The sequence below is a fragment of the Aedes aegypti genome, chromosome 2 (assembly GCF_002204515.2).
Source record: "Aedes aegypti strain LVP_AGWG chromosome 2, AaegL5.0 Primary Assembly, whole genome shotgun sequence".
Taxonomy (NCBI): Eukaryota; Metazoa; Arthropoda; class Insecta; order Diptera; family Culicidae; genus Aedes; species Aedes aegypti.
The window spans coordinates 230,205,893-230,430,636 of NC_035108.1; the positions used below are offsets into that span (position 1 = coordinate 230,205,893).

Consider the following 224,744-nt stretch of genomic DNA (forward strand, 5'->3'; position numbering starts at 1 on the left):
ATAAAATTTCAAGGAAGTTTTTATTGAATCATAATATATTGTGTCAATTAATTCTATGCTACCTTTTTATAGAGATTTTAAAGGGATCTCTAGCAAAATCGACTTTGAATTGACCTGTTAATCTCTCTGAGAATGTTCTAAAAGAAGTTTTTTTTTTAATTTTTAACATAATTTTTTCGAGCTACTTCGACACATATTCTTCAAATTGTTAAATAGTCAATGATGGAATAGTTAAAATATTCATTAAAACTATAAGCAGTTGTTCTCGCATTTTTTGATTACCAAAATATGGTTCATTCATTGTATTGATGGACTTTATTCGTAAATCTAAACAATTGTCTAGCAATTTTCTAAGAATAGGCACTACACTAAAATTTTAAAAAGATTGATAGCTCCCGGGAGGTTCTGCAGATTCATCTCTGTTCATATAAACAGAAAATGTTTTAGAAAATTCAATAACCTGCGAGCCATTAGACAATCCTCCTAATAATATAATTTAATATATTTTTTTTTGACTTGACTTAATACAAAATTATATCCAATAGTTTAATGTTCCTATTCAAAGATTAAATAAATAGCGTTAGGATTTTTATGAACAATTTTAGCAGAAGTCTCGCTAGAATTTCGAAAATAATAATAATATAATGCAGTATAATGAAAAAAGAAAACTTAAAGGGGCGCTCAAATGTTAGTTCGCCAAGGGCGCCATGAGGCCACGCTACGGCTCTGGATAGGAGGTGCTTGACCAAAAGTGTAGTTTGACCATATTTAGTTCAAGTATGGTACAAAATACTTTCAAATTATGATTATATTCGATCATGCTCGCGTGATCCAAATTATTTTGCCATATTCAAAATAACTACTAATTAGGTTCAAACTACTAATTAGGTTCAAATACGACAAATTTTAAACAATTTTCAAACATCTCAACTTTTTTAAAAGGCATGCATATACAGGTATACCTCGATTTAGTGGACCCTCGATTATATAGACCCTCGATTTTATGTACTTCGATTTTATGTACATTTTACCTCGATTTTATGGACATTAAAATTTCATGTTTAATTTTTTGGTAATTATCCAATTCTAAACATGCATTATGTAAACTTAAACAATATAAGAGATTTAAGCTATGCTTATAGAACGGTTGGGTCATGTTTTGTTGTAAAATGTTAAAAAATATTAATAAATATACAACAAAGCTTTTACAAGATGGGAGAAGTTTAAAAATAAGAAGACTTACTCAACCCGTTTTATTTGGCTTCCGAGTGCTTTTAATTTGGATTTTGTCCCAACCAGCGAACACCCTAAGTGTAGCGATGACTTTTAACATGATGCCATTCACGACTTGCTTCAACTAAGTTTATAGTGATGTGTGCGAATTTTAATTATTAATAAAATAGTTACCTTTTATTCTTTGGATTATTCCAAAAATACCACAAATTCGCTTTCCTCATTAGGGGATTTTATACTTTTCTGAGATTGATTCAAGTACTCTTCCAGAGTTTTATCGAAGAAGGAAGAGTTGTTAAATCAAGCAAGAATTTATCAACAAATTACTCAAACGATTATGCATCTTTCTCCAGGATTATTTAGACGAACCTGCAGAAATTATTGCAGTAGTTTCTTTTTTTATATAGTTCGTTTTGAAGCACGACAATGGTGACAGATTTTTTTTTCAATAATTCGTGCACGATCACTCCACAGTTCCAGGAGTTTTTTTTAAGACAAAAATTTCTCAATGAAGTCGTTGGAAAATTGTTGAAGAAAACTTTATAGTGATTCATCTAAAAGTTTTTTGAAGTTTTAAAAATAAATTCTATTTATTATTTCATACGTTTGTTACTTGACATACACTGAGGAAATTGGTCATACTGGAACATCCCGAGATTAAAATATGAAATTTTGCTACAAGAAAAAGTTTTGCTTGCATACGATATTCTAATGAAAAACCTTTCCCAGAAATAAAAGAGTTAAGAGTTTACTATCGTAAAATATTTGCTTTAGTTAGAAAATTATTTTCAGTATGTTTTTTGAAATATATGAAGAAAATTGTCGTTTCACTGGTCATGCCGTTTCTCTTCAATTCGTTCTTTTCATGTCGTAACAGGGCATCATTGGGTCCGCTCAACGTTGATCAGCAGCAAAACCGCCAGAATATTATGCAGTTGAATGTCTAGGAAAAGATAGTTAATCATTCTTACCTAAAAGATTTTTATCTTCAACCTCGTTCAAACCACGATTTCTACGGTTCAATAAAGTCAACATCAGATAGAAAACTGCGGAACTTTTTTCTGTATCATGCACCAAGATTCTTTTTTATTTAGAGTTACTGCAAAAGATATTTTCACATGTTTAAGAAACGTATTGTATCTTACATTATAAAATGAACGAAGAATATTGTGTGAAGACGGTACCCGAGGAGGAACTAATAACTCCCCAATAACTTATGAATACCATATTTTGGTATCATACCAAAATTAGGTATTGTTCAGTTGTCAATACCACAATTTGGTATTATAATGGTATTGAAAAAAAAACTTTAAAACAATTAAAAATACTTCATTGAGGTATTGAACAGCTATTGAGTTCTGCTGGAGGTATTGAACTACTATTGAAAAATTTCACTTTTATATGAAAATTCATCAAGTATGATTGAGGTATTACAATACCTGATCTAGTTATCAGTTTGGTGTTCGTAGAATATGCTTGAGATATTATTTGTGGTATTTTACCTCTTATGCAGGGCTCATTCATACCTCATTCAGGTTATAAGTATTGGAGTTATCTGGTATGGAATACCTTAGTTTATTATTCAGAAGTTATTTTCTTCTGCTCGGGTACGCATGTTGATGAAACCGATTTAATAAAAATTTAATCATGCAATTTTTACCAAACTATATTAAACATGGAAGTTTAACTCTCATTCTTCATGCTAGGTAGATTAGATCACAAAAATTTTGATAAACCATATACGCGGAGCAATATATTGTACGGTCAACAAAAACATGGGTCAAACTCTCAGGGCTAACAAATATTTTTGCTGAATTCAACCCGAGATGTTCGTTGGTTCTATAATCATGATTGTTGTCACTCAGTTTAACATGTTTGTTAATTCAACAATCATTTTTGTCATGTTGACAAATTTGTTTGTTGAACCGATAATGTTAGGTTAAGTATTGTTTTGATTCCATTTCGATGTTTTATTTTATTTGAAATTAATAAAACAAGCGAAACTAAATGTAAAAAAACGTTTTCGAAAAGAATTCCTCACAAATGTATTGAACGATCGTTAATATGGAAAACTCATTATGTTTTGGATTAAATAGAAGTCAAATCTTATTTTCTAGTCTCATATTCTTATAATATTAAGCAACTTTTACGACGGCAAGTTTAACACATTTTTTCTAACATACCATTTTGATTCTTTTTAATGTAATATGTCCACTTGATAGTATGCCATTTGTGGCATAGCATTGGCTATAAATTCACTGGAATTTTTGCACTTATTCCATGATTAATATTTCACCGAGTCTCTCGTCCCTTCGAAACTACAAACTAGGGTACAAACGCACGTGCATATAATTTAACCAACATCAAATGTTATAAATCATTTCGCATTCAATAAAACCAATTGTATCATTTTTAAATAATAAAAATAACGATGTTTTGATTGGTGTGTACAAGGTGCAGTTTTTCTAAGCGGGTAGAAAATACATTGTTTCATTAAAATAACATTGTTAATATGACAAACCTTGATTATTAAAGTGATATGTTGTAAGTGTTGGTATAACGAATTTGTGGATTTGAACTCAACTGACAGTTTTATTCATTAAACCTTACAAAATTTTCTATTTGTGATAATTTTATTTTGTGTAAACATTAATAAAATCGGTATTTTGTACAACTTTGGCGACCTGTAGCTCAAAATTGAAACATGCTAGAAAACTTCTAAGAATGGCATCAGATTCAGCAACCCCTAATTCACAGGATACAATAATATGATCCTTGAGATACGCAGATATGTAATTTTTTTTACGCTGTGTGAGGAATTGTAAATACAATTTCAAACGAGATTGGCTTCGTAATGCCTGATAGCGCTTGAGCCTTTGAATAAACAAATAAGTAAAACATGTGAAAAACAGTTTTTGTCGATTTTTTAATCGTATTCTTATGAAAAACATGTATAATTTGAATTAAAATGCAATACTTCATTGTCGGACTGATTTCATCAAGAATTTGTTAACTCTTGGAACATTGACCCTAGTATCGAAAATTAGTTTTTTAGCGATAATGATACATTCTAATGAAGTTTTAACTGAATAGAAAGCAAAAAGCGAGATAAAAATTTTACTTCGATTTTATGTACAATTCGATTTTATAGACAATTTTGAAATCAAAATGTCCACTAAATCGAGGTATACCTGTATCAAGGATGTGTTATTCTGTGCAAACATTATTCTCTATAAGAGCTTTCTTTTCTTCTAATACACCATCTTGATTGGATCATCATTTCTTAATTTTTCGACTTTGTCCGGAATTGGGTGCTGTTCGGTACTTGGGGATCTCCCCCTATACTGATTCATGTTCTATTAACCTTGCATCATTCATACGTGTAGTGAAAGTCTAGAGTAGAAACAAAACATCAAGAACCTTCTGGTCAAAGATGTTGCGTTGCCAACTTTCCAAACTCCTATATCCTGGTGTAGTATGAAACGTTTGAGTTTTCAAACTTATGCTAGAGACATGGCCCTTGTACACCAATAAAATAAAATAAAAAAAATATCAACGGTCTAACGGTGTTTCAATTTGTACAGTAACGATTCAAAGATTACAAAATTTATGAAATGGCACGGTATTTACAATTAAGGTGTAGATGAATCGAAGCCAAAGTTCAAATTTTCAAGAGCACGGACCTTGAGAACCAAACATCCGTTTAAGCAGAAAACTTAATCGATTGGTCACCAGCTGGTGGTGACCAATCGATTAGGTTGTCAGCTCAAACGGATGTTTGGTTCTCCAGATCCATGCTCTTGAAAATTTGAGGTTTGGCTTCGATTCATCTTCACCTTAAAGTAATTAAAAAAAAACAGCTGAAGTTTGATGTAAACTTTGTTTTACCAACATCAATCACATTCGATTCTATTTTGAAGAAGAATATAAATAGCAATCAATTCATTCATTGGCAGACCGCTTCTCGTTATAAATCACGAGTCCGTCCCACGGCCAATGTCAGTCAATATATAGATCTCAAACGTTTCGCATTGTTACCAGCAAAATGGTTAAGAATACAAAAAAAGATAACCGAACACCATCGGTTGTTCCTGAAGTGGTAATAACTAATCAACCAGACGAAGGAAATGTTCGTGATGCAAATACCTTATCCAGAGAACCGTCACGTGATCGAAGCTCGCGATCGGTTTCCATATCACGTCTGAAAGCCGGAGATCCTTTGAGAAAAGAAATGATGTTTGTTCGTGAAAAGTCACCCTTCGAGATAGGAGAAAATCGAGATATTCAGTTAGCATCATCAAAAGCTATTATAGATAAGGCTTTGATCATGGATGTGTCTGGGGGAATCACAAAAGTCGACGAATATGTCTCTTTATTTTTTTCTCCAGGATGTGTCATAGATGCTGCAGTGTGTGAAGATATCTCTACTCAACAAACTATAGAAGTTGTTGTTGTGGAAGAAGAAGAAGAAGACGAAAGACCAGAGTTGGTGATTACACCTCTAAATTCAAGGGAAGAAACAATAAAACATCAAGAAACCGGAGAAATAGACGAAAGCAAAATTGATTTGTCGAGTGTCACTGAAGAAAGTTTACCTTTAGAAACTACAGAAATATCTTCTGAACCAGATATCGCTACATTTGCAAGCAATATTGACGGGGAAGTTACAGAGCTTTCAAATACTGATGAAGTAAATAAACAAGAAGAAACAGAGGAATTAACAGAGATTGCAATAGAAGACAACATAAAACAAGAATCAGATAAGACAGAAGAAGAAGAAGATGAAATAGAAGAAGATGAAGAGGAAGAGGAGGAAGAAGAAGAGGAAGAGACTGAATCATCATCGGATGAATCATATGAAGAATTAGTAGATCCTTCGTTATGGCGCGTTTATGATCCTAACAGTGAAGATCCTACCGCTTGGTTCTACAAGCCTCCTGAAGAAGTCACTGCTGAACCAACAGAAAAAGAAAGGGATGAAGAATTCAGAAGAGCACGGTTATCAAGACGAATTCCTATATTTCTAACTAATCTCACTGATCGAGCAGGTCCGTTAGGATCGGACATCAAACTACAGTGTACCGTAGAGGGTTTAGAAATGACATGCAAATGGTTAAAAAATGATCAGCTAGTTGAAAGAACTTCCCGACTACAAACAACGGCTATTGATGGGCTATACACTTTAGTTTTAAAAGATGTAGAGAAATACGATGAAGGTGTTTACACCATCGTTGCAAAAAATAGAGGAGGAGAAGTAAGTTCTTCAGCCAAAGTAAGGATATATGAAGATCCGAGAGATCGAATAGAAATTCCCACTATTGTCAAGATTAGAGGTAAAAAGTGTTTAAATTTATATGTCATTCTCTAACATAGAATAAGGAATAAACTTTTCTATTCATATCTCATTTAATTGCAAATGCTACATTACTCATTGCCAATACACCATTACTCGGGGCCTTCCTTAGCCGAGTGGTTAGAGTCCGCGGCTACAAAGCAAAGCCATGCTGAAGGTGTCTCGGTTCGATTCCCGGTCGGTCCAGCATCTTTTCGTAATGGAGTATCATCGTACCTGTCACACGATATACGAATGCGAAAATGTCAACTTTGGCAAAAAAAAGCTCTCAGTTAATAACTGTGGAAGTGCTAATTGAACACTAAGCTGAGAAGCAGGCTCTGTCCTAGTGAGGACGTAATGACAATGAAAAGAAGGAGAAGACATTACTCATTGATGAATGAATGAAATTTGAGTAATTTTCCTTAGTTTATTAAAAAAGGAAATCTAGTTGAAATATTTTTTTTTTTCATTTACCATATTTCACTGCTCATTAAAGCATAACGATCTAAAATAGATTTTCGAACTAACTTTTCATTGCATTTTTTATGTTTTAATATATAACTTAATTCGAAAAAAAAATCAACAAACTTTGTTTTGTTGCTGTGAAAAAAAAGAAACATAGTATTTACACACTACTCATATTCGCAAGGTCGACGAAAGCACCATAGAGAATTATTATAACTTATTTCGAAAATAAAATTTAACAAACTTTGTTTTAAAATGTGTTAAAAAAACAGAAACATAGTATTTACACACTTCCCTATAACTTATTTCGAAAATAAAATTTAACAAACTTTGTTTTAAAATGCTGTGAAAAAATAGAAACATAGTATTTACACACTATTCGCAAGGTCCACAATACACCATACTGAGGGGTGAACCCAAACTTTTGCACGGCTACTTGAATGGCTTTTTCATTAATTTGAATAGTTTTCAAACTTTTCCGCCAAAATTTCATGAGTGCTTTTGAAAGAATATAAGATTACGATTCTAATGATACATTGATTTAAAATTTTGGTTAATCCAATGCTGAGGAATGGTTTTTCAGTGTGTTTTTCTAATGTCACAACCTAAAGTATTCAAACATTTAAAAAATGTTTTTGATAAAGTAAGAATTACTGACTGTTTTCGAATGCGCCATAAAGAGTTTCAATTGGACGTGTAATCACAGAGGTATGGACACTTTTGCATGTTTTTTAAGGGGTGAACCCAAACTTTTGCACGGGAGTGTCCCATAATGTAAAAAAGCATATTAGTGTCAATACAAACTCACAACCCCAATACTAATCGCAAAACGTGAATTATACACAAGTTTATATATTTTGCTGATCGTAGCAGATTGAGTAATCTGTGCGTCCTGGCCCAGATGGTATCCCCAACGTAGCGTTGAAAGCAGCTATCACGGCCAACTTAGATATGTTCCGGACATCACTCCAGATCTGCTTAGATGAGGGACATTTCCCAGCACAGTGGAAAAGGCAAAAACTGGTTCTGCTACCGAAACCGGGTAAGCCCCCCGGTGAACCAGGCTCGTTTCGGCCGATATGTTGACTCGACACACTCGGAAAGCTGTTGGAGAGGATCATCCTCAATAGACTGATGGCGTTCACTGAGGGAGAGCGTGGACTGTCGGAGTGGCAGTTTGGATTCCGGAAAGGAAGGTCAACGGTAGATGCCATCAAAACAATGTGATTGACACAGCCGACAAAGCAAGTCAAAAAACGAAGAGGTAACCGTTACTGTGCTGTCGTGACGATAGATGTGAGAAACGCCTTTAACAGTGCAAGCTGGGAAGCCATTGCTGTGGCGTTACATAAAATGAAGGTTCCGGATTATCTGTGCAAGATACCCACCAAAAAACGGAGCTGTTGCTTATCAGCAACCAAAAAGTGGTGCAGAAGATTGAGATTGTGGGAGAACACACCATAGCCTCAAGCGGGAGCTAAAACACCTCGGCGTAATGATCGACGATCGGCTGAATTTCAACTGCCATGTCGATTACGCGTGCGAAAAAGCAGCGAGGGCAGCCACGGCGCTGTCCAGGATCATGCCGAATAACTCGGCGATTTGCAGCAGTAAGCGGAGGCTATTGTCTAGCGTGGCTACGTCGATCCTGAGGTACGCTAGCCCGGCGTAGGGAACCGCAATGAAGACGAAGAGGAACCGAGTCAAGCTTAGCAGCACGTATAGGCTGATGGCCATGCGGGTAGCGAGTGCCTACCGAACCATATCTTCGGAGGCAGTATGCGTGATTGCCGGAATGGCCCCTATCGGCTACGTTTTGGAAGAGGATAAGGAGTGCTACGAAGCTAGTAGTACTAGAGGAGCCCGGAAGATTGCCCGAGCCGTCACGATGGTGAAATGGCAACGCGAGTGGGATACCGCTGAGAAGGGAAGGTGGACTTATCGCCTTATTCCAAATCTGGCGAAATGGGTGAGCAGATCCCATGGAGAAATCAATTTCCACTTGACGCAGTTCTTGTCAGGTCACGGCTGCTTTAAGAAATAGCTGCACAGGTTCGGCCACGCAGAGTCGCCGCTCTGCGCTGAGTCGCCGGAACACGTCATTTTCGAGTGTCCACGTTTTGCTGCGGAACGTAGCGAAATGACAACGGTCTGTGGTGCTGACGTAACCGTAGACAACGTAGTGCATAGAATGTGTAGCGATGAGGTGATGTGGAACGCGGTGAACATGGCGGTGACGAAAATAATGTCATTGCTTCAGCGGAAGTGGAGGGAGGAACAAGCAAGTGCGCGCGGCGACAACTCGGATCGGGTTTCGTAGCCCGGTCGTATACTGCCCGAGTCGCGCACAAATGTTGGAGAGCTAAATGGCTCACGGTCGGTTTCGGGGGATCTTCCTACGTCGGGGAACTCTCTGTCGGAGTAGGATGGATCCGCCGTCGGGGACCATTCGAGTAGAGCGCGAGATGATGGAGCGCTAAATGGCGCACGCGGCGCGACCGGAGTAGGCTAGATCCACCGCCGGGGACTAGACCGAGTAGAACGCGACGTAGTACTGGTTCTGGGTCGTTGAGGCGCCGGTGAACCGGAAGTCAGTCTCTAACCGGAATCGCCGAACCGACCTCGGCACCCAACCGGTAGGTAGGCTTGATCCACCGTCGGGAACAAGACCGAGTAGATCATGGAAAAGCACCGGAAATTGGTCGTCAGGGCACCTGTGAACCGGAAGTCATCCGCCAACCGGAATCGCAGTACCGACCTCGGCACCTATCCGGACAGTATCGGTACCGGAAGAACTTCCACCTCCGGGGAACTCTTCGTCGGGGTAGGGTATTCACCGCCGGGGACTATCCGAGTAGTGCACGAGAACCTGGAGTGTTAAATGGCACGCGTCCAGCACCGAGAGAACTTCCTTCGTCAGGGAGTCCTGGCACCCATGGTATCGTGAGCCGAATGGCTGAATATGGCATGTTTAGATAACAAATTAGGAACACTAACAAATTATTAATGGGAGCCGAAGGGCTCAGCATCGCATGGCATTCGCTGATAGCGAAAATTTAGGAACTAACAAATTAATGATGGAGCCGAAGGGCTTAATGAAGGGTGCGCGTAGCATGTTTTTTTTTTAGTGGGTAGGCGCCCCATTGCGAATCCCACACAGTGCCAAACTATACACTGTGGCATGAGCATGAACAATTACAGGCCAGTCTTAAGAAGATTTTTTAACTCCTAGAGAATGAAAAAAAAAAAAACCAAGGAATCAGTTTCCAATGTTACGGTGTCTTTTTCATGTAACTTTATAACAAAAAAAATCGGCATGTCTTAAATTTGGACCAATGAAACACAAGACCTTTCTCTTTCATTTGCTGCTAAAATGAAAATAATCCATCGGGGGGTCTAGCGTAATTTTTTTTTTAATTTTGTTATTTGTAATATCATTTTAAATGCACCGTAAATTAATAAATCTTGGTGAGGTGAACTGTTGAAACGGATTTGTTGCAATGTTGCAACAATCTAGTGTCAATATCTTGTAGATTATATTCTAGACAGCTCTAGACCTAAAAATTTACAGGCCGAGGCCGAAATTTAAATTTTCGAGTTGCCTTTCTTTTGCTTCCATCCATTGTTGAAATTTGCTTTTAAAACTAAGTATGTCAAACAACCTGTTTTCAATTTTTATTTGTAACTCAAGAGCAATATTCATCTTTCTGACTTGGTATAGGAACAAACGATCGAAAGACAAAAGGTCGAAAGGACAATAAGTCGAAAGACAAAAGGAAGACAAGACAAATGGTCGAAAATTCAAAAGGTCAAAAGGACCAAAGGTTGAAAATGATTTGCATTATTTAAATAATTTTTGAAAGAAGATTTTTGACCTTTTATCCCCCTTTTATTCCTCCTCGAACTTTTGCCCTTTCGACCTTATGTCATAGATTCTAGAAAATGTACCAGTTCACATTTATGCCGATGACAGACGCAATATAATATTTCATAAATCCCATATTCTAACCCAATTGCAATAGCAATGCAATGTTGACACTATTGTCCATGTGTTTGATGTGAGAATTGACAGAACATTGCTTTTGTTTGCAATGGTAAAACAAACAGAATTGCTGACAAATATTCTCATATTTGTAATTTCATCGAATTGTCCAGATTGGGTACCTTCCGGGTCTTCAGGAACTGGTTCTGCATGGACCATACTGGACCGAGTTTTTCAAGGTATGTGTACCGGTAATTGGTTCCTTATTACAGAGAAATTTAATGACAAAATATCCATCAATCGAATAGTACCGATGTGAATTACATACACAAAACTGCGATGGAAACTTACTTTTCGAATGTACCGGGTTTCCGGAACCGGGTATGAATGATTTGAGAATCTCTATTTACAGTCCACGTACATACCTATTCAACTATCTGAGGACGGTTCAGATTACTTGTTTAGTTACGAAACTACAGGTAGTCAAAGTAAGGGTATCTAAAGGGACTTTTTTCAGATGTGGCAGGTTCCCGGTGGCCACAGTGACGCAATTCCGGATCTCCGGATGGGTTTCCGAAAATCGACATGTGTACCTTTCATTTCAGCTCAATAGAACTAAATTCGGTCAATACTCTGATATTTAGAGATTGGGTACCTTCCGGGTCTTCAGGAACTGGTTCTGCATGGACCATACTGGACCGAGTTTTTCAAGGTATGTGTACCGGTAATTGGTTCCTTATTACAGAGAAATTTAATGACAAAATATCCATCAATCGAATAGTACCGATGTGAATTACATACACAAAACTGCGATGGAAACTTACTTTTCGAATGTACCGGGTTTCCGGAACCGGGTATGAATGATTTGAGAATCTCTATTTACAGTCCACGTACATACCTATTCAACTATCTGAGGACGGTTCAGATTACTTGTTTAGTTACGAAACTACAGGTAGTCAAAGTAAGGGTATCTAAAGGGACTTTTTTCAGATGTGGCAGGTTCCCGGTGGCCACAGTGACGCAATTCCGGATCTCCGGATGGGTTTCCGAAAATCGACATGTGTACCTTTCATTTCAGCTCAATAGAACTAAATTCGGTCAATACTCTGATATTTAGAGCTCTTTGAATTTTTGGGTCGAAAACGACCCTAAGTCACAATTTGTAACTTTTATTTACGGAAGCTCCCTAAGGGGCCATTCAAAACTTTTGTCTCCGAAAAAAATGTTCCCACATAAAAATACCTAATTGTCAGAAAAAAATTGCAAGGTAATTTTAATCAAAAAATACAATGATTTGAATTTTGAAATGGGTCGAAAACGACCAAAGGTCCTTACTATAGTTAAGCTATATCCCGAACTCGGTAAAAAAAATTGTTCTAGGCCCCCCGACCGATTATTTTAGTTTTGGTCGCAAATGAAAGGGGAAAATCATGGCTTTCTTGTGTCAAAATTTCAGACATGCCGAATTTTTTGTTTTGAAATTGCTCTAAGAAACACACCGTGTTACTTTTGGGAATACTTAGCTAATGCTTACAAGGGAAGGTCACGATGGTGTTACACGGGGTTTTCAACCGGACTATTTTTGTTAGATTCCACATGTCGAAATATGAAAAACTCCAAAGCCTTTCGGATGATGGACCAGTGGTGTAGGAAGGAGGGGCTCTGAAAGGGTCGATTTTGTACGAATATAGTATAATTGAGTCAATTGAAAATTTGTCAAAAAGATTTTTTCAGTATTTATTACGATAGTAATGAACAGAATTGCCATTAATGTATGTTTATAATGTATTTTAATGCCATTGGCGTAACTAACATGGGATATGGACACCAAAACAAATTTGGTTTTATTAGAATAGTAAACCAACAAGAAACCCATCCCAATTTCGCCTATGACATGGAAAAAATACATTTTAAACATACATTAATGTCAATTATATTCTCTACCATCACAATAAGTACTAAAAAAAAGTATTGTCGAATTTCCAATTAGCTTAATAATATAATATACGTACAAAGTTTCCCCTTTAAAAGCCCCTCCTGGCTACACCACTGGTCCATCACTTGAAAGTCTTTGGGGTTTTTCATATTTCGACATGTAGAATCTAACAAAAATAGTCCGGTTAAAAACCCCGTGTAATACCATCGTGGCCTTCCCTTGTGTAACGTGGTCTTTATTCAGCTGTCAACATATCTCAATACAGCAAGGTGCAGTATAATATAATACATGAGTGTATGGGAGTATCGTTTACGTCACATTTCCCTTTTAAAAAAAAAAGATAACTAAATACATTACAACGTTGAATTGGTTTCACCAATCTACCCGATCTGGTGATGATGCGTTGTGCTCTCTCTACGTTGACCTGATGGCCTTCGGTTGGTTCTATCTGATTGTGTACCGCACCTGTGGGATGTTGTCGCTGTTCCTCTGGCGTTACCGGATTCTTTTGCAGAAAAGGCGACCTCGGATCATCACAGACCGCTTCAGGTGGTACTGGGATTATCACATTAGACTTCCTCACATGCCTCGTACTTCTGCGGTAGGTGCCACCCTAATCAGTTTCGACTATAACCGATCTAGGTGTGTTTGTATCAGCAACAACTCGTCCTGACTCCCATGTCTTAGTCAACGGGTTCTGCAACTGCACACGATTGTTAATCTCCACTGGTTGACGAACTTGTGCTGATTGATCATAGTAGTCATTCTGCCTGAATATTTCAGTTTACAAATTATGCTTGACGTTTTCAATCGCCGTGGACTTCAATTTTTGTTTGGCAACCGGAAGTGGCGAATTTGTGATTCTGCTCATCAATCGTTGATTTGGGGAAAGGAGCTTCGAATTGCGTGGAATATTTCGATAGTTGAGCAATGCAAGCTGTACTGAACTGTTATCCTCGTAGCACTTTTTGAGAATATTTTTCGCAATCTGCACCGCTCGCTCACTCAATCCGTTGCTCTGTGGATAATATGGACTCGATGTTACGTGCGTAAATTTCCATTCGGCAGCAAACTGTCAAAAAAGTAACGATGAATATTGCTTGGCATTATCGCTGTGGAATGCTTCAGGGGTACCCCAGACGGCGAACCATGACTGCAGGTGATCAATCACTTCGAATGATTCCATGGACTGTAACTTCTTGAAGTCGATCCAGCCTGAGTAGCTATCGATGATGACAATGTAGTTGCGGGTACTCTGGAACTTGCCTAACTATCATCGGTTCTTTCACGTTGGAGCGACTATACTTCTGGCAAACACTGCATTCCTCGACGAATCTCTCAATATCCCGGCCCATTGAAGGTCAAAATACCAGCTGTTTGGCCCTTTTGATGCCAGACTGTATTCCGAAGTGGCCAGAATGGATAATGTTCATGGCTTTGCTGCGTAACGTTTCCGGTATCAGCAAACGATCCCCTTTGAAGATCAGTCCCTCGTAGGTGGAAAGCTCATCACAGGTTTTCTTGCCAAGGATCGGAATGACGTCCAAATCGACGACCTTAAACGTGAGGTCGGTTTTGCGTTTATTCACGACTCCTGCTACCGTCAAATCACCTTCCACCTTGGTTTTTTCTCCGTTGTAGGACACGATGTACTTCGTTTTTTTATTTCTGCAACTTATTGCCAGTGAGTTTTTTGGCCACTTTCAACGGCAAAACGTTGCATTGTGCCCCACAGTCCAGCTTGAATTTAATCTTCATATTAGAAAATATTGCCTCCTCGAACCAGTCCCCGTCGTCTGCATCGGTACCTACAGCGTGCAGGTACAAGTCCACTTCTGCCTCCGACGAGTCTTCTTCTTCACTTTTCACAACCGCTGCTGCCTTCTTCATCTTCTTGTTCTCCTTCTTCGGCTTCTTCTCTGCGTTTCCTTCATTCTTTTTCGTGAAACAACACTTCGCAAAGTGGCCGATTCCTTGACACGCATTGCTTCGATCCGCAACGTTTGCCCTGGAACGGCTTGCCGTCATCGTCCGACCTGACTGCGCTGCAGCCTCGAATTTCCATATCCATTTCCTTCAGCGTTTCTGTTGTCTTCTCACTTGCATTGCAAATCTGGATCGCCTTGTCTAATGTCAGCGTCGGATCACTTAACAGTTTTTCACGAACTTTCTGACTGGAAATCCCGAGTACGATTTTGTCCTTCAGCAGGCGATCATTGATGTTCATACCTTCGTGTTCCATGCCGAAATCACAGTCTCGGATTGCTGCTCTCAGTTTAATGAGAAAATCATCGAAGTTTTCACCAGGTTGCTGGTCCGTTTTCAGGAATATGTACGTGCTGTACATCGGATTGGCTGTCGGACTGTACGCATCGCCTAAAGCCTTTTTGATCGCTTCCGGGTCTTGCATTTCCGCCTCCGTCAGCTGCAATCCTTTGAATGTTCCAATGACATCCGGACCGAGACTGTTCATCAGGATTCCCACCTGCCGCGGTGCTGGCAAATCCTTTATTCCCGACGCATGCTCAAACCATGAATACTGCTGTATCCAGTCGTTCCAGACACGCGCTTTATCCGTATGGCTTTGGATGTTTATGCGTTCAGGAGGGTGAGCGAAGAAATTCTGCACTGGTTGCTGCATGAGGTTATGTGCAGCTCCTGCTACTGCCGCATCTGGAGATTGCATTTTTCAGCAAATCTTTCACTCTCGAACCGAAATTTTGCGTCGACTCCACGACCGGACGTCCAAACTATGGTTTGCCGGTATTTTTCCGAACTTTCCGCGACATTTTTCCCGAAATTTTCCGATTAAATCGCGACGCGAAAATTGACCGACTTCTGACACGTGGTCTTTATTCAGCTGTCAACGTATCTCAATATAGCCGTGTAGTTCCGGCGTATAGAATAGAACTACGGACGACCTGTTCCGGTGGTAAGAGTCCACCAAACGGGGTAACCCCAATTCAAGGTGTGATGCGAAAAACCGTGCTGAGGAATGAATGGTCGAAGGGGTGAAAAAGATGTTCGGCCGTTAACGGAGCCTGTGGGGCACCTGGGCACCCCTCACAGTATTTTGTCCCTTACCGCGTTAATGCAGGGCTCTGGCGTGGTGGACCTCTTTTCCCGTGCTACTCGTGGGATCCAATCATGAATACAAACTTAAACCAAAATCAAAATATTAGTAGTAGTGCAGGTAGTAGCAGTAGTAGGGAAGCGAACCCCTTCGCAAGAAGTGGGTTAGCTAGGTCTCCGTTGAGGAGAGCGGAAGCAGGAGGAGGCAGCAGTGCACGTAGTGCCAGTGCTGGAAACCATATTTCATCCCCGGCTAACGCATCGGGTGAGGTTATGGATGGAGCGTGGTTGATGAGGGCCATCAATAAAAGTAGAGATGGGCTCTCTGCGATGGAAGTGGCTGCACAGCAGCTCGACTCCATAATTGACTTTGCGTCCTCGAAGTCTAACATCAGCAAGGACCTCAAGCAGGCCCTGTTCAGACTTCGTAAGTCGATGTTCGCGGCCAAGCAGAACCATGCTGAACCCATGGCGACTGTGGCTGCGGCAGAACCCGTGAAATTGAAGGTGCCGAAGTCTACCCAGACGGAGCCCTTCGTCTTCGCGGGTAGCCCCAAAAGTGCGGAAGCGAATGCTTACAACAAGCAATCGCAGAAGCGCGCGAGGCAGCCGTCAGGGGAGGAGCTACCCGGCGGCGCTCGCAAGGCCAGGCGGATATTAACCCCGAAAACCGGCAGAAGTGCCGGAAAATCGGACCCCAGCCAGGCGTCCCGGAAAGCCGAGAAGGGTGGGCCCGAAAAGGCTGGCCCCTCACGGAGTGATGGGAACAGGGGGTTGCGACCTTTGAGAGGTCCTCAATCACCACAGGCTAGGGCGGATCAGGGGGGGGACGCCCTCTGGACAACCGTAGTAAGAAAGAAGAAGAAGGAGAAGCAGGAAGTTCAGGAGCGCAGGGATACCAGGCCTAAGAAAAGTAGGAGGGTAGGTGCCAAGCGCGAAAAGGGTGATGCGATCATCATCAAGACGGAAGAGTCCAAGTACTCGGAAGTCCTGAAGGCGATGCGCAGTGACGCGAAGCTCGCAGATCTTGGAGCCGACGTACGCAGTGTCAGACGCACTCGTACAGGTGAAATGATTCTCGAGCTTAAGCGCGACAAGGAGCGCAAGGGCGCCGCCTACAAAAGTTTGGCGGAAGAGGTCCTTGGCGAGGGTGTCGAAGTGAGGGCTCTGACGCAGTCAGTGACTCTGAAGGTGATGAACCTTGACGAGATCACCAACGCAGAAGAGCTCGTCACAGCACTGCGGCAACAGTGCGAGATTCAGGTGTCCCCCGCTGCCGTTCAGCTACGGAAAGGTCCGGCAGGTACTCAGGTGGCCTTAGTACACCTACCTGTGGCGGACGCAAATAAGTCCGCTAAGGTAGGCAAGATCAAGGTTGGTTGGTCAGTATGCTCACTGAACATACATGAGCAACCGGTGATCTGCTTTAGGTGTAGGGAACCAGGACACAAGTCCTGGGGCTGTAAAGGCCCTGATAGGACCAAGTTGTGTAGGCGTTGTGGTGAGGAAGGTCATAAGGCACTAGGCTGCAAGAACCCTCCCAAGTGCTTGATTTGTTCCGGCAAGTCCGTAAACAACAATCATCCAACGGGAGGCTCAAGGTGCCCGACCTTCAAACGAGCCATTAACGAAAAGTCACAGTACAGGTAACGCAGCTGAACCTGAACCACTGTGACGCAGCTCAGCAACTGCTGTACCAGGCAGTTGCTGAGTGGGGGACGGACATCGCCATCATATCGGACCCATACCGAGTACCCGCCGGCAACGGCAACTGGGTCGTGGATGGATCCGGAAAAATGGCGGCGATATGGACGACGGGTAAATACCCCGTCCAGGAGTTGGTGTCTACTACCTACGAGGGCTTCGTGATCGCCAAGGTAAACGGGGTCCTCTTTTGTAGCTGCTATGCGCCTCCGAGTTGGTCGACCGAGCGGTTCACGCAGATGCTGGACTGCATGACGACCGTGTTGACAGGGCGAAGGCCAGTAGTAATAGCGGGTGACTTCAATGCCTGGGCCGTGGAATGGGGAAGCCGCATCACGAACCAGCGAGGTCAAATCCTGCTAGAGGCACTGGCCGTGCTAGATGTCGATCTGGCTAATGTTGGTACCAAAAGTACCTTCAGCCGAAACGGAGCGGAGTCGATTATCGACGTTACTTTTTGTAGTCCTGGCCTAACGAGTAGTTCGAACTGGAGGGTAGACAATGCCTACACTCACAGCGACCACCTGGCGGTTCGCTACAGTATCGACTACAACAACAGCAGGCAGCGCGTAGAGGAAGCGGCTAGGTCACGGCCAAGCCCTCGTAGGTGGAAGACATCGTACTTCAATGACGAAGTACTTAGGGAGGCGCTCCGTCGTGAGCGTAACCTACTCGGCCTAAGCGGGGACGAACTGGTAGCGGTGCTTTCGCGTGCGTGCGATGCGACCATGCCTAGGAAAGTCCACCCTAGAAATGGGAGACCACCGACGTACTGGTGGACTCAAGCAATTGCGAACCTGCGCCGTGCCTGCCTACGGGCCAGGAGGCGGATGCAGCGAGCACGTACCGAGCAGGAGCGTGAAGAACGACGGGCGGTGTTCACCGCTGCCAAAGTCGCGCTGAAGTCCGAGATAAGGGCAAGCAAAAAGGCCTGCTTTGAGAGACTCTGTCAGAGTGCCAACGTGAACCCGTGGGGTGATGCCTACAGGATCGTTATGGCGAAGACAAGAGGTGCAATTGCTCCTACGGAGCAATCTCCACAGATGCTGGAGGGGATCATCGAGGGGCTCTTTCCGCGCCACAACCCTAGCCCATGGCCTCCTTTTGTAGGACAGCCGGGGATTGGGGCTGGCGATGAGGATAGAGTAACCGATGAGGAACTTGTAGGGATTGCAAAATCCCTAAGCATGGGGAAGGCACCAGGTCCGGACGGAGTTCCAAACCTGGCCCTCAAAGTCGCAATCTTGGAGGCTCCCGGTATGTTCAGATCTGCTATGCAGATATGCCTGGACGAGGGAGTATTTCCAGATGCGTGGAAGAGGCAGAGCCTGGTACTATTGCCAAAGGCGGGGAAACCACCTGGTGACCCGTCGGCGTATAGACCAATATGCTTGATTGACACGGCGGGGAAGGTGCTCGAGAAGATCATCCTCAACAGACTGTTGAGGTACACTGAGAGTGTAAATGGTCTCTCAAGCAACCAGTTCGGCTTCCGGAAAGGGAAGTCCACCGTAGACGCTATTCTGACGGTTAAGAAAACCGCTGAGATAGCACTCCAGCGTAAGAGGAGGGGGATTCGCTACTGCGCAGTAGTGACTCTGGATGTAAGGAACGCATTTAATAGTGCCAGTTGGGCGGCTATTGCCGATGCACTCCTGCGTCTGGGGATACCCGAGTACCTGTACAAGATTCTCGGAAGTTACTTCCAGAATCGGGTATTAGTCTATGACACAGAGGTGGGTCGGAAGTGCTTTCACATAACCTCAGGAGTCCCGCAAGGTTCCATCCTGGGCCCGGTGTTATGGAATGTCATGTACGACGAGGTGTTGAGATTAAAATTCCCGGCGGGTGTGGTCATCGTTGGCTTTGCCGACTATATTACGCTGGAGGTCTACGGTGAATCGATCGAAGAAGTGGAATTGACTGCAGCCCACTCGATCGCAATTGTGGAGGAGTGGATGAGCTCCAGGAAACTGGAATTGGCTCACCACAAAACTGAGGCGGTTGTTGTCAACAACCGAAAGTCGGTGCAGCAAGCGGTGATCAGTGTAGGCGACTGCACGATCACTTCGAAGCGCTCCGTCAAACACTTGGGGGTGATGATCGACGATAAGCTTACCTTCGGTAGCCACGTCGATTATGCCTGCAAGAGAGCCTCCACAGCTATTGTGGCACTGTCCCGGATGATGTCCAATAGCTCTGCGGTGTACGCCAGCAAGCGAAAGCTTCTGGCCAGTGTCGCCTCGTCCATACTGAGGTATGGTGGCCCGGCTTGGGGCACGGCCTTAAGTACCAAGAGCTACCGTAGCAAGCTAGAGAGTACTTATAGGCTAATGTGCCTGAGGGTTGCGAGCGCGTACCGTACCGTGTCACACGATGCACTCTGCGTCATCACCGGTATGGTGCCTATTGGTATCCTTATCATGGAAGACATAGAGTGCTTCGAAATGCGCGGCACAAGAGGCATACGCAGGACTGCCAGACTGGCCTCCATGGTCAAATGGCAGCGTGCGTGGGACAGTTCCACCAAGGGAGTGTGGACTCACAGGTTGATTCCGAGGTTAGATATCTGGGTCAATAGGCGCCATGGGGAACTAACATTCCACCTGACACAGGTCCTTTCGGGCCATGGTTGCTTTAGACAGTATCTACACCGTTTCGGTCATGCGGGTTCTCCCGAATGTCCAGTTTGTGCAGGTTTAGAGGAAACGGCGGAACACGTTTTGTTCGTGTGCCCGCGTTTCCGCACAATGCGTGACCGCATGTTAGCCACATGCGGTCGGGACACGACTCCGGACAATTTGGTCCAGAGGATGTGTGAAGACGAGTTTGGCTGGAATGCCGTTTCATCGGCTATCACCCACATCGTCTCGGAACTGCAAAGGAGGTGGCGAGTGGACTCGAGGAGTGGCTAGTGCAGACGCTAAACAACAGGTGGTCCAAGGGTTCGCAGTCGGCTACGTAGGTCATACCGGTGCCCTACGGTCGAAATCGACCCTTACAGCGATTAAGTGGCCGCGGGGAGAACATCCTGGTAGCGCTGCTGTCGTGGCGCCGGCCTACTGGGTGGATACGAGCCTCTGGTTGTTCGGGGCAGGTGGAGGCCCCTTCGTCAGCAATCCCAGCTGGTGCTAGCTGATAGGGCCTGAGCCTTCAGTAGGTCAAATTGCGAAGCCCGCAGTATCAGTTCTTGATACCTGCGGTGCAGCTGGGCGCGGGCGTAGTGGTCGACCCTGCCCGCTTTCAGCGGACAACGGGAGGTGAGGACCACCTGGGAAGCTGGCAAAGCGCCAGCATGCTACCTTGGTGGACCCCCCTAAGCGTGTCATCGATGTTCGTTGCTGCATGGCTACGCAGCTAACCTGGAGGATGCGATGTGCAATAGCCCCTCTCCGAAGCAATGCCTTCTTGGTGGTCCCGGAGAGACGAAGGGTTTGGCGGCAATGGAAATGGTTTAGTGGGTCGGGGGTGTAGTCCTGTTTACTGCTTGCATGTAGTAAATGGTCCCTAACCCCACACGGCGTCTGTTGAGCAGATTATCCCCCCATTGCTTAGAAGAAAAAAAAAAAAAAAAAAAAACGTATCTCAATACAGCAAGGTGCAGTATAATATAATACATGAGTGTATGGGAGTATCGTTTACGTCACACCTTGTTAGCTAATACATGCATGAAATATATGAATCTCGCTCCAGTTAACTTTTTTATGTCATTTAGGCCCCATAACAATGGACCGATGCACGATTTCATTAGTTTGAAGTTTGAGCGGTGGGTCACATAAATAACACGGCACCGCTCAAATGGCAAATAGTGCACTCATGCATTGGTCCATGGACCAATGCAAAAAATTCACTAATTTGACGTTTGAGCGGTGCCGAATTCACTAGTTTCCATGGTCACATAAATAACACGACACCGCTAAAACATCAAATAGTGAACTCGTACATTGGTCCATTGGGCAAACTTTCAACTCGATCGGTAGCAACACTCGACAAACAGCGGCACCACCGTATATGGGATTGATCATTGTGACAGCATTGCTGTTCTGTCAAACACGCAAGTTTACGGTGGCGCTATCTTTCCTTTTCATAGCGGCCGTTTTGGTTATTTTCAACCCCCTGAAGTAAACGCTAGTTCTTGAAGCCAGCCACTATTTGCGTGGCGCTTGTGCTGAGTAAACCATTGATTATCATGCACCATTGCGCCAAATAAAATGAGGCTAAATTATCTTGGGAATACAAAATCTGGATTAAATTATACGCACTAAACACCAGAATGGTAAGTCAAAACTAAATGTCGCATTCGAAAATCGATACTTTTAGGCGAGCTGACTAATCAGCACCTTCTTCAGCACCAAATTTTTGGCTTCACTCCAGTTGTTCGTGGATGAGAGTCGTTTCAGTCCTGTGGTTATTTTAATGAACCATTATTATCGCAACTGTTATTTATCAAACTTACGATACAGATAATTGTCTTTCTACGTTTGTTTAGTACGTGCTCCATCTTCAAATGATAACCATTTCTAAAACATCTGGTGAAGAATAAGCAAGTTTATCTAATGCTAAAATACCAGATTCTGAACCGGTCTTTTCAAAAAGATAGCAGATAAGTTTATTTTTGGAAAATTTAGTATTTATGGCAAAACTGTATTCGCTCCATGGACGCCACTCTTACTTAAGGACACTCTTAGGGTCGGCTTAAGCTCATCAAGGGTTCAAGTAAAACGCACTTATTTTATCTTTTTATTGAACTTACTGGGTGTGGTGTAGGTGTGAGGTGTGTCGATGCGGCCGGCCGGAAGTGGAGCACGTGGGGGTTGATCGGCACGTTCTATGCTGAACGCGAAGTCTACGGGGCTTGTCCTTAACGGGTTGCGCCTTGGTGATCCTTGGACCTTAGGCGGGCCTTCAGGGCAGCTACAGGCGTTCACCACGGGTTTAGACGGGTCGTGGGAGCCTTTGCCAAAGTCTTCAGGCAAACGATAACGGGTCCTGGTAGTAGGGTTATGGGTAGGGCGTTAGGCTGGCTATTGGGTATATCAGCAATACTCATACCTGATTCGAACGGTATATGTACTTAGGCAATAATGCACTTGAAACGGAATAACTTAATAACGGTCAACTTAACTTCTGGAAATATTTCCGTGTGGTCTCACTGAGATCTAATTTTGGAATAGACCTTTTTTAGCGCTATTCAATCCAGTAGCCTGCCCATCCTGTTCCCTTTTCCGTACCCTTTCTGTTATTCCCTTTTTGACGTGGCATACCTTACGGCTGACCGTGTTCCCCTTTTTGGCTCACTACGTGCATGATTATTGTTAGACGTGTTCAATGTGTGATTCGCGTGTTAACAATTTTTGTTCCTAACAACTAATTCCGGAATGATACATTTAATTAACAATTATTAACAACATAACAACAACCATATAACAATTTTACTAACATTTCTTCTAAATTCTAATAATTACTTTAATTTTACTCAACAACAAACTAACAATTATTCTGAAAAATAAATAAACAAATTGAGTTCTTCTCAACAGTAACATATTACACAGCGTAACAAAAATAACATTTCTGCGTGTCTCAAGGATCAAATTATGTGTCTCTAGTAGATTTGGAGCTGCTGAATCTGATGCCATCCTCAGAAATGTTCCAGCACGTCACAATTTTTAGCTACATGTCGCCAAAGTTGTATAAAACACTGGTTTTATTGATGTTTACATGAAGTTTAAAGTACAATTCATCTAACTTTTTTGCAATCTAATCCACCAAACATGAAAAATAGAAACTAAACTTTCATTTCAGATATAAATTGATTGAAATTGCACGATTAAATTTAGATTAAACCGATTTTTTCAACATGCTTGCAGTCTCCATAGAAAATCCTTCGTTTCTCTTATATGGCATAATACAATAATATTGTAAACAATCAAAAAATATTTTTTTCCGCGTCGAAAGTACAATAAACATTGATGAAAAGTATTGTTACAAACATAAATTTTGAATTCTATGACAATTTAAGCAAATAAACTTGTACGGCAAGCTGGCAAACTTGCATGCAAGCTGTCTGAAATAGTCAATTTTCGCATTTTTAACAGCCAATATCTCAAAAACTAGACGTGCTATGATATTTCTGAAAACGGCAATGGATTCAGCAAGCCTTAGTTAAGTGAATAGTGGTATATTGGTGCTAGAGACAAAAACGTGTTCCGCAGTGTTATTCGTCATTTTTCCATGTTGACCTGTTTTTCAGCAACATTTCTAAAAAAAAATCTACCGAAATTATTCTAATCTCTCTAGTAGCAACATCATTTTTTCACAACGAAAAAATATTTAGTTCTCAATAACTCTTTTGTTACATGGAATATAGCGAGCCGGATCATATTCTTTGCACTTTTGATTCACTTCGGCAGTGGTTTTTTTTTTTTTTTTGAAATCTACTGAGCTCATATTTGGCCACAATGTGCGTTGTATTTAAGTGCTTCTTAGTGCAAAGTTTCAGATCGGCCGAGAAAAACCCTCAAAGCCAAAATAAATCTTAAAAGTGTCCAAGTAGCTCTGCTCCTTAATGAACGAAGAACTAGCCAAATGTGTTAAATTCACGTTAATAAAGCGAAAATAAAACAAAACAAATCTCCCTATTAGCACACATTTCTACACTGATGTAATAACAACTACGAACTACTGTTTTTAATTTCACTATCCCCATGATGATTCACAATCGCAAGGTCTTTAGTTCGATTCTCGCCTGCTGCAAGTTTTTAACCATAGCTTGGTAATTTTTACTGCTGAAATGGTACCATGGTAAAATCGAAAGCACAAAATATTTGTTTAAATATATGTGAATTTAGTCTGAACTGTACAAATCAAGTGGCGTTGTATATTTAATTTAACTCTCTGATTTAGTATTTTCAACTGCAGCGCTGTTCTCAGTGTAGTTACTTCTTCTTTTAGAATCTGTTTCGATATTTATCATTGGTGATCTGGATCCGAAGATGTTCCAAAATTTCTGGAGGGATCAACGCGTAGCATAACCCACGTAAATATTGCGAATCTTTGCTTAAATCCGCAGACTGTCCAATAAGTTGCGCGCCAGTGGCCCATGCGCCGAGTTAAGATGAAAATGCATCAAGCCAAACCTAAAATTTTCAAGAGCACAAATCTGAAGAACCAAATATCCGTTTAAGCAGAAAACTTAATCGATTGGTCACTAGCAGGAGTTGACCAATCGATTAAGTTTCCAGCTCAAACGAGTGTTCGCCAGCCAAAAAGTAAATAAAGAAATGTCAAAATATCTCGCCATGGAGCAGAACAGCGAACATAATTGTTTTTTTTTTTTTTTTTTCTAAAGGCACTCTGTGCTCGTGGCCACTACTGTGCCGGAAACAGTTTATCTGTTTATCAGTTTATCTTCTTTATCGATACAGATCTATTTTCAACTAATCTATATTTACATCTAGTGAAAGTAGATTCTGCTTTTTTACTCTCACACCGAGCAGGTAGGATCGATTTCTATAAGCCATAGTCCATTGCTCTTGCGGTGGTTCATTTTTGCCGTGTTCCTGAGTCAGTTAGTCTCAGTTACCATCTGATACTGACGAAGGATGGATGTGCTCCCCAAAGCACGGTCCTCCGTGTGGCGTCTTCTGGTGGCTGGACGGGTTTTTTTGTGGAGGGGCTGGGAATCGAACCGATGACCTTCAAGCATAATTGTTAAATCGTTAAAAAAAATATATGGGATAAAAATGTTTGAGCCTTCTTGTTTTCAAGTTGCAAGCGATTTAAATCGTTCAATTTAAATTTTGATATGCGGTATTGAGAAAAGATTCGCACAGTGTCCAACTAGTACCAGACCCTGGCGCAAAACGCACGAAGTAAAGAGGAAGTGATCGAAATGCTGACAATTCTCGAGAAGCCCGATATCTCAGGCTTCTTCTTGGCATTAACGTCCCCACCGGGACAGAGCCGGCTACTCAGCGTAGTGTTCTAAGAGCACTTCCATAGTTATTAGATGAGAGCTTTCTTTGCCAAAGTTGTCATTTTCGCATTCATATATCGTGTGACAGGTACGATGATACTTTATGCCCAGGGAAGTCAAGGAAATTTCCATTACCTGGACCGACCGGGAATCGAACCCAGACACCTTCAGCATGGCTTTGCTTTGTAGCCGCGGACTCTAACCACCCGGCTAAGGAAGGACCCAATATCTCAGGCTACAGGTGTTTTATCGTGTTCAGATATTCGCTCTTCGAACCAATATATATTGATAATAGAGTGCTGTGAAAAAATGAAGTAATTTGGTGCAGCTGTTTGTGAGTAATTAGAATTTGTGTTTCTGGAACCACGTTGGCAAAATAAAGATCTTGCAATCTCTATAAAACGTCAAATCGCAATTTTCAGATTTCTGTAGGAACTCTTAACCGATTTGTATGATTTTTTTTTTCAGAGGAGCTCCTTAGTACCTGACATTTTTTATAAATTAACGTAAAACAAAATGGCCTCCAAAGATATTTTATATGGAGAGTCTCGGTCCACTGAAGAACATCGGAATATTTTAAAAATCAATATCAATATCAACACGAATTTGAGTTATTTGAGAACTTGTGAAAAAATTGTGCTAAAATGTCGAGAAAAAAGGTAAAACTGAAGCTTCCGGTAGAGGGCTATTGACTTTTTCTTTGTGGTAATTTATTATTGAATCATAATCAGCAACAATACTTGCAAAATTGGAAGTAGAACAATCATGAGCAGTGTGAACATGTATAAATATCAGCGGTTGCATTTCTACTCTTGAATCATATTTTTCGTTGACAGAAATACACGCTTTCATTTTCGTTCATTTAGTTGTGTGTTTGAATTTAGTTATTACGATAGACTTACTTAATTTATTTTTTTAAATTTACAACTAGATTACTATCACCATGCTCTGAATGATTTGATAATCGAATGTCAAATTATGTCTAAACCAAGCTGGTCTGTACCAGAAGTGACGTGGTTAAAAGGAGAAGATCCTGTTACATTAGACAATAGAGTAAGAGCAACTTATGAAGGAAATGAAATTTTCCAGTTAAATATATATAATCCTACGCCAGATGATAGTGGAATATACACGTGTGTAGCAAAAAATTCAGCAGGCGAACAAGAAATCACACACGAAGTCGATTTCACAGCAAAGGTACACTACATACATCTACCTGGAATGCATCACGCCGATAAAAAGATTCTTACTGAAGAAGAACTTCTGGAAAAACGAGAACAGGATAAGAAGCAAGCGCAGGTGCGAGCAGCTTTACGCTCGTCATCAAGACCGGAACCTCCTTCAGAACCATACAAAGAAGAATCTTTCGTTATTCGCGACTCAAAAAATAAACTAACTTGGGCGGGACAACTGCATAATATAACTGCTCAAAAAGACCAAATAGTGAAAATGATCTGTTCCGTAAATGGAGATCAGGCCATCATAAAATGGCAAAAAAATGGAAAGGCAATAGAATATGATGATCGGGTGAAACTCCTGAATAGTGGTGTTATTGGCCAAATAATGATCAATGGAGTGAGACCTAGAGATGCTGGTGAATATGTCTGTACAGCCAAAAATAATTACAATGAAATTAAAACATCGTGCGTTTTGAAAGTCATTCAATTAGCTACATTGGACACATCACCGCCAACTTTTACAAAAGCTATTAAAGGTAAGTAAAATTAAAGATCGTCAGGCTTTAAATAAGTTTATAGGATCTCAGATGCTTCGGATCTGCTTGTACCATAACTCCTGAAAATAAGTAGGGTATGATGAACATGAAATGTAAACATTCTCTAAGCTCTCTCTATACGGCTTTATGATGAGTACATGTACATGCGAACGAAAGCGTCTATGCGATCCTGCACACTGATCATTGCTTTGTCTCGACTGTTATATGACAAGTAACTGTATAACATCTTCGGAAGGCGCTTTTTCAACCATATTGGAACTGTTATATCGATTAAAATTTAAAATTATTTTCAAGCTGTTTCACTGCTTCCGGAATTAAATTCATAAGTAGCTGTAGTTCCCAACGTAACACAAATTTAAGTATCCAAAGGTGTCGACGCTCTTGGTCAACCATCCAATGCACTACTTCAAATATTTTATTAAATAATACAAATTTCTTTCTTTTATGCTTTACTGTTAATATTGTTACGTTTATTCATATATTTTCATCGATCTACAGTATTGGACAAAACATTTACAACTTTTTCGATTTTCCATACAAAATGACCAACTTTGATAAACTTTATCTCAGTTATTTATGGACCGATTTGAATGAATTTTCACAGAATATCAGACATAACTTGAATTTTAACATATATTTTTGAGTGATTTTTCCAATCACAAGTTGAAAAGCAGTAACGGTTTGACTAAAATTAATTTTTTGACGATTTTTTATAATTGACATAACTAAACATATTGAAGGAATAGCTTCATGGTATCTTCAGCAAAGTTGTAGATTTTGACGAGATGAATAAGTTTGCTGAAGACAGTTTTTGTGTAGGGCTATCAGATTTTGAAATAAAAAGTTTTTAATTTTTCGTCGAAAATTACACTTTAGTCAAACCGTTATTACTTATAAACTCGTGATTGGAAAAATTATTCAAAAATATATGTTAAAATTCAAGTTATATCTGATGTTCTGTGAAAGTTTCAATCGAATCGGTCCATAAATAACTGAGATCTAGCTTACCAAAGTTGGTCATTTTGTATGGAAAATCGAAAAAGTTGAAAATGTTTTGTCCAATACTGTAACTATTTGAGAGGGTGGTAGGTCATTTGGCATAAAGTCGTTTGGCATAAAGCCGTTTGGCATAAAGTCGTTTGGCATAATGGTCATTTGGCATTAAGTCGTTTGGCATAATGGTCGTTTGGCATAATGGTCGTTTGGCATAATGGTCGTTTGGCATAATAGTCGTTTGGCATAATGAGTCTGAAAACAAGAATTTCTTAAGATGGCATTCGTTTTACGTTTCTATTGAATCTTTCTGATGGCATCAGGCTTGTCAGGCTTTGGAGTCAATTGAAACAAAATGACACTTTATTCAACAATCATATGCTCTTGAGTAAACTAAAGTATATTAGGAAAGTTATTGCTAATAGTATTTTATTATTTATCCAGAAATTACCCTTCTTTCAAATATTAATGCTTCATTTGAGTTTCGCTATTGGAATATTTTTTTGCACTAAAGATTTTAATATATTTAGCACAAATTTACCCTTCTTTCAAACATTCTATGGTTTTTTTTTTCTAAACATGATGTAACCATAATTATAGGTATAAAGAGTGTTGATTTAAAATTTAAATAAATTTCACCTTTTTTTATACATAGGCTGTTTTTTGGAGCTATATTGTAGATATTTTTGTTTCCAACTGACAGAAGGGCGGCAATCGATAACATTGACCTGCTCAAGTTATTGACGAAAAGAGAAATCGATTACTGCAGTTACTTCGATGGGTTGTGCTACTTTTTCCCGAGTGTCGTTTCCCTGAACGCCAGTTCCCCAAATGCCCTGAATATCCCGTTTCCCCGATTATCCCACGTCCCAGAAAAGTGTTTGGCACTCATAATTGTCGTAACTTTATACATTTCAGGGTGGTGAACGAACTAACCATCTAATATGCACCCTTCTTTTTTTATTTGGCGGTTCTTTCAAGTTTTACCGTCCTCAGCATTTTTGCCAACATGTGCATAGCCAAGAATGACAGAATACCTCCTTCTTTTGATTGCTTATCGTTCTTTCTCGTTCACTATCCAGCCACTGAAGACTATTACCTATAGCTTCTATTTAAATTGCACCGCTTTTCGGGGAAACCGGTCATTCGGGGAACTGGTATTCGGGGAACCGATGATTCGGAACGCATTTTTTGACGTCTTTTCGTTGTATTATGCCGCGATTATTTTTGGCGTCTTCTTCTATATTTAATCATAAATGTTGCCTTCTTTTGAAAATAGGCTGTTCTTTATATTGGGAAAGTGTACCAGTTATGGCCATAGTGGTTCCCTATTTAGCCATACGTGAAATTTCGATAACTTTCACATTTAAAATCTTTTTGAACGTTTAAACATCAAGGTACATCTTAAATCTTACTAATACAACTTAAAAAACTTTTCAAAATTTGAAGACATTCCAACAATCCCGTATGGCGAAATAGGGAACCACTATGTCCATAACTGGTACACTTACCCTTTATACTGTTTTAATTTTTTAATATTTAGTAAAGCTAAATGTTAACCTATTTTTATATTTTGCTGTATTATCAATTCTTGCAAGACGTGCTGTAAGAATGATAATTATTTTAGAACCTGTCAATATTCTACATATATTTTTTCTTGCGAATACATGATCTATTTTCCTTTCTTTCGATAATTGACGGTGTTTTTGACTTACACGTCCAAAATTAAAATTTATATTAAATCGTTCAAAAGTTTTGCCACACATTTTTTTTTAAATGTGTTGTTCATTTGAGTTATGCTGTGAGAACATTTTTTGCGCTAGAGCCTCAAACATTTTGAACGAAAAATTATCTGCTCTCGTATATAGGCTATTTTTGCATTATGCTGCAATAAAAGGTCTTTGGATTAGAGCTTTAAATATTTTGCAAATGAATTTTCCCTTCTTTTATCAAGTAATTTTTATCAAGTTTTCACGTCCAAACTGAGAAAAAGCTTGATCTGCATCGAAATATTCTATGAGCGAAATATTCTACTGCGAACTTCCTTTGCCAATTTAATATTTTCAAATATGTAGATCGCAACAAGTATTCTATGTTCTGATTCGCAACAAGATATTCTATGTTCTGAGATGTAGAAAAAAAATATCATTCCGAAAAGATCTTCCACCAGCCCCGTAACGAGTTTTATTTAGTTATGTTCTCTAATATCACAACATTTTTTTACATTCATAGCTTGGAAAATCTCTGAACAAACACCATGCTTATTGCAAACCTTCCAATTTTTTTTGCTATGGGCTCGGTGGTGTTGATCTCGGTAAAAGATTAAAAAATGCCGATATTCATTCGAAGTCAATCATTATGCCAAACGACCATTATGCCAAATGACCATTATGCCAAACGGCCATTATGCCAAACAACCATTATGCCAAACGACTTTATGCCAAACGGCTTTATGCCAAACGACCTTATGCCAAACGACTTTATGCCAAACGGGGTACAATCATTTGAGAGCGATCATGATGGCTCATTCGAATAATTGTCTTCAGATTCGAAGCATTCCGAAGAATCATAACGAATTATCACGTTTAGCAGTACAGGTATGTTCTGTTTAATGTCGGAAGAAATCGAATCTTCTAATCGATCGTCCCGGAGCGTTTATGCGCAGCCTTCCTAAGAGCTCGGAGCAATCAATATTATTGTTCAGGAGGTCGAAGATCAATAGTCGTTGTAGAAGTTCCCGTCTTTTTTGTAGAGTTGGCAATTTTATAAGTGCACATCGTTGTTCGTATGGAGGGAGATGCTGACCATCACGCCACGGAAGATGACGAAGAGCAAATCGCAGAAAACATTTCTGCACACGTTCTAGGCGAGCGATTTGGACGGAATGATATGGTGCCCAGACGGTGACGCCGTATTCTAATATACTGCGTACAAGCGAAACGTATAATGATTTCAGGCAATATACATCACGAAATGCTTGGGTATTACGTCTTATTATGCCCAAAACAGCAAATGCCTTTGCGGTTGCAGAAGAAATATGCTGCGAGAATTTTAGCTTCACGTCGAGAATAACTCCCAGATCTTTAACGGCTGTGTCTCTTTGAATTACGTTAGTGCCCATGGTGTATTCAAAAGTAGTTGTTGATTGCAACCGGGAGAATGTAATTGAGTTGCACTTCTTAATATTCACTTCCATCCCGTTTTCTCTGCACCACTTCAACTGTGCGTCTACATCCATTTGAAGTGCGCAGCAATTAACAAGTGACGTCACCACTCGAAAGAATTTTAAATCGTCTGCATACATCATCTTCGGGGATTTGATTGCGATCGATAGATCGAGAGCAAAGAGCACAAAAAGCAGCGGCCCTAGATGGCTGCCTTGCGGGACACCAGAAGCAACTGTGAAAGGAGCCGAGTTTGACGAACCAATTCTCACATATGCATTTCGACCCGTTATGCAGCCCACAGACGCTCAGACGGTTTGACCAACATTGACTCCGCCCCCAAGTTAGTCAAACTGGTTTATGTTGCTGCAACCGTTTGACCGACTGTCAAAGTTTGTTGCAGCAACACCATATTTCTTCGCATGTTTTGAATGCTCTCGGCAAGCCTAGTGAATATGTGATTGTTATTTTTTTCGATTTCTGTGGCTGTGGGGGTGAATATTTCTATGGCAGTAATCACTGTGCGAAAGAGCAGAACTTTCATAATTTAAATACCGGAAGAAATGAATATTGAGGAGGAATTACAATTACAATTCGCACGAAGTATTCCGGCAGAACTCTAAAATTATGAGGGATCTCTATCGGGGATTATTCTGAGCAGTCATCCATATGAGAATGGCTATGGTAATTTCTTCAACGTTTGTACCCGGAGTCTTTAGCGGTTTCCTCTAGTTATTCTACTTTGAAGTCTTTTCAGAACCATTGATTCTACCAGGAATTTCATCAACAATTCCTCTAGAAATTTATCCACAGTTTGAACCTATAAATTCCTCCTACAGAGTCCTCCAGAGATTTACCCAAAAACTTCCAAGGGATTTATTCATCCAATGCTTCCTTCAAGAATTCCTCCAAAATATCCTCCACAGATGTATTTAGGAATTCCTCCATCGAAACTTCATGAAATTCTACTATACAGATTATATAACATTTTTTTCCCTGCGCTTTTACTAGGAATTCCTCTAGAAATTTTTATAGAGATTGCTCAACAAATTATTACAGGAATTCCATCAATAATTCCACCAGGAATTTCTCCTATGCATCAAAAACCTTTCCCTAGGAATACCTCCAAAAAATCCTTCAGTGATTAACCCAAACATTCTTCCAGAGATTCCTAAGCGATTTTTGCTAGAAATTCGTTCAAAAACTCCTACAAAAATACATGAAGAGATTTTCAGGAACTTTTACAGTGATTCCACCCAAAATTTCTCCAAGGATTCATTAAGGAATTACTCTTGAGATTCCACCAGGAAGCTTTCGGGAATTCAGCAAGAAATACTGCAAAAGAATTCAAAAAAACTTCATACACGGGATTTCACCAGGAATTTCTTTAGAAATTCCGCATGCCATTTTTCGAGAGGTTCCCCCAGGTTACTTTCAGGGGATTCTTCTAGGGAATCTTCAATAAATTATTTTATGAATTCTTCCAGTGATTCCTTAAAAGATTTTTCTATGTATCCCTTAAGGGAACCTACGAGGCATTCGACCTCCAATTTTTGAAGGAATTACTTAAGAATCTACCGGATATTTCTCCGAGGATTCCTAAAGGAATTTATCCATCAATTCCTCCCAGTATATCTTGGAGGATTTTTTCCAAGGAATCCACCAGGAATTGCCTTAGAGAATCCTGTAGAAACTCCTTCAGGGATTGTTTCAAAAGTTCTTACGGAGATGTATTGAGGAATTTCCCCAGTGAATTTCTCCAGTGTTTTCTTTGGTGATTCCTCCAATGATTTCAATTTAAATAATTCCATGATTTATTCCAGAAATTTTCCAAAAAATCCTTCAAGGGATTCAACTTGAAGTTCAACTCTTCGTGGAATTGATGGTCGATTCTCTCACGGTTTTCCAGAAAAACTTCTGGCGATGCTGTATTAGATTTTTCTGATAAAGAATTTCTAGCGAAACTCTATTGATATTCTTAACCCTGGAAGAACTCATGGCGAAATTTCTTAAAAACACCATTCCGGAAGAAATAGTTAGAGAAAATACTGGTGAAATATCTGAAGGAACCGAAGGATTTTTTCCAGAATGTTTTGGAAAAACTGTGAGAAGATTTTCTTGAATTTCCGGTGAAATCACCGAAAAAGTATTGGTGAAGCTTCTGAAAGATTTTTTAGTGGAACCCCTATGAGAATTTCAGCTCATTCATTGAAGATTTTCCTGATGGAAATTATGGAGAATAACCTGGGCGAATTTCAGATCCAATCCATGGATGAACCTCTGGTGGAATCCTTAGAGAAATTCCTGGAGGGTTTTTAGTTGGAATGCCTAGAGGAAATCCTAGCGAAATTTTCGAAGCAATTCCTGGTGGATTCAATGAACGAATTCTCAGAGGAGTCGCTGAAGGAATTCATTTTTTGAATCCTAGGAGGAACTCCTCATAGAGTCACTTGAGGATATACCGATGGATTCCCTAATTACTTGTGAAATCTTTATGAGAAATTTTTGGCAAAATTGCTGAATTAATTTCTGAAAACCCCCAAGAATCTCTGAAGATATTTTGTGAGAAATTCCTTGAGAAATTCCCGATGGAATCTGTAGAGTTATTCCGGTGATAAAATCCTGAGACATTTCCGGAAAAATCTTAGGAGGAATTCCTGATAACCCTTGAGTATCCTTGGATATATTTATTCCTTGAAGAATTTTGGGAGGCATCCCATTCGAGTGGTTAAAGTCCGCGGCTACAAAGCAAAGCCCTAATGAAGGTGTCTGGGTTCGATTGACGGTCGGTCCAGGATCTTTTCGTAAAGGAAATTTCCTTGAATTCCCTGGGCATAGAGTATCATCGTATCTGCCACACGATATACGAATGCGAAAATGGTAACTGCGGCAAAGAAAGCTCTCAGTTAATAACTGTGGAAGTGCTCATAAGAACACTAAGCTGAGAAGCCGGCTCTGTCCCAGTGGGGACGTTAATGCCAAGAAGAAGAAGAATTCTTGCAGGAACTCCAGATGAAATCATAGGAGGAACTTCAGATGAAATCCCTTGAAGAATTCCCTATGGAATCACTATAGGAACTCCTGATGAAATCCCTGGAGGAATTCCTGATTTAATTCCTGCTGGAACTCCTGATAGAATGCCTAGAGAAATTTCTTATGATATCCCTAGAAAATCCTGATGGAATTCGTACACAGTTAAAAATAATGAAGATTACACGTCATGTAAACTTCATTTATGCCATGTAAACCCGAAATCATGTAAATTTAAGTCCGAAATAATGTAAAAATGTGTTATATGTCATTTAACCACTCAGGATCCTGCTGGATTACATGACATATAATTGAAGTTTACATGACATATCATGTAAATATCCATGATATTCCTCGCTCCAATTATGTGCATTATATGTCTCAGAAATTTACACGTTTCGTTCGTACTGTGTAGGTGACCTCCTGTATAAACTCTGGAGGAACTCTGAAAGAAATGCTAGCTGGAATCTCTGAAGGAACTCTTGGTGGAATTCCTGGAGGAACTCGTGATGAAATCCTCAGAAGAACTCTAATGTTAGCCCTAAAGGTACTCCTAATAGAATCCCTATTGGAATTCCTGATAGAATCCCTAGAGGAACTCTTGATGGAATCCTTGGAGGAATCAGTGGCGAATCGTAACCTCATTTTCAACCTGTTCTATGATTCTAAAAATGACTATTTCTACAAATTTAGAATATAAATCAAAAAGTAATCAAAGAGTAAATTATTGAAATCGTCCTTTGTAACAAATCTCTGCTCATTGCATGCAAATTTGTTGCTGAAATTCAAGAATTTATATTCGTGGGACAGGTAGATTTGAGGTTAGGGAATCGCCACTGGGAGGAATATAAAGATATTGTAAGAGGAACTCCTGATAGAATCAGGAGTCCCGATGAAATCTCTAGATGAACTCCACATGAAATTTCTGGAGGAATTCCTGATAAGTTTCCTGAAGGAACTCCTGATAGAATCTCTTGAGGAATTCCGGGTGAAATCTCAGAAGAAACCCTGGAGGAATTCCTTGGAGGAAATCCTAAAAATATTGTTGAAAGAGCTCCTGATGGAGGAATTTCTGATGAAATTCGTAGATTAACTAATAATGGAATCCCTAGAGGAACCCCTGATAGAATCTCTGGAAGAATTCCAGGTGGAATCTCTGAAGGAACTGCTGATGGAATTACTGGATAAAGTTCTAATGGAATTGCTAGATATATTCCTGATGGAATCCCTGGAGAAGTTCCAGTTGCAATCGCTGAAGGAATTCCTGATGGAATCCCTGGAGAAATTTCTAATGAAACTCCTGTAAGAATCTAGAAGAATTCTTTATGATATCCCTAGAAGGAGTCCTGATGTAATTCCTCAGGGAATTCCTGATATAATCTCTGGAGCAAATCCTGATTGAATCTTTGGAAGCAATTCAGGTGGAATCTCTGAAAGAACTCTGGAGAAACTCCTGATGCAATCCCCAGAAGAACTCTGATGAAAGCCCTAAAGGTATTCCTGATACTTAGTATCCCTATAGGAACTCCTGATGGAGTCCTTGGAGGAACTCCTGATGGAATCCTTGGAAGAACTCCTATCTATAGATATTCTTGAAGGAACTCCGAATCATTGGAGGGACTTCTGATGGAATCTCTTTAGGAACTCCTGATAATATCCCTGGTAGAATTCCTGATAAGTTTCCAGATAGAACTCCTGATAGAATCCCTAGAGGAACTCCTCATAATATTTCTAGAAGAAACATTGATGGAATTCCTCGAGGAACATTTGATTTAATCTCTTGAAAAATTCCGGGTGAAATCTCAGAAGGAACTCTTGATGGAATCCCTGGAGGAACTCCTGATGAAATCTCCAGAAGAACTCTGATGAAAGCCCTAAAGGTACTCCCGATAGAATCCAGATGCATATACATAAATACAGATAATATAGATACAGGAGCCCCTGATGAAATCCCTGGGGGAGCTCCTGAAGGAATCCTTGGAAGAATTTGTAAATATATTCTTGAAGGAACTCTGTATGAAAATATTGAAGGAATTCCTGTTGAAATCCTGAGAAGAACTCCTAGAACTAGAGCAACGACGGACAGAGTCCATGGAGGAATTCCAGGTGGAATCTCTGAAATATCTCCTGATAGAATCCCTGGAGAAACTTGTGATGAAATCCCTAGTTGAGTTCTAGGTGCAATCCCTGAAAGAATTCCTGATCGAATCTCTGGAGGAAATCCAGATGGAATTCCTGAAAGAATTCCTGTTGGAATCCTTAGCCGAACATCTGATGATACCCCCAGAAGAATTCTTGATGGTATTCCTAGAGGAACTAGAATCCCTAGAGCTAGTCCAGATAAAAACCCTGAAAGAACTGCTAAATGAAACCTTCGTGAAATTTATGATTGAATCTTTAGAAGTTCTCCTGATGGATGAAATTGTGTTTAATTCCCTAGAATAACTCCTGATTCTAGAGGCGTTCCTTAGCCGAGTCAGAGTCCGTGGCTACAAAGCAAAAACATGCTGAAGGTTTCTGGGTTAAATTTCCGGTCGGTCCAGGATCTTTTCGTAATGGAAATTTCCTTGACTTCCTGGGCATATAGTATCATCGTATCTGCCACACTATACACGAATGCGCATATGACAACTTTGGCAAAGGAAGCTCTCAGTTAAAAATTGTAGAAATGCTCATTCAACTCTAAGTTGAGAAGCAGGCTCTGTCCCAGTGAAGACGTAACGCCAAGAAGAAGAAGAACTCCCCTCAGAGGAATCACTGATGGAATCTTTGTAGGAACTCCTGATAGAATCCCATGAGGAATTTCAGTTGAACTTTCGGTAGGAATTTATAAAGGAATTCTTACAGAAATTTCTTGTTAAATCACTAGACAAAATCTTGATTGGATTTCTGGAGGAACACCTGGTGGAATCATGAAGGAGTTTTGGAAGAATTCCTAATGTTATTACAAGAGAATTACCTGGAGAAATTCCTGGTAAAATTCCGGATGGAATCCCTGTAGTACAAATCCAAATACAATCCATGGATGGATTTTTTTGAATCACAGGTAAAACTGCTGATGGATTCTCTGAAGATATTTCTGGAGAAATTGGTTCAGGAATAATTAAAGAATCCTTGATGAATTTGCTAAATAAAACGGTTAGAGATAGTTGGAAACGATATTTCACTATCTATATAGAAACAACTCAAGAGCGTGCATTTGATAGATCACTATGGCACCGACGCTGCGTAAATTCACGCATTTTGACTTTCCACCCATCTGCATCGGAAGTTCATGGGACGTCGAAGCTTCAATTTGACATGATGACGTCGGTGTTCGTGCAACATCCCTACAGACGGTACGATCGGTTCGTCGAACATTTGGCTCCACCCACCGGTGGTTTGAGCAAAATCAAACTCGTTTGATTTTGGCCGACCGATTCGTCAACCGTCAAATTGGTTTCACAAACTGTCAAATTGGTTCGTCAAGCAGCATCACACACGGTCAAACATAGCACCAACATGAGCATCAACCTGGGGGGCGGAGTCAATGTTGGTCAAACCGTCTGAGCGTCTGTGGGGTGCCTTAGATACGAGTAAATCCAATCGGTGAACCAAGTTGGAAACCCATATCGTTTCAGTTTCTCAACTGCGAGAGCGTGGGGGACACGGTCAAAAGCTTTCGAGAAGTCGACGTAGATAGCGTCGACTTGCTGCCGTTTTTCAATTTTGTCGATGAGAAGGGATACAAAACTCATGATGTTGGTAGTAGTGGATCTCTTCTTTACAAACCCGTGTTGTTCATCAGCGATGATATGGCGCACCGACGGATATACGACGTCCAGCAACATACTCTCAAAAATCTTTGGTAGGCAATTGAGGATAGATATCCCTCTGTAATTCTGCATGTTGTGGATGTCACCTGTTTTGTGGATTGGAGTAACTGCTGCCGTTTTCCATATTACGGGAAAACATCCTTCCATCAGCGAGCGGTTGAAGAGAAGCGTACAGGGGAGGGCCAGCGATGAACAGCACGCCTTAATGAAGCAAGGTTGTAGCTTATCCGGACCTGGACCTTTCGCATCGTCGATGTGAAGCAGTTTCCTAGTCACTTCTTCCTCGGCTAATGAAAACAAAGGCATGTTGAGATCAAACATCGGCAAACTATTCAAGTATTGTTCATTCAAAGGTGGTGAGTTATTACTTGACACGCCTTGAAAGAAACACGAGAATAAGTTTGCGGACTCGGCTGATGACGATGACGTAGCATTCTCGTAGAACATGTTGAGAGGAATTCCGTCATTTGTTGTTCGCTGGCGAATGTGTTTCCAAAGATGCTGTGGGTTCTCCTTGACATCGTTTTCGACGCGGAGCACGTAAGACCTAAAGCATCAATGAGAATATATACCAAGGTGTGGAAGAAGAAGCAATGGCTATGTATTAGTAAAGAGAAAAAACGTAAACAAAAATAACTACGTCACTAATTTACACGGTTTCTTATGGGAGGTCACTCGCTTGTAGTTGTGAAACATTTTGCACCGTACACGGATGTCACGCACACTAAATGTCTTTTCCACACCTCGGTATATATTCTCATTGCTAAAGCATGCTTGGTTCAGAGAGTTGAATTATGTAATTTATTGGTGAGAAATTGAGACATTTAACAACATTTTTATAAAAGCCCTGTATTATAGATTATCAAGTGTAATATGACTGTCTTATCCGTTAACAAGAAGGGTATTAGATGACATTGTTATGACACGGGTTTAATTTTTTCAAACGAATTATTGGTTCTTTGAAAACGTATTTTTTTCAAAAAGTCACATTATTATGGTGTCGCGTTACAAAAATTGCCTAATTTTTGACATTGTAAAATAAATACTTCTTATAGAACTCTTATATTTTGTATTCTCTTCCTACTCATCCAGATACGTGTTTCCATAAAAAAGATTAAAAATCGGACCATTCTTCGAAAAGTTACACTAGGTGCATAATGATGGTATCGCGTTACGTTAATTTTAACCGTAAATTTTCAGGATGAAACTACCAATTTCAAAATGCTTGTTCTCAGCAATACTACAACCGATTTTCGAAATTTTTGATTTTTAGTAGAAGGAAATAGTTATACTAGCTTTCAGCGTTTGTGCCACCCCGCTAAAACCCTCCCCGTTTTTGTGAGATGTGAGTAGGGGAAGACGGGGTAAGACCGCCCGCCTAAGCAATTTAATTCATATGTCAAAATCAAGAATCAATAAATCATTTTTCTGTGCAGCATGTCGTTTTCTGAAGCCTTAGGTATGATAAAAAAATATCACAGGTGTTGTATTTGTACAAACTTAATTATTTCTTGAAGCTTGAAAAAGTGATGTCTTATCACGATTATTTTCAGCGACGCACAGTGGCGCATGGCTGGACAAAACCTCAAAAAATCATGTTCTCAAAATCACTTGTTAATATTTTTTATAGACTTCTATATCATTCAGTGACGGTTCCTCAAAATTTGAGAGCGATCTGTTTTGTTGTTGATTTTTGGCAGCATCGTAAGTGCAGGAAAGTCAGCAAAAATGGACTGCTTAAAATTCATCAACTATGGTTTACCTATCAAACTTCAAACAGCTGTATCTCAGCGAAATCATAACCGATTTAAGCTCAATAGGCTTCATTTGAAAGCGTTAGCTTAAGCCTTTGATTTAACTATAATTTCATAATTTCCCACACATTGAGATGTTACTTGTAGTAAAAAATGTTTATCGCAATCTTTCTCCAAAATTTTGATAAATTTTCAAGGCTTCGTCCGTTTTATGTGAAGTGTTTCGGGAAAATGAGTCACTCACTATGAAGTAGCAAATCATTCATACTTTCTGAGGTGCAACAATTTTTCTTGCCCCTCTTTGCCCCTGGAGGTGAAAAATCCATTTTCGTTTTTCATTAAAATTTATCTATTTCATCATTCAAATCAGTATAATGTTCAATAACCCGTTTAAAACTTCACTGAATTTACTAAAAGGAACTTAAATATGTATCTCTAGTTCAGGCTTATGCACAAATTTCTGCATTACGACTCATTTTTTTTGTAATAATAGCCTTTTACTCGATTGGATGAAAAAATATAATTCGGACAAATTTCACTAGAAAATCGATTTTTCTATTTGACAGTTATTTCCAACGGGATGATATCAGGTATCCAAGATAGTTAATAGATTACCATTATCAAGTGGTTTTGGACGTATTTGAGGTTTTCGCCGACCTTTGTATGAAGGGCCGCCACTGTGCGACGGGATAGAACCGCCCACCCGCGGGGTAAGAGTGACCACCACGATTTTCGTATACAATTTCACGAAAAAACATATCAGTTCCCTGTAATTCTCAAAAGAATAATGTTTCATGAATTCTACATTGATTAACGTGGATATTGAATCATTTTTAGAGTAAATTAATTCAAAAAACTTAGATGTATACTTATCATCCCCTTGAAACACCCATATTGTGGAAAAATATGCGAATTTGGCTTGCATTTCTATCAAAATTTATTTCATGTAACATGAATAGTAATGTAGAACTTAGTTATAACTTTAAAAATGGTTTAGACATTTTATTTGGTATAAATTAGGGGTGGCGGTCTTACCCATCAACAGTGGTCGGTTTTACCCCGCTATCTCAATTTTCAGAACTATGACCTTATTTCAAAGCTTAATATTCACAATTAATTTTTCACTTCACTAATGCATATTTCACATTGCTGTTCAAGCATGGACGGGTAATTTGTAATGTTTTTACAAAAAATCCCTTCCAAAATCCTTAAGTGAGCATCTGTTAAATTTAGATCAAATTCCATATCGACGAGTAGAAACTTTGTTTTTGATATTTGTTATGGAAAATTTCATAAAAATATCACCCTGAATGCCTCGGAATGACAAAAATCTTGTGTTTATGCAAAGTGCTTGATAAACTTTTAAGAAAACCGCCATTTTCATGCCAAACTAGAGGTGGTCCGTCTTACCCCGGCGGGCGCTCTTACCCCGTCTTCCCCTATGTCTGTTTTTTCTTGTTTTTCACTCAAATCTAATCAGGTAGCTTTGGTTTTTGAATAAACTCGTTGGCTAGTGACCCAAATCTTATCAGGCAGGTGCCGTTTAGAGCAGGAATAGTCTCTTATATGTTTGGGAAATACCTTACTTCGATGGTAAACAACGTGGTTCTCCGGCGGATAAGTTTTTTTTTTGCGAACTCATCAGAATTCCTAATTGATCACAAAAACGGCCTCTAGAAGATCCGGAACATCCATAAAAATGGTCATTTCGGGAAAATCATCCAAGATCACAGCGGTTTTTTTTTTTTCAAACATAGGGGAAATGGTGGTAAAATGAACAGGGGTGGTAAAATGAACAGGGGTGGTAAAATGAACACCGTGCCTTTTACCGAGAAAAAACAAATTTCGATGAATTTTTATCACGCACGCACGATTTAGAGCATAAATCTAAGTGTTCGAGTTGATACGTAGGTTAATTGAAGTAAAAATATCAACGAAAACTAAGATTTTACAAAACCACGTTCGAAAATTCGAACTGACGTAACTTTTAGCTCGGAAGACTTGAGGTTTTTCAGTGAGGTGAATATCGTTATGATATGATGTCAAATCTGATACCTTTAGAATTATTTTTGAATGGGTTACAAGCATTAATGGATGTATTTTTGGTGAGGCAATGAAAATTTTCAGAAATATTTGTTTTGCTCGCGTTTTTTACATGGTGTTCGTTTTACCACCAACCGCTGTTCATTTTACCCACATAGTGCAGGTAAAATGAACATTTGCATCGCTTTTTGATAGCGATGAAAATATGTGAAAATTTAGTTATTTTAGTCTGAATCCATGTCGCTGCTATATATTACATCCCTATTTTTGATGTTGTGCGATAGAACTATACAAATTTACCGTTTTTCTATCAGAAACAAGACGATTTCCTTAAGGTGTTCATTTTACCACCCCTTCCCCTATCAGAAATCAATTACTAAACATAACGGATGATTGGGATTGTTCTTGAATATAGGTGGCCACTATAAAGCTCTTAAGAGGATCTGGAGCAACCGAAAAAAATTATCATCTCGTATAAATCAACTTAGACACACGTAGTTTTTTTTTCCAAATCTTCTGGATGTCTTGTCATGACATTTGTTTATGTTGACATTCATCATTTACGTTGTATAATAATGAATTTGATTAATTTTGCAATAAACTTCGGTGATCAAGGTGGTCTTTAATTTCAATACAAATTATACGTGTATTACAAATTTATATGTTATTTTTTACGTGTTAAAAAAACGCACAGTGGTCTAGGATAATTTTTACGACCTATTTTTCGGATCTTCCAAAGGGAGTTGTGATGGTTCATGGATAGTCCCGATAGGATGATTTTATAAATTAATATTTTCATGGATATTGCGAGTTTTCCAGTGATCCAGTTTGGTTACTATTGAAGCCAAGCAGTCCCCAACATGTGTGAGGCTATCTTTTCACTGACTGGCACCTTTCTGATAAGATTTGGGTCGCTTCTTAAAATCAGAGCTATTTGTTAAGCTTTGTACAAAAAAGAAAAAAAAAAGAATCATATTTACCTCTCACAAAAACGTGGAAGGTTTCAGAAGAATGGCGATAACACTTAAATCTGGTACAACTATTTGCTTTCAATGAAAGCTCAAACAATCGGTTGAATAATTGAGGAATTGAATTTATGAGTTAAAATGTATTCACAGTTTCGACTAATAATCTGATCTAATAACTCTTCTGTGCGGCAGAATTCAATGAACACTATTTTGAGACAATAAACGTCCTTAACAATTTTGCTAAAAATTACTACAAATACTACATGGAAACGTTGAAATATTATTGGCCCAATATCAGGTTCAATTACACCCCTGTGCCGTATCCTTCAGACCACCATTAGTAAATCCTTACCACATGTCTGAACCAGCAGATTATAAAAATCGAATGTACATCGGATATTTTCATCATCTTCAAAAAGCTCAAAAGGACGGTTAAAAAAAACTAACCCAAAAAAAATGCAATTACCCCACTGTACAGCAGCTCTAAAGATTTTTCGTCCCATCATTAGGAAGTTATTATGGTCTTCTACAAATTTCTGAAACAATATTCTTAAAATAATTTATTTAATCTTTTTAATAATTTTACCCATTTATCAGATCTATTAACTTCCACAATTTCGACTTTGCCGAAAGCATACTTTTCAAAGTACATCGTTGAAAGGTTTACATAATTTTATTTTAATATTATGAAAATTTATTGGCTTTTCTCGGCGAATGCAATACTGTAGGGGAATTCGGGGTAAAACCGACACCCTAAGCTTATTGATAAAATTTGTGTACTTTCGCTTGTTAAACGAACCTAAAATTGTTGTAGAATCACATATTGGTTATAAATCTATCAATCCTTGCGATCGCTGGATGGTATATAAAGGTTATATATTGATTTAAATCAAATTGATATTTCATCATTTTTAGGTGAGACAATTGAGAGTGCGGGTAAGATCGACACCCTGTTGGGGTAAAACCGACACATCCACTTTGAGTAGAATTTATACGTTGTGAACATCACCATCACAATGCGTATTTAAAAGAATGCTTTAAACATGACTTTCGACATTTATGACCCCTTTCTTCAAAGGATTATTCACATATTACGTAAATTATCGATGAGAGGCCAAAAATCCACTAAATATATGTGAAAATTACAAATTTCCCATGCTAAGATTATAAAGTTGGGGTGAATACACATGGATATTTGTGTTCATGGAATGCTTACGAAGATGAAGTTGTTGCGAATGATTGGTTGTAAAAATAAAAACTGTTTTATTTTAACAAAACAGAGGTGTAATTATTTTTAGATAATAAAAACTGTTGAACCTCATGGTTTGTAAATAAACAATAAGATTAATTTATGTAAAAATATTTCAAATTCTATTAATTCTTCAATTATAAATGAGAAAAATTTCTTCAAGCTTCATCAAATAAGTTGAAACGTGAGATCATAGAAATATGTTTTTTCAACTTAATGATAGCTTGTGGCAAGCCATATAGTGTCATATTTTACATGTTAACAAGTTCCATGAACTTCATTGGAACTCAAAAATAAAGACTCACTTAAACTACAGAGATAGTCTTCCGATTAGAAAGATTTCCGCTAGTTAGATTATGAAGCAAAGAAAGGTGTCGATTTTACCCCAAATGAAAGTGTCGATCTTACCCCGAGTGGACATTTATTTTTCAATAGCGTTTTCAGCTGTCGAAAAACCAAAAAATAATTTCTTCTTCATGTTGTATCAACGTAATAATAGTAAATGATGATGTAGACGCAGAACAAATAATGACATTTTAAAAATTTCACATGCGAAATAGTTAAAGAATAACAGCGAAATATTGCAACTGCTGTTGCTTCTATGTTATCCAATATGATTTTGTTGTTTATTTTGACAGTTTATTGGTAGCGTCAGTTGTAATGTCATTCGAAACACAACATTTCACAAGTTAAGATAGAGCGTGGTGGAAACTGCATGAAAATCTGCTCAAAACATGAAAAATCAAAGGGTGTCGAGCTTACCCATAGTGTCGGTTTTACCCTGATTTCCCCTACACAGAGTGAAAGGGAGTAACGAAAGTAATGAAATGACAAGATGGATAGAATCGCAAGCGAGCGACGAGAGAAATGAATAGAAGTTGAAGATTTGTTTTTCACAGAGGGCCATATGTGTGAACAACACAATCGAAACGACAAATCGTTGCCTAACGTCCTGGTCTCGAACGGCTAGATGTTGTAGTGTTGGTCACTACTAACACTAGACAGGCAACAATTTGTCGCCTCGACCTGTTAACTATATTGTTCGGCATATATAACAGTTCTATCGATCGTTGGCATATTTTCGGAGATTGATACGAAAGTGACGTTACTTATTGGGTTTTTCGCGTCTAATACATTCATGCAAATATGGTCATCTGTTAAAAACAAATCTTCAACTTCTATTCATTTCTCTCGTCGCTCGCTTGCGATTCTATCCATCTTGTCATTTCATTACTTTCGTTACTCCCTTTCACTCTGAGTGCAGTATTGCATTCACTGAGAAAAGCCAATAAAATTTTCATAATATTAAAGTTATACGGTGATTAAACCTTATAAATGTAGAATCAATTTGGGAAAGAAATTCAACTTCAGTTCGGATAGGTAATTACCGACTATACAGTAGTTGAAGTATTTTACTGACTTGTCAAAATCAAATGAAAACAAACTGATGCACAAACGAGAATCTCCTGCTGTAGAATCATCCGCATCAGAGGACATGTCTGTGGCGACCAAACTATTCCTGCACCTATTTTGCGCTTTCCGGAATCCGGAGTCCGGAAGAGCAAAGGGTGAATCATGGGAAACTGTAAAAACAAGTAAAACACTCTATAACTTAACTGACTAATAAGCGGTTCCTTCACCACCGCTTAGGCCCTAAACCTGGTTTAATGGTAAGGGTAAACGTGGTTTACGGCTTAAGCGAAGGTGAAGAAATCGGTGCTAAGTCAGTAATTTTCTCCAATCAAAACATATTTTTGTTTACTGTTTTTTTTCGGTAATCGTAAAAATTACCGAAAAATCAGTAGTTCAAAAACCCAGTAAAATTCAATTGGGCTCGGTAATCTGAATTGGCTGTGTAACGCAGAAAGAATTAAAAATTCACTGTTTTTTACTTTTTCCAGAGTTCTACGATTTAAGAGCAAATGATCTGGTTTTAGAAACTCAGGTGCATGGTGTTCCAAACCCCAATATCCAATGGTATAAGGATGATGAGAAAATCATTTATGATGACAAGCTAATGCTAAATCGTGAACCAAACGGAAGGTATCAATTGCGTATACATAAACCTCACATAGAAGATTGTGGTCTATATGAATGTCGAGCTAATAATAGTGATGGGCAGTCTAAGGTAAAGCACAAAGTGAAATTCAGCTCTAACGAAACATTTGTGCATGCACATCGGATTGAACACGCCGAACGGTTTAAAAGACTTCTCGAAGAGGAAATAGAATTCAGTTCAGCTCAAAACATAACCCAGGAAGCACCACAGCCGGAAGTGAAAAGCAGAGAAATAAATGCCGAAAGCGCTGAATCTCCTTCAAACGACACAGAAGTAGAAAAAGGAGAAGAAGAGGTAGCTAATATTAATAAAGATTCCACTGTAACAGAAACAGAACAGCCAGTAGAGAAAGAACCTACCCTTCCAAAACCAAAACCAACAATCAAACCTAGGACAATGCCCAGACGAAGATTCGATGAAGGACCAACAGAACCATTTATTATAAGAGATTCTAAGAAAAAGCTTTTATGGGAATCGAAGTTAAAAAACTTTACCGCACAAGAAGGAGGCAGTATTAAACTTGTATGCATTGTAGCTGGGCCACAACCGCAATATAAATGGATGAAAAATGGAAAACCTTTGGTGTGGAGTAAAGATGTTATAAATGCTACCAAAGCAGAATTCGGCTGCGTTAAAATCAACCATGCGTCTCTATCAGACGCTGGTGAATATACTGCAATAGCCAAAAATGCTGATAGTGAAATCGAGTGTACCTGTAAAGTCACGGTATTTTCGAGCGCTGAAGGGGTGCACACAAAACCAACTTTTACTCGCATTACAGGTAAAGTGATAATACAAACGTAACAGAAGACCACTTCGCACAATCATCTTCATGTGAACATGTTGTCACATACAAACAGACGTAACATTGTGAACAAATTTCTTTAAAATCTATCGCCCAGGTTACACCATCATTATCTGGTAAGCATGTTGCACGAAATACTTTTTCGTGCAACAAGACTTGTAGATGGCGGTGGTGTAAAACGTCATACACGAAGAAAAACGATGCCCACGTCTCTGGTTGTGAGGTTTACAACACAGCGAATTTAAAATGATTGTTGAATGAGTGGTCGATGGAAACTTCGTTAGTGTTATGTCTGTTTGTCTGTGATGATGTCATCAGTGTTACGCCTGTTTGTCCGTTCTTATATTGATCATCATAGGCAGATAATCGCGATAAATGAATTTACCTTGAGACAGACAATACTTGTCAATTGTACGGTGACGTCATCAGAAAATCACTCTCTTTCCCTTCTTTGGAAAATCTGAAAACAACGGGGCCAGTGTTTTCAAGTTTTGATGAGGAGCGAAATAGAAAGAATTTCGCCATGAAAAGCCTAATAGAGGTAATACACTATGATGCCGCTAGCTTCACTATCGGTACATATTTTGCAGGCGGAGATAGGCGGGGCCTGGGAGGAAGGCCAGATACTACACACGAAATATGACACAAAGTTTTTTTTAACTACAAGATAACTCCAGCTTGCCCATGATAATCAAGGTAATTAATTTCCATTTTTATTGAAATGAGTAAAAAAATGCATATTTCAACACTTCATATTCAACTAGAACTAGAGTAAAAGGTGTTCTCATGACATTACTTTTGAATAAGCATAATCTGGAATCAGCTTGACGTACATTATGTGCATTCCGATAAAATTCAGAAAGAGAACTTCGCTCAATTTCCTCTTCTTTATCAACGAACTTGAAGTAACACACGATAAACTCATCCATGAACAATCTACAGTCAGCTCTCCCTTACTCGATATTCCCTATCTCGATATCGAGTTACAGAACCATAGTAAAAGTTGGTTTTCATGGCTACCTCGATGGTCCCTTAGATCGCAGTTACACTGGTTTTGTGTTCTGTAACTCGATACCTCCTTAGCTCAATGGTCCCTTAAATATCGAGTTACGGAGAGTTAACTGTATGTTCAAGCTATCGTTGAAAAGAAAATATTTCTGTTTTATATCATAGGTCATTCGGTGATCTAGCGGATCATATGCTTGCTAACAACAGGCATGTTGATACACTTTCAGTTTATTTCTGTTCGGTAGAATGGGATTCATATCCCCAAAACTACAAAATTTATTTTCATTTATGGATAGTAAACAGTTGCACCTTAAGGACCGCCAACACATTTTTAATTGGAAGGATTTTGGCGCGCTCGAACTGGCAAATCCTCCGTTGTGGTGAAACTTCATCTGTCGACAGAGCAATGACAGAATTTGAGAAGAATTGAATTGAAAATTACATGTATTCCTCAAAAAATATCTGGAGAAAATACAGTTTGAATTTGTTATCGATTATCCTGGCTTTATAAGTGAACCTGAGAGATTCCTGGTGTAATCCCTAGTTACCATGAACAATTTCTTAAAGAAGAGCTGAAAAATTCATAGAAAAGTTTATTTGACAATTCTTCGGTGTAGACACTTTTTTTTAAATGTCTGGATGCATACCTGAATTAATTTCTCGAGATATTCCCTGGCAGAATTTTGAAAAATATTTCTGTAAACATTTCTGGAGAAATATTGATAGGCATCCTGGAAAAATCTACGAATAAATGTCTTGATGGTGCTCTTGCAAAATGAGGTTTTGAGGTTGAAGAATGTTCAAAAAATATTTGCATAAAATCATAAGGGAAATTTTTGAAGAAAAAAATGAGTATCCTTTGAGTGTATTGCTAAAAAATTCTTTAAGCAGTGTCTAACAGGATCTTTTCAGAAATTCCCTAAAAGTCCTTGAAAAATTAACTAGTTGGCTTCTTTGAGAGTTTCAAGTAAAATTTATTGTAGGATCCCCAGAAAATAAACCTTTGGAATACATGGACGATTGCCATGAGGGTTTTATGTAAGGAATGCTGAAAACTTTGTAAGAAATTTCTGATGAATGCATGCAGAACGTTATGAAATCATGAAGGGGTTTCTATTGTAATTGTTAGAGAAATTTTAACAATAGTTCCTTTAATAAATCACTGGGGAAATTTCCAGCGCATAGCAAATACCAAGAAAAAAGAATGAGAAATGCAAAGCAGAAACTTAGGCTTTGAAGTCTAGTTTTATCTTCTAGTCCTTCCCCTGGTGGAATCCTCGAAGGAATGTCTGAAGATCTATTGAAAAATCTGTGGTGGTTGTTTAGTTATTCCATGGAATAAGTAGCTCAAATAATTGCTGACATTTTTTAAACAAATTCATCTCGAAAAATGGTTCATTACGTTGGCCTTTAAACTTTAGCAGGAATTTCATTAAATTTGATGGGTTGTATGCTTTACCAGGATGTTATCCCTAGAGATATCGAATTCACGATCATCATTTCTGTTTTGCCGGTACCATCGAAACCATCCGATTTAAGGTGTTTATAAACGAATTTTAAAGAGCACAATACAAAATTCGCGTTGAAAATCAATCTAATTGCTTGCTTGCTGGTGGTAACCAATGGGATAAATTTTCAACGCGGAGCGCTGTTTGGTTCTCAAGTCTTGTGCTCTTGGAAATTTGAGATGTGGCTTCGTTTTATAATCACCTTAAAGGTTTTATTCTAACTGTTAACCATTCTCGGCGTTAACAGTTGAATGAGATTCACAGTAAAACTGGGACTGGGATACACTCAAAGCTTTTAAGTATCGTAAGCGTGTTACTGCTTTCAAATGTTTAGCAGCAGTTATTTCATCAATATTGTTATACAGTACTTTGAAACATTAACTCTACGAGCAATGACAATTATTTGTTACAATTCAGATCAATCATCAACAGAAAAAAAAACAAACCGATCACACGATGCTTCAATTACCGTTATTATCAAATAAAATATACCATTCAAACGGCAGTCAGCAGTTGATTCCTGACGTTGTTCTGCACCTCTGGGCCAATTTTGAAAAAAATCCTTAGTCAGAATTTTGAGTTACGCCCTTTTGAAGTTTATATGATAGAAATCACTTAAAATATGCCATTTTTACTGGTTTAAACAAAGAGATTATACAAAAATATGTAGTTTTGATTTATTTTATTCGGTTTTAGATATTGAAAAACACATTTTGCTAAATAAAATTAAGACCGGCTTTTGAAAAGGGCCAATGCTACAGTATGGCCCATTAAAATATGCGAAAATCGTCATATCATATTTTATGGTAGTTTTTACATAGAAAATGTGAATGAAACATAAATATTATTCATTACTTGTATTGTATAATCTATTTAGACTCAGTTTTTCGCTTTGGACATGATTTTTATCTGTTACTTTCACCTTACCAGAGAGGAATTGGAAGCATACCTTCAAATTTTATCATGCGGACGTCGACTTCAATATCTGTGTGATGAAAGCTTCTATAACATCAACGATAACGTTAGCTAATTCACAGGCCTTGTCTCCAGCATACGCCCATATCAAATGAAAGAAATGGTTCATACCTGGGTCATTGGAGACTTAAACATATATTCGAAAAAACGACTCATTTTGGAGAGCTTTGATTGAACCTTCATATAAGTGTGATAAGCGGCTCCGTTTTGCTCAAAATCTATGAGCTAGTATTGATATAAGCTGTCTCTAACCGAAGGAACAAATTTCATCCTAAAAAATCTGTTATAGGCCTCTGTATATATTTTTTATTCAACTTTAACAAAAAATAAAGGAATATCGAACCTATAAGACGCAAATGCCCTAAAAACTATGACCCTGGCAAAATATTTTATTGAGATCATGAAAAACACGTTCTCTAAGAACTCCTCCATCCTCTGATACCAAACAAACTGAAATTTTCAACAATAAAGTGTGGTTTTTGAAGGTGAAAAGTTTATCACCAGAGTATACGACAATCAGACGCTGTTTCTTGCTTTGGACGGACAAAACCTTTGAGCTTCTTTGCTTTATTACATTATTTAGACCAGTAGGAAAAATATGACAAAAATTGTCCTGGATAGCGAAGTTATGTCGGAATATACTACAATAATCAGAAATTACATTCACTAGCAAAAACAATGAAAATATCGCTTGTGGATGCTATATTCACGTTCAAACAATTTTCGCATTTTTTTATGGGCCATACTGTATGTTTAGTTATTACTTATCAACCAATACACGAACAATTATATCTAACAATCTAACGTCTGATAGTGATTCTAGGAAATTATCCAAAGCATTCAAATATGAATGAATAATTCTTGGACAGGATATGCAGATACGCCCTTTTGAAGTGTATGGAAAGAATATTGTATGGTGAATTCCGTTTCATCTATAATCAACGGTTAGGTGCATACATAATCATTACACCTTTGCGGTTGTGCTTATTGCATTAAATTTAGCAAGTTGCACAAAATTTACACGTACACATATTGTCTAGATTGACATTAGAAAAGGGCCAAAGTATAATTGAAATATATACACATCAATATATGTAGCTGAACATCAAAGTTAATCGCAACATTCGAACATAACATATCTGTATCTACATAATTCTATATTCTATTCAAGTCTATTTAATTCTTTTCTATTCTAATCTGTTCTATTCTATTCAATTCTACTCTACTTAAATTTATTCTATTCTGCTCCACCCTACTTGTTCTTATACATATATTTTTACAAATGCCAATGTTGTAATCAACAACTGCGCGCAAAAAAATTGAACGATACACTCTCGATGCATGTTCGACTTTATAGCGCTGACAGGTCTGTGAAACAGCGCTATGCACAGACTCCGACGCCAGCTCATTATGTCAGCCTAGTCCTCGACCAGTCGCATTGCAGAAGTTTTTTACATGAAACTTGATGATATGATATTTCGAAGATTTTGTCAGACTCTGCTCTTCCCAGCTCTCTACAAACTTGTTCAAATTACCTTTAAAACGAGGATCCAGCTCAAATGAAAAGCATTTAATACCAAATGCTTAAGTTCCTAAAAATACATAAAAACTATCATATATAAGTTGAAACCCTTATTTGGACTTACTGTGAAATAATAATTCAAATCTTCATTTTTATGGATCATATGAGAAGCACGCATTAGGAGTCAGAATCTGTGCATAACAATTTGTTACAGAGCTGGGAGCGCTAAAAACCCGTACAAATATCGAAAGTTCAAATCTTTTGTGCGCAGTTGTTAATTAATACAGTGTCCATTTGTAAAAATATGTATAAGAACAAGGAGGGTGGATCAGAGTAGAATAAATTTAAGTAGAGTATAATTGAATAGAATAGAACAGATTAGAATAGAAAAGAATGAAATAGAATGGAGTAGAATACAGATGTATAATATAGATACAGATAAGTGATGTTCGAGTGTTTCGGTCAAGTTTGATACAGTCATTGTTCAGCTATATTGAAATGTGTATATTTCAATTATACTTTGGTCCTTTTTCAATGTCAGTATAGACAACATGTGTACGTGTATATTTGGAATCGTTTAAAATTTTACGTAACGAGGGGGTTTGGTAGTGTTACGGTTCATACATTTACCATACAAAAGCTGTAACGTGGGGGAGGAAAGGGGGTCGCTAATTGCAAAATTCTGCGTTACATTATATTTGAATCATTCCTTCTATGCAACTTGCTAAATTGAATGAAATAAGAAAAGCGCAAAAGTGTTATGATTATGTATGCACCTAGCTAACCGTTGATTACAGATGGAGCCAAATCCACCATATTCCATATTCCATATTCTTTCCATACATTTCAAAAGGGTGTATCTGCATATCCTGTCCAAGAACTTTTCATACAAATTCGAATGCTTTGGAAAATTTCCTAAAATCACTGACAGGCGTTAATTTGGTAGATATCATTTTTCGTGCATTGGCTTACTAGTAATAACTAAACATAGCATTAGCCCTTTTCAAATGTCGGTCGAGAAATTTTTTTAGGAAAATGTATTTTTTAATATCTAAAACCATATAAAAAATTAAAACTACAAAATTTTATTATTTTATATTTTATTATATTTTACGAATATGTGAAACTAAAGGGTAAGTTGAATATTCATAAATAAACCATGAAATATGAATTCATTGGTCTGTATTTCAACTTACAGAAAGCAGCAGAAAATGAAATTTACAACGCTCTGACACCGTAGAACAAGCAAATGATCAGGAAATATCATCGATCCAATTGCAGATGAGAGAAATGGTGAATGCATGACGATGGAAGAAATTAAAAAACGGAAAGTGGATGATCCGGAAGCGATACCCAAACTTGAGGATAGAAGACCTTTCAAACTTTGTTTATAAACCCTAATTTAAATTCGCTTAACCATATTTTAATTTGAAAAACAAAACATGCTGAATAAATATAGTTAAATTTAAATAATATTTGATATCAATTTTACTCAAAACCGAAATATTCCCCATTTCAATTAATTGTGCTATCATATAAATATTATTAACAAAATCAATATATGCCATCTGAATTTCACATAAGAGTCATTGATAAAATCCAATAGTTCAAATAAAATTTCCATTTTAAATGTATGTGATTTGTCAGACGAATCCAATCATAATCAAGTCGGAATAGTTTATGTGATAAACCGATGAGCGTTATGTGGAAAACTACATGGAAAAAAAACTATAAGTGTTTTCAGATAATATTGATATGATTCCTTGGTTCAGTGTAGAGTTCTCTGCATCTTTCTTAAGTAGGCGTTCAATTAACCACTCCTTCCGTTTCCCTAGCATTCGCAAGAATGTGGCCAAGACAGCTCTCGACAGTTGGAGGATGTGTCAATCTTGTCTAAGAGTCAGAGATTAGTCCAAAATCTCTGACTTTGGTAACGGACGGGAAGGAGGCAACCCTCATACAATTGTCGAGGACTGTACCACCTACGAATTTGTGCGAATTGCTCAATGCCAGTGTTGCTCAGACTCATTTCCCCGAAAATAACATTTTCCGAACTACGAAGCCACGAACTACTACAACCATGCTCTATCCTCCTAAGATAGAAAAGCAGATGGTTAAGCTTGAGTACTGCACACAAAATCGATCAATTTTGATCCCAGAGAGCCACAATTCAAGTTTCGGTGAAATGAAATGAGTGAGTGAGTGAGTGAGTGCGAATCATTTCACCGAAACATGAATTGCGGCCCACCGAGATCGAAACTGTCGGATCTCATGTACAACACTCAAGCCCAACCACCTCCCCCTCCATCTCAGGAATACAACACACAGTTATAACAGTTCATGGCTTCACAATTCGAATTTCGGGGAAATGAGTCTGGTCAACACTGCTCAATGCTAATGCTAATCAAGATAGGCCGAGAAATTACTTGTCAACAGCGAATCAGGCTTAAATGAAAAACAGTGGACAGAGGTAAACAGTAGCTAATTGATACCAATAGTGATAATGAGCTGAAGTGAATTATGCTGGCATAATTTCGATTGTCGTTTAAAGATATTACAGCCATTGGGGCCTTCCTTAGCCGAGTGGTTAGAGTCCACGGGTACAAAGCAAAGTCATGCTGAAGGTCGATCCAGGATTTTTTCGTAAAGGAAATTTCCTTGATTCCCCTGGGCATAGAGTTTCATCGTACCTGCCACACGATATACGAATGTTAAAATAACAAAAAAAAATGTCACGGCTCTTCAAAACTGTAATCTTCTTCTTCCCAACGTATTTCAAAACCCGAATGCGAAATGACTCGACCACAGTGGTGACACGATTTTTCCGGTTTTCGGGGTTTTGCATTTTTGCTCGATAAAGGCAGCATGAAGTTGAACTTGTTTATATGTATCGCAACGGAATGATTGTGCTCTTGCTATTAGCGCTAATAGATTTCAATTAGTTGAAAACACAAGCGAAATATTAGCGATTGAATGATTTAACATTTTTTCCAATCATTCGCCTTGGAATGGCTGCCCGAAAACGGTCATAGAGGAGAGACAAAAACAGTCAAGCAGTGTGTGAACCGTTGGCGGCGCAACACCTGATGGTATTGATGCTGCTGCTGCTTTGTGTTTTGGTTGACTGGCAGAATCGATGAACTGTGGCAAATTGGGTCCTAAATTTTTCAATGAAATCTTGTTTTTATTTAATGACACGAAAGAGCATGTTACTGCAACTATTTAAGCAATTTTTCCCGCTCAAATAACAGCTACATCATGTTTAAACTTTAATTTAAATTTTGGGTCCATGAATGAACCTTGACACTTTTGATCATTTTTGAAGTTTGCTTAATCGACAAAAACACAACATGTGTTTTTGACCTAAACTTAAGCGTTAGGCATTAAAATTAGGACAGGCCTTTAGGACCCTATTGTGGTCACAGTTCCCAAGCCTGCTCTCAGTTAATAACTGTGGATGTGCTCATTAAATACTAAGCTGAGATGCAGGCTCTGTTCCTGTGAGGACGTAATGCCAAGAAGAAAAAGCCACTAGACCATCGAGCACCGCTCACCAATCCAAATGAGAATCATTCTTTTCCTCAAAATGTGCTGTATCGAATCGCCCATATTTGCATTTGTACAACTGCATTAACGAACTATATAACATACACTCCCATGCAAAAGTTTGGGTTCACCCCCTCAAAAACATACAAAAGTGTTCTGTCCATATCTCTGTAATTACTCGTCCAATGGAAACTCTCTAAGCCGCATTCGGAAGGTAAAGAGTTATTCTTACTTCGTATGTATTTTTACAAAAACATATTTGAATTATGTATACCCAATTTTTACTTGACATAATGAGTTGTGACATTTTTCAAAAAACACACTGTAAAAACATAGCCAATTTCCTCAGCATTGGATCGACCAAAATTTTAAAACAAGGTGTCATTAGAATCGTAATCTTATATTCTGTGAAGGGTGCTCATGAATTTTTTGCGAAAAAATCTGAAAACTATTCAAAATCAATGAAACAGTCATTCAAGTCATCATGCGAAAGTTTGGGTTCACCTCTCAGTATGATGCAAATCGTGCAAAAGTTTGGGTTCACCTGAGCCGCACGCAAATCATTTTTGTCAATATCTCTGCCATTTTTCAACCAATTTTAATAATTGATAGCTTTTTCAAACGCAAATAATGGCGCGTACATTATTGGTATGAGATATCAAAGATTTTTAGTGTTTTAAGTAAGTTCAGGTGAACCCAAACTTTTGCACGATACACCATACTGAGGGGTGAACCCAAACTTTTGCACGATGACTTGTATGACTGTTTCATTGATTTTGAATAGTTTTCAGATTTTTCCGCAAAAAATTCGTGAGCGCCCTTCAAAGAATATAAGATTACAATTTTAATGACACCTTGTTTTAAAATTTTGGTCGATCCAATGCTAAGGAAATGAGCTATGTTTTTTCAGTTTGTTTTTTGAAAAATGTCACAACTTTAATTGAAAATTTAGTATACAAAATTCAAAAAATGTTTTTGGAAAAATACATACGAAGTAAGAATAACTCTTTGGCTTTCAAATGCAGCTTAGAGAGTTTGAATTGGACATGTAATCCAAGAGATATGGACTGAACACTTTTATATGTTTTTTAGGGGGTGAACCCAAACTTATGCACGGGAGTGTATATGTGATGGATGATTTAGTATGTAGATTTAAATACAATCGACCTACAAGTTCGATGGATAACTTAACAAGAGAATATTCCACACAAGGTTAATGAGTTCTTCTTGACCTGTGTTGAAACTGTTGTAATCCTAGACAAATAAGAATTACAACTTCGACTAACTACAGATGCGAATTGTAAACATAGATTCAAAATTTTAAAAGGATGTAAAACAGCAACTTCCCATATAAGAAAAACAAAGTTAACGCTTTTTTGCTAGTTTTTTTCTTCATTGTATTGGAGATACATGAGAAATAATGACACAGTGAATTGCTGCACAGAAATCCATTTTCTGTATAAGTAACCATGAAACGATTGATTTTTTGTTCCAAATCCATAAATTTTAAAAGCAGCACCAAAAGTTTCTCTTAAATCGACATCGGTTAATGATGAGCATGATTCCTTCAATAGAATACCCAAAATAATATAATGAAATGCAATTATTAAAATAATTAAGATACATGTAATTTGGTTAGAATTTGGATACTCCAAAATTCATAACAAATCAGGTGAAAATTTTTCAATTTTTCAATTTATAAGTTAAGGGTTTGCCAAAGGCCAAAGAGAGCATGCAGGCTTACCTTTATATTTCCCAGGGGCTGCCTAGCCTACGTTCTCTACTTTACGATGGCCTGAGCCGTCGGATGCAGGACGCCTTTCGCTCACACCACTTTACCGCGCGGACACTTAAATTCAGCGGGCCAATAAAATTGCCTCACCGCACTATTCCCACACTAATTTCGGGTTTGGGATCTCGTTTAAAAGCTTCGTTTCTTTCTCCACCGATACACCACACTGGCTAATTTCGGGGCACGCCAGGAACACGCGGTCACACCCACAGGGCCTTTTCACCTGGTCCCTGACACTTCTCGACTACGCTGGGCACTACCGGGTAACTATTTATTCCACTCCGTGCAACTAATCTTCTTCGCGGCCTATTAGGCTATTAGGGTTCTAATTAAGATTTTAGGGTTCACTTTCGGATATGCACACCGAACACGGGTATCCTTTACTCTCACCAGACATGTCCGTATTCCACGAGCCACAAGTACCAAGAGAGCGATCTTCTATCCGCTCGAGTTGGAAACAGCCTCGCATGGTCTAAACGTCTAAACTTTTTGACCTTCCCATTTTCGCCCATTCGTATCGTGGGTGGGGTTTTAGAACAGCGGGGGATACTGAGCTAGGGACGTTTTTCCGATGGCGTGTTGATAGGCAGGTTTTTCAAAATAATTTTATGGTACATTAGAAATGAAACAAAATCAACAACCATAATTCACTGCCAACTAATATCAAAACATAAAAACTGATGACAAGATGTGTCAAAACCAATTCACCCCCTTTGTTTTATGGCTAGCGTAAAAAGCTGGGTTGAAGCTAAATAATAGCAAACAAACTCATTAATATATTTTCATCTATCCTGCAGATTGATTTGCTCTCTTCAGAAAATAGCTTTATTATGGTCTAAAGAACGAGTTTTCTGTATGGAATGATAAAATTGTACTCACATTGCAGTACTAAAGTGTTTGGAGTATTTTTCAAAACTTGTCCATAGTAATTCCCATATAAACCTACAAGCCAAGAGTCGAACACCGGAGCCCGCATGTAGTCCACGTGGTACTAAGAATAAAGCCAGCAAACCGCAGATGCCCCCACGTCAGTAGACAGCGTCCAAACTGTAGCATGCATGCTTTCTTTTCCCAAGCGCATGGTGAGATTTGCCCCTAGCCTTAGCCAAAACAGCTAGTGTGGTCGCTGCAAATAGCCGTACCGTTGGCCGCATGTGAGCGCCAGTAGCCGGCTTCAATTTTAATTTGAGTCCAATTGAGTCACATAGGAATTTGAGCTAGCGTAAGAATTGTCGATTGTTCGGTCCCATAAACAAACGACCTCCGGGACACCTACACAAAACTCACAATTGGGTTTCAGGAGTTGGTTGCACCAATCTTGTGGTTCGATTATAAGGTGATTCCTTCGAGAGTACTACAAAACTACGACTTAGACTAAAAACACGCACTAAAATTATGAGCGAAACGACGACCGTTCATATGGATGGTTTATTTTACTAAAGTGTATACAACAAAATACATGGCATGGCATGGAGCTATAGGGATAGGTGATCGGCCACATATTACGTGTGTGTATTGTACCTGATAGTGTACCCCTGTGTGGGTCTGAGAGCAAAGTTTCTCCTGAGCATTTTGTAATCTATACTTAGGGACACTCAAGTGGGACAAAATTAAAGAGACTAGTCCTAACATCGATAAAGAAGAATTGTAAATACAGGTTAATACAAATGTTGAATTGAAATGAAAAGTTGAGTTGAATAAAGGGTAGTTTGGGTAACACTATAAATCAGCAGTTTATCAACAGCATTTCATATGAGAAAAATATGAAGCGGAAAATGTAGGAGTATTTTCACATTTCCTGTCGTTTTTTTTTTGTAGTTTCTTTTTGAGCATTGAGACATCACAGTCGTGAGGCATCTTGTTTCCCTAGGTAAGCCAACTAGTTGAAAAATATGTATACATTAGTTCACACTAATTCGAACAAAAATAAACATTGTTACTAGAACACATGAGTTATACAGAAGTATTGCAGTATTATTTATTAAAGCTTCCTTTGTCAATTGACCAGTTTTGCATGTGTACACAGTTAAGACTGGTTTACTACTGAAATGTAATTTATTGGCCTATTTTAGTGGGAAATTTAGTCAGAGTGATGTGCTAGTTGGCCAGAAAGAAAACGGAGAAAAACTTGTTAGAATATTTTCATCAAGGCATCTCATATATACGACACGAAAATTATTAATACTAATTACCATTTATACCAAAATATCTAATTTTCAAAATATTTTACAGACTATTACGACATTCGAGTCAATGATCTCATTTTAGAAGTACAAGTTCGCGGGACCCCAACTCCTACATTACTATGGGAAAGAGACGGACGAGAATTACATAATGGAATGGATAGGATAATGATAGCACGAGAAAAGGATGGCGTATATAAATTAAGGTAATTATCGAATTGACTTTAATGCATACTTCAATCCAAATTGAACTATCACATAAGTTCTAGAGTGCAAAAAAAATGTGATGAAAGTGCACGCTTGTATCGGATCATTTCGACGTATTTGGTGCATTCGTTGCATAAACTACAAGGAATAAATGCACCGAAGATACCATCATGATTTGACGCGTACACTTTTGTGACGGGGTGAAATCGACAATACACTTTCGAGCAAAACTTTGGGTTCACCCCCCAAAAACAAACAAAAGTGTTTTGTCCATATCTCTGAGATTACACGTCTAATCTAAACACTCTACGGCTTAATCGAAAGGCAATTAATCTTACATCGTAGGTATTCTGACAAAAAACATTTTTTTTAATTTAGTGTGCTAATAGGGCGGTTCAAAATTTAAAAAAAGTTTGAAAACCCAGTCTCCCATATCTTTCATACTATCATTACCATGAAAATAGTGTTCTGTGAAATTTTCAGCTTTCTAGGTGGTGATTTAACACGTTAGAAGTGTAATGTAAATACTAATTTATAATCACATAGTAGTGGGCTTCGTGGCCGTGCGGTTAGAGTCGTCAGCATGGGCGTAAATAGCCATCAGACTTGAGGGGGCCCCTTCTCATGAGAGATAAAAGTCGAAGGATTTAGATAACTTAACAATGCTTGTTTCGAAAATATTTGTGAACCGATTATAGTGGCGCACTTTCATACAGAGGTAGATCAAAATCTAAAAATCGTTCAAAACCGATTGATCAACTTTCATAGATACCAAATGTCACTTCTATGGAAAAATAGTAAACGTATTTAAAAATCTATTTTTTCGTTTAATGCGAATAGAATACAAGTATTTAAAAGCAGACTATAATAGATTTTTTGCAAAGTTATAAAACAAGAAAAGGAAATAAATGTATCAGTTCAATTAAGGTTTAAGATCAATGTGAAATTCAAACCTCTTGAAGCCGACACTTAAAAAAACCAAGCCTTTGAAAAAAAATAAAAACGCTTGCTAGTTTGAAAATATGGATTATTATTGCTCAGCATTTCTGTAGTGAACGATTCATTTCTCTAAACCTCAAGAAACCAAAATTTGAACAAAGGATTGAATAATTCCTTTTTTGTTAGAGTTTGAAACTTTAAATCCTAAAGTTGCTTGGAAAAGTTATAGTGGTGACTTCATTTAGAAGGGAAGTAAAGCTGTTGGTCTCGAGATGAACTAGCCCAAGGTTAAAAATCTCGTTAACAAAGACAAAGAAAAGAATTGATGTAATGTCTAACCTACGTAAGACGCCAAAAAATGTTGCGTAAGAAAAATTAATAAAAATAATTGAAAAAAAGTTCATATTATAAACACTTATAGAAGAATTAAAAGCGAGTCTAAAAACAATCTTCAGTATGAACAAGACCATACGTTTGTTCTACAAAAACAACTAGTAAAATAGTCTTATTATCTTTTCAATTTAAAAACTTCAGAAAATTGGTGTCAATGTAACATTGAAAAATAAAACAAATGTTGCGGCATCTACGACTTTACACGGTTCGATGTTGTTTATTGTACGAATCCGCCACTATCTTACTATACGTAGAGGGATTTCTATGTTCACAGTTTTGCTGTCACATTTGAATGCAACTGCTTCATTGTCGTCTACTTACCAGCACTCCATATCTGTTCCGACGTCTCGGAGACAAATTTATCGAATGACTCATAATTTTGAATATGAAACATTTTAATGTTCACGATACATAATGTATAAATGTATACAAAATAAAGTTCGCTTGCTGCACCATTGTTTATTTTTAAGAACTTGTTTTTGTGAAACTTTAACATAACTCTCATACACAAACATTTCGCAGTAACAACGATTGATCACAAAATATCGCAGCTTGTTCAAAAATATGAAGAGACTTTGGTTTTCTTATTACAGTCATACCACGATATAACGTAACTTCGATATAACATAACCTCTTTATAACGTAACTCGATATAACGTAATTTTTACCTCGATATAACGTAACTTTTTTTACCCCCATTATTTTTTCCAGTTTTTATTAAAAACATGGTTTATGAACTGTAATAAACGTTTTTCAAGATTCAAACACCAACTCATACTAAATCAAAGCAATGTAAGCGTTTACTATCACTGAATAAGTCATAAATCGATATTGAGTGAGCTATAAGCTAATGTTAAAACCAACATTTTGTTATTGATGTATATTTGTATACATAATTCTTCTTCATTTTTGTTACATGTACGCTCCCACTGGAATCAAGCATGCTACTCCCTTCAATTTTCTATGAAAACTTTAATCATTTTGTATTTAGACTTTGCATTCAAATAGATTAGGGCTCATTCACAAATTTCATAACGCTAAAGGGGGTGGGTGGGTGTCCTCATGATGTTACGGTTCATACAAAATTTGTAGAATATTCTTACAAAAAACGTTACGAGGGGGTGGGTGGGTGTCAAAATTGGCCATTTTCGGCGTTATGAAATAAATGAATGAACCCTTAGATCAAACTCTGATTAGACTTGTGTGTCGCCGGGCCACGCTGCCATCGGTAATCCATTTAACTTATATTTGATAAAAAAATATTTTTTTTTAAATGCTTAAGGAAATACTAAGCTATTGCTTTAGGAATTCTCACAGATATTTTTCAAATGGTTTCTCCAAGAATTTTATTTATTTTAAATTCGTCCGCGGATATCAACTAGAATTATTCTGAGGATGCCTTCAGAGATTCCGACAATAATTTCTCCTTCGACTCATCTTAAACTCTCCCGATATTCATGAATAAAACTTAAAACATATTCCTCAAATAATTCGGAAAGGTATAGTCCAGAAATTCCACTAGTTAACCCTCCTGATATTCATGTTCAAAAACTTCTAAGATTTTCTTCAGAAAAGATGCCAGGGATTCCACCAGATGTTTAAGCGATTTCAGAGTTTCCTCTAAAAGTTTCTAAGATCATTTCATCAATATTGATTTAACGGATTCCCGTCATAAGAATTCCTTGAGAAATTTCATCAGAAAGTTCGCATTCAATTCTATCAAGAAATGGTTCAAATATTCAGGAATTTCTCGAGAATATGTCCGAGAGCTGATTCCACGGAATTCAGGATTCTAGGAATTATAATTCTACTATTTTGAATTTCTACAATAGTTTTTTTTAACAATATCTATATATTTTACTGTGCCTTTGTACACAATTTCACCAAGTAATTTCTCCAGGATATAAAATTTAACTCTGAATTCTTCAAACCATTCCGCATATGATACCTTATAATTTTCCAGGGTCTAGAGATTCATAAATTATTTCAGCAATTTTTCATGAATTATTCTTTCTCATTGGGTTCTTCAAGTAGTTCTTGAAGACGATAAGTCTGGAATTTTTTCTATGGATTCGATGAAAAATCTATTCTAGGATTTGTCCAATAACTGAGCAAGTTCCCCAGATTCCTCAGAAAATTCTCCTGAATACTGCCGATAATTCCACCACGTATTCGTTCAGAAACTTTTGCATGGAAAATTCCTCAGATATTGTTCTTGTTTTTAATGGATTCTTCTAGTGATTTATTCATGAATTCTGATAAAAAAAATCTAAAATACTGTCAAGAAATTACAAGAAGATTTGCTTTAGGAGTTTTACCACGAGTTCTTCATAACAAAATTATTGATGTTCCATGATTGCCTGCTAGAAATGTTCATGGCCTTCTTAACATTAACATTTTTTTCAAAGATTTATGAAAGATGAATTTCTTTTGTAGTTTCTCCGAGTGTTTAAGGATTCCTCCAAAGATTTTTCCAGAATACATTTCTATAAGGATCACTGCTGTAGAAAGGTAAAAATAAAAAAAGAAAAATATAAAAAAATTAAATACGGCAAAACATTGAAAAAATATGGAAACTGAACTGAAATGCCTGCTAGTTCAATAAAATCAATGTAAGGCCCATTTTCTCATCAAACAATACATGTTGAACGAAATTTAGAAAAACAAAATTTATATAACGTAACCTCAATATAACGTAACGAAAATGAAAATCGAGTTACGTTATATCGAGGTATTACTGTAATAATACCACTACAAATGGATCAAGCTAGTTCTGCTAATTCTTAAATATGCTTCAATGAATTATAATATCGGGAAAGGGCAAAAAGGAAATAGTATGGCACAATGTGACGTTTTAAAATTACATATTGCTATTGCTTGTCAAACAATGATCATCCAGAAATTTATATTCAAAATGCATTTAACACGGTTAAGTGCATGGAAACTATATTTTCATTTATTCTCCATTTTTTTCGGGGGGTCCAAGTCCATGATTCGGGGACCCTCCCTATTTACGCCAATGGTCGTCAGGCGTTTAATTGCATCGTTTCATGAGGTGTGGGTTCGATTCCCGCTTCAGCCATTGAAACTTTTCGTCAAGAATGTTTCATGACTGTGCCACTGGAGCATGCTTGTCTGTTGTCTAGTGTTTAGTTACAGTCTGTGCAGCTAAATGGCTGAAGACGGTGTCCGTGTCTTTTACATAGTAAAAACTCATTTTTCAAACCATAATAAAGAAATTTGCTGAAGCGAGCTATTTAATCCAACGGATAGGAGAAGGAATATTCATGAGTTTTTTTGCTATTATTTAGCTTCATATTGTATTACAAACCTGCAAACATATACAAAAGTTCCAAAAAAAAATTAGCTCAAAAGGGATTTGTTTCTTCAGCAACATCCTTTAATCAGGTGCGAAGAATGAGTTTTCACTATGGGATGATAAATTTGTATTTGCATCTAAGTACTAACGTGCTTGGATCATGTTTCAAAATTTCTCCATAGTAATTTTCATATAAACCTACATAGTCTTCTAGCCGCCTTTAAATCACCACCTAGAAAGCTGAAAATTTCACAGAACACTATTTTTATGGTAAGGATGGTAAGGAAGCTATGGGATATTAGATTTTCAAACATTTTCAAATTGAGAATCGCCATAGTGTACTAAACAGCAGAAAACGACAGTCATTGGTGTGGTTTCCAAGGGGTCGTCCATAAATGACGTAGCATTTTAGGGGGGAGGGGGGTCTTCACGAATGTGTGACGATGTGTGACGAAGGGGGAGGGAGGGGTCCCACCAAGTGGGCGTAGCAGTTTGAATAATCAAGGTTAAAAAGAGTAGCGCTGAAAAAAAATAGTTTTATATCAAACTTTTTTGTCTGACTATTTAAACTTGGGTTATAAAATTATGATTCAGCTTTTAAACATTAATATGATATGAATAAAATTTTTCAAAGAAATTTTAAATTTTCCTGATAAATACTGAAACATAAGGATAAATATCGAACAAATTGTATGAAGTTTTAAGTAGTTATGTGAATATTATATTGTACCCGTGTCTTAACTATTTGATTTATAAATAAACAAATTCAAAGATTATTGAGTTAAGTAAAAATCAATGCCTTATCGAGTTGGAAAATATTAAGTAGATGAAAAAACCGAATTTAGTACTACAGTAAGGATCCGATTTTGTCAGCCCCTCGATGAATTTTAGGCTAACAAAATGGGGAACCTGACAAAATCGGGTCATTTCATTTTGTTCCTGTTTTTCAAATTTTGACGAGTAACATGGTTACATGGACTTTTAAGAGGGCAATGGACATGGGCGTAGCCAGTTTTTTCTTATCAGGGGCTCCCCCTCCCTTATATTGGTCATATCGATTTTTTTCACTTTTAAAAAAAGGCATGCTACGCCCATGCGTGCATGGCATCAAACATCATCATAAACTTTAATTTGAACGTGGTAAAACATGACGATTACAACTTTTTGACAAATTCAAAATAGGCTGACAAAATCGGGTCAAAAAGCTGACAAAATCGGGGGCAGACAAAATCGGGGGCTGACAAAATCGGGTCAGTACTGTATACCATTTAATTCCACTAGAGTTTGTATCCTTTGACAGATACGCGTATTTCGACCTCAACTGTAAGGCCGTCTTCAGTGTCGTGTACTAGACACTGACACTGAAGACGGCCTTACAGTTGAGGTCGAAATACGCGTATCTGTCAAAGGATACAAACTCTAGTGGAATTAAATGGTATAGTACTAAATTCGTTTTTTTTTCATCTACTTATAGGTATTCTACTAAACAGCTCGAAGATTCATTATCGTCATGGAAAATATTGTTTTTCTGTTTGTTAACAAGACACCGAATCAACCTAAAATGGTTTCAATCATATTTTCTGTTGGAGCTTTATTTCTTCAAGAGAATACAATATGCTCATTTGCGCAAATTTTAACGTTATTATAGCAATACAAGGATTCAATGACACTACCCCGAATGCCACTACCCCGAACGCCACTACCCCGAAAACCATTACCCCGAAAGCCATTACCCCGAATGGGTCATTACCCCGAACGCCACTACCCCGAATGGGTCACTACCCCGAACGTCATTACCCCGAGTGCATAACATTTTGAGACTTATTCTAGTTAGAGAGTGGGGTAATAATTGTACGATTCCTTTTGAGTATTTAACGAGTTTGGCTCAACAATTTATTTTTCAAATATTAGAAGATAAAAAAGCACCTAGTTGTTCAGCAAATATTTTTTACATACTAAGTTTTGTTTGGATTTGCCCTCTAATTTTGGTAAGATTCACACAACCACATTGTAAAGCTCTGAAGAACAGCCTATTTTTAAAGAAGGGTGAATTTATTATGAAATAGCTATGATATGCATAAAATTAGGATGTAGTAAAGTCTCTTATTGGACATCGGTACCCACTTCCTTTACTCATTTTTGTAGGTATCGGGCAACTAGCATTAAGATCTTTTTAAAGATTTTGTTTCGTAAACGATGGTAATGGAAGGTCACTCTGATAGTCGCTGCAAGTGAATATCTTTAAGACCAATCTAATAGACAATCGTTCCGTTACAGTACTTGTATACTTGTACATGTTAGAAAAACGGCGGCCTCTGATTGATGCTACAGTAAGAACTTTCGTTGGTTTGTGGGATCATTAATTTGAATTTCTGTAAGATAACCACAAAACATTTTTTTTTATTCAAGACAATGAAGAAATGATGATGGCAGAAAAGTGGTGAGCAAATCCATATGAGACCTATCTGTTTTAAAACAAGAAGATAAAAGAAAGGGCAAATTTCTGATTGTAATTTATAGCATGATTTACTTTAGTGAATGCCTTCAGGATATATTTCTTAGAAAAGCTGTTCTATATGGAAATATTAGTGACTAGCTTATCCAACGAAAACTTGTAAGAACAGCCTATTTAAGAAAGAAGGGCAAATTTCTGGTGAATTGTTTGCAGCTATGACATGAATGATCACTGTAACAACGTGATGCTGTGGCACAACCCATATTCATAAGAATGGAAAATATTTGTTTAAAAACAAAATTGAAATATGAACACCACCAAGAAGTCCAAATACCGGTGATCACGCAGCTGTTTAACAAGACCATATTGAGGGCAATGGGTTCGAATTCCTCCGGTGGCGGATTGTATGCATTGAACATTTCCTTGACGTCCCTGTGCATAGAGGCACATGTACAAGAATGGTAAATTAACAAGGAAAGCTCTTAGTCGATAAAAGGCTTATTTTATTGAAAGCCTATTCACAAATTTCGTAACGCTGAAGGGAGCAAACAATATTTTGGGTGGTTGTCCTCAAAATGTTACAGCCCATACACAATATGTAGAATTTCCATACAAAAAATGGTACGAGGGGGTAGGTAGGTGTCAAAAATGCCAATTTTTAGCGTTATGAAATTTGTGAATGAACCCTTGAACTGCGAAAGTGCCCACTGAGCTGATAAACAGGCACTGTCTCAGAAAGAATGAGAAGAAGATAATTGCCAACAAGATGTTTCGAAAGAATAGCAGACATATAAAAGAAGGGAAAATATATGATGAACATTGTACCGACAAATTTTATGCGACAATAATTACCAGTTTTCATTCGAGACGCATTTTTGCCCGCAAAACAAGATACTGCACTGTATCTCATACTATTCGGGGTAATGGCTCATTCGGGGTAGTGGCGTTCGGGGTAATGACCCATTCGGGGTAATGGCTTTCGGGGTAGTGACCCATTCGGGGTAGTGGCGTTCGGGATAGTGGCGTTCGGGGTAATGGCGTTCGGGGTAGTGGGATGGAGCCAATACAAGATATTTTTTAGGTGCGTTCAATATTGCAGAATATCTCCACTCAGTTCAAGGGAATGTTTTGATATATCAATGCACTTCATGGAACAACCTGGATAATAATGAGGTTATCATATTTGAGTGTTATCGAAAATATCCTATTATTTAAATTCCTAACACAATAATTCAGCGAAAGAGCATATTTTAATTCATTGTTTTATTGTGAGTTGTGTAAGAATAGGGAAACAATGATGAAGTTTAGTTGACATATTAATATTTAAAGATGATTGTATCAAAATCGCTGACTTTTAAACAAACCAAATTTTATAATTGTTATTTTTTATCTAACTGTCCACTGTTTGCTGAATGGATTTGTTGATCATATTCACTGAAATCTGTTTCTTAACCACGAATAATTAAAAAAAAACTCTAAGGGCCGATTTCTTCACCTTCGCTTAAGCCGTAAACCACGCTTACCCATCCCGGTCAACCATTTCTTCAATTTTCTTCACATTTCTTTATGTCGAGCTTTAAAGACGCTCATATAACAAATCGATAGCGATCGTCATCGATTCATAAAGAAATTCAACGCTCATTAAGTAGTATCGTGAAATGTTGATACAGATTTTTATCAAAATTTCGAGACCAAAATCTCCTACTTTATCGACTTGCAAAAAATCGATCGTGAACCAAAACATTTGTGGGGTTCTATACGCACCTTGTCAATTTGTTTATGTTTATCATGAACTTTTTTGTCACTTTTTTAAATTGGGATTTAAACTCCAATGATATGGGAAATCGGAGGATACTTACCAAATAAGCCATGCTTACTTATATAATTAAGGGTGGAAAAAACTATTCATAAACTATTGTGATTCATTTGCAGTTCAATACAGGGGAAGAGTTGGCCTCAAAAATAGCCAGAACTCTAGCTGCAGGCATGGTTACTGCCGAAAAATATTTGTAATAATACCTACTGGTTAAATAGCATCCTTCTTGTACTGCGAAAGGCGATAATACGTAATGCTTTGGATTTGAAGAGAATGATTCAAAAAAGTCGAGGAAAATCATTATTGGTCTCTAATAATTCGATTATTGCAAAATCAAAACATCGAAACCTGTCATACGATTTACTAGAATATCTTTACGCTGCTTTACGAAATGATATTGAAAAGAGTGATAAAGGTGCCTCGATACCAAGCTTCATTTTTCGTTGTCAATATATAACGTTACTTTGGCATCATTCGTGACACATTTTCCGATGAATATTCATAAAAGTAACTAAAGTTCTACCGATAAAAGATGATTGAACGAAGTTTAGTACCGTTTCGTTGAAGATTTATATCGTATGCTTGATAAAGGAAGTTACTTATGAAGTTTTATGGATCGATGAAGATACATAAATATACGTAACAGAATTAACAGTAAAGTAAAAACGACAGAAATCTATATTATTGGATAAAGATATTTAAAGTAGCGCATAGGATGGTTGACCGGGATATGATTAAACTATAGGTTTAAGGCCTAAGCGGGGTGAAGAAATCGGCCCTAATAAAACAAAATTTATGTTTAATACATTATAAAATATTTTGAACCCTCACTCATTGCTGTTGGCTTTATCATTTCGAACAAGATTTTTACCTGTTTTAACATTTTCTTCTGTGAACTTGTTTTAAATTTTAACAACAGCAAATGTACTACAAATTAAATTTAACCTGTATAAACTGGACCCCAAAATGTTGTGACTTAAACAGGAAATAAGATTTTTAAACTATTTTTCAAATGATTTTTGAGCGCTATGGTATATCAAAGTATCATTCGTTAGATTGTCCTGACGTTTCAGTCAGTAAATAATATCAGAAAATATCATTTTTTTTTTTTTTTGAATTTCTGGATTTTAATGTTTTGTTTCAGCCCAATCGCTGAGGACAACAAATAAAAAATAAATAGATGGGAAAGGTGATACTTGATATGCTACGTATTTTCCAGGAGGGTATCAGCATTTGTGATTAAATGCTACGAGGGGGGGTGTAAAAAATCAGTGAAAAATGTTACGTAAATTATGGACGGCCCCCAAGGTATCATCGCAGCCGATCGATGATGCCACGGCATAAAAATTAACAAGGCAGGCTCTTTACTGGTGTAAACATCGAATTTGGTTGGTTGGAATGACGTCGTCAAGTGGCTGTCCGTTTTCGGAATATATCACCTTCCCAATACAGTACACCGTAGCTTTCTACAGAATATATTCACCCGTAACACAGTGGCGCATGGTCGGACAAAAGCTCAAAAATTAATGTTCCTAAAATCGCATGTTAATATTTTCTTTAGACTTCTATACCATTGAGTGACGATTTCTCAAAATTTGAGATTGATTTGTTTTGTTACGATGCTGCATTAAGTACGCGAAAGTTAGCAAAATTGGACTGCTTAAAATTTATCAACTATGGACAGTGGTGGAAAGCATCATGTCGTTTACGCAAAATTAACCAATATTAAGCAGGATCCACGCTCACACGCTCATGAACCAACAGCGACCGATGTGATCTAAGATAAAGATCGGACAATTGGTTAAAGAATTGGATCCAGTTTGTGATCCAGTCGCTGATTGGTTGATTTTGATTAGAGTGTCCATCCCGGTACATCCCGGGACAAAAAATCCCGGGATTTAAAGAATTTCGGGATTTCCCATTTCCCGGGATATAAAGCATTCCATCCCGGGAATCCCGGGATTCCCGAGGTGACTGAAAAAATGTATGAAAACCGCTAAATTTACAAGCAAAACAACGACAAACTTTCTCAGAATCAAACTTTATTCGAAAAAAAAACCTGAAGTTCGTAATTTACAAAACACCGTCTGCTGGTTTAAGCCGCAAAAGACATGACAACCATAGTTGCGTAAACTTTTTTCGATAAAATAGAAAAAAAATCATGAAGGGAAGGGAATAAATGGGTAATTGTTTTCATGCAAAGGCTAAATTATCAAAAAAGTAATTTTTTTCCTTAGTCTACTTATTACGTATCTTTACAGCATTGGCCGTTTCCATAACCCTAGACTAATAAAGCTAATCTGAAAGTAATCAAAATTCCTAATTATCAATAATTGACTTTTACTATGATCCACTACAGTACCTTCAATGGTTTCAAATCGTTCTCTTAGATAGTGATGATGATGATGGTTTTTCAAATTTTCTGGATAAAATTGTATTATTATTATAATGTTAACTGTTTATCATTCTTTCATTTCTAATAGAGAATTTGTAAACTTTCCCAACATACCCGTACCTAATTATTCAAGGTAAGCTATGATATGTATTAAGTAAGCAGAATTTTATAAGAATAAATTCGCTGTAATTAATTTATATACTTCAACTTCCTTGAAAAACAATCTTTATTTTATATTAAAATTCCAATTTAATACGTAAAAACATTGTAAAATAGAAATTTCACTTCCATTTCAACGAAAGTACAAGTTTTAATGAAATTCCTAGAAATCCCGGAATCCCGGGATTTCCCGGGACAAGCATCAATTTTTGTCCCGAATCCCGGGACAAGCAAAATGGCCGGGAAATGGACACTTTAATTTTGATGTCTCCGAGTGTGTGGCTGCGTGTGGAAATTTGCCATCGGATACGTTTGTTTTGATTTTGCCTGTTTATTTATTTATTTCGTCAATCGTTTGTAGACTACATAGTAACATAGTTTCTTATATTCTAAGATTTCCTAGTGAGTTAAAATATGATTCCAATTTGGTCCGGGGCATACTTAAATCAATCATTTCACAGTGCTCATTGTAAACAGACATCATTTGATTTAGAGGACTAAATTTGGCGTAGTTTGTACGATAACGATCTAAAGTAAACAAATTTCTGTGACGCAATTGTCGATTTTGCCTGTGTTGCTGGATTACCTTGTTAGGTTGTTGTTATTTGCGGTTGTTCATAAAAGTTCCTGTTAACTAGCCGACTGACGTTAATCAAAGAAAATGGACCGATGCACGAGTTCACTATTCTGACGTTTGAGCGGTGCCGAATTCACTCGTTGCCATGGTCACGTAAATAACACGGCACCGCTCAAACGTCAGATAGTGAACTCGTGCATCGGTCCATTGTGAAGCGAAATCAGTTTGAAAAGCAAAGCCTTTAATTATGTACGAGGCAGCAGTAAATTGCATCCGGATCATCATTTTTATCAGAGTGGATCTAGATAAGAGTGGCGTCAATGTCAAAATTGGAACAGCGGCAAACTGTCATTTCCATACAAATCCGCGTTCCAATTGAGCAGGAGACCTGTCAAAACTGGAACATGACGTCACTCTTGTTTACAGGCACTCTAATTTTTATCAATTCCGAAGGACCCGAAAGTGCGTAAAGAATGAATTAGGATATGCGTAAAAAATGATAAGGACATACCTGGGAGGGAGGCACAGATACTACACACGAAATTTGATACAATTTTTTTCCAAACGGCAAGATAACTCCAGTTTGCCAACGACAATCAAGGCAGGCTTGGTGAGAATCGCTAGTTTTCATTTGTTGTGTACCTTCGATCTTTCTGGACAAACGTTGAAAAAGGGCCACAGTTTTCTACGCGTTTAATTTTTAGTTTAATTGAAAACAGTAAAAAGAGCCTCATTCCAGTACGTTACATTCAATTAGAATAAACGGCGCTCTCGTGACGTTACTTTTGAATGTGCATGAATTGAATCTAATTCGATTTTTGCTACTTTTAATGAAATGCAAAAATATGCTTTGGCTAATTACGCGCTTTTATCATGTTTGTCCATTGTTTAAAACCCGGGCTCATAGTGACAGTTCGTGACAGCAAAATCTCGGCTCACTGTGACGTTGAGAAATTTTGAATTGGTTTCTCCCTCCCAGGGACATACCGTTCTTCAAGCTGACAGCCGGATGCAAATTGTTGTGTAAGATTAGTCCTATTGCGCTTCAATTAGTTCGTTTTCTATTATTTTTTTTTTTCAAATGAAGTACACATAAAAAAAATCGTTTTCGTATCTGTGAACAGCAGTCATGAACTCGTCAACAAGCAAAAATTCACCGTGAACTAGATCATGCATATATGAACGCGTTGCCTAGTTCCGTGAACGTTCATATGGACCTATGCACGAATGTGCTATTTGACGTTTTAGCGGTGCCGTGTTGTTTATGTGACCATGGAAACCAGTGAATTCGGCTCCGCTCAAACGTCAAATTAGTGAACTCATGCAAAGATCCATAAACATTATGGTAGTTCACGGTGTATTTTTGACAGTTCACGTTTAACAGAAAGCTTTTTTAAGCGTACCGTCTTAAGGCGAAGTAGGCCGTCATTGAAATTTGCACGCGTCGTTGATGATTGTTGCTAATTCATCTCACGATATCGAATCAAAGAAAATCAGTTGGTTTCGCACTGACACAGCTGAAAAAGTATCAGCATACTTTATACATGTTAGCGCGTACAGTGATACTTTTTCAAGTCAATGCAAACCAGGCCCCTGACAACCATATATCGATACACAGTGTTCTTCGTAGCCAGGATGTCCCGGGCGATAAGTGAATATCGCCCACTGTCAGTTGTAAGAACTGTGAAAACAAAGACCATTGTTTTGTTTAATTGTTTGTTATGGTTTGATTATCAATTTTTGATATTGTTAATTCAGCTAATAATGTGCTAAAAAGTTGAAGCACCTTCAACATTTCGATAGTTTTGGAAGGAGAGAAAACATTTAAAGACATCCTGCAAGCCTCCAAGCAAGCAATCAGTTATTTTATTGCGACACTTGCTCGATTACGGATCATAAACATTAAACAAAACTTCGCGTCCTGATTGCACTCTCGATTCAATTTACCCGAAAATGGGTAAACACATGGAGATGTTGACTATGCTAGAAGTCGACCCGTGCCATGGGCCTGATGCAAACTATCCAAACTGAGTTTTATCACTTTGAAATGCAAGCTGAAAAGTCATCATTGTTGCTAAAACGAATGACGGGCTACTTAGCCTTAAGTGTACTGTCTTCCATACAACTGCCAACACTGTTCAAGCGTAACACGCAAGGGTGGATTTATAACTGGGCTCATGGATGAAAAGAAGAACAACTAAAAGAAGCCAGTTGTCCGATCTTATCTTACCCGGTCAACCATCCTATGCGCTACTTTAAATATCTTTATCCAATAATATAGATTTCTGTCGTTTTTACTTTACTGTTAATTCTGTTACGTATATTTATGTATCTTCATCGATCCATAAAACTTCATAAGTAACTTCCTTTATCAAGCATACGATATAAATCTTCAACGAAACGGTACTAAATTTCGTTCAATCATCTTTTATCGGTAGAACTTTAGTTACTTTTATGAATATTCATCGGAAAATGTGTCACGAATGATGCCAAAGTAACGTTATATATTGACAACGAAAAATGAAGCTTGGTATCGAGGCACCTTTATCACTCTTTTCAATATCATTTCGTAAAGCAGCGTAAAGATATTCTAGTAAATCGTATGACAGGTTTCGATGTTTTGATTTTGCAATAATCGAATTATTAGAGACCAATAATGATTTTCCTCGACTTTTTTGAATCATTCTCTTCAAATCCAAAGCATTACGTATTATCGCCTTTCGCAGTACAAGAAGGATGCTATTTAACCAGTAGGTATTATTACAAATATTTTTCGGCAGTAACCATGCCTGCAGCTAGAGTTCTGGCTATTTTTGAGGCCAACTCTTCCCCTGTATTGAACTGCAAATGAATCACAATAGTTTATGAATAGTTTTTTCCACCCTTAATTATATAAGTAAGCATGGCTTATTTGGTAAGTATCCTCCGATTTCTCATATCATTGGAGTTCAAATCCCAATTTAAAAAAGTGACAAAAAAGTTCATGATAAACATAAACAAATTGACAAGGTGCGTATAGAACCCCACAAATGTTTTGGTTCACGATCGATTTTTTTGCAAGTCGATAAAGTAGGAGATTTTGGTCTCGAAATTTTGATAAAAATCTGTATCAACATTTCACGATCCCGGTCAACCATTTCTTCAATTTTCTTCACATTTCTTTATGTCGAGCTTTAAAGACGCTCATATAACAAATCGATAGCGATCGTCATCGATTCATAAAGAAATTCAACGCTCATTAAGTAGTATCGTGAAATGTTGATACAGATTTTTATCAAAATTTCGAGACCAAAATCTCCTACTTTATCGACTTGCAAAAAAATCGATCGTGAACCAAAACATTTGTGGGGTTCTATACGCACCTTGTCAATTTGTTTATGTTTATCATGAACTTTTTTGTCACTTTTTTAAATTGGGATTTGAACTCCAATGATATGGGAAATCGGAGGATACTTACCAAATAAGCCATGCTTACTTATATAATTAAGGGTGGAAAAAACTATTCATAAACTATTGTGATTCATTTGCAGTTCAATACAGGGGAAGAGTTGGCCTATCTTTACTATCTATCTATCTTTCTTTGGAATATCTTTACGCTGCTTTACGAAATGATATTGAAAAGAGTGATAAAGGTGCCTCGATACCAAGCTTCATTTTTCGTTGTCAATATATAACGTTACTTTGGCATCATTCGTGACACATTTTCCGATGAATATTCATAAAAGTAACTAAAGTTCTACCGATAAAAGATGATTGAACGAAATTTAGTACCGTTTCGTTGAAGATTTATATCGTATGCTTGATAAAGGAAGTTACTTATGAAGTTTTATGGATCGATGAAGATACATAAATATACGTAACAGAATTAACAGTAAAGTAAAAACGACAGAAATCTATATTATTGGATAAAGATATTTAAAGTAGCGCATAGGATGGTTGACCGGGATACTACTTAATGAGCGTTGAATTTCTTTATGAATCGATGACGATCGCTATCGATTTGTTATATGAGCGTCTTTAAAGCTCGACATAAAGAAATGTGAAGAAAATTGAAGAAATGGTTGACCGGGTAGGGATCACCTTACAAACTTCAAACAGCTGTATCTCAACGAAATCGTAACCGATTTAAGCTCAATAGGCCTATTTGAAAGCGTAGTCTTAAGCCTTTGATTTGCATATAATAACATAAATTTCAACACTTTAAGTTTATTTATTTATTTGGTTTAATTCAACTGACTATATATAAGTCTTATTGAATGTCTTAATATAGTAACAAAGGTTCTCCGACACTACCCGGAATGCAATTTACCGGAAGACCATTTACCGGAAAATCATTTACCGGAATGGGCCAATGAAATCCATCTTGCTAATAGTATCCACAGTGAAAACTTGTTGAAATTTTGAAAAATTTCATACTCTTGCGTTAAAATGAAAAAATGTGAATTTTTTGGTGTTCCTACTTAAAGTGACCAGATATATCTTGCTTCAAAGCGGGACAAAATTTCACACATTATTAAAAATAACAACAATCCTTTTTTATAAATACTGGTCAATTGTCTACAGTGGAAAAAATCCGTAAAAGCCAATGTTTTTCAAGCAGAAGCACAAAACATGTCATAAGGTAGAATAATAAACATCACTTGAGAAAGGTAGATATGACAATGTAAGCCTAAGTGTGAACTAATGATCTCAGTTTTGAAGTCATACAGCATTACAAGAAAAGTTGTTTGCTCATAAAATTCGAATAACTTGCTTATTTAAAGGGAAATTGCCTATATTTAGGCGTATTATACAGATTTACAAAGTTTAATTTTGCAGTAAAATGATCTAATACAGGAATTGTAAGATTTTTGACATAATTTTTAAATTCAGGAGACCCAAATTAAGTAAATAGGATTTTTATTTCTTTATTTTATGAAATGTGAATTGTTGTTTCATGAAAAGTCGAAAACATAAACTAATAAAGATCAATGAAGTACTGATTTTGTCGAAATAATTTTAACAATACTTGAATTCCAATGGATACCATGAAAAAAAGTTGTAAAATAGTGATCAATATGACCCCCGATTGCGGTACTCAAAATTGAGCGAATTGGAAACAAAACAGGAATAGGGTGCCGGTACCAATGGTTGTAATGCATCAGTAGATTGGACTATGGAATAAAACCTACATTTTTCGATAAAAACGACATGTGCTATTTTTGGTTGATAGATCGCCTCTAGTTTAGTCGATTTGCCAAATTTCAGCTTTTCATTTTATCAAAAAGTCATATAAATAATTAAGTTTCCCTTGCACCAATAGTTGCCGTCGTGTTCCAGTAGTGGATCAACGGTTGGAAGCAGTTTTTGAAATAGATGTTTAAAAATGAAGAAAAGTCCCAGAGATGATCTTTATGGTTCATTCGAAAGATATAGTTGCTGTTCGGAGGGAAAAATGTAAAATCTATGTTAAAATTTACCATTTTGTTTAAAATTCCTTGTATCATTTCCGAACGTCTACTACTGGAGCACTAGCGCAACTACTGGAACACGTGTACCAATAGTGGCTCAAGCAATTTTATGTTAAAAAATTAGTTTTATCACTCTTTTCATATTTTTCCCATATAGTAGTAGTTGAAATCTTTCTGTTGATGCCAAAAGATCTCTGTTAGGGCTTTTCGTTATTTTGTTATGATTTTTTATAGCTTAGGTAGTTCACTAATGGCACCGGCACCCTAATTGTTATTTGTCCAAGATATTTGCATACAATACCTTATTCTACTTTAGCTGTCCACACTATGGACTTTTCTCAATTTAAAGATTAAATTCTACTTCCTGTAAACAGAATCCGGAGCATAATTCTTACAGCATCCAAAGAAAAGCTTTTACAAAAAAAACTAAAGGAGATTTCACATGATCTAGAAGAAAACTATCACAAGTTCTGAAACCGAAACTTACACTGAGCAGAAACTGCATCTAGATTGTATGTGCAGCGCACATATATTTTTGCAATCAAGCTTCGCATTTGCACTTTATTAATTCTGCACATAAAAGTTACGACTTGGTAACGATTAGCTTTTAAATGCAGTGCCTTTATAAAATAAATGCGATTGCACATTATTTTAAGTAATCACGCCAATATAAATTATCTGTGACCAAAATGTTTATTTTCCCCCATTTCTTTAAATATAAAAATAAATCAAGAGCAAATTGAAGGCTCATTTGCGTTCATTGAACTCTCGGCTGCATTTTCGTGGTCTTAATAGTGATGAAGTGAACTGTATGCTGTAGGTGGGATTAGCGATGGGCGTTTGCGCTAGAATTTGTTCAGAGTCGGAGAATCCTGTTAATTCCTAGCAACGTGCCAACGTGACATTCACAATCGTAGAGTTCAATCCGATGCAGTCCTGTTACTTCTCGGAATCTGTTGGAAAACGGGAACCATAAATGCTTAGTAACGTATAATAAAAATGGGATTACCTCCAAAAAATAATGATACAGAAGGCATCATATTGTTGTGTCCGTTGCTCTACGAGTTTCTATTCTTGAATTCAATTTGCAACCTTAATAGGTTGTAACAACGTGACCTTCATAATGCATTACAATGCAAGTGAAAAATATGTGCATGAACATTTTATTTCATTGGTATCAAATAAGATTGATATGCGGCACATAAAATCTACTGCGAGGTAAAAAATTTGCATCTATTCGATTTCTGCACATAAAATATAATGGAGATTTTATTTCAGTGTACATAAACATTGGAATCCTGAGCAGCGTTCGCAGAGAATTTTATAACAATAAAATATATATCTTAAAGGTTGGAAAAATATGCCTTGAGAATTTGTAGCTCAAAGAGAAGCTTATGACCGCTGATCTGATCTGAGAAGATTTTTTGCATTTATAAAACTTGCACAAATTTTCTGTTGCTTCAAACAAACCATTAAAAGGCAACGAATTCAAATTGTACTTAATTTTAAATTCAAACCATTAACAAATGCATACTGTACATGCTGGGTAAGCAAATGCAAATTTGGTAGTAATAATAACTGCTCTAGAAATGAGGGACATATTTATGATTTTAGTGAAATGCGGTACATTTCGCGGGACACTTTTCAGAGCGGGACAAAAGGTTAAAATGCGGGACTGTCCCGCGAAAAGCGGGACGTATGGTCACTTCATACTAAGGGTTCATTCAAATGTATGTATGTAAGACCCTCTCCCTCCCCCTGTTGCGTTACGTAATATTTGAACGGCCCCTAAGAGTGTTGAAAAATCTCATTATCAAACAGAATTCACATGATTTTGACTACATAAACTAGGTTTTTCAAAATGCTTTGTGACAAAAACTACTTCATTCCATCAGTTTTATCTTATTTTGCTGACAAAAGAATAATTTGTGAAAATTGTATGAATATTCTGTAGGAATTTGTATATGTGCACGGTGAATGGAGGCCGCATGGTGACTTAACGGTACCCTTCTTTTCAAAATAAGCTGTTCTTTCAACTAATATCTGAAGCTTGTATTGTCCGAACAGGCTAAATTTGGCTACAAATATGTAACTTTACTTTGAATATTCGATCGTCTGTTCTGGTTCTCCAATTGTCCAAATGTTTATAAATAAGCAATGATAAGCATTATAATACAATTGGATGTGCTATTTTTCCCCGACTGTCAGTTCATCGTTTCAGCAAACGACCCATTTTGGGTCATCTGATATTCACCTTTCTGTTGGCGGTTCTTTTGAGTTCCGCCGACCTCGGCATTTTTGCATTTATAGTTTCAAACTCGGTTTCAAAAGTGGTTTGCCTAGAGAACTTGAGCGCTTGCAGTAGAACAGTCAGGAAAATCAAATTCAGGAACATAATTTGAGTTAGTTAACACATAATTTGAGTTAGTGTAACACTTCAAGAAGGAGATTTCTTACGTTACGTAAATTATAATAAAGAAAGAAATAAAAAACAATTCTTCTCATTTGTTTTATTATTGCCTGTAATGTTTCATTTTAAAGGCTATATTTTAAGGCATAGTTTTCCGATCAGGCGATTTTTTTTTCTAATTAAATCACAAAAAAATACATATGCAATCAGCTTTTGGCATCGTGACATGTGTTCATAATTCAGAGCATACCTACATTTTTTTAATTTTAGAAGGTGGTAAATTGCATTTACGAACTAACCCAGCGTTTCACGCTCGATATGGAGGCTAGTCATATCGAATTCGTCCATCGTGTGCGCCAGAGTGTCGGATTCGAATCCATACCGACTAAATCCATCTTGGCCCACGAGCCATTCCCCCGGAACTGCTTCTTGGCATTACGTTATGGGGGAGGCTAATGTGCTAACCGCTGCACCAAAGACAAATTAAAGACTCCCATGTCCCTTGCAGTTGGCTAAAATTTTATGGCTCATAAGGTAATCTAGAATGCCGTTCAAAGTGTACTGCGATCTGTCAAACTTGGGTACATTTTGCACTACCGAGGGACCAAATGCAGTACTAGAAGTGGTACCCAATCTGAGCCCGAGTGGGACGGACCTGGCTGCACCGCTCCGTGCTTCGCTTTCTGCGTATGACTCACGTGAATCTTACGCTCCTGCACTTCCCTTGCTCTCTTCGTACTGCTGGCATCGCGCCAGGGCCAAGTTTCTACTGCCGCTTCTGTGATAACTACGCTTCGTTGCTCTCGCCAGAGCCCTGCGCAACTTTTGCGCCTGCAGCTAATCCGCCGATTCTCGAGTTCTCCAGGTTGAACCAGTACCTACGATTCTACCCCATTACCCCGAATCCCATTACCCCGAATGCTATTAACCCGAACGCCATCACCCCGAATTCCAAAACACCGAACGACCCATCACCCCGAATTACATTACCCCGAATTCTAATGTCAGGGAGAAATGTCATCAATATTATCATGGCAAAATAATTGTAAGTTCGGGGAAATAGCATTCGGGGTGATGGAATTCGGGGTAATGGAATTCGGGGTGATGGCATTCGGGGAAATGGCATTCGGGGTAATGGGGTAGAATCCATAGCTCTGGTCCTCACAAGCCCCTACCTCACGCTTCCACGGGTCTAACGATGACAAAGACCTCCAACTAAGGGTTGCGTACTTAGCTGGTAGTGCAACCTGGGCACTGTTGTCCTTCTGAAATCAGCTAGAGTGAGGGGGTTCCAGGTGGGAGCTTGGGATCCTTACCCTTTCCAAGTGAAACTCGTACATACAGCCGTATGGAATACCACCTTTAGTACACAAGTTGGTAACACTGTAATAGGCGGCAGCAACAAAGTAAAACAACACAAGAATATTTCAAAGTTCTGTAGTGTTATCAAACGTAATAATTCTTAAACAGTTGTGAATAGTTGCATGAGAGCCCCTAGTTACTGGAAATAGTGTTTGTTGCCGTCCGCGCCGCGAGAATTTAATTTTTTATAAAATAGTTCTTCGCGTCCTTCGAATAACACCTTTCCGTAACATGTATCACATTTCCGTAACATGAGCGATGATATTTGTGGACTTTGTAATCGTGGAACTCCACCGTCGAAGGTAAAAGGAGGAAAAAAGAAGAAAGCAGTGCAAATAAAGTGGATATGTTGCGATGCATGTCTGACGTGGTACCATGCGATTTTCGTGAGAATCTCCGACACTCAGATGGCAAATGTGTCAAATTTTCAATACTTTTGCGAAAGCTGTTCAATCCGCGGCAGCCTAGTTCAGAAGCAGCAACAGTCAACAGCGATCCTCCGCTGGGAAAATGTATTCAAGAACTCGAATCGAAGGTTGCAAAGTTGCAATCAGAATTGCAGGAGCTCTCTTCGCTAATTTCCAAAATGCAAACCGAGTTGAATGCGGTCAAAACGAGTAGCAAAAAGCAATTCGACCGGATGCAAAACAGGTTAAATGATATCAACCGTACCAGCGAAAGAGAAGAAACCCAGAATCGCTTAGTCAACAATCTAAACGATAAACTCGAGATGATCGAAACAGGAGCCAAGCTGGCCAACACCTGCTCCCAGACGATCAACTCGTGTAGGCTCGCAATCAACAAACTACCGTTCAACGAAGGAGAAAATGCTCACGCCATCGTCGAAAGTATACTGCACTTCCTCGACAGCCAAAACGAGCTGCCGCACGTAATAGAGTGTTTCCGTCTACCTGTGAAACCATCCAAATGGTCTGACCGCTCAATCAGTCCCACCGTCATTGTAATTTTTGAGACAGGCTGTGATGCGGAAGTATTTTGAGAGGTACCGTGAGGCAAAGCTATCCAACCTTAAAGGAGGACAGTGTCTAGAGTATCGCTTCACCATTAATGAAGTACTGTCGCTTCCCACCTTCAGGATACGTAACTATGCTCTTCGTCTCAAGCAATCTAATGTCTTGAAATCCGTATTCGTTAAGAACGATCGTGTCTCCGTTCTGCTCCCCGAACATGAGCGGTACACATCCATAAACAATATTCAACAACTTCACGAACTAGCAGGGAACGCCACTAACGCTGGAGATGCGTCGTCGATTTTTTATGATGCGGTGTCAGCAGATACTTCTACTTCCTCACACTGCTAATTGACTGCCACGCTGACGTTTCCAAATAGATATGCCAAATTTTGCAAATCTTCGTATCGGACACCTGAATGTCAGGGGTCTGGAGCATCACATTGATGGTGTAAAACTCTTGCTCGACGCAAATCAGTATCATCTTTTCGCAATTACTGAGACAAAATTGAAGGCCTCCTCTCCCGTAGGGCCAGTGCGCGTCCCCGGCTACAATTTCATCAGACACTCACTGCCGTCTGTAGTTTTTGCAAGTGCTCACCGCATCAAAACAATGGCGCCACTGTATATGGGATTTAACATTGTGACAGCATTGCTGTTATGTCAAACACACAAGGCTACGGTGGCGCTATCTATGCTTTTCATAGCGGCCGTTTTGGTTATTTTAATGGTCCATTCTCAGCACAGGTCCTACCAGAATCACCGACATCTCTTAGTCTACGATAGACCTACTTATCACCGACTGTCCTCAGTACGTCAAGAAAGCAAAAGCATTTCTTGGAAGCAGCATTTCAGACCATGAAGTGGTATATCTGCTAACAGACATCAGAATGAAAAAACCACGCAGACAGCGGATTTGTGTAAGAAACTTCCGGAACATTGATGCGATGCAGCTACAGGCAGACTTTCAAGCCAAGGACCTTCAATCCTTTTTTGACAACAATAACGTAAGCTAAGGCAACAATTCTAACATTAGAGTTGAAAAGTCTTCTGGACGCACATGCTCCAGAACAAACAATCACCGTACGAGACGAACGAACCCCTTGGATCACGCAGCAAATCAAACAAGCGATTTCATTGAGAAATCTTGCATTCAAGCTTTACTCACGTAATCCAAACAAAAGAAGAGGCGATACTAATTGGATCAACTACGTTCAGAAGCGGGACCGTGCCAAAAAAGGGTTATGCGGAGCAGCACTTTGGACATGACCTTCCAGCGAAGAAGCTTTGGTGCAACCTCAGAAGGGAAGGCATTCACAACTCATCAAGACAAGATTCAACAGACGAGATCAGTGCGGAAGAGCTAAACAGGTTCTTTTGTGAAGGCCATCGTGAATTAGGGGATGTGGAAGAGCTCGACACGCAAAATGAGCCGAACCACAGATCAGCTGTTGATCGCGGTGCAGATGAATTCAACTTCCGTCGCACAAATGTTGATGAAGTTTGTCGAAAAATTTTCGAAGTCCGTACAAATGCTACTGGTTCCGATAGCATCCCGATTTCGTTTATCAAATTACTGTGTCCCTTTATTCTGCAACCACTCTCCCATTTGTTCAATGCTGTTATCGATTCGAAAACATTTCCTTCGCTATGGAAATCAGCCATCATCACACCGATCCCAAAAACAAGCATTCCTTCTCTACCCAAGGACTATCGTCCTATTAGTGTTCTTCCAGCTATTTCAAAAGTGCTTGAGAAAATCCTGCTGATTCAGATTACTGAACATCTGGATAATCCCAACTGTCGCCTGTTGGATCGTTGTCAGTCGGGCTACAGAAAAGGATTTGGAACTAGAACGGCTCTGACGAAAATGGTTCACGATATCTACGGCAACCTTGACAATAACCGCTGCACTGTTATGGTATTAGTGGACTTCTCACTAGCATTCAATTGCGTTAACCATCGTTTACTGCAAATCAAACTTAGTGAAGAGTTTAGGTTCTCAGAATCTGCTTGTGGACTAGTTGCATCATTCCTCAGTCAGAGGTACCAATCTGTTCGACTTGGGAACGAAACATCAACTGAACGTGAAGTCACCGATGGCACTCCCCAAGGATCCTGTCTCAGTGCACTCTTATTCAGCCTTTATATTAACAGTCTGCCCGTCGCCCTGAAGTGTAACTATCAACTGTACGCAGACGACTTGCAGGTGTACATCTCGGGACCAGTGAGTGACATTGACGAGCTAATCAGAACCATCAATGACGACCTTGACGCTATCACATGTAGGGCCACTAGAAACTGCCTACATCCGAATCCGAAGAAAACTAAAGCTATTATCTTCAGCAAGACTGGTAGTTTTGCACCACAAACAGATATAGTCTTTAGCGGGGAAGTTGTACCATTGTCCGATGCAGTCACCAACCTTGGACTAGAAATGGATAGAAATATGACTTGGTCCCACCAAGTTAATAGTGTCACTCAAAAAGTCTACAACACCTTGAGAACCTTCCGCCGATTTGCCTCAGTCCTCTCTATACCAACACGTCGGAAGCTCGTTCAGGCCGTAGTGATGCCTATATTAACATACTGTGATATAGTGTATTATCATGGCCTTTCTGTAGCACTCAAGGAACAGCTCCATCGTTGTTTTAAATCAGCTGTACGGTTTGTACATGGCTTGCGACGTCGAGATACCACAATAGCCGTCAGAAACGCCATTCTTGGTCACGACTTACCGGCGAATTATCATCTACGCACCTGCAGTTTCATGAAGCGAGGATACGATGGTGACCTACCGGATTACATCCAAGACCTCCTACTACAGGGACAGCAACAACGAACACGATCGTTTGTAATACCCAGGCATACGACAGTAAGCGGAAGGAGTGTTTTAATTGCTGGAGCATCCTGCTGGAATAGTTTATCGATAGAGATTAAACAAAAACGAACTCTCTCATCCCTCAAAATTGCGATCAGAAGATTAACATGAATAACCTTCAGGATAAATTACTGTAAAATGTATTTTAAGCCCCTAACTGTTCCACGAATTTGTCAAGTTTTATTAGAACCACTACTGTATTTTTTCCCATACCCGTTTCCTTGACCTGTTATACAGTATGACTAACAGGCTAACGTAATCAATAAAACAATAAATTACAAATTACAATTACTTCCTTCGGAAGGTGGCCGAGCGTCTGGTCCATCTGACCAGGGGCTCAAGCATGATCTACCTAGGATGTGATGGGGATTCATCAGATTTTTTTTTTTTTTAAATCTTTATTAGAGTGTATTTTAACGCACGAGGGCTAGTTCTACACTTAAGGATTCATCAGAGGGCTCTGGTGAATCTCTACAAAAAAACACATATCTGCAAGTAACCCTGAACAAGCGACCTGGTACCGCTTCCAAAGTACCTTAGCCTTCTGGCGTCGGATGCCAGTAAAATCCTAATTATGGTATACTGGTCACAACGCAGAACAACGGACAGGACACGGATTACGGATGGGATACGTCGACTAACAGACGTGGGCTGGCAGTGTACTCTACTGTTACCTGAGTAAGGAAGGGTGACACCAACTTGAAACGGCGAATAGGACTATGAGGAAACTGCCCCTGTCCTGATAAAACCTTGGCAGGCCTTCGTGTACGTTCGAAATTCGTCACCAACCTCGGTGAGCAGTAGGCTCAGATATAACATTCCTGACTTACGCCGATCCGGCTCTGAACACAACTCCCATGAAGGATTGTGTCAACTCTAGCATGGCCTCCCTGCTTGCATAGATGACCATGGGATCACGAGTGGCGACTAAATACAACGAGTAGAGATAGCGGCCCGAAGGACCCAATCGAATGGAGCAAATAATCGATTTGGATGGAGAATCTAGTGGGGGAAACTAAGACGCGGTAGTATTCGCAAGGAGCGGAAAGATGCAGAGATCGCCAGTGATACCACAGACGGTAGCAGCCAGCACTAGCAGATGCAGCACACCGAGTGAGCCACCGAGAAACCAGCGAGATGTCGGGGAGTAGCACCGCTCAAGACGACCGGCAGCATGAGAAGTCGGAGCTGTCGGAAGTAAAAAGGAAGGTCAATGAACTCTATGAGTTCGTCAAGACGAAAAACAACGTCCACCTCAGAATCAAGCAGCTGGTCACGAGCATAAAGTCTGCCGTTACAGCCGCAGAACGCGGACAGAAGGAATTGCGGAGTAGAGCAGAAAAAGTCGAAAAAGCATTAATTTCGGTGAATGCAACAGCCGTTGCACAGGAGACGCCTAGGAACAATCCGACCACCCGCTCGGAAAAAAGAACAAGGGATACACCAGGAGAACAGGAAGATCGCAAAAAGCAGAGAAGCGACAATGATTGCGTCTGCGAGCAGAACGGCAGTGAATGGCGCACCGTGAAAGGTCATAAGGAGAGGAATACAGCACGTAAGGAGAGGAATAGGAAAAAGGAACCGAAGAAGAAAGAAAAGCGACGGTCACCTCGTGAGAGGTTCAGGGGCGATGCTCTTGTCATTGAGGCAAGTGACAAGACAAGCTATGCGGCGATTCTCAGGAGAGTGAGGGAGGATCCAGAGCTGAAGAAGCTAGGTGAAAACGTGATGGAAACCAGGCGCATCCAGAAAGGTGACATGCTCTTTGAGCTCAAAAAAGATCCGTCGCTCTTGATTCGGCATGCCGGGAGCTCGTCGCGAAGTCGCTGGGCAACGAGGCAAGCGTGAGAGCCTTATCCCAGGAGGCAGTGATCGAATGTAGAGAACTGGACGAGATCACAACAGAAGACGACGTGAGGGGGCCACTGTTATCTCAATGCAACCTGGAAGAAGCACCGCAATCCATCCGGCTGAGGAGAGCGTACGAGGGTTTGCAAATAGCGACGATCCAATTACCAGTTGCAGCAGCCAAAAAACTCGTCGAGGCTGGTAAGGTCAAGGTGGGATGGTCAATTTTCCCGCTGAAACTGATTCCTCGGGAGACAAATTCGGTGGAGAGATGCTCGCGTAGCGAAGCCTTAGAAGTGGTCCGAAGCAATCCAGCTCAAAGCGCTTCATAACTCAAGCTGGGTTAATTGAGAGTTACCTCACGTAACGCATCCAAATTAGTCCCACTGTTATTCTAGCACGAACAGAAACCAAGCCACGCGAACCTTTTGCTTTTTATTTTTGAGCACAGAAATGCTACTCTCAGAATTCTCTCAAATTAATTAACTGGATTAACCAATCAGGAGGCGACACACTTTGGCGCAATCCTTTCCAGAGGTCTACTGAATCCTCAAAGGCAGGCAAACGATCATTCCAAAATCGACCCTATAGTGAGTGAGTTCAAACAATAGAAAATATTCCAAATCTAAAATTCAATTGTGCGGTGTGATAGTTAAATTGCAACGGTAAATCACTTGTGAATTTGAATTAGAAAATTATATTAAATTTAATTCCCTTCCATAGTGGCACAGTGAGTGCATTTGCAAAGATAAAACATAAGCCAGCTGAAAAGTGAGCTTTAGTAGTACAGGTAATATAGTGATGCTAGTATCCACACAATGTGATTCTAAATCGAAAATGTGTTTCTGTTCGAAGGCCAAAACCTTCGAACGAAGGTTTTTATTACGGGCAAGTCCAAATCGGAAGTGGCCACGAGAAAAGACGGCACTCCCGTCGAACAAGCCGCCGCCTCGTGGGCGTTGGTCCCAGACTCCATTTTGGACCACGCTCCCCATTCCAGCCCATTGTTGAGGAACAATACCTTGCGTCGCCGCATGCTTCGTAGGGGTCCCAGTAAACACCCTGAGCAAGTAAAGCCCATCATTCGCACATTTCTCGAATCGTCTGCAAGTTTCCGCTAGACGTGACTGGCCCTACGCGATCCTTCACCGGCGCCGTCGCGCTAGCCCCGCTGCAACCAGGTGTGCAGTGAGACGTATGAAGACCAGCGTTCGTCCAATTTCGTAATATTGCTGACCACGGCCAGTCCGTTCACAATCGAACGATTTACAGCGACTCCACTGTAGCGGGTACCAACCGCCAGCCATTGTTCGGCCAGCTGGACCGAATGAAAGTCGCCGTCTTCGTCAACGTCCTCCAGCCTCTACTAGCGTCACCAGCGTCGCCAACATTGCCTGGCGCCTCAAGCAAGAGCATCGAGCAACCTAGTTGCTATTGAAGGTTAGACAAAATAGTTAATAAGTAAACCATTGTATGCACACTACTAACACCCTAATGAACACAACAAGTCGAATCCCGTTGAATACCGTACAAACTGTAGTGATTTGGTAAAGTCAGTTCCGTTAAATTGAGAGTCTTTTGAGTTTGGTTCCGCGATCGATAGACCCGCCCTGGGTAAGTTAGTCGGGCACATTTGATAACGTGCACTGTCGCATCACGCTGCAAAGCGTGTTGGCGCTTAAGCGACAGTGTTTCTCAAATCCCTTAGGGTATTGGTTCACTCTGTCCGTAACAGAAGAGCAGTCCGGTTCGAATTGAGTTCCGTTTAAGTTGGTCGTTGAGAACTGCTTCTCTTCTGTTACCGAGTCCGGTTTTCAGGATATCTACGGCGCAGGCGTACCGAAAACACAGGTTTCGTATCGTTTCGTCTAGTTTTTGCATTTTTAAGGGTTTGCCCCGCATTTATCCTGTTACAAAATGCATGGATTTAGGCCACCGGGCAATAAACTGCAAAGGCCCGGACAGGTCCGAACACTGCAGGAAATGTGGTGAAAAAGGTCACGTTGGCAGGGACTGCCTGAAGACACCTAGGTGCATGCTGTGTAAGATGGAGGAAGGTAACGCCCATACGATGGGTGGCTTCAAATGTGTCAAATATCAGAAGGCGAAGATAACGCAGGTGAACCTCAATCATTGCGACGCCGCACAACAACTGCTGTGGCAGTCGACAACAGAAACAAAGTGCGACATTGCGATCAGAGTTGCCACTTTTATTTCTGTATATTTTACTTCAATTACACAGCGTAACAAAAATGACATTTTTGCGTGTCTCAAGAATCAAATTATGTGTCTCTAGTAAATTTGGGGCTGCTAAATCTGATGCCGTTTTCAGAAATATTCCAGCACGTCACAATTTTTGCATAAAAAGTTGCATAAAACACTGGTTTTATTGATGTTTACATAGAAATTAAACAATGATTCATCATAATTTTTTGGGAACTAATCCACCAAGCATGCAAAATAGGACTTTACCTTACATTTCAGATATAATTTGGTTGAAATTGCACGGTTAAATTTAGATTAAATCGATTTTTTCAACATACTTGCAGTCTCCATACAAAATTCTTTGTTTCTCTTATATGGCACAATACAATACTTTTCCAAACCAACAAAAATAACGTTTGAGCATCGGAAGTATTATGAACTTTGTTTATAAGTATTGTTATACACATAAAGTTAGAGTTCTGATGCAAATTAGGCAAATAAATTGCCATACAAGCTGGACAACTTGCATGCAAGTTAGCTGAAATAGTCAAATTTAGCATTGTCAACAGCCAATATCTCAAAAACTAGACGTGCTATGATATTTCTGAAAATGGCAATGAATTCAGCAATCCTTAATTAAGTATATAGCGGTATTTTGGTGCTTGAGACAAAACCGTGTTCCGCAGTGTTATCTGTATTTCTGATCCTAGAACAAAATATCTGTATATTAAATTTGTATGCATCAAAATTGAGAAAGAAGTTAACATTATGCAAGAAATTCATTGAAATACAAACCATTTGTAACTACATTGCGAAATCGACACATCAAAGAAAACAAAATAAGGTTTTCAAAAATCCAAATTTCATTTTTCTCAAAAATCTGTATAAATCTATATAATTCTGGCCAAATTATGTATACAGAATGTGTATATCTGTATATTTCCACTAAATTTGTTATCTGTATATAAAGATTCTTGGTCACAAAATATTCGATAAAATCTGTAAAATACAGATAAATCTGTATATGTGGCAATCCTGATTGCGATCATTGCAGAACCGTATTGGGTTCCTCCCGATAACGTCAATAGGGTCCTAAAATGTTTAATGAAATCTTGTTTTCATTTAATAACAGGAAAGAGCATGTTACTGCAACTACTTTTGCAATTTTTCTCGCTCAAATAACGGATATATCAAACTTTAATTTCAAAATGGATCCATAAATGAACATTGACACTTGAGATCATGTTTGACGTTCGCTTAGTCGACGAAAATACCACAGGGGTTTTAGTTTTAACACTGGGGTTGTTCCTATCTGACATTTCGGAAGGGACACGGAAAACAAAATACACCCAAAATTTGAGTTTAAACCAAGGGGTGTGACAAAATCTATAAAAACATAAAAAATGTGTTTTTGTACTTAAACAAATGAAAAACATTAAAAAATTAAGTAAACATGTGTTTTTGGCCTTAACTTAAGTGTTTGGCACTGAAATTGGGACAGGGCTTTAGAACCCTATTGGGTAGTAGACACAGCAGAGACGACGGCGATCCAAGTAATGGACCGATTCCCTACACTGCGGAACACGTGTTTGTGTCAAGCACCAAAATACCACTATTTACTCAATTAGGGGCTGCTGAATCCATTGCCATTTTCAAAAATATCATAGCACGTCTAGTTTTTGAGATATTGACTGTTGAAAATGCTAAATTTTACGATTTCAGCCAACTTGCATACAAGTTTTCCAACTTGTATAGCAATTTATTTGCTTAATTTGTCACAAAATTCAAACTTCATGTGTTAAACAATACTTTTCAACGAAGTTCATAATTCTTCCGCTGGTAAAATGTTATTTTTTGGTGGTTCTGAAAAGTATTGTCTTATGCCATATGAGAGAAACGAAGAATTTTATATGGAGACTGCAAGCATGTTAAAAAAACGATTTAAACTGAATTTAATTGCAAAATTTACAATCAAATTATATCTAAACTGAAAGTTCAAGTTCTATTTTGCATGATTGATGGATTCAATCACAAAAAAGTTTGATAAATTATACTTTAAATTTCATGTAAACATTGATAAAACCTGTGTTTTGTACAACTTTGGCGACCTGTAGCTAAAAATTGTGACGTGCTAAAACATTTCTGAAAACGGCATCAAATTCAGCGACCCAAAATCTACTAAAGACACATAATTTGATCGTTGAGACACTCAAAAATGTCATTTTTGTTACGCTGTGCTATCCAAGGAGTAGTCGAACACTCATACGAGGGTTTCGTGATCGTTAAAATTAACGGAATCTTCGTGTGTAGCTGTTATGCCCCCCGAGATGGACACTAGAGTAGTGCACCCAGATGTCGGATGTGCTAACCGACAAGCTGATCGGTCGAACGCCGGTAATAATCGGAGGAGACTTCAATGCGTGGGTCGTGGAGTGGGGTAGTAGACTGACCAACGCGAGAGGCTACAGTTTGCTGGAAGCTCTAGCGAAGCTCGACGGAAGGCTGTGCAACGACGGTCTCGCTAGCACATTTCGCCAAGACGGTAGGGAATCAATCATCGACGTGACCTTTTGCAGCCCGTCGCTGATCACCAATATGATCTGGAGATTTAGCGAAGAATACACCCAAAGTGACCATCAAGCGATCCACTACTGCGTTGACCAGAGAAGTTCTGCAGTATGGCAGAGGAGGAATGGAGAACGAAGCTGTAAGACGAAGCATTTCGACAAGGATCTTTTCGTCGAGGCTCTCCGAGCAGTAAGCGACGCTCCAAACATGGATGCAGGAGAGCTGACAGAAGTGTTGGCGAGAGCATGTGGCGCAACTATGCCAAGAAAATTGGATCCAAGGAATCAACGGCGTCCTGCATACAAACGAACGACAGACTCAGCATCCTTCGCGCAGCCTGCTTAAGAGCCAGAAGACGCGTGCAGAGAGCTAGATCCGAAGCCAGCATAAAAGAGCGTAAAGTGACCTACCGACTGGCCAGAGCCGCGTTCAAACGGGAAATAGCGACGAGTAAAACGAACTGCTACAAGGAGTTGTGCCGGGAAGCTGACGCAAATCTCTGGGGCAACGCCTATCGAGTAGTGATGGCGAAGATCAAGGGCCCAGTTACCCCAGCTGAAACATGATGTACGATGGAGTGCTAACCTTGTCACTGCCGAATGGAGTCGAGATCGTCGGGTTCGCAGATGACGTCGTTCTTGCGATAACTGGCGAGACTGCGGAGGAGGTGGATATGCTGACGGAGGAATCGCTAGACATCATTGAATCGTGGATGACTGGAGTCAAGCTTCAGTTGGCTCATCATAAAACGGAGGTGGTTTTGGTCAGCAACTGCAAGGCGGTTCAGCAGTTGGAGATCAACGTCGGAGGGCACGCAATCCCATCGAAGCGCTCTCTAAAGCATCTTGGAGTAATGGCCGACGACAGGCTAAACTTCAACAGCTAGGTAGACTATGCCTGCGAAAAGGCAGCGAAAGCTGCTAACACCGTATCTAGGATCATGCCCAACATTGGAGGACCAAGAAGCAGCACGAGGCGTCTTCTGGCGACCGTATCATCATCTATACTGAGGTATGGAGTCCCGGCTTGGGCTGCAGCGTTGGGAATCAAACGTAACCGAGATAAGCTGGCAGGTACGTTCTAGCTCATGGCTATACGGGTGGCGAGTGCCTACCGCACTATATCATCGGAGGCGGTGTACGTTATCGCCGGAATGATCCCCATCTGCATCACTCTGGCTGAGGACATCGCATGCTACCAGCAAAGGGACACTAGGAATGTCAGTAATACCATTAGGTTGGACACAATGGCCATGTGGCAGCAGGAGTGGATTAACTCGGAGAAAGGAAGATGGACCCACAGGCTCATTCCTAACGTGTCGGTTTGGACGACCAGAAAACATGGAGAAGTTAACTCCTTCCTGACCCAGTTTCTGTCAGGCCATGGATGCTTCCGGAAATATCTGCACACATTCGGACACGCAGAATTAAATCCGGCCTGTCCAAATATCGAGGAGACACCGGAGCATGTTATAATCGATTCAGGAATATACGAAGCGAGATGATGCCAGAAATCGCAAGCGTCCTAAATCCGGACAACATCGTGCAGAACATGTGCCAGCATGAAAGCACCTGGAATGCGGTGAACAAGGGAATAACGGCGATTATGTCGTTGCTGCAAAGGAGATGGCGTGAAGACCAGAGAGCTCCGGGTCGCGATCGGACTAGGCTAGATCCTCCGTCGGGGACTAGACCGAGTAGAGCGGGAGTAGCGTAGTATCGGTTAATAGTCGTCGGAGCGCCTGCAAATCGGAAGCCATCCTCCAACCGGAATTGCAGAACCGACCAACGTCGAGTCGGAGTAGCCTGAGTCCACCGCCAGGGTCTAGCTGAGTAATTCACGAAATAGCACCGGCAAATGGTCGTCGGGCGCCTGTGAACCTTCCCTGTGAAGTTTCCCTCCACCGGAATCGCAGGACCGACCTCGGCATCTGGCCGGCCAGCTTCGGAGTAGGCTAAGTCCACCGTCGGGGACTAGTGAGTAGACCGCGCAGTGGCACCGGCAAAAGGTCGTCGGGGCGCCTGTGAACCGGAAGCTTCCCTCCATCGGAATCGCAGGACCGACCTTGGCATCTGTCCGGCCAGCTTCGGAGTAGGCTAAGTCCACCGCCGGGGACTAGTTGAGTAGATTGCGTTGTTGCACCGGCAAATGATCGTCGGGGCGCCTGTGAACCGGAAGCTTCCCTCCATCGGAATCGCAGGACCGACCTCGGCATCTGTCCGGCCAGCTTCGGAGTAGGCTAAATCCACCGCCGGGGACTAGTTGAGTAGATTGCGTTGTTGCACCGGCAAATGATCGTCGGGGCGCCTGTGAACCGGAAGCTTCCCTCCATCGGAATCGCAGGACCGACCTCGGCATCTGCCCGGATTGCAACGGTTCGGGAGATCTTCCGCCGCCGGGGAAATCTTCGTCGGAGTAGGATAGATCCACCGCCGGGGACTACTCTGAGTAGCACGTAGCGTATCACCGGCTTGAGTCGTCGGAGCGCCAGTGAACCGGACGTCATCATCCTGAAATCGCTGGACCGACCTCGGCATTCAACTGGTCAACCAGGAGAACTCGAACAGCAGCAGCGGAGAACGAGTCGTAGTAGAGCAACTAAGAGCAAATGAGCGTCAAGTAGTTGTTCAACAGGGCCCTGACGCGAGGCCAACCCAAGGGAAGTATGCGTCGTCGCACAGAAAGCTGTCCAAAGCCCCGGCGAGATCTTCAACCGCCAATTGGGTAAAACGAGTAGTCGCAGAGACACCGTAGAAATGTCGTAGTGAGCATCTCTTTTGACGACATTGAGCTCCAACAGCGAACTAGCAGAACAGCAAGCAGCAGAAATTGACGAAGTGCATGAGCACAGAAGTGCATGAGCACAGCCCTCCCCCGATGAAGTTGCCTGATGTAGTACAGGGGGGATCGAGGCACAGGAGCAGTAGGAAAAATTTTTTACTGGTTAAGCACGCCTAACGTGAGTTCCAGTGGCCCACACCGTGCCAACACACAACAGGCCAGGCTTTTGAAGCTTTTTTGTACCCTACTAAAAAAAAGGGTAGCTATACAGCAAGATCAACCAGATGGGGCTGAATTCCGCCAATTATTTCTGGTTGGCACATTTCTAGACTTAGAATAAGTACATACATGTTAAACTTTAAACGAATGTAAAATTATATAGGCCCCCAGATAATAACTGTAAAAATGCTCATAGAAAACTTAGCTGAGGAGCAGATTTTGTCCCAGTTGATTCGTAATGCCAGCAAGAAGAACAAGATATTTGGTCTATAGCAGTTTAGAGATGTCTTTCGAGGAAGTGTCTATGGAAACCGAAGGAGTCAAGAATGGCCATGGCTAGCATGACATAATTTGTGCTACGTATCAATGAAAGGTATTCCGGTTAATGGTATAGAATCAGTAACAAACCAATTCAATTCAAATGCAACATTCAAATACAACAGCTAGAACATATTTCATTGCACAAATTAATTAATATTACAGCTGATAAACATGTAGGGGGAGATCCCCCAGTACCGGACACTTAAGCCACTAAATTCATAATTCGAAAAATATTGATTTGATGGGCTCGTGTTACCCATTTATGATAAATATTATCATTTTTATAGTGTACAAAAATAAATTTGAAAATATAAATATGAATTTTGACATTGAGTTTTGATGATGTATTTTAGTACCAAATTGATCGATCTTGAAAGGTGGCACCCAATACCGGACACGATCTGGAAATGCCTCGAATTCTGCAAATTTGAACATCATTGAATGTGTACACTATAGAAATAGTTTATAATTACCAATTCAATGCAATTGCAACATTTACAAAAAAAAATGAGCTTTTCTTAGCTGTTGTTATGAATGTTCATTCTTCTTAATTTTATTGCATGCTTGACGGAACCCATGAAAAATGAAAGTATTTTGAGACACTGATGCAATAATTACAAAGATATCATATAACAAATCAAGCTGTCCGAAACTGAGGGACAGGAGGTGCTTAACCAAAATTGTAATTTGTCCATATTTACTTCAATTATGGTACAAAATACATTCAAACTATCAAATTAGGATTGTGTTCGATCATGCTTGCGGGATCCAAAGTATTTTTTCATATTCAAAATAATTACTAAATGGCTCAAAATTAAGAAGATACGTCAATTTTTTAAAGATTTTCAAACTTTTCTACTTTTTTTAAAAAGGCATGCAAATTTCAAGGATGTGTTATTCTACGCAAACATTAGTCTACATAATAGCTTTCTTTTCTACTAATACACTATCCTGATTGGACCATGATTTCTCAATTTTTCGACTTTGTCCGGTATTGGGTGCTGTCCGGCACTGGGGGATCTCCCCCTACACTAATTACAGTTTTTGGAGTTCTATTATAACAAAAACAAGGATAGTTAAGAACGATTCAATTTGCAGGAATCCAAGTATTACTCCTTCGAATGAATTCTCTACACCGCACATTTCTAGGCCAAGTCGAAAGTATTGGAAACCACGAAGACAATTCCAGCTCCAGGATAGCTTATTCTAAGCACAAAGAAAAACAAGCTAATCCATTCTCTGCAGACAGCTATTGACTGATAATTCAACTAGCAACTGGTGTTCCTTTTATTTCATCCAGGTATCTACAATCAATACATTTGAAAAAAACACAACAACAACTCATATTACGAACATTCGAAAATATATCCAGAAAATTCCACAAGTTTCTTTCTTTATTTCCACCTTTCCATGATCCGCGTCGTCACTTTTATATCCTGCAAATAAAGAATAAAATAATATGTTAATCAGCCCACAGTCCGGGAAGTCTATAACTTCTGCGCCTCTCTCTCTTCTCGGCATTACGTATTTACGCACAAATTACGTCACGTTATTAGAAAGCTTACGAAAATTTCGGATGACTCATACAAAAAACGTGACAAACGGGTAGGGGGTCAAAAATTTGTGTCTCTTAAGCTTTCTTTGCCATTTCCGCATTCGTATATCGTGTGGCAGGTACTCTATGCCCATTCCCTGGTCCTACCGGGAATCCAACCCAGACACCTTCAGCATGGCTTTGCTTTGTAGCCTGAGATTCTTCTGGATCTCAGATGCTTTCCGAAATCATTAAGGAATACTTTCGGATATCTTTTGAGGATTCTTCCGAAAATCATTCTGGAATTCTTCAAAAAATGTCTATTTTTTTTCGTCAATCATATAATACTTCTGAGACTCTTCCGAAAATCCTGTTGGAATTTTTCCGAATATCTTTGGGAAAACCTTCTAAGGCAAATCAGACCCGAATAACTAAAAAAAATGAATAAAATCAAATTTTAGACTCTCTAATATGAAGCAAATCAAAAATTAATAAATTGTAAATGAATGAATTGAACCAGTGATGTCCTCAAATATGAAGTAAATCAGCTCTGAATCTCTAGAGAATGAAGTCAATCGTACCTGAAACACTTGAATATAAAGTGAATTAGACTTGATTTACTTAAAATTAAGTGAATCAGCCCTAAACTGCTTGCAAATGAAGTGAATCTACCTGAGCAGTGGAACCTGACCTGGAAAATGCAGTGAAACAATATTGAATGACCTAAATTCTAGGTGAATCGAAACTGAACTACTAGAATATCAAGTACTTCACCCTTGATACAGGTGAGTATGAAGTAATTCAGACCTGCATCATTTGAATATCAAGTGAATCAGACCTGAATCATTTGAATATGCAGTGAATCCGACATAAATCACTTGGCTATGGAGCGAATCTGTCATGAATCACTGGAATATGAAGTAAATCAATCCTGAATCGCTTGAATATGAGGTGAATCAGACCTGAATTACTTGAGCATAAAGCAAATAAAACATGAAGCACTTGAAAGTAAAGTGAAACAGACATGAATCACTTGAAATCATTTGAACATTGAGTGAATCAAACCTAAAATAATTGAATATGAAGTGATTCAGATATGAATCACTTGGATATGGAACGAATTGAAGCACTTTGTGTCGAAGAGCTAGTCCGCTAAGACTACGCAGATCCTAGCGAGGCTAGCCCGTCCACATCCGATTGCAAATAATAAAGAAATAGGGGGAGATCCCCCAGTGCCGGACAGCACCCAATACCGGACAAAGTCGAAACATTGAGAAATCATGGTCCAATCAAGATCGTGTATTAGTAGAAAAGAAAGCTATTATGTAGACTAATGTTTGCGTAGAATAACACATCCTTGAAATTTGCATGCCTTTTTAAAAAAAAGTAGAAAAGTTTGAAAATCTTTAAAAAAATGACGTATCTTCTTAATTTTGAGCCCATTTAGTAATTATTTTGAATATGAAAAAATACTTTGGATCCCGCAAGCATGGTCGAACATAATCCTAATTTGATAGTATGACTGTATTGTGTACCATAATTGAACTAAATATGGACAAATTACAATTTTGGTTAAGCATCTCCTGTCCCTCAGTTTCGGACAGCTTGATTTGTTATATGATATCTTTGTAATTATTGCATCAGTGTCTCAAAATACTATCATTTTTCATGGGTTCCGTCGATCATGGTATCAAACATGCAATAAAATTAAGAAGAATGAACATTCAGAACAACAACGTAAAATGTGCTATTTTTCATCATATATGAAAGAGGTTTTTGATAGGCATCTTGCAAACTAAGATAAACTCAAATTACACTGTTCGACAAAAAAGTCGATCTGAATGCACAGAGACCGGACACCCCGGGCTTGAAAGTATAAAAATAAACAAAAATAATGGCGTTTTCTGAATTTTCGTGTCTATACATATTAGAGTGGTTCAAAAAATTGTTTTTGCTCCACACCGCTCATTCGATTCTAGATCAAATTCTGAGTGTCCTCCCAAAATTTGAGCTCATTCGGATGAAAACTGAGACTGCACAAGCCCTTTAAAGTTTATATGGGAATTACTATGGGAAAAGCAAGCAATTCATTCAATAGGTCATAGTGTTTATCCATGTGCTCTTAGGGATTCGAACTACGTTGATACAGTGGAATACAATAGTCAGCTACAACTTTGCCGAAGACCGTTTTTAAATCGGACGCCTCAGTAATTAGTTATTGATTTTTGAATGTGTTATAAAACTTTGGCTATAATTATTGGGCTGTTCTGCAGGCATCACTGGATATATGTGGTAAAACATAGTAGCCATGATTTGTGCGTGCTATCTTTCGCGCCAGGTGCAGCAATGTTGCCTGTTCAGAAGTTGAATGAGCACTGCTGAAGAATTTGTGACTGGATATAAATCAATGACTAATTACTGAGGCGTCCGATTTGAAAACGGTTTTCGGCAAAGTTGTAGCTGATGAATGTATCTCACAGTATCAACGTAGCTCTAATCCCCAATAGCACATGGGCAAACACTATGACCGATTAAATGAATTGCTTGCTTTTCCCATAGTAATTCCCATATAAAATTTAAAGGGCTTGTGCAGTCTCAGTTTTCATCCAAATGAGTTCAAATTTTGGGAGGACACTCAGAATTTGATCTAGAATCGAATGAGCGGTGTGGAGCAAAACGATTTATTGAACCACTCTAATATATATATAGAATTGAAATTATATCCGCTTAACATCAAACCAATTTTACTGAGAATGTTTAAGTTTTCACATACGCCCTAATTCTGACTCTGTATTGAATTTCAAGCGTTTGCAACTGTGTGTCTGCTTAAATTAGCGTGCATCGCCATTCTAGATTGATTTTCCCGAAACGACTATGTATTTGTTTACTAACATTGAATTGTCTTGGGGAACCACTTCCCAGTGGGTGGCTTCCCCGAAAATGGTGGCTCGTTTTTTCCCATGGGGTAGCATTGTGGTGCCAGAAGCCTGTTCTTATAAATTGATCTTTCGTTGGCCTGTTCTTATAAATTGATGAATCGTTGGCCAGGAGGCACAAATATTGTTTGTTTTACAATTAATCAATGTGAAATGTCCCGATTTCCAATAGCTGCAATTTCAGCATTGTTTATCCATGCAAGTCTTAATACAACTCTTCATATTGAATTTCAAGTTTTAAACATAATATGGCACATGAGTTCTGCTGTCCTGAAAATAAAACACCGTGTCGGGTTATTGATTAGGTTAGTTTTTTACATAAAAAATGCAAAATGTTCAAGTATATTTTAAAAATTACCTGGGGCAGACACGAGAATTCTGAAAACGCCATTATTTTTGTTTATTTTTATACTTTCAAGCCCGGGGTGTCCGGTCTCTGTGCATTCAGATCGACTTTTTTAGTCGAACAGTGTTATTCTTGTAAATATTGCAAATGCATTGAATTGGTAATTATAAACTATTCCTATAGTGTACACATTCAATGATGTTCAAATTTACAGAATTCGAGGCGTTTCCAGATCGTGTCCGGTATTGGGTGCCACCTTTCAAGATCGATCAATTTGATACTAAAATACATCATCAAAATGCAATGTCAACATTCATATATTCATATTTATATTTTCAAATTTATTTTTGTACACTATAAAAATGATAATATTTATCATAAATGGGTAACACGAGCCCATAAAAACAATATTTTTTGAATTATGAATTTATGTCCGGTACTGGCAGATCTCCCTCTACAATACAGTAGATGTTTCTTTCAACTGGGCAGCTACAGACTGATACTTCAATCATCAGCTGCAACTCTCTTTATTCAAACCAGGTATACATTTACAATTCAACATTCTACACAAATCTCTCAACGAACTTCCACACTTTTACCTACGACGACGTATGCTTTTCAACCGACGATTCTTCTACCTGAGGTGCTCAAACCTCACTTCCCGATCAACAAGTCAGTGTTTGACAATCATAGCGATCGATACCGATTTGTTTTGAATCGTTGGCGAACGCCTTCGCTGGACAAAGATCTATAAAGAAATAGTTACACAGGTTGATCGGGTTGGGTATGAAAAAATTGTGACTTAAATAATTTGAATATGATTATAAGATGGGTCAGACCTGAATCACTTGAAAAGGATATGATTCTGACCTTAATCACTTCCCCTTCCAAATGCCAAAGGCTTTTTAACAACATTCTGGACATTTTATCTTATTAAAACATGAGATTTAATAACAGTCAACCCTCCATAACTTGATGTTCCATAACTCGACAACGAGTTGAAGAACCAGAGTAAAAGTTGGTTTTCATGGCAACCTCGGACCTCAGTAACACTAATTATGTGTTTTATAACGGAATCATCTCTTTAATTTCAAGTTCAAGATTCTCAATTTCACATGCTCACTAGCACCACCAAGCTGGTGAACAACGAAATAAACTGTTTGACGTCCGGATTTCATGGACTGTCTGAAACAACTTTTTCGAAAACTCGAACTTGCTATTTCATCAGGATAAAAATTCTCAATTCAGCATGTTCACTATTGCCACCTAGTGACAAAATTTTGAACTAAGCTGTTTGCCTTCCGGATTTCCTTGACCTTGTGAACAACTTTTGCCACCTCGTGAACAACTTTTTTTATAAAAATTATGAGATAGAACTTGTATGAAGTTAATAATATATAAATAAATCTGTTTTCCGGATATTCCCTTGAGTTTCTGAACAACTTTGCAAAAGACTCGAACTTTTAATCTTATCTGGTTTCCAAGATATAATTTGTTTGATTGCTTACTAGTGGTGCCTAACGGCAAAATTAAGAACTAAACGGTCTGCTTTCCGAATTTCCTTGATCTGCTGAACAACTTTGCTGAAGACCGCACCATTATAGATCATCAGCATCTCGAGATATAGCATCATGAATGTTCCTGTTTTGAGGTGGTGCTAAACTTTTCAGGGTGATTCTATATTCAGCTGAGCGTTGTAATATTTTTTCAAGCGACATTTCGGATGTCCTTGACCTTATAATGAACTTTGTCGAAGACTCGAACTTTCTACCTTGTATGGTTGGTCTTCCGGATGTTCTTGACATTCTAAATAACTTTACCGAAGGCTTGAACTTTCTAGCTCATATGGATCGCGAGATTATTAAGATTATGAGGTGGCGTAAGCGACTTTAATGTGAATTTTATACATAGTTGTATATCTAGACCTTCAGTGAAGAACTTCGTTATGTTTTAATCAATTTTTAGTCTTCTAGCTGTCATGCCTACCTATCTCAAGTGATATTCCTTATGACTCTGGTACCCTTTACTTGTTCGTACCTACGGGATTTCTGAGCTATAAATACTGGCTGCCGTAAGCTGAAAGGGAGACTTCCCGGACTGTGGACTGATTAACATATTATTTTATTCTTTATTTGCAGGATATAAAACTAGCATCATTTGTATCAAAATAATTTTAAGATAAGTTTGTAAAACATCAATATAATTTAAAATAAAATTCAATCAAAGTGTAAAATAGCTTTCTCCAAATTATTTCTCATTTTACCGAAAAAAATATCTGTGTTTAAATATAACTTCATTAATCTATATATAAATAAAAATGGAATGGTGTTTGTATGTCACGAAATGGCTTACGAACGGGTTAACGGATTTGAATGATTATTTCTCCGTTTTGTTTGTCAAGGGTTTCGACGTGTTTGTGTGTATAGAAATATCAGGATATTAACCGGGAAAGCCGGAAAAACGAGAGTGGACGGAAATGTCGTTTTGTTTGGGACGATCCATAGCGTATTCAACAGCCTACTTGATGGCAAGACGAAGTTTGCCGGGACGACTAGTACTCAATAGATTCTAAATATTTTAACACGACAGCGATGAGTATCAATTTGCTTATTGTTTGTAGGCATATAACCCGATAGGTCACCGAATGACCGATATGATAGAAAACAGAAATATATTCTTTTTAACGATTGTTCATGAGCTCCACAGTGAGTTCATCGTTTGTCACAAAGAGGAAATTAAGTGAAGTTCTCTCTCCAGGCTGATGACAAGGAATGATTTCTAGCGTAGCCAACATCTTGATGTGTTTACCCATTTTCGAATGAATCGAAAGTGTAATCATAAAGCGAAGTATTCTGGACAAACATTTCAAAAGGACACATCGACATTGGTAAACATTAACTTTGCCTTCCCGAAGAAATACCGTAAGGTGGTTCCGGGGAGATGAGGGTCTGAGTCCAAGGGTCATGTCGATGCACTGTTCACCACTTGAGCAATTCTAAATGAATTGCTCAAGCACAGTGCATAGGCTGGTTGTAGCGGGTCGTCGTTGGTGCGTCATCCCCGCATTCCCTGAGTTATCTTCTCAGGGGATCTGTTTGCAGATTTCCCCCTTGTAAAAAACAAAAAAAAAACATTAACTTTGCAAGCCGCTGTTGAGCCCAATTAAACTCGATCACGCTCATCAATACCACTGTCAGGAAGAGCTAATACCAATCTTTCTGATAGTGGTGTTCGTTTGCGTGGGCGGGCCATAGATTCCAGAAAGATTGGAGTCAACTCTTCCTGGCAGTGGTATTGATGAGCGTGATCGAGTTTAATTGGGCTCAACAGCGTCTTGCAAAGTTAATGTTTACCAATGTCGATGTGTCCTTTTGAAATGTTTGTCCAGAATACTTCGCTTTATGATTACACATTCGATTCATTCGAAAATGGGTAAACACGAATCTATGACAAAAGGTCGAAGAACAAAAATGAAGGGACAAAAAGTCGAAAATATTTTTTCAAAAAGAGGGAAAATTTCCCACCAAGCAAATAATTTTCGAACTTTTGTCCTTTCGACCTTTTGTCCTTTCAACATTTTGTCCTTTCGACATTTTGTCCTTTCGACATTTTGTCCTTTCGACATTTTGTCCTTTCGACATTTTGTCCTTTCGACCTTTTGTTTTTCGACCTTTTGTCCTTTAGACGTTTTGTTTTTCGAAATTTGGTCCATAAACCATCTTTCTGATAATGGCATTGGTTTGCGTGGGCGGTCTGACAAGGGCTCAACAGGAACGTTTCTGAAAAAATGCCCAAGACCACGGGCCCTTTACAAATGTTTGTCCATTATTGTTTAACGTTTCGAGTAAAGCGTGGCAAAAGTTCGAGTGAGGAAAGAGTTTCTTTATAAGATTTATAGCTCAATGCAAAACCAATGTTGAAAATGTCCTGGTGTTTAGAATGCTATTCGAGTAAAGAACTTTTGCTCCAAAAATTATGGCTATTTTTGGTTTTCAGACGTAAAAGCTAGGCTTATACTAAGAATGCTTTGATGTGTATTAGTTTTTGCATGAACACGAAACCAAATTGGCCCATAGTGGGAAAAAGTTCGAATCAGCGGGGCAAAAGTTCAACCCATATAATATCTCGTGGAATCCACAAATAACCTTTGTTATAAGCGAAATATGCCTGATCGTGTGAAAAAAGTCACATAAATTTAAGGCTTTTCCTTGAGCGCTGATCACTAAATATATGCAAATATTTTACTTTCTATTTCTTTAGCATTCATGACCCGGTTAAATTGGATGGTGGACATTGGGTGATAACCGCCAAAAACACTGCAGGAGAAGAAAAAGTAAAACACCATGTAATTTTTAAAGGAAAAGAACATTATCAACATGTTTCTGGCATCTACCATGCGGATCCAAGAATCGCAATTGATGAAAGCAGTGAATACCACATACCAGGAAGATCACGGTCAGTATCAAGAGCAGCATCTGTTTTATCAATAAAGTCACAACCAAGAGAACCATCGATACCAATCACCGAGGATGCTTTGAATGCTGCACTAACTGAACATAGTGTACAAATGGAGGCATCAGACGAAAATACTGCACCGCTTGAAGAAAAGAGTACCAAAAAAAGTCAGAAAAAATCAGAATGGCGTAAAAAGTTGTCCACTCTTTACGATACACAGCATTTGCCCATTCCAGAGGAACCCAAAAAACCAAAAGCACTTGAATCAAAGCAGAAACTTTACTTTGATGCCCAATTGAAGAACATGACGGTAGCTGAGGGCAGCACTGTTAAGTTAATATGTTCGTGTGTGGGTCCAGCTCCTACTATTAAGTGGTACAAAAATAACACACCAATATCATATTCAAAAATATTAAAGAACGAAACTAAACTTGGAGTTGGAGCTATCAACTTTTCAACTACAACTGTAAATGATTCAGGAACATACAAATGTGTAGCAAATAACAATTTTGGAGAAGTGGAAACTTCCTGTTTGTTGACAGTCTTTCCAGTACAAGGAGAGCAGCATGAAGCACCAAAGTTTGTGAAAAATGTCAGAGGTAGGTAAGAGAAATCTGGTTGGCTTATTACTTCTTGTATTCAATGGCTGTGTTTTCAAAATCGCATATACATTCTTCATCTACAGCAAATTTTCTCATTTCATTTTGTATGGGAAAAGACATCTAACTTCAAATATCTTGTGAAAGGGGGTTTTAAATGAAAAAAATATTTGGCATGCGTAATACCTATCATCATCACGCACAACCGGTACCAAATTATTTTTCGAAAATAGTTCCTCATTTTGAGAAATAATTCGTTAGATGCATTTCGTCATACAAATATTTTTTGCGTTACCTTTTAGCGATTTTGCGTACATAGACACTAGCGCATGTGCGTTACTATGTGGCGAGTAGCGAATCGGGGCATACATGTAACCCATTGTTTTAGGCGTCCGTGTGTTAAGACCAGTGACTATGATGTGCAGTGTAATTATTACCACTCTACCGCCCCCCGATGTCCGGGTGTAGGACAAGGGAACTGCCTTCGTTCAGGATCTCGTATCCGTTATTAGGAACGGTCAACACACGGCGGCTCGAAAGTCAAGATGGCTTCCGAGCCTAATTGCAAAGGATTCGCTTTCATTCAATCTCTGACGAGTCCCTCAGGCCTTCGACCTTAATCACAAAGAAGGTTCTCTTCTCGGCACGGTGTGGACCCCGTTAACTGTGTTGGCAGCCATAATTATTATTTTATCCACTTTCAGTCATTTTTGAAAACGATTAAAATAAAACATACAAAATAAACGCGTTGCTTAGTTCATATTTTTTTTTAAAACCAGGCATATAAAATTTATTTACTACCGAGAAATATATAGCATAAACGTACACATCAATTTTATTCGCGAGTATTAACAAAATTCAAATTGCTCGTGTTTGAACATAACTCAATAATTTTTAATGAAATTTTAAGGATTGCTTCACTATTAATTGTAGTTTCATGGGTGATGGGAAAATTTACAATCGAAGTAATCGGAGCATTGACAAAGTTATTCCAGGACATCTCTGGGTCAGGTAGGGAAAAAAACCACATAAACTTCTTTTTAGAACTTATTTATCATTTGGAAACTTAATGTGTTCATACAAAAAGTGAACAGACCAGTCATTTGTTATAAGTTACGATGCACCAGGGGATTTAGAAATGTATGAATAACCTAGGACAATGCTAAGGCATCTAGAACATTCTGAAATTTTGGCCATCATGAACACATTTCAAACGGGTGATGTCTATGTTTAGTGGTTTACAACACTTATTAAGATTTAACAGACGTGTTCACAAATTTTGACAAGATACTGGGTATTGGAAATCATCCAAATTCAGGTCCTTATGATCTACAAAATTTACTTAGTCTATACTCACCCAATTCTCGTGAAGCATTCTCATTCCTACCCATAAAGCTTCATATGGCTCGGAAAGTGTACTAATATGAATATTGTTAATCTTAAGTTCTTCAGAACACACTGAAGTAGTGGACATCAATTTCGGTATACAGCTTGACTTATTATTCAAACAAGATTTTTTTAATATATCCATACTTGATCATGAAATTCCGTAGTAGGATAAAAAAATTGTTTATGAGCTTATTGGTTGTACTATGAATTTCAAATTACTCTTATTATAAGATTTACAATATCTACTGTATCTACTGGTGCTGTTGCTCACTTGTGTTCAACATTTATTATTACCAAGCCTCTAGAAACATCTGCAAAGCTTTGGAAATGTCATACGGATATTCAATAGTACCGTGAACCCCCACTTATTCTTTTTCTTCTTGGCAGTACGTCCTCACTGGGACAGAGCCTGCTTCTCAGCTCAGTTGCCAATTTCGCATTCGTATATCGTGTGGCAGGTATAATGATACTTAATGCCCAGGGAAGTCAACGAAATTTCCATTAGGGATCATTAAAAAATAACGTCCATCATTAGGGGGAGGGGGGGTCCACGAATGTGTGACAGTGCGTGTATAATGTATTGGAAAAAGCATGACAAAGGGGGGAGGGGGGTCTAGAAATCCCGAAAAACGATGGACGTCATATTTGGATCGTCCCTTATTTCAACAATGTTCATTTTTATTTTGAATTTCCAGATACCGTACAATCGTACAGTAGTACATCGGTTATCGATTTGAAAATTATATATTATATTCCATTATATTCCGGATTTATCTCAGGGAGTACTAAGGTAACCCAACTTAAAGAATTAGTAACCACTTTAATTTCAGGACCATGGCTTGTGGCATATAAAAGTTCATGATTCAGCAAACTAAGTCTAAAGAAGAATAGTTAAAGCTTTTTATAGATGACCTGGCCATACACTAGCTTGTTCCAAATACCAATGGTGGAAATGGCCATTGTATTGGTGATTCTGAAACATAGCTTGCAACATATCAATCTTCATGAATTTGCAAATCAAGTTAAAGATGGTTCAAACATCTCTGGATGACTTGACCGCATGCCGGATCGTTCCGGATACCCGTTTCCCTGGAAAATGGCCACTACATTGGCGGCTCTGAAACCTAACTGGTGAAATAGCAAACTTCATGACATCCCAAATCAAGGCTGAAGAGGATGACTTGATCAAATGCCCGGCTATTTTGGATATCCTGTTCCCCAGGGGAAGTGGCCATTATATTGGTGGTTTTGAGACTTATCTTGCGACATTTCCAATTTAATAAATTGGCAAATCAAGTATAAAGAAGAGTAGTTCAAAAAGATTAGGATGACCTGGCCAAATACTGGGTTATTCCGGATAACTGGTTCGCGACCAAATCTAATGAATGGTCAGATCATGTGAAGATATGTGTCGTAAATTCGGGGTTAAATACTTTCTCGACAGAACAACCTTGAATTAGCATATGAGTTTAAGTCAAGCCTGCAGCTGGAAGTGTCGATATAGCAATTAATCATCTTTACTAAATCTTATTAAGTCTCTAACGTACCCGTGCGCATCGTACCTTCGTGCTGTGCGTTCACGAATTCTCTCTGCTCTTGGAAGTTTTCTTATAAACTACCTAAAGCAATAAAACAGTACTTTTCAGTGCTACATAAACAGTACTTTTCAGTGCTAAAATTTGAAACGGTACTTTTCTGTGCTACTTAAACAGTACTTTTCAGTACTATTTTTTCTACTATTGATCCCTTTACGATCCTTGTTTGGACCCGTGCCTTCGATTTTTCGTTGGACCCGTTGGCGAAGCGGTGGTAATCCTCCTTGGACACCGTCTTGGGAAAAAACCTCTCGAAGGTCACGTCTTCTTTCGTTTATTAACTAAACATGGTATCAACAACTAACAAAAGGAAGGGTGAATCTCTGAATTCACAACTTCCTTCCAAAAAAGTGGGATTTAAAACTGTCACCAAACGTGGCAAGAATGGAAGAAAGGACGTTTCCCCGGAATGCGAACTTTCTTCCAAGGGTAGAAACTTTCTTCCAAGCGTATGAACGTCTGTATAACGTCCGCTTGTGGTAGTTTGTTTTTTTATCACGCGCCGAAATTTAACAGTTTCCCGTGAAATATACATCGCATTTACCTGCGTTTAGTTTACCGCCATAAAATACCGTGCCGTGCTCTTCGTCAAGTTGATAAATTCTACATATCCTGTGTTAAAACCAAGGAAAGTTCGATAATATTATCGCCTCACGTCGCGCCGTTGATAGTTGTTTTGCTTTCGCTTTGTTTTCGCCACTGGTCTCTCTGTGCACTTTTTGGACTACCGTACTTTACTAGAATAATAAAGTCACAGACAAACAGACAGTAACTCCAAACCATGTCTGATGCTTGTGATCAATGTGCTAAGCCGGTCAAATCCGATGACGAGTTTATTACTTGTATGGCTTTTTGTGAACGAATGGTACATATTAGGTGCTCGGTTACGAAGCTTAACAAACCGTTTGTGAAAATCATTCATGAGAGCCCAAATTTGATTTGGATGTGCGACGAGTGCGCGAAATTGATGAAAATCGCTAGATTTAAATCTGCCGTCTCTTCGTTCGGTGAGGCCTTCCAATCCATTACCGAAAAACAAGAATCTGTACACGCAGAGATTAGAAAGGAACTTGCAAAACAAGGCCAACAAATTGCTCTGTTGTCTAAGCGTATGACTCCATCGTCCGCCTTCTTGCGTGAATCTGGATCGTTTTCTCGACAACCGCCCTCAAAAAGACGCCGTGATGAAGAGATCAACTTTAACCCGACTGCTTCAAAACCGCTGCTAGGTGGCACAACAACTACCGCCAGCATACTTACTGTCTCCGAACCGGTTGAGTTGTTCTGGCTGTATCTTTCTCGTGTCCATCCGAGTGTCAAACCGGAAGACATAGAAAAGTTGGCTAAAGACTGTTTGGAGAGTGAAGATCCTGTCAAGGCGATTCCACTCGTGAAGCGTGGAATTGACGCTAGCCGCTTAAACTTCATTTCCTACAAGATTGGCATTGATCATAAACTCCGTCAGACTGCACTGAGCCCTGACACGTGGCCAAAAGGAATTTTGTTCCGCGAGTTCGAAGATCTAAGTGCAAAAAACTCTTGGTTACCCCGATTGAATACGCCGACAGTTATGGTGTCGCCCGAATTGGGAGCATCACAGTTTTCCACTCCCTCAACCGGAGTCAATCTAGCCGGGTAATTTCGAATAATGCGCATCGGAGCAACGTGATTGAACGTGTCAACAGTTCCTGTAATCCAGAACGCTTTGCCTGTCGCCTTAAGGGAGCCCTCGATCCACTCGACACAGTCGCGCATGCTGGTTCCTGTCATCGAAGTCGTTCTGGACCTGTTGTCGAGACTGGTGACAGGGTCTCCCAACCTTCTTTCTCAGGCAAGTACACATCCATTAGTTCCAATTCTTCGCCTGATCAGCCTCCGTATTCCAGCACTCCTTCTAATGCTGTCCAGCATAACAGCAACGACATTGGAGTACTCCCCATTAGACAATCTCAGCTTGAAACAAGCAATGTTCAACTAACACCGAGGCCTCCAAGACTCCAAGGAAAACGCATTTATCCATCTACTGTACTACCAGGACGCACTGTAGATTGCACTTTGGAAGTCTCTGGATCCTCTAGCTCAGTCGTGCCTTTTCCAGCCAGCGTTCATCACAGTCGTCCTGGTCCTGATGCTAGATGTGGTTCAGAGATCTTCCAGACTCCTTTGTCAGGCAAGTTGTTACATCAAGTTGTTGCTTCTTCGAACCCTGATGCCGATCCGTATTTCGGCACTTTGGATACGCTTACTGGAAACCCGGAACGCACCTTAGAAAGCCCTATGGAAGTCCTCAATCCCTCCGACGCAGTCGTGCCTCCAGCTGCCTTCGTTCATCATAGTCGTTCCGGCCCTGCTTTCGGAAGTGGAGAGAGGGTCTTCCAACAACCTAACAACGGCGAGTATTTTAGTATTGTGAATCCTCAGTCTTTGCCTGATGCACAAATGCCTTCCAGACATATCGGCGTCCCAGCAGTGCAGCGCAACCAAGATATACTAATGTATTACCAGAACGTTGGCGGGATGAACTCATGTGTTGACGACTACCGCTTGGCTGTATCGGATACGTGCTACGATATCATCGTTCTAACCGAAACGTGGCTTGACTCTCGAACGCTGTCCAGTCAGGTGCTTGGGATCGATTATGAAGTGTTCCGTTGCGATCGAAATCCTAGCAATAGCAGAAAATCTACAGGAGGTGGAGTACTTATGGCTGTTCGTCACGGTTTAAAAGCAAAGGCAGTTGAAAAGGATCTGTGGAGTTGCCTGGAACAAGTTTGGGTATCCGTCGAGCTAGGTGATCGTACCTTATTCTTGTGTGCCTTGTACATCGCTCCTGACCGAGTTCGCGATAACGAGCTAATACAAGCACATTGCGACTCAGTTTTTACTGTAATGGAAACTGCCAATCCGGTTGACGACATCTTCATTCTGGGTGATTTCAATCTAGCTGGCATTTCGTGGAAACGCTCGGACAACGGCTTCCTCTATCCGGATCCTGTACGATCGTCACTGCATGCTTGCGCAGCTAATCTCCTCGATAATTACAGCACTGCCACGTTGGCACAAATCAACCATATCGTCAACGAAAACAATCGTAGTTTGGATCTTTGCTTCGTTTGCTTGCAAGATAAAGCTCCAATAATTGAGGCGGCACCTTGCGAGCTGGTGAAAGTAGTCCCTCATCATCCTCCGTTGATCATCACCGTTGATAATAACTACTTTCACGATTTTAACAACCGCCCCGCTACCGTGTCGTACGATTACGCGAAAGCTGATCATCGTAGCATCGCAGATGTGTTAGCCACCATCCACTGGGAGAGCATTCTTGATCACAACGACATCGAAGTAGCTGCGCAAACTTTTGCACATGTATTGTCATACATCATTGATAGGCACGTTCCGAAAAGAGCACACCACAATGCCTCCCGACCTCCTTGGCAAACCAGTGAACTGCGGAAGTTGAAGTCGGTCAAGTGAGCGGCTCTAAGGAAGTTCACTAAGTACCGAACACCTTCATCGCGCTGTTACTATCTAAGGTCGAACTTCGCTGTAGAAGGGATGTCATAAGAGCTTTGACTATTGCGGATGTGTTGCAGGGACGCATCGACTGTGGAACTATTCTGGAACAAATTAATTTGAACGTCCGACCACGCTCGCTTCGCAACAACATCATGCTAAGACTGCCTCTATTTCGTACAAATTATGGACTTCACGGTGCTCTTAGTGGACTACAGCGAGTTTTCAACAGAGTATCTTCATTGTTTGATTTCAACATTACCCGAGAGACGCTCCGTCGAAGATTTTCATTGTTTTTCGCTGAACGAGATAATTAGTCTATGTGTTTAGTTTAAGTTTTATCGCCTGACTATTTAATATTTGTTTTTAAATTAATTCTTATTGTTTTTGACGTCACTGTACCTTGTTGTTAATGTTAGCATATACTTATATTTTAAGACATCATTGGGGCTACTACTTGCCTGTTGATGTAGTATAAATAAACAAACAAATAAACAAAGGGTGAAATGAATAATTGTATCGATATGAGCAATCAGTTCGATGCTCTAGACAAATTTTCCGAACACCAAATCGAAGCAGCCTCTAGCCCAGGCTCTTCGATTCAAGTTAGGAAGCAAAGAGTGCCGCCTATCGTGGTCAGTTGTTCCGAATTTGGGGGATTTAGGCAGGAGATCTTGAACTCCATTAGGGGAATCAAGGTTTCCTTCCAAATCGCAAAGAAACGAGACTGTCGCATTTTGCCGGAAACTTTAAAGGTCGTGAACTTCTTCTCAGACATCTTGAAGAGAAGAAGCACAATTTTTTCACTTATGACGACAAAACTGATGGTTTGTTCAAAGTTGTCTTGAAAGGTCTCTCAAGTGACTATAAGTCACCTGAAGAGATCAAAAATGGAATAAATGATTTACTTGGATTTTCCCCAGTCCAAGTAATCATTATGAAAAAGAGAACCCAATCTGGCATTGTTCGGAAAGGGCTTTCGCAAGAATATTATTTAGTTCACTTTAACAAAAAAGAACTAAACAATATTAAAGCTTTAGAAAAAGAAAAACTTTTGTTCGATGTACGTGTTATATGGGAACATTTTCAGAAACCTGGAGGAAATTACCAGAACCCCACCCCAAGCCCGTCGGTGCCAAAAGTGGGGTCATGGTACAAAAAATTGTCGCATGGATGCTAAATGCATGATTTGCGGAGGTTCTTCTCACGCTAAGGACGTCTGTCCAGTGAAGGAAGATGCCACCAAGTTCATATGCTCTAATTGCGGGGCTAATCATAAGTCAAAATTTTGGGATTGTCCTTCACGCAAAAGAGTCGTTGAGGCTCGTGCCAGGCAGATGAAAGATAATATCCGTTACAATAACGGTCGTTTCCGGAATTTGCCTGGTAGATTATCGAACAATACTCATTTTTCAATTAACGATCGCTTGATCATGAATCATACCCAACAGGAAGATCATAATCATGCTCATTCACAAACTAATTTTAATCCGCCGGGTAGCCGTTCGAATCTTTTAATTTCGAATGTATCTACCCACGGTGAATCCTTTGCCGATATCGTAGCAGGTAATTTGAACTCCTCCCCTATTCGTACTATGAGTACCCATTCTACTTGTTTCAAATCAAATGGAAAAAAAACCCTACCGCCACAGGTAACATCTACTCCGCCTCTTCGTCTACCAAAATTCTAATGGGAAATCATCAGACAATGTACCCACTTCAAGTGATATGTCTGCTTCTGATTTTAATTTTCTAACTGAACAATTGAATCTAATGATTGATGCAGTCCAAGTAAGTGTAAAATTTATAAATCAAATTGCTATTGGATTACGTTTTTAATGGATCCAAATAATAATTTAAATATTTTAAATTCGAATGCTCGTTCTCTGAATGGTAAAGAGGACGAGCTGTTTAATTTTCTTACAGCTAATAACGTGCATATAGCAGTTATTACTGAAACGTATTTGAAACCTGGATCTAAACTCAAATGAGATCTTAACTTTTTTGTTTATCGTAATGATCGACTTGATGGGGCATGTGGGGGAGTTGCAATCATCATTCATAGGCGTATAAAACATCAACTGTTTTCGTCATTTGAAACTAAAGTTTTTGAAACTTTAGGTGTTTCAGTTGAAACACAACTTGGTAAATATGCTTTCATAGCTGCCTATTTGCCTTTTCAATGCTCTGGACATCAAGTTAATTTGCTCCAAACTGACTTGCGAAAATTGACTCGCAATAAGTCAAATTTTTTTGTCATTGGTGACTTTAATGCCAAACATCGGTCATGGAATAATTATCAAAGTAATTCCTACGACAGAATTTTATTTGATGAGTGCTCTTCAGGATATTTCTCAATTCAATACCCTGGTAGCCCTACATGTTTTTCCTCTTCTAGAAATCCATATACGATTGACTTGATCTTAACTGATTCTAGTCATCTTTGTAGCCAATTAGTTACTCATGCTGATTTTAATTCTGATCATTGTGGGATACTGGTCACCCTATCTAAATACCCGAAATGACTGAGGGTTCATTCCCGCTATCATCGTTTGATCTGTGAACGTTGTTTCTGGTATAAACGATATTGTACGAGAGAACAAAAATAACTTACTCCTATTCTCTCTCCCCTTTATGATCTTCGATACGACTAGAAGCTCTTTGGGGTAGATTAGATGCATGTTCACGAAGTAGACTCTGCCTCTTTTCACTTCGGACCATTGTAAGGAAAGCACGTGCTTGTATTGACTTCGCAGCACCAACCTGGAGTTCGCCGGTTGGACTTCCGAAGCGAAGTTTTGAACGAACTAACTTTCATTGCTCTGCCGGCTCGGCTTTTATCTCGACTGTTTTAGAAAACTGTCCAACATCACGTCGACGGAAGAAGTTTCACCACAACGGAGGATTTGTCAGTTCGAGCGCGCCAAAATCCTTCCGATTGAAAATGTGTTGGCGGTGCTTAAGGTGCAACTGTTTGCTATCCATAAATGATGATCGATTTTGTAGTTTTGGGGATGTGATATCGGTTCTACCAGACATAGATGAACTGAAAGTGTATCAACATGCCTGTTGTTAGCAAGCATATGATCCGGATAGATCACCGAATGATCGATATGATATACACCAGAAATATTTTCTTTTCAACGATAGTTTGAACATAGATTGTTCATTGATGCCACGATGAGTCTATCGTGTGTTACCTTAAGTTCGTTGATAAAGAAGAGGAAAATGAGCGAAGTTCTTTTTCTGAATTTTATCGGGATGCACAATAAGTTGCTCACGCTCCAAATGGCGCCACCTTAATAAGCCACAGTGAGACGCCACAATCATGTCTCTGTTACATTTCAAATATCCCATGAAGCGATTCTCAAACCTATCAGCTCCACTTTCAATTATTTTCGAGCCGACTGGAATATATATGAAACATTTATTGATTCTAATCTTAATGTTAATATTCCTTTACAAACAAAGCTTGACATTGACAATGCTCTTGAAACTTTAACAAGTTCCATTGTTGAAACCAGAAGCATTGCAATTCCAAAATGTTAAGTAAAATTTGAATCCGTGATTATAGATGATGATCTTAAACTCTTGATCCGTCTTAAAAACGTGAGGAGAAGGCAATTTCAACGCACTCGCGATCCTGCTATGAAAATTACACTCCCGTGCATAAGTTTGGGCAAAGAGTTGTTCTTACTTCGTATGTATTTTTCCAAAAACATTTTTTTAATTTTGTATACTAAATTTTTACTTAAAGTTGTGATATTTTTCAAAAACACACTGAAAAATCATATCTAATTTCCTCAGCATTGGGTCGACCAAAATTTTAAATCAAAATGTCATTAGAATCGTAATCTTATATTCTTTTAAGAGACCCCACGCAATTTTGGCGGAAAAATCTGGAAAGTATTCAAAATCAATGAAACAGTCAGTCAAGTCATCGTGCAAAAGTTTGGGTTCACCCCTCAGTATGATGCAAATCGTGCAAAAGTTTCAGGACTTTGAAAATATTCTCAATCAATCGTTTTCGAAAATGCCTGTGAGACTGATTTGGAAGAGGTGAGAACTATTATTTAAAAAATCACATATATGAAATATCCTGGCGATGATACATCCTACTCAAGAAACTTCCAGAAAGTAGTTTATCATTTTTAGTTGATATATTCAACAAATGTTTTCAGTTAGCATATTTTCCTGACAAATGGAAAAATGCTAAGGTTATTCCAATTTTAAAACCAGACAAAAATCCTACAGAAGCTTCTAGCTATCGTCCAATCAGTTTGCTTTCCTCCATCAGTAAACTTTTTGAAAAGGTCATTTTGAACAGAATGATGGCCCACATCAACGAAAATTCAATTTTTGCCAATGAACAGTTCTTATTCCGCCATGGACATTCGACCACTCATCAACTCTTACGTGTAACAAATTTGATCCGTTTCAACAAATCTGAAGGCTATTCTACTGGTCTTGCTCTTCTAGACATAGAAAAAGCATTCGACAGTGTTTGGCATGAAGATTTGATCGTAAAATTAATAAACTTTAATTTTCCAACATACAATGTTAGAATAATTCAAAGTTATGTCAAATCGTACACTTCAGGTTAATTATCAGAACTCCAAATCTGAAAGACTTCCTGTAAGAGCTGGTGTTCCTCAAGGCAGCATTTTGGGACCAATATTATACAATATTTTCACACCTGACTTGCCTGAGTTACCTCAGGGATATCAAAAATCTTTGTTTGCGGATGACACAGGCCTCTCCGCCAAAGGACGAAGGCTGCGTGTCATCTGTAGTCCAGTCGATTGCAAAAAAGTTTGGATATTTTTTCTTCATACTTGCAAAAATGGAAGATTTCTTCTAATGCTTCCAAAACTCAACTAATAATATTCCCACATAAACCCAAAGCTCTTTATTTGAAACCTTCAAGTAGACATGTTGTCACGATGAGAGGGGTTCCAATAAATTGGTCAGATGAAGTTAAGTATCTAGGGCTCATGCTAGATAAGAATTTAACTTTCTAAAATCACATTGAGGGCATTCAAGCCAAATGTAATAAACATGTAAAATGTCTCTATCCCCTTATTAATAGAAAATCAAAACTTTGTGTTAAGAACAAGCTTTTGATATTCAAACAAATTTTCAGGCCAGCCATGTTGTATGCTGTACCAATATGGACTAGCTTTTGTAGTACCAGGGAAAAAGCTCTGCAGAGAATTCAAAATAAAATTTTGAAAATGATTCTGAGGCTTCCTCCCTGGTATAGTACCAATGAGTTACATAGAATATCCAATGTTGAACATTGGAACAAATGTCAAATAAAATAATAATAATTTCAGGCACAAATCGTTGCAATCTTCTATTGCCACGATTAATGCGTTATATGTTTAGGTTAAGTTAGGTTAAGTAAATTAAAAACGTGTTTTTTTTTCTTATAAGCAGGTGAACTCAACTCACCTGTAAAAAAAATCTGAACTGCTACGGCAAATGAAATGTAATATGTTGTTAACAAAATGTTAATAAAATGTTTAATTTGTTTTACCAAATTAGGATGATAGTGTTTTCTAATAACACAGAACACCTAGATATAAGAAATGAAAGTAATGTTTGCAATGATACTAATAAAGAAATTAAAAAAAGAATATTCCGTTTTTATCAACACACAATTATTATTTATTTTTTAATTTTCAAATTGTTTAGAATATAAACTAAATACCGTACACCCCCGCTAATTTGAACGCTACCTCATGCAAACCATCGGGGTTCATTTTTAATTTGAACTTCTAGTCACCCTACGATCAACAGAAAATCGTACTTCTGGTTACCCTTTTGGCTGTTTGTTTTGATTCTGCGTTCCGTTTCACAGCATTCCATTTCACTTTACTTCGTTCCATGAGCTGAATGACGTTTGAACCATTTTTAATCTGAACGATGTGCAAATTAGCGGGGTACAAATTAAAAAGTGTTCAGATTAAATGTGGTCAAACCAACGGGGGTACCCGGTACTTATTTTGCAGCAATTAAAATGCTTTTCAATAATCTCAGAGTTGAAATTTCGACATTATGTTAATGTTGAGCACCTACGATATATGGTAGGTGTCAAGCACGACGATTCAATAAGGTTTGACTCCATATTCACTTATCAATTGGAGTTTTCAAACTTAGCATGGACGGTTAGACAAGACTGACCCATTCTACAAAAATCGAGAGTTGCTCTGACCACGTCCTAGCAACAACTGGAATTTGTGATTAGTTGAATACGTACTTAAAAGAGTTGCAAAGAACTCTCATTTTTCTTATATAACACGGCATCAACAATTTTTCTATGTAAATTTGTTAGACATAGGGGCTGGCCATTAATTACGTAAGACAATTTTGGCGGTTTATCGACCCCCTCCCTCTATGGTATGATTTTGTATATGGTGCATGTAAGATATCTCAAACCCCCCATAACCCCTTACAAGTTAATAGAGGATCCCATATATGTTCAGTTCTTCTTTATAAAGGATGCTCTTCGGAATGAACTCAAGAATGTTTGGGCAGCTGCAAAAGACATGATCAAATTTAATTTATATTTGATAGGACTGTCGACCCCGTCATATTTAGGACATTATCTTCTATCTCTTAAAAGCATTGCACAAATTTTAGCAAACAGCTATTGATTAGGTAGATCCTATTCCAAACGAGAAAAGGAAGAGGTCCAGCAAAACAAAGAAATCTATAGAAATTTTTGGAATCTCCATATAATAAGTTGGCATCGAGGAAGAGGCTGAAATGGCTGACAATTTGATAAACTGTTGATATTGGACGTTCCCACGTCACGCACGTTGACATCCCAAATTTGCTGAGATCTTGATCTTTGTGCAGACATGAACCCCCACCCCACATGAAGACTAAAAGGTTAATTAGGAATCTTATATCAACAGCCATACGGCCATACGCTTATTCGTAAAACTTTACAAAATATTTTTTTTTACCAAAAAGTTTTAATTTGGTGATGCTTGTACTTTTAATGAACTTCTAAATAAATAAAAATGGAATGGTGTTTGTTTGTCACGAAATGGCTTAACGGGCTAATAGATTTACATGATTATTTCACTGTTGCATTCATCGAGTGTTGCGACGTGTTTGAGTGAAGGAAACGATTTGGAAAATTGTCTGGAATAACTGGAAAAACAACTGAAAACTAATCTGTGTATGGGACATTATATGTCATTTTTTAGCAGCCAACTTAATGGCAAAACGAAGTTTGTTGGGACCACTAGTATTTAATATTATTTTTACTCGACGAAAAACTAGAACTTTAGTTTTTTTTCTTAGATAAGTTAATTACAACATATTGTACTTTATATATGACTTTTTTATTCTGATGAAGTAATTAAGAACAAAAGTAAAAGCTAACTTTGATTAATTACAGCTTTGCTGGTGATTTTTTTCAATTCTATATTATAGAGAATTGAATGAATATATGCGGTGAAAATTTGAGTCATAATATTAAATAATTTCGGAAACATAAAAAACACATCAAAACATTGAAGAACAAAGCAAAACTTTTAAGATCATTGGTTATAAATTGCAGTAGAACATGCTAAGAATTAATTACTGAATATTATTGACAGATGTCAATTTGAACTTTCACATTAGCTTTATTAGCCTAGGATTATCGAAACGGTTTTATAGAAATAGAAAATCAAACCTTTACAGCTAGACAAATAAAAATATTTTTGCCTTTTTTTAGTAATTTGGTCTTTTCTTGATATTAATACTCAATCTATTTACTTTCTTTAATGGTGCTTTCCTATATTATCAAATAAAGCTTGAGTGTGAAGAAAAATTCCATTGTTTCGCAATTAACTTAAGTGGTTTTCATCAACATTTCTGTTTATTTCTGGAATCCTGGAATTCCCGGGACGTCAGATCGTATATCCCGGGAAACGGGAAATCCCAAAATTCGTCCAATCCCTGGAATTTTTGTCCCGGGATGGACACTCTAATCACAATCATTTTACTGATAAGATTGTGGGAATTCAATGCACAGGAAACCGCAAATATTCATTTCAGTTTGCGAAAATTTTGCAACTCCACACTAAATCGCCACTTAATTGGTAATAAAGCTCTCAGTTGATAACTACGGAAGTGATTATAAAGATATAATTATATAGAAGAAGTCTATTTCTCATATGGGATGTAATGCTATAAAGAAGAAGAAGAAAAAGCAGAAAAATAAGAATGAACAGTAGAAAAAGACGGATTCCATGTCAAATCGGTCAGTCACAGAACTCGACCATCTTCGATTTGGATTAAATTTTGCACATGTTTTTGGTATGGCAGAACAAGTGTTTTCCATAGAAAAATTCTCGATTACTTTTTCAAATCGACGTAAGTAACTTTCATATGGTTTTGAGAAAATTAATTCAGAAGAATCACAACCTGTCTTTAAAAACTGTTTTAAAATTAATCAACTTTTTAACATTTTTTCGCCGTGAACATCGCTTAAATTTTGCATACATTAAGCTCGCGTTCAAAAACTAGGGAGTTCCTGTTATTTTCCACAAAAAAAATATTACAAAATGATAAGCCGATTTATTCAGTTACTTTCGACGTTTTTCTACCAGTGTAAAATCGGCTCAAGTAGTGTTTTGTTTTGATTCGTGGTTAAGTCACTTTGTCTCTCCATACAGCGGGGCGGCGAAAGTAGTGGTTAGGTTGCGAAAGTTGAGAATCTTACTTTCGTCGTTTTGTAAATCCGGAAATTAAACGTTTTAAAAGTGAAAAATCGAGTTGGTTCAGAGCGCAACGTGTAGAATTTTGTCTGCGAAACACGTAGAATCGATAAAGTAAGTTTTTATACTTTTTTGACTTGAGTCTGTTAGAATAAGTTTTCGAGAATTGATCATTTTGATTCAAGTGTAACTTTTGAAAACGGCCTATAAATTATTACATGCAACTTATTTGAAAAATTCCAACTCCGAAACTGTTGATTTTAGAGAAAAATGTTCTATAAAGAAGTTGTAGTGACCCGTTTGGACTATAAGAAAAAAATATACACTAAAAAAATATTTTATTTATTTTCATAGAAAAATCAAAAATAAAACTTGAATTTTAAATTACACAAAAACCCCATTTTTAATATTTTTTAAATTTTCATAATAGAATCTTGATAGTAAAAAGATGTTTGGGACAAAGTTTCATGATGGAGAAATTTTTAATAAAAAAGTTTTTCTAAGAACAACTTTTGGTCGATTTTCAAAATTTTGATTTTTTGTCAATATAGATACGTTCTGATGATACAGTAAGCATCTTGAAATGATTCTAAGCCATAATGATTATATGAATAATTTCTCTAGCAGTAGCCATTTTCGAATTATTTCGAGTTTAATGCAAAAATATTGTTTAAATATTAAAATAGGTCATTTTCATAAGATATTCGCGTTTCTCCATTAATAATAATACGTTTTAGAGAGTTAAGACCATATTTCTTTCCACTTACTTATTTTCATTGATGGAGAATCACGAATAACTAATAAAAATGGCCTATTTTAATATTTAAACAATATTTTTTGCATTAAACTCGATATAATTCGAAAATGGCTACTTCTAGAGAAACTATTCATATAATCATTATGGCTTAGAATAATTTCAAGATGCTTACTGTATTATCAAAACGTATTTATTTTGGCAAAAAATCAAAATTTTGAAAATCGACTAAAAGTTGTTCTTAGAAAAACTTTTTTATTAAAAATTTCTCCATCATGAAACTTTGTCCCAAACATCTTTTTACTATCAAAATTCTATGGTGAAAATTTAAAAAATATTAATAATGAGGTTTTTGTGTAATTTAAAATTCAAGTTTTATTTTTGATTTTTCTATGAAAATAAATAAGATATTTTTAAGCTTATATTTTTTTCTTACAGTCCAAACGGTTCACTACAACTTCTTTATAGAACATTTTTCTCTAAAATCAACAGTTTCGGAGTTAAAATTTTTCAAATAAGTTGTTGGCAAAAATGTATAGGCCATTTTCAAAAGTTACACTTGAGTCAAAATGATCAATTTTTCTATGGAAAACACTTATTCTGCCATACCAAAAACATGTGCAAAATTTAATCCAAATCGAAGACTATCGAGCACGATTTTTATTTTTTCGACCTATTCTGGATGGAATTCGTCAAAAGATGTTGTTTGTTGTCTAATCTTTCTTGAAAAAAAGAACAATGATCAGCTTGACCCACTTCCTAGTAGTTATTTTTTTAAATATGACGCACGTTTTATGACATTTATGTGATTATCGTTTTAATATTCTATGTTACATTTATTAAAATTCTAACCAGGAACACTAAAACTAATTATGATTTATTACTGATTTATTACTTATTAATCATATTTAATCATATTGATTGATAGGAGTCTGCAATCAACTTTCATTACAAGCCTAGAAGAATGGACAATCTAAATGCTCATCACAGCTCCTGAACATCAATGATGTGCATTAATATGATGAAAATGTATATTATCCTGACCAAACTGCAATTTTCTTTTCAAATTTGTAAAATATTTTGTCTAAGTAAATTATTCCGTTTTTGTCACGGTTCAGTTTTTGTCAACTGAAAATTGCCGATCGTGTTGATAAAAACGGAACATACCTGTATTTTTGAAACATGAAAAATATACTCCATATTTCATGGCCATACTATGAATATTATTGAAAAACGTCTACTTATTCAATTTATGTTTTTTACATTCTTGAGATCATAATTGATCCATGAAAAGGTAAGAGAGTGAAAAACAAGATAATTATTTTTTTTTTATTTCTAACCTATGGGCGGTACCACTGTGTACCGTGGTAATTATAACATCGTATACCAAGTAAACGCACCGTCGGAAAAGCACGCTTGTTGTATACAATGCAAACGTGGAATTATTTTCGGTAGGTTGAAATTATCAGACTCCTGGTCAGTGATGCATTTTGAACCGAACGCGAGTCAAAGGTGAACTGAACGCGTTCTAATTATGCACGAGAACCTAGTAAGCATTAAACTCTCATGCAAGATTCTGCGCCTGCTCATGAACGGCCCATTCACTTCAAAATGCACAATGAAGTTGAAGACCAGCAGGGTTGGGCAAAAATCTGAAATTCACTCTACAGTAGCCAAACAATCAATCACAGTCAGCGAAGCCAGTGAAACTCACGCCCATCGCTGCTGTAGGCAAAAGCCTTGAAAATTGCAAAACACCCGTTGCTAAGCGCAACCCAAAATTACTATGTTGTTCTATGATATTACTAAGAAAAATGTTCTGTTTCCCGCATTTAGAGACTTCAATGACACTAAGTATTTAGTAAATTAATTCACCAAACATAGGCTACTTGATGAGATTCACGTTTTTGAACTACTGCACGGATAAAAATCTGATCCCCACACCATGATTTACAAATCATGAAATTCATAAATTCTCGAAAAATTATTCATACAGACTCAAGTCAAAAGAGTATACAAACTTACTTTATCAATCCTACGTGTTTCGCAGACGAAATTCTACACGTTTCGCTCTGAACCAACTCATTTTTCACTCTTAGAACGTTTAATTTCCGGATTTACAAAACGACGAAAGTAAGATTTTCAACTTTCGCAACCTAACCACTACTTTCGTCACCCCGCTGTATAGAGAGACAAAGTGACTTAACCACGAATCAAAACAAAACACTACTTGAGTCGATTTTACACTGGTAGAAAAACGTCGAAAGTAACTGAATGAAACGACTTATCATTTTGTCATACAATTTTTGTGGGAAACAATAGGAACTATCTAGTATTTCAACGCGAGCTGAATGCATGCAAAATTTAGGCGATGTACACGGTAAAAAAAAAGTTAAAAAGTGGATTCATTTTAATACAGATTTAGAAGACAGGTTGTGATTCTTCTAAATTAATTTTCTCAAAACTGTATGAAAGTTACTTACGTCTATTTGAAAAAGTAATCGAGAATTGGTTAGGTCATAATATCAGGATCACAAATCATGGTTCCTGGAGTCATAATCATGATTCCTCATAAGCGTAACATCCAGTGTGAAAACACTAAGCGGCGCACTTTGCTTCATCTCATTCGTATCGATCACTCTTAATTCAAGATGACGAAGCGGTTGAGTGTTAGAGTACGTGGCTTACAATCGGAAGGTTCTTGGCTCGAATCTCAATGTATGCTTTTATAACTTTTTTTTGTTATTTTGTCGATCATAAACGGATGCGCGACTCAGAATTTTTGGCATTTGAATCATGATTCCGAGCAATCAGCTACAAAAACCTAACGCGTGTGTTGCGTTACGGCAATCTGACTCATGATATCATGAGTCCAAATCATGGTGTATTTTCATAAGACGAAAACACGCTGGAATCATGATATCATGAGTCATATTCTTGTTTTTGGATTCTGATTTCTACCCGTGTGTACTGGGAAGAGCCACGTGATTTTCGCGAAATTCAAGACTACTACTATTACCATTCCCAGCACTGAAAACCAGAAAAAAATACATCTGAACACATTGAATTCATATCATTACAAATATGAGCCTTTGTATTGTGTATTTCTTTCACCACTGGTCTACGAAGTGCGGTCTCATAAGTGCAAAATTTTGATTGAAGGTGCGGGATTACATCGAATCATGTTGGTGTCTTCGGAGCACTTATGCTGTGATTTGCGAAGAATAAGTCTCCCGAAGACACCTACCCGATTTTATGCAATTGCGCAGTTCACTCCGCACTTGTAAAAACTGTGCGCCGTGTGTTGGTGCTGTCTCGCTCTCTCTTACGGGCAATTTGAAAACAGAGCGCACAGTAAAAGTCAAACGTATTAGGCTCATATGGAATTATAATTTTTTCCAAACATCTTTGCAAAACTTCCGCATTTAAATATGTCATGTAGCTACCATGACGACAGTTTTCATTTCACGTTCAATTTTCAGCTCGCACAGGTTCAAATTTTTTAACTGCGTGAATAACGTGTAAATCCATTCGTTTGCTCGGTAACAACAAGCTACACACTCGGTTACCAATGGCTTTTAGGGCAAGATCACAGGTTATGCGAGAATTAAAAAAAAATGTTATACCAATAAATGATGATGATGATTAATAAATTGAATTCGTCGATTAGTTGTTGTGTTCATCATTTCTCTCGGCCGTCACAACTGTAAGGATCCACCATACAACGCACGGTGTGCTGGAACACACATATTATCGAACTTGCATGAACCTCCGATCTTTTTTCACTAAAAGTTAGCCTTGATAGCCAAAATAGCTTGCGGGATATTAACAAATCTTTCATCGGCAAAAAATTGAAAAAAGTCGATTTTTGTATTTTTACCCTTCTCTCATATGTGAGTTCATAGGAGAATATTAGAGTTACACTAATTTTGATGCATTGCAATAGCTCAAAGACTTATTTGATATAGCTTGAACACGAATCGATTACAAGACGTTTCAAATTGAGCATATTATCTACCTACATTCACACAATGTGACCAGCCCATGGTGGTATGCCGTTTATTAACGACATCGCATTTTTACATAAATTTGTTAAGGTAAACATACTACAACTTATCACATTTCAATCAACGTTTCCTATTCTACTGAATAATTGAAATCATTGGAGTTCGTTATTGAACATGAAGCTTTTTTAGGATAACAGACAATTGTATAATTACATGCAACAATTAAAACAAACAGCCATACAATTATATAGGGCAATGTACTATTTCAATTTTGTATGGTATGTTCACTCTAGCTGGTCTTGTTATTCACATTTGTTTTGATTGAAAGATGGAGGAAGATTTTACGCAAACCTGAATACGGCGTATTCACATCCAAAACTAGAACGCATACAAATATTGTAAAATATCGTTACATATACAGGGTTTATACAGAAAATGTAAGATGCGAACATAAAACAATTAAGGATAGTCTTGTATTTCTTGTATGAATAACAATATTCTATAATATTTGTAAAGTTGTCATGCAGATTTATATTGAAATCTTACAGCCGCTGGTTGGGTGCGTTTGCTAAAACATCACATCATTAACGTATCCTTAGTTACATTCACGTACTTCAAACTAAATACATACCATAAAACGGGGTAACTTTGATAGTTTTTGAGAGAACATCTACATATTTTATTTTTTATTTGTAAAACAAGCACTGGTTTGTTAGTTATCGATTGCACATGAAAGATTGCATAACGGTTCGATCTCAATGAATCTATAGTTTTTCATATAATCGAAAGTCAGTTTTTGGTAATGGGGTAACATTGGTAATGAGTAGATAAGCGCATGAAAATCCACAACAAACAATTGTTTGACATCATCACAGTTTGAATTGGATTGGAGAATCTTAATAGAGAAACTGGATTAGATTTTATCAATTAAAGTACATAATTTATTGAACAAAAACACCTTTAAAAGTGTTTTCAGGCAAAACAAACATGACAAATACCATTATAAGTTGATAATAATAGGTATAAAATTATATCTCTGAATAGATATCTATCGATAATCATGTTTCGACATTGAATTCACCATAAATTAATCGTTTTTGGAACATGAATGAGTATAAATCGAATGAATCCCGTAAAGTACATGAGGCGTTGCATACCTCTAGGCTTTTAATGTTATATGGGAATTTGTGACTTTGATTACAAAAATGATTCTAAATTGTAAAACTGTTTTTCGCTATGAGGTTCGATACCAGATTCATGTTCTAATTTAGCTAGGCCATCAAGCATACGTACCGAACTCATTATAATTTCATGAAATAGTGATAGTAAAACAAACAGCGTTTTTAAAGTACTAAAATCTCATAATTTCTTAATATTCGAATATAAAGCTTCAAATACTCTCGATTGGCACGAAAACAGCTCAGAGGTGAAGTGTTACACTGATACTCCTTAGTTTCGCATTCGTTTTGCTTAACTAAATAACACAATTTTTGTTATTTTGTTTAGTACGTTGCGGATCCCGCATTATCAAAGATACCTCGTTTTGCGATACTAAAATTTATATGTCCATGTTGGTTATTGAAATTGTTATGTCTATTTCGCAAAATGTGCCCTCCATAAGTGCGAAGTCGTGAATAAATGTGCTGGATTACGTTGGATCGATTTGTTATCTTCGTCACATTTATTATTCATCCTATGACAAATAATTGGAGTGATGACATAATGTCGATCCGAAGTAATCCAGCCCTTTTATTCAAAATCATGCACTTTAAGCCCCAAATATAATGTGCGCATTGCATATGAGTAGATTAGTGACTGCACAAAACTTGTATCACGATGAGCTTGAGACCACTTTAAGGCTATATAAGCCATTTACTGTTAATCATGTTATAGTGAACCCTCTTTCAAGACTTCTGCGCGTAAAAGCACATGAATACAGCCTATACTGCCATGTATATCTATTTCTGGGAATTCCAATTCTGATTAGAAAACTATGCCGCATACGTAAATATTACTGATTGGATTCAGAAAGAAGAATACAAAGCGTTCGTATGAGCTTTTCTGGAGGAATGGAATATAAAATACGGCATTCCACCATGGGCTGGCCTTATTGTGTGAGTGTATGTAGGTAATGATGCTTAATTTAAAACATCTAAGAATTCATTCATGTTAAAGGTATGTCAAATTGGTCATTAAGCCGTTAAAAGTCATTATATTAGCGTAACTCTAATATTCTCCTATGAACTCATATATGGGAGAAGGGTAAAAATACAAAAATTGACTTTTTTCAATTTTTTGCCGATGAAAGATTTTTTAATATTCCGCAAGCTTTCTTTGACTATCAAGGCTAACTTTTAGTGAAAAAAGATCGGAGGTTCATGCAAGTTCGATAATATGTGTGTTTCAGCACACCGTGCAACGTAAAGCGTCAATTAGTTGTGAATGTTCCGATATTCACATACCTATATTATATTTTATTTATTTGTTTATTTATTTTACACCGTCTTCGATATATCGTACAGACTGAATTTAGTATATAAAAAAAAGTAAAATCAATTTCTTATTCTATTTAAAAATATGTTCTTCGTCACGTCAAAATCAAATTTGTCTCCAACATCGTTGAATGCTCGCAAGCAAGAACTCAAGGAGCTGTTATAACCATAGTTAGTCCGATGATTTGGTATATACAGAAGAACAGCGTTCCGAAATCTTCTAGAAGGAGCATTGAAACTCAGCAGCTCCAGCAGTGCAGGGCAATCTATTCCCCCTTTGATCAGGTCGAATATGAACAGACGTTGCTGATTGGTACGTCTGGCTGACAAAGATTCCAATCTTATCAGCTGGCATCGTTCATGGTAGCTCGGCAAATTCCTTGCATCGTTCCACGGTAGCCTACTCAGCACAAACCTCAGGAATTTTTTCTGCACTCGTTCTATTGAAAGTATCTGCGTAACCTGAGATGGACACCAGACAGAAGAGGCATATTCTAAGATGCTCCGCACCAAAGAACAGTACAGCGTTTTTAAGGCGTAAACATGTGTGAAAGAGTTGGTGTGCCTTCGAATCATTCCTAGAACGGAGAAAGCTTTGGCGGTAGTCAGCCCGATGTGCTCGTTAAATCTCACCTTGAAATCTATCGTAACACCAAGGTCGCAAATTTAATTAACGCGGACTAGCTCCTCCGCCCCGATGAAGTACCGATGCTGGTAAGAGGTGTTGCAGCGAGTAAACGAAATTATTTTACATTTCCCGCTATTCACGCGCATGCCGTTGTTGTCGTACCAGATGAGCATGATGTCGATGGAGGGCGATGCAGTCCTGAGGAGATGATATGGTGCGGTAGAATTTCAGATCATCCGCGAACGACAGATTGTATGAAGAGAGCAACGAATACAAGTCGTTTATGAAGACGTTGAATATAAGTGGCCCCAAGACACTTCCTTGTGGAACTCCGGACGTAATGTTGAACGTTGAACGCGTTCTCGTTGAGTTGACCATCACAAAGGCGTATCGGTTCGTTAGATATGAGTAGAGCCACTCGGTGAGCCATCGTGGAAAGCCCAAGCGCTTGAACTTCTCGATCACCACAATATGCGGGACCGTGTCGAATGCTTTGGCAAAGTCTACGTAAATAGAGTCATCCTGTTGCCTTGGTTCCACTTCCCGAAACAACGTCGATGCATAGCTCATTAGGTACGTTGTCGTTGAACGATTTTTCATGAATCCATGTTGACTTTCGAAGATGATCGATGTCAGTGTGTTGCTCAGAGTTTTGTGAATCAACTTCTCCAGAATTTTCGAAAGACAGCATAGTATGGATATACCCCGATAATTAGAAACATGATTACGGCTCCCGGATTTGTAAACCGGAACAATGTAGGCCATTTTCCATGCAGCCGGAAATGTCCTTTCACGAAGGGGACAATTGAAAATGCATGTTATTGGAATATACAATGCAGCAGCGCAATTCCTTAATACCAGGGGAGGAATACCATCGGTTCCGGGCCCTTTTTTATATCCAGATCGCGTAGAGCTTCTAGGACTTCATCCGGTGAAAATTGCAAATCAGGAAGTGAAAAATCATGCTCTCGCAAGTGTGCAAAAATATTCGAACGCTGCACAGGCGATACTTTGCTGAATACACTTTCAAAGAACTCTGCAAATAGATCAGCGGCTTCCGAAGTGTTGTGAGCTTCAATTCCGTTTTATGTTACGCTCGGAGGAATGCGATTACTAGATTGAAGATTTTTCACGAAGTCCCAAAATCGAGACGGGTTTTGCTTAAGACTTGACTGTGCTGCAGAAATGTAGCTCTCGTAGGTGGATAAAAGTAGCGTTTTATACCGTATCTCGATTTCTTGAAGATGACTTCTGTCGCGATCGTCCCTTGATTGAAAGAAGCGTTTCCGTGCTTTTCTAAGGTTGTTACGTTGGTTTCGTAGCTCGGGAGACTACCAGAGTTTATTAAAATTCGATCTCGTCCTACGTCTTGTCTTTGGCACGTGTTCACCGAATACACTGTTCAGTTTTTGGTAAAAGGCTGATAACATCGCTTCAAGGTTCGTATTTCCAAGCAAAGCGTTCCAATCTGTGCTTCCAAAAATGTAATTCAAGAGCTCAAAATCACATACTTCGAAATTGAACTTGACTTCGTCATTTTCGTCGTCCGCTAGGTTCGGAAGTTCGTCGTTCTCACAGAGCAAGAGGATAAACGGTGCATGATGGATGTCCATCGGCAACAACGGTGAAGAAGGAGCAGTCAAGTCTACGCGTTCAGGAAGATTGATGAAAGCTAAATCAAGAAGTCTACTATTTGAATTAACGAGACTATTGATTTGTCGAAAGCCAACAGCGAACATAGCTTCAATTAAACTTTGTTCATGTTCAGCAGTAACATTCGCTGGAATGAGGCCATTTATGTCGTCATCCTGCCGCCAGCATAGGTTGGGTAAATTGAAATCACCAATCGACATAACAATGTCAGTCGCTTCTGCTTGTTCAACGATAAATTGCATTGCATCAGCATGTTTGGCGTACAGCTCGGGGATCGAGTGAGGTGGAAGATAGATGGCAGCAATATAGAGGGAATGTTTTTGAAACCTGATACAAACAACAATTTGTTCGAGTATCTCGTAGTTTGTCATTTCGATTGAATCGCAGTTCAACCTGTTCTTGACTGCGATGAGCACCGCGTGAATGATGACTAGTACGTTCATTGCGATCACATCGGAAAAGAGTGTAGTCAGTTGAAATTTCACTGCTTTCGATATCCGCACGCAACCATGTCTCTGTGAATATTAAAACATCATAGTCACAGCTACTGAGCAGCAAGCGCAGTTGAACTATTTTAGTTCGTAAGCCTCTAACATTCTGATAGTAGATGGAGAGAAGGCGATCAGCACCGTTCCCTACCATAACGTTTGAATTTTCAATGATTTCAATAGCATCTGCGTTAGGTGACTGAACGGCTTGTGGAGGTAGCATTCCTGGCGGCCTAAAGAACTGGAATGTTCAATCGCATCAGGTAGAGCATATGTCGAGGCTTGAGAGTACTTGCCTGCTTGAGCGGGTTGGAAGACCCCCTCTCCATTCTCGTACACAGGACCGGGATGGCTGTAGAACGCTGGCAGGAGTGACTCGACTGTGACGAGGGGATTAGGGGCTTCCATTAGACTTGCAGGCGTGCATCCCAGTGGCTCGGCGAGTGATGAATAGGTTAGGATTGTTGATGAAGATGATGACGTTGGTAGGCTTGCGATGGACATTGCGTTGCTAGAATCGACGGAATTTACCGGAAGGTTGAAATTCTTATTGCACGTATACTTGCCTGCAATTGCGGATCGGAAGACCCCCTCTCCAAACTCGTACACAGGACCGGGATGGCTGCTGAACGCTGGCAGGAGTGGCTCGACTGTGACGAGAGGATTAGGGGCTTCCTTGAGACTGGCAGGCGTGCATCCCGGTGGCTCGGCGAGTGATGAACACGATAGGATTGTTGATGAGGATGATGATAGTGGGCTTGCGATGGACATTGCGTTGCTAGAATCGACGGAATTTACCGGAAGGTTGAAATTCTTATTGCACGTATACTTGCCTGCAATTGCGGGTCGGAAGACCCCCCCTCCAAATTCGTACACAGGACCGGGATGGCTGCTGAACGATGGCAGGAGTGGCTCGACTGTGACGAGAGGATTAGGGGCTCCCTTGAGACTGGCAGGCGTGCATCCCGGTGACTCGGTGTGTGTTGAAAGCTCGATGGACGATGATGGTTGATTATTCATGATTGGAAAATATTTTTGATGGCGTGATATCGAACAGATGTAGTTTGGTGACGTGTTGCTAGAATTGGATGACTTTACCGGAAGAGTTTTGTTCACATCGCATGTGTACTTGCCAATTGAAAAGGTTTGGAAGACCCCTTCTTCGCACCCAAACACAGGAACAGGACGACTGATGAGCGTAGGCAGGAAAAACGGGACTGTGTTGGGGGAATACGGGGCTTCCACAGTTCTAATATTTTTGCGTCCTGGGTTGATGAAGGTTAGCTCAGGTCCATAACAGGGGTCACTGAAGATACCGGCGTTTGAGGTTGTAGCAACGGAGTCATTCTCGTGTTCATATTCAGCGTGGATCGAAATTTTAAGGCACCATAGTCGACGAATTCTCGGAACAGCAGTCCTTCAGGCCAAGTTTCAGGGTCAAGTGCCTTTCGTTTGAGTAACGGGTCCAGGCCAATTTTAAAGGAAACGAAAGAAAGTGATTCGATTTGTTTTCCTTTCGGTACTAATTTAACCACTATCGGATCGTTTTCCATATTAAGATTAGCTTTCGTCATTTCACATACAGCTTCCGTTGTGACGTCTGGGCGAATTTTAGACAGATATAGCCAAAATCTATTATCTGCTTCAGATTTACATATCGCGACTGATACAACGTTCTCTTCTGCCTTTTAACTACCGACACGACAGCTATCCTGGGCGCGCACATTTGTTTCGATTATACGGGAACGCTTGGTACCTCTTCTTTGATCAAAAGTAGGCCAGCGCGGTGTGTCTGCTGGAGATGGATAGGCTACTGGCTTTGCATGCAGTTGTTTAATTTCTGTACGCAGCTCAGTAATAGCCGATGCAAGCGAGGTAAGAGGAGATTTCTCATCAGCTTGATTTGAGATTACTCTGAAATGGGAGTTCTCAAACAATTCGGCGCAGTTATCACACATCCAGAAAAGGTTTTTTCTGTTTGATGTAAAATACGATTGCATCGCTCTTGTTACCCCAGAGCATTCATTCAAATGAAAAAATCCTCCACAGTAACCACGGCACACTACCACGTCAATGCCGTTGATAGCTTTTGAGCATGTTCCACAATTTTTAGCCATCTCGAAGCGCCTATGGGTACGTTTCCTGGAGCACTTTTGAACAGTAGCGGTACCCGAAAGCACAAATAAGCGGATAAGGAACGCTTAGCACCAGTTTGCGATGAATGCTGGTAGATGTCACTTCAGGTGAAAAATAATTCGGCGCGATGGGCAGTAAGCGTTTGGTGAATGGCAGAACCAGAACGAGCAAAACAAATCACTCGTCAAATAGGAATTAATCACTAATGCACGTCACACTAGCACATGAAAGTCCACTAATTTTCTTCAGAGAATACACAGACGGACGATTAAATCAAAACTACGATTTTACACTTCCAAGTTAACGTTAAAAACGAATATAAATTACGAGACCGAAATTGGCTTGCATACATACATAAGCAGTGATGCCAGAATATTGAATGATCATTTATTGAATATCTTGATTAGAATTTGCCATGAAGCTGATTATGGAGTCTTAACGATACCAATGCCACCTCACTAGTGTTGCCATTCTGAACGACAGTTGGCTTTTTACACAATTTTGAAATTAGACTTGGACGTCGATTAAGAGAGCTGGAAGGGCTGCCTCCTCGGTGCTGACAAGATATAGGATTGTCCGTTTGTTCATTACATGATAACAACGATAGCAATGGTAATCTATGATATCATAGCCGTTCACCTTTATCAGGGTTTTTGATTTGTAGCTCTGGTTGTCATTGCTTACGTATCATACATTTTTTTTCTAATATGGGGAATAGAAAAATCATCAAAAGTATCTCACATAATCAATTAACAGATCCTTACACCAATATTTCGTCTCCTACCCTGCACTATTCGATATACATTCATCGTTTTATTAATATATTTTGACTCCTTTTTGTGTATTTACAGAGTTTTATGATATCCAGGTAAATGATCTTATCCTTGAGGTCCAAGTTCGTGGTAATCCACATCCCAGCATTAAGTGGTACAGAGATGGTATTGAACTTGAAGATACGGAAGGTGATAAGTTTTTCCTTCTCAGAGAACCCAATGGAATTCACAAACTAACTATACATGATCCACAAATAAAAGATCAAGGTCGCTATATGTGTGAAGCTGAAAACGTAGCTGGTAAAGATACCATTAGGCATGAAGTAAGAAAGCTTAATAAAGACGACTATTGTCACGTTTATGGAATTGCACATCATGATCCAAGCGTGATGAAACATGGAATTTATGAAGAACAACAAGAAGTAGTGGAGCGAGAGCATCGAGAAGTTGTATTTTTAGAAGATGGTACATATTATATGCGTGGACAAACGCCAGAACATTTATGGGAATATGAAACAGATACCAGTGCAGAAAGCGAATATGAGCCATACGATGGACCACCTACAGAAGAAGAGATAGAAGAAGACGATGAAGATGAAGAAGAATCCGAAGCAGAAGAAAATAAAAATACAAAAATTGAAGAAAATGTTGTAACTGAAAGCAATGACGACAAGGATATAGTCAAAGCAGAAACAGAACAAGAAGACACTATAGAAAACTCGGAAGACGTTGAAAATATAGAAGAAGAAAAACCTAAACCTCCTCCAGTCATCAAGCGAGGCCCAAAGATTAAAAAAATGAGAAAAAAAGTCAGCAAGTCTGTCAAAATTCCTCAAGAAGTAGAGTCAGCACAACCTTCCCAACAGCTACCGAAATTGGAAGAAATTAAACCCCAGCCAAAAACACAATCTACTGAAACAGATATAAGAGAGGCCGAACTATCAAAGGACGAACAAAGCAGTCAAGAACCTCAAACTACAGATGTCAATAAAACAGTTATAAAAAGTGAAGAGGTACTAAGAAAAGAAAGATATCTTCGCCTATTCCCGGAACTTGTACCAGTACCACAAAAACCAGAAGAAAGTAAAAACGCCTTGAAATTCATTACAGAATTAAGGGACATAGCGGTAATGGCAGGAAAACCAGCGAAGTTGTTTTGTACAATTCTAGGTCCTAAGCCAGACATAAAGTGGTTTAAAAATGGAGAACCAATGGAGTTTACTAAAACTATCAAGAATCAATCTCATGAAGGCACTGGAATTGTATCATTTGCACAGATATCTGAATCAGATGAAGGAGTTTATACGGCTGTTATTAAAAATAAAGAGAATCATGTAATAACCACTCAGGCCAAAATTTCAATTATTCGGAAACCTGAGCTGCCTAAAGGAATGGGTCCAAGGTTTATAACTAATATAGATCAACATTATGATTTTAGAGTTGATGATTTGATATTAGAAACACACATAAAAGGCGATGGTTTACTTAGAGTTCAATGGTTCTTAGATGGGATCGAAATCGAAAATAATGATAAATATATTCAAATTCGAGAGCCAATGGGTGTATATAAATTATGCATTCATAATCCACAACCAAGAGATAGTGGAAGATATACTATTCAAGTATCAAATGATTTTGGTAAAGCTGAACAAAAATATAATTTACGATTTGAGGGTAAAACTGCTAAACCATCTTATGGGATATTTCACGCAGATCCCAGAAGACAGTATGCTGATGATGAAGAAGAAAAACAACCAAGACAATACCGTGAGGTGGTGTTTTTAGAAGACGGATCGTATTACGTACGAGGAAAAACTCCAGAAGAGTTTTGGGAGTGGGAAACTGATACAAGTGCTGAAAGTGAATATGAGGAATACATTTCTGAAGGTAATTCAGAGACATCTGAGGAAGAAAAAGAAGAAGGAAATGATGAAGATGATGAAAAGAACTCCAAAGAAGATGATATTACAATAGAGCCAGCTAAACAAACGGAGCCTGATATTGAAATTGCTGAAACTGAAAAGGAGCCAGAAGAGGAAGAACATGACGAGGATGAGGATCAGCCTATCGAGGAACCTCCCAAGGTCATCAAACGAGGACCGAAAATAAAAAAGATGCGAAAGAAGGTCACTAAACCGGTTACGACTATAGAAGCAACCCCTATATCTCTTCCTGCACAGGAAACAATTAAGCCTACTGGTGCAGAAGTTACACCAAAAACGAGAATAAGCCAGCGTATTTTGAGTGGTCAACCTAGCGAACCTTTACCAGCACCCAAACCAAAGAGAAAACCCGTAGAAGTGGAATTTATAAGTCATTTGAGAAACCAAACCATCCTAAAAGGCAAAACTTTAAGTTTGAATTGCTGCTGTTCTGATAATCAGAAATTAGAAGTTTCTTGGTTTAAAGATGGACAGAAATTTGAAATGAATAAGCGTTGTGTTAGCGACGTACATTTTGGATTTATCACATTAGAAATATATCGTACTACTATCGAAGACTCCGGAGTATATGAATGTCAAGTAAAAACTGCAAACGGCGAGGCAAAAGATTCCTGTAAGATCAACGTATTTGAGTTACCTGACAAGGAAGTCGTTGAATTGGTAGCACCCATGTTTATACACCCTCTCAGTGGTAAGTATGTATTGTTAATGCTCATCTACTACCTAAAGCGAAATTATACTGCCGTAATTCATTACCGTTTATTTTTATATTTCTTGAAAAATTGGATCGAAAATTCAAATGCCGCAAGTTTTATATTTAAAAACACTGCTAGTGTCTAATCTGCTGGTGAACGCATAAGTGTCCCATGTGCATTTTAACGGAAATAAGATTTTGGCCGTTCTCCGCCATTTGGGATGGGATTTGCTTAAAGAGGGAAGATCGCATAAGCAAAATAAAAGCATTTAATTCCATACCACAATGGGTTCGAACTAGAGATGGGCAATTTGGTCCGATTTTGCGAGCGAATCGTTGGTGACTTACTCACAAAAGTGAATCGATTCTTTTGATCGATTCAGTGATTCATTAAATTAATCATGAACATAAAAAACCTAACATGACTATTTCTGAATGATATCATATTTAATATATGAAGCTACTTCAAATATGTTTACATGTCTAGTGCACTTGATCATGATAAACCAGCTTTAAAAATGTTGCTTATTCCTGGTAATCTCTTCCGGAAATTGCATTTCCTGCGAATCGTGACTCTTTTGAAAAGAATCGTTATTCGTTCACTCATTTTTGAGGGTCGACCCTTTCGATCGATTCGTGAGTGAGTCGCCCATCTCTAGTTCGAACAGCGCCCTAAAAGGCGCTGCAAAACGTACGAGCGTAAAGAGAGCCTATATCTCATTACCACAGCGGTTTACGAACAACAGAATGTCCTGAAGATTCAGGCTTCTGAATTCAGTTTCACTTAATAAGTGTTTACCAAGTAATTGGAATCGCATTTGCGCAAAAACATGACATTTACATATCAGGTGATACAAAATTCCATAATCGGAGTCACAACTTTCACACACAAATGAGTCAGCACGCTGAATTTGTAGATGTACAATTTTGTTTGACGACACGACTCCAAACTATTCCAATGTTGCTTGTTCTGAGTTGCCGCCCAAAAATTTATCTGAAACTTCAACCAGCACTTCGAAATTGGAATAGCTGGCTCAGGGCGAATGAAATCATGCGATGCTCCATCGCGAGCTAGCTCATCAGCCAATTCAGTTCCAGCAATGGAAGAATAGCCAGGACCCATACAAGGTTTACAGAGTTCACTGAATTCAGTTCCTCAAATTGATTTCGACGTGCGATAACAAGCATAGACACTGAGTTGGCCGAAGCAAGAGCTTTAAAATCAGCCTGACTATCTGACCTATTCCTTTACAAATAGCCAGACGTCCACTCGTCCCGCGAAGGGAGTTGTGAGGAACATTTCCTATAAGCAAAGTGACAAGGGACACAATTGTGTGATCACTCGAAGCAAGGACAACTGTGTCCCAATTCACCGGCAGTGGAAACATCCAAATCACTAGGATTTCCAATGAACGGAGAGAGTCCAAAGAATTTAGTCACAATCAATTCCCAGTTTGTGGAGTATAAAAAATGCAAGGTCTGCGAATTTGCATTCATATTTTCATAGAGATGTAACAATGATCAGATAATGATTCATCATCTGATACATACCAATCCGTCAACTCGTGACTGATTCAGTTCGAGCTGATCATTATGACTAACACTTCTTCTCTAGCAGATACCATGAAGGTTGGGACATTTCCTATAATAAATAATCCAAGATTTGAACTACTTAAGCATTCCATCAGACTGGAGCCTCTCAAATTCATATCTGAGCTGCCCCAGATGATGTGATGAGTATTGGCATCACTGCACACAATCAGCAGAAAGCCTTTTCATAGGCAGTGTACGACAACTTATTTGAAATCATCCGTTGGGGATGGTTCATCGTGTGGTAAATACACCACAAAACGAAATACGTATTTCCTATTGAGGTCGCCAACAGAAATATCAATTGTGACAACACATACATCTCTGGTTGTTAACTCAGAAATGAGTGAGAGATTCTCTCAATTTTCTCAGGATTCAATCCCTAATTATACGCCGTCCTCTCTCCAGGATGAGTATAACCGGTTATGATGCTGTAAGCGAAGCTATATATAAACAGTGAATTGCTCAGGTCATTAAATCATTGCACCATACTGAGTACATTGTACCCAACAATCATGAGCAAGCAGAAAGTCAAATTACAGACCTCCACTGCTACAGCTCAGCTGGCCCTGCTGCTGATGCTGCTGGATGATAATTCCTTCACTTTTAGAATTTTCAGCTCCCATGTTTTACCTCACTTTGGAATTACTTCATCGCGAACACTTTCCTAAATCTTAAGTCCTGTCATGGTCGCCATGTGTCGTTCGGACATTGGCATTCAAAACGACCGTACCGTTTGACTTGTAAAACCAGAATCGCGCATTTATTCAATAATTAACTTACAGTTAGTTACACTTCAAAAGTCTCCAAAACCAATACATATGAAGGTTCCCGAGTGGAGGAGGTGCTAAGCATCGAATTAACCAATCAGCGGTGACCGGTAAGTAAGTTGTAAAAAATATGTAACATCTGCAAAAGGCGCAGTGTCCGCGGCAGCAGTGGAGGTCTGTAATTTGACCTTCTGCTTGCTCAGGATTGCTGGGTACAATGTACTCAGTATGGTGCAATGATTTAATGACCAGAGCAGTTCACTGTTTATCTATAGAGCTTCGCTTACAATGCTGCATCCGTTACAACCGGAGCTGGTTCGTCCTCTGCATTCGGAGCTTCGTCCTCGGCTGGTTCGTCTATGGACCCGTTGTTGCTTCCGGCTTCATCCTCCAAGACATCTTCCGTCAGGTAGGATACATCCGGACTGGTCGTTAGTGGTTCTTCAACCTACTGCGGCGTTGGATCTTCGTCCTGAATGCTTGTTGGCGGAGTCTCTACTGGGGTTGGGAGTCCGAAACCATTGAAGAATATCGATAGTGGAATAGGCTGACTTGATGATGATGATGATGGTCCCGCCACATGCCTTTACAAAGGATTGAGTAAGACGATATAAGGCTAAATAGCTCGTCATTCTTTATTGCAGTCATAATTGAGTGCAGCTCGCAATTTCAAAGTAGAAAATCTCAGTCCTCATAATTCATATTGCTTCCAAAAAGTATCATTAGATGGATTTAAGGACAAAAGGTCGAAGTATTGCAAAATTAAACTTTGAAAATCTGCCTTATACGCCTAAATGTAAGCAATTTCCTTTGAAATAAGCACATTATTAGAGCATGAACGGTTTTATGAGCAACAAACTTTACTTGTTATGCTATTTGATATCAAAAATGAGTTCAGTAGTTCATACTTAAGCTTACATAACGTTTCAAACACTTAATGTTGACATGTAGGCATAGCACCAGTGGATTGTTTAGCAACGACATTTCCAACTGTATTGCTTACAACTTCAAAAAGTGTGAATATTTCTATGCAAAACTGACCCTAATAAAAATGAAATAGTTCAAAATCATCATTAGACATCTATAAATTAGAAAGCATGGAATGTCTGTGGTGCCAACAAAACCTTCAGCATCCTTGGGAAGAAATGTTTTTTGGTACCGACCTGATCAAATTCGCCCCAGTGATCAATTTGCCCCCGGATTACGGTCTTAATTCAGTTAATTCATTTGGTATTTAAATTTTAAGAGTAATGATAAGAAGAAGGAAAGGAAAAGAAGAAAACTAAGACTAAGAAGAAACTTAAAAGAACTTCAATTAAAAAAAACTAATTAATCAAGCAAATCTTTAAAAACTATTTAAACTTTAGCCCGCTCAGGGTCTATCCGGGAGAATCGTTCTAGGCGGACTCACAACCCAACCTTGCTTCACGAATTCAACTTCACCACCACGAAAGAGAGAGAAAAGGGAATTGCGCGTGAAATAATTATGCTCTAAACTGTATACAGTCGACTCTCCACATCTCGATGTTCTACATCTCGATATCTCTCCCTATGTCGATGATTGCTTCGGTCCCTTCGTTCTGCATATATTTTCACTCTCCATATCTCGATATCCTCCTTATCTCGATATCCTCCTTATCTCGATATCTCCCTATCTCGATGTGATTTTCGTTCCCGATTTTATCTCCGTATGTCGATATGCCTATTATCAAAGGTAACTAGACTGGATTTTAGGGATTCAAAACAATTAGCGAAGACAAAATGACGTCTGTTTGTTTTCGATTCTCCTGGTAACGGAGTGATTTTCAATCTAGTATTCTTCAAAAATGTGTTCTATGTCTCGATTTCTCCTTATCTCGATGGTATCGAAGGGACGAGATGTGGAGAGGCGACTGTATATTGATTTGAAATTAAAAGGTTAGATTTATTTTATATTTACAAGGATTGTTTTTCAAAATGATTAAGGGGGATTGCACAAAAATTCACCTGACCACACCAGCTGCGTAGATTACTCGTCGGCCGAGGATGTTAGACCTATTGGCTACGACCGGGTTGACTACTTCAATACAGAGTCAGAATTAGGGCGAATGTGAACACTAATACATTGTCAGTAAAATCGGTTTGAAGTTTAGCGAATATAATTTCAATTCTATATTATGTTTCCGATCGATTTAATCGCATGATGCATTTTTGTATGATCCATTACAATATTATTTCTGTAACAAACCATTTGATTTATTTTCATACTATGAACAACATGTTTAAATAAATAAAAAAGCATCATGCGCCATTCATCAAAATTGAGGATTGTTGCGCCCCTCGGTTTTTCGTCTCCTTCAGTTTGACAGCCGCGATTGCGCCTTTTGACCTTGTCCTTCTGTTTTGATTATCATCAGCTTCGCCGTTCTGCTACGCTCTTTCACATGAACCTTCTTCACTATCGACCTTCTGCACGCTCAGTTTTAAATGCGCCCTGCTTCCACACTCAATCGCAAATGCGCCCGGTTACCGCAAAGGGGGAAGATGGGCGAAATTGACATCAGAGTTCGTATCGAAAGAGAATATCAAATGCGCCTTTATGTTTTTCTCACTTATTTCGTGAAAAACGTTATTTTTATGAAACAGTTGTGCATTATATGATTGTAATTTATCAAATAAACTGTTAGGTGAATAAACTCAATTTGTTTACATTTGTCAGTTAGGCCGTAAATCTGGTACTGTATTGACTTCTCGGCGGCAGTCGGTCAGACTTGTTGAACTGCGGACGGGTGAGAAACCGTTTTTTCGACCTTTTGACTACGGGATTCTTCCAGCTGGGCTTGAACGCTCGGACACTCGTCGATATTCCGACCACTTCGCTGAACACTCTGGCACCAAAAAACCGAAATGTAAGCTGATTGGTCACACACGAATTTAGAGGAATTTTGTTCCTATGAATAGCAAGGATAAATTGTAATTACGGACTGTTATAACGGTCGGAAATTCGTTACCGGAAAGATCTAGTTGGCTCCTCTTACATCGCCTTACATGCAAAATTCACCTTTTGAAATCATGACGAAGCATAGTATACGGAACATTTCCCGGGAGAGTTTTGCTTCCGTATGGTTGGTATCTCGCGCCAAGTTTTTTTTTTTTGTGCATAAAGGGAATGGCGATACCAGAGGTTTTATAGGACGGGAATTCAAATTCAAATATTTAAATTATTTTTATTAAGAAATTCATTTTTTTTATTTAATATAATGGTTATATTAAGGGTAACTGGTATCGAAGGATAAGGAGAAAGGGATTATATTTACATATTAGCACATTCACATTTAAACTAGTATTAAGCATAATTATTTACAAATTTATAGATATTTACAAAATTATGAAAATATAAATAGAGTGTGAATTATTTACAAAAAAATATATATATAAAAAACAAAAAGAAAAAAAATCAAAAAAGCAAATCTGAATTGTGACCTATCACATAGGTAACAAATTGCAGAAGTCTTATAAAAAATATAGAGGAGTTCAATTTTTTGGTACACAACTCGCTGTTACATATTCGCTCTTTGTGAAACATGGCTAACTTCTGATAAAAATATCTCTTTCCACACACTTAAATTATTTCAAAACGTTTCGTCGAGAACCCAACAGCTGAGATATCGGTCATTTTCATTACCGAATCCCTGTACTTATTCTACCGAGATTTCGGCAAACCTAATATTTTATCGAGATCCCGTTAAAAGTTTTACCGAGATTCGGAAAATAATTACCGAGATATCAGCTGTTGGGTTCTCGGCGAATCCGTTTACCGAGGTCGATTCCAGAATTTAAGTGTGCACGATTTTAATATTATTCGTCTGGATCGAGGGGATGAAAATAGAGGGGTGATCTTAGGAATCAGCAAGCTTCACTCCATTTACAGAATCGATTTCCCCTTGATGACAGGCATTAAGTAGTTGTAGATCAGATTACAGCCCGAGGTAAAAGCCTCAGCATAGCCAGTGAATACATACTGCCAAACGCTAGAATGTCTCGCAGAGGCTTAGCGGCTATATGCGAAGCTATGCCTGTGCCATGGTTGATCCAAGGAGATTTTAATTCTCCCGGTTGCTTTATTTTTTCACAACATACTCGCATTGATGTATCATTACGAGGAGTGAATATCCGAATATGATAAAAAATCTGTAGCTTGAGATATTTACGTGGGTTATGGCTACGCGTCGGTCCCCCAAGGAATTTTGGAATATCTCCGGATCCAGATGGCCAATTAGTAATATCGACACAGATAGTTAGTTAGATCTAGTTATAGATAGAAGAGTCTTTTGAGAGCTTGTGAAAAAATGGTGCAAAAATATCGAAAAACAAAAAGATATCACGATTTGAATATTTTTTCAGCGGTGAAAATGAAGCTGCCGGTAGAGAAGGCCTGAGTGAAAGCAAAAATACTAAAACCCTTACCACTCAGCGAATACTTAACGGATTGAAATAATTTTTTGTCAGTATACTGGCCCACATATCTAGTTTTAAGAAATGGCCGGAAAAACTCGGGAATACTCATGTAGCCGGAGTTATTGCGGTAGGTCACTGGATCAAGTAACGTGCAGTCTGAGGATTGAAAGAATTCAAAAACGATTCGTCCGCTCTGCCTTGAGGAACCTGCCGTGGAGAGATCCTGCCAACTTACCACCATATCCAGATAGGTGTAGGCTGCTTGGACTTGATACCCTGGAACATCGACGGAAAATCCAGCAATCGCTGCTTGTGGCCAAAGTGTTGACCGGTGAAATTGATAGCCCAGAACTGTTGTCGCTGATCAACTTTCGAGTACCGAACCGATCCCTCCGGAACACGACGTTGCTGCAGCCAATATTTCATAGGACCGCGTTCGGGTATAATGAGCCTATAACTACTTGTATTCGTGAGTTTACGGCTGTTGAAGATCTGTTCAATTTTGACGAACCAACTGAACGATTTGCAAATCGAATTAGGTCTGTAGTAAATTAGTATAGTTTTTTATTCATTAAGACGAATATTGTCAGATGAATTATTTTAAATACAAATAAAGGACAAATAAAGGGTCAAGTCAGGTAGAAAAAGGCGATTTTTTTAAGACATGCCAAGTTATCTATATTTATTTCCAATGGCATTTATTTTATTTTGCATAAATCATTAAGATCTGATATTCAATATTATAATTGAACAGTTTTGCTCCATTTAGAGTGTACTAGATACGGCCACTCGGGCTTAATATCGTGAAGAACCGGCTCTAGATTTGGTAGGTATTAAACCGTTTCTAATCTTTAAAAGTATAGATCGAACATAATAGTCCACTGAAATACGTTCCCATGAGCTTGACACAGATGTTAAGATACAAATTGTGCACTTTATCATAAATTTGGGACATCCCTGGGACCCGAAAATGGTCATTTGTAGGATCAATCAAATGCAGTTGACATAATTATTCAATTTAATCGATTATCAGAAGGTTTACGCTGATGCGTTTTTTCTTAAAACTCCTTCAGATTTATCTGTACTTTACAGATTTTTGCGAATATTTTGTGATCAAGAATCTATATATACAGATTACAGATATTTTGTAAAAATTCAGATATACAGATTCTGTATACAGGGTTTTGCCAAAGTTATGCATATTTATACAGATTTTTGAACAAATATTTATGAAAATAAATATTTTTGGAATCTTTCAAATTCAAGCTGAGTTGTGACTATTCTGCATATGAGTTTTTTAGAATTTCTTGTTAGGTTCTCATAATTATATCAATTTTAAGGGACACAGATTTAAAGTACAGATATTTTGCTCCAGGATACAGAAATACATATATTTGAAGGAAAAAATACAGATTATAATGTGCCAACATCTGAGTTGCTATGATCCAACATCTCCCCCTTTAATCCTTTCAGTAGGATTGGAACCTTGAAGGCAGCCGTATCATACGTCTAGCTCTGTCAGGAACGGGATCCACAACTGGAGGAGCTAGTACTTCTTTTTCGGATACTTCGGAATAAAGAGAGTCGTCAGATTCATTTGGATTTTCATTCATTCATTTCGGGTTCGTGGTCATCAGCGTTCATAATGCGCATTGTAAATTCAAAACTAGAGAATCCAAATCCGTCGAAGAATACTGATAGAGGTGATGGATCTTGATGTGAAATATTTTCAGGAACACGTTGCTTCAATTAAATCGCATGGGAATGGATAAGGCGTTGACGGTCTTCTAGGTACCGTAAAACGGGGTATCTTTGATAATGCGGGTAACTTTGATAGTGCGTAACCCACCACATACTAAACGAAATATCATAATTTATGTTAATCAGTTAAGAAAAACGAATGCAAAACTGAAGAATATTAGTATGACACTTCATGTAAGAGCGGTTTTCAATTGAATCAAGAAAATTTGAGGCTTTTTATACGAATATTAAAAATTGACACAATTTTCACATTTTCGAAACGCTTACAAACAATCTATTCTACGATCACTATGTGATGTAGTTTTGAATAGTTGGCCACTTATCTTTGATAGCCTAGTTACCATAGAGCTTGAATACGGTCTCAAATCTTTTAGCGAAAAGCATTTTCACAAACTGGGACCATTTTTGTAATCTAAGTCAGAAATTTCCATATAACGTTAAACGCCTAGAGGTATGCAATGCCCTACAAATGTACATTATTCATTCAATTTTGTTCGATTCATACTCCATTATCAAAGTTACCCCAGAACAGAAAACCTACTTTCGATTATATGAAAAAATATATATCCATTCAGAATAAATCTTTTGGCAATCTATCGACTGCAATCGATAGCTAGGATGCCAGTACTTGTTTTAAAAATATAAATTATAATTTTTGGAAACAGCATGCATAAATATTCAATTTTTTTTCGAAAAAACTATCAAAGTTACCCCGTTTTACGATACACGTTATAGTTTACTTTTCCGATTCGCTCTACGATGGTAGCCTTCTCCCAGTTCAACGTGTTGTTTTTATGCACTTGCGCGTATACTGTCTGTGGTGTTGCAAACTTCCGTTTTATCACAGGATGTTGATGGAACTTCTGCTGGTGATTGCAGCAGCGAGAAAACAGTTCGAATTGGCCTCTTAAACATCATTTCGGCAGGAGATTTTCCACCTAAGTCGCTTGATGGAGTGGTGCGATATACTTGGAGAAAAACTTGGAAAACTTCTTCCAAAGTCTCTCCACCCGAACTAATTTTCCGTAAGCTTCGCTTTAGGGTATCCACCAATCGCTCTAACAGTCCATTTGATTGAGGGTGGTAAGAGGCTGTACGAATGTGGTTGATGCCGAGACTCTCACAGAATGTCCGGAATTCATGGCTGGTGAATTAAGTTCCGTTGTTAGATACGAGGGTTACCGGAACACCGAGTATTGAAAACATCTGTTTGAGGAGCTTGATTGCTGTTTTGGAGGTCAATGTCCAAGTAGCTAACACTTCTGGCCATTTTGTATACGCATCGACAACCACGAGAAAATACATACCATCGACAGGACCTGCATAATCCAGATGGATGCTTGACAAAATCTTCTATGTCCTTGTCGATTCCGGGCCAATAGATGAAACTTCTAGCGATTGCCTTCATTCGGACTATCCCTAGATGACCACGGTGAAATTGCTTCATGATCTGCCATCGAAACCTGTCAGGAACCACTGGAACATCACGCAGTCGTTGACTAGACTAAGCGATTCACGCCTGTGGTAGTTGTAAGATAATTATCTACTTCACACATTATTTTTCAAATTCAAATTAAATTAATTCAATTAAAGCTAAGAAAAAAGGTTAAATAAAAATTACACTAATAAAAATATTAACACTAAGAAATTTACATGATTATTTACATTTAAGCCCTCTCAGGGTCTATCCGGGAGAATCGTTTATCTTCTGGGCGGACTCACTTCCCACACTAATTCAACGAAATTTAATTTACACAACAAGAGATAGAAAATAAGGGAATCGTAGCAAAATAAATAATTACACTCTAAAGATTATAAAATTCGAATTCATTTGTTAAGTTTATTTAGTAATTTACGGGAAATGGGAATAGGGTTATTTGGGATTTTTTTGCACTGCACATCACCTGGCGCCGGATGGCGGATCATTTGCCGGTTGCCAACTGTTGGGGGTCTTGTCGGACGAATCGCCGTTCGAACACTCCGTGATGACCCGATTCAATGTCGACTCGAGCTGGGCACCGGGCGCACTTCTTGACGGGCGAGGGGTAGCGAACGGCCTTTCGTCGCGAACGGTTGAGGGGTGGTAGGCGGTTTCGTCGGTACGTTCCAGGGCTGATTAATCGGCACAATTATCACTGGTCAAAACCCCGCGAGGGCTGTAACTTTGGACCACTCGCGTAGCACAATACTTGAAACTTTGTTCCTGCGAAGAGGATTAACTTTCTTTAAATCAACTTAAGGTTTCAACGATTTGAACTTTGTTACCGAAAAGAGGCCTTTGCCTTCTCCAACATTGGCTTTTAAGCAAATTCATGATGCTGCAGAAATCTATGTTCGCGGAACATTTCCCGGGAGCAATTTGTTTTTGCGCAGTTGGTACTGTGCGCCATGTTAGTTTAGTGCAAGAGGAAGGAATGACGATGTAGGGTTTTATGGGACGGGATTTGAATTCAAATTTTATTTACAGATTTCATATATACAAATTTTATAGTTAGGGAATAGTTATATACAAGTATTTACAAATTTTATAGTAAGGGGATAATTATTTACAAAAAAGACAAAATATAAACAAAGAATAAATATTTACATAAGAAAAAGAAGAAAATTAATATTGGGACCTATCTCAGAGGTAACAATTATCCCGGACTGGGTGAAAGTTTTTTTTTGTTAGGAATAGCAATATTCTAAAATTCAGTTTACAGAACAATATTCTAGTACAAGTTCTCTCCTCTTAAAGATTTACATTGATTTAGGGAAATGATTGATCCTAAACGGCAATTCTTTTTCGCAAAATCACTTAAATCTCTAAGAGTAAGCCTGCTTCTATCAGAATGCTCTTATTCGGTTTCCTGATTAGACTATCGAATTCAAGTGATGTCTGGATTGAATGGTCGCAAAACAGTTCTCTGCTCTTCGAATTTTAACTGATCCTTCGCAATGATTGTTCCTAATGCGGCAAGTGCTGTTCCGAGGGATCATGCAAAATTGGAAGAGTGAGGCTGGCTGTTGCGTGATGTGGTGTTCCTTTTGATATCAAAACTCATGAAATACTGGTTCCTAACGTCAAGCTATTAATGGGATCCGAAGGCTGTTGATTTTTAACAAAGTTATCTTCTCTTACTAATTTATATTGATTTGCAGCAATGATTGTTCCAGAACGTCAAGTGCTTTTCCTGCAAATCACTTGAATTACCAAGAGTGAGCCTGCTTGGACAAAAATCCTAGCCTTCATTTCATTTAGCTTACATCGCGAGTTACCATGAGTTCCAAATCTATCTAAAACATCAGAAAAAAATAGATTAACTATGAGACCAATTTCGATTACTAGCTCTCTGCTATTTGAAATTCAGTGTAATTTAGAGCAATGATTGTTCCTAGATGTCAAGTGCTTTTCCTCTAAATTATTTGAATTTTAAATAGTGAGGCTCACTAGTAGTTGAATCCGTTCATCATTGTAATCAATACGATTAAGAGGGATCTGCGTGTCAAGATTTCGTCAACTACGAATGACTTATACGATTGTAGTTCTCTGCTTGCTGAAATTCCGTGTAATTTAGAGCAATGATTGTTCCTACACGTCAAGTGCTTTTCCTCTAAATTATTTGAATTTCAGTTAGTGAGGCTCACTATCAACAGTATGAGTCATTCATTGTCGCTCGATCTGGACAGGTGATTTGTCCCGAAGTATTTCAATTAGGTACAACAAAATATGCAGTTTTTGAAATGCCATAAGACGCAAAACCATGGATCGTGCACAAAGTTATCGAATTGCCATTCACTTTCCCACTATTAACAAGACCTTTTTTTTTACCATATCAACCTTTGTTGACCAAATAATTTTATGACTACTTAATTATGCTAATGAGAATAAATTTATGCATTACTTCTCTTTTTCGGTAACATGTCTCAAGAAAACTCTTGGACCAAATTTACTAATTATGATGTTTTTTTATGATTCTAGGGCGCCCTAATTCTATAATTGTTTCGATGCTCACACTCGCTGCTCTTATTTCAAGAGAACGGGTGATTTTGAAACCTAAATTTAATGAATCACTCTCGATGCTGCTTATTTCCCGTTCTCGCATGCGAGAACATATTGCAAGCAACATGAGAGGAGTTTTTAGTGACTATAAAATCGACCACCTGGGTATCGCAAAGCCTTCTGCTCTACCCAGCGCATGTCGACTCGAATGAAAAAGGCTCCCCGGTCAACCATCCTATGCGCTACTTTAAATATCTTTATCCAATAATATAGATTTCTGTCGTTTTTACTTTACTGTTAATTCTGTTACGTATATTTATGTATCTTCATCGATCCATAAAACTTCATAAGTAACTTCCTTTATCAAGCATACGATATAAATCTTCAACGAAACGGTACTAAATTTCGTTCAATCATCTTTTATCGGTAGAACTTTAGTTACTTTTATGAATATTCATCGGAAAATGTGTCACGAATGATGCCAAAGTAACGTTATATATTGACAACGAAAAATGAAGCTTGGTATCGAGGCACCTTTATCACTCTTTTCAATATCATTTCGTAAAGCAGCGTAAAGATATTCTAGTAAATCGTATGACAGGTTTCGATGTTTTGATTTTGCAATAATCGAATTATTAGAGACCAATAATGATTTTCCTCGACTTTTTTGAATCATTCTCTTCAAATCCAAAGCATTACGTATTATCGCCTTTCGCAGTACAAGAAGGATGCTATTTAACCAGTAGGTATTATTACAAATATTTTTCGGCAGTAACCATGCCTGCAGCTAGAGTTCTGGCTATTTTTGAGGCCAACTCTTCCCCTGTATTGAACTGCAAATGAATCACAATAGTTTATGAATAGTTTTTTCCACCCTTAATTATATAAGTAAGCATGGCTTATTTGGTAAGTATCCTCCGATTTCCCATATCATTGGAGTTCAAATCCCAATTTAAAAAAGTGACAAAAAAGTTCATGATAAACATAAACAAATTGACAAGGTGCGTATAGAACCCCACACATGTTTTGGTTCACGATCGATTTTTTTGCAAGTCGATAAAGTAGGAGATTTTGGTCTCGAAATTTTGATAAAAATCTGTATCAACATTTCACGATACTACTTAATGAGCGTTGAATTTCTTTATGAATCGATGACGATCGCTATCGATTTGTTATATGAGCGTCTTTAAAGCTCGACATAAAGAAATGTGAAGAAAATTGAAGAAATGGTTGACCGGGTCTAGACCAATCCAGTTGCCTGCGTAGTAGTGCAATGTTGACATAATTTTCTTTGTTTGCTGTGAGAACTGTCACAACATTGTTTTTGTTTGCTGTGAGAATCCAAATATAAACAGAATTGCTGCAAAACAACCACTTCCTTGTTGGCCTGCCGTTGACCGAAAGCTCAATAACGTCAAGCAAACATCGATACGTTTTCATTCTGAGGAAATCGACTTGTGTAAGATTGATTGTGCGTTGGTGTTCGTGGCAGTTTGCTTGGGGACCTCTCTTGTGTGGGTGTGAAACGTCAAAGCGTGTTTACATTTTGGATGGATGCAAGTTAAAGTGAATGATTCGTGATATTTTTGCACGATATCACGGTTTGCTGCACGGTTTCCATCATAAACTAACGGTGATATGAATCAATATCAACAAACGTATGTGCGGGTGTAGGTTTTATTTGTTTTTGTTTATTTTCAGGTAAATTGGCTGAGAGAAAGTTTTGAACAAATAAAGAGGAAGATCCGACAGTTGTTTTAATTGAACTAATCAAGCTTTAAATGAATTGCCGGCCAAATTCCGAGTGGCTTGCCTGTCAGATCTTCGAGGTCATATGATGAGGATATTTGGCCTTCACCTTGCAGGGAAGGTACTGCTGACCTATTTTGCGCTGGAAGGCTTCATATTTTTCCGGTACACCAGTTGACCGACGGAGAAAGCTTTGGAAAATCGCCGACTCCGCAAATTATAGTGCTTGGTGGATGATTCGTGTGCCTTATGCAAGTTGTTTTTGATAAGTTTAAATATTTTAGTGAAGTTTTGTTTGCGTTGCTCTTCACGTTCGTCTTCAGATGTTTGCTGATTATGACGTGAGAGACGATGGTCATTTCCCGTTTTGGATAATTCGGTTCAGTGCGTGATAAAATAGGACGTGAAGCCAGTGGATGTGTGCTTGGAGGTATGTTTTAAGATTTCAGAGAGTTTTGTATCCCACATGCGCTGGTCTTCACGTACGTATGTTCTGATGGCAGAATTTATCGTACGATTATCGAGAGAAAAACCGCTTCGCATGTTGTTTGTTGATGCGACGACGTGTTTTGTTTCACCATTTCAGAAAGCTCCTGAAACATTTTCTCACAAATTGTCATTTCCTCTACTTTATTCCCCACAATCCCTGCATCCAAATGCATTTTCTCTTGCTTTTCAAGTTTGAGATGCTCACGTAAGCTCCTACGCCTGCGTGAGAAAGACGGATCATCACGAATCACTATATTTCGCGAAGCCAATTCACAAAACAGCTCATCATTTTCTAAATGGTCCACCCCCATTTCATGGTACCACCCTAAAATCATTTCACTTGCATGCAAGTAATCTGGACGTATCATAGCCATTGCAAAAAATATGCTACTCACAATATATATCGATAGATGAAGAAGTAATTCACAAAATAATCAATGCAGTATAAAGAAAAGTATTGTATATCCACTTGAATGTTGGATTATCCTGGCTATTTATGAGACTGTTCGAAACAGTCGTCGGTAATCGAGGGGAATCTCAATGTATTCCATCCAAATCAAATAATGTTGCCAATGTTGTTGAAACACATTGTTATGATAACTATACATACCTTACGCGTAATAAACTGTTGCCACTTATTGAATTTTTTAATTGAACCTGAATTTTGAGCACGAGAAACATTTACAACGAGCTGAATTTTGTTTAGTGAAAGATACTTTTATAAACATTCCATTCAACCACCCCTCATTTTTCGAGCCGTGCAGTCGGCAGCTGAGTGTCAACAACAGCTGATTTGGAAATCTGATCCGACGCCCACTCTGCTGTCCTTGTTGCTCTACTTGAAAGAGTAGAGGTGCACATTTGCGCGCGAAAACTTTCTCGCTCATTGTTGCTGCCAAATCTGATAGCGACTGTTTCACCGACCGTTTCAGACGACGACTGTTTCAAACGGTCGTGAGCAGTTAGGAACTGAACGGTCAATAATTCACAAAAGAAACTAATTCAATTTAAATCTATTCACTAAAGGTCACTATTGTTCACTAATAATTCAATGGAAATAATTCAATAGAAATAATTCAACAAAGGTCTATTCATAATGGGTCATTGTATCAATAGGTATTCATAATGGCAATTGTTCAATTCACAAATTATTATCCAATTGTTTCACTATTGTTTCTGCACACAAAAGAACGCAATTTTTTGTAACAAACTTTTTCTGATTTCAGATAGAATAGAAATTTAACGAATTTCGATTTCTCCCGGAGCACATTTGAAAAAGGTTCTAATTTATTCCTAAAGTAGAAACTTTTTCAATCACTAATTCACGTTGGGCGCCATTTGTAAGATAATTATCTACTTCACACATTATTTTTCAAATTCAAATTAAATTAATTCAATTAAAGCTAAGAATAAAGGTTAAATAAAAATTACACTAATAAAAATATTAACACTAAGAAATTTACATGATTATTTACATTTAAGCCCTCTCAGGGTCTATCCGGGAGAATCGTTTATCTTCTGGGCGGACTCACTTCCCACACTAATTCAACGAAATTTAATTTACACAACAAGAGATAGAAAATAAGGGAATCGTAGCAAAATAAATAATTACACTCTAAAGATTATAAAATTCGAATTCATTTGTTAAGTTTATTTAGTAATTTACGGGAAATGGGAATAGGGTTATTTGGGATTTTTTTGCACTGCACATCACCTGGCGCCGGATGGCGGATCATTTGCCGGTTGCCAACTGTTGGGGGTCTTGTCGGACGAATCGCCGTTCGAACACTCCGTGATGACCCGATTCAATGTCGACTCGAGCTGGGCACCGGGCGCACTTCTTGACGGGCGAGGGGTAGCGAACGGCCTTTCGTCGCGAACGGTTGAGGGGTGGTAGGCGGTTTCGTCGGTACGTTCCAGGGCTGATTAATCGGCACAATTATCACTGGTCAAAACCCCGCGAGGGCTGTAACTTTGGACCACTCGCGTAGCACAATACTTGAAACTTTGTTCCTGCGAAGAGGATTAACTTTCTTTAAATCAACTTAAGGTTTCAACGATTTGAACTTTGTTACCGAAAAGAGGCCTTTGCCTTCTCCAACATTGGCTTTTAAGCAAATTCATGATGCTGCAGAAATCTATGTTCGCGGAACATTTCCCGGGAGCAATTTGTTTTTGCGCAGTTGGTACTGTGCGCCATGTTAGTTTAGTGCAAGAGGAAGGAATGACGATGTAGGGTTTTATGGGACGGGATTTGAATTCAAATTTTATTTACAGATTTCATATATACAAATTTTATAGTTAGGGAATAGTTATATACAAGTATTTACAAATTTTATAGTAAGGGGATAATTATTTACAAAAAAGACAAAATATAAACAAAGAATAAATATTTACATAAGAAAAAGAAGAAAATTAATATTGGGACCTATCTCAGAGGTAACATAGTAGGGAAAGGCTTCTGGATCGGTGATTGAAGTTTGATTGTTTGGCCATCCTTCGCGTATGTACTTCGTAACCAGCTGGAACGTTTTGCTTGACCTGGTAGCTTTTTGAAGAGCACCGAATGATACTGGTACCTTGTCCACATTGTCCACCAGAATGCTTGTCATGTCTTCTGCGAGAGTAACTGCAGCAACTACATACTTCTCTTCTGGTCGAATGTTGCGATCGATGAGCCTTGACAACATGTCTGCACAGCCAAAGTCATTGGTAGCCACATGCTGGATCTGGAAATCGTAGTTCAGAAGAGTCAGCACCCATCGCTGTAACAGGTTTGCGGTATGAAGTGGAACGCCCTTTTTGGATCCAAAAATCGATAGTAAGGGCTTATGGTCCGTCAATAGCTTAAAACGTCGTCCCAGCAAGTACTTGTGGAATTTCGTAACAGCATACACCAGAGCAAGTGCCTTTTTCTCCGGTTGACCATAATTCCTCTCGGCTGGTGTGAGTGAGCGCGATGCATGTTGAATTGCCTTCAAACTGCCATTTGGGAACTCATGAAATATAACTGCGCGAATACCTATGCTTGATGCAACAATCATCAGTAGCTTGGGGTCATAGTGAGTTAATAGCAGCTTGGATTGAAAAATTTTCTTGAATTCATCAAAAGACAGTTGATATTCAGAGTTCCACTCTCACTTGACACCTTGTCCATAGGATGTCGCAGATCGTGCATGTTGCGAACAAATCTTCTATGGAAATTGATTGCTCCAAGGAAAGATCGAAGTTCGGAAATGTTGGTCGGGAGTGGAATTGATGGCCTGGCCTTCAGCTTCTCGGGATCCGGACGTATACCTTGAGGGTCGACAATATTGGCAATTCGAGTGACAATTAGAACTTCGGCAGTCAAAACTTTGGCGAAGTTCGGCGTCGGCGTTCTAATTTAGTGCTTCGCCGACGCATAAGGTATGCCTTTGTCGGTGTAGCACTTCAGTAGAATGCCAACGCAGAACTTCGGCGAACTTTTGTGGTGATATTTCATTCTTCTTATGAACTTCGATCTGAAGTTAATCTAAATGCACAATATGTCCTAGATTCTCTAGCTTGATGTGGAATCCGTATTCTTGCAAACGACTGAGTAGCTTGTTGAGTGAAACGTTGTGTGACTTCCAGTCTTTTCCGAAAATAATCAAATCATCAAGGAACGAACAAATTCCCAGAATATCTGCTATCATGCCATCTATCAAACGCTGGAATGCTCCTGGTGCCGATTTCACACCTGGAGCGAGTCTGTTGAACCGGAACAATCCTCTGTGGGTGTTGATAGTGAGGAGTTTCTTAGAGTCAACCTCCACTTCTACTTACAGATAGGCATCTGACAAGTCGATGATGCTAAACGCAGTGCTTCCGTTGAGTTGCGCAAAAAATCTCCTCCAGCGTTGGCAGAGGATAGTGATTGGCTTCCAGAGAATCGTTCAATCCCGTCGAATAATCTGCACAAATCCGTACTCGTCCATTCGGCTTGCGAACTGCTACAATTGGCGCTCGGATACTGGTGTGATGATTCCAAGATTCTGCAGACGGGTTAGTTCGTCGTCAACGAGTGGAACCGTGTTGAAAGGGACCGGTTGCTTGGAACAAAATACGGGCTTAGCTTCAGAAAAAGCTTCACTTTTGTCTTCGTGCATTGAACCAACGATTCGTCAAAAAACGTGAGCGTACTTTGCTTGGAGTTGATGAAGTGCATTGTTGGTTGATGGCTTGTCTCAAGATCCAATGTGGTTGCAGATTGCGTTGAACAGTATTGACCACATGTTGAACAGGTCGATCCATTCTATGCCCAGAACATTGAGATCAGAAACAGACGTCACAAAACATCTTGCTTGCTTCACAACGCCGTTGATAGCCGCATCACACTGGAATTCTCCGGTCAGACCTAATGGCTCGACGGACGCATTGACAGCTTCTATTGAGGGTAGCTTTGCTTTTGGCTTCTTCAGCAATTTCCAGGTTGACTCGGAAACCACTGTGATATCGCTCGCGGAATCCAACTGAAGTGAAACTGCAATTCCGTTGATTGATGTTGTCACAAATTTCCTGTTCCTGCTTTGATTCGCGATTTGATTCACAATAAATACGCTTCGAGTTTGTGTGGCTGATCTGTACTTCTTCTTTCCGTTGTAACGTTTGTCTTAAGTTGAACTGTCTGAAGGTTTCTTAATACAGCCTTATGGCCAATTCGATTGCACGTCTTGCATTTATGTGTAGAAAACGGACAGTCATGCACGAAATGCATTTGTCCACATTGCCTACAGGGAGTACGGGTGGCTTCAATTCCGTCTTCATCGAATGCCGGGAATACTTACCGGGTTTCTTCTCCGAGGCTGCTCGAACAGATGACTTCCAACTTGATTGCTGCTCGATCATTGATGTGTCCGCTTTCAAGTTCACGAGGCGTTGAAACTCGTGGATGAGTGTCTGGAGTGTTACCGGGCGTTCTACCGTTTCGCTTTCGATGCGTGCTAGGAGTCGGGCTCGGATGTCTGCATATCGAAGAGCTTTGAGCACTTGAAACTTCGGAAGAATGTAATTCACGTATCGGCTATGAGATGCGGTATCCAGCTTCCTCAGGAGTAACCAAACTTTGGCTGCGTCGTCCTAATTCCTGGCATCACTATCGAACAACTCCGTGTATCGGGAAAACCACTTCTCAAAAGTAATCTCGTTGTCCGGATCGAAGGTGAATTCACTGATGTTGGTCGATAGCGCTTCTAGGGTCTGCTCGATGTTCGGTGGTGATGGAACGGCCAACCGCGTCAGAAGTCTCGTATTTGCAGAATGGCTTCTCGTTTCCTCCGTTGCCTCCACCGCTGCTTCCCGCCGGGGTTGAACTCGCAGGCATTCTTCCGGATGGATTCGTGATCTGGATCGCTTGAAAACGTAACGTCAAGGAAATACTCGTCGCCAACTGATATGTCCCACAACCATGGTGACACAATATGAATAAGGGAACAAGAACTTTTAGAGGTAACAATATAAGCGTTTATTCTCTTCAGGTGCCTGACAAGGAATGATCCTTTTCACTTATTGAATGGCCTAAATCTGGGAGGAAGAAACCGATACGAAATTTATGTACGTCACAGTGAGCCGAGATTTTGCTGTCACAAAATGTCACTGTGAGCCCAGATCTTTAACACTGGACTAACATGATAATAGCGCGTAATTGATCAAAACATATTTTCGCAATTCATCAAAGGTGACAAAAATCACACGAAAATCAATTCAAAAGTATTCAAAAGTAATATCACGATAATTCCTTTCATTATGATTGAATACAAAGTAATGAAATTCGCATCTTTTTTACATTTTCGTATAAAAATGAATATTTAATGCATAGAATACTGTGGCCCTTTTTCCATGTTAGTCCGGAAAGATCGAAGATACACTATAAAAGAAAACAAGCGATTTGCATCAACTCTGCCTTGATTGTCATTGGCAAACTGGAGTTATCTTGCAGTTTGAAAAAACTTTCTTCAATATTTCGTGTGTAGTATCTGTGCCTCCCTCCCAGGCCTAAATAAGCAACCGCCAAGTTGGTTGCTAGGTTGCTAAATAGCTCGGTTGCTCCAACATATGAGTTGAACAGAAACTCTATGCCCAGGGAAGTCAAGTAAATTTCCATTACGAAAAGATCCTTGACCAACCGGGAATCGAACCTAGACACCTTTAGTATGGCTTTGCTTTGTAGCCGCGGACTCTAACCACTCGGCTAAGGAAGGCCCCAGGACAGCTCATAGAAATCATGATAAGATATGTCAAACCGTCAATTGGAATCACACAACCACTAGAAAGACGTCTAAGGCGGTTTCCACAACTGAGATGTGCCATTAAAACTTTCATAGATATCTTTGAGAGATGCTAAATAAAACGAGCCTCAAAAGTGGGATCGTTTGAACAGCAAATATTGATCATTTCGTGCGAAATGTTTCTTTTACAAAGTCCGGGTTTGCAGCTATCTGGAATTTGAATCAGAACCCAAGGCAAATCGATGTAAATGATCATCGATCTTGGCGTGTCTATAAACCACTCCGATGCAAACTCAAAAAAACAGCTTATGTTTGAAAGAAGGTAAAATTTCTAATGCTGAATTATTAATCGTCTACCAACTATTTTTTGTAGGAATTAAAACATCTCCTTTAAAATTTTCATTGTCTCGAGCATTGGCTGATCTTCATACCTAATTTATGTTCCCTCAAGGATGAAAAAAAACATATATTTTAATCGACAAAATCGTGGCATTAACATTGATTTTTTCGAGCGAGCTTTCTCCCTGACGTCAAATTGGGTCCTAAAATGTTTAATGAATTATTGTTTTTATTTAATAATACGAAAAAGCATGTTCTTGCGACAACTTTAGCAATTTTTCCAGCTCAAATAACGGCTATAACATGTTTAAACTTTAATTTTAAAAATAATTCCAAATAAGAACATTGACACTTTTGATCATGTTTGACGTTCGCTTTGTCGACAAAAATGCCACAGGGCCTACAGTTTTAACACTGGGGTTGTTCCTATCTGACATTCCGGCAGGGACACGGAAAACAAAACATACCCAAAATTTGAGTTTAAGCCAAGGGGTATGACGAAATCTTAAAAACCATAAGAAAATTTTTTTTTTGGCTTAAACCAACGAGACTCATTAAAAAAAATGGTAAACATGTGTTTCTGACCTAAACTTAAGCGTTTGGTACTAAAAATGGGACAGGGCTTTAGGACCCTATTGTATTCCTCTATTATTAAATATAACGTATACATAACTCTCTTTGTTCATGCGATACGAATGAGTTGGGTTTACTCTACGAGTGGCGTGAGGTGAGAATTTTTGATCTCGTATAGCGTATAGCGCAATACTCGACTCGAGTGAGGTGAGTCCCAATTTGATTTGCACGGTGAGTCATTTAACACGAGTCGAGTATTGTCACCTCGCTATAGGAGACCGACAACTCTCACTTCACCATTCTTGTAGAATAAGCGCAAGTAAGTACTCATAGAAAAACTCGCAGTACTTACTTGGTTGCAGTGGCATCATGTCCCCACAAAGGAAACATGACTTGGAAAGCGCGAGCTGGTACTCGGACGTGATTCGTGAAATGTGTTCTTCAAGTTATGCCAAATGGCCGTTATGCCAAACGGCCATTGTGCCAAATGATCATTATGTCAAATGGACTTATGCCAAACGGCATTATGCCAAATGAGATAGAGCCAAGAAAAGGGATTGTCGTGTCAAACCATCAATCTTTTCGTGGGAAATGTTTTCCGACTGTGCCACTTGTTAGTTTTCCCATGTAGTACAAGTGCGATATTTTCCCTGCGTCATCGAATTGACAGCTAATGTGGTTCCCAACACTGTAGAGAAGAAAACTCAACAAATGATTCCATTTCCGTTTCTCATTCCTGTAACGCTATCGAACAATAAAGATATAGAAAAGTATTCCTTCAATATTCACACCGCGAGTCCGAAGTGTCCATCGGTGTTCGTGCTGATATGAGCTACTCTATAATAGGTTAGAAGTGCCCCTGGGGAAGTAACCAATTCCGAACTGCTTCCAGAAGCATAATCATAATAGCCTTGAAATTCGATGCCCATATTGATATGGTTACGGATATTGACGGAATTGACTACTCTTCCCGGGGCACTTCGAACCTACTATGGAGTGGCCATAGCAGCTGGTTGTTCTGAAAATGCTTCCGAATGTCGGCGGAGTACCCTACGACGCAGCGGAATACCGACAAGGATTTCGGATCGTTGAGGAAACTATTCACACGCGAAAATTACTTTAACGAGACGTTTAGGCCGGAACAAATCTTAAAATCTTCTTTTGTCACTTTCCATCAAAGTGTGTCGAGGGGGGGGGGACAAAAAATAATAAAATGGAAATTTGGGTAAATTTATCATTTTTTATTCTCATATGCTGCAAAACCATGTTTTTGCAACGTATACACGCCAAGCAAAATGTTTTGAACTATTATCACGTATTTTTTTCATAATCATGTATTACAATTTTCATAATTAGAATTTTCATAACAACAATTCTTAGGTTTTTCACCCATAATCTTGAGTTTTTGTGAGAGAAAATACCAAATTAATAAAATCAACAAGAACAACTTTCAAATTGTGTTCCAACTAGTTTACAATTTTAAGAACACTGCAGAAATGTTGCAGTTAAAACTTGAAATTAAACTTAGATTGTTCTAATTTTATATAACATGTACGTATATTATATCCTTCTGGTTGTAAACATATTTCACAAGATTTGAAGAAAACTGGCACTGCAAAATATATTGCCATTCTATGCCCACTTATGCCATGTTCTTTGCAAATATTAGCGACTGTGAGATAATGTGTCCTCAAAGTAAGCTTTGATGCCAATTATTCTACATTCAGTTTTATATTTATGGAGCAAAATTTTCCCCATAAATACGATTTTATTCCTTCTCAAAAAAAAAACAAATTCATAACGTTTATATAACACCCTGAAAATAAGGTATAGTAACACATTTGATACGTTGCTTGCAGATGATGATTACGCTTTTAATATTTATGCATCCAGAAAAAGAAGAATTATTCATTAGGAAAAGACGTATTCAAATACATTTTAAGAAGCAATTGGCGAACAAGAGTGAGGTTAAATTTTGCAAAATCTATTTTGAAAACTCAAAATCTTGGCAAATTTTTCATAATTTAGGCGGCAGCAAGTCAGAATTAGCTAATCCAATTTCCAAATTGCTACATTGTTCTTTGAAGGTTTATAGAAATGTAAATTCATGAAAATCACTGAAATATTATATTATGTAAGGCTGCACTGTTACAGTAAACATTATTTCAAAAGAAAAATCCCAAACCTAGTAGCATCAACAAACAGATTTAAAACTAGGGGAAAAAACCAAAAATAATGAAAACCAACACTGAAAATAAAACATTTTATTTATTTCCCCCCTCTGACTTTTTGAAAAATTTGAAGGGGGAGGGGGGTGACAAAAGTAAAATTTCAAATTTGTTCCGGCCTTATTAGCGATGGAAAAATTACACGTTACACGCGATAGTTTGACTGGTACTAACTGACTTTCTCTCTCTCTCAAAGCACACAACCGAATCATGGTGTGTGTGCAAGAAGGCATAAGGTGTATATAGGAAGAGATGAACACTGTACCTCCCCAACACTCCCCTTCAATGTGAATTCTCTTCACTTGGTCGGTCCTCGCGAAGTCCCAGCAGTTGGCAGAAGTCGTAGTGCTTCACGGGGCCCAATGACTTGGTCAAGATATCGGCCTGCATTTGACCTGTGGGACAGTATTGCAGACGCACTTCCCCACGGTCGCATAACTCCCGCACAAAGCGTTCCTTTGTGTCAATCAGAGAATATGATTATACTAGAGAAACGCGGAGAGGATTTTGACTTTGTTTATAAACAATATTTGCAATGACTATCAACAATTGAGGTCATTCAAACAACATTTTAGTGTGCGTGTCATCCTGTCAGTCGCCATAAGAAACCAAGCTTATCAATGACGTCACTTTCGTATCGCTTTTCACTAACACACATCCATCGTCTCTTTTGCGTAACATCTCTTTGATTCTCATCGAATTTGCTCGATTGGAACCACGTTTGACGGTTCAATTGGAACCTTTGGTTTCAGAATCCGCGCTTCTCTATATAAACAAATTCTCTGGTGTCAATATGCTTTGATTTTCTACTTACGCGCTCCGAACGAACGAATGCCAAACATCCCTGGTTGTCTTCTACAGAGGCGCGTTCACGTTAAAAACCATGGGTAGGACAAACTTTGACAAATATTTTGTGCAAAATTTACTACATTTGAGGGACTGAATCTCAAAGAAGTGTACCTAAGTGACATTTTGATCGGTTTGAGTTGAGTTTAGGATATTCTACTGTTTCCAAGCATTCTAACGATATTTTCAGGTTATTTTTTCCGCTCAACAAAAATAACATAATTCTTAGAAGATTGGGTTGTTTTTTGGACTTCCATACAATCTGTTAGTATAGAATTGAAAATTGCTGAAAAACTTCAATGTAGATTATCTCAAAACTAGGTTTTGGTCCCTTTGCTTCTAACCCCATCATTTTTTTTAGTCGTTACCACAAGACTAAGAAAGCTTTTTGTTTTTACAGGGCTAGTAGCGAATGAGTGCCTTAAAAATAAGAAATTGGAGACCTCTTGCTTGAAAAAGAGGCCAAACATGAACCAAGAGAACAAAACGAGGCCATGAGATAAGAGTTGAACTCTTTATAGCATCAGATCAGACAAACTCTAAGATCTAAGACTAAGAATTTCTAGTGACATTACGACAAGTATTACTGTACATATGTGTTTTTTCATGATATTCTCTGGGAATTTCATCAGGTATTTACCCAAATATTCAGATATTAATCTGGATAGGTGATAGGTTCCCTAGGAATTTCTCCACGAATTTTGTTTAGGATGCCTTAAGAATTAAATCTGGATTTTCCCAAGGAGAACCACACAAATCATATTTCTCCAAAGATTATTTCAAAAATCGTCTGAATTCCTTCAAAAATTAATTTAGAAATTTTCCAAGAAAGTCCTAACATCTCCAAAACGTTATTCAGTGATTTATCAATCGATTTCCCTAGAACATCCTCCATGATTCCCGGTCAAAAAGTCTTCTCAAATTCAATCAATAACTTCTCTACAAAATTCTTTGGATTTCCTATATATTGTCTCTCTGGATTTATATAAGATATCAACTAGATATTTCTCTAAAGATACCTTCAGTAATTGCTCCAGAGATTCCTCATAAGATATCTGTAGAAATTCCTCCAGTAATTATTTGAGATTTTCTCGAGTAAGTTTTGAAGGTTTAGTTTTGCAGGAATTCTTCCAGGGATGTCTCCAGGGAAATGCCAAGAAAATGATTCTGAAAAATAAATTCATGAGGTATTTCTAGACAAAATCCTTAAGTAACTTCTGATTTGATTTGAAGAGATACTGTTTAAGATATGTTTGGAAAAAAACTTCTGGAGTAATATTTGAATGAAATACTGCAGAAATTCAAAAAAAAAAAAGATTTGTTCAAAGAACCCCTCAAGGAATTTCGGATTTTTGAAAGGAAACGTGGATGAATTATGGAGGGAATCCACATATGCATGTGCAGGAGTTCTTGCAGAATTTCTTAAAAAAAAGCTGAACATGAATTTTATTTCAAAAACTCTGGAAAAAAAAAACAGTTGTTGATTTATTTCCTCGAAAAGAATTCTGTAGAAATCTTTGGAATCCTAGCGTGACAAGTGAGGAATTCAGTTGAAATATTAGTGAAAAAAAATGTGGGGAATTCTAGGATAATTTTAGGAAATCACTGGATATTACTATGATATGTCTTGAAGCTTTTCGTTTGGGAATTCGAGACGTAATTCTTAAACCCGTTTGGAGCCTGTACAATTTTGCATCAGGATTCAATGCAAGAAAAACAAGGAAAAGAAAGACTTCAGAGACCATTTTGGATAAAATAGATATTTTAAAGAACTTCAATCAAAATAAGAGACTTTTTAGAAATTTGCATTGAAACAGCTATTAAGTATCTTGAAAGAAATCTACTACCAGTCCTATCTTTAAAATCATTCATTGAATAAACTTATCATTTATATTAAAAAATAGTAATATCCTGTATATTAATTTTATTTTTAAAATGAAGACAAATCCAAGGCAAACCTAAAATTTTCAAGAGCACAAATCTGAAGAATTAGACAACCGATTGCGCTGAAAGTTTAATCGATTGATCATCACCGACGAGTCACCAATCGATAAAGTTTTCATTTTGAATGGATATCTAGGTCTCCAGATTTGTGCTCTTAAAAATTTAAGATGTGTATCCGATTCATCCTCACCTCAAATAAATTTTATTAAACAAATTTAACAAAAATAGACCAAACTGCTTGCCTTTACAACCAGTGAGGTTGTTTTGAATTCCTCCTATATGTATAACAATTGGATGAAAATTCTGTGAATTTGTGTTGTTTGTTTTTCCTTGCACTAATTGACTCGGCTAATTGCATATATTTTGCTGGAATTTCTTACACAAATCTGCAAAAAAAAACCTTAATATTTTTATTAGTGATGCCATAAAATATCAGTAGGAGTTTGATCCAACCGTTTTTAGGAATTAACTCAAAACTACTTCTAGAACATTATTGCAAATACGAGTAGTTATATTGTGTATTTCTTTCACCACTGGACTGCGAAGTGCGGTCTCATAAGTGCGAAAGTGTGAATAAAAATGCGGGATTCCATGGAATTATGTTGGTGTCTTCAGAGCACTTAAAGGCCCAAACGCAATGATAGCGGAACGGCAACGGAAAGCGGAACCGGTTCGCCAGCATGAACTACAACATGCTAGTCGACTTGGTGTTGGTTCACTGTCATTCGTTGACAGCTCAGTCGAGGTGGTGTGATTCATGCTGGCGAACCGGTTCCGCTTTCCGTTGCCGTTCCGCTATCATTGCGTTTGGGCCTTTACGCTATGATTTGTGAAGAATAAGTCCCCCGAATACACCTATCCAATTTGATGCTATTGCGCACTTTATTAGCATTTCCGCACTTGTAAAAACCTCTGCGATAGTCCAGTGATGAAAAAAGTGCAATAAAATATGCGATTATTTTGTATTCATTCGAACTGTGAAAGTTTGTTAAATAATAAGTGGTCTATGTGAGAGAACCAATTATTTAAATATATTGGATAGTTGGGTCTCTCACATAGACCACTTATTATTAAACAAACCTCAATAAAATACACATTAAATGTTTCTCATAAAATATTATTAAAACAAATTAAAAACTAAAAATGTTTCAAGATTGATAACAATGAAAGAATAGATGAATTGTTGTATTCAAATTAACATTACACCAATATTCTTAAATAATAGTTCTGCTTCCTACAGATCAATTTTGAATTTTTTAAAGAAAAAGATCTCTATAATCTAAATATGTCCGTGAGACTTGTAGCTATACTTTCCAACTCAACATAGCTTCTATCATCCAGAAAACCAACAAAAATGAAACGTTATTTGTTGCTTGTACACCTGTTGCAAACATTGTTCGATACATAATATCTTTACAAGATATAATTTTCTAAAAATGTTTTTTTTTTAACATTTCACATTTTTTCTCGCAACACGAAAAAAAATAGTGAAGATCAAAGTTCTTTTCGAACTGTTGTCAAATTTTGATAATCCAATCTCAATAATCTCAGTAATCCGGCCTGAGCCTTCAGCCATATCAAAGTCATTTGGAATTTCACTTATCACACACTTTTTAGTATTTCAGTGAAAGGATTAAAGGCGGCCCATTTTTTTTTTTCAATTTTCTTATCGTATCATAGCAAAAATTTGTTCCCAAATGTTCGGCTCTGGGGGAGGTTAAGCCCTAGACCAGTGATTCCCAAAGTGGGCGAATTCGCCCCCTGGGGGGCGATTTTCGGGACAAAGGGGGCGAAAATTTGTAAAACAGAATTTGGGGGGCGAAAAATCCAGTAAAGGGGGCGAAAATCCTAGCATGGGAGAAATTGAAAAATGATTCATAACGTTCGGAGAACACACAATTCAATATAAGTTTATACTAATGCTTCTGAAGGACAATCAATTTCACTTTAAACTATTTATAGTTTTACCTTAGATCGATTATACCGCTTATTATAGATAACACTTTATGATTGGCAAAAGAAAATATTTGTGTTATGTATTCAGGTTTTGTTCATGTCATATGAGTTTAAGAATGGTCAGTATTTTAGGTTTTCTCAAGATCAGAATGATTTCCAGTTACGAAGAGCACTGATAACACATTTTGGAAGTACAAAATATGCATCAATTAAGAAATTGTTTAAAATACCCAATCTGTATAAAAAAAAGTGAAAAAGTTTTGTATGTCACGAGTAAGCTTGAGAACGGGTCAATGGACCCGAAAAACTTTCAATGTTGCATTTGTCCTGGATTTCAACGTCCTCGTACGACGAAATATTTTGAGAAAATCTCCGGAACAGTCGGAAAACGTAAGAAAACTTATCTGTTATTTTTGAATGTAAATTTTATGACTTGATGGCGAGACGAAGTTTTCCAGGATCACTAGTACATATTTAATTTTAAGATTTTTTTTAAATATTTCGTTTGAAAGCATTCTGTTTTTCACAGAAAAAAATCCTAAGTACTCATTTTGATATTTAGGTTGCACGCTTTCTTACTTACTTACTTCATATGGTACATATCTTTAAATTAACAAATCTCTGAAAATTTGGCTAACAAAAGCAGATTTCAACGCTAAATTATAATTTTATTCTGTGGATAAGTGAGTAAAATCCATATTTTGGAGTGTATATGTGTTCCAAAGCAAATATGTTTGATATTTTTAACACATTTGTAGTATTTGTTGTGTTTTACCATATTATTCTATACACTTTGATCCATATGTAAGGGTCATGTCATATGAGTGCTCTGATGAACCTCGAGCCGATGAGCTCTAGTAAACTATTGAATAAAATAGAAGTCAGTCTACTCTGATACTTGAAACAAGCTGGTAGTTTATCATTCTCTTTCCCATCTCTAAAATCACGTAAACCCTTTTAAGTTCGTCTCTGTTGGCATCATTAAGTTACCTTACTCAAAACATAAAAGTATTATACGAGTAAACTTGATAATTTGATCGATTTTCGGTACGCTTTCTATATAATATTGATCAAATGTTTAGTACAGTATAGCGATTAATTCAAATATATGAACTTGTGTATGAACCATACATCAGGGGGGCGATTCCAAAAATATATCGGCCTCAAGGGGGCGAAAGTCGAAAAAGTTTGGGAAACACTGCCCTAGACCAACCTCCTCATCGAGAAAACGGTAAGCTTTATGTTGGTTGGAGTAACCGACGAACATCATCTTACGAGTCTTCATTTCCATCTTTTTGCGCTTTTCCGCCGGTATCTGCACCCATGCCTCGCTTCCAAACATTTTCAGATGCTCAAATGATGGTTTCCGGCCGTATCACCGTTCAAGCGGACTCATTCCTTCGCTTCGCAAAAAACCCTGCAACTCCTTGGCAACGTATTCACCGCCGCCATCCGATTGCAGCACTCGAGAAGTTTTTCCGATCTGCGTCCCACAGAACAGCACGAAGTCCTTCACCTTTTCAACCACCTCGGACTTTCTCCACAACAAGTAAACGAAAGCCATTAGAGAATAATCGTTTTTTTTTACTTATTCATTTTTTCTCAGACTCAAGCGCCATTAGGCATAACGGAGCCGAATTCATTAGTTTTTTTTTTTTTTACAAAATCACATTTGCTTCTTAACGTTCTATATTAGTTTTGGGGAACCGTAAAACTCGAGGTTAGGGAGTACAATAATTTTCGGGGAAGGATAGGATTTAGGAAATGCTCGTTGACGTTCAGCAGCGTTATGTAGAGTAATCGTCAGTGAATGTTTGGAAGTACTGATTTCCGCTAGGTGTCGTAGCTAACGGGCCACTGACCTCGCTATGCACGATATCGAATATCTTTTTTAAACCACGGTCGGCTGTCTTCGGAAATGGAGTCCGTGGCATCTTCGCCTCCATGCAGCATCGGCAGATCGTACGCACACCGCAGTCCACCAGTTTCATGCCGTCAGCCGCACTGCTTTTGTGAACTGGCATGTGAAACAGCATGCGGGCAGTTGAGTGTGTGAACCCCGTCTACACTCACCATCGCTTGATCCGAAACTCGAAGTCTGTACAGGCTGCCATAGCGATCGGCTCCAACTTCTATATGGCCACTGTTTTTACGGATCTCGCATTCGTTTTCCCCAAAAACAACATTGAAGCATTTGTTGGTTAGGGTACACACCGAAAGTAATCCACTTGCCAACTTTGGAACGTAAAGCACATGCGACAAGATTATGTCCACCGGCGATCCATCGTCCTTCACACCGGTAATCCTTCCGCTACCGATACCTTACACTACGGCCTTCTCACCATCGGCAAGCATCACGCTCATGCCTTTGGATTCCTGCAGCACATCGAAGAAACCTCTGCTCCCGGTCATGTGCCTCGACGCCCCGCTGTCCACGAACCAACTAGTGGGCTCCACCTTCCCGGCAATCCAAGCAAGACGTCCATCAAAGATGTTTCGATTGATTTGCTTCATCTGCCTTCCTTCCAGATACCTTCGGCTGGCTCCAGCAGTTCCGCTTCAGATGACCGGGTTTCTTGCACAGAGAACATACCCACGACTCTAGACCGCTGTTGGCACCGCCGTCGTGTCGTGACGGACGATTTTTCGGACGATACTCCACCTCCAGTGCCGACGATCCGGAACGTTCACGCTGCTTTTCGGTAGGCAACTTAGCCTTGACTAGTTCCAACGTTAGCTCTGAACTAGGGCGCTGCTCGAGTGTAGTAACTAGCGCGTCGAAAGAGTCCGGCAACGAACAAAGCAGCATCGGTACCTGCAACTTATCCGGGTTGGGATAAGTTTCTTGAGAAGGTAAACCTCGGTTCCCTTGTCGTGGTAGTCCTTCAATGCTTGCCACGCATCCTTCGCACTGATGCAGCTCCTGACTAGGCTCGTTTGGCCGTCATCGATGCAAAGGCCAATCGTCGCACGGGGCTTCAAATCTGCCTTGTTCCAGTCGTTAATACCGGTTCGGGTTTTGCCTAGCTGATGACATCCCACAAATCCTCACGCACGAGCAGCATTTCCATCCTGAATTTCCAGGTTTCCAGGTTGTGGTTTGACAACTTCGGGAATGGGAGTCTCTGCTGATCCGCCACTTTCTCCTTCCACCCCCGGCAGCTCGTGCTCGCAGCGATGAAAAAACTACCGACACTTTTCCGACTTTTACAACCGAAACTTCAATCGATTCGCGTTATTTCCGCTGTGACCATAAGCTGTGGGCGAAAATCCGAGCGAGCACCGGAATAAACTGAATAAAACGATAGCGTCTACGAAGGTAATTACCACAGTTGACCCTATGCGTGAAGCTCCGATTATTTTACATGGCAAAGCATAGGAAGTCAATTTTCAAATGCTTCTAAAAAATTCAAAACACTTTTTAATTAAATTCTGTTAAGTGTACGGGGTTAGACTATTGATCAACTATAGAATCAGCAGCATATTGAGAAAAATATATAAAACTCAAAATTATATGCCTATAATGTAGCCCATCAAAAGTATATCAACATATACTGAAAAGATTTTAAATAACTATTGTAGTTAATTTTATATGAGCATTTGAAATTTCGCTTCCTATACCTTGGCGGGTAAAATTTTCGACGCTTCACGCATCGAGCAAACTTTTCCCAGATGGCAGCACCGTACCTTCGTACAGGCGAATAAACTGCGGACTACTTTTAGTAACAACGTGTTCGTTTATTTACTCTTCAATGACAGCTTCTTATACACTGAAAGAATAACCATCTTCAGTTTTATTCTCTGGATCAACTTTCTATCGAGGCGTTGGTGCTACACTGAAATTAATTGCATTGTAAAACGAACGATAAAAAATAGTCACCATTGTGCAGGTCAAATGTTTGGAAAATTACTAGAAAATCAGTTATAATTATCCACATTTTATTATTTTTACAATTTCGATGGTCATTCTTTTCCAGTAAATTTAACAACACAAAGTCTTTAAAAAGCTTATACAAATTACAACAGTTTATGGCTCAATCAACTATCTTTATTGTTAATAATATAATGTTATTCTCAATTTATTAACACACTGGCTTCCATTTTATTTTTAATCTGGATGTGCAAATTCTGAACGTTGGTACAGTTTTGAAGTTTTGAGTTTTAAATAATGTTTAAAAACATTAGAAATTGTTTGAATGAGTAGCGCTGACTGGGAAGTATAGAACTTTATTGTTGGTAAGTAAACATATCGTGAACCAATAATGAAACTAAACGATTCAATTGTTATAGATCAGAATCCATTTGGCGATTTGTCTATCCAGTAAATGAAGCCCACTTTCTGGTCCAGTTGGAAATCGATCGATCGTAGCAGATAGATAACCGTGATCATCTGGTATCCACTTTATATTTTTGCTGAGGAAAAAAAGTTTATATTCAATGGATACAATATTCGTTTGCATATTATATGGCCGTTTTTTCAAGGCTTTTTTTTTTCAGTTGTGTATGGACTCGTAATCCCTCGTCAGACGCTTATCATTCTTCGAGGAGCGTTTTTACATTCTTGGGGCCCAAACAATCGAACTCACATGCAGCAATACCGTTCCTAATCTAAATATAAGCAGATGACCTATGCTACAGCTGCAGAACAGCTATGCGTATAGTTTTCGATATAACACTTTTATTAATAACTAGTGGTCCTGGCAAACTTCGTCTTGCTATCAAGTAGGCTGTTGAAAAACACTATTCCTACTTTCACGGTGAATATCCTAGGATTTTTATACACACAAACACGTCGGAACCCGTGACAAGCAAAACGGAGGAAGAATCATTCAGATCCGCTGACCCGTTCGTATGTCATTTCGTGACATACAAACACCATTCCATTTTTATTTATATAGATATTATGTCGTTTCTATGTAATGTTAATGCAAAAAAATAAACTGTTTTCTATGTTGAATTATCTATGAAACAATTTAATTATCATTGAATGCCATAATAACATTACCATGATGCACCAATATGGAAATAACCATTGGTCTAGTCTATTTTACTGCGCAGTAGTAACTTCGTTAGTAGAGGCAACAACCTCGAAAATCCACTGCTGTAATGGTAAAAAATACAATAGTTGTTCTCATGTTGATCATGAAATCACTTCGGTTAAAAATCGTTGGTACGAGTCTGTCAATTATAACCCCGATTGTAGTAATTTCCACCATCAAGCTTCTTTCAGTGTACACACCAACAGCGGAGAGGGGGGTCCATAAACCGCCAAAAATGTTTTACGAAATTATGGATGGTCCCAAGCCTAATAATCTAAATATTGTGTTTCATTTCTTGCAGAATCGTATCATCCAACCACAAATGATCTTCATTTAGAAACACGGGTACGAGGGAACCCGGTTCCAACACTAACTTGGTCTTGCGATGGAATTGTGATACCCCATAGCACAGATAAATTTGAAATCTTCAACCAACATTACTACGAGCTTGGAACTAAAATCACTAATGCTACTCTTATAATTAACAACCCTCAGTTGAAAGACAGTGGTAAATATACCCTAAGGGCTAAAAATGAAGTTGGAAAAGTTGAAGTTACACGACAAGTAAAAATAGGGCTCCGATCCGAACACCATAAAAAGAAACGAATGGATGACATTGTCATTCAAAACGAAGCTCCAAGGGTTATTCCAAAACCACCAACTCCAGAACCAGAGCCTGAACCAGAACCTGAACCAGTTGTTGAAGAAGAAAATGTACAGGAAGCTGAGGAAACACACGAGGAAGAAGAAGAGGATGAAGAATGGTAAAGCTAAGAGAATTAAAAATCGGTTTAATATTTATGCTTAATGCTATGTTTTAGAAGAAAATTGTAAAATTTGTAGAATAAAAAGTAATTGTAATTATAGAAAGTGCAGCAACGTGTGAATGCAAGCATGTTTTAGAGAGAACAGCATTTTGCCCTGGTTGTATATCTCGTTGGAGTGTGCAATTATTGTGGCAACACTGATGTGTACAATTTGGAGAATAGGCCTTTTCATGTGACAGGTCCGTCTATGCATTTGTTTACATCGGTGGAGGACCGGTGCTAACACGGGCCTGTCATTTTCATAGAAGAACTGTCAAAGAGCTTCCGGATCAGCTGATTTGAAACGTCATGTGAAAAGGCCTATGAGAAAGCGACAAGTATGCCGGTAAAGGGGAAAATGGAAAGTTTTCCATTCATCCATAATGTGATGTTCGACCCGTATAGATGTGTGTAGTAAAGTTCTCGTTGCGTACAGTAGTTGATTTGTAGTTGTTTTCTTTCCATCCGAAATGTTCTGTGTTGTGGTGTGTCCACCTCTGCCCAACATATCTATCATCATCGTAGTTGCATTTGAGCCAACATTAATACTATAAATTCGTGGAGTTCCATATGAATATTTTATTCTATGATATGGTGCCCTAGCCCATATGAATTGCTATGGATACTTCGATAAAAATAGACAACCAGCAGTGATACCGTGTACGCACCAAACTTTGCGCAGTTAAGAAATTATCATCGTATTTTTGCTTCAAATAAGGCTAAAATATGTATCTTTTTATTCAAACTTCTGCCAACGATAGGCTTTTAACCCTTCAGTAGAACGCGTGATTCAAAAAAAAAATAAAATGATTCACAAAAATTAAAAAAATGCGAAAGGTGATGCAATACCTTGTTCCTAACATTGCGCACAAAATCTGAATTGTTCCTAACTTTGCGCATGATGCCTAACTTTGCGCATGCCTTAAATTGCTCGTTTACTCTAAATAATTTTACTTTTTTACTGGTTTTGTATTAAATAAAAAAGTTACAACTAATATCCCTCCCCTTGGTTATGCGACCTTGCCGCGATGAGAAGGCATAATCCAAAAGCCCATATGATGGAAACCAAAGGCGTAACCTGTAGTGGTGGTATCACATTTTGGCATTTTTTGCTTAAAGCCGCGTCATAATTCGTATGGCATAGACGCACTAATATCTCGGATATGATTCAACGGACATTCTGCGTCATTGATAGAATTGAAGCCCATTTCAAATAATTAATCTATTCGAAGTGGACATTAACCTATGCGTACCCAACGTCTGTTTTTGAGGATTTTCAAATCTTCAATCAGCTCTTAAAGTCATTTTCCAACCGATTTTCTTGAAAACCAATGGCATGCTCCAGATTTGTCTAAATTTGCAAGGGCCGCAAAACGGAACCGGTTTACCTAATGGTTCCGGAGTTATTCCGTTTGTTTGAACTGCAAGATAACTCCAGCTTGCCAAGTTTTCCTTTGTTGTGTACTTTCGATCTTTCCTGACAAACATGGAAAAAGGGCCACAGTTTTCTATGCACTAAACATTCATTTTCATTGGAAAAAGTAAAACGATGCGTTTTTCAATGCTTTATTCGTGATCAAACGTCAACATCCCACCGCAAAATCGCTAGTGTTTGGAGGTGATTTTAACCCCCAAATTGCCAAATAACCTCCGAAACATCACCTCCAAGTTAGTTCTAATAACCTCCGTTATATGAAATATGGTGGCGCGTCGATCGTCGCAAGTTTATCGTTAAACAGTCAATATTCAATAAGATTGAAAGGTGCTCACGTGACATTACTTGCATTATGTGCATGAATTGATTTTCATTCGATTTTTTTTCACTTTTGATGAAAGGCAAAAATATGTTTTAATCAGTTACGCGCTTTTTCCATGTTAGTCCAATGTTTGAGATCTGGGCTCACAGTGACAGTTCGTGACAGCGGAATCCCGGCTCACTATGACGTACAGAAATTTTGTATTGGTTTCTCCCTCCCAGTCCATGACCATTCTAGACTGGGGACATATTCCCAGATACCTCGAGGAAAATGTCCATTTTCTAAGTTTTTCCAAAACAATTCACAAAACACCTCAAAAACCATGATTCGTCAAATAATGAGAGGAAATGGCCATCATAAATTTTCAGAAATTAGTGTGGTCAAAATTGTAAAGAGATAAAAATAGAATAGACACAGGTTGGACCGTTTCAAAATAATTCTTGACAACACAATCAGAAGTCATTACTGCCTGGCTCGGATGATGCTGAAACTGAAGCTAACTGTGCTGCCATCAATGTGGACGAAATTGTCAAAAAAGAAAGAAACGAGTAGAGCACACAATGAGCAGGTGCGACCAGATTATTAGAGTTTCCAAATTCCCGGGATTTGATTTCCCGCGAAACGGGAAATACAATTACCATTTCTCAGGAAATCCCGGGAAATTCTGCAAAACGTGAAAATAAAGCAAATTTGGTGGAATTTTCTTTTTCAAATTATTCGTATTTCTGTCGAAATAAGTTTTCACTTTATTTTTATTGTTTATTTACATTGCACATTTATCTTACACGTCTGATTTTTCTCTCCGGTCTTTTCTTTTCGTTAATTGGTGCTTCTTCCTCTCCTTTCTGAAGAAGCCACGGTTTAATGACGGAGTTCCATAAAAGCCATAATGCGCGAAGTGGTGCCAATAATAACAGAAGCCAGAAATAATTTGAAATCAGTGACATCAACTGGGATCCTGTTGTCAGAATGATAATGTCTTTAACGTGCCTGAAAAAAAAAAATAATAAGAATTATAATTATTGTCATACTTAAATTTTCAATTTGCCCATAATGATGACTAACCGTTAAAATTGAAAAAGTGTTGGTAGAATTGAGCTTAGCTTAGCTTAGCTTAGACTGACTACACATATCAATGGTTGCTATTCCGTGATTGACCGAAGTCAGTGGAAAATGCACAAAGAATCAACTAGAAGTTCGGCTGGGATTGGCCATAATCTTCTTCAGTGTGCATAATTCAGTGCCTCTATTATACAGGGTCAATAACGGCGCCGGCCACGTCCTTGCAGTCAGGTGGGATTGAGGGAAGGAATGTTAGTGTGTAACCTTTGCTATTTGGAGACCGTATTTGCCTCTGCATCTCCACAAAGGTTACTGGGAGGGAGTTTGTTAATGGGAGGATCGTTGGGTCACAGGATTCACTTTGATAAGCGATTAGACCATGATAAATAATTTGACGCGAGCAAAGCATCAAACACTATTACCTGCTTCGCGATCCGCGTAACTAATTTATCATGCTACGCGAACGACGCGCAACATGATTGATCCTGCTCACATCACCCGCCCCCGGAGGAGCAAGTGACCCAAGCAGAGGCGCGTCCACGTTCGTAACCATGGGTAGGACAAACGTTGGAAAATATTTACTATATTTGAGAGCTCAAACGTCCAAGGGTATAAGTCACATTTCTGTCGGTTTTGATGTGAATTTATTTGAGTAAATTGATGAAAAACAGCAATCCAAAATTCGTAGAAGACTGGCTTGTTTTTTGACTCCCATACAATTTATATAAAGTGAAATATTGTTGAAAACACTTCAAAGTAGATTTTCTCAAAACTAAATTGCTGTCATTGACACCCCTTTGCTCCTAACCCTCATTTAGCTGGAAGCGACTGAGTGCCTTAGAGAGAGGAAATTAGAGCCCTCTTGCCAGAAAAAAGTAGTCAAGAACAGACCTAAAAGGATCCAAAAAGAGTCCAAAAATACATCAAACAGGAACCAAGAAAATAAGATGAAACCTCAAAGGAATCATGAGATAAGTGTTTGACTCTTTATAGCATCAGAGCAAATTTCTCTAAGATCTAAGACTTTTTTTGAGAATACCTCTTGACATTACGACAAGTAAAAAAAATACTGTATGAGTTTTTTCATGATTTTCTCTAGAATTTTCATCAGAAATGTACACAGCTGTTTGCACAGATGATGTTCAAATATTACGCCAGTAATTTCTATAGGGATTCATTTAGTGATTATTTCCCAATGAATATCTCCACGAATTTTGTAAAGGATACTTCAAGAACTCAACAAGAATTTTCCAAGGTGAACCGCAGAAATGGGATAACTCCAATAATTATATCGAAATTATTTGAATTCCTCCAAAAAATATTTGGATAATTTTTCAAGAAAGTTCTAACATCCAAAATTTTGGTTCCAAAATTCAATCAAAACCTGCTCCAGAACTTTATAAGGATTTCCTTTAAAACTGTCCTTCAGGGTTCATATCAGATTCCATCTAGGGATTTCTTTAGAGATACGTTCAGCAATTGCACCAGATTTCTTCTAAGGTTTTTACAGAAATTCCTACAGTAATTCTTTGAGATTTTCTCAAGTAAGTCTTGAAAGTTTTTTTCAAAGAATTCTTTCAGGAATGTCTCCAGGGAAATGCCAAGGAAATTTTGTGAAAAATAAAACCGTGAGGTATTTTTTAAGAACATCCTAGAGTAACTTCTAATAAAGTTGTGTAAGTTTCAAAGTCACCCTTAATGAAAAAGAATCTCCGAAATAACTCCTGAACTCTTGATGTTGTTTTAGAAGATTTCCTATATAAATTGCTAAGATAATCGAGAAACAATCGAATCTCGGGATAGTATTCTGCATAATTTTCTAAAGGAATTTCTCGAAAAACATTAAACAGAATCTCTATAGAAATGTGTTGAGAAATGATTACCTTAAATTAAGTTAAATAAACTTTTAAAGATTGTATGGGTATTTTTCGAGAAACTTTTTAAGAAATGTATGGTAAAACCACAGGAGTACTTGGAAGAAATTTCTAGAAAAAAAAATAGATTTGCTCAAATAACCCCTCAAAAATATCAAGAAGAAACTCTAGGACAGTCCTGAAAAAAAATGATACCTGAGAAAATTACTGGAGGTAGTAGCTATGAAGTTATCAAAGATTTCCTGGAGCGAATTCTGGAGAAATTATTCTAAGCATCCGCTGGAAGAGTTTCTGGGAGAATTGGCAAAGAATTCTCTAAATGGATTTCTGGAAAGCCCTGTAGAAGATCACGAAAGTATTCTAAATAAAATCACTATGATTCCTGAAGCTTTTCCTCGGGTAATCTGAGAAGAAATTCTTGAAGAGCTTGTTAAACCAGTTTTGGTCTCTTAAGGTTTCTTTGGAGGCTGTACAATTTTGCATAAAAATTCAATGCAATCAGAATAAGAAAAAAACAAATTTGGACTACTTTTTGGTCAAAATAGTTGCCTTAGAGACCTCCCATAAAAATAGAGACTTGCTCTAAAATAGAGACCATGTCTATTAAAATAAACCTACTACAGTCGCCTCTCCACATCTCGATATCGAAGGGACCATCGAGATAGGGAGAGATCGAGACGAAGAACACATTTTTGATGAATACTAGATTGAAAAACACTCCGTTGCCAAGAAAATAATACACAAACAGACGTCATTTTGGACTCCTAGTTTGTTTTGAATCCCAAAACTTTGGTCTAGTAACCTTTGATATTGGTCATATCGACATACGGAGAGAAAATTGAGAACAAGAAATCAACAGAAACACATCGAGATATGGAGATATTGTGCATTCAGATTAACTTTAGACCGAAGTTCATAAGAGAAATGAAATATCACCAATAAAAGTTCGGCGTCGGCATTCTAACGAAGTGCTACGCCGACAAAGACAATTCTTATGCGTCGGCGAAGCACTAAATTAGAATGCCGACGCCGAACTTCGCCGAAGTTTTGACTGCCGAACTTCTAATTGTCACTCGACTTGACAATATCGAGATAAGGAGGATATCGAAATATGGAGAGTGAAAATGTATGCAGTCTGAAGGGACTTATGAAATCATCGACATAGGGAGAGATATCGAATGTAGAACATCGAGATGTGGAGAGTCGACTGTACCAGGCATGTATTTGGGAGCAATAATTGAATAAACTTTTGTTATCATCAAGTATTCTTCATATTTATATCCAATTTGAATAATTTTTTATTAAGCTAATTTGACAAAAATAAACCAAACTACTTGCCTTTAGAACTAGTGAGGTTCATCTAATTTCCTCATCTATTTCTAAATAACAAATGGTTGTATAGTACAAATTCTGTGAATTCGTGTAGTTTTGTGTATATTGAACAGATAATAAATAACTTAATATATTTTTCAAGCTTTCTGCTGATCTTTTTCTTTTATGTTGAATCGTGGGTAGGACAATCCTTTGACTGTCCTACCCAGGTGTTTTTGTGCGTAGTACATGTCCTACTTGTCCTACCCACTCCCCGCGCCACTGGACCCAAGCAAAGGATCAAACACTACTACCTGTTTTACGATCCGCGCCACTAATTTATCATGCCACGCGAGCGACGCGCAACACGATTGATCAAACACTACTACCTGCTTCGCGATCCGTGCCACTATTTTATCATGCCACGCGAGCGACGCGCAACACGATTGATCTTGCTCACATCACCCGCCCCCGGAGGAGCAAGTGACCCAAGCGAAGGATCAAACACTACTACCTGCTTCGCGAAGGATCAAACACTCTGAAAAAAGTGTTGGTAGAATTGATAAATCAAACTAAACAACCCGATTAGCATCTGAAATCTTAAACATTTTCAATCAACTGAAAGTCTAGAACACGGCATAAAAAATTAACAGTCATTAGCTGTCAGTTTTCGGAATATATCACCTTCTTAATTTAGTACACCGTGGTCTAGAAGAAAATAATATGTGAAAACTAAAGAAAATTCGAGAGGGATTCGCGATAAGGGCCTATCTGACAAATCAATAACAATGAGAAAATAATCAATAAAATTCTCATGTGCAATTTTTAATCCCAATTGGAGAAAATATACACTGAGATTAAATCTCCACTATATTTTATGTGCAAAGATCAGATAGAACGTCTTCTAGGGTCTCTAACTTTGATCTATGTGCAACATTTAAATAATATTAGCTTCCAATAAAATGTACTGCCTCTTCATATATTATCCACATGCTCTGCAGTGTAATAACATGGTCACACATTTAAGATTTGAATGCGTACAATTATATTTCTACACGTGGGACGAAAGTGGATCAACGCGTTCCAACTAACAAAAAAAAAACTATTTAGACATCCACTGATCGGTTTTCAGTTTCCAACCGTCTTGTACTTAAAATGTTATTTGATGAACTTTGATCAGCTTCTAAATAGAAAGTGGATGCAGCACATCGTTTAAAATGGCAACGATTGTAAACGCATGGATATTCATAAAGCTGTAAGTTCCAATTACCATGATTGAAAACAACTCTAAAAAAAATTGTTTTCTGGTTAGCGGCCAGCGGGAGGTTTCGGAAAACGAACACTACAACCACAACTGGTCCACTCCCGGATGCAAGCGATATTTTTCGGCCAGACAGCAGCTCGACAACGAACTACAAACCTGATTGCTGAAAATGACGCCACAAAAACGGATTCCATTGATCGTTGGTTCAGCAATCTTGAGAAATCTTGTTCGGATCTTCAGCAATCTTCAGAAATCTTATTCAGATTTGAAGCCAAACCAATATTTAAAAATGTATGTCAAAAGTCAGCAATATATATATATCGTTTCAAAGAAAACTTCATATTTTTGTTTCTTTTTTTTATTATTAGAGAAGGCTAAACAAAACAAAACAGTTCAAAAGCGCGTCATTTGTTTACCATTTGTGAACGCACATAAAATATAAATGCAAGATCATATGAATTAAACTGCATCTACCCTTCTCTTGTAGTTGCATTGCACATAAAAATTAAGAGTAACAGATTTCCTGGTTTTATCTGCAATATCAATATAATTTATGTGCAAAGCTTGATTGCAAAAATCTATGTGTGCAGCACATAAAAACTAGAGTGGGATTATTCTCAGTGTACTCAAACTTAAACCTTTTCACTTCAATACACATTTCATAAACCTAGTTTTTAAATCCTCATAAATACCACACACATCTCCTACAATTCTAGAAAGATTAGCAAACTAGGCGAAACTGACAAAATGTACACAATTCAAGAAAATATAGCGTTGAAATTGTGGCTTGATTGTCTATTCACTGCACTTAAACTTTTCCCCTTATCGATAATTTAATTATTCAAAAAACGCAAATTTGTAGAAGACGAAACTTCATCTCATGCAAAACCACACACTGTATTGATTACGCCTGTGTTTTTGTTTATCAAAGTGATGGGTGCATCTGAAATCGAAATCAAAACACGGCGATAGAAAACGGCGACACCGCAAACAAAAAATAAACAAGGCGTACATGGCGGGCTTAAGGCGAAGTAGGCCGTCATTGAAATCTGTACGCGTCGTTGATGATTGTTGCTAATTCATCTCACGATTTCGAATCAAAGAAAATCAGTTGGTTTTGCACTGACACAGCTGAAAAAGTATCAGCATACTTAATGCATGTTAGCGCGTAAAGTGATTCATTTTCAAGTCAATATAAACTATCAAGACTGCGTTTTATTACTTTGAAATGCATGCTGAAAAGTCATCATTGTTGCCAAAACGAATGACGGGCTACTTAGCCTTAATTGAAACCAGAAGGTAAACACGGCGCAAAAGTAATAGGCGACACTGAAAATAATATCGATAACAGGCTCATAATATTGGGCGATACTGGAATTCTCGAGTGAGTTTTAGGCGAAACATTATAAGATTTTTTTAAGTACGAAATAGCTAGGGAAATTGTAGGAGATGTGTGTGGTATTCATGAGGATTTTAAAAATATGTTTATGATATGTTATGAAAGAGAAAGGGTTGAAGTTTGAGTGTGTTTTCTCCAATTGGGATTAAAAATTGCACATGAGAATTTCATTGCTTATTTTCTCATTGTTATTGGTTTGTCAGATAGGTGCTTATCGCGAATCCCTCTCGAATTTCCCTAGCTATTTCGTACTAAAAAAAATATAAGGTTTCGCCTAATGGGTAGTATCCACTTCGTAAGTACTGTGCAAAAGGATAGGACAAGTAATGGCCAAGAAATACTTCAGCTGTCCAAATTACTTGAGCTGTATCCAGTTGACAAGTAGAGCTGATTTCGTAACATTGGTAACGCCTGCCGTACAAATCAAATGGAGCTGTCACTATTCCGTACGGAGAAATGTGCCGCTCAATTATTCCGCAAGTAAAAGTGACACTTCGCTCATACTGGATCAGCTGTCAAAATTACTTTGGTAATTAGCAACAAATTGTAGTTGACCGCTCTACTTAGGATGTGGATACCAGGCTTAAAACTCGAGAATGCCTGTATCGCCAAAAACACAGGCGTAATCAACAAGGGATTACTAAGAGTATGTTTTTCTGTTGCCTCTTATAAAACTAGCGGAGCTCACCCATACGAATCTGCACATCAACAAAGTAGCTGGTGCGAATGTGGGGAAATGAACCACGGCACACAAATTCAACGCATTACTTGTTGGGCAGAGGTGGACATACCACAACGCAGAACAGGGTCACCGAAGCGGAACGCGGAACCAGGATTTCGGTAGGAAAGAAACACAACTAATCAACTACTGTACGCAAGAGAAAGCTTTAATAAACACACGTCTGTACGGATTGAACATCACATTACGGATGAATGAAAAAATCAACTGTACTTTGCACTGTTGCTTTGCCTTCTCCTTCTCAATGATGCGCTTTTTGGCGCGCTCGCTCGACGGTGCAGTGGGTAGCATTCAGGGTTGCCACCTTGGTTACCACTCACCGAATACTGCACGGAGAGGAAACAGCATTGCATATTCCATCACTCCTCCTCAATGCTGATCCTCGCTGCATTCCTCGGAATATCTCCTCCTGACTTCTTGCTCTTCTGCCTTCTTGCGCTCCTGCCGTCGGCTCTTGCTATGCCAACAACGTATTCCGACAGATGACTAGGCGGGACACCCCGATTACTCCTCCTGGATCGACGCATGTCTTCAGGAGTTTCCTCCTCACTAGAATCTTGAACTTCTTCCTTCACTTGTAACGGATCTTGTTCTTCTCCCGTATTGTCCAAATCAAAATAGTCTTCTTCTTCGCTTCTGTTCAACTCGGATCCATCGAAATTGTTTTCGTCGGTAGACTTTGCCCCCGGGTACCACTCAACTTCACTACCTTCATTCACTTTCTCCTGTGATGAACACTTCGGATCCTGCATTTCCAAGAATTTCGCATCTCGACTTATCGTCACCATATCCGTTCCGGTATCCACGAACCGGTAGCCTTTATGCTCCTCCGAATAACCGATGAACGTCAACTTTCTCGCTTTGCTCTCGAACTTGCCACGTTTCACTCCTGGAACATGAACATATGCCGGACACCCGTATGCCTTCAGATGCCCCAGCTCAGGCTTTCGACCACACCACTTTTCGTACGGTGTCGTATCCACTGACCGGGACGGAAGCCTGTTCTGCAAGTATGCAGCAGAAACGCAAGCTTCTCCCCAGTAACGCTTGTCCAAACCAGCATCCAACAGCATCGTTGTAGCCATCTCCTGTAGCGATCTATTTTTCCTTTCCGCCACTCCGTTTTGCTGAGGCGTATACGCAGTCGTATACTGTGCCTTCATACCTTCGTCAGCAAAGAATCGCCGCAACTCTTCGTTGGCGTACTCGCCACCGCCGTCAATCTGTCCACTGACACGAGTCCACTTGCCAATGACGGAATGTACAACACGTCGGTTAGTTTCACTTCAATTTTACTTCCGTTTCCGTCCACGCCATACACAACACCTTCGCCACAACCAGCGGCGGTAACCACTTTACCGTTCGCCAACACTACACTTGGACCTTTTTGTTCTTTCAGCGATTTGAAGAAATTTCTGTCGCTCGTCATGTGCCGACTTGCTCCACTGTCAATGTACCAGCACTTTCGCTGATCCACTCCCGCCATGAAGCACACACTGGCACCGCAATTTTCGTCCGTCGCTTGTCTCGCGTTTTGCCTCACACGCACTCTGTCGTCCGGTTTCTTCTTCTCTTCGCTTTCTCTTTCTAGCTCCTGCTTCGCTAGCATAAACGAACGACAGTTGCGACGCAAATGACCAGGCTTGTCGCAAAAGAAGCATCTTCTCACCGGTGCTCTATTGCCGAGTCCACCCACGCTTTGCACTACCGCACTTTTCAACGCTTTCGTTTCACATTGCATTTCACTTATTTCGCCGGATCGCTCTCTCCGACGCTCGAACTCATCGATCAGCTTCGATTTCACAAGCTGCATCGTGATGTCCACATCGGCACGACTCTCTAACGCCGTGACCAAACCACCGTACGAATCAGGCAAGCTACGCAGGATCATCGCAATCCGCAGCGATTCCTCCAGCTGTTGGCCTGCATTCGTCAAACGGTCGAACAAATCGTCCAACACCACCAGATGACTCTCAAGGTCACCTTCTTCCGCGAGATTTAACGAGCACAGTTTCTTCAGCAAAGATACACGTGACGTTACCGTGTTCTTCTCGTGATAAGCACGCAACTGATCCCAAAACGCTTTTGCACTGTTTGCTTCCTTCACCAGTGCAAACTGGTTATCATCAATACACAATCCGATAGTGGCACGAGCTTTCCGGTCGTCTTTCGTCCACTGATCGGTCACTACAGCCGGCCTCGCATCACCGACCACATACCACAGCTCCTCCCTGGTCAGGAGCATCTCCATCCGGAACTTCCATATTTGCCAGTTCTGATTGTTCAGTCTGGCAAACGCAAACTTGTTCACATCCGCCATTTTGTCCACGCAAAATCACCACCGCGGAGAAACAACGCACACACACTCACACACGGCGTGATCACTTTCACTCTCTCGGAACCTTTTTCCTATGCAATCCGGAACCTTCCTTTCGGCACTGCTGGGCCCATAACCTGTTGGGCAGAGGTGGACATACCACAACGCAGAACAGGGTCACCGAAGCGGAACGCGGAACCAGGATTTCGGTAGGAAAGAAACACAACTAATCAACTACTGTACGCAAGAGAAAGCTTTAATAAACACACGTCTGTACGGATTGAACATCACATTACGGATGAATGAAAAAATCAACTGTACTTTGCACTGTTGCTTTGCCTTCTCCTTCTCAATGATGCGCTTTTTGGCGCGCTCGCTCGACGGTGCAGTGGGTAGCATTCAGGGTTGCCACCTTGGTTACCACTCACCGAATACTGCACGGAGAGGAAACAGCATTGCATATTCCATCATTACTTGCGTTTCATTCTGAAGAAATTGATTCACACTTCCTTTTTTTGTCTGTTATCTATGGTTTGATTTTCCGAAGAAACATTTGCTTTTCTGCAGCTCATTACCATCATCAGCTTTAGCAGATTTCGTTGTGCTTCACGCGTTTTGTACTGTTTTCTCTCGTAGGAAAAGGTAAACATCCGAAAGTATAGGTGTGTGAGTGGAATTTGACTCTGGAGTATAAATTATGCTCCCGATAAAGAGGCACAACTCAAGCTGTCAAATTCTATAGTGAAAAAATAGGACGCCATCCCTCTGGTAATCGATGAAGTGTGTTGTTTTGCATGAGGTGAAGTTTCGTCTTCTACAAATTTGCGTTTTTTGAATAGGTAAACTATCGGTAGGGGAAAAGTTTGAGTGCAGTGAATAGACAATCAAGCTACAATTTCAACGCTATATTTTCTTGAATTGTGTACATTTTGTCAGTTTCGCCCAGATCGCCAATCTTTCTAGAAATGGTTTGAATCCAAGATATGGACCAATGCACGAGCTCACTAATTTGAAGTTTTGAGCGGTGCCGAATTCACACGGCATCGCTCAAACGTTAAATAGTGAACTCGTGCATGGACCTATGCACGGGTTCACTATTTGACGTTTTAGCGGTGCCGTGTTATTTAGGTGACCATGGTAACGAATGAATTTGGCACCACTCAAACGTCAGATTCACTATTTGACGTTTGAGCGGTGCCGAATTAACTCGTTGCCGTGGGCACATAAATAACACGGCACCGCTCAAACGTTAGATAGTGAACTCGTGCATCGGTCCATAGGCCAGGAGAAGTGGATGAACTTGTCGTTCATTTTCCTGTCAATTTTCATACAAAATCTACTTTTTCTCTGCTATAAATTCACTCTGGGTGAACCACTTCCCCTGGCCTATTGGTCCATATGACGAGCGGTGCCGAATGCCGAATTCACTCATTGCCATGGTCACGTAAATAACACGGCACCGCTCAAACGTCAAATAGTGAACTCGTGCATCGGTCTATAGTTCAGGTTCAGCGACAGCCAGCCTATGGACATGCCCTATATCAACTGCAGCGATTTGCAGTAGACAGAGCCCTCTCTCTGACAAGCCAATCGAGCCCTCTGTCACCATAGAAGATGGTGTCTCCATCGAGGTCGTTAGCCTGGTGACAGCCGAACGCTACTATAGGGTGAGCGCAATCCCGACGAATCGCAATCGATTGAGATAACTCGAAAACTCAAAATACTCAAGAAGCGGAGAGAGAACCAATCCGCTCCTATGTCTGGTACGTTGATCATAAATATTGACTTCTCAGCTCCAATCTGGAGTTCGCCGGTTGGACTTCCGAAGCGAAGTTTTAAACGAACTAACTGTCATTGCTCTACCGGCTCAGCTTTTATCTCGACTGTTTTTGAAAACAGTCCGACATCACGTCGACGGAAGAAATTTCACTACAACGGAGAATTTGTCAATTCGAGCGCGCTAAAATCCTTCCACTTGAAAATGTGTTGGCGGCGCTACTGTCTGCTTTTATAAATGATAATCAATTTTGTAGTTTAGGGGATATAAATCCCGTTCTACCGGACAGAGATGAACCGAGAGTGTATCAACATGCCTGTTGTTAGCAAGCATAAATATGATCCGATAGATCACCGAATGACCGAATGAATCAAACAGAAATATTTTCTTTTCAACGATACTTAGAACATATATTGTTCATGAATGTCACAATGAGTTTAACGTGTATTACCTTAAGTTCGTTGATAAAGAAGATGAATTTGAGCGAAGCGCTCTTTCTGATGTTTATCGGGATGCAAAATGGAGCAATGCACGAGTTCACTAATTTGACGTTTAAGCGGTGCCGAATTCACTTGTTGCCATGGTCACGTAAATAACACGGCACCGCTCAAAAGTCAGATAGTGAACTCGTGCATCGGTCCATATTATGCGTGGCGCGAAAAATTCTCGCGCCGACTATCTTAACAAACGCTTGTAGATCGCCGCAGGTACTTCAAATCGTTTCAGTGTCTTCCGCGCGATCATGCCTTGGACAATCTACGGCGATCTACAAGCATTTTAGGAAGTTTTCAAGATCGCCGTCGCGATAAATAATCGCGCAATGCACAGTACTGTGCAAAAGGATAGGACAGGAAACGGTCAAGAAATGATTTCACTACCGAAATTACTTGAGTTGTACGCTGCTGAGAATAGGCCAGGAGAAGTGGATGAACTTGTCATTCATTTTTCTGTCAAATCTCATACAAAATCTACTTTTTCTTTGACAGAAATTCACTCTAGGTGAACCACTTCCCCTGGCCTATTAGAGCTGATTTCGTAACATCGGTAACACCTGTCATACACTCATAAACACGGGTAGTCACAAAATTACTAAATTTTAGTAATTTATGACTATTTTATATCTGCCTCTCCTTCATTCTGCAGGGAATTTTATTCCTATTTGTCAATTCGCCTGGGTTGCAGCATCGCTAAGCTTCAACCCAGGCGAAATGACACTTAGTGTAGAAATTCACAGCAGAACGAAAGAGAGGCAGATAGAAAATAGTAATTAATGCATAAACTTTAGTAATTCTGTGACTATGAACCAATGCACGAGTTCAATAGTTGACGTTTGAGCGGTGCCGTGTTATTCCTTGCAGAAATTTTATACAGCGATAGGATGGAGAACCACTTGGACACTTCCATGATTCACTTTGGCATTGGGGGTTTTTGTCGGCCGAATCATCTGAAATTTTGCAATAAGAAACGCGTCAGTACGACGCATATTGTTGCCAAATATGAGCACTGTAGTTTTCAAAAAACCCCACTGCCGAAGTGGCTCAAAAGTGCCAAGAATAGGACTCGGCTCCCTACCTGTTTAAACTGACATTTTTTTACCTGCTTACTGCGATCAGAGAAAAACATTTTCTTGGACGGTTCCTTTAAAGGAATTGTTCATGCATCAATATAGGGCAATAAATTACTTGTCAGCAACACACCAGGCTTTTATTCCGATGCGTAGAGAGTTTTTTCCCAGAAATGGTCGAGAAAATCACATTAAATGTGAAAATGAAAAAAGAAAATTTTTCTTTGGTGTCACTTCAAAGGGAGCTCTCTGTGAGAAAGTTCATGACACATTCAGTCAACGAATTTCTTTACCTTTCTTGAGCAAAACAGCATACTTTGCTTAGCTGAATAACAACAATTTTGTTGAGACTGTACTACATTTGAAAATTACTAGCTAATTGTACTTACTCTGCTACACCTCCATCTAAATTTAGATCGCTACCAGAATCCATTAGGCTTCCCGTGTCAGAATATTGAGGTTTACTCATCATAGCCATAAAATAATAACTACCACCATGGATCGCTGTTGTCAGAAGAATCATTATCTGAAAAACAAAATTCAAATTTTCAGGAACAGCTATGAACTAATCTACGATGACGTCACGCTGCAACTTCCAGCGGGAAGAAAACCTTTACTGCGGGCCGTGTTTATAAAAAATGAACGATTTCGCTGCGAATTCATCCACTCAATGGTCTTATCCACTGGTGTACTAAACGCACTCGATCGAAGAATTTTGACACTAGAGCGGGTCCAGATCACGTGGGGATCATACGGGAGCGTGCCCCGCTCAAGTTTCACAATTCTTGGACCGAGTGAATTTAGTATGCCGGTGGATTAGACCATTCTTGGACCGAGTGAATTTAGTACGCCGGTGCATGGTCTAATCCACCGGTGTACTAAATTCACTCGGTCTGAGAATTGTGACACTTGAGCGGGGTACGCTCACGTATGGTCCCCACGAGATCTGGACCCGCTATAGTGTCAAAATTCTTCGACCGAGTAATTTTAGTACACAAGTGGATATGACCATTAGACCATGTTCATCCGGTGAACATTCCTTCACTGAATGTTGGTCCGGATGTCATTTTATGTAAACACGGCCCGCATTTAGAGCGGAAAAGAAAAAGCAAATCGACAATAAAAGAAAACCATGGATAAGTCCATGGGAAATACATGCAATGCACACTCAAGACATAAACTGATATACTGCTTCGCGACTAAAAATGGGTGAACCAACGTGCGAAGTTCGAATTTTGACCAACTTCGCCGCGTCGCGAGTCACTTCGCTATAGTGCGCATCTATGCCCTCCGCCGTGTGCATTATGCGCACTATTGAGAATTGAGTTGCAACGCGGCAAAGTTGGTCAAAACTCGAACTTCGCACGTTGGTTCACTCTTTTTTAGTCGCGAAGCAGTATATTAATGTTGGAGTAGCTACAACAACTTCATGGTTCTTAAAATTACTATTCAGAATTATGTTGGAATTTAATGTGTTTGTCTTTATAATTACTGAAATGTTGTTGAAATTACTATGCCAGCAATAGATAAAATTTACTATCATGTGTAGTCAAGAGCACTATTCTCATGTGTTGGAGATAAATACAAGATCGTTAATTTTTAATGAACAATGTCATCATTTTTACTATGTGCATGGTAATTTAAACTACAAAAGCGAAGAAAAAATGCCCATATCAACATGGCTGTTTTTCTCCGTCAGCTTGTGAAAAGTTAACACAAGTGCGGACATAAAAAGTATTATTTGTAGTGTTTTGGGCGCAATAATAAACAACGTTTTGTTTATTTTTCATAATATTGTACCCATGTTGCTATTTATCTCGAGTTGGTAAGAAATATTCAAATCTAATACAAAAAAAAAACAAACAATTCTTCAACTAATTCTTTCCATGTTGCAGATGATACCATTCAATTTCCAGTCCCAATAAAGTGATCCAAATTATAATTAAGATTAATTTATCCTATTTTTTTTTGTGAGTATTCTACCAATCATCAATTTGTTACGGGATATTAATATTCACATTTTTGGACAGAAAACTCGAGCGATGTGGAGCTTAAGTTTAGCCGCCATAATCTTTCATCAGAGATCGATGCAAGCAAATACGAACATTACATTAATTACAGGACTCCACAACAAGCGCCGTCTTCATATCCAAGATTTCCTTTTTTATGAATTAAAGAACAATAAATCATCATAGAAATTATTTTTGTAATGGAATAGGTATATTTATTTAAAAAAAGTTGGAATAAATATAAAGAGTATTCAAACTTACTATTCGATGGCTGTCTTTTTAACCGCATCGCATGGTAAAAAAAATACAATTAATCGTTCTCAAAATTACCATGTAGCATGGTAGTTTTAACTGATACTTCGAATATCGTCAGCATGGTAAAAAATACCACACATCCTGTTTGAGATGAATGTGTAACGTAGTTTGCACAAATCAAGTGGTGCGGTGTATTTAATTTAAACCATCAACATGGTAATTTTTACTGCAATGCTGCTCTCAGTGTACAAGTTTAAAAAAACACAAAACGCAGGGTTGGTAGCGACTGACTGTCTTAAATATGGGAACTTTAGAGACCTGCAAAAAGAGACCCAACAGGAACCAAAAAGATGCCGAAAATAGACCAAACAAGAAACGAGAAAAAGAAACCATTCAGAAACCAGGAGATAGAAGTGTTCAAAAGTTGTTTGACGTTAACTACGTCATACGGCGACATACTGGGTGTCAATTGAAAACCTAAAGTTTTGCGACCGTCACGAAATGATGTTGGGTTTTAAACGCTAATAACTCAACCATGTCGATAGATTTTCAATATTTTTCCACCAATCGGTCGGAAATTTATACAACATTCAACTTGAATAGAGAAAACTATTGATTATCGACAATAAACTATTGAAAATTGGGAAAATGTCGACCCCTTTCTTAAGCAACCACTCACGTTCAAGCAGTTTTCCAAGCTTCTTTTGCGTTCCGCTTCGCACTATAAAAGCAGACCGATTTCTGCTTCTTCGCTCACTAAAAGGGACGAATGACCCTCGGGTTAAAATCCCCCTCATCAAACAACAACAACAACTTCTTCGCTCATTCTTCTTTTTGCCGTCGGACTGTGCTCACGTTCGGGCGAGTCATTCTCGTTTCGTTTTGCGTTTGAACACGCTTCTCAATTCTTTTTGGGTCCAAGGAATTTAATACACATGTACTCGATTCCCGAATTTTGACACTAGAGCGGGTCCAAATCACATGGGAGCGTGCCCAAAATTACTAAATTTTAGTAATTTATGACTATTTTCTATCTGCCTTTCTTTCATTCTGCAGGGAATTTCATTCATGTTTGTCAATTCGCCTGGGTTGAAGCACCGCTAAGTTTCAACCCAGCCGAAATGACAGTTAGTGTAAAAAATCACAGCAGAATGAAAAAGAGGAAGATAGAAAACAGTCATTAGCATGAGCATGAGCATGATTGACCGCCCGCAGTTGCTACTCCGTTATTGCCGGAACAGCTGTACTTACACAGAGAACCAACAGACGCTACTCAGGATCAGTAGCGTCCTCAATGTGTAAGTACTGGTGCTCTCATTATTATAACAAACAATACCGGCGCCGGCTGCGTCCGAATGCAGGTCAATTTGGGAATAGGAGGGAAATGTTGACGTGTTACTTGCTTTATGGAAGCCGAGGAGTCCTCTGCACTTCCACAAGAAAACACTGGGAGTTTGGATATGGGAAAGGATTCGTTTTAGTAAATGATAAAGATATAATTTTAAATGAATACGTAAACATATACACGGATGATCGATAACGATAGTGCGGTTACTATGCGATCCATACACGATCCGAATTCCGTCGCTTGCCCACAAAGGAGCATGCAACAGATTCAACGGATCAAAAACTACTGACGCGTCGTTGCTTTTTTCACTCACACGCTTTGTTTTCGTTTTTTCTTCACCAAAACGCGAACCGGACACAATTAATCCGGATTCCGTCGCTCACCCTCAAAGGAGCATGCAACAGATTCAACGGATCAAACACTTCTGACGCGTCGTTGCTTTTTTCTCTAGCACGCTTTGTTTTCGTTTTTTCTTCAGCAAAACGCGAACCGGACACAATTGATCCGGATTCCGTCGCTCGCCCACAAAGGAGCATGCAACAGATTCAACGGATCAAACACTTCTCAGGAATATAGAAAACAGTCATTAGTGCATAAACTTTAGTAAATAAGGCCGGAACAAATTTGAAATTTTACTTCGGTCAAATTTTTTAAAAATTCAGAGGGGGGCAATAAATAAAATGTTTTATTTTCAGTGTTGGTTTCCATTATTGTTTTCGTGATTTTTGCTAGTTTAAAATCTGTTAATGCTAATAGGTTTTCTTGAAAAAAATTGTTTTAAAATTATGTTTACGCTATTTTTACCTTAATTTGAAGTATGCACTTCAACAGAAAAGTAATCGCCTATCTCGATGCGTGGGAAATTTCTTGCAAGAAATGCTTAAGAAATGCATTTTTCTTTGATCGCAGTACGCTGTTGAAAAGAAATGTCATTTCCAATGGAGTTCACTGTAGAAAATTTCTCGAACATTTCTTTCATTTCTTTAGCAGAAATTTTTACTTTTCTTTATTGCGCTTCTTGAGATATATTTTAAGTTCTCTCTTTCTTGTGACAGTCAATCAGTTATGCGCCAGGGTGAATCTCTTATCATGGACAGCGCGCTTATTTTCCCTGCTAAGAGCAAATCTGCCCTTAACGGTAGCATTCAATCCACACAACACTGCGCGCAACTACCTGGCGCTCAATTAATAATACCACAGAAAATTTAAGAAAAATTCTCGCAACGTTTGTATCTCAGTCTATATTTAAACGGACCAAAATTTATACCCGTACCTTGCAGCATACATAAACACTTCACAACGGTCAGCTGGTAGACCAGTTTTGAAATTTGTCCTCGTTTTCGTTGGCCACACACAATGGATCTGGGCAGCGCGTAACTGGCTCGACGAAAGTAAAATTTTACAAAATATTCGCAATAGCTGAACAGCATACCTAGCTTAACAGTTTATCCTTACACGCAAACAAATTTTGTTGTATGATCTACCGAATCCATGGTAAAATTAAGAACTGCACCAACGATTTTCAACCGACTACAAAAATCTGTTAAGTTTACTATAATCTGGTGAAAATCACTGAGCAGTGCACTAAATGTGACTATGTCCATAGTAACTTCGACTACACAGCATTGTATTTCGATCCGTGACACCCACCGTACAACACGGTGTGGTCAAAAGTATAATGCCAAACTTGTCAAATCTAGAATGTTTCTAGTCATTAATACTACAACTGTGGTTAAATAAACAGAATATATTTTCTTGAGTAGTGATGTTGACTATGTTTTGGTAGAGCTAACAGATAAATGTAGTCGGTTGAAAATCGTTGGTGCAGTTCTTAATTTTACCATGGATTCGGTAGTTTCTACAATAAAATTCATTTCAGTGTACAGAATGAAATATTTTAGTGATTCCATGAATTATCATTTCTATAAACCTTTAAAGAACATCTTGTCAAATGTATAAATATTGAAAGCGTAATCATCATCACCAAGCTGCGTATCAAATGTGTTACTACAACTTGTCTTCATTGCGTTGTGTAGACGTTATGAATTTATTTTTCGTTAAAGAATAAAATTATTTTTTATGAGGAAAAATGCTTCATAAACATAAAACTGAATCTAGAATAATTGTCATCAAAGCTGCTTTTCAAAACACATTATTCCACATTCGCTAATGTTTCCAAAGAACTTCACACATGTGGGCGTGGAAGGGCAATATATTGCCAGTTTTCTTCAAATCTAGTGACATATTTTTACAACCACAAGGATATAACCTACATGCTACATCAAATTAAAACAATTTCAGTTTAATTTGAAGTTCTAAGTGCAATATTTTCGCAGTTTTCCTAAAATTGTCATTAGTTGAAACACAATTTTAAAGCTGTTCTTGTTGATTTTATTAGTTAAGTATTTTCTCTCACCAAAACAATACTAAGGTTGGAAAACTTGAAGATTGCTGTTATTGAAATTCTAATTATAAACAATGTAATACGATCAATGTTATGAAAATTGAAAAAAAACGTGATAATAGTTTAAAACATTTTGATTGACGGGTATAGAGCTTAGTGACATTTGAACACACGTAGACGTCATACACAGTTTGTTTTTGTTTTCCTCAACGAAACTAGCACACACTTTCCAGACTCATAAAAATGCATGTGGAAATATAACCCAATTTGAAATATTTACACCCAGATTATGGGTGTTTTCCGAGTGCAGAGTGCATATTGTTTTCCTCTAAGGTTCACAACCACATCTACACTAGGGCACCCATACTATTGAGCGTCATAACCACTATACGCTGCAAAACATGGTTTTGCAACATATGAAACTAAAAAACACTCTCTTTCGTACATAGTCTACCTCGCCTATTTTTTAGGGAAGGTTTTCCGCCAATGGTCTTATGCACTGGTGTACTAAGCTAACTCGGTCGAAGAATTTTGACACTAGAGCGGGTCCAGATCACGTGAGGATCATACGGGAGCGTGCCCCGCTCAAGTGTCACAATTCACTCGAGCTGTGATGTTAAAGTCACCAAAATAGCTTTGGTGAGCGAATTTGACGGATAGCGCCGACAATTTTTGTCGCATAGGATTCATCGAATGTAGCGCGGTTGTTGCACCATGGCCAGATTCATTTCCCGAGCGCGTGCATGGAAAGAAATAACAATTGTGATTTAAAATAAACAGTAGCGGAAAATCAACTGATGATCATTGTCGTTCTACTATTATCAAACATTTTAATAAAAATAAAATGCTTTTAGAAGTGCGCAGCAATGCTAAATCGGTTTGATGTATTCTGCGCAGTTCATATGTATTTTCCACACGTTTTCCTATAATTGTTTTTTAATCCACTTCGATACCGTCAATCCGCCCCCAAACTGGATGGCGTACACTCAGCTTAAGGTGATTATAAAACGAAGCCAAACAAGGGCACAAGACTGAAGAATCTGACAACAGTTTGCGTTGAAAACCAATCAATCTGCTTGCTTGCTGGTGGTGACTAATGGGATAAATTTTCAACGGTGAGAGCTGTTTGGTTCTCAAGTCTTGTGCTTTTGAAAATTTGAGGTGTGGCTTTGTTCTATAATCACCTTAACGCAATTTATAATTAAGTATTGAGTTGTAAATATTAGTATATATTAGTTGTGTTGCTAGAGGACATCTTGAAAATTCACTGAGATTCTTTCAGAAACCCTTCTGAAATTATTATATGTAGTTATTTCTTTGATCGCTCTGATTTTTCCAATAACCTCCTTGGGACTTCCTATTGGACTATCCCAGAAACCCATCTTGGGTTATTATTTATCTTTGGAAATCCTTTCAGGATTCTGCTGTAAAATTCTGGAATTCTGCCGAAAATGATTTAATGATTGCTTTCCAGTGTAATGGAATCTATTTTAAAAATCTGGGTTCGGGGATTCTCACAAAATTTCTCGGGATTTCTTCTGGAAATCCAATCAAAATTATTATTTAAATTCTGATGTTTTCCTCGTAATTCTTCAGTATTTCTTCCGTGAAACTCTTTGAAAGTTCTTCAAAATCCCTTTGAGATTCTTTCCGAAAAATGTCTTAGATTATACCTATTATTCTAGAATACTCTCGGAAAGACGCCTGATACTAAAATCAAAAAAATCTATTATTTCACTTCACTTTCTTCCGTGCAAATTCTTGGGATTCTTTCGGAAATTCCTCTGGAATTCTTTTGTAAATCCCAATGGAATTCTCCCAGAAATCCCTGTGGAATACTTCCGAAAATCCTGCTAAGAATCTTCCAGATGACGGGGATTTTTTTAAATCTTTATTTATGGAAATCATCCGAAAATTCCTCTGTAATTGTTTGTAAATCCTCCTTATATTCTTACAGAAATCCTTCTTATATTCTTACAGATTTATTGCTATTGATTTTATTGTTTCTGCCTGAGATAATTTTGTATATCCAGAATTATTCCGAAAATTCCTTCGTGATTCTTTAGAATTTTTTTCTAAGATTTTTTGAGAAAAAAAAAACTCTGTGATTCTTCTGGAAATTCATAAGGAAGTGTTTTTGATTTTTTTCGTGATTTATCATTGATTCTCCTTGAAAATTTTCTTAAATCCTTGGCAGAATTTTCTGAAAATCCCTCTTGACTTCAAATGGAAATCCTCCAAGAAAACTATCGGACAGTCACTGGGACTTTAAAAAAAATACCTATGAGATTCTTTGATTACTGATTTCTTTTTCTGAGCATCTTTTGAAAGTGACTTTTAAATGGTTCTGGAAATTCCATTTGAAATTATTCCGTAAATCTTTCTGGAGCTCTTCTGGACATCGTAATTATTCTGGAAAATATTCATGAAATCGTCTGGATGTCTGTGACTTTTCATTGAATCTTCAGGGGTTCTTGCGAAATAACTTCTGGGATTCTTTTGGATATCACTGTAAAAAACATTCAAAATCCATTCGAAATTCTCCTGAGATTGTTTCAGGAATTTACGAGAATCCTTAAAATAATTCCTTTAGAAATCTCCCTGATAATATTTTAGTGATTTCTCTGTGGTTCTTCTGTAAATCGACCTGGGATTCTTCCGGAAATCCTCCTTTAATTCCAAAGCAATTTCCAGAAGAATTTTCAGAAGGATATTTTTAAGAATCCTGTATATTTTTCCCTAAGAATCTCAATGTATTTAAACAAAATACCAGGACAATTTACGGTTGAATCCCACAAAAACTTCCGGTGGAATTCTTGTTGAATTCCAGTCGTATTTCCGGATGAATTTCGGCAGGTTTTACGGAAGAATCCCAGCAGAATTTCTTGAAAAATTCCAGTAAAATTTCTGGAAGAATCTTTGAAAGATGTTTTGAAGTCCTCCAGCAGCATAACAGAAAGAAATCTGGGGGTATTGTAGAAGAATTTCCGAAAGAATCCTAGAGAGATAGTCGAAATAATAACAGTTTTCTTGAAAAATTCAGGAAACTCCCAGAGTCTAGAGGTAATTCGGGAAGAATTTCTGCAAGAATCCTTAACAGAAGGATTTGAAGTATCCTTAGAAAGATTTTCGAAAGTATCCCAGAAGGCTTCCCGAAAGAATGCTAGAAAGATATCTGGAAGATTTCCTACAGGATTTTTGGAAGAGTCCCAGACAAATTTCAAGAATATGGACGTAAAAATCTCAGTGGCATTTCTAGAATAATTTCAGAAAGATTTTCGGAAGCATCCTCGAAAGTATTCTAAAGGGATTCCGAAAGCATCTCAGGTGATTTCCGGAAGAATACCAGAGGTATTCTCATAATAATCCCAGAAGTATTTCCGGAAAAGGCCAGAGTTATTTTCGGAGGAATTCTCGACGAATTTGTAGTAGAGTCGTAGTACATTTTTTGGCAAAATCCTCTAAAAATATCCAGAAGAATTGCATCAGGATTTTTGTTAGAATCTTCCATTGAATTTCCGAAAGAATCTTCGAGAATTTCGATTCGAATTTGATTTCCAGGATTTCAAAAGTAATCCTTAAGGAGATAAACGCAAACTCACATACAGATTTATGCAAATATTCCAATAAGATGTCCAGAAGAATCACAAAGGATATCCGAAAGAATCTCAGATATAGTACCGGAATGCTAACGATGTTTTTTAGATGAGTTCAAAAGCGATATATGTAAGTATTCTGTGATTTCCAGAAGAACTTAGAGAAAAATCAGAAATAATCTTTAGATTTCCAGAACAATCCCAGAGAGGTTTTGAAGGATTCATAAGTGATTTAAGGAAGAATCCCAGGAGGGAAATTCCATAGAATTCTGGAGTAATTTCTGGACCAATGTCTTTTTATATGCTGTATCAATATTTACAAGTAATTATAATAAACAAGTATTTATGGAACAATAACAATTTTAATTTATCGCCATAATTGAACGACAATTTTAATTAGAATGTGCATCCACCACATCATCCCTCTCAGAAGGATCGTGATTCTAAATATTTTTTTTTGCGGTGATTCAGAATTGTAATCACATACTAGTTTAATTGTATGTGGTGTCATTCAATATTTAAAATAAGATTCGTTAAGCCTAACATGTTGATCCTTCGACATGAACCAACGAGCATTGCTTGAAATAATGAGATTTTTTCGATTACTTTGATTACTAATTCCTTTTTCTGAGGGTCTTCTAAAAGTTACTTTCAAATGATTCCGAAAATCCCGTTTGAAATTATTCCATGAATCTTTCTGCAGTTCATCTGGACATCGGAATTATTCTGGAAAATATTCATGAAATCTTCTGGATGTCTGTGAATATCCTTTAAATCTTTCAGTAATTCTGGCGAAATAACTTCTGGGATTCTTTTGAATATCACTGTAATTTGGATTTAGAATTCTCATGGGATTATTTCAGATATTAACGATAATCCTTCATACAGAAGTGATGTTTCTGTGAATCGCCTTGGAATTCTTCTGGAAATCCTTCTATAATCCCAAAACAATTCTCAGAAAATTTTTCAGAAGGATATTTTTAAGAATCTCAATGGAATTTCTGAAAAATACCAGAACGATTTACGGTTGAATCTCACGAAAACTTCTGGTGGAATTCTTGAATGATATCCGGAAGAATGACAGTCGTATTTTTGGATGAATCTTAGCAGGTTTTACAGCACAATCCCAGCAAAATTTATTGAAAAATTTAGAATAGAAAGATATCCGAAAAAAAAAACTCCAACAGGATTTTTGTAAGAGTCCCAGGAGTATTTCAAAGATATTGGCGTAAAAATCTCAGTGGAATTTCTTGAAGAATTTCAGAAAGATTTCCGAAAGCATCTCAAGTCATTTTTGGAAGAATACCAGAGGCATTCTCATAAGAATACCAGAAGTATTTCCGGATAAAAATCTAGAGTTATTTTCGGAGGAATTCTCGAAGAATTTCTAGTAGAGTCGTACATATTTTGATAAAATCCTCTTTAAATATCCAAATGGATTGCATCAGGATTTATGGTAAAATCTTCCATAGTATTTCGAAAACAATTTTCAAGAATTTCAAAGAATTTAATTTCCTGGATTTCAAAAGTAATCCTTAAGGAGATACACGCAAAATCACATACAGAGTTCTGCAAAAAAAATCCAAAAAGATGTCCAGAATAATCGCAATGGGATATCCGAAAGAATCTCAGAAGTAATACCGGAATGGTAACGTTTTTTTTATGAATCCCAAAGCGATATCTGGAAGAAAATTCAGAAATAATCTCAAGATTTTCAGCAGAACAATCCCAGAGAGGATTTGAAGGATTCATGAATGATTTAAGGAAGAATCCCGGGAGACGTTCCCAAAGAATTCTAGAGTACTTTCTGGAACATTTTTTTTTTCATATGATTTATATATAAAAATACTTTGATTCAAATATATTTCTTGTGTAGCATTAAGTTTAACTACAGACATAGCTCGTAACATCAATAATAAATTAAATTTATAAATCTTTTAAACACATCCAAATTAAATAACAGTTCAAAGAGTAAAATACCATTCTCATGAGTTTTTGAGAATCATATGGTCGGTGTTTAGACAGACCAGACTAGATGAATTTTGGAGCTCTAAGGATACGTAAAGAATTCCATCAATTTTAAATCTTCCATGTTATTTTGATACAAATGTATCATCAAATAGATAAGTTCCATTATTACAGTAAATATCTATAATATTTTGATGTTTCACATGTTTGGGGTACATTTTTCTTACTCGATTGAAAAAACACTTGGTTCAGTCTGTCTGAACACCGACCATATCTATGTTTGCTATTTGATATTTAAATACTTGAATTGTGCTGTATCAATATTTACAGGTAATTATAATAAATAAGTATGTATAGAACAATAACAATTATAATTTATCCCCATAAATGAACGACAATATTGATCCTCAGAAGAATTTTGATTCCCAATATTTTTTTTTGCGGTGGTTCAGAATTGAAAATATCAAAAGTCTATTGTAATCACATCCTTTTTGTTCAATTGCATGTGGTGTTATTCGATATTTAAAATAAGATTCGTTAAGCCGAACATGTTGATCCTTCCACAAGAACCAACAACAAGCATTGCTTATGTTAAGAGATTTTATCGTAATGCACAACCAGCCTAAACGTTCTTCCCCTTTTGTATATGTACTAATTATAATTTCAAATTATTTTAATTAAATTAGTTGTGTTGTCTACTATTGTACACGGCAATATGTTTCAAAATAAGTGGAGCTGCTTTTAAAACAAACTTTAACATCGATCAACCAAACCATAGAATATCCAATAGCGAAAAAATAATAATAATAACCGATCATTGCAAATCGAGCCGAACTGGCGCTCTTTCCGTGCGCACGCGCTCTTTCCGTGCGCACGCGCTCTTTCCGTGCGCACGCACTCTGTCCGTGCGCATGCGCTTTCTGCAGAGCTGTCAAACAGACTTTTGTGCCTTCCTTCTTTCGCTCTCCTTCAACTCAACAACTCAGCACGATCCACCTCGCGGTGGATTGGTGAGCTGTCTGGTTGTTGCAGATGAACACTTATCGTGTAGCGTGACATCATCATTGACAGTAAGCTTGCAACTCACCAGACAAACGATAGGTGTAATTAACAACTGGACTTCGGTCTGAGAATTGTGACACTTGAGCGGGGCACGCTTCCGTATGCTTCCCCACGTGATCTGGACCCGCTCTAGTGTCAAAATTCTTCGACCGAGTCAGTTTAGTACACCAGTGGATAAGACCATTAGACCATCACCCAATTTCCTCACCGGACACTGAGAAAAATCTACACGTCAAGGTCGTGTGTTTTACTTATAGATTTGCGCAATGAGGAAAACCACATGATTTGAGTGTGGTAGCCATATGGATTTCATCATTGATTTCACGGTACAATAACATGTGTATCAACATTAGGTTGTCATGTGAAACAAACATGAACTTCCAAATATTTATTTATTTATTTATTTATTTATTTGTCACTGTCTCGAATTATTGAAATCCCACAGACTGTTTCTTAATCTAAATCCTTAATCCTATTCTTAAAAACATACTTAGACACATTAAAATCGAACAAAGCACTAACACTATTAAACAGACGAAGGCACTTGGACAGCGGGTTGTTGAATCCATAAGACGTTCTATGCCGCCTGATGAGTAGCAAGTCCCGTTCTCGCAAATGGCGATTGGGTGCGTAGAATGGAACATTGTCGAGAAGCGATGAACAATCTAAGTTCCCCTTTAAAAGGTCGAATACGATAAGTCGCTGTAAATTGTTGCGTCTGGAAGCAAGTGTCTCGATATCTATCAGTCTACAGCGGGCTGGGTATTCTGGCAGGTTTACGGGATCAGACCATGGCAGTTGACGAAGAGCATATCGAATAAAACTTCGCTGGACTCTCTCCAACCGGACGATTTGTGTCGTGTGATGCGGTGACCACACACAAACTGCGTATTCTAAAATACTACGAACTAAAGAGCAGTAGAGCGACTTGAGTGCATATACATCCTTAAAATAATTGGTGGTGCGACGAACGAATCCTAGAGCGGCAAAAGCCTTTGCGGTAGTGAGGGAGACATGCTCATTGAAACGTAGTTTGCTGTCGACAGTAACTCCAAGGTCGCGTATTGAATCCACGCATTCGATCCGTTCCGATCCGACCATATACTCAAAATCAATTCGTGAGTGTCGACGAGAGAATGCAATCGATTTACATTTTTTTATATTCAGCTCCATACCGTTCTGCTGGCACCAATTCACAAGCTCATCTATATCGTTCTGTAGCGCACAGCAATCCAAATGAGACATGATTACCCTGTAAATTTTCAAATCGTCCGCGTACAACAATTTTCCTGATTTTAGTCGGAAGCAGAGGTCGTTGATGAAGAGAATGAATATCAGCGGTCCTAACACGCTACCCTGCGGCACGCCCGACGTGATTGAGATAACGCGAGAACGCGTGCCGTTGATACTGACGAACGCCTTACGCTGCGTTAGATAGGACTGCAACCATAGAGCTATCCAATTTGGAAAACCTAGGTGTCTAAGCTTTGCAATAGCGAGATCATGCGGGACTTTATCAAATGCTTTGGAAAAGTCGAAGTAGATGGCGTCTACCTGGTGCTTATTTTCGATTTCGGTCGAGAGAAAGTTTGTGAACGTCATGAGATTTGTCGTAGTTGAACGCTTTTTGACGAATCCGTGTTGAAATTCTGATATCAGAGGTTGACATGCAGTGTACAAAACGCTATGGATTAATTCTTCAAAGACTTTCCCCAGGCAGCATAAAATCGAGATTCCTCGATAGTTTTCAACTGCACGAGTAGAACCTGCTTTGAAGATCGGAGTGATTGAGGCTGTTTTCCAGAGCATCGGAAAAGTGCTGTCATGGAGCGATCGATTGAAAATTATCGTCAGCGGAATTTGAAGAGAATCAGCGCACTCCTTGAGAAACAACGGAGGAAGATTATCTGTCCCTGGTCCCTTTGTGATGTCGAGTTTTCGCAAGGCGGACGAAACATCTTGCTGTGTGACATCGAAACGTGCGACATTCAAATCGAATGCTGGACAATTGCTAACACAGTCAGGCGAGAACGTTGGTGAGTTTGTGCAGTACACGCTTTCGAAAAATTCTGCAAACAAATTAGCAACGCCTTCGGGAGAGTTGGCGACGGTGTCATTGAATGTCATTTCGGCAGGGAATCTATTAGCACGCTTGCGATTCCGAATAAACGTCCAGAAACCGGAGGGATCCTGCTTTGCAGTCGTTTCCATGTTGGTAACGTAGTTTCGGAACGAGGTTGTTTGACATTCTTTGTAACGGGATTCGATGATACGAAGATTGTCTCGATTCTGAACGGTCCGCGATCGAATATAGCGTCTACGAGATTTGCGCACAACGTTGCGAAGGTGTTGCAACTCGGATGTCCACCAAGGCTGTTTGTAGAAATGTCGTCGGCGTCGTCTACGTGGAACATGCTCGTCCAGAATTTCGTACAAAGTTTCATAGAAAATACATACCGTTTGATCAGTGTCCATGCCGTGAAACAAAGAATTCCAGTCAATGGAAGAGATAGCAGCTTCTAGCTCAGCAAAGTTGCATCGTCGAAAATCAAATTCATCGGCTTGATTTGGATTACCTGCCAACTGCCTACGAATATCGCTCACGTCAATACGAAGAACAAACGGCCTGTGGTGGCGGTCCACCCGGAGGAGAGAAGACGGTGGCTCGATCAACTCAACGTCGTTTACTTCATTCACGAATGCAAGGTCCAGCAAGCGGTTATTTGAATTCAAAAGGCTATTGATCTGATGTAATCCGGAGGCAACCATTCTTTCAACCAAGGTGATCTCTTGTTCGGTGGAGGCATTAGAAGGAAGCAAACTGCCGACGTCATCATCCATCTGCCAGACTAATTGAGGGAGGTTGTAGTCCCCTACAACAACAATTGTGTCAGAGCTCGAAATGCGTTCACAGAGTTGTTGAATGGCTGCAGAGTGCGAGGCGTAGAGCACCGGTAGCGAGTTGGGGCGGAGATAGATCCCACAAACGTAAATCGACGACTGCTGAAGCTTCACCAGTACAACAGTTTGCTCGAGGTTATTGCAGTTTTCTAACACTACTGATCTGCAGTTCAATGCGGCTTTCACGGCAATCAGGACCCCACCGCCTCTCTGAAGGTTGCTAGTGGCAGAATTCCGATCACACCTGAATATATTGTAGTTTGCAGCAAATTCCGCATTTGCAATGTCAGGACGCAGCCACGTTTCTGTAAGAACTATAATATCATAGTCGGAGGACGATAAACTCAAAAATAGTTCTTGCGTTTTGGTTCGGATGCCCCTGACGTTTTGGTAGTAAACTGTCAGGTAGTTCCGAGTAGCGGCAGTAGATCTCGGGGAACGGCGGTTTAACTCAGAGTGATGCAGGGCTGCGTTGAGGTTTGCTGACTGGATTGGAGTTGATTCGATGATGATGCTCCCGGGTCTATGCGCTGCGGGGGCTTCCAAAAATGTCGGGCGTTCGACTCTTGGTCAACAAATTCGCGGAACTGTATCCCTTGGGGCCAGGTAGCGGGATCCATCGCTTTGGATTTGTGGCCTTTATTAACTCCAACCTTGAAGGACACAAATGAAAGCATAGATAATGGCTTTCCACGTGGAACTAGTGATTTGGTCACGACTTCGCTAGTTTGTAGGCATTCTTTCGCAAGATTCAGCACGTCGTTCTCAGTGACTTCTGGTGAAATTCTCGTCAGATACAACCAAAATTTATCGTCCGGGCTTGAGGTTGACTCGCTTAACACATTGCTCGATGATTGGCCAGTGCCACAGAAGATCTTCGGTGGATGTTCCGTCGGCCCGGATGTATCGTCATCGCGCATTCGCTTAGGTGTTGCACGATAGTTGAATTGGAAATGCCGAGGAACTGGAGAAAGCACTGCAGGGGATAATTTGTTGAAGCCGCCTTGGATTTCCTGCTTCAGCTCGGCGATAAGACTTTCTTTTATTTCCGTTTTCAAGTCTTCGACCACCTTCTGGTAAGCATCCTTGAGTTCCAAAGTGGCAGCGTTTGTCGAAGTCATAGCGTTTTTGAAACGGGCGCTCTTCATCAGATCGCAGCAACCTCTGCAGAACCAAAACACAGCTGGGTTACCGCAAATCTCCCTGTAGAAAGACTCCGACACTTTAGCGCATTTATAATGGAAAGTTGCTTTGCAAAATCCACTACATACAACTTCCGGAGCATTCATCATTACTGCGCAGCTGTTGCAAATTTCCATCATCTCTTCAAACTGTCGATTTAAATCGGCGAAATAGAAGCACAGAAGCGTCACCCAAGCGTAACAGCAATAAGCAGCTCAAAAGTCGGTGGAACTGGCAACACTGGCGATGACAGATGCCGAAATGTCGTTTCTCTGTCTCCCTACTCACAAAGCTGTCGGTGAAGTTTGTATTGTTTACCTTGGCAATCGTCAGCAAAGCAAAAACGATGAAGTTGCAGCGATGGGGAAATTGATGCAATTTGGGTTCGGTCCTCTATGCGGGGTTGGTGGGAATTTCGGACTGCAGAGCGAGAAGAACAGCAGGAGCAACTGAAGTTTATTGGCTCAGCTGATACAGGTGGGTGAGTTTGGAGCGATAATTAACTGCAGTTGATGCGCTGCTGGCAGGAGCAATGGATGTTTGTTTATGTTTTGCAAGAGCAGCGCAGGTGGAGAGTGGCGAGGTGGGAGATTTTTATTGATGGGGCAATGGCGGAGAGCGATTTTCTCAAAACCACACTCGAGCCAGCTCGGAATTGCACAGAATTCACTGATCCTACCTGGCTGGGAGTAGCAGATTAATCGTGCGGGAAAAGATTGGCCGGGTTCAAGCGATCTGACGTTGCGTAGATGAATTGTGGGTGGCGTTTTTCGATGAAATATTGATGAAACGGATGACACAACAAAAAACACAGCTAAGTAGCGCAGCAGGGTTGCCAGCAATTGATCATGAAAACCAACTGATTTGCTTATTGAATTCGAAATGTAGTAGCTTTAGATAGTCATGTGTGATAGAACATGAATGTCATGGGACTGAAAGAAGAAATTTGGTAGAAGAACTTTTGCTCCCCAAAATATGGATCCGAGGCTCCTCTGCTTATCGCAAGCTCTCTTGATTTTTTATTCAAACCAGTGAGCCAGCAACAAGCGGGGCGCCGCAAATCCATAATTTGGGAAGCCAGGGATAAGCATATTCCATATTTTTCGAAACTGAAAGTCAGGAAAATCTGTTTGTGGAATCCGATTTTTCTACTAAACTATACATTATAATCAATGTTTTCTTATAGAAAGGTAGAATTCTCGTATATCGGTCAACTTCACTAATAAAAGAAAAATCGAATTCACAAATTTTCATCTAACACTTTCAGCTTCAAAATTTGCTTCTTCTCTTTGGAAGCATGATGATGACTGTCGTTCGACAAGAGGTCCAACCGCAATTCAGTTCACTATGCATCCCATGGGTTGATCACAAATAATTTAGAAACTTTGAACATGAAAATCGATAGCATAGCTCATCGATTTCATTATAACAATCTCATTGCGCATATCAATGAATCGACCAACTTGAACATGATGATTATGACACAAGATAACCATAAGCAAAACACACTGAATCAGTGTTGGAGTGATGATCTATGCGTCCATAGGTTGACACATACGAATCTGAAGAGAAAGCTTCGGGAACTTATGTGGAAAAAATATGGAATCCCTGTTGTCGGTTGATGAATCAATCCATGAAGCAAAACAAAGGAATTTAATGTGTAACACATACGAGGTTTGCAAGAAAATCATAGCAAATCGATATGGACGTTCATGAATCGATCCATAATTTTAAACACACAGATCAAGCGTGTGGATTTTTATCAGTGGAGTCATTGTGTACGACCAGGGGGTGAAATGAGCCAATAATTAGCTACCCAACATTGATTCAACATGGCGTCCAGTGTCTTTGTTTTGATTCTTTTGGGACTAACAAAATATATGATTTTTTGGATAGGAGACATCAATGATACCTCACTGATGCGTAAAACATTCAACAAAATGTTGAAAAGAGGAAAAGCGTCATCAAATATGACGATGCAACGCAATATAATTAATTGCCAGAAACTAGCACTAGCAGCACTTGAGCTGTATACTCGAAAATCAGGATCAAGTTAGGGCAAACCGACCAGAAAGTGGGTACCAAAACGCGAAGTACCAAAAACGATGTGAGGAAGTCCTCTGTGTACGACCCTGAGCCTCTAGCAAAGCCATATTAGGTTGGCCCAAAAAAAGTAATACTAACAAGGGGGGAGGGGGACACAAATTTTCAATTTTAGCGTTGCGCTGCCTGATGTAATTATACTATAACTATGTTAAAACACTTGTTTAAAGTTCAAATTAATTGAAAATTGAAAAAAAATGAAGAAGAAGATAATTCCATACAATATGAAGCCTTTTTTCTTGCTCAAACTTTTTCAATGAAATTAATGAAAAAGATTGCATAACTGGCAACCTAGCTCGCCCTCCAGTGGTTGTGGAAGATCAAAAACCAAAACAAAACAGTGAAAGACAAAGGCAAAATTAGTAGCACGTGGCTTTTCATGACATTTCTTTTTGTCAAAATGCTGTCAGATCGCAAGGTGCATTCTGCCGTCACACTTCTAAGTGTCACACTTTCAAACTGTGCTGTTCGATTTGGTATGAACAGCGCAATATGTATCAGAGAATATGATTATACTAGAGAAGCACGGAGAGCATCTTGACTTTGTTGATAAACAATATTTGCAATGACCATCAATAGACCAATCCAGTTGCCTGCGTAGTAGTGCAATGTTGACATTTTTTTTGCTGTGAGAACTGTCACAACATTGCTTTTGTTTGCTGTGAGAATGCAAATATAAACAGAATTGCAGCAAAACAACCACTTCCTTGTTGGACTAACGTTGACCGAAAGCTCAATGACGTCAAACACACAACGATACATTTTCATTCTGAGGAAATCGACTTGTGTAAGATTGATTGTGCGTTGGTATTCGTGGCAGTTTGCTTGGAGACCTCTATAATTGAGGAAATTCGAACAATATTTTAGTGTGCGTGTCATTCCGTCAGTCGCCAGAACAAACGTCACTTTTATACCGCTTTTCACTAGCGATCCTTTATTGTGCTCTGCAAGATAAATCCACGTAATGCGATTATCTGAAAATGTCGATATACCGTCGCAGTGATAATGAAAATCACCAAATGTTTCAGATTGGGCAAATTTGAAACATTTGTGTCCTTGAAGGACGAAAAATTCCAAGCCTACTTGAATTTTGACGTTGCGTTTGAATTGCGCGCATATCTTCTGCGCGTTACCGCCGCCGCTGGATGTGGAGTTAATATAAGCGCCGCAATATAAGAGAGATTCGCGGAAACTGACATTTCTGTCAATGTGCGAGCCAATCGAGCAGCGAGAGCTGTCAAAGCGTAAGCCAAACGAACATGCATTATGTTTGTTTTGAATTTTTCTTGAAGAGTAATGTTATCCGCTTGGAATTACTTCGGTAAAAGTTGTTTTGCATGAAGCAAAAAATATGAAATATTATCCTTTTTTAAATTTTTGTCAATGCGATTTTTATTTGTTGATTTTTTTGCTTTTTATTAGTTTGGAAATGCAGCTCAAAGATCTATAACGAAACAATATACACTTTTTAGCAAAAGCGTTTTACTTTACTACATGTAGCATCTACTCAGAAATAAAATCCACAAAGTTTACTACACTTTTCCCTTCTGGCACTAAACCGAATAGCGCATTCCGCTTTTTTACTAGCGCTGCCTATCCTGTTCAACCTCTCAAAATGATTACATTTGTTTTTTTTTGTTAAAAAATCTTTCGAACATGTAGTATGTATTGCTTTCGAAGATGAGCTTTTACGGCTTTTTTTGACTTCGCAGCACCAATCTGGAGTTCGCCGGTTGGACTTCCGAAGCGAAGTTTTAAACGAACTAACTGTCATTGCTCTACCAGCTCGGCTTTTATCTCGACTGTTTTTGAAAACAGTCCGACACAACGTCGACGGAAGAAGTTTCACCACAACGGAGGATTTGTCAGTTCGAGCGCGCCAAAATCCTTCCGATTGAAAATATGTTGGCGGTGCTTAAGGTGCAACTGTTTACTTGCTCATAAATGATAATCAATTTTGTAGTTTTGGGGATATGAATGCCGTTCTAACCGGACAGAGATGAACTGAAAGTGTATCAACATGCCTGTTGTTGGCAAGCATATGATCCGATAGATCACCGAATGACCGATATGATATAAAACAGAAATATTTTCTTTTCAACGATAGTTTGAACATACATTGTTCATGGATGTCACAATGAGTTTAACGAGTGTTACCTTAAGTTCGTTGATAAAGAAGTGGAAATTGAGCGAAGCGCTCTTTCTGATTTTTATCGGGGAGCACAATGAACTTATCCACGGTCTTCTTTTATTGTCGACTTTCTTTTTCTTTTCCGCTGTAAATGCGGGCCATGTTGTAAACACGGCCCGCAGTAAAGATTTTCTTCCCGCTGGAAGTTGCGGCATGACGTCATCGTAGATTAGTTCATATGAGCTTTGTAGCTTTCAAAAAAAAAATCCCTATTGTAATAACAAAAATAAGGAGAAAATTATATCCCCAATAATTTCGTGTAAAATGCAATTTGACTCTCACGAAATTACTGAGGGCGGCAGAGGACACACGCGCAGTGGAAATCACGTAGTGGGAAAAAATGAATTAACACACGGACACTTTACGAAACAAAACTGAACTTGTAATTTACTTCTACTTCGGTCGGTTAACAATAGTGGAATGAAAGAAACTGTTTTCTTCGCTTTCTTCTCTCTTCGTTCGCGCGCACTTTTGGCGCGCCGTTGGTCGGTCGATGACGATGACTACCAGGGGTGAACACTTAACAGGGGCAATCCATTGTAAAACCACAACACTCCTCCTCAATGGTTGGTCCCTTGCTTCTCTCCAAACAATCCTAAATTAGCAGTAAACTGATAATGCTTCACCAGTCCCAAAGGCTTCGTCAGGATATCTGCGTTCATCTCATTCGTCGGGCAATACTTTAGAACAACTTCTCCATGGTCACACAAATCTTTCACAAAATGATGTTTCGTCTCGATATGTTTCGAACGCTTCGTTGATCTCTCAGACTTCGCAAAACTTAGGCAACCTTGGTTATCTTCGTTGACAACGGTTGCATTCTCCTGCTTCACGCCAAAATCCTCGAGCAAACGTCGCAACCAAATCACTTCTTGGCATGTTTCAGCAAGAGCTACGTATTCCGCTTCCATCGTGGATAGCGTCACGCATTCCTGCCGGCGGCTCGACGAAGACACAACTCCTCCTCCATAATAGACTACTATTCCGGTTGTTGACCGGCGCGTTCCTTTATCGCCTGCCCAATCAGAATCAGAGAAAGCAACTAGCTCTTCATTACTTGCTCCTCCTAGTCGTAACTTCCATGTTTTGGTACTTTTCAAGTACCAGACTACTCGTTTGGCAGCTGTCCAATCGGCCTCTGTCGGTGAACTGAACTTTCTGCCAAGGATGGCAGCACTTGTCATAATATCTGGGCGTGCACAAACAGCAATGTACATGAGTGCACCCACTACACTTCTATACATCGTTCCGTCCTCGTAAGAGTTGCTTTCCGTCTCATCCTTGATGTAGTCTTGATCCATTGGGGTCTTTGCCACTTTCGCATCCTTCAAACCTAACTTGACAACCAACTTATCGATGTAGTTCGACAAGCACAAACTGTACACTCCGTTGTCCTTTCCTATTTCTAGTCCTAGGAAATACTTCACATCTCCCAAACACACGATCGCAAAATGCTTGCTGAGTTCCTCATAAACGTGGTTGATCTCCTTCTCACTCCGGCATCCAACCAAAAAATCGTCGACATACACGACTAGATAAACCTTCTCTCCGTTCCTAGTCGCCACGTAGAGGCAAGGATCAGCTGAACTTGCCTTGAATCCTATTACCGACAGTACACTGGATAGTTTTCTGTTCCAGCATCTCGCTGACTGTTTTAGCCCGTAAATACTTCTACGGAGCTTGCACACAAACTCCTCCTTTCCCCGAACCTCATATCCGGGCGGTTGGCGCATGTCCTCCTCAATGTCTCCATACAGGTACGCCGTTCGGACATCCAGATGCTTCAACACGAGTTGCTGTTGGCTGGCTAATGTCAGCAGGACTCTCAGGGTAGCATGTTTGGTCACAGGGGAAAACACCTCAGAGTAATCTACACCATAAAGCTGAGTAAATCCCTGCGCCACAATGCGCGCCTTGTATCTCGCTATCTCGTTTGCCTCATTTCGCTTCACCTTATAAACCCACTTACTGCCTACGACTTTCTTCCCTTTAGGCAGTGACATCAGCTCCCACGTTCCGATCTTCTGATGTGACTGCATCTCACAATCCATTGCATCCTTCCAAAGATCGCGCTCCGAACTTCCCATTGCCTCCGCATAAGTTGTAGGCTCCTCTGCCGAATGCGTTGCCACTCCAACTACAAAATCGGACATACGGTCCGGCAATACACCACAAGTACGGCGCTCAGATCGCCTGACACCTACCGGTTCATCGCTCGAAGCTTCCTGGAGCTCCTCCTTCACACATAGTGGATCGTCTTCAGATTCAGCACTCACATCAAAATATTGTTCGAGTTCACTCACATCACACTCATCCGGTACTTCTCCGGAATCTTCCGGTAGCTCTTCTTCATTCTCCTTCGCTGGTTTCGGCTCCGGTACGAAGCACCACTCATTGTCACCATTCGCGGAATCTTCATTTTTCTGCTCCTGGTATGACCCGTCATCCATTTCTAGAAATCTGGCGTCGCGGCAGATTGTCACTCTATCGGTCTCCGTATCGACGAACCTGTACCCTTTGTGTTCATCTGAGTATCCGATGAATCGCAACTTATTCGCCTTTCTTTCAAATTTTCCTCTCTTCACGTCCGGGATGTGAACGTACGCTGGACATCCATACACCTTCAAATGTCCTAACTCCGGTTTCCGACCATACCACTTTTGATACGGGGTGGTATCGACAGAACGCAACGGTAGCCTGTTTTGAAGATATGCAGCCGTCAGCACTGCCTCGCCCCAATACCGCTTAGCTAAGCCAGCATCGAGTAACATCGTCGTCGCCATCTCCTGCAAAGAACGGTTTTTCCTCTCTGCCACGGCGTTCTGCTGAGGGGTGTACGCCGTAGTGTACTGAGCTTTAATTCCTTCTGCTGCAAAAAACGCCCGTAACTCGTTGTTCGCGTATTCTCCCCCTCCATCCGATCGAACAACTCTTGGTTTCCGACCGAACAAATTTTCCACGTATCGGACATATTCCTTGATTCGCTGTATGGCATCGGACTTTTTCTCCAATAAATAAACAACTGTAAAACGGCTAAAGTCGTCTATCATGGTCATAAGAAACCTCTTTCCCCCGGGTGTTGTCGTACGCATCGGTCCGCAAAGATCGGTGTGCACCAGATCCATAATCTTCGTCGATTTCCTTTCCTCCGTTTTGGCACGGCTCACATGTCTGGCGAATACCACAATCGCTAACATTCAAACCCACACCCAGGTTCTCATTATTGATTCTTGAAATCACTGTGGGGTCGCGATGCCCAAGACGTCGGTGCCATTGATGCTGACAATCTAAATGGTGTACCTTACCTTGAACTTGATTTGAGGTTTCCGCCAGCTTCAAACGATGCAAGCAACCGAATCGCTCTCCGACGACCAGCACCTTACCAGTTGCGTCCTGAACTTCACAGCCGTTCATCCGGAAAACGACCATGGACCTCTGGAGGTCAATCGATCGACAGAGATCAATCCACTCGTTAGTGATGGCACGTAGAGCACATTTTTCAGCTTCACTTCAATCACTTTACCCTCTCCATCGACGCCATGCACTACTCCCTCCCCACAACCAGCAGTTTCGGCAACTTTGCCATCCGCCAGAATCACATTCGCACCAACTTTCATAGAAAGCGACGAAAAAAAGTTTTTGTCGTTCGTCATATGGCAGCTAGCACCACTGTCAATGTACCACGCATCGTTGTGCTCACCACTTGCCATGAAACACACACCACTACATTCATCTTTCGCCTGCTTGGCGTTCGGCTTTACTTCGTTCTTCTTCTTGTTCCCATCACTTTGCTGCTTTGCAAGCAAGCGGCAATTTCGCTGGAAATGCCCCGGCTTCTTGCAATGATAGCACACTTTTTCGGAATCACTTTTAGAACCGGGCTTGTGCCACGGCTTTGTAGCACTTTTCATCGCCTTTGCACCACTCGAATCACCAGATCGTTCTTTTCTTCGCTCATATTCATCGAGCAACTTGGATTTCACTAATTGCATTGTGAGATCCGCGTCGGGGCGGCTCTCTAATGCCGTCACCAAGCCGCCGTAGGAATCCGGCAAACTGCACAAAATCATGGCGACTCTCAATGATTCCTGCAACTCCTGACCAGCCATCGTTAGCTTGTCGAATAACCCTTCAATTTCAATCAGGTGGCTTTCCAAATCGCCACTCTCTGCGAGGTTCAAATTGCACAACTTTTTCAGCAAAGACACTCGTGATGTAACAGTCGTCTTCTCATGATATTCGCGCAAATTGTCCCAATACAGTTTCGCCGAGTTAGCACTTTTCACAAAACTGTACTGACTTTCTTCAATGCACAGGCCGATCGTAGCACGGGCCTTTTGATCGTCCTTCATCCATGCATCAGTCGGTTCCTCTGGTTTTTCCTCCGAAACCACGTACCAGAGTTCTTCTCGCATGAGTAGCATCTCCATGCGAAATTTCCAACACTGTCAATTGCTGTTGTTCAACTTCGCGAATGAAAATTTATTCGCATCCGCCATCTTGCCGGCACGCACAACCGCGACCGACGCAATCACAACCGAACCGGGAAAACGCGCACTTTTCCGCAAAATTCTCGTTCTTCCACAATCTCACTTTCTGGGCCCCACAACAATTACTACAATAATGATTATGAAACTAACCTGATCCTAGGTAATTTGTTTCAATTAAAAAAAATTGCAGATGGTTTCTTCATAGATTTATTTTTGTTTAATTTTATCTGATTATTTTTATTTATGTGTAAAAGATCCCGATAATCTCCTTTGTTTTATGATTTTAATATTGTATCGTCTACTGAATAATCAATTCAGCACATAATAAATTTAATTCAGAGATGTCTGTTCAATTAATTATGAAACAAATCGTTTTTAGTGAAATTGGGTCTAAAATGGTCATATAACTATATGTTCCCACTATCTCCAATTAATGAGGCTAACGGTAATCGATCATTTAGATCAGTGTTTCCCAAATTGTAATAACATTCGCCCCCTTGAGTCCAACATATTTCAGAATCGCCCCTCCCCCCTTTAATGAATATGTCAATAACGTGGCCCTAACTCTCTCGCATATACTAAGACATGTCATTGAGCGCCATGTGCCTAAAATATCTCATCCAGCTAAGAGCAAACCGTGAATGACTCGAGAGTTTCGTATGCTCAAGACAGCAAAGAAATCTGCTCTAAGGAAATATTGCAGGAACACTACAAAAAATTAAATTTCGCCTACAAAGTAAGCAGTCGAAATAGTTTCAGACGATACCAGCAGAATCTTCAGCACAACAAGACAAACCCGAAATTCATCTGGAAGTATGTAAAAGATCAGCGGAAAGAAGCCGGTTACCCTTCAACCATGACGTTGAACGGCGAAGTAACCAGTGAGCCTCGACAAGTTTTCGAGCACTTTTAGTAACGAATTTGTTTCTGAAGAACAAATTATCCAAGCCGCTCGCAATGTTCCACTTCTGGTAGTCGTCGATGTTGAGCTTTGGTACGCTCAACATCGACGACGCCATGATTTCTAGGGCTGCTTCACAGCTCAAATCATCGACCAATACCGGCCCGGACGGAATTCCGCCTGTTTTTGTAAAAAGGTATATCGAAAATCTTTTAGTTCCTCTCCGTCACGTATTTAATCTGTCTCTGTCAAGCGGAGACTTCCCATACGTATGTAAAACCGCCGTCATGTTTCCTGTTTATAAGAAAGGTGAGCGGAGGGATGTGAACAACTACCGTGGAGTCACGTCTCTGGGCGCAATTTCCAAGTTGTTCGAACTCGTCGTTATGGACCCATTGCTCTCGCATTGAAAACAATACCTTAGCGACGCCCAGCATGGGTTCATCTCCGGAAGATCGACCGCTTCGAATTTTCTTTGTCTGACGTCACATATCACCGAAAGTCTAGCAGAAAGAGCCCAAACCGACGTCATATATACTGACTTGTCCGCGGCATTCGATACAGTAAATCACGCAATAACGATTGCTAAACTGTAAACGCTCGGAATCTGTGGCAGTGTGTTAAGATGGCTTCATTCATATCTCACCGGCCGCAAGCTAACCGTAACAGTTGAAGACATTATCTCGGATGAGTTTTTAGCCACTTCCGGTATACCGCAGGGTAGTCATCTAGGCCCGTTGATTTTTCTGCTGTATTTTAACGACGTCAATTACGTACTCAAAGGCCCTCGTTTAATCTACGCAGACGACCTGAAGATCTATCGTAGGATTCGCTAAGAGTCGGATGCAAGAAACCTTCAGCAGGAGATCGACACCTTCATGAACTGGTGTACCTTGAAATGCATGACAGTGAATCCAAGCAAGTGCTCCACAATTACGTTTGCTCGGATTCGGCAGCCAATTGTTTTCAACTATAACCTTCGAGGCAACGAAATTTAACGTGTAGACCACGTTAAAGATCTTGGCGTGATCCTTGACCCCCAGCTAACTTTCAAGCGACATGTGACTTATACAGTGAAAAAGGCCTCCAGAACCTTGGGATTTATTTTCCGTATCGCCAAGGACTTCACCAATATGTATTGCCTCAAGTCGCTGTACTGTTCGCTCGTCCGATCGACGCTAGAGTACTGCTCTGTCGTTTGGAATCCGTATTATTAAAACGGTACGAAAAGTATTCGAATCCGTTCAGACATACTGTTTTTATATTTGTAAAACTTAATGTCAAAAAAACTTTTTCGAAAAAATTTCCTCACAGCTATATTAAACAATTGTAAATCATCAATACTGTGCGGAAAAATCAATATGTTTTGTATTTATTGGGAGTCAAACCTTGTTTTCCAGTCTGACATTTTTATAATATTTCGCATTTTTCGCGTTGGTGAGACATAAGACATTTTTCTATTTTTTTGCACTAAACATTTTTAACTGTAATATTTACACAACCCTCAATTAGTACTCAATGTATTCTTATCCTGCGTTAAACATCCAAAAAAGGATTTGAACTACGTGAAATTAGAGGTGGCACTTTTGCCCCGCGTGTCACTCTTGCCCCATGTCTCCCTACGTTTGACTGTGAATCGTAAGTCAGTCCGATGCATTTTCGTCAAAATTGAGTTGATTTCATTTTTCAACACAAATTTTCACAATCACAATCACAAAAAAATAGGCATCGTTAAATATTTCACCATTCGAAAATATAGGTTTTTAGCTTTCATTTGACGTTTTCCCCAAAGAGATCCACCGAGGGATCCCGAACATTTTTTTTTATTTTAAATTTTTGCTGTTTACAGTACATTACAGCGGGGATTCGCTGGTTGGAACAAGACTGCCTTCCATCTAACGAATCCGACCCGTTAGTTCGAATGACTGACAGCTGGTGAAAATGCTCCAGACTAACGTATCTGGAGAGCAAATCGTCACGAAACGCACATATACATACACATTTATTCCATATATGGAGACTTTAATGCGACTGTATTCAGAAGTTGCAGTCAGTTTGACATCTTCTCTTGACATTCAAGTGCTTTTTAGTTGGATATTTTTCCAACCAGCGAACATCCAACCATCAAGTCATTCCATGTAGCGGACCTCCAACGAGCGAATCCCCACTGTATTATGAAAGACAGTTCCATTGATCTTAAGCTCGATTAAAGTTTCAATTCCATATAAAACTCATAAAATAAATATACATTAGTACAAATTAGGTTTCACTTTGTGAAAAACAAAACTGTCCAATGTGATTTTGAGGATTAAATGAGCCATAGGACACTTATTCGATTAAAAATTTTGGAAGTTTGACTGTTGAACACTTATTTGTACTGTGGAAGTATATCGATCCGAGCACTGTTTCCTTTCATTGGAAGAATACATTAAATTTCTTCTTCTTTTTCTATCTGGCATTACACCTCTGCAGGGACAAAGCCTGCTTCTCATCTTAGAGTTCGTTGAGCACTTAGTTATTAATCGAGAGTTTTCTTTGCCAATCAACCGTAATTCCATAAATGACTGTCCTTATTGGTTTATTATGAGTTTAAAAAAAATGAATCGATCAACATTATAAAAGCCTGCGACAGGAAACGAAATATGCTTAAACGCCCTACCTATACTCCAAACCTTAGCAAAAAGCATCAAACATCCTCATTAAACATATTATTGCGGCAACCCGGAGAAAGTGACAATCCAACGACTTTTTTAATAGTATTGAAATTATTTTGATGTTTTTAACATATAATTTCAAAATATAACAAGAATATAGTGGAAGATATTTTCTGTTTAGTCCCATTGCATTTTTTGGACTATTTCATGAAAACAACATCAATTAAGTGGCTGCATTTATTGGTCGTAGCAAAATGATCTCCTTTTGCTGCATTGTTCATTGCCTTTCGGAGCTTTTTTGGAGGTTTGCGATGATATCGACACAAGGGTCTGCCATGAGCTTGCCAATAGTGCGAGATTTTCTAGCATATACTTTGCTTTTCAAATAGCTCCATAAACAAGTCAGGAGGAGTCAAATAAGATTTCCAAAATCAAATCATATGTCCTTTCTTTTTGATATCAGATGTACATTAAATTTCCGTTGCAGAAACTGAAAAAAATGATTTGCAGTTAGACATAGAGCGCAGTAACAGCTAAGATCTTTTTCACAAATTTGTGGGCAATCATAGGGTGCAGAGCTATTTGGGCATTTCCATGATTCACTTTGACATGGGGGGTTTTTCTCGGCCGAATTGTCTGAAACTTTGCAATAAGAAGCAATGCAATTAGTACGACGCATATTGTGACCAAATATGAGCTCAGTAGCTTTTAAAAAACCCCACTGCCGAAGTGAATCAAAAATGCCAAGAATAGGATCCGGCTCCTAATTAACAAACTTCCTAAGATATCGAATTCCTTCGACTGTTGCGTACTGTTTTAAAAAAAATGCCCCAATGTAGATTTTCTGATCCTGAAATGGGGCAGTTTTGCTTATTTTTGAAGCCAAATATACGTAGAACGGCAGTCAACCATTATTCAAATAGAACACAGTTTCAACAGAGTGCAGGAATTACCTTCTCTGCATTATTTTTTCACTACAAACTAGTAAATTAAGCATCTTTGTGTATCATTAATTGTGGAAGAGATGAAAATATTAACACAGCAGCAGAGCTTTATTTCGTATCAATCGTTTTCAGCTTGAATTTGTACGGAATTTATCACTGATTTGTATTTGAAGGAAAAGCTTCTTCTTTCTGGCGTTACGCCCCCACTGGGACAGAGCCTGCTTCTCAGCTTAGTGTTCTTATGAGCACTTCCACAGTTATTAACTGAGAGCTTACTATGCCAATGACCATTTTTGCATGCGTATATCGAGTTGCAGGTACGAAGATACTCTATGCCCTGGGAAGTCGAGAAAATTTCCCACCCGAAAAGATCCTCGACCAGTGGGATTCGAACCCACGACCCTCAGCTTGGTCTTGCTGAATAGCTGCGCGTTTACCGCTACGGCTATCTGGGCTCCCAAGGAAGGAAGGAAGGAAAAGCTACGTTAAGTTGTTAGGAGTTACGTTTTTTTTTTTCAGTGTGGTTGGTTCGATCTCATCGATACATACAATATAAAAAAATGAACGATTGGGGAAGCAAATTCTCAGTTAATGAATAACCAAAGAACTCAGCTGAGAAGCTGGCTTTGTCTCAATAGGGGTGTAATTCCAGACAAAAGAAAATTCATGTATTCTAACTATGAAAAGAAACAGTTATACGCTAGAATCAAACACACACTTGAATCAGAATGCCGATCAAATTTCGGTTGTAGGTCTTTTGCTGACATCTCAGTAAAAGTGACGTTTGATGTCAGCGGCACCCAAAGGTTATAAACTTGAAGAAAAATTTAAAATAAAAAAAAAGTTCGGGATCCCTCGGTGGACTTTTTTTGGGGAACATGTCAAATGAAAGCTAAAAACCTATATTTTCGAATGGTGAAATATTTAGCGATGCCTATTTTTTGTGATAATATTGTTCTACCAGACACGCCGTAAGAATGTTCTCTGCGGTCTGTTAAGACTACAAGAAAGACCGCATGATGGAACTGACAAGAAAAGAAATCGCCCATCTTGATGCGTGGAAAATTTCTTTCCAGAAATGGTCCAGAAAATCACATTTTTCTGATCGTAGTACGCAGGTGAGAAGAAATGTCATTTCAAAGGGGACTTTCTGTAGGAAATTTCTTAACCTATTCAGCTAAGGAATTTAATTACTTTTTTTGAGCGAAACACCATAGGCATAAAACATGCTCGTTCGCTTCGATTTAGTATGATTTCATCTTTGGAAAATATTTTTATTGATTGTTGATTCTAAATACCGAATATTAGCACTTCTAACTAGTGATCCATAATATGGGCCAAGAAATGATTGTTTACCACGGTTATAGATTTCTGCCATTTTATGCATTGGATTCGACATTAAAAAATAATTAATTAAAAAAATTAAAATAAAAATTTTTTAGACAATAGCACTGAGCATAAAACTCATAAAACATCGAGGTTTGTAAATTTATTTTTTCAGCAGACAAAAATGGGTGGAAAACTTGGTGTGGAGGGGAAACAGTTCATGGCACACTTTCGTAGACTCCTCCCTCCCCCGAATGATGGACGTCATTTTTGGATGACCTCTTACTACAATGCAGTATCACAAAAAAGGGCATTTTACCCTTGTTTCCAGCTCTAACACTGCTATTTTTTTGCAGTAATATGTGACGCATTGTTAACTTTCGCCAAATTATGCAATACAGATGCATTGAGTTGAAAATCTCTTGATTTTGCGCACTGATCCGTAATATGTCACAATTTGATCCATAATTTGGTTTTCAGAAACCGATACAATTTTTATTTTTTATGTAATCCTATGTAAATATTACACTCAAAATAGTTTACTAATCGAAGTTCAAATTTGAAACGATCCAATTCGTGCTTTTAAATTACAATTTTACGTTTTCCATGTTTTATTGAATTTTATAGGTTGAACTCAACACTATTTGATCCATAACTGTGGGGTATTTTGGCTCTGTTATGGTTTGTAACCGTATGAGCCTTTAGTTTTAAGTTTGATTTGTAACGTTTATTGAAAAGATAAAGAGGTTTTGTGCCTCTTTGAGAAAGATTTCCACTAGAAATCACTCAAAGGGGTTTTTCCCTCTTTCAAAATTTTAGTAAAAATTTTCATTTTCATTTTGCAGCGTTTGGTGGGGCAATGAGAGCGCAAGTCAGTCCAAAGCCGGGGTAAGGGATAGGTAATGGCCGTAATAGTCTATGCGGACCACTTGAACACCATCGGAAAGGATAAGAAGGGTTGGGGTAGGGTATAGGGAATGGAGAAGACTTGACACAGTAATGCGATTAATGCTGCAAAATGTAAATGTGCTGAAAGCAATTTAATTTGAGTTTTGAAGTTTGATTTGACTTATTAAAATTCCAAATAGATCGGCCATTGTACAAGTAAGAAAGTATATGCTGATCGCTTTCTAGAAATTTTATAAACAACAAAATAATAACAATATGAGAGTGATGCTAAGGGCTGCTGATGGCACAATGCGACGCTTTAGGAGATTTTGATACTGAATGAACATTACTATACAGAGCGCAATTTAATCGATGTTGATAACTTTACAAACTTTATCTGTTTTTACACTGATTGACGATGCTGATTTATATAAAAATATTCAAAAAATATTTGATATTAGTTCATTTGTTTATGTGATCTAGGTGTTAATAATGGAAAAATTTTACATACCCTTGATGAAATACTTCCCTGACCAGAAATATTATATTTTGAGCGCCCTTTTCGAAGCTATTCTATCCAGGTATCCATGTACTGCTTTCAATCCTGAAATTATTCTTATTGTGCATGCTCATGCATTATATTAGTGATGCTCATAATCATGCAACAGATAAGAAGGAGAGAAAAAGAGAATATAGGAACAGTGATTAGTAATGAGTTAATTATGTAGTTTTGTTAGAATTATAAACAATTAAACAGCAGTAATGAATAACTTATAAAATTACTTTGCAGCATAGCTGAGCCTTTCGGAACGTAAGACCGATGTATAAAAATAATTTGTTTCGAAATTGTCCGCGTGGTCTTCTAGTGCCCCTATTAGATCAGAATCAGTCATAGACATACATATCGAATGCTCGCCATGACCCTATGACCAACATTTGTATATGTATAGACTTAGCTGATGTGGCTTTTCTAATAGGTAGTTCTTTCACTCATTGATTGTCTTCAAAACCTTGTCAAGTATAGAAAATTGATTTTGTTTCATTTATTACTACATTAAAGCTACATTGTGCTTATTAAGTATTAGGTATTATTTTATGTTTTTATCACTATTGATATTATCAAGGCCAGAATTCCCAGTGAGTGAAGAATTTTATAGTACTAGAACACCATAGAAGATCGCTTAACATTACCTAATCATGGAACGGCTTTTTGCTCTATTATTTTAGGTAGATGCTATTGATCTCCCTTTGCTCCTATCCGCAACCCGGTGCACGCGCCCTGTTGGTTTTCGAAAACCTCGTAGAAGATTACAGACCGTCAATGGCATTCCCAATTACTACCCCACATTGCACATTCAAGGGTCTGATTGTGCTCCTAACCCACCCTCAGTCTGTAATCTTCTCGCCAGTTTGAAATTATATTTTCCCGAAGTGAAAGTAATTTTGATGAGTGATAGCGTAGTGCAGCCCAACTGCATAGTACAGTAGTTTAACCAGAATCTTTAGGTCAGAAGATAAAATCTAAATTTTGTAATAAAAAGGTTGCCATTGCTTTGAAATTTACCCAACATCTAATCAAAACTACTAACAACAGCGATCAATTATCAAAATTCATCGCTCCCTGGAAAATATAATCCCAAGCCCAGGGCTTTCAAAATTTTAGTAAAAATAAATAATAATAATAATAACTGTGGGGTCATGGTACTTGCCAAATATAAGAATTTTGAAATGAACGAAAATCGCTTACCTAATGGTGACTTTACTACTTAAAATTGTGACTATGCTCAAGCTACCCCATTAAACATTTTGACAGTTAACAGCCGACTAAATTTGTTGAAAAATCGGTCGATTGTTGCACCGACGCTTATAGGCCTTTTCATGTGACAGATCCGTCTATGCATTTGTTTACATCGGTGGAGGACAGGTGCTAACACGGGCCTGTCATTTTCATAGAAGAAATGTCAAAGTGCTTCCCGATCAGCTGATTTGAGACGTCATTTGAATAGGCCTATGGAAGTTTAACACAGCGATCAACTGACTAATCACCAGATTAAATCGGGTGGCCGACGAAATCTGGTGATTAGTAGGTCAACTTGCTTGGATTTTACTTAAAATACCGATTTATCCACCTATTTAGTAGGATTACGTCGGCCCACCCTATTAAATCGGGTGATATTCGGTTGATCCCTGTGTTAATCTTTCATAAGCGTCGGTGCAACAATCGACCGATTTTTCAACAAATTTAGTCGGCTGTTGAACTGTCAAATGTTTAATGGGGTAGAGTCTTCAACCCTAAATCATGTTTCAAAGCACAAAAGTTTGAAAATAATGCAATATTGAGAATGCGGAATTCATGCCATTTTTTTTTATCTGAACCACTGTGCGCACACGCATCATTTATTACATTATGTGGAAGAGTTCCAGTTTGCAATATTCAGAATACTTACCACTTGGAGTCCACTGAAGGGTTCAAAAAATATGAAGTTAATCAATATGTTTAACGCCGTTGAGCTACATGCCATATTTCTATAAAATTTGAGAGTGGCTATATTTTCTTCAACAATTTGTTTGCTACCTTTAGTAGCTTGTTTGCCTTTCGTCACCTGGGAAATGAAATATAATGTACTTTAAACTTTTAACCAAATAATTCAAGTCACCTACACTCATTTTAAAAATTTTCACTCAAAAGAATTTAAAATATATAGTGTTTTTTTACCACACCAATTTCTAAGCATATGATTGACAAACACCGTAATGACGAGGCAAACCGCAAAATAATACACACTAAACTAAAAATCCACAATTACTCTTATCTGTCAAAGTGATCAATTAACTTTCTGCACGCTTATTCGAATTGACAAATTTAAAATTTATTTCAACTTGAACGCAAGAAACCCATTTAATGAAAACTTTTTGAATAGTGTGTAGGCAATGGACCAATGCACGTGTTCACTAATTTGACGTTTGAGCGGTGCCGAATTCACTCGTTGCCATGGTCACGTAACTAACACGGCACCCAGGCCCATGGCACGGGACGACTTCTAGCGTAGTCAACACCTCCATGTGTTTAGCCATTTTCGGGTAAATTGAATCGAGAGTGCAATCAGGATGCGAAGTTTTGTTTGATGTTTATGATCCGTAATCGAGCAAGTGTCGCAATAAAATAACTGATTGCTTGCTTGGAGGCTTGCAGGATGCCTTTCAATGTTTTCTCTCCTTCCAAAACCATCGAAGTGTTGAATGTGCTTCAACTTTTTGGCACATTATTAGCTGATTTAACAATATCAAACATTGATAATCAAACCATAACAAACAATTAAACAAAACAATGGTCTTTATTTTCACAGTTCTTACAACTGACAGTGGGCGATATTCACTTATCGCCCGGGACATCATGGCTACGAACAGAGATGCATGATGAACGTGTTCTGTTCATGTTCTGTTCAAAGCTTGTGCTCACGAGAGCCGTGTTCATGTTCAAACAATCTACACTGTTTGATCACAGCGCGCTGTTCATCTCATGGCAACCGTGTTCGTTGTCATTTGTTTTTCTCGGTGTATGTTGGAAAGACAGAGAAAAATCATTGATTCCTGGTGAGTAAACATATTCTACTTAATAAACCAATTGCTATTTTCAAGTATTTTTTTCGTTTCAGGATCATGGAATCTCCTGAAAATTGAGCGTGTTAGAGTGCCCAAAAATGGCGGGATTCAAAATGATATGCCTTGGAACGTCGACCCCAGAACCATATTTTGGAGTTTCCTCGATAGACTTGGCTGCTGGTTATAGTATTCTGTCAAGGCGCGAAACAAAATGAATACACTTTTTCCATTACTCAAATATTCCTGAAACATTTCTATAAACCATTTGCCGATCTGGAGACATTTTTTAAACATTCGAGGCATTATAGAAAAATAAAACCGCTATTCAGTTATCGATTGAATTTCATGTCACTTTTGAAAAAAGTTTATAAGGTGGGATTCATTCACTGCAAATCTGACCGCATAATTGCCTTCCGATTTGCGATAGCGTTTCGCCAAAGAGAGCATGTTCTTTGTTTATATTGATGATTTTCCCCAGCTGTAGTTTGGTCCAACTAGCGCTTGTAGGGGTACAAAAGTGACCCAATAAGGGATTGCCAAAAACACTCCAACCTCATAGTCTTTGGCCTAAAAAAATCAAAAATTGTTTTGGTGTTTGGCCCTCCTAAGCAAATTCGCGATTTATTCAAAAGTTGTTAGTTTGGAACGCTAAGGTTGAAATGTTCGTTAAATCTGTCTTTGGAGATCACTACTTCGAGATCAATCTAGTTGCCGTGTGTGTGTTCAAAAAGCTGAACATGAACACGAGAGCACTAAAATGAACATTGGCGAACGCTCACAGCTCATGAGCGTTCAAAATGCATCTCTGGCTACGAAGGACACAGTGAGCGGTATGAATAAAAAGCATTGAACTTTACTACATGTAGCATCTACTCAAAAACAAAATCCACAAAGTTTACTACACTTTTGATATGAATAAAATACCTTTCGAACATGTAGTACCTACTACTTTCGAACATGAGCAGTGACTGATGCTGCACGTTAAGAAAATTATATTCAGAGTGCAGAGTGATGCTGCACGTTAAGAAAATTCCATTCAGAGTGACACTTAAAATCAATAAAATCATGCATATATGCCAAATTTGTCGATGCATAAACGACAAATCATGTGAAAATATGAATATTACTACATTCCCGCTATGAATCGCGTAATCGATCATGAACACAAATTCATGTTGGTTATGTAACTTTACACCATTCCCTTTATGTGCATGTGAATTTTATGATTTTAAAAACAAGGATTTTTCTGAAAATTTTAGGATTTTAGCTAGAAATCTGTATCCTATGAAAGAATCTTGAGATTACAGCAATTGTGACATTAAAAAGTTCCTAACATTTTCAAGATTCCAGTATTGAGAATTTAATGAAATAGCGGTAGAATTTTGAGCTTCCTCTGTGAATTAAGAAAAACAGCATGTTGAGCTCCGATGATGGATATGGGATTCTTATTATTTCTGTGGTATTCTCGTTATTTCGGTACGTTTCCTGGTAGTATCCCTGGAATTCTTAGAAATGAAAATAAATTCTCACAATAGTGGTTGAATTAAGGATTTTCTTTTACATTTTTACATTCAGACACTCAAAGGTTTATACTATAATTGAAGATTTCCTCCGAAATCCCAACGGAACTGGAAATCAAAGGGATCTAAAGTTTACAAGAATTCCAAAGATTCGGACCAGAGTTTGCAGGAATCTCACTGAAATTTCAGAGGTTCTTACAGAAATACCGTCTTAAAGATACCCGAATAATTTCAAGAGATTAATAGCCAGATCAAATACCGGATTTACAATATTCCCAAAAGAATCCCAGAATGGCTTACAGAATCCCAGGATAGTTATAACAAATCTAGAATGCATATCGGAAACCCAGAATTACTATAGGTATTCCAGAATTCCAAAGGAAATCAGAGAATCTGGGATGTCAGGATTTTTACATAAAATTAAGAATTACTTTATAATTAGCTGAAATCCATCCGACATCCGAGAATTCCTAAGAAACAACATAATTATCGTAATGCCAGATTGAACATAATAATCGTAATGAGTATCTTCGTATCTGCCACACATTATTCACATGCAAAATGGTCAATTGACATTGAAAGCTCTCAGTTAAAAACTGTGTAAGTACTCATGAGAACACTAAGCTGAGAATTAGGCTCTGTCCCAGTTGGGACTTAACGTCAGAAAGAATACCAGGTCTCTCAAATAAATTAAAAATTCTTTATCGGAATCTTAAAATTCTTTTCGAAATATCAATTTTTTTACGGAAATCTTAAAATACCTTTCGAAATATCAAAACTGACATCGTTTTCCCATGACATTTACTCAAATTTTAATTATTCCATTCATTTCAACAATCTCAAAGCATGAGTAGCAACCTCTAAAGCAAACTACCAGTAGCTTTGTAGTAAATGCTACCTTTATTCATAGCAACGCGTTGTTTGTAGTATGTTCGAAAGGTGTAGAAAGAGAAATGACACAAACATGTTCCACTCGTGTTCCACATCTAGCGTTTACTACCGATCATGTAGTAAACTCACTTTACTACATTTTTATTCATACGGCCCAGTGTGTCTGTTGAAAGGCTAGTCCGCTAAGACCACGCAGATCCTAGCGAGGCTAGCCCGTCCACATCCGATTGCAAATCATAAAGAAATACAATACAGTAGATGTCTCCTTCAACTGGGCAGCTAACTGACTGATACCTCAATCAGCAGCTGCAACTCTCTTTATTCATTCCAGGTATATATTTACAATTCAATCACACTTATCCAAATATCATACCTCTCGACAAATCTTCCACACTTTTACCTACGACGACGCATGCTTCTCAACCGACGATTCTTCTACCTGAGGTGCGACACTACCGCTATTCCAACAGTGTCGATATATGGTTGTCAGGGGCCTGACGGCACCGCTCAAAAGTCAAATAGTGAGCCCATGCATAGGTCCATAGGAACGCGTACACGGGAAAAAATCTGTGGTAAAAATAACCATTTTAGCTGACTACGCCCATTCTTAAAACTACCATGGAAATTCAGACTTATTTTACTATGTTTACGGTACACCCCACCGCATTACTGGTACATTTGACAGAAATAATTTACAACAATCTGATTCCAACTACAGACATGGTAAAATCAAGCGCATTTCTGGTCTGCTGAAAATTGCCGGTGCGAGCGCTTAAGTTAACCCCCTAAAATGGTAGTTTCTAACGCACATTTTTTTTGCGTGTAGAAATCAGACTACCCAAAAAATAAGTTCTTTATACTCAAATTTGGGTAAACTACATTTAGTTTTTACCAGGCTCTATATA

At 38.7% G+C, this 224,744-nt stretch overlaps 2 protein-coding genes and 1 long non-coding RNA gene across 8 annotated transcripts; 2 read left to right on the top strand and 1 right to left on the bottom strand.

Moving 5' to 3' along the window:
• The first annotated feature begins 5,167 nt into the window (after positions 1 to 5,167).
• On the top strand, positions 5,168 to 170,971 carry LOC5569989 (muscle M-line assembly protein unc-89). Of its 6 annotated transcripts, none has more exons than XM_021844313.1 (8): positions 5,213 to 5,520; positions 5,622 to 6,566; positions 26,634 to 27,416; positions 46,355 to 47,293; positions 59,901 to 60,057; positions 104,204 to 104,997; positions 133,224 to 135,779; positions 170,035 to 170,971. In XM_021844313.1, exons 2-8 carry the CDS (start codon positions 6,332 to 6,334, stop codon positions 170,499 to 170,501), a joined length of 5,931 nt encoding a protein of 1,976 aa, XP_021700005.1. In that variant the 5' UTR covers positions 5,213 to 5,520; positions 5,622 to 6,331; the 3' UTR covers positions 170,502 to 170,971. The 6 variants fall into 6 exon arrangements, with proteins under 6 accessions (XP_021700010.1, XP_021700009.1, XP_021700005.1 ...); XM_021844314.1 differs by having other exon boundaries at positions 5,213 to 5,362; XM_021844315.1 differs by having other exon boundaries at positions 5,213 to 5,332.
• Positions 170,972 to 173,022: 2,051 nt separating this feature from the next.
• LOC5569988 (transmembrane protein 208) lies at positions 173,023 to 220,644 on the bottom strand. Its single transcript, XM_001658827.2, has 4 exons — positions 220,487 to 220,644; positions 220,273 to 220,428; positions 185,993 to 186,129; positions 173,023 to 173,286 (listed from the first exon to the last, which is right to left on the bottom strand). The coding sequence occupies exons 1-4, from the start codon at positions 220,490 to 220,492 to the stop codon at positions 173,073 to 173,075; spliced, it is 513 nt and encodes a 170-aa protein (XP_001658877.1). The 5' UTR covers positions 220,493 to 220,644; the 3' UTR covers positions 173,023 to 173,072.
• A 487-nt stretch (positions 220,645 to 221,131) lies between these two features.
• On the top strand, positions 221,132 to 221,769 carry LOC110676448. The gene is made up of 2 exons (XR_002500396.1): positions 221,132 to 221,419; positions 221,482 to 221,769. It is a non-coding gene; the product is annotated as an uncharacterized LOC110676448 (long non-coding RNA).
• Positions 221,770 to 224,744: the final 2,975 nt, after the last annotated feature.

Coding starts and splice junctions, on each gene's coding strand:
- LOC5569988 (XM_001658827.2), bottom strand. Junction 186,130..220,272: donor CCTTCAGTGGACTCCAAGTG/GTAAGTATTCTG, acceptor TTTGTTTTTCAG/ATAATGATTCTTCTGACAAC. Junction 173,287..185,992: donor TTAGATGGAGGTGTAGCAGA/GTAAGTACAATT, acceptor TTTTTTTTTCAG/GCACGTTAAAGACATTATCA.
- LOC5569989 (XM_001658828.2), top strand. CDS start 5,279: ATGGTTAAGAATACAAAAAAAGATAACCGAACACCATCGGTTGTTCCT. Junction 47,294..59,900: donor AACTTTTACTCGCATTACAG/GTAAAGTGATAA, acceptor AATATTTTACAG/ACTATTACGACATTCGAGTC. Junction 135,780..170,034: donor GTTTATACACCCTCTCAGTG/GTAAGTATGTAT, acceptor CATTTCTTGCAG/AATCGTATCATCCAACCACA.